At 45.9% G+C, this 254659-nt stretch overlaps 5 protein-coding genes, 2 long non-coding RNA genes, 1 other non-coding gene and 1 pseudogene across 18 annotated transcripts; 6 read left to right on the top strand and 3 right to left on the bottom strand.

Moving 5' to 3' along the window:
• Nucleotides 1-7876: 7876 nt before the first annotated feature.
• On the bottom strand, nt 7877-15675 carry Timm8a1-ps1 (translocase of inner mitochondrial membrane 8A1, pseudogene 1; annotated as a pseudogene).
• Nucleotides 15676-29065: 13390 nt separating this feature from the next.
• Rad54l2 (RAD54 like 2) lies at nt 29066-131134 on the top strand. Of its 6 annotated transcripts, none has more exons than XM_039081788.2 (23): nt 29120-29255; nt 41553-41642; nt 69059-69249; nt 99102-99300; nt 101682-101821; nt 102444-102560; nt 102992-103218; nt 104174-104356; nt 104733-104866; nt 105848-106044; nt 108272-108614; nt 109393-109570; nt 111026-111277; nt 111490-111608; nt 113162-113280; nt 115308-115407; nt 116379-116584; nt 116962-117134; nt 117952-118148; nt 119733-119932; nt 121521-121610; nt 123609-123701; nt 125585-131134. In XM_039081788.2, the coding sequence occupies exons 3-23, from the start codon at nt 69111-69113 to the stop codon at nt 126577-126579; spliced, it is 4401 nt and encodes a 1466-aa protein (XP_038937716.1). In that variant the 5' UTR covers nt 29120-29255; nt 41553-41642; nt 69059-69110; the 3' UTR covers nt 126580-131134. The 6 variants fall into 6 exon arrangements, with proteins under 6 accessions (NP_001127992.2, XP_038937716.1, XP_063121891.1 ...); XM_063265821.1 differs by lacking the exon at nt 41553-41642 and adding an exon at nt 33103-33157 and having other exon boundaries at nt 29121-29255; NM_001134520.2 differs by lacking the exon at nt 41553-41642 and having other exon boundaries at nt 29066-29255.
• Nucleotides 131135-133210: 2076 nt separating this feature from the next.
• Tex264 (testis expressed 264) lies at nt 133211-160272 on the top strand. Of its 5 annotated transcripts, none has more exons than XM_006243726.5 (6): nt 133211-133368; nt 134194-134260; nt 136382-136673; nt 145097-145318; nt 156515-156683; nt 159712-160272. In XM_006243726.5, exons 3-6 carry the CDS (start codon nt 136416-136418, stop codon nt 159990-159992), a joined length of 930 nt encoding a protein of 309 aa, XP_006243788.1. In that variant the 5' UTR covers nt 133211-133368; nt 134194-134260; nt 136382-136415; the 3' UTR covers nt 159993-160272. The 5 variants fall into 5 exon arrangements, with proteins under 5 accessions (XP_006243788.1, NP_001007666.1, XP_038937139.1 ...); NM_001007665.1 differs by lacking the exon at nt 133211-133368 and adding an exon at nt 133374-133521; XM_039081211.2 differs by lacking the exon at nt 133211-133368 and adding an exon at nt 133455-133584.
• A 2659-nt stretch (nt 160273-162931) lies between these two features.
• Nucleotides 162932-175979, top strand: Grm2 (glutamate metabotropic receptor 2). Of its 2 annotated transcripts, none has more exons than NM_001105711.1 (6): nt 162932-162993; nt 164588-165173; nt 167496-168333; nt 170980-172055; nt 173779-173959; nt 174143-175979. In NM_001105711.1, exons 2-6 carry the CDS (start codon nt 164724-164726, stop codon nt 174214-174216), a joined length of 2619 nt encoding a protein of 872 aa, NP_001099181.1. In that variant the 5' UTR covers nt 162932-162993; nt 164588-164723; the 3' UTR covers nt 174217-175979. The 2 variants fall into 2 exon arrangements, with proteins under 2 accessions (NP_001099181.1, XP_063120964.1); XM_063264894.1 differs by having other exon boundaries at nt 162945-162993; nt 164683-165173; nt 174143-174703.
• Nucleotides 175980-180389: 4410 nt separating this feature from the next.
• Nucleotides 180390-180464, top strand: Trnas-aga34 (transfer RNA serine (anticodon AGA) 34). The gene has a single exon. It is a non-coding gene; the product is annotated as a tRNA-Ser (tRNA).
• Nucleotides 180465-191364: 10900 nt separating this feature from the next.
• Iqcf6 (IQ motif containing F6) lies at nt 191365-192418 on the bottom strand. The gene is made up of 2 exons (NM_001109362.2): nt 192333-192418; nt 191365-191794 (listed from the first exon to the last, which is right to left on the bottom strand). The coding sequence occupies exons 1-2, from the start codon at nt 192402-192404 to the stop codon at nt 191426-191428; spliced, it is 441 nt and encodes a 146-aa protein (NP_001102832.2). The 5' UTR covers nt 192405-192418; the 3' UTR covers nt 191365-191425.
• Nucleotides 192419-192537: 119 nt separating this feature from the next.
• Nucleotides 192538-193515, top strand: LOC134480099 (uncharacterized). Its single transcript, XR_010054269.1, has 2 exons — nt 192538-192693; nt 193291-193515. It is a non-coding gene; the product is annotated as an uncharacterized LOC134480099 (long non-coding RNA).
• Nucleotides 193516-225815: 32300 nt separating this feature from the next.
• On the bottom strand, nt 225816-231087 carry LOC134480098 (uncharacterized). The gene is made up of 2 exons (XR_010054268.1): nt 230654-231087; nt 225816-227754 (listed from the first exon to the last, which is right to left on the bottom strand). It is a non-coding gene; the product is annotated as an uncharacterized LOC134480098 (long non-coding RNA).
• Nucleotides 231088-247410: 16323 nt separating this feature from the next.
• Nucleotides 247411-249683, top strand: LOC102550160 (IQ domain-containing protein F5-like). Its single transcript, XM_006243862.4, has 3 exons — nt 247411-247582; nt 247736-247864; nt 249218-249683. Exons 1-3 carry the CDS (start codon nt 247565-247567, stop codon nt 249668-249670), a joined length of 600 nt encoding a protein of 199 aa, XP_006243924.1. The 5' UTR covers nt 247411-247564; the 3' UTR covers nt 249671-249683.
• Nucleotides 249684-254659: the final 4976 nt, after the last annotated feature.

Here is a 254659-nt window from a genome sequence, read left to right as displayed (position 1 = left end):
TCTCCTGAAGCGTTCATCTTGGATCTTGGACTCTGGTCAGCTTCTCCCTACCTGCAGAGGCTCACATTATAGCATCGGGTGCTCAACTACTGCAGTTTCAAGGGGTCCTGGACCTGTCCCCATCTTCCCCAAGAGGCCATTCAAACTTCTTTATTCCTCTTTTAAGAGCTGTAACACCTCCAGCATTCCAGGCTAGACGAGAGTCCTGTGGAACCTACTCATCCCAGACTCTGTTTCGTCCTCCTCAGTCTCGTGTCTCACACCCCAGAGGAAAGTGGGCAGACTTCGGACCATGCTAACCTGTAAGCCCCACTTGCCCGAGGACAAATAACTTCCTGGAATGCAAGGCGCTGTTCATGGAAGATAACACGCCTCACGTTTTCACTTCTGTAAACAAGTTTGGTTGCCCCAACTCCACAGTATGTACTTCATCACGTGTAGGTGGGAGGTACATAGACAGGAAGTACAAGGTGCATGCTTTCTCCTAATTGGACAAAGGCAGGAGAATGCCTGGTGGGTTTTGCCTTTATAAGCACCTAGGTTCTGGTTATTTTCTGGGAATTCTGGGTATGGACCAGTGAGTGTCCATCTTCTTGGCTTGTATTGAATATTCAAATTTTGTTTAAAAACTCTGGTAGTGGTCTTATTTTCTCCTGGTGGGATTAAGTGCTAGGATAAGGATCAATCCCATAATGGCCCAGGGTTAAAGAGGAAGGATTGAGGGAGCTTCAACCCTAGATACCTCAAACATGAAGATGGCAGGAGTTGGCTACTCCCTGCTCCCAACCTGGCACCATAAAGCCAACATCAACTCTAGTAAGAATTATTACCCTACAAGCCCCTAAGTAGAAGATGAAGCAACACCCCTGCCCTAGCCAATGGTATATGGCCACACAAACTTTGCTCCAGAGACCCCAGCCATCTCCCTGACCCCAGTAAGTGGAACCAGTTCTCTGAAGCTGTTCCCCGGTGTGTTCATTGCCCACACACTCATTGCCAACCAAGATCCTGCTCTGCACTCACCTTCGTCCAGCTAAGCATCCTCTCTTCAGTCCAGTCCAGTGCACAATGGACCTGCCTATCCTAAGTGGGAATCGTAACTGGCACTCAATGTGGATGTAACAGGGTCTTTGCTACAAATGGGTGATAGGTGAGGGCCCCGGTCTTCTGGCATTTGCTCCCCACACTGAAAGCTGGCAGTTTATCATTTCCTTCTTTGATTTTGGTTTGCACAGTGGCATTGGGGCATTGGGTTTAGGTACTTCGAAAGGACAACTGACACATTTTGGCCACGGCTGCTCCTTGGTATTGGTAAAATCTCTGTCTAAACCCTGACAATCTGTATGAATATTGACAATAACCCCATAACCCCTGTCTTTTAGCTCCACATATATATATATATATATATATATATATATATATATATATATATATATCCTTAAATACTACCAAAGTAGTTGCCAGAACTTTAAAAACCGTGGCCAGGTTGTGTCTGGGACTTTGAAGAGTACCCTGTCAGCCATAAGGCTCTGCGAACCTTCTCTAGCCCTGGGGTTTCGTTTCCTCTTCTGTCATGGGGAATACCTTGTCCCATCAAAAGAAACCTCAGATTAGGGAAATATGGGCCCTCTTGAAATCTCATGGAATAAAACTCAACAAAAAACAACCCTTCTTGTTTTGGGAGAAAGTCCTTGAAATAGTGCCATATAAGACCACGGGAGATCCTTACAGCTGTGACTCATGGACTCCAGTCATTTAGTTCATCTGGTATGAAGACACCCAAGAAGGGGTTGGGGATTTAGCTCAGTGGTAGAGCGCTTGCCTAGGAAGCGCAAGGCCCTGGGTTCGGTCCCCAGCTCCGAAAAAAAGAACCAAAAAAAAAGACACCCAAGAAGGGAAAATTCATTCCCCCTACTTTCTCCCTATTATAGCTTCTATCTATCAATGCATATAGAACCCCTAAAATGGGACCCACTGAGGATGCTGCATTCCCTTGATTCAGACAAGTCTGAGATTGATGGTCCTATAGCCGTCTATTTTAGATCTCACAGCCCTTGAATGGGAAGTTAAAGCCATACATGAAGCCATCTCCTCCTCAGCCTCGTCAGCATGCTCTTGCCAGGTCCAATCCAGTTTATATCCCCCACCCTCTACTATATGACTCTTGGAGGAAGCCTACCATAAGACCTTGGCCTCGTCTATTCTTTCTCCCCCTCCAAGCCCCCCCCCCACTACCCTAACTCCTATCCTTACCCTAAAGTTTACCCTTACCCTTACCCTTACCTGTACACTAACTGCACCCTTGTCTCTAACCCTAACCCTAACCCTGCCAAGACTGAAGGAAATGTCTCATGAGCCCTCAGCCTCCTCCCCGCATCATACAACAACCTTTTAAATCTCCGTGATTACATTGTAGGGGTAGAGAAAACACCACTTAAGCATCTGGCTAACTCTGCCTCTCCCTCTACTGTTCATAAACTTCATGACTCTCCCACAAGTCCATAATTTCAGACATGACCAGTCAATGTCCACGCCATGTGGACTGAACCACCTAATTAGTGCCCCCTACACTACAGATTTAAAGGAATTCAGGCAAGCAGTCCAGGAAGACAGTATTTATACCTTATACCCCTTGAACTAAGACTCTTCCAAAGTAAAATTGCCAATCTAAACACACCCGAAGATTGGCTGGACATCTGTGGCTTTTCCCTGTTCAGCCTGGTTTTTATCTTCTGGAAGGACACTCACGTCCTAGTGGCAGCACCCGAACCCTGCACCCTCCACAGGCTTCCCTTTCCTTTGTTTGTTATTCTCTAGTCTAACTTTGCTACTACCCAGCCTCTTCCTAACCCTTCCAATACCCACCAATGGAGACTCTTTGCTAGGGAGTCCTACAACCAACACAACAAAATCCTAAGAACCCAGGACTGCCCACTTGAAGGATGCCAAACCAAGACTGGGATTCCATCTCCACTGCCCCCAGTCCTTTCTTCTGCTTTCTTCAACTGAAAAACAGGCGACTGCCTCCAGGACGCCTCCATATATGGATGTTGGAGATGCCAAATTGAGTCCACCAGTCATGGCGGCACCATTCTTGCCGATCTTAATACTCATTTTCAGCTTTCCATTGGGGATCCCTTAGACAAAGGATGACAAGTGGGAGTTGTAGGTAGGCTCTACCCTAATGGTTACACCAAATACCGCGTAGCCGACCTGCACATCTCTCACTTGCTTGTCCCTGCCTCCAAGTTGGTCTTTAACCTCTTTACCCACATTAACATTCTTCAACAAGAGGATCAAACTCAAAAGGAGGTCCAAGCCACCCTCTCCCGGCTACCATACATCTGATATACAGCCACCGTCTTCCCCTAACCATCCCTAACTGCTCTCCATGCCTTTTCTTCTGTGCATCCCTCTTCTAGCCACTGTTGGTAGCTGTTCCCAATAACATCTCATGAAACCCATGGGCCCTCACCCACACAAAACTTATAAAACATTCCTCTCTTTTTAATCTATCCTTCTCCCTTTGCCACTCAGGGCCTTCTTCAAGGTCCCATCCTAAAGATCCCGTAACATCGCTATCACCAAGCCAATATGTGTTACGACCACCACCCTGCTTTCCTCTGGTGCAATATTACCAGTCCCTGCATTAACCCCCCGTTTCAAGGTTTCTGCAGCCCCATAAAGATTGTTCCCCAGAGTTATCTCTATGAGCCCAAAGAGCTCATTTTACAGCTGGGAGGGGACTGGAAGAGAAGGGAGGTCTTCATCCCTCTGCTCATTGGACTGACTCTCACCATCTCACTGGGTGCCATGGGAACTGCTGGAGCAGCCCTCGTCCAAACATACCATCCAGCCTGCGACTTCCAGGATAAGTTTTTCCAGGCCATGGATTCCCTCTTGAGTCCCTCCAGTGACAATCACCTCCCTAGCAGAGGTTTTTCTACAGAATTGGAGAGCTCTGGATTACAGACTGTTGAACAGAGAGGGACTTGGATTGTGTTGGGGGGAGGGAGAGGAAGAATGTTGTTTCCATGTCAGTGAATCCGGATTAGTGGAAGGAAGCATACAAATGCTCAAAGATCTCCAGCGCAATCTCTGGGCATGCTATGTACCCAGCAACCCTCCCCCATGGTACTCAAATCCCCTGACAGCTTGGCTCCTCCCTTTCTTTGGTCCTGCATTGGCTCTTGGGACTTCCCTCCTCTTGGCACCGTGCCTCATTGAATTTTCTAAAAACAGCAGGCAAGTATCATTGCAACCAACCAGGTTCTGTTTCAATATCAAACCATTTCCAACCTAGATGTGGACTATGATGATACTGTTCCTTTATAAAACAAAAGGGAGGGTTTGTGGGACCATGGTGGCCCAGGGTTATGGAGATACCTCAAACATGGAGAAGACAGGAGTTGGCTACCTCCTTGTTCCCAACCTCGCACCATCAAGCCAGCTCCCCCAACATCGACCCTAGAAAGAATTTATTACTGTGATAGTTATCAGGCTTCTGTGAATGAAACATCTTCCAACACCCTTGCCTTGGCCATGGTACACTCCTGTCGGCGCCAGCACCGACACAGTACCGAGAATCGGGCGAAAGCCTACGGGATGAAAGAAACACACACACACACACACACAGGCTATCGTGTCAAGCCAGGAGAGGAAGAGAGGAAGAGAGAGAGAGAAGAAGAGTGGAAGAGCAGAAGGAAGAGTGAGAGTCTCTTGTAGCTTTATTCACCACTTATTTTTTTTTTTTTATAAAAGAAAGCATTTAATTTGAGGTTTGTGGTTCCAGGGTGTTAGTGCTAGACATTAGGAACAGTTGAGAGCTCACATGTTGATCCATAAGTTGGAAGTAGAGAAGGGGGAGGGGAGAAAGACAAAAAGAGAGGGGAGAGAGAAAGAGAATGAGAGAGACAGCAAGAAGGAGAGAGAGACAGACAGACAGACAGAGACAGAGAGACAGACAGAGAAAGAGAGCAAGACAGAGAGACAGAGAAAGAGAGAGAGAGGAGAGAGGAGAAAAGATAGAGGAGAGACAACAAAAGAGAGAGGAGAGAGAGAATAGGAATAGGACCACCACTTATTTTTTTTTTTTTTGGTTCTTTTTTTTGGAGCTGGGGACCGAACCCAGGGCCTTGCGCTTCCTAGGCAAGCGCTCTACCACTGAGCTAAATCCCCAACCCCAGGACCACCACTTATATACCCAAGTCTCCAGGTAGAAAATATCTGGGAAGCACAGTGGGAAACCCTGGCTCGTGACTACCTGGCTCTTGACTTCGGTAACAAAAGACCGACTACGAGACCTGAATTAATTAGGGAGAAATCCAAGAAGACCAGCCTAAATCTCAAGGATAAAGGCTGAGGAAGCAAAAGGCAGAAGTAAATTGACCACCACCCAGGTGTGGTCCAGGTGTGTCAGTCCCACATGCATCAGCCGGGCTCAGCAGGGGTCATGCAGTGGAGACACCAGGTGTTTACTACTTGGTCTTTTCTTCCTGTGCCGTAAATACAAGGGAGAGCCTCTGTCCAACAATCCCATGACTTCTTAACTGTGGCCATGCAGTTACAAAGCGGCCAGGCCCAAATCCAATATGGCTCACTACACATTCCCATACAAACCTTGCTCCAGAGACGATGGCCACCTCTCCAGGGCCATAAATTCCTCCCTCCCCAATAAATGGAACCAGTTCTCCGAAGCTGTTCCCAGGTTCGTTCATTGAACTTGCACTGCGCTCATTCTCAATGACTTAGATCCCGCACTGCACTCACCTGCAAGCCGCTAAGCTTCCCTTCCTCCAGTCCAGCTTGCTGCACAAAGGGCCTTGCTACCCCAAGAGGGAAGCAGACAGGACGTAAGGGCGGCACCTTACCATGGTGGGTGATTTGCCAATCTTTCCCATCCCAGAGGTTGACCTTAATAGAATACACTCATTTCTTTTTAGTTCTAACGGAATCCAACTCCCCCCCCCCCTTTCTTGTGCTTGTGCTTACATTATAATCCAACAAAGTCTATACATTATTATATATAACAAACGTCCGGTTTATAGACGTCTAACAGCTATATAGCATGAGCCCTTACATTTATTGTGTGCCAGTTAATCTTTGTGTGTTGGTTAAGGTGGAGTTCGGATGCATTCTTTCCCATTCGGATATTCTGATTTGCTCAGCGTCACTGGTTGAAGTCACTGTCTTTCCCTCATAGAGGTATTTTAGCTAGCGTTCCTCAAAAATGTGTGTAGGTTTATCTCCGGACTCTCTATTCTAATCGATTGTTTTGTGGGTTTTTATTTGGTGTCTGCACCAGTATCATCCTATTTAGATGACTGCAGCTTTGTAATAATTGCCCAAACAGAAAACACGAGCTGCCAATTCTATTTTTCGATCTGAGATCTATTAAGTTTATATTGAGCTTTTTGGTAACATGGCCACATTTACATCATCAGTCTTCCCGATCTGTGAATGTGGAAGTAGTTCTATCTCCTGGGGTCTTCTTTCTTCAGTTTTTAAAATTCTTCAACTCAGGGATGGCGCAGGAGTTAAGACCACTGACTGCTCTTCCAAGGGACCTGGGTTCAATTCCCAGCACCCACGCTGCCTTTGTAGAATGGACAAATTTGGCAAGGCAGTTCAGCAGGTAAAAATGCTTGCTGATTCTTCTCCACAAAGTTGTCTTCTGACCTGTACACTTGAGTCATGGCACACATGCTCCCCCACATTTTATACATGCACACATACAAATAATAATAAAAAATATAACACAGGGATTTTTTAAAAATTTTTTAACATTTATTTATTTATTATGTATACATCATACAGCTTTCTGCCTGCATGTATGCACCTGCAGGCCAGAAGAGGGCATCGGATCTCTTTACAGACGGTTGTGAGCCACCATGTGCTCACTGGGAATTGAACTCAGGACCTCTGGAAGAGCAGTCAGTGCTCTTAACCACTGAGCCATCTCTCCAGCCCAGATGCAGGGATTTTTTTTTTTTTTTTTTTTTTTTGATCTTGCGAGCTTTTATTTCCGTGCCCAAAAGAATGCAGTTAATGGAATTTATGACTAACATTCAGGCATGCACCTCTACCTGAATCTGCTGTTAGTTTTAAACTGGCCTAAATAGTTATTTCTTTAGGCACATCTGTGAATGTTTTGTATCCTCATATAAGAAGTAAGTTAACTTCTTCCTGTGGCTATCTGGTCGTAAGAATAATGTTCATGAGCTAGGTTCCTTTAAGACTAAAGCCCTTTGGATTCTCATGCTTCCTGTTCTACCTTGAGACCGTATTTTCAATTTGACATTTAAGTAAGTCACAGTATAGGGCAGAGGGACTACCTAAGAAGGTGGATTTTATGAGTCCTCCATAGGACTTTTTTTCAGCTCTAAGTCAAACTGTGAGAAAGCTCACAGTTCATCAGTGCCAGGGTATTTCCCCACTGCCAATTTTTCTGATATAAAGATCTCCCTTTAAAAAAATCAGAAATAAACCCATATAAATCAAGATTCACCCTGCGTGGTCCCACTATTCAATTCTAGAAAGCAGTTCTACTGTCCAAATTCTATAAAGTAGTTAAGGGACCTTGAGAAAGCGCCGTCCCATACACAGCAACATGCGTCTCATACTTCCATTTATCTAAATTTTTACCACATGGTTAGCTTAAAAAACACAACCAAATACATGTGACTCTCAACTCCCATACATAAAAATTGGTCTTTGTTCATTCTCGGGTGACAATGTGTCCCAAGGTGATGAAGAAAATTGGGAGTTTAATCCCCCCCATAGCCATTTCTTCAACTGCCTCATCAGCAGTTCTTCCCTCCTTGAACTACGTTTCCAAAGAGGTAATGCTGAGATCAGTCTGAGAGGACATCAGTCATCAGTCTGAGAAGACAGGTTTGGACTTCAGGGTCTGCTCCAGTCGATTTAAGATGAACTGGCTTGTATCAATGAAGCGTTCAACGCAGTTCACAAAACAGGCCTCAGCCCGACTGTCCAACTTAGGCCCAGGCTCATCCATGCACTTCTCCCAGCAAAGTTCCATCATCTGGTGCACCAGCTGCTGGAAGCGCTGCTTCTGCGTCTCCACCTCGATGAAATGCTGCAGGGTGCATGGCGCCCAAAGCCGAGCCCGAAGAGGACGAGGACTCCAACCCGGCACGACCACGCGGGTCGAAGCGAACACAGCCAAATGCAGGGATTTTAAAAACTATCTAATTTATCGGTATATACAGGCAGAGGGCAGTTGTGGAGTTGGTTCTATTCTTCCACCGTTACATGGGATCTAGGGGTTTGAACTAGAATCACCAGGCTTGTATCACAAGCACCCTTATCCAGCGAGCCATGTCCCTGGTTTGGATTTTTTTTTTTTTTTTTTTTTTTTTGAAACAGCAAGGGTCCCCTACTTCAGTCCAGGCTATCCAAGACCTCAAGCTGTCCTTGAATTCGTGACAATCCTCCTGCCTCAGTCTCCAGAGTACTGGCTTTAATGATGAGAGCTACCATACCCATCTCTCTAGGATGAGTTTAGAAGGAAGTACTTTTGTTTCTTTTCTTTCCCTCTCACCCTGCAGTAATGAGGGTTGAACTTAGGGCCCCAAGCATGCTAGGCAAGTGCCCTATCACTAAGCTAGAACAATAGCCCTGTTTTCTCTCTCAGTCAGGGTTTATTTGTTTGTGTGTTTGTTTTGCTTATATTTATTTTTTGAGACAAGATCTCATGTTGCCAAGACTGGCTTCAGCCTTGCTCTACAGCTGGAGCTGGCCTTGACTATCCAACCCTCCTTCCTCTCTTAGATAATAGGTATCCACCATTAAACCCTGAGACTCTGGGGAGTAGAAAAGGTATCTGTAGGTTGATGTCTTTATGCAGGTGAAGGCAGACACAAGATAAAAATGAGGCCTGCCATTCGGTGAGAAGGAAGGGAGGCAGGAACAAAGTTTTAGAAGGAAAGGGAGAGGCAGAAAGGACAGAGAAGCAACATGGAGGCAGAGGTAAACGATCCTCGCCACGCATCTCTACAAAGATATAAGGTTGTTATGAATTTTTTTTTGACACCAAGAGAGTTTATTGTACACGAGTTACACTTGGCCACAAGAGAGAACAGAACTAGTCCAGAATGCCCAAGGTCCAGGGCAGAGGGCCAGCGGGACTATTTTGATTGTGAGGAAGGCAGTCATTTTCCCAGCTGATTTCGTCGAGGTGACATTCCGGGTCTACTGAGACTTATTACCGACAGCAGCATATAGTCCAACAACTTGTTCCCACGTCCCGGCCTTCAGCATCCCTTACTTCTGTTCCTGCAGGCTTCGTGGGTGCACAAGATGGTTTACTTGGACCTCTGTCTCATCTTCCTTCTCTTGGGCTTCAGCCTGCGCATTCTCTTCTTCTGCTACTTCGCCGTCATGGCACAGGAGTCTCTAGAAAAAAAGGAAAGAAATTGCTGTTAGTCCGCTGTGTTGAGAGTAAATGTGGAGGTCAGATGTTAATGGATTGTACTCGAAGTCGGAACAACAGCTAACACCCATGAATTTTTTTTTTAAAGATTTATTTATTTTATTTTTACGAATCCACTGTAGCTGTTTTCAGACACACCAGAGGAGGGCATCAGATCCCATTACAGAGGGTTGTGAGCTGTCATGTGGTTGCTGGGAATTTACCTTATCTAGGTGGGCGGTTTATATCTTTACCAATTGGTTGTGAGTTTATTGTGTGGATGTATTGTGGATTAAGAATTTAACATATAAATCTGATTATCGAGTTACAGTTTAGTGAGTCATGATTTCACTGGGTAGTTGGGAGTTTATACTTTAACTACCAGGGACGGTTGCTGGGAGTGTGGACAGAGTCTGGGGCAGAGAGCCGCGATAGGCCAGCCCCACGCTGGATTTCTAGAGCCCTGATTTTACCAGGTAGCTGGAACCAGAGAGTTCACAGCTAGTAGAGAGCTGCCAGATACTAACCAGAGATAAATTATAGATAGTTCCATGTGGCCCCACGGGTGCTGGAACTAACTCTAGGCACAGCACGGCAAGGTGGGTCTGAGAGTACTTGGGGGCATTGTGGCGCCACTGAGATAAAAGTACCCCGCATTGCCGTGTGGCGCTACATGTGCCGGCACTAGCACGGGATAAAAGGTTACCAAATTATTTAATATTTACCGCAACAGGTATCTTTTGATATCTTCTTCTTTTTTTTTTTTTTTTCAGAGCTGGGGACCGAACCCAGGGCCTTGCGCTTCCTAGGCAAGCGCTCTACCACTGAGCTAAATCCCCAACCCCTGATTTCTTCTTAAGTCTCACTTCTCATTCCAAAAGTTTGGGTAGTTTTGTTTGTTTGTTTGTTTGTTTGTTGTTATTTGCTCTTTGTTTTGGTTTTGGGGTTTTGGCTTTTCAAGACAGGGTTTCTCTTTGTAGCTCTGGCTGTCCTGGAACTCATTCGGTAGACCAGGCTGGCCTCAGACTCACCTGCCTCTACTCCTGGGATTAAAGGCGTGTGCCAGCACTGCCAGGCTTTAACTATTCAATCCCTGATATTTTTTGTTGGTCTACTCTACCGGTGATGCATTCTTTTAACCTCATCATTATTATTTTCCGTTTTTCTCTTAAGTTTTTAAAGTTCCTTAGTTGATTATTAATATTCTCGAGCTTCCGGAATTTTTTTTTTTTTTTTGGTTCTTTTTTTCGGAGCTGGGGACCGAACCCAGGGCCTTGCGCTTCCTAGGTAAGCGCTCTACCACTGAGCTAAATCCCCAGCCCCGAGCTTCCGGAATTTTTGAGACTGTCTTACATCCTTTACCACGTGAACCTCCACTACTGTCTCCCAAATTTTGGGGTTATAGGCATGCTGTACTATGTCTGGCCTTATTCTTTTAAATTTGCTGAATGTCTATGCCTTTAGCATCTCTATTGCTTTGCTGAAGTTGGCTTCATCATTCAGGTCTTTTTTTCTTATTTTTAAAGAACAAAAATACTGTTAGAAACTCTTTAAAACCTTTTGCCATTGTTTTCCAAAGTTACCAGATAGTTTGCACACCAATAGACTTGCCGAGGACCAGTCTTAACTTGGAGAGGGGTCCTGAGATAGCGGTGTTTGGGAGCAGCAGAAGAAACGACTCATCAAAATCAACGAAGGGGTACAAGCTGACAGCTGTGTTCTGCTTGAGATGCCTATCCAGACAAATGTCTAAATAGCTCAGCTCCTGCAGACCAAAGTTCAGTCTTATTTACATATCAACTAAATCATTACCTCAGTTTCCCTTTTGATAGTCCCATAAATCAACATTTTATGACCTTAGCCCCCTGATTCTTAGAAAAAGACAGCAAGTACATCTTTTTTTTTTAAACAAAAGTATTCAAAGATCTGCCTGCCTTTGTATTCTCACAGGCTGGCTCATTAGCATTAGTGCAGCTGCCTTTGTTCTTTTAAGTCTGTGAGGTCCCTCATACAATTCATTATTGAATCCTTATATTTTGCATAGGTGGGAAATGATACATTCTTGAACTCATATTTTCAGAGTTATTTCCCACAGCCTTGAGGGCTGTCCTGAAGGTCATAGGATTTACCATTTTTGCTAAAGAACATTAGACACACCCTTGCCCCTCTGATTTGTATTGCTTCTAATTATCATGGAGTAATAACCTCAGCAAGGAGAACATTCCCTGATAACTTTGGCCCGGAGAGCATTCCTGAAGGAGGAACATAAAAGAAATTATGTACATTATTATGCAAACAAGCCCCACATGCACAGCAACAGTCAGCACTGGTGGAGCACTACTGGAGATCCATGTCCTGCTGGCTCTGCTCTAGGAATGGGAAACGTATCGTGCTGTCCCTTCTACAGCCACGTAGGACTTGGCATAGACTGGTTGCAAACATGGAGAATTTTCACGAAAGAACGATGTGCTTACTGTAATTTGATATTTTACAAAAAGTTATTGCAAGGTCTGCAAGATAACTCAGTGGGTGTAGATGCCTGCTGCCAAACCTGATGATCTGAGTTTGATACTGGGGACCCACATGGTAAAAGTAGAGAACCAGACTCCCACAAGTTGTCTTCTGAACCTTGCTTGTGTACATCTCCAATAAATAATTTTAATGGTTACTATGACTTGTCCATAACACAAATTTTCTTTTACTATATATTATTACTGTGTGAATATGTATGGTGTTGGTGTTGGGGGCATGCACATGTGGAAGTCAGATTCCAAATTTTGGAGTCATTTCTCTCCTTCCATCTTTAAAAATATGTTTATTTATTATATGTAAGTACAGTGTAGCTGTCTTCAGACACACCAGAAGAGGGCATCAGATCTCATTACAGATGGTTGTGAGCCACCATGTTTTTGCTGGGAATTGAACTCAGGACCTCTGGAAGAGCAGTCAGTGCTCTTAACCACTGAGCCATCTCTCCAGCCCCTCTTTGACTTTCTTAAGTCTAATTTTGATAATTCAATCAATGTTTCTACCATTCTGACTCAGGTCCAACCTTGGTGACCTTAGGTCATACCCTTGCTAATTGTGTGAATCAGAAATACAAATGCTGTGGCACGTGTTTTCATTTTTTCCTGTATATTTCACAAGGCAGAGGGAGGACCTGCAGTGGAGGTGTGGTATTAAGCCTTTAAGTTTTTATGAACCAGCTGAGCTTTACCACAGCAATCATGGGGTGCAGGGGAGAAGTACCACATGATCAGGTTACTTGCCTTATCCTAAATCTTTGTTCTGATTCCATTCAGAACAGGTATTGATTCTTCATACATTAAAAAAAATGAAATCTTTAAAAATATTTTAAGTTAAAAAGCAAAGCAAATGAGTTGGAGAGATGGTGCAAAGGTTAAAAGCACTGACTACTCTTCCAGAGTCTCTGAGTTCAATTCCCAGCAACTACACGGTGGCTCACAACCATCCGGAATGGGAATCCAATGCCCTCTTCTGGTGTGTCTGAAGACAGTGACAGTGTACTCACATGCATAAAATAAATAAATATTTAAAAATAAACAAAACAACAAACAAAAAGAATGATAACAACAACAACAACAACAACAAAAACACAGCCAGGTAGTGGTGGCACACACCTCTAGTCCCATCACTCATGAGACAGAGACAGGCAGATTTCTGTTAGTTTGAGGCCAGCCTGGCTAGTTCCAGGACAGCTAAGGCTATTTGGAAATCTCATCTCAAAATTCCAAAGACAACTAATCAAACAAGAAGGAGGAGGAGGAAGAGGAGGAAGAGGAAGAAGAGGAGGAGGAGGAGCAGGAGGAGGAGAAGGAGAAGATGAAGAAGAAGAAGAAGAAGAAGAAGAAGAAGAAGAAGAAGAAGAAGAAGAAGAAGAAGAAGAAGAAGAAGAAGAAGAAGAAAACAAAAATCACACCTTCTGTTGAATCTTCCATAAGTCTCCAGCTGATGACCCCAAACTCATTAAAATGTCTCTTGTCCCACTGGTGGCTGCTTATAATCTTTCCTCTTTTCTTTCAGCAACTGTGACTTGTGAGGCAAAGGCGGGGATAGCACCTGGTTTTAAGACCCCCATGTTGGGGGCTGGGGATTTAGCTCAGTGGTAGAGCGCTTGCCTAGGAAGCGCAAGGCCCTGGGTTCGGTCCCAGCTCCGAAAAAAAAAAAAAGAACCAAAAAAAAAAAAAAAAAAGACCCCATGTTAAAAAGCTAAAATTGGGTAGCCACTTCCGATGCACTATGCCGTCCTGGTTGGGTCTTCTCGGTCTTCACTCAGAAAGGTCTGACTTGCCTGCACTTGCTTTCCGATGCTGGCCAGAGCCTACATATGTATTCTCTGGTCCTTCTGCTTTTTCCCCTTTTCTTTAGCAATCCTCTCTTGCCTATGTGTCTGACTCCACGCTGGCTTAATTCAAAGGACATGACTTTTTCTGTTTTATCTACTCCTGGCAACTGCCAATATTCACAGTTTAGAGTTTTCCTTTTAACTGCCAATAAAACTGCCCTTGAGCTTAAAAAAGAAAAAGAGAACAACAAAAGATCTGTGCAGAGAACTGTCAGTTTGATGATAGCAGGGTTGTGCAGTTTTCCTTTTGACCGGGTAGACCATATTCTACTTCTGTTTGGTCTTTGTTTCTCTCTCTCTCTCCTTACCTTTCTCCCCCATGCCCCCCTTTTTCTCGCTATTTCACTTGCAGCTCAGGCTGGCCTAGTACTCACCATATAACCTAGGCCCACCTCTTACTACGACCTGTTGTGAATTAATTCTAATTCTATTTAAATTAATTCAGCTCTCAAAATCACACAGAAACCTGCACTTCTGCCTGTAAGACACTGAGGGTCCTTGCCCCAGTTGGCTGTAATTGGTAAATAAAGTTTCATGGCTGGGCAGGGAGACAGAGGCAGGACTTTGAGGTTCCTGGACCAGGGAGGAACAGAATCACCATGCCAGGGAAACAGAGCTGCAGGAGAGAAGGCATACAACTATGGTTTGTGAGCCACACCATGTGGTTGCTGGGAATTGAACTCAAGAACTCAGTGTTCTTAATTGCTGAGTCATCTCACCAGGCCCCTCTAGGTTTTTTTTTTTTTTTTTTTTCTTTTTTTCGGAGCTGGGGACCGAACCCAGGGCCTTGCACTTGCTAGGCAAGCGCTCTACCGCTGAGCTAAATCCCCAACCCCTAGGTTTTTTTTTTTAAGATATACTTTGTGTGTGTGTGTGTATGTGTGTGTGTGTGTGTGTGTGTGTGTGTGTGTGTGTGTGTGTGTGTGACTATATAGGTAAGAAGTTGGATCCCCCTAGAGCTGGAGTTGCAGATGGTTATAACCTGCCCAATGTGAGCACGGGGAATAGAACTTGGGTCTCTGTGAGAGCACTATGTACCAAGCCATCTCTTCACTGCTTATTTCCTTTGCTGAGATAGATTCTCACTACATAGCCCTACGTGGGCTGGAAATCACTATGTATATCAGTCTGACCTCACATTTGTAGTGGTCCTTCTGTGTCTGTCTCTGCCTCTTTTGAATGCTAGAGGATTGCATTGCAGATATTAGATCCCACTATGAACCCTTAGATTGTGTTATTTACTGAAAAAAAAAAAAGCTGTTTCTAGTGGTGTGGCTTAGCCCTTACCACATACCTTTGATCCCTCTGCCTGGAGTAAGAAAATGGCTTTAGTAAACACCTTTAATCCCAAACAATGAAGGTAAAGTTAATTTGTAGAAGGAAGCAGCCGTGTTTGAAAGTGATGTCTAAAAAAAAAAAAAAAAGAAAGTGATGTCTAGAGGCCTAGAAGTCGTGGCAGTACAATGGAGGCTGACGTAAAGATTCTGCTCTGTGTATTTACAGGAGGGCTGCCCGCCCAGATGTGAGTTCGTTTGCTCTACTGATCCCATAGGAGAAAGCCTCTGTCTCCACCTGGAAACACCACTGAGAGCCATAGATGCCGGTGTCCACCTACTTTTCCAGCACATGGATTGCTAAAGCATGAACTATAGTTTCACGTCAGTGACTTTTGCATGAGAATAGCCCCCATTGACTTGTACATTTGAACAATTGTCCCCAGTTGGTGGAAATGTTTGGAAAGGATATAGCAGGTGTGGCCTTGTTGGAGAAGGTATGTCACTGGAGATGATCTCTGAAGTTTGAAGAGACTTACCCAATCCCAGTTAGCACTCTCTCTTCGATTCAAGATGTGAGCTCTCAGCTGCTCTGTCGCCATGGACTCTAAAACCTTAGAGCAAATTAAATTCTGCTTTCATAAGTTGAAAAAAAAAGAAAGTGATGTCTAATTGATGAGTCAGAGGAAGATTTGACAGAATAGGATATGCCCAACTCCCATGAGAAGAGAGAAGAAAGAGAAGCTACTCCAGGGGCAGTGCAGAGAAGAAAGAGGCAGCTTTACCAGGGGAGTTATACAGAGACAGGTTGCAGAGAGGGAACAAGCTAGAACACAGGTGAAGACAGAACAAGCCAGAGCATGGGTAGCCAGAAGAGAGACAGAATGAGACGGAGCTAGAAGATGAGAGCAAAAGTTAGTATGAGGCTATTAAGGTTCGTTCTCCCTGGCTATTGTAATGCTAAGTGCAGGCCCCAAAACCTGGAATCTGCACATAGAGTCAAGTGACTTTATCCCCAAGTTATTTCTGATTGGTCAATAAAGATGCCAACAGCCAATAGCTGGGCAGAGATATAAGTGGAGTGTAGATTTCCCAGGCTAGAGGAGAATGATGAGGAGGAAAAAAAAGGTGCAAGAGACAAAAGAGAAGCCACCATGAGTCTGGTGATCTATAAAAACATGGTATATGTACCATACCATTGACACATAGTCAGGGTTTTCTTTTTTTAAAGATTTATTTTATTTATATGAGTACACTGTTGCTGTCCTCAGACACACCAGAAGAGGGCATCAGATCTCATCACAGATGGCTGTGAGCCACCATGTGGTTGCTGGGATTTGAACTCAGGACCTCTGGAAGAGCAGTCAGTGCTCTTAACCGCTGAGCCATCTCTCCAGCCCATACTTGGGGTTTTCAATGGGCAACTGCTTTAGGTTCCAAAAAGACTGATTGTGTAATTACACATTATGATGGTTAGTATATGCTCAGCCCAAGGAGTGACACTATTAGGTGTGGCCCTGTTGGAGTAGGTGTGTCACTGTGGGTGTGGGCTAGAAGACCCTCATCCTAGCTGCCTGGAAGTCAGTATTCTGCTAGCAGCCTTCAGATGAAGATGTAGAACTCTCAGCTCCTTCTGGACCACGCTTGTCTGGATGCTGCCATGTTGATAATAATGGACTGAACCTCTAAACCTGTAAGCCAGCCCCAATTAAATGTGTCCTTTATAAGAGTTGCCTTAGTCATGGTGTCTCTTCACAGTAGTAAAACCCTAACTAAGACACACATTTATTGGAAATAATGGCAATTATGGGGTTACTTCCACAAATTAAAACTGATAGTGTTCCCGCATACATATCCAATAAGATGAAGCAAGTCTTTGCACATTATAATATAAAGTATGTTAATTGTATACCACACAATCCCACAGGACAAGCAGTTATAGGAAGAGCTGATCATACCTTAAAATAGATACTTATTAAACAAACAAAAAAAATACCTCCCCCAGGGACAGACTAAACAATGTGTTGTTAACTCTAAATTTTCTTACCGTTGGTGAAAAAGGAACAACAGCAGCTGAGAGACACTGGGTTATCAGAAAAAACTGAGGAACTGAGCCAACCACCATACTTTAAGGCTGTGTCAACATTAGAATTGAAACCTGCAATAGTTTTAAGATGGGGACATGATTATGCTTATTCATCTACAGGGAATGAAAAAGTATGGTTATCAACCAAACTTATAAAAACTAGATCCAACCAGGGATAACCTCTTATCACTTGAGACATGAATGTCTTCACAAAGCAGATAGAGTGGGTAATTCACAGACTGTCTCAGTTACTGATTTCTCCAGCATATGTGCATATCAACTTCAGAAGGACCAGCCCTAATGACCGATCACACAGAGACTGGATAAACCCAGAGACTAGACAACCAATGCTCCAATATTATGACACGTGTTGGAGACTGTCTAGATAGTCAGCTGTCTCCACCCAGTATTTAAATTCTGAAAGCTATGTCCCTACACTTCCTACATACTCAAATATGTATTCTTTCTTAAATCTCTGACAAGGTTAAAAGCCAGATAGTGATAGCCTCACAATTAAACCCAAGTTGTTTTACATTAAAGAAGATGTTCTAGATTCAAAAAGATGGTTTTTAGATGGTAACACAAGTTACAATCAAAGATGATTGAGGTACAAAACTGTAAACTCATTCAGATAGATGATACTTTATCTAAATTGCCAAACGTAATAGACTAGGTGTTAAATGTACATCCTACTTTATAACTTGCATAATTGATATAATTATATTCGATTTATATCTGAGGGGGAAAAGCCTTTTATTAGACTAAAAAGGAAAACTGTTGAGGTCTGTTCCTGCTGTCTATTGTAATGCTAAGTGCAGTTCCCCAAGACCTGGAGTCTGCACATAGACTCAAGTGACCCTGCTCCCAAGTTGTTTCTGATTGGTCAACAAAGATGCCAACAGCCAGTAGTTGGGCAGAAGAGACATAGGTGGGGTGTAGGTTTCCCAGGCTTGGAACTGGAGGAGAACACAAAGGAGAAGATGGTGTAGGAGGGAGAAAGAGAAGCCGCCATGAATCCATGGTGAGCCATAAAGACATGGTGGCTCTAAGAGCTGGCCAATCGAGTTAAGAGCAGCCCAGATGAAACATAGTAAGTAATAACTCAGGGTTACTGATAGGAAAGTAGATTCTAACAACAGAGAGGGTAGAATCTGCCCAGTTCTCTTGTTGTTAAATGCTTATTGTAAATATAAAGGTTGTGTGTGTGTTTTATCTGGGAACTAAGTGGTCAAAGGCGGGGTAGAAACCCTGGGTCAGAATTAAATAATTTCTGCAACGTTAAACCAAACAGAGCAATTCAGAAGAGGCTAAGAGAGAGAAGCTAGATTGAATCAGTCAGCTTGGAGAGGAGTTAGAGCCAGAACAACTGAGTTAAACCAGCCAACAGAGTTCAGAAAGAGCTAGAAAGGGTGAACTTGTTCAGCAGTTAGTCTCAGAGGCTGAAAACATTCTAGGCTTAGATTAGGTTGTATGGAGTCTAGAAGCTTCCAGGACTAGGCCAAGGTTAGACAAAAGCAGTAAGTTTCTGAGATGATGATTAAATCAGGAGAATAAAAGATGCTTGCTTTTACCGAATTGCAGCCATGAGCCATCTTTCTTGTTTTCTCGTGTTCTTCCTTTCTCTTCTCAGCCCTCAGCCTCTCCTTTGTCATCTGAGGTTCCTCATTTATGTGACATGGAGGGAATTTCTACTCTACCACCTTCCCCCAGAACATCATTACATCTTTTTTTTTTTTTTTTTTTTTTGGTTATTTTTCGGAGCTGGGGACCGAACCCAGGGCCTTGCGCTTCCTAGGCAAGCGCTCTACCGCTGAGCTAAATCCCCAACCCCACATCATTACATCTTTATTTTCCCTTCCAAGCATGCTTTTATTCATGCCTTCGGGTAAGACCTCCTCGTCCATTTCTTAAAATTAAAAGTGAATTATTCATCTTTATATATGTGTCTTCTACGCATGCACTTTCACAGGGCATGTTCACACGGGCATGCCTGGTACTCTCCAAAGTCAGAGGAGAGCATCAGCTCCCCTGGAACTGGAGTTCCGGTTGTAGATGGTTGTGAGCCACCGTACGGATGCTGGGTATCAAACCCAGGTCTTCCGCAAGAGCAACGAATGTTCTTGACTTCTAAGTTGTCTCTTCAGCCCCAAACTTCCTTATACTAAAAGGTTCTTCTTTAGCAAGAGTTTTTCCATTGCTCTACACCTCCAGCTTGTGCCAGAGAGCCTCTTTGCCCCATTTCCCATGGCCCATAGTTTGTAGCATCCTTCGAGAAATGACTTCACTTAGTATCACAATCCACGTGGGATCTGTCAGGCATGTCCCAGGTTCCAAGTGATCATCTGCCCCACTCACCTCATACCCAGTGCCTCCCAAGCCTGCCTCAATAATGGTATTTGCATAATTGCATGAATTCATGCTTGCTAAATATATTTCCTTTGTTTGTTTTGAGACAGGGTTTCCTTCCTGTAGTCCTGGATGTCCCGGAACTTGCTCTGTAGACCAGGTTTGCCTTGAATTCATAGAGATCTGCTTGCCTCAGAGAGATCTCTGCTGGGTAAGGGTGTGAACCAACACTGCCTGGCTATATAATTTAAATATATATATATTATATGAGTACACTGCAGCTGTCTTCAGACACATCAGAAGAATGCATCAGATGTTGTGAGCCACCATGTGGTTGCTGGGAATTGAGCTCAGGACTTCTGGAAGAGCGGTCAGTGCTCTTAACCACTGAGCCATCTCTCCAGCCCCCTAAATATATTTCTTGACCAATCTTCACCTGCTCTAGGTGTTGAGGATTTGTTTCTGGGGATCCCACAATCTTATGGGATAAGAGAAATAATGAGCAGATACGGAACATATCAGATACCTCACGTATGGTAGCCCGTGCCTGTAATCCCAGCACTTGGGAGGCAGAAGCAGGACAATTGGGAGTTCCTGGACAGCTTCCCCCTGCCCTTGCTTTCTTTTTTTCAGGGTTGTGGGTGGGAGCAAGATTTCAAGTATCTCAAACCCCAGAGGGGTGATGTTTTGTTTGTTTCCAGCCCTGGGTTACATAGGGAGACCCTGTCTCAAAAACAAAACAAATTTGACAGATGATAGAAGCCATCTAGGAAAAGATACGGCAAGCAAGTGAGCTTTCTGGAGACCGCACCGTCTTGCATGGCTGCGATGGGTGTACTCTGGAGAGGCATGGCCCCAGAGACTTTGTCCCAGGATTGCTTCCTGCTACTGGTGTGCCCTCTCATGATCGTCATTGCCATACCCCTCATTTATTTGGCGTGGTCTGAATGTACACCAGGAGACCCTCACTGCCTATAGCCTGGTGTGATTATTTCCTGGGTGACAGCCCGCTCTAGTGGGCAAGTTTCCTGTAGATCAATATGAAGATGTACTTTTACAGAATAATGATGTTTAGATGTATTATTGACCATAAAATCCCTCGTTTCATTCGAATAATTTTAGGAGGAAAGTTTAAGGAGATGGTTTTAGTTGTTTTGCCAGAAAGATATAATAAAGTTAGAATCAAGAATAGAATGGGCCCCCTCATAGACTAGTAAGTAAAGGCTGCATAGTAAGGAATGCAGTAAACTCTCATAAATTACACTAAGAAGAGAAAATAGGCTTGGGGCAGATTTGTGATCAAGGAAAAACATGTATATATGTATATATTGTATGTATAATATATATGACTATATGTCTGTCTAATATACGTACAATATGTCTATATGTCCATCTATATGTATGAGTATACAGACATATGTAGGAATATGTGTATGTTTTTAAGTACGCATGTGCACTTGTGAAATTGATGAAACAGGTGGTCAGGCCCCGCCAGAGTGCACATGTGTGGTGTGTGGTGTGTTGTGGTATGTGTGTGTGTGTGTGTGTGTGTGCTTCTGTGTGTTTGTGCACATGAACATGTGTGTGCGTGCATGACTTTCTATCTTTTTCTTTCTCACCTACCTCTTAAGAGTTAAAAGTTCAGAGTTTCTGGCTGCACACTCTCGCCAGCCCCAGTAGGTTAAGTTTTGTTCCGTTAGCAGTGCTGACCCCCTAAATCTTCTGCTGCCGTGTGCATGTGTGTGGGCTCCGTCGGTGACTGTTAGCACTGACTCCAATCATTGCCACCATACCTTGCCGCATTCCTGAGTTACCTGGATGTTGGGACTGGCTTTTGACAGATGGAATTATATACCGGAAGAGAGATTAAAATAGGGCGAGGTGATTGGTGATGGTGATGGTGGTGGTGATGTGACCGTGACTGGATAGCTGCCTCACTTATTTTTTCAGCAGTGTTTCAGATGGACCCCAGGAGCTCATGTATGCTGTTCAAGTAGTCTACCACTTAGTTCTCCTATCAGCCACCATATACAGTGCAACATGCTGCTTGGCTGCAGGTACGGTTCGGTGGTACAGTATTTGCCAAGCACAAAAGAAACTCCGAGATACATCTCTAGAGAGAGCAGGGAATAGGTACATACATGTAATCCCAGCAGACCCGGGTAGAAGCAGGAAGTTGAAGGTTATTCTTGAGTTCCAAGCCAACCTGAGATATATGACTCTCAAAATGAATCAACCGACCCAAGACAGCATATTGCTATGTTTTCCAGGCTGGTCTTAACCTCCGATTTATCCTTTCTCAGCCTCATGAATAGCTGGACCACTAAGCCATGCTTACCACTATGTTTAAGTATCTCCCTTTTGGGAGGCTTTTTTCCTCTTTCTTTCTTTTTCTCTTTTTTCTTTTCTCTTCTTTTTTTTGAGAGAAGGTCTCCCATAGTCTAGTTTACCTTTGAACTTGTTATGCAGACTAAGCTGGCTTTGAATTCTTGACTCTTCTAGCTCCCAAATTTTGGGATTATAGGTTTGTACCAGTATGCCTAGCTCATCAGTTTTGGTTGTTATCATCATCATCATCATCATCATCATCATCGTCGTCGTCGTCGTCATTGTCATTATTATTATTATAATTATTATTATTTTGTCTTTAGATGCGGTCTCATTAATTTACCCATACTAGCCTTGAGCTCTCTTTGTAGCCCAAGCCGAACTGGAGCTTCCAGTCTTCCTGCCTCAGCCTCCATAGCATTCGAAGCTTACCACTGGGTTGTAGGTTAGTCAGTTTTTCTATGCTGTCAAACTACCGAGGACTGCCAAATCCTCTGATCATTTATCAGTGCTGTCTGCACTGTTTCTTTAAAACTCTTTCTGTAGCTGGGTAGTAAGCACATCTTTGATCCCAGCCCTGAGAAGGCAGAGACAGGTGGATCTCTGAGTTTAAGGACAGCCTGGTCTACAGAGTGAGTCCTGGGATAGTCAAGGATACACAGAGAAACCCTGTCTCGAAAACCCAAACCCAGGGTTGGGGATTTAGCTCAGTGGTAGAGCGCTTGCCTAGCAAGTGCAAGGCCCTGGGTTCGGTCCCCAGCTCCGAAAAAAAGAAAATAAAAAAAAAAAAAAAGAAAACTCAAACCCAATCTAAACCAACCAACTAACCAAACATCAAAAAACAAAACCCCTTTTTGTAGCATGACATGGTGCTGCATGTCTTTAACCCCAGCACTATGGAGGGAGACGGAGAGAGAGGCAGGCAGACCTTTGCATTTGAGGCTAGCCTGGTCTAGTGAGTTGCAGGACAGTCAGAGTTATAGAGACCACGTCTTAAAACAAACAAATGAAAACCAACCAGCAAACAAAATAAGAGAGAAATGAAAATGGAGAATCATAACTGCTGAATGAAAACCAAGCTGATACAGAGTCTTAGGGTTTCTATTTCTGGGATGAAACACTATGTCCAAAAGAACTTGGAGGAGGAGGAAAGGGTTATAATTCCACCTCATTGTTCATCATGGAAAGAAGTCATGAAAGTAACCCAAACAGGGCAGAAATCAGAGGCATGGCGTACTGCTTACAGCTTGCTTTTTATGGCTTGCTTAACCTGCTCTTTTTCTTTTTCCCTTGAGACAGGGCTTCTCTGAGTGGCCCTGGATGTCCTGGAAGTCCCTTTGTGGACTAGTCTTATGAAACAACTATTTTCTCAATTGAGGTTTCCTTCTTTCAGATGACTGTAACTTGTTGACATCAAATTAGCCAGCATAGACAGATTTCCTTTTCTGTCCTCCACTTTTGTGATAGAGTCTTGCTATAGAAGCCAGGCTGGTCTCAAATTTACAGTCCAGTGTGGCTAGCCTCAAACTAGCGATCCTCCTCTCTCATCCTCTTGGGGTTAGAGGCATGAACCACTAACCCCAGCTCTGGAGACAGATTTCTGTTGGTCACATTTTATAAATTAAATTTCTCAAAAACATTTTGGACAGAGCGCTTTATTTGTTTTAGGACATGGTACATCCACACTCCACCCCTGTTGTAACCCTCCCGCTTTACTTTTCCCCCTTTTGGGTGGGATGGTCTATCCTTTTAACAACATTGATGTAAGAATTAAATGAGCAATGTCTGTAAGATGCATAAAGCTTTGCCCGGCGTGCCTTCTTCTTGGCATCTAGCACACTGCTCAGAGCGAGGGGGAATGTTATAGTCCCACTCTCATTCCAGGCCTTGACTGAATATTGAGATGGATTAAAAAATATCTCTCTTGGGCACCAATGGGAGGAGAAGCTCTTGGTCCTGCCAAGGCTGGACCCCCCAGAATAGCAGAATGTCAGGGTGGGGAGGTGGGAAGGGATGCGGGAATGGAGGGAAGATGGGAAGGGGATTTATGGACAGGAAACCGGGAAAGGGGATAACATTTGACATGTAATTTAAAAAATATTCAATAAAAAATAAAAATAAAAAATATCTCTCAGGAGACTATAATCTGGGTGATGTATGCAGCTAGGAAATAGGGCAGGAGTAGTCCTTAGGTTGGGGGGTGTGGCTCATAGGTAAGGTTGCTTTTCTAGCACACACAATGGCCCTAGGTTTAATCTCCAGCATGGAAAGCTAAAGGCTCCACTTTACAGGAAATAGACCACGTCTTGCTGGGCATGGTGGTGCAGATGGTGTATACCACTAGTCCCAACTACTTGAGGTAGAATTGCTTCAGTTCACAAGTTCCATACCAGCCTGGGCAATGTACTGACACCCCCCTCCCCACCAAAAAAAGACAATAAAACCCAAGAATGGGAATGCTGGATATTTGTTTTATTATTTTACTGGCTTCTTTTTTTTTTAAAGATTTATTTATTATATATAAGTACACTGTAGCTGTCTTCAGACACACCAGAAGAGGGCATCGGATCTCATTACAGATGGGTCTCAGCCATCATGTGGTTGCTGGGATTTGAACTCAGGACCTCAGGAAGAGCAGTCAGTGCTCTTAACCACTGAGCCATCTCTCCAGCCCTTTTACTGGCTTCTTTTTTTTTTTTTCTCGGAGCTGGGGACCGAACCCAGGGCCTTGCGCTTCCTAGGCAAGCGCTCTACCACTGAGCTAAATCCCCAACCCCATAGCTGGGGTTTTAAAGAAACCAAAACTCTCACTACATGGGATGGCTGTTGAAAAAATAATACAATTCTCTGTCACCTTGAAACGTGTTTTAGAGAGACAATGGCTTTGGCATTCAGAAGTGGGGATAGGCCAGAAGTCTAGCTGACATAGGTACTATTTGAGTGGGAGGCTGAGCAAAACACAGGGAAAGAGGATTTTTTCCCTAGGTATGAGTTCATAGCAATGAAAGCCAAGCTCTATCTCTACTCTACTCTATCCTCTTCCTCCCCTTCTTTTTTCTCCTCCTCTTTTCTTCCCTTCCCTTCTCTCTCCCTTTCCCCTCCCCTGTAGGGTGTGTGGGACCATGCTACCAGACTGGCATTAGAACTTGTGAAGCAGGGCGGTCAAACTCTGAGAATCTCAGATCTTAGATGGTAGGAGTGGAGCTGCCCATTCCAAGCCTCCAGTGACTGCTTTTGAGATCACCAACTGAGAGGACCACCGCACTCAGTCACTTAGCTTAGCACCTGCAGTTCTTCTCCATGCTAATGAGGTATCTAGATAGTCTTAACTTTCACCCAGTGACCTTCCCTTCTTGGATGTTCTTACACCTTACTCTCAAACGGACTAGATCCCTGGTTCCACTTTTCCCTTCCTGCCACTTTATTTGTCCCAGATCCGCTTTCTCCTTCTGGTCTAGCTGTGGACTCCTGGACTTTGCCCTGCCTTCTCAGGGCAGGCGAATTGGCAGCTCCTGACATCCATGCAGAGAGGCAGAACTTGATACTACACTCCCCTCTGTTCTCTTCTCTCCTCTTTCCTCCTCTCCCCTTTCCCCCTCCTGTTCCTTTCTCCCCTTTCCTTCTCCTTCCCTCTCCCCTCCCCTTTCCTCATTTCTGCTCCCCACTTCCCTCCCCCTCCTTTCTCTCTTCCTTTTTTTGAGATTGCTAGCCTTAAATTAGGGCTTCTCCTACTGTTGCCTTCTAGATGTCAGGATTCAATTTGAGTTTCCAAAAGGCCCAATCCATTCTTAATTTCATGAGGAAAACAAAGTAAAACTTTCAGAAATAGATCCATTTGTCTAATGCAAGGAAGAAGGTCCCAGCTCTCTTAAAGATTTATTTATTTTATTTTGTATATGAGTATACTGTTGCTGTCTTCAGACACACCAGAAGAGGGCATTGGATCCCATTACAGATGGTTGTGAGCCACCATGTGGTTGCTGGGATTTGAACTCAGGACCTCTGGAAGAGCAGTCGGTGCTCTTAACCACTGAGCCATCTCTCCAGCCCGGTCCCAGCTCTCTTAACCATACTTAAATGAAGATCCATCAATAGACACATATGTGTATAATCACTCCGGGGATGCATCCTAAGCGTACAGACGAATTTGAGGATGTCAGGAACCCCAAAGATGGCGGTGAAGATACAACATCATTTGGGTAGTCAGAGAAGTTCCAGAAGGGCAAAGCAGCAGTGATGTTTCAGAAGAACAGTGGCTTCCTGGGAGGAAGGAATAGAAGAGACTTCTATCACTAGGGGAGCCATTGTTGGCTCTTGTTACTCCAAGCTAAGTCATGGAAGAGAAATAAGTTCTTCACATAAGCTCACTTAAGTAAGTAAAGCTCCTTTTTTGAGTCTCTGGCCAGTTTTACTGGTCTCATCTTTGTCCCTTAGGTCATCTATAGGACTATTATCTGTACATATTTAAACGTTTGTTTTGTAATTTTCGAGAGATGGTTCTAATAGCTGCACTGATGTCACATGCCTTTAATCCAAGAACTTGGGAAGTAGAGGCAGGTGGATCTCTGAGTTAAGGCTAACCTAGTCTACAGAGGGAGTTCCTGGGAGCTGGGGCTACACAAAGAAACTTTGACTTAAAACCGGACACACCACACACGAAAGAAAGAAAGAAAGAAAGAAAGAAAGAAAGAAAGAAAGAAAGAAAGAAAGAAAGAAAGAAAGAAAGAAGGAAGGAAGGAAGGAAGGAAGGAAGAAAGAAAGAACAAGCCTAGACTCTGTGACAATCCTCCTACTTCATTCTCCCAAGTGCTTGGGTACTGGGCATATATTATGGTAAGTTTTTGAACCTTTTCAACTTTTTTTTGGTAAGATTTCTCTGTGTAGCAGCTCTGGCTGTCCTGGAACTCTGTAGACTATGCTGGTCTCATTTGCAGAGATCTGCCTGCCTCTGCCTCCAGAGTGCTGGGATTAAAGGCCTGCATCACCATTGCCTGGCCACCTGTGGTGGCTATTCCTGGTTGTCAATTTGACTATTTCTGGAATGAACTACAATCCAGAATTGGAGGGCACATCTGTGATCCTGATCTTGAGGCTGGAAGACCCAAGTTTCTGACCTGGATCTTGACCTGGAGATCTTGAGGTAAGGGGGCCATGAAAAGCTTTGGCCCAGTCAAGGTAGTATACACCTTGAATCCTAGGAGACTGAGGCAAGGAGATCTCTGAGTTCAAGGTCAGCCTGGGACAAAGAAAGTCCCAGATCCAGGTATAGTGGTACACACCTTCTGCTGGAGGCTTACCTAAGGACATTGGAAGAAGGAAAAGATTCACTCTTCTTTGACTGTTTGCACTTACTTGCCAGCACATCTCTTGGGACCTACTTCTACAGAAGAGCAGCTGAAACAACCAGCCTCATGGGACTGAGCAACTACTAGATTCTTGGACTTCCCATCCACAGCTGCCCACTGATGGGTTAATTGGACTACAGACTGTAAGTCATCACAATAAATTCCCTTAATATATAGAGATGGTCTACAAGTTCTGTAATTTTAGAGGATCCTGACTAATATACCACCTCTTCAACTCTTAAAGCCAAGTTTGCTTTATCTTTTTTTTAAATATTTTATTTATTTATTTATTATATATGAGTACACTGTAGCTGCCTTTAGACACACCAGACAAGGGCATCAGATCTCATTACAGATGGTTGTGAGCCACCATGTGGTTGCTGGGATTTGAACTCAGGACCTCGGGAAGAGCAGTCGGTGCTCTTAACCACTGAGCCATCTCTCCAGCCCCGCTTTATCTTTTACCCAACGGATTCCCTACTAGGAAGACGCCGGAGAAAATGAAGGACTGCCCTCAGGCTGCAAAGGGAAGTAAACCAGGTTTGAGGCATGCTTTGTCCATTTATGGCTTAGGATTAAGTTGTTCTTACATCAGCAAAGAACTGCTAGAAAACTGAGTATGTTGCTCTCTAACCCACAGTCCTGCTTTTCAAGGGATACTAGAATGGCTTTAAACATCAGAACCCATTTGTAATATCCAGAAAGATAATCTAAATGAAAATGTATGTGTATGGCACATCAATAAAAACTTAGGTGCAAATGACTGATACTCAGAGCCTTTCAGAAGGGGAAAAGGGAGAAGGGTATCAATGAGTCTCAGAAGTCAAGCAGATGAGTGAGAATGGAAATTTGAGAATATGTTAAATTTATGTTACTTGTTTTGGGGGAGTATCTGCAGCATATCTAAGTTCCAAAATGATAGTTTGGGAAAGTACACTTGTACTTTGATAACCTAATTTGTTCTAAAAATAACCATATATGATATGTGGAGTTGTGAAAGCACAGAATAGAGATTGGCTTGAGAAGGGAAATTTTATACTCTTAATTTCAGGAGGAAAACAAAATAAACCTTAAAAAAAAAGCAGACCCATTTATCCAATATTTTCATCCTGCACCCATATTCAGTTTGGGGGCAGGGAAAGAGCCAAGAGAATATAGTGGAAAGAGACAACAATACAGCTCATATGAAAGTGAAGCTAACAATCTCCAACTTCAGGGAGAAAAATCCTGTAACCTTAACCTGCATTTGAGTGTCAGCGATCCCTCCTCCCCTCCTCAGTCACCCCAAACGGGGCGCCGCCTCTGCTAGTCTTCTAGATAATTCTGCAGACAGCTGCAGCCAACAGGAACTCCGGGCAGGTAGGGTTGAAGGGGAAAAGAACAAGAATTACATGGCATGCATCAATTCAAGGGAAAATAACTTTTGTTGGAGGCAACAGCTGTAGTAGCTAGCATTGACTATGAACAGCACCGGCAACGAACTTAAACCTCATATCCGCACTATCTAGTTCCCGATATGTTTTAACGTTATCCCAAATTGAGGAGTGTAAGAGCTCAGGTTCATTTGTACTGATTAATGTGTGTTTTGAGTAGTTAGTGAATGCAAAAATCCTTTCAGTTGGCTCTACCAATTCCAGGCAGGTTCTAGCATGGGATTGTTTTTGTTTTTGCTTTGTTTCGTTTGGTCTCACTTATTGCAGAAAAGATCTTCTGTAGTAAATACACCTTATTTACACAAGAATCGCCGTTTAGTGTCTTTTCCTGGGAAAGAACAACAGGACTCACAGCGGAACTTTGCTGCGGGTGGCTTGTGTTCCCGTCCGGGTGGCCGGGTGAGAGGGCCGGGAGGGGGAAGCTTTCTGGCGCGGACCGCGAGCGGAGGCTGAGAGCGCCGCCGCCGGAGAAGACCGACCCTCGGCCAGAGCCAGCCTGCGGCGCCCGGGCCTGGCTGGCTGCTTCCCGCCTCAGTCGCTTCTCCGGCTCCCGCCGCCGCAGACACCGTCCAGGCGGGTGCGGCAGAACGCGAGGTCCTACGGCCCAGCCCGGTCCGGTGCGGCCCGGATCCGTGGCACGGGAGGTGAGAGCCCCTGCGGTCCCCTTACTCCCTGCCGGGGCCGCTGGGACCCGCAACAATGGGGACGCGGCCGGAGTCCCCGGCGTGCTGCAGTCGGGGGTAGCAAGCTACTCCTGGCGGCTTGGGCCTTGGGGGAGCTGGGTCGGACCTGGGAAACTCCAGTGACTGGAGGCTTGGAGGGGGTCTTGGCATCCACCCGGGACTTCAGTGGCTTGATATTTGGGGATTTCGTTGTCAAGGAAGGCAGTCGTAATTACCGAGACCGAACTACAGTGGCTATACGCTCTTGATTTTTTATTGTAACACCGGCACCCTAGAAGCTGATCATACCGTGGCGTGGTGTGAGGGAGAGGGGTTGTGCCTCGAATTTTAGGGGCCTCTGTGGCTTGATTCCCTAATGGACATAGGGGTGCGTCTCTGAACTCCCTCGGGCAGTCTGAGAATTTGTTAGGCTGGGTCGGGCTTGGGGAGAAGAGGCATGGAGAGTTTAGCTTCTCAGAGGTAATTGGTGACTAGTTCCTGGAAAGGCACGAGCTTAGTTGGGCACAAAAGAGTTGAGCTAAGAGCTAAATGGACCCTTCACGGCTAAGATGTATCCGAGTTAAGAGTGGTTCTCAGGTAGGAAACTTGTCACCGGAGTAGCGTTAGCTTCCTTGGGTTAGGAAAAGGCCGATTCTAGCTGGGGAAGGAGGGAGAAGATGGCCGGCAGCTGCTGGGGTCGAAGAATTGGCTTTATGTGGGTCATGGTGGCTGTCTGGGAGTAGAACAAGAGCACTTTGCAGAGTGGGCTTACTGATAGAGAATGACCTCTTACTGCGGGGGAGTGTGTGACTCAGATCTGTTAGATTACTGCTCTTGCTGGCGGATGTGGCTGACTGTGTTGGTGCCTGGACTTTGAAGCTGGAATGGGTATTTGGGGGGGCTTAATGAATTTGTTCCAGAGGAGAGGACAGTGTGGACCTTTCCTTCTTACTCCAAAGTCAGTGTGGTGGCTGTCGCCGGCAGTCACTTAAGTAAGGAATTTCTTAGCGGTATCTGACTTTAAAGCTTTTCTCTGTTCATTTTTTCCCCTTTCCCCTCTTTTTGAATTGTGACTCATACTTTGTTTTTTAGCACTGTGGCTATTGTTTGTAATGATCCACAAACTTAGACCCCATAGTATGTTGTAATTCATGGAGCTTTCAGTACAATTCTTCTAAGTCCAAACTAATGTACAAGGCTTCACTAACCTGTTTTTCGTATATTTTAATATATGTAACTATAGAGAGGGATGTGAAAAATCTATCATTTCTGCTTCTCAAGCTCTTTAGACCCCTAAATTCATGAAATTTCATTATCTCTTACTGCCATGAAGTGATTACATAGAATCTGCTAAATCTTTGTCATTATCATTTCAGCATCCTTGCGCTTACGGGATATTATCTTTGCTACCAGTATTATCTGTGCCCACTGCTTTTGATCTGTACATTGTGTTTCTGTGTCACAGTCCATGTCACTAGCGGCAGTGTGTAAACTCCAGCTCGGAGTCTTATAGCTGTGCACCAGAGCTTTGCATGCACTGTTCAGGCAGAAGTTGGTGTGTCACTTATAAATATTTAAGGGAAAGCTATATGTACAAAGCCATATCAGGATCAGTGCACCCTCTGAATTGATCTTGAGTGTATAGGATATGTTACCTAGTTGCAAGCTAGTATTGTCAAGTGAGAAGTGAAGCAGTTCTTTGTGACCCTGTACTGATAGTTCTAGTTCTAGGGATTTTTTCCCCTTAAATTTAAGAATAACTTCTTAAATTATTAATTGCTAGTCCATCATGGTACATGCCTTTTGTCTAGAACTCTGGAGGCAGAGGCAGGTGGATCTCTGTGTATTTGAGGCCAGCCTGGTCTACAAAGTGAGTTCCAGAACAGCCAGGGGCTGTTTGTTACACAGAAAAACCCTGTCTCAAGAAAAAAGATTTCATTACCATTATTATTTTAAATCTGCATATATGTTGGTGTAGACACGTATGTATGTGAGGGTGTATATGGAGACTAGAGGTGTTACTCTTCCAGGAGCTAGAGTTACAGGCAGTTGTGAATTGCGAAGTTGGCGCAGGTCCTCTTCAAGAGCAGGACTCTTAACTCTATCCAGCCTGGAGTTCTTAAAACTCCTTTTTGAGAGAGACTTGGGGTTCGCTATGTATAACTAGGTGGCCTCAAATTCACAGAAATCTGCCTGCCTCTGTCTTCAAGTGCTGGGCTTAAAGGCATGTGCTACAATGCCCAGCTCTGGTTTGTTTTTCGTGACAGGATCTCAAACTGTAGCTCATTTGTGTAGAAAATCAATATGTTGTCCACACTTCAGCTTGACCTTGAACTCATCCTCCTCAGCCTCCCAGTGTTGTGATTAGAGGTTCATACTCTGTAAGTTGTTTGTTTATGCATAAACTGGTGATCTTATGCCAGTAACTGTTAGGCAGCTCTATAGTGGGAGTAATTTTGACATTCTAATAATGCTAGCTTATAGTTAAGTTGCTATACATGTATGAAGAAATGACTTAGGCATAGGAGAGTTTTATTAAATATAGCAGTTAAGTTTTTTTTTTTTGTTGTTTTTTTTTTTTTTTTTGGGGTTTCTCTGCATAGACCAGTGTGGCCTCAAACTCAGAGATCCTTCTGCCTCTGCTTCACTAGTGCTGGGATTAAAGGCCACCACTTGTCTGGTTTAACTTTTTAAAAAAAAAATAGTACATTGATTTTTCAGTAATGATAACTACTTGTCTTCACAGGCTTTCATGGAAAAGCTTATCATATATCCGTTCTGGTGTGGGGTTGCTTTGTGTTACTTTATTTAAATATACTTGTTAACTCCTAAGTACTTATGTAGTGGGGAGAGCCAAAGGGCAAACACTTGTCTCTGTGTGCTAGGGTGAGCAGTGATTTACAAATACTTTATGTTTAGGCCGTTAAGTATGCCATCACACTGTGGTTTTGAGGGAATGAGGACTTCGTTTACTCTCTATTGATGGCCTGGGGTACTGCCCCCCTGTAATAACGGAGATAAGTTGGGGTAAGGCCCCATCTCGATTTTTCCTGCATCAAATGTAGAGTAAACCAAAGTTTTTCCTTAGTTAACCACCCTAGTAAAGGTTTTCCCTCTGCTCTATTCTGTTTTTGTGTCTTGATGAAAAATAAACTTAAAATCAAGACACTTACATACTAAATACTTGTAGAGTTTTTCTTTCATCTGGGATTACTTGGTGAAAGAAAGTGAAAACCTGCCATACATTGCTCTGAAGGCAAGGTGATTACTTGAAGTATTTTAGGTTACTTGAGTGACTCCATTTCAGCTTTAAAGATATTTCTTTGTTGTGGCTTTTGAGACAGGGTCTCATGTAACCCAGGATTGCCTATAACTCTGGACGCTTCTGTTTCTACATCACAATTGCAGTGATATCAGGCATGTGCCATATCTGGCTAGACTTTTCCTTTCTCTTTAGAATGTCTAGTACAATGGGAAGAGCAATCTTTAGAGTCATTCTCCCTTTGCTTCTTTTGTTTTTGAGATAGCCCAGGCTGGCCAGGGTCTCATATAACCCAGACTAGCCCTCAAACTCTTATGTACTTGATGACTTTAGATCATGTTAAACTTTAGATCCCCCTACCTTTACCACCTGAATACAAGGGTTACAAATGTGTGCCACACTCTGGTCTTGTTGTGCTGGTGATCACATGGCAAGAAGCACTCGACCAACCAAGTTGCACCCCAGCCTTTACATTTGCTTACTGCTTGTTTTTTTGTTCATTTGTTTTTGAGACAGGTCTACTATGTAACCCTGGTTAACCTTGAACTTGCTCTTCTCCTGCTTTAGCCTTCCAAGTGCTGGGATGCACCACCAAACCAATATTTCTTGCCTTTTACCCTAGGTAAGCTTGTGTGTATACATGTGCATGTGTATGCATGTTTATGTGTGGATGTGTGGATGTGGAGGCAAGAGGACAACCTTGGATATCTTTCTTAGGTTCCATCCACCTTGTTTTTTGCGATAGGGTTTCACCAGGCAGTGGTGACACATGCCTTTAGTCCCAGCACTCAGGTTCAAGGCTACCCTAGTTCCAGGCTGTTTCAGAGCAAGTTCTGAGACAACCAGAGCTACACAGAGGAACTCTGTCTCAACAAACAAAACAAGGACCTGGGGAGATGGCTCATCCATTAAGAGCATTGGTTGCTCTTCTAGAGGGCCTGTGTTTAATTCTCAGTATCCACATGGCCCTGCATAGCTGTGTGTAATCTCAATTCCAGTGGATATGGTATCCTCACACAGACATCCAGGCAGGCAAAGCAACAATGTACATAAAAATAAAAACAAAAACAAAAACAAAAACAAAAACAACGGAAAAAGAAAGGAAAGAGTTGCAGAGACCAGACTGTGAAAGATCATGCCTTTGATCCCAGCACTCAAGAAGCAGAGGCAGGCCAATCTCTGCATTCAAAGTTAGCTTGGTCTACAGAGCTTGTTCCAGGACAGCCAGGGGCTACACAGAGAAACCCTGTCTACACAAACAAACAAACAAGCAAAAATAGTCCCAGAGATAGGGTCTTTCACTGACCTTGAACTTCCTTAAGTAGGTAGACTAGCAAGCTTGGAGATCCACTTTCTGTCTCTCCAGCCTTGGGACTACAATCACATGATACCATATCCAGGCTTTATATATGGGTTCTGGTGATAAAACTCCGGTCCTCATGTTTGCACATCAATCACTTTATCAACTTAGCTATCTCTCTAGCTCTTTGTGTAAGTTCTTACCTCTCTAACCACTATAACCTACAAGTTACAGTGAGGGATGGAGATGAGGGTATAAGTGCTTTAGAGATGATCAGTGCTGTTAATAAAACTTAGCATGAAGCCAGATGGTGGAGGTGGCACATTTCTTTAATCCAGCACTGGGGAAGTGGAGGCATGTGGAGTTTTGAAGTTAGCCTGATGGAGTTCCAGGCCAGCCAAGGCTATACGGAGAGACACTGCAAGTTAGCATGTGTTACTGCTATATAAGGACTGCAGCCATACCACCTCTTCCTCTTCCTCCCCCACCCCCCCCCTTTTTTTTTTAATTTTGAGAAAGGTTCATACCATAGCCTACCAATGCTCAATTGTAGGTGTCAGCCATTGCACCTGGACTCAGGAGCTGCTGTTGTAAGTAATGGTGGTAAAAAGTAGCCAGGTACTGCGTAGCAATGAGGGACTCAGTTGTGTGGTCTGATGGAAGGTAAGCTGTGCAGTGTGCATCTGCTGGTGCTCAGGTGGGAGGAATCCTGAGATTGTCTTTTCGAGTACTGGCAAGGAGGAGCACATAGAGAGAGCTCAAGGTCATTATTGGCACTTTTAGTTTTCCCCTGGCAATTTCTAGGGAGGATCCAGAAGGAAACTACTTGGCATGCTAAACTTAGAATTTAGCCCTCTGTTTACACATGGCTTTTGTAGTTTTGTTTGTTTAATTTTTAGTTTCAGTCTCTCTCTCTCTCTCTCTCTCTCTGTGTGTGTGTGTGTGTGTGTGTGTGTGTGTGTGTGTGTAGGAGGAGGAGGAGGACAGAGGGGTATCAGATCATCTGGAGCTGGAGTTACAGACAATTGTGAGCTACCTGATGTGGGTGCTGGAAATCCAAGTTGGGTCCCCTGCAAGAACAGTGTGTACTCAGTAACTATGGAGCCAGCTCCCCAGCCCTTAGACATGCTTTTCATAGGCTGAGGTCACAGGCTTTGTTAGAGAATTATTCAGATTTGTTTGTCTGTCTTTTGGGACAGCTTCTCTGTGTAGCCCTGACTATTCCGGGAATTCATAGATCTGCCTGCCTCTGCCTATGAGACCTATGCCCAGTTCAGTTTTCCTGACTCAGTTTTCAAAATTCCATTAATATTCAAGGGGAAAATTAAGGAATGACCATAGTGATTTGAAATAAGTGATCCTCAAATCTTTTGCAGTCCTACCTTAGTGGAATCATCCCTTCATTTGAGAGTGGTCTTCAATTCCAGTTAAGAGTAAATGATTTACTGGCTTGGAAATCCCGTGATCATCTGGCATGTCTGATTCAACATAGTTTGTAAAGATCTTTTGACTTGGCCTCTCATATCTCTTAGTTTCTTTTCTACTGTAATTACCCTGATACTTGAGGCCAAGTTATAATAAAGTTATGAGTGGTTTCGAGACTGACTGACACACTTTTCAGAGGCCTAACTGAACTCATTGTTACCATTATTCAGGAAGTAAGACTATTTGACCAGACTTTATTGGGGAATTTGAATTCAGTGATTACGAAGCTACTTATATCATTGGTCTAATGTACAAATGCTGAAATGTTTAATGTTGTAGTGAACTCTGAATACAACATACTTTTTTTTTTTTTTTAAGTGTGTGGTCAACTTTAAGGCTTGAGTGCTTGAATCAAGAATTCAGACATCTTCTCTCCCTGCACATAGCCCACCTTCCTGAGGGATTGAACTCATGCTTTCTGCATGTGGCCAAGTGTTCTACCATTGAGATTTGTCCCCAGCCTTGCTTTTGTTCTGATTTGTTGTTTGTTTCCCTACATCTGTGCCTAATGAATCTTCCTTGGATGTCTATCTCTCCTTTGTGTATACACTGCAGTTTGGGGGTACTTCTGGTCACACTGAACTGTTCAGTTTTGGTATTCTCCCATGTTTTCTATAACTATGTAATCAAGCCTCATGTGTAAAAAGTGACTGTTCAGTTTGTACCACCAGGTTCAGACAACTGTTGTCGAGCTGTTACTTATTTCAGACTACACAGAGATAGGACTTTAAAAAGATTTAATATGTTTTAAAAATTTATGTATATGTGTGTATATATGTGTGTGTACTACATGTACGGCTAGTGCCCTCAGGTCAGAAGAGGGCATCGGATCCACTGGAAGGGGAATTATAGGTGGCAGTGAGCCAGCTAGTATGGTTGCTGGGAATCAAACCTGGGTCCTCTGCAGGAGCAGTAGGTGGTCTTAACCACTGATTTCTCTAGCCCAAGAACAGGATGTTTAATTTATTCCCTTTAAAAAACCATTTCTTTATGTAAATATGTGTATGTGTTTATTGCGTATGTGCTTGTGAGTGCACATGTGGAGGTCAGTGAACTTGTAAAGAACTTGTGATTCTCTTCCCTCAGTCTTTCAGTGCTGGCATTAAGTGAGCATCACAGTTTTGTTTTCTATCCTTCTATCTCAGGACCTTACCATTACTGGCACAGAGAAGCGACTTGGCAAAGTCTGTTGAGTGAGCAATTAAAAGACCTGTGCTTACGAGTGGTCTGAAGTCGCTTGGTATGCTGGTGGTGAAGGTCCTGATCACGGTCACATGTGACCTACCCTGACACTGAAGCAATGCCTCTGCTTCTGTGTTCTAGGTTACTGAAGGCACTGCCATACTTTGCTGTAAAAATAGTGTTTATTCCATATCTTTTTCTTTAATCAAGGGTCTTGCTGTGTAGCCCAAGCTGGATTTGATCTTGCAATGCTCCTGCCTCAGTCTTCCAAGTGTTGGAAATACTGGCATGTGCTACTAAACCTGACTGTTCATGGGTTTGAGGCTGGGGACTGTTACTTGATCTTTTTGGATCTTACATTTCTGTGGTAGCAAATGTGGCAATTCTTCCTTGATGTGGCTGTTTATTGCTGTAGGCATTTTGCCCTCATGCGTAAAAAGTGACTGGTTTGTCCCACCAGGTCCAGACAACTGTTGCCGACCTGCCACCTATTTGTGAGTGGGAAATGAATTCAGTAGTAAGATACTGTGACTTCTGCTAGCTCTGCTGGACTTTTTGAAGGCCTTGACAGATTCACTGCCACTTTACTCGGGAAATAGGATTATTTTACTAAGCTTTATTATGGAATTTGAATTCAGTGGCTTTGAAACTGTTTGTTCCACCCTGCTAAACCCAGTAGTGAAGTTGATAAGATTCTTTTTCCAAATATTTCAGGTTCTGATTTGTTTACCTAGAAGGTACAGAAGTATGTTGTACCTATATTATCTTGATTATTAAAAATAAAAACATTCTATCTACCTACCTACTGTGTGCAAGCAAACGTGTGTGGAGATGAGAGGACAACGCAAGGGCTTGAGTTGATTTCCTTCTGCTGTCATAGTCTACCTTGTATTCTAGGAATCAGCTGCAAATCCTCAGGCTTAACGCTGGACTTTACCAGCTGACCCATGCTTCCTGTCTTACAATCTTTCCTTCTCTTTCCTTTTTTTCCACTTCGTTTTGAGACAGGATTTCTCTTTGTAATGTTGGCTGTTCTGGAGCTTGTTCTGTAGACCAGGCAGGCCTGGAACTCAGAGTTTCTTCTGCCTCTGCCTCCCAAGTGCTGGAATAAAAGGCATGTACCACCATCACCCTGGTTTTGGTTTTGGTTTTGGTTTTGGTGGTTTTGGTTTTGTGTGTGTGTGTGTGTGTGTGTGTGTGTGTGTGTTTGTTAAGACAGGATCTCATTGTAAAACCAGGCTGGCCTTGAACTCTTGATCTGCCTACCTGTCTTCCAAAGACTTTCTCAATGTTGAGATTGAAAGTATGTCTCACTACAAGTGACTTTCTTGATTCTTAGTGGTAAAATAACATCATTTAAATTACTGTGGTTTGCTAGCATGACTGTAATCCCTGGAGGCAGGTGGATCTCTGAGTTCAAGACCAGCCTGGTCTATATAGAGTGTTGCAGGACAGCTAGGGCTCCACAGAGAAACTCTTATCTTGAAGAACCACTCCCCTGAAAGGAACTATTGTGATTTAATTTTCATGGCTGATCAGATCATATAGAAATCTTTCTGAAAGCTGAGTGTTAATAAGATTATTGCAATTTCAATAATGTACTCGCTGTTCTCATGCAGGTACCAGACTGCAGGAAAAGAAAGCTTGAAAAAAATTACTGTAATTAGGGTAATTATGAAAATCCTTGCTCTCTTATTAAGTATACCTCGTATATATGTTCTTTTTGTCTGCTGTGTGTCATTTTGAGACAGTCTCATTTCATTCTGTGGCCAAGACTATCCTGGGAATCCTCTGGCCTTCGCCTCCTCCTTGCTAAGATGATGAGCACAGGCTGCTACATCTGTTAGACTGTACTTCTTTATTAGTTAGCAAGATGATATAAGGGTGACATGTCACTGCGCCTGATGACCTGATAGAACCCAAACCAAACCTAAACAATAACTTTTATGTATTTATTTTATGCATTTACTTTATCTTCTCCCAATAACCCAGAGGCAGACACTCCCTCTTTACAAAGAAGCAAATAAAAAAAGATGAAGTAGATTCTTTCATTTTTGTTAATTATTTCTGTTTATTCATTTTGTCTCTTTTGAAACGGTCTCACAGTGTATTTCTGGCTTCAGACTCACAGAGATCCACTTGCCTCTGCTTTGTAAGGGCTCTGGGATTAAAAACCACCAGTCTCAGCCATAAATTAAAAACAATTTTTTTCTTTTTTTCGGAGCTGGGGACTGAACCCAGGGCCTTGCGCTTCCTAGGCAAGCGCTCTACCACTGAGCTAAATCCCCAACCCCCAAAAATTTTTTTAAAAAAGATTTGTTTTATGTATATGAGTACCCTGTTGCTTTCTTCAAATACACCAGAAGAGGGCATCAGATCTCATTACAGATGGTTGTGAGCCACCATGTGGTTGCTGGGATTTGAACTCAGGACCTCTGGAAGAGCAGGTAGTGCTCTTAATATGCAGGAATGCAGGTGTTCACTGAGGTCAGAAGAGGGTGTCAGATCCCTTAGAGCTGGAGTTGCAGGCAGTTTACATGTCCTGTGACTCACAATTACCTACAACTCCAGCTCTAAGGGATCTGATACCCTCTTCTGACCTCAGTGGACACCTGCGTGCTCTTGAAGCCTCTCTCCAAATCTTGCCCTTCAAAGGCAAATAGAGGCTGGCTTTTGGGTGCTAGAGGTAGGCTGCAAAGCCATTTAGTGTCTGAAGCTTTCAATGGATGTCAGGGGGCAGCTTGGTTAACAAAAGCCATGTTCAAAGCTAACTGGTGCTCTCTGGCTTCTGGGTCAAAAGGAGTGTAGGTCTTATAGGCTTCAAAAGATCTTTCTAGATGTTCCCTGGGGCTCTCATTCTTTCCCTGCATTACCTAGCTCACCTTAGATAAATTTGTGGGCCTCTGGTATCCTCTTGGAGGCGCCCATCAGAATCTGGCAGTAGACTCGGATCTGGCCTCTCCCTTACCTTCAGCAGTGTTAAAATCCCAGTCTGGTTGAGTCAGGGGAAGGCTGCATTTTTGTCAACCTGATCTTGGATGGGCAGCCCATTTGTTCCCAGAACCAATTTCCAGGCGGCTCCCACAATCCTCTCTGTTGTGAAGATGACCTGGAGCAACTGCTGACAGGCATCTTAGGTGTGTCGGTGAGTCAGCATGATTGAATCTAGAAGAGTTATGAGAGCTGATGGTCTTTCTAAGAATGGGGAGTTCTGTAACTTCCAGCTGTAAAGATCATTACTGGCAAATAACACATATGTCATGAACTGTCTCCCTTGAGCATCTGGGGGTCCTATAGCCTGAAGGAGTAAGGCTATATAGAGTTAGCCCTCTGGGTAGTGTGGGCCAGTGTGAGGGAGACTCCCAAGTGGAGTCAGGAGAGTTGGGGGAATCAGGGGCTGCTCCTCCTGCCTATGCTGGCTGGGCAGGGGCAGTGGTGGCAGGAGCAGGAACATAAGGAGGGGGACAGAGAAAAGAGGAAGCAAGGAACAGAAGGGGGATCAAGGCAGGGAGCCGAGGCTGACCCTTCTTTAGAGAAAGAAGGGTGGGGAGTGGCAAGGCCTGTGACAAAAAAGTCTCATCCAAACAGGGGGCTTCTCCACCAGGTATTGCCACATGGTGATATATGGCTCCAGGCCTCATAAACTAAACCTTCACCCTGTAAATGATGGAGAGATGGAAATTCTTCTCAGGCCGACCTACTTTACAGTGGGCCATTCATTCTTGCAGAAGATGGTTAGTTTGTCTGATGAACAAGCACACCTAATAGGGTGCTTTGTGCCTGTCCCATTCTAAAGAAAGATTTCTACTGTGGGACCAAAAGCACACACAGAATGCACACAGCCAGATACAGAAGGACATTCCTGGAAGACAAAAGCAAACCGAAAGGCTGTTCCAACTGTTTTCCTCCCTGTGCATAGTAGGCCCACAGACCACAGCCAGTTCAGAGTCCAGATGAGAACTAGCAAGCTCTCCTGCTTCTGGTAGGGGTCAGGAGTATCCTCCATTGTACCTGCCCAGGTGACAAAATACTGCATCCTCCTTATCCCTCTCGGCCTCCAGATTAAATCTGAAACAGAAACACAGATATGGACAAGACAGAAGACAACCAGGGAGCCCAGAACTACTGATTGGCAAAAACACTCCACAATTTGGGTCATGGGGTCTCCGGAGAATCCTGGGCAAGAGCCCCCAAATGTAAGGGTTCATGATTCACCAAAGAATGATACCCCAGACTCAAGTAGTATATAAAAGCAAAGAGTGTTTTATTCTGCAGAAGTTCAGCTTGCTGGGGTCTCTCATTCCAATATGGCAATACCCAAGTGAGCTTGAAGGCTGATTTAAAGCACATTAGGAGCATTCCGGGGAGAGGTAGGTGACCTCTATCATTGACACTATCTCTAGGGACGTTCCAGAACCATTGCTGGGGAGGTCTGGAAACTTACTGACCCATTGTCCTTACCTCAAGCCAGGTGGTGGGGCACCTACTGCAGCCTGGACTTGCCCAGTTCTTGGAAACAGATTTAGGCTTAGTCTCATGAACTGGCAATTTGAAGCCTGTCATGGAGTCAGCTTGTCTCAAAATCATTTCTCATCTAAAGTATCTCCTTTTAACTTCTTAACCAAAATAGGTATTTTCATGCTTGTAATTTTTAAATATCTTTTTCCCTATTTGATATTTCTGTTCTTCCTTGTTCCTTTAAATTTGTAATTTGAAACATAGTTTACAAAATTTCTGCATTAATTAATTAGTTAGTAAAGAATAGCCCAGGCTGGCCTAGAACTTCTATTCCAAGTGTTGGGATTATAGGCATGTGCCATACTCCTGACCTCAAATCAAGGCAAGGCAGGGAAAAGAAAAAAAAAAAAAAGAAACTTCAATAAAATCATTTCCTTCCTTCCTTCCTTCCTTCCTTCCTTCCTTCCTTCCTTCCTTCTTTCCTTTCTTCCTTTCTCTTTCCCCAACTCTAGGCAGGGGGAAAAACTTCAATAAAATAATTTCCTTCCTTCCTCCCCCCCACCCCCTCTCTTTCTCTTTTTCTCTCTTTCAGAGAGGGTCTTTCCACATAACCCTGGCTGCTCTGGAATTCAGACTGGCTTTGAACTCAACCTACTTCTGCTTCCTGAGTGCTAGACTAAAGGTATGCATCATCACATCTGGCAATAAATTGTTTTTTGAGGCAGGGTTTCTCTGTATCCCTGGGTGCCATGGAACTCTATAGATCAGACTGGCCTGGAACTCCCAGAGATCCTTTCTCTGCTTCCCTGAGGTCAGCAGGAGATACTCTTACAAGTCGAAATATCTAAGCAAATGTTAGATGTGCTCTGGAGACTTTTTAAGGTAAATATTTTGTATAAATTATAATATCAGATGGAGCCCTTTAATGACTAGGGCTAAGTATACTTTGACTGTTCACCCAACCTGAGGAAGACTCCTTTGTGTTTTCCAAAGCTATTCCTTCTGTTTTATTAGTCCAGAGCCACAGCAGGTAACACAAAGAACATCAGAGCTCTTAGTGGGTTGGCAATAAGGAGGACTCCAGGCAGTGGCACAGAAGTTCTTCGGCCTAATAGGAGCTTCAGGCCCACAGAGTGGCACCCTTCTGCTTGTTCTCTTAGATCAGAACGGGGCTCAGCAAAGAGCTCTAGAATGTAAGAGTGCAAAGGAGGAAACAATAGAAAGTTCTCAGGTGAGAGAAACATGGAATGTAAGACAGGATGTGGAGTTGGGAAGTAGGAGGCAGGAGGATCAGGACTTGAGAAGTGTCTTAACACTGCTTGTGAAGTTCAGGGCATCCTGAGCTATATGAAACCAGCTCTCAGATAGGGTATGTAGATATAAACACAACAGGACCTACCAGGAACGTATATGATGCCATCCACAAGTCTTATGGACAAGAGGCTTCAGGGGGGTCCTCCAGGGGGAAAGAAGAGAGGGAGGGGTGGAGGAGGGAGAGGTAGTCCAAATGTATTTAAGTTGATAACCAAGAATGGCCACCACACATGGTGAGCATCTTGAAACTTAAAAAAGTCCTCAAAGTAACGAATAGAAGATAACCATGATAGTATTTCTCTCTCCTTCCTTTCTTTCCTTTAAAAAATTACTTTGGTCTTTTGAGACAGGCTTTGCTTTGTAATTGAGGCTACTCCAGATTGTCCTGTCTCAACCTCCTAGATGTTGGCTATAGGCATTTACCCACTGTACCTGGCTTATTTCCATTTCAGAAAGGAAATAAACATAAAAAGACCTAATCACTTGTGAAGTAGCCCCTAGTTCTGGCTGGTGTAACAAAATGACATCAGTTGACCCTCAAGTTCTGGAGGGTGAGGATCCCAGAGCATATGTGCTGGGTCACTTGGTCCCTGGTAATAGCTGTCACCTGGTGTGCAGGTGAGGCCTTTGTATTATATACTCGGATGGCAGATAGATATCTCTTGGTTCTTTTTCTAAAGCACCACTTCTATTTAAGGGAGGCTTGGACCTTTGTGATTGAATTACCTCTCAAATGTCCCATCTCCAGATACATTTAAAGGTATTAAAAATTCAGTGTAAAAACATGAGGGTAGGAACTGGAGAGAAGACCTAACAGGTAAGAGTGCTTACTACTCTCGCAGAGGACCTGGGTTCAGGTGGTCCACAGCCTTCTGTAAGTCAGTCCAGTTGCAGAGAATCTGATGCCCTCTGGCTTCTCTAGGTACCTGCATGCAGGGGTGCACATAAACTCATACGCAGTTATACATACACATAAATAATGAAATAAAATTATATAAAAACCTTGAGGGTTGGGGGGGACACAAAAATATTCAAAACATATCATTAATTATTAGTAGAAATGGGATTTGTGTTTTCAGCCATCCCCAGATTTTGACACATTTAGAAACAGGCAGTCTTCAGCTATTGAAACCCTAACCCTAAGTGCTGCCATTTTCTGCAATCCCAGCAACTCCCCCATCAAATGTACATGCATTGCTTTAGAATTTGACCCTTTTGAGCATACTCACCTGCTGATGGCATTCTTTTTTTTTTTTTTTTTTTTTCTTTTTCTTTTTTTCGGAGCTGGGGACCGAACCCAGGGCCTTGCGCTTGCTAGGCAAGTGCTCTACTGCTGAGTTAAATCCCCAACCCCCTGATGGCATTCTTTTTTTTTTTTTTTTTTTGGTTCTTTTTTTCAGAGCTGGGGACCGAACCCAGGGCCTTGCGCTTGCTAGGCAAGTGCTCTACCGCTGAGTTAAATCCCCAACCCCCTGATGGCATTCTTAAAAGCTGCTCTGGGCTCATTGTCCTTCCCTCTGTGACTTTCTGTGTAGACTCTTGTTCTTTACTCCCGGGTTAGCTCACCTCTGACTATCCTCTCTTCACCACACATCCTCCTGAATAACCCCTACATTTAAGGTTCCAGCTACCAAAACACAGTGAGAACATACCCAGTCTATATTTTATTTTATTTTTCAAAGATTATTTATTTCATGTATATGAGTACACCGTTGTGTCTTCAGACACACCAGAAGAAGGCATCGAATCCTCATTACAGATGGTTGTGAACCACTATGTGGTTGCTGGGAATTGAAATCAGGACCTCTGGAAGAGCAGTCAATGCTCTTAACCTCTGAACCATCTCTGTAGCCCTCCAGTCTATATTTTAACACAGTGAGAACACCCAGGCCTCTGACCACAGTCTATATTTTAGTTGTCATTTCAGTGGTAGCAATCCTGTTGCCATCCTGCTGTTCAAGTTGGAAGCCGAGTCACAGGTCAAAGCTCGGGCTTTGGAGTTGGAAATCTGTCAGAATTACATTCTACTGTTTCCTGTCTGTGTGTATTTGGGCAAGTCACTTAACCTCTAACCTCTAGATTCCGTTTCTATGGAAAGACAATAATATTGCCTCTATTCTGGTTTTGTGAAGAGACAGTGGAAGACAATCGTCGAATATTTATAGAATCTTTGATTTATGCCAGGAACATGGATGCTGGGACTTACTGATGAGCAAGACTGCCACCCTCTTTTTTTTTTTTTTTTTTTTTTTTTTTTCTTTTTTCTTTTTTTCGGGGCTGGGGACCGAACCCAGGACCTTGCGCTTCCTAGGCAAGCGCTCTACCACTGAGTCAAATCCCCAACCCCGACTGCCACCCTCTTAAGACTCCACATGCCATTGAGGTCCTAGGGTTTTGCTTCCTTAGCCTCTGATGTTTTTGCCTTTCTCTTCTTCTTCTTTTTTTTTTTTTTTTTTTTTTTTTTGGTTCTTTTTTTTCGGAGCTGGGGACCGAACCCAGGGCCTTGCGCTTCCTAGGTAAGCGCTCTACCACTGAGCTAAATCCCCAGCCCCTGTTTTTGCCTTTCTCATTGCCATTATTGTAGTTCAATGTCTCATCACTTGGTACTCGGATGGCCACAGCAGCTTTCTGCCAAATTTAATTTTCATGCAGCCACCGGAGTTCTTGTTTTTTCTTTTAAATTGAAATTTTATATGAAGCTACTTTCTTGAGATCCTTCTGAAAAAAAGGGTTGTGGGGAGGAGTTTGTATATATAACTATGGAGGCAGCTTAAGAGCTCGACAGCATAATTGTTAAATCTGCCAATGCCACAGGCAGGAAAGTGGTACTAAGGACTGCGTATTTGCCAGTCTTTGTTCAAGACAAAGCTCAGGTTCCTTAGCAAGTACCCAGGATACTCACGGTCAGAATGTTTTATGGCACCCTCTGTTGTTTTTCTCTGTTGATGAGCAGTACTTCTGTATATGGTGTCATTCGTAGGTCATCCCTCATCAGTGCACTGAATAGTCTGAGAATCTATCATACATAAATGGGATTGTCCAATGGGTGGCTTTGCGATTTGTTTTTGTTTTTGAGATAAGGGTTCACTCTAAGGCTAGGTTGTCTTGGATATTCTCTATATAGCTGAACCGGTCTGCCAAGTGCTGGGATTACAGGCATGAACCACCATGGTGCCTGGCACTTCATTCTTTTCGCTCCTGAATAAACACTATATTTTCTGTAGATAGTCTGTATTTTAGTTCTCTATCCCGTCAGCCGATAGAAGACCCTTACTGTTTTCTCAGTGCTGTTCTTGCGTAGCACATGTTCTCATATCAGCACCAGTTGACTGGCCATCCTTGGCACCTCCAGTCATCACTCTGTGGCCAGCATGTACTCTGTATATTTTTAGTGTCGGCCCCTGCTAGTTAATAATAGATGTTTAATGTTTATACTCATGAGTAATTCTCTCTTCCAGTCCAGAAAATCTATCACTTTGTATTTTCAGCACTTCTCGGATCTGAGCTTTTGTTCCTACCTGGAGTCTCCTTCCTGCTCTTTGCATCAGTTGTGTAATTTAGCTCTGCCCTGCTTTAGGGGCTGCCTCAGAGTCTGTCTCTACCAGGGGCACTAACCACTATCTAAACCTCAGATTCTCTGGCTTCTTCATTGACCTCTGGTGCAGATGGGTACTGCCACTTATTTTAAGCACTTAATAAATATAGCCTTGAATTGTTTTTGAACTAGACTGATTTTAAACTCATGAATACCAATACTTCCTATTATACCCCTCAGTACAAAAATGTCCTAATTGTTTTTTTTTTTTTTTAAACAGTTTTGCTATGTTGTCCTGGCTGGTTTAGACCTCACTTTGTAGATATTGCTGGTTTGAACTTGAAATGATGGGTTTGCCTCTGCTTTTGACATAGAAGTTATAAGCATGAGCCAATATGCTTGGCACCGTGCTTTGGATATATACAGTACATCTAGCATTCCAATGTACTTAAGTTTTGTGTGCATTTGAGTAAAGTAAGAGGAGAGGTGGGCAGAGAGACAGAAGATTTTTAGAAAGATTTGAGGTTATTTATTTACTTACTTTTTTTCGATTATTTAGACAGGGTCTTTCCATGTAGACCTCACTGGCCTTGAACTTACAGCGATCTTCTGACTCTGCTTCTCAAGCATTGAGGTTAAGGTGTTTGCCAGCCACTGTGCCTGACTATTTACCCTTCTGAGACAGAGTAGTATAGCTGAGGCTGCCCTCCAACTCACTGTACACAACTCACTTAAACTTCCCACTTTCTTGTCTCTACTCCCTATTGTTGGGATTACAGGTGATGATTATAACTTCTTGAGTACTAACTGGAGAAACTGTTTATGTGGTTAGGTGGTGCTCTTGGGGTTGTTTATTATTCTGTAGGGAAAACGAAGGAATAATTGAGGCCTATAGAAAATTATTGACTCATATATAGAGAAATATTGACTTACTAGAATTGATGAAGGGGAGAATCAAGAAGTAGGAACTGCTTACAGACTGGAATATTCATGAAATTACTGTATTGATCCAAGCAGCAAACAACACAAGTAGTTTAATTTCTGAATATTAAATTATTCTGGAATTGCCTTTTCTTTTCGTACTTATTGGAATACTTACATAAAGCTATATTGTATTAGTGTGGGCAATGCAGAAGCTTTTTAAGATTGACTTTAACTTGAATGATGAATACCCTTTTTTTACTTGGAGACTATAACCCCCAGGGCAGCACTGACTAAGAATGGCTTCTGTAATGACCAGTGAACCTTGTTGGCACATGCCAGCCATAGTTGGTCACTGCATGTGGATATGAGTAAAGCAGGCACAGCCTATGAAATAGGGTGCCTGTAAAGATGGCATCTAGCTAAATTTTAGTCAAGGAGGATTTGTTCACTGGTGACTTGGTTTCATAAATAAAGCATACTTGTATAAAGGTAAAATGTCGATTTTATATAGCTATTATGTTATTCATTTACCTTTTTTTTTTAAAAAAAGATTTGTTTATTTATTGTATATAAGTACACTGTAATTGTCTTCAGACACACCAGAAGAGGGCATCAGATCCCATTACAGATGGTTGTGAGCCACCATGTGGTTGCTGGGAATTGAACTCAGGACCTCTGGAAGAGCAGACAGTGCTCTTAACCACTGGGCCATCTCTCCAGCCCCTTCATTTGCTTTTTAAAAATATTTTTAGTTAAAAAAAAGTCGGGGTTGGGGATTTAGCTCAGTGGTAGAGCGCTTGCCTAGGAAGCGCAAGGCCCTGGGTTCAGTCCCCAGCTCCGAAAAAAAGAACCAAAAAAAAAAAAAAAAAAAAAAAAAAGTCATACAACACATCCTGATTATGACTTCCTCTGTCCTGACTACTCCTAGATCTCTCCCACCTCCTTATCACCCAACTCCACGCCTTTTCTTTCTCTAGAAAGCAAACAGGCAAACAAAAATCCAATAAGAAAAATATCTATGTATATATACATAGATATGAAAAACCACAAATGATTTCATGAATACATACATAAAACTTAAAAAAAAACCCACAAAATGCTTTGTTTTATTTTGAGACAGGGTTTTGTTATTTACCGCCGACTAGCCTGAAATTAGCTATGTAGGGCAGGACAGCTTTAAATTCAGAAGGATTCACGCACCTCTACCTCCCAAGTTGGTAAATTTAAACATTAGTTATGTGCACCACTCTGCCTGGCCTTTTTTCTTTTTAAGATTAAAAAAAAATTACATGTGTTCTTGGTGTCTTAGAAGGCCAGAAGAGGGCATCGGTCCCCTGTTTACAGGTGGCTGTGTGCTGTAATATGGGTGCTTGGAACCAAACCTGAGGGTCTTCTGCCATTGAATCATTTCTCCAGCCCCTATAGGGATTTTTGTTTTGTTTTGTTTGTTTGTGTTTGCTTGTTTGTTGGCTTTTTTAGTAAAAGAAAAAGAAGACAACTTATTTACTATGGACACACTGGAAAGAGAGATAAAGAGTCTAATGGCACCCCTCTCCCTCTTTCCTTGCTTCTTCCCTCCCTCCTCCTTCCCTCCCTCTCTTTCTCTTCCTTTCTTTCTTTCCTTCCTTCCTTCCTTTCTTTCTTCCTTCCTTCCTTCCTTCCTTTCCTTCCTTCCTTCCTTCCTTCCTTCCTTCCTTCCTTCCTTCCTTCCTTCCTTCCTTCTTTCTCTGGAGATAGGATTTTTCTCTAGCCCTGGAGTGTGTGTGTGTGGGGGGTTAGCCTACTTTTCTATTATCATTCTACTCCTTTTTACTTTCCTAGGACCAGGAATGAAGTTATCTAACAAAAGAATAAAGATGATAATATTAACTTTTAGGTAAAACTACCAACAAGAGATAAAATGGCTTACTTTTTGGATGTATTCAGTCATGTGCTTCCCTCTATTCATATATATGTACTTGTTTTATTATGCTTTTCCTATCCAGGTCAATACCTTTTTGGTAGAGTGTTTGTTTTAGATATTGGTAGTTTTCTTTTCTTTATGTGCCTCACCAGCTTTGTCTTACCTGATCAGATTAGGGTGAAGTAGGAGTCATTGAATGTACCAGTTCAAATTTTTTTTCCTTTTTATTTAGTTAAAAAAAATGTGTATATGTTGTTTGTGCGTGTGTGGGGGTTATGTTGTGTGTGTGTGCATTTGTACGTGCAAATAATGCACATCACAATACAGGGATGAAAATGAAAATCTTTGTGGAGTTAGTTCTCTTCTACCTTTATACAGATTCTTGGCTTCAGGGAATCAAACTCAGGTTGCCAGGTAGGCAAGCACCTTTACTGGTTGAGCCATATTTAATATTAAATGCCAACCTGTCAGAATTTTACATCTCCTTGGAAAAGGATCTCTAGGTATGCTTATAGGGATTTAGATTGGTTGTATTAACTGAGAAGGCAAAGTATGTCAACTGTGGGCGTCACCATTCCCAAGGCTTCCTGTAGTTCTTGTTTTCTGATTCCTGTCAGGGGAAGCAAACTAAAAAGTTGCTGAGAGCTCCTGCTACCAGGACTTCCAGCAACAGTGTACTATACCTGGAACTGTGAGTTAAAATAAATTCCTCCTCCTTTTGCTTTTGTCAGTATTTTATCACAGCATTGTGGAAAATCTAAGATAGCCTTGTTGTTGGCCCTGTTCTCCCATCTTAAGATCTCTGGTAGCTCAGGTTCATTTCTGTTATTCTAAATAATCCAAATGATCTGCAAAGAATACTTTGCCAAGGATACACAGACAGTTATTTCTTAAAAGAAACCAGCCTGAATAGTAGCCACCACCAACAAAATAATCTATTCAATTGAAAAGTGTGACTTTCACATTTACAGTTTCTAAATTGTCTCAGCTGATGCTTCTTTTCTATAGGTTATATTTATTTACCTTGCTAATCTGTCATGAGTAGTCTTGACTCTTAATGTAAGCAAAGCATTTATCTCTTGCTGCTTCTGTAAACTTCCCTTGGCTTGACATAAAAATTATGTTTTAGATGTCTTAAATCTAATGTCGTTGGTGTCTTGCACTTACTCTCTGTTTCTGATGGCTTCAGATACAATTGATACATTCCAGAAGCCCATGTAGAGATTATTTTGGATGCCTCCAATTTCATTTCCCTACAGTATTTTATTCAATCTTTGTAGAATTGGTTTATCTAGTTTTGTCTTAGAAGAATTCCTATTTTCTCATTTTTGAGCCAATTTTGAAACTTAACTTTTGGGTAAAACTTTATTTTAGCTAATGTTCCAGAGATCAGCACCCTGAAACAAATCCTACTTGTTTAGTAATTAGACACACAAACATGTCTCAGATTGTCACATATACAATTGGAAAGAGAAACAGGCTCTCCTTGACTCTACCATTGGTTACCATAAGAGAATCAACATACTGGTGTGTACTAAGCTGTCTCACCCACAGAACTTCCAAATGAGCTGGTGCTCAGCTTATAGTGTGTCTTCCTGAGAGACACAGCTCTGTAGTTGTCTGTGTTGTGCTAGGCCATTGCATTTTCTATTATGTTGCTGGGTCATATGCTCTGGGTATCCTCACAGCCCAGGTTGTAAGTATCGTTATTCCATTTGTACGGATAAGAAGAAGGGGACAGTGCTCCAGAAAAATGGTGTCATTAATTCAGATCTGTGATACCAAAGAGCTCCTGCCCTGGAGTACTACCTTTTTAGAGGTTAAAAGTTGAGGTATGTGTGAAATCTGGTGTCCCGTTATCTGGTGTCACCCTGATAGGGGCACTGTCTGCCCTGGTTACAGAGACCTCCCAAGGAAGTTTGATACTTCTCTAGCTGCCTTCTATCTCTGCGTTTTTGAGACAAGGTCTCATTCAGCCCACAAAGCCTTGAACCCCCTGTGTGGCTGAGCCAGGCCTTCAACTTCTGATGTCTCTGCATCAGTTTCTTGGGGTTGGAGGTTTGAACTACCATTTTCAGCTCTCACTTCCTCGGTTTTCGAGAATTGGGGTTTGTTTGTTTTTAGCTCCAGCTGGCTTTGAGCCACACTTCCTGCTTGAGCCTCCCAAGTGTTTCCTTTGCAGATGTATGCACTGCTCTTGTCTTGGCCTTAGATTCTGTTCCCCATCTTCACCTACATTTCCTCCAATAAATTTTTTTCTTTCTTCTTAATTTTCCTATTTAGAAGTCCTCGGGATTGTACGCAGGGTCTCTGTGCGAGACTGGAGTGCTCTATTACTTTCTACACCACAGCCTCACTGTGTAAGGAGTCACTTAGTTATTTAGTCTCCCCACCCCCCCCCTCTCTCTCTCTCTCTCTCTCTCTCTCTCTGTGTGTGTGTGTGTGTGTGTGTGTGTGTGTGTGTGTGTGTGTAGTGTTTGTATGCAAGTGTGTGCATGCTATTGTATGGGCCTGTATGGGGAGGCCAGAGGTTGATACTGGGTAACTTGCTTGACTGCTTTTCTCCCTTTCTCCCTTTCTCCCTTTCTCTCTTTCTCTCTTTCTCTCTTTCTCTCTTTCTCTCTTTCTTTCTTTCTTTCTTTCTTTCTTTCTTTCTTTCTTTCTTTCTTTCTTTCTTTCTTTCTTTCTTTCTTTCTTTCAAGAGATGGATCCTCTCATTGAACCTGGAGATCACAGATATGCTAGATTTGACTGGCCAGCTAGCATTATACTACCCCTCCCCCCATCTTTCCACCTGAGATTTTACTACTGAGATTACAGATGTGCACCACCACTCCTGGCTTTTTACATGAGTACTTGGAGTATTTGTAAGGTCCTGGCACTTGTGCAACAGGCGAGTCACTCTCTGACCTTGAACTTTTTTTTTTTTTCTTGGAGCTGGGGACCGAACCCAGGGCCTTGTGGTTGCTAGGCAAGCACTCTACCACTGAGCTAAATCCCCAACCCTGAACTTCTGGTCCTTACACCTCTGCTGCCCAAATGCTGTGATTAGAGGAGTATGCACCATGCTCAGTTATGCAGTGTTTGGGATCAGACCCAAGGCTTTGTGCATGTTAGGTAAAGACTGGGTGTGGCTATGCACATCTATAATCCCAGCAGGGAGAGTTCTTAGGTAAGACCCTATTGTTTTAGACTGTAGTTTAGTGTCCTTGCCTACAAAGTGAGCTCACAGCAGCCTGGACTGTGTTAGAGAGGGGTGGGGAGGATGAAAAGGAGAGAGGGAGATGTAGAAGGGGAATGCCAGTTTTACAAGTGAAGTTGTAGGGGTTGAGGATTTAGCTCAGTGGTAGAGCTGCCCTGGGTTCGGTCCTCAGCTCCAAAAAAAAAAAAAAAAAAAAAAAAAGTGAAGTTGTAAAACAGAGATTTAAGCAATTTACCTAATGTCATATAGCAGAATGAGCTAAATTTATACATGGAGAGTGGCCATGACCTACACTAGTCAGGTACTTACAAAGACAAACTCCACAAGGCTCTGCAGCTTTCTTCACCTGACTGGGGACAAGCATACATCCAGATGTGTCTCCTGCCTCCATGTGATCAAGCACATGCTGTGCAGCAGTGAGGTAACCAGCCTTGTTTACAGAAGTGAAAACATGTGGCTTGTTATCTTCCATGAACAGCCCCAAGCATTTTAGGAAGTTATTTGTCCTTGGGTAAGTGGGGCTTATATAATAATATAGGTTTATCTGTTCTTGAGCAAGTGGCCTTACAGATTAGAGGCAATATTATTATTATTATTATTTTTTTTTTTTTGGTTCTTTTTTTCGGAGCTGGGGACCGAACCCAGGGCCTTGCGCTTCCTAGGTAAGCGCTCTACCACTGAGCTAAATCCCCAGCCCCGGCAATATTATTTTATAGATCTTTTAAGCACAGTAATTTAAACTTAAAAACATATCTTTAGCTAGCTTTCAAATGACTTTAAAAACATTTTTTTTTTATCAAAGATAAAGTTTCTCCCAATCTGGCCTCAAACTGGTGATGTTCCTGTCTCAGCCTCCTGAAAGTGAGTTAAAAACCTGAACAGAGTGGCTGGAGAGAGATAGCTCAGCAGTTAAGAGAACTGAGTACTCCTCCAGAGGACCTGGGTTCAATTCCCAGCACCCACATGGCAGTTCACAACCATCTGTAATTCTAGTTTCAGGGGTTCTGACCTCACACAGATATGTATGCAGGTAAAAACACTATGCATATAAAATAATAACAAATCATTAAAAAATTAAAGTAAAAAAATCAGAGCAGATTACTGGGATGGTTAACCTAGTTGTAAGAAGTGGATTGCTGATGGTTGTGTCTTGCTTGGCATTGGCCTTTTCCTTTTGTACTTTTGCAGTTTTTCTGGCTGCCATGAGGTGAACAGTTGTGATCCTCCATGTCCTTCTACCATGATGCTCTCATGGAGGACCTTGAACATCTGATCCTCTTGCCTCTATATTCCTCCCGCCCTACCAAGTGCTGAGATTACAGTTGTGTGCCACCATACTATCTAAAATAATTTTTTTTTCTTTTTTTCGGAGCTGGGGACCGAATTATTACAGAGAAAGGAGCCGCCCTTGAGGAAATGCCTCCATGAGACCCAGCTATAAGGCATTTTCTCAACTACTCGTCACTGGGGGAGGACCCAGCCCATTGTGGGTGGGGCCATCCCTGGGCTGGTAGTTTAGGTTTCTTTCTATAAGAGAGCAAGCTGAGCAAGTCAAAGGGAAGCAAGACAGTAAGTAATGTCCCTTCATGGCCTCTGCATCAGCTCCTGCTTCCTGACCTGCTTGAGTTCAGTCCTGACTTCCTTTTGTGATGATAAGCAATGTGGAAGTGTAAGCTGAATAAACCCTTTCTTCTCCAATTTGCTTCTTGGTCATGATGTTTTGTACAGGAATACAAATCCTGACTAAGGCACCGTGCAAGGTATCTTGCAAGAGGATATGAATTTGTTTCCAAGAATCCTTGTTAAAAAGTTCAGTATGGGGGTTGGGGATTTAGCTCAGTGGTAGAGCGCTTGCCTAGCAAGCACAAGGCCCTGGGTTTGGTCCCCAGCTCCGAAAAAAAAGAAAAAAAAAAAGTTCAGTATGTTGGCATTCTCCTGTAGTAGTAAGTTGATTTGGAGAAAGGTGGATTCTTTGGGTACTCTGGCCAGCCCACCTGGTCTTTCCCTACTGAGCCATTTTGCTGGTCACTGTCCTTGGATTTGTGATACTCTGTCACTGTCACTATTGACTTACTGGGCCTTTTTTTCAGCCTCACTATTTTTTTTTTTCTTTTTTTCGGAGCTGGGGACCGAACCCAGGCCCTTGCGCTTGCTAGGCAAGTGCTCTACCACTGAGCTAGATCCCCAACCCCTCACTATTTTGTAACCATGAGTTAGTTACATTCTCACTCTTGTGTGCTGCTGTGACTGGGAGGATCAATTAGCTTGCCATCCCACCCTTTCTCCATCCCTCATACCCCTTCTAATTTTTAGATAGATATTTTTATTTTGGCTACAGTGCTGGTAAAATGTATATTTGAGAAGAGATCATGCGTGTTTAATGACTGACTGTCTGCTGACTGAGTGACAAGGGCTTGTATCTCATTAAGCCTCTTGTTCCAAAGTAGACCTGGAAGGTTTTTGTAAGTTGTGTCTAGTGTCTCACTTCTCCTCTTGACTTAAAAAAAAAAAAAGCCAAGAAACAAAAACCAGTTAATTGTATGTGACATTGTGTGTGTGTGTGCATGTGCACGCGCACATGCAAGTCAAAAGACAACGTAGGACTTGTTTCTTTTCTACTATTCCAATTCTGAGGGTGAAACTCAGGTCTTCAGGCATGGCGGTAGGTGCCTTTACTCACTGAGCTGTCTCACATCGTGCAGTTCACTCTTCAACTCTGTTATCCTACATACAGCCGCTGCTGATTGTAGGTTGACCCAGGGAACACTAATGAGTCAGAAGTAGGTTCAGGGTACTCTTTTTGTGTTGTTGCTGTTTTGAGACAGAGTCTCTTTGTATAGTCTAGGCTGCCCATCCCCCTGCCTCAGCCTTCCACATACTTGAATTATAGGCACTCCCAACCAAATGTCACTATCCTAGGCTGGGGCTTTGAAGGTCAAGGACTGTACCAAAGAAACCCCCCCTACCCCCAGCCCCCTTTTAAAAGATAGGGTCTTGCTATGTAGTCTAGGCTGGACTTGATCCTCCTGCTTTAGCCTCCTAAGTCCTGAGATAGCAGATTTGTGCAATATGCCCTTCCAGATGATGTTTAAACTGTACTAGGATGAACGTGTATCTTTGGGTACCTGGGGGACAAGATGAGAATATGAGTATATTTGGGTAGCTGTTTAGTGTGAGAGGTGAGAGACTGAGCTATAAATTCCCTAGTGGGACAGTAGTATTGTTTTTCATTTTTCTATTAAGGATACGATTTTGTGATATGATTTAGTATTTATTAAATGATACTGGCTGCTTTAGTGGCCCACAAATGACATTTTTGTTGATTGTTTCTACTTTGGGAACACAGACTCTTTGCTCCTTGTTCTACATCTGCATTTTCATCTCTGATGCATGTACCTGTCCACCTCCCAGTGCCTGGCACAGCATCTTTATATAAAAAGGGCTTTGTCTTTGGACTGAGTAAATGCTAGTCTCTTGTTCTTCTTTCTGTCATTCTTTCTCTAAAATAACTGTCAGCCACTTAACCCTCCATCCTTTGTGTATGGGTGTATGTACATGTGTTCATGTGTGTGCGTTACATGTGCTCATGTGTGTTAATGTGTGTGGGCATCCATGCTGGTGTTGGAGGTTGACATTGGGTGTTTTTCATCTTAATTGTTGAGACAGTTTGTTCCTTCCTTCCTTCCTTCCTTCTTTCCTTCCTTCCTTCTTTCCTTCCTTCCTTCCTTCCTTTCTTTCTTTCTTTCTTTCTTTGTTTCTTTCTTTCTTTCTTTCTTTCTTTCTTTCTTTCTTTCTTAATTTCCTTCCTTCCTTCCTTCCTTCCTTCCTTCCTTTCTTTCTTTTTCTTCCTTCCTTCCTTTCTTTCTTCCTGCCTGCCTTCCTTCCTTCCTCTCTTTCTTTCTTTCTTTCTTTCTTTCTTTCTTTCTTCCTTTCTTTCTTTCTTTCTTTCTTAATTTCCTTCCTTCCTTCCTCCCTTCCCTTTCCTTCTCTTCCCTTCCCTTCCTTTCCCTTCCCTTCTTTCTTTCTTTCTTTTTTTATTGTTATTTATTTCATGTATGTGGGTACACTGTAGCTGTCTTCAGACACACAGAAGAGGGCATTGGATCCCATTACAGATGGTTGTGAGCCACCATGTGGTTGCTGGGAATTGAACTCAGGACCTCTGGAAGAGCAGTCGGGTGCTCTTAACCACTGAGCCATCTCTCCAGCCCAAGACAGAGTTTCTTAGAGCCTGACATTTGGCTAGATTGGCTGCCCATCAGTCTCTGGGGATTCTCCTACCTCTACCTCCCCAGCGCTGGGGTTACAGGTACGTGCTGCTGCACCTGACTTATTTACATAGGTGCTAGGGATCAAACCTAAGGTTTTGGTCATGTGTGACAAGTGCTTTACTGACTTGTCCTCCACAGCTCCTCCGTTTTGAAATGTATTCTTTGACATGTCGTTTTACACATCTATAGAATACATTTTCATCATATCCAACCCCATACCCACTCTTCTCCCTCCCCAATTCCTGCTGCTGATTCTCTCCCTTCCTAACAATTCTCCCTCCTAGTTTCATGGTTTTTGTTTTCCTTTGTTTTTTGTGTTGCTTACATGAACTTCAATTAGGGGTTATTTACTGCAGCTTGGGTAACTCACCAGTGGTTACATTACTGAAGACAGTGACCTTCCCTTTCTGAGCAGCCATTAACTGCCTCCAATAGCTCCTGAGGGTGGGGCCTCATGGGTCCCCTCCTTATTCTTTTTTTTTTTTTGGTTCTTTTTTTCGGAGCTGGGGACCGAACCCAGGGCCTTGCCCCTCCTTATTCTTGATGGAATGTTGGTAGGTCCCATCTTGTGGAGGTGGCCACAGCTGCTGTGATGTCATAAGTACAAGGTTAGATCATTTCCAGAAACACACACTTCTTCAGTTCCTAATGATTTCTCTTCCGTCTTTTTGATGTCCCCTGAGCTTTGGAGAGGGTGACACAGTGGCTGAGCATATTCAACAGTCACTTTTTCTTGAGCATTGGCCAAGTGTGGGCCTGTGTATAAGTGAGGCCCACTGCAAAGCCTGAGAGCCACGATTTTTGATAGATTTAACTATAATAAAATGTCTGTTTAGCAAAATGACAGAAGTAGATTTTCCCACAACTTCCCTAGTCATGTTTCCTCCTCACTCCCCAGGGGAGGGACTCTTAGATTTTTGACCAGGTTTATAATTAGTATCAAGTTTTTTATTTTTTTAATTTTCTTAGAGAGGATCTCATATAGCGCAGGCTGGTCTTGAACTCTTCAAGTTCTGAAGATGGCCTGAGTTTCTGATCATCTTACCTCTTTCTCTCAGGTGTGGAGTGCAGGAGTTTGCCACTATGCCTGGATTCATGTGATGTTGAGGATCGAACCCACAGCCTTTATGAGTTGGGCAAGCACTGCCTACTCAGCTATATTTCTAGCCCTAGCTACCAGCTACCCATTTCTTTAAAAAATTTTCTCAAGTTATTCGACTTTTGCTCTTTGTTCTTATGGCTGTGACAGTGTTTTGTGAACTATTTTGAATGTCATTCTTATTTGGCCCAATCAAGTTTGGCCTTATATCTGTGTTCTCTAAGTGAATCAAGGTGGGATTCACATGACTTTCTATATGCAGCTATGTACAAAAGCTATGTTTTCATCTTTGATAACCCTTCTCACGACCTCCCCCCCCCCCCCAGGGTCTCCTTATGATGAACTCACTATGTAGACCAGAGCTCACTGAGGTCCACCTGCCTCTGCCTCCTGCACACAGTGATTAATGATGTATACCACAATACCACGCAATAAGTGGCTCCTTTAGAATATTTTTTTAAAATCACGTATTATTTATTTAGTTAGTTTGTGCATACACAAGTGTATATGTGTGCCTGCTAGTGTAGGTTGGAAGACAGCTTGTGGATTTAGTTATCTCTTTCTATGATGTAAAACTCAGGGTTCAAAGTTATTTGTTGGGCTTAGCAGCAGGCACTTTTATCTACTGATTTACTCCCAGCCCTACAGCCCTCTCAAAACTGAGTTTTCCTGCAGCACCTTCCCCAAGGGTTCCCCTGTGTAACAGCTCTGGTTGCCTTGGACATCACTCTGTAGACCAGACTGGCCTTGAACTTATGTAGCGATCTGCCTGCTTCTGTACCCTCAGTGCTGGGATTAAAGGTGTGAGCCGTCACTGTCAGCCGGCAACTCCTTTTACTTCCCAAGTTTACAGAGCAGGTTTTGTCTCCCTGCAGTATTTTCCTTAGAGATGTCGAGGATCGGTACGAAAGAGTAGCTTCTCTCTTCTCTGTTACGTTGGTAAGCAAAGTCTCCATTTTCTTTCAGATCTTACAGTCGGTGTCACTGGTTTCTTCAGTATTTATGTCTGTTGTTAAGCCAGATATAGGCATATTGGACAGGTTTATATATCTAGCCTGAGGGAGGATTAGGGAGGGAAGAGAGAGTATAAATTAAAGTATATGAATGAATCCAGAGGAAAGGAGAGCCTGGATTAGAATAAACTTGGCCATAAAATTATAGTGACATTTGTAATCTAGGCAAATTATATAAGTCTCCTTAGACTCCTCAGATCTGGGTCACATCTATATGAAGAATAAAGGAAGCTGATGAATTCAATTTCTGCCTGCTTGTGGGATGCCATTTATTTATGTCACTGATCATGCCTAGAGCCTTTCAGAAACAGCCCAAGTGAGACTCCTGTCTACTTCCTGCTGGGCTCAGGGTAAGAGAAATAGACCCATCTCTTAGCCAGAGGATGGCCTGTCCATATGTGGGGACACCAGAGGACTTGTTTAACCTTTTTAAGCCCCAAGGCATGAAAGTCTGAAAGGAAAGGAAGTGTTTTCAGTTGTTATACTCAACAGGGGAGACAGCTAATGTTTCAGATCTGTACTTTGAAATAAGGTATGTTTATACTGGCTAAAGTGTTTAGACATTTGGAAAAGTAGGAACAAAAAAATATTTCTTCTTTGCTGCCATTATTTTCTAATTTTATTGATTTATTTCTGAGCCTGAAACTTACTGGATAGCTCAAACTAGAATTGGAGTAGCAGTTCACTTGCCTCAGCCTCCTGAGTGCCAGGACTACAGGCGCGAGTCATGATGGTCAGTATTCTTTACAATATTGTTTTGCCTGTGGTGGGATGCTCAGTAATTTTAGCACTTGGGGCACCGAGGTAGGAGAATTGCCAGTTTGAGCTCAGCCTGGGCTATATAATGAGAAACTGCTTACAAAAAAGAGGGCTATTTATTTTTATTAATAAAATTTCCCTGTCATTTGTTTCTTAAGGTCATTTGTTTGTTTTTGAGACAGGTTCTCTCTGTGTAGCTCTGGCTGTACTGAAACTTGCTCTGTAGACTGGGTGGGCCTCAAATCAAGAGATTCCATGTTGCAGTAAATCTCCAACCCCAATAAGCCAGTGCAAAAACACACAACTCAGTTACAATATTTATAAACTGCATGCCTAGACTGGGCAGATTTACCACTACACTATTCTACTCCCCAACTATGAGATCTCTTGTTTCTTGTGGCTTCTTTGGGCCATGTGGTTCTGCTCCATCTTCCTTCCACCTCTTCTTCCTCTGTCTTCTTCCTCTCCCTCTCTTCCCCCACTCTCTAAAATCTTCAGCCTCACCTTTCCCTTCCACTGTCTAATTACAGGATCTAGCCTTTATTTGACCAATTAAAATAGGCAGAAGGTTCACATGAATCACCTGAGTATGTGATCCATTCCTCTGCTGGGCAGCCCCTCTTGAGGAAGCAGAATTAATATCAGAATGCAAACAGCACCAGGGCATTCTACAACATTTCCTCCTTTTTGTCCAATTAAAAGGCTCTTTTAGATATAAATTGAGCACAACTATCACAATCATGCAAACTATAAAGTAAAGGTACACTTAACAACTTAGATAAGATAAGGTCAACTTAGATAAAGTATTCTACCATCTATCCTAACTTAAAAAGCTTACAATTCTATACTTGAATTATGTCCTGGTTTTAGTTTATATACTGTCTGAAAACCATCCTCTCAAATCTATATCATCTCTCTCAATCCTAAACAGCTTGAGTTGACTATGAGACTACAACCAGTCTTCAGCCCCATCAGAAGTCCGAGAATGACTCAAATATTACATAGGAAGCACAAAACATAGCTTCCAAAACAACCAATTTGTAGAGATAGCTGACTACCTGGACAGTTTCTCATCCCTCCAAACATTGGAGCATCATCAGTCTTCAGCCTTTTGGTCCAGGATCATTTGATAGACCTTTGTAAAGCAGGATTATGAAGGACTGCTTACCCCATCTTGGCAGAGCTATGTATGGGTCGACTCAAATAGAAATGATGAAAAATAGTGTATTGGCTGGTTTTGTGTGTCAACTTGACACAAGCTGGAGTTATCACAGAGAAAGGAGCCTCAGTTGAGGAAATGCCTCCATTGAGACCCAGCTGTAAGGCATTTTCTCAACTAGTGATCAAGGGGGCAGGGCCCATTGTGGATAGTGCCGTCCTTGGGCTGGTGGTCTTGGGCTCTATAAAAGACCAAGCTGAGGGTTGGGGATTTAGCTCAGTGGTAGAGCGCTTGCCTAGCAAGCACAAGGCCCTGGGTTCGGTCCTCAGCTCAAAAAAAAAAAAAAAAAAAAAAAAAAAAAAGACCAAGCTGAGCAAGCCAGTAAGAAACATCCCTTCCATGCCTCTGCATCAGCTCCTGCTTCTGATCTGCTTGAGTTCCAGTCCTGACTTTCTTTGGTGATGAACAGCAATGTGGAAGTGTAAGCTGAATAAACCCTTTCCTCCCCAACTTGCTTCTTGATCATGATGTTTGTGCAGGAATAGAAAGCCTGATTAAGACAAATATTTAAGATGTAACAGTAAAGATATACTTTGCATAGATATAGCCTTCAAAAGCATCGGAAGTCCACCAAATACGACATTTTAAGACCATCTCATTATTATGGATCATTTGACTAGAGACATGTCTGCTTCTTACAGCACTTCCTTCGTGGTTCAAAGAAGAAGTTGAGCAAAAATGGAGTTGCTCCAGTTGTGGCGAGATACCTACTAGGAAGAATTGCCTCAGTTCATCTATAGACAAAAACACTGTCCAGGCAAAGGCCACACTATACAGAATAGTCTCTGCTGTGCTGACTGTAGCCTGGCTGGCCACCCAGCTTCTAGGTGATTCTTCTGTCTATTTCTTCCATCTCGGGGCTAGGAGTGTTGGGATTACAGACGTTCAGCACCACATCTAACTTTTTAATATATGAGTTCTGAAGAACTCAAATATAAGGCTTGTACAACAAGTACTTTTACCCTCTGAGTCATCTTAGCAGCCTCCGTAGTGATAGTTTATTATGGCTTTCTTTTAGGTCCAGTGTCTAACCCAAGATCCTATACTACATTTGTTTCCTCTAATTTGAAATAGTTCTTGAAGGAGTCTTTGGCATATATGGTGCCATGTTTGCAGTCAGTCCCTGGTCCCTTGTCTTGCAATATTCATTCTAATCTTGACTTTCTTTTAACATTTTAGAAGAAAAGGTCCCAATACTTTGAGAAGAAAGGGCTTGCATTTGAATAGAACTTATTCCTTTAATCCTGGCACTTGGCTGTCTGGAGCTGAAGAAGGAAGGAGGATTGCTATTATGAGCTGTATAATGATCTCTTAAAAACAAGACAAATTTTAAAGAAAAATATTGGGTGGATATCAACTAAGGAACCAAATTTAGTAGTGTATAAACAATATAGCTGGCACATGTCTGTATTCCCAGCACCTAGGAGGTAGGGGTAAGAGAATCAGGAGTTCAAGGCAATCCTCAGCTATGTAGTGAACTTGAGATCAGTCTCAGTTACTTGAGACTCTGTCTCACAAAGTACTAACAAAAATAACTTGTATACAATACAGGTGTAGTGATTTAACAATGATTATGCTGCTGGGTGGGGAGGGGTTGCATGGTGGCACATGGCTTTAATCCTGCACTGGGAAGGCAGAACAGGCAGATCTCTGTGAGTTCTTGGCCAGCCTGGTCTACAGAGTGAGTTCCAGAGTCGACAGAGACACAGTGATATCCTGTGTTTAGAAAAATTATGCAGGTACTGGAAAGATGGCTCAGTGGTTAAGAGCACTTGCTGTTCTTGTAGAAGACATGTGTTCAGTTCCCATAACTCATATTGCAGCTCACCAACACCTGTAACCTGACACCCTCTTCTGGCTTCTTCTGTAATTAAGGAGAGTGGTGCACAGGCATTGTCACGGATACATAAAGTTTTAAATTAATGCTTTATATGATTCGTATCAGCTCAGAAATCATTGACTTTTATTTATATTAGTAAAGGATTCATATAGACTTCCTACCACAGTCTTTTTTTATATTTTGTCATATTTATGATTGTTTGGCCTGCATGCATGTGTATACATCAGTCAGTATGCAGAATGTCCATGGAAGCTGGAAAATGGCATTAGAGCCCCTGGAACTGGAGTTAAAGGGGGGTCATGGAGAGTTTTCTGAGACAGAGACTTCCTACATAGCTTAGGCTGGCTTCAAACTCACTGTGTATCCTAGGCCATCTTCCTCCTTCAACCAAGAGCAGAGATTATGATCTGTACTTGGCTAGTCTGGTGTTTTAATGTGTATGTAATGTGAGTAGTTTTTGTTGCTTTTGTTTTGTTTTGAGGCAGGGTCTCACTATAAAGCTTTGATTGGCCTGAAACTCACTTCATAGGCCAGACTGACCTGAACCCAGAAATCCACCTGTCCCTGCTTCCAGAGTTCTAGAACTCAAGGTGTGCATCACTGGGCAATGTGACAAATTTTCAGAGTCTATCATATCTTCTCAACTCCTGTTGTCATATCTCCTCTCTGCTGCTTTTTTCCTGTGGCCATGATTGTGTGGAGAATGAAATATATCCTTGACTGGTTTCTCCTGGTGGTTTCCCAGAGTTTTATGTTGCAATTCATTAAAAAATGCTTCCAACTCATAACATTTTAAGTGAAAAATTACTTTTCTAAAACAAACTAATCCAAACTAGAAGAGCTTAATTATCACTTTTTTGTTGTTCAGAACCTTATTTTTTAATGCTACTGAAGGAAAAGGGCAACTACATACTGCCTTAGGGAACACAGAATGATGATATGAAATGGTTCAGCACGGTGTGTTCTTTTGAGTGTCAAACATTCAACTAAATGTCATTATTGATCATCCATCCATGCCTCTGTCAATGCCTCCGTCAATAAACTAATTCGTAAAACATTTATTCTGAGTAAGATAATGTACTTGGTTATAGAGTCATAAATGGTTTCTATCCTCATGGTGTTCTCAGTTTAATATAGTGGTACAAAGTATTCCCAGTTTAATACAGTGAACATCATGTAATACAGCATGTAAACATTAGAGTACAGCAGCATGTGGCTAGAACAACTGTGTATTTGTAAAAAGGCATAGGAATAACATGAGACAGAGGAGTTCATCTATTAGAGGGTCAGAATTGTCTTTTGGAGAAAATACAGTTTAGCTTGGCAGTGTGTGGATGAATAGAGATAATTGGGAGGAGGACTTTATAATTAGCATGTACAGGTTACAATAGCTAAGTAAAAATCTCACGTGTACCCTCCGAATTCTCTGGACTGCATCTTTAGATCTCGAAGAGCTTAATTATTTTTCACGTTTGAAAGTGTTTATGTAAAGAGACAGCTGAGCTCTTAGTTCTTTGCATCTAAGTGCTTTGTTGTTGGCATTTACATCATTGAATGGCTCAGGCTCTACAGAAACGAACGTGGAGAGGGAGAGTCCTAATGTGTGTGTTCTGACAAGGTGAGGGGTTTGTTTGTTTGTTTGTTTGTTGTTTTGGTGGTTTTTTTGAAACAGGATTTCTCTGTACAGCCCTGGCTGTCCTGAAACTCTGTAGACCAGAGCTGGCCTCAAACTCAGAGATCCACCTGTCTCTACCTCCAAAGTGCTAGATTTAAAAGGTTAGCCTTCAACCTCTTAAGTAGTGGGTTTTTAAAAAATACGCTTTTCAAAAAAAGAATTATATGTGAGTAACTGTTGGAGACACACCAGAAGAGGACATCAGATCCCATTACAGATGGTTGTGAGCCACCATGTGATTGCTGGGAATTGAACTCAGGACCTCTGCAAGAGCAGACAGTGTTCTTAACCGCGGAGACATGTCTCTAGTCCTAAGTAGTGGTTTCTTAAAAGTTATCTATGGTATAGAATTGAACATTTGTCACAGACCTTTCTGTATTCAGTTATACAAAAATTATTGGTGTGTTTTGCACTTTGAATGACGTTTTTAAACTGTGCATGGTTTGACTTTGTGGCTGACTCCAAGCCTCTGGATCCCCTTTGAGAACTGTTTTAGAGTCAGGATGATACCTCGAGGATTGACGTAGGCTGGACTAAGAAAGGTAGCTGAAGCCGAATGATGAGAACAGCCCTCCCTGCATGAGGAGAACAGCTCCCCCTGCATGAGAACAGCCCTTCCTGCAGTCAGGCTGGTTATTCTCAGAGCGGTGGCTCGGAATCTTCACTGACTTATAAGACATCTCTAGTGTTTCTGCTGTGTTTGGGGCCAATTCCCTGGGTATCGCCCTACTTCATTGCCTTTAGAGAATTAGTTGTCTATTATGGCCCTGCTGTTGGGAGTCTTGAGTCTTGCTTTACTGTTCTTCTTTCTTATTTTCTTCTAAGGTCCAGATTGTCAAAAGTCTTCATTCTGTTTCTAAGTAAAATATGTCAAGTGTGTCAGTTTAGCTTTGTGGCTGCCATGATTGTATCTTAGTGTGTTTTCAAGTCACTGATGTTCACTCAAAGGCTATTTAAGCTTAGCAGGAATTTGAAACACACAGCAGGATGATCAGAGCAGTGTTATTTTCCTGTATGAAAAGGTTTTGAGGTAACTAGTGATCCATAGTGAGCTTTTAGCAGGCTGGACAGATTGCTATGACATCCATTAGACTCTTCCTTTGTCTTTGAATTATGTGAATTATTTGCCTAGTGGGTTTCTTTACGGGGTATTGCTCAATGCCATAGACCGAATGTTCCCTTGTAAATTATTAAATCCAGGGTTATGTTTATATTTTATAAGCCTGCATATGTAGTTGTATGTATGTGTATGTAATACATATAAAACTTTTTATTAATTCTTTGTGAATTTCACATCATGTACCCCATTCGCACTCATCTCCCCATTCCTCCATATTTGCCCTCTGCTCTTGCAACCACCCCTCCAAAAGACAACAGAAAATAAAAGTAAAAAATAAAAAATACTAATAAAAAACCCCATCTCACCGTGGAAGCTGTGGCGTGTCATGCTGTGTCACGTAGCACAGCCTTTTGACCAAACAGTTTTACTTGTGGTGACTCACTGCTCCGAGGCCTCTGGCCTCTGTTACACCTTCACTATTGGATTCTCACCTGACTCACTCCTCTCAGATATCCTGCTGGTGCCCTGTGCTCCTTCATGAGCTGCAGCAGTTCACAGATGGGGTGGAAGTTGGGGTGTGCCAACTCCAAGCCGATCTGGGCATGGGCAGTAGCTGAGTTGGACAGCCAGCCAATTCCTCTGGTGCTCCCAGCACTGGGGCCAGGTCTTCAGCACCATCCCGGCAAGAAATGGGGCCAGCTCACCTGAATGCCACAACCAGCAAGGGGCAGAGCCAGCTCTCCTGCACCATGTCACTGGCCATATCACCTGGGCCAGCTCAACCTTGCTGCTTAGGTAAGGTGTGAGGCTATTCTCCGGGCTGCTGCAGCTATTGAAGGGCGGGGCTGGCCCTTTGAAGCCCTTGGATATTAACATGGTCCCAGACAGCAGCCCAGACTAGGGACGTTGGCATGGCCTTTGGTAGTAACACATGGGTCAAGAACATTGGCACAGACCCTGCACTGCTGCAGAGCCATGGACCCAGACATGGTGCTCTGCAGCAGCACTGGGCAGGACCTCACCCTGGCCTCAGATAGCAGTACAGGCTGCTCACATCTGACTGTTCTTGCTGCCCTTGAGTCTCTAGTTCCTCCTCTCTTCACCATGTATACATCATTCTGCTTCTTTCTCTCCCATCTTCCACACCCACCTGCTCATCTTAGTGGTGTCTTGACTGTCTGGGTATCCTCTGCCCCCCCCAAGCCACGTGTGGTGGTGGCCAGGGGTCCTAGTGTTTATGTTTTTAGTGAAGTCAGTTGCACTTGCTGTGGAATTGCTCTGAGGTCATTTGAGAAAATACTATTCAAAGTCTCCAGAGATAATGAAGTCATGCAATGAAGAGGATGCTCTTTCTAATTCTGGGTTTTGTTTGTATCCTAGGCTGGTCTTGAATTTAGCAATTCTTCTGCTGCTTCTAAGTGCTGGTCCTGTTCACTTGCCACCAGGGCTGGTAGAAAGATTTCTGTCATTTAGACAGGAGCATGTGCTACCATTACTGCACACCTTTGAAATGTCGTGGGCTATCCCAGTGATGGTGTGTGTAAACACCTTTGTCTGCCCTTAATTGGGCTCTCCAACAATGCTCTGCTTTGTGGACAGAGGCCTTGCATTCGAGTGTGTGCATGTGCCTGGGTGTAGGCCAGGGGACAACCTTGACTGTTGTTTCTCAAGCTTTATCCACTTTCTTTTGAGACAGTGTCTTACTGGAGTGAAACTCAGCAAGCCAGCTAGGCTGGCTAGAGAGTCCCAGAGTCTGTCTACCTGTCTAGCTCTGGGATGACAAGTACTTCCACCCTGCTCAACTACATTTGTTGATTTGTTTAAAATCAGGAGTTCTGGAGCTGGAGAAATGGCTCAGTGGTTAAGAGCACTGACTGTTCTTCCAGAGGTCCTGAGTTCATTCCCAGCAACCTCATGGTGACTCACAACCATCTGTAAAGAGATCTGAAGCCCTCTTCTGGTGGTGTCTGAAGACAGAGACAGTGTATCCACATACATGAAATAAATAATATTAATATTAAAAAAAAGAGTTCTGGAGATCAAACTCAGGTTCTGTGCTTGCAAGACAAGCATTCTTTTTTGACTGTGCTATCTCTCAGTTACCCATTTGTGACCTTTTTGAAAATCAGCAATAGTTCCTCTTAGTTGGTGCAATTCTAAAGAACTGAGAATAATGTTCATTGTGTCATCTCTAACAAAAACTTAGTGGCCTGTGGAAGAACGGGTAAAAGGAAAGTTGGTGCTGTCTGAGAACTCAGTCACTTCTGATTGTGTTCGTCTAATTGTCTGGGTATCCACACATAATTGTACATATTTGTGTGGCTGTGTGATAATTTGATATATTTATGCAATGTGTAATGATCAAATCAGGGAGTTAGCCTTTCCCCTTCTTTAAAAAGTGTTCTTTCTTTGTATTGGGAACCTTTGAAATTCTCCTTTTCATCTTTTAAAAATAAAATCAATGCTGAACTGTAAACTTTAATTACAATACTGAACTGTGATGTGTGCTATTCATCTTTCCCTGTGCTCCCTCCGTCTAAGCTCTGATTTAAAGAGTCCTGGTTTTCCCTTCTGCTGTTGATGAGGATGATAATGTCAATGACAACACAGGGTCTTGCTCTGGAAGCTTTGTTGGCCTGGAACTTAGGTAGACCAGGCTGGCGTCTCCTGTCTTATTAGCATACGTAGTACTTGGCTATTGATGTTTGACACTGTCAGGAGCTTGAGGGCTGAGGTGGTATTTTGTTTCTTTTTGTTCGTTTGTTTGTTATTTAGACAGTCTCTCTTATGTAGCTCTGGTTGTCTTGGAACTCACAGAGATCCACCTGCCTTTGCTTGAGTGCTGGGATTAAAGGTATGGCCACTACACCCGGCCTTTGTTTTTCTGCTCAGATTGGTTTAAATTAATGTTAAGTGAGGGTATGTAGAAGCCTATTCCTTGTTACTGTGATTGTTACTCTATTGGTATAAACCTTATTTCCTAGAATGACAGCCATCTAAGGTACTAAGGCCAGTTGTGATGATTCATACCTAGAATCCTTGAGCTTGAGAGGTGAAGTTATGTGGATCTGGAGTTCAAGGATAGCCTTGCAGGTTAAAGACCTCCCTGAGCTACATGAGACCCTGTTTCAAAAAAAAAAAAAAAAAAAAAAAAATCTCCACACCAAATAAAAAAAGGAGGAAAGAGATGCCCTTTGTATTTAACAATAAAGTTGTGGGGACTGGGAAGGGATAAAGAAAGAGAAGGGAAAGGACGGGGTGGGGTGGAGAGTGAGTTTTGGTATATATGGTAAGTTTCATAGCAGATTGGCAATGCCCACAGAATAAAGATAATTCCCATTTACACACCTGCCCTGGAAGTTCACCGTTGGTCAGGAGGTGGCCTGTATTAACTAACCCTTTAGGGGAGATTCGTAGTGTTTAGTATAGCTAATGGAATTTAGAAGAGAAGTATGATTCCAGAACTTGAGGGCACTTTGCAAAACTTGTTGGAAAATGTAGAGAAGAGCCTAAAAGGCTATCTGGCCACTGAGGCCTTCGCATGAGGCTTCCTACAAGCTTGGGCACAGTGACAGTATGGCAAACAGCTTCTCACTGTCTGTGTGGTGTCCTGTGGCTGGAGCTACCCTATCCCCAAAGGATCCATTCCTTATATTCTAAGTGTTCCCAGTTCCCTGGATGCTCACTCTGCCTGAAGTTTACACTTCCTGGTGTCCTCTGCTTAGTGAGGATTTCCTTGACACCCAGTGTAAAGTAGCAGCTCCTCCTGGCACACACCAGGCTTCACACTCTCTACGTATTCTTTTTCCTCTTTCTGTACCTGGAGTAGTGCTTGGTATTATAGGGGTGTGTGTGTGTGTGTGTGTGTGTGTGTGTGTGTGTGTCTGTCTGTCTGTCTGTCTGTCTGTCTGTCTGTCTGTCTGTCTGTCCCCATGTGTCTGTGTCTGTGTGTGGACAGGCAGGCAGGCATGGGCATAGGAAATGGTTTTCAGCAAACTGAAGGAAGCAGCAGGAAGGCGTGAGCAAGTGTGAATTCGAAGACATCAGTTTTTATTTTGTGGCTGTTACTTTCTTGTCAAAGCAGCCCCTGAGACACTTGAGCTGGGCAGACTCATCAAAGTGTGTATTAAGATAGCATTCTCATAGAGAGGATTGAGATCTGGATTTGGTTAGTTTGCCTGGCTTTAAAAAGCTCTAGCATTCTCTTCAGTATGTTTTTCTCGGAAAGGCTTGTACTCCTAAGTAAAACTTTGGTGATTCTGATGCCTCTTGACCTCCTCTTAGGACCCTATTGTGGACATGAGTCGGTAATGCCCACTGAGGACTTCTGGGAGCCATGTCAGACGAATCCGCCTCAGGGAGCGATCCAGACCTGGACCCGGACGTGGAGCTGGAGGATGCGGAAGAGGAGGAGGAGGAGGAGGAGGTGGCAGTGGAGGAGCATGACAGGGATGACGAGGAAGGCCTGCTGGATGGTATGTACCTCTACTAATAACAGAGTGTCATATCCTTTCTTCTGTGGAATTTTTACGGGAGAACATGGTATTTCTAGTTGGTTTTTTTAGAGGGCTGGGGTTAGAGGGCGTTGAGACAAGGTCTTGCTCTATATAGCTGAGGCTGGCCTGGAACTCACTGTAAACCAGGGTTACTATAAACCGTTGCAGTGTTTTTCTTTACCCTTCTAAGTACTGGGACTGTAGGTGTATGTATTATGCCAAGGATTTTGTAGGCCATCTGTAGTGAGAAGAGCAGGCTGAGAATAGTGCCACAGAACTGTGGTCATTCCCAGGGGATGGATGATTGTTCTTTCAAGGAAACCTTGTTTTAGTGGTAGAAAGTTGAGCATTGTTGAGTCCATCTTTGACAAAAAGGTAGGTTCAAATCCAGAGGTGGAGAAGTCTGTGGTAGAGTCCCTGTGCCAAGTTGGCAGCCTTGAAGTGTGAGCTCTCAGGTATAGTGATAGCTAGTGAGTATCCTGTGAGTTTCCTGAAATCATAATTAAAATTCCGCTCGCATGCTTATAATGAGGGAATTATGAGGATAGAGATTCTTAGACAGACTGACAGTCTCAGAATGTTAATCTTCTCTAGTGCTGGCCCCCTGTAAGTTTCTCCAACTAGGAGGCAGCTGCATCTTCGTAGCTGATAGGCTCCCTCCAGATCCCAGATTCCTCTTATCTACGTCCCTGTTTCCTTTGACCTGTGACCTTTTTTTTTTTTTTTTTTTTTTTTTTTGAGCAGGGTCCCACTTTGTAGCTCAGGCTGGCCTCCAACTGGCAGTCCTCAGGTGCACTAGGCTAACATCTGTTTTTTGAAATAGCATAGAAACTTTCTTTCCTTTTGTGGCATTGGGAATTGAACCCAAGGCCATTGCCTGCTAGCAAAGCCCTTGATGACTGAACTATATCCCCACCACTTTGTGTATTTTGTTTCCAGACAGGGTCTTACTAAGTTGCCAGGCTGGCACTGAACTTGGTCTGGAGCCCAGGCAGACCTTGAACTTGAAATTCTTCGACATTAGCCTCCCAAGCACAAGAGATTCTAGGACTGTGCCACCAGACCAATGAAGCTCTTTTGATATTTGTGTGTACATGTGTTTGTGCATGTTTGGATGTGCACATGGAGGCTAGAAGCTGACATTGGGTGCCTTCTTCAGTTCTCTTCACTTCTTTTTGAAACAGATCTCTCACTGATTGAGTTAGAGGAGCTGGCCCATAACCCCCAAGGATCCTTCTGTCTCCACCTTCTCGGTGCTGAGATGACAGATGAATACTGCCATGCCTGTCTTTTTCATGGGCTTAGGGATCCAAACTCAACTTGTCATGCTTGAGTAGCAAGCAGTGTACCCCCTGGCATTTCTCCAGTTTCCCACTAACCTTTTCTTTTGATCTTCAGTCCATGGTTAAGTTATCTAGTCAGTCTTAGGCCCTCTCAGTTAATTCTGGCCTTTCATGGCCTATAGTACTCACTGGGGAGAAAGCTTTTGGTGATAACAGACTACCATTCGACGACTTGGTGGAAGGGAACAGTGCACTAGACCGTCACTTTTGAGAAGGAGTCTAAGGAAGTGTGCTCCACCCTTCAGATTCTGATCCTGACCAGCAACCCTCTTTCTGCTGCTGCATTCTTCCTTTCTCATTCTCTCTAACCTCACACATGCCATGAGGTTCAGAAGTCAGATTTGCTCTCCATTCCACTGATCACATCTTCTCCATTTAACCTTTGACTCCCTGGGGATCTGCATCACTTCCTGTTTCTCATCTGGGTTCTCAGATTGGTCTTTGTAGACACCTTTAGAACCCTATAAAGTTGAGATGGGTTTTAGATGCTGCTGCTGAGTATGACACGTACACAAATATATACGTGTAATATATATGTGTATATACATCTTCCTTCCTAGCTTCTTGGAATAGTCCAGATCCCTTCCTTCTGTCTCTCCTCTCTTCACTACTCCTCTTCTTTTGAGGCAGGGTCTCTATGAATTTCAGTCTGTCCTCCTACTTCAACTTTGTAAGAAATTGGATTGTAAGTGTGTAGTGTTCCTCTGTACCTGACTTTACTATGACATTTTATATATGAGGCTTGAGTATCTGTGGACTCTGTTATCTGCAGGAGATCTTGGAAACAATTTCCCCAAGTTATAAAAGTATGTCCTAAAAACTACATGCCTTTGAAGCCATACAGTTTCGTTTTGTTTTCCCCCAGAGCCGGGGACTGCTCTACCACTGAGCTAAATCCCCAACCCCCAGTTTTTTTTTGTTTTTTTTTTTTTTGGTTTTTGAAAGAAGTGACAAGACTTTTACTGTGATTTGTTTAAGAATAGTGTGGTTTTAATGCTGGGTTTTCGCCTTTTTTCTTTCTCTATTTTTTGTTGTCCCAAGAACGGAACCCAGGTTTTGCATTCTTCCAGGCGTGCATTCTCCCACCAGCCAATAACCGTGTCCATAGAGTCCGCAGATCTCAGGTCTCACATATAAAATGTCACTGCAAAGCCAGGGCACATGCATTTTGTTTGTTTGTTTGTTTGCGTTAAAAACCAAATTATTTTGCAGTAGACATAGAAATGTACACCTTTAATCCCTATGAGAGGCAGAGGCATGAGGATCTGTAGTGAAGGCTAGCCAGGGCTACATTGTGAAACCCTGTCTCTAAAAGGTAAAATAGTGCATGTCTTCAAATTGTGCATCAAGGCTTGTTGTGTGGTTTTCTATGCTCCATGATCTCTAGCAGAAGAGAGTATCGAGAATGGTTTTTTTTTTTTTTTTAAGAATCTACTTAGCAGAAGAATGAATTTGAGAGGCCTTGGATGTAACTGTCAGCATCCCTTTAGAGTATTTCATCATTCTGCTGCATTTTGGGGGAGGAGGGATACTAGATGTTGAGCTCAGGGCTGTAGGAATGCTAGGCAAGTACTTGTACCAGCCGAGATGTGTCTCCAGCCTTCCGTTTTATTCTTTACTTTACATGGCATATCAAGTTGCTGGAATTCTAGTCTGCCAACGGCTTGCTTAGTCCCTTCTGGGAGCTTCTTCATCTCCAAAAGCACTTCATCTACTGAGTGGGGGAAGCTGCTCTCCTCTATCTCTGGGCCTTTGACCCTCTTCAGGAAGTCTGCCCTTTTGCTTTTCATGTGTTCCCCTTCTATTTGTTCTATTTGAAATTTGAAGTATCAGGGAAGTGTTCTAGGCAAACAATCAAGGAAAAGCCTCAGGAACAAACTTGATTTAGAATCAGTAACAATGAGACCCATTGTGGCTGGAGTGTAGTGAGATAGTTACAAGTCAGGGACAGAGGAGTCTGGGATAAGATAGGCAAGGTGTTCCAGTTTGCTTTTCTACTGCTGTGATGGACACCATGACCAAAGGACCCACACAGGAACTAAAAGTTTATTCGACTTATACTTCCAAGTCACAGTTTGTCACTGAGGAAAGTCAGAGCAGAAGCCTGGTGCAGAAACCACAGAGTCATGTTGGCTTTCTCTCAGGCTCATGCTCAGCTACTTTATACAGCCCAGGCCTGCCTGCCTGCCTGCCTAGGGCTAGACCCACTTATGTTAATTAGTAATCAAGAAAATGTCCTGCAGGCATATCCACAGGCCAGTCTAAGGGAGACAGTTTCTCACCTGAAGTTCTCTCTTTCCTAGATATATCAAGTTGGCATCTAAGATTAGCTATCTTACAAGAGGCATGAAGATGAGATAGCTAAAATCCTGAATTAATTTCTATATTTCCACCCCCCTCGTGTGTATGTATGTATGCGCACACACATATACATTTCTGTGTATGTGCTTCAGTTATAGGTATATATAGGTATCAGAGGACTACTTATAAGAGTTGATTCTTTTTCCACAATATGGGCCCCAGGATTGAACTCAGGTGGTCAGGTTTGACAACTGGCACCTTTACCAACTGAGCCATCTGGCTGGTGCCCACAGTTTGGTCACATGGGTTAGTGAGTTCAGACTCTTAGTGAATTCTCACTATGTCAGTAAAAGTAAATAGCAACAGTCTGCAGGAAAGGTCATGCTCTTCAAGTAGCTGGAAGCAGAAAAAGTGCAAGGGGCTCCAGAGTTAACTTAACCAGAAGCAACATGAGTGGGTTTGGGTTTATAAAGTATTACATGCATTCCACTTGAGCTTCTTCAGTCCCTTCCCTAGCTCTTCCTTTGGGATCCCCAGGGTCAAACTGATGCTTGGCTCTGAGTATTTGCATCTATATTGGTCAGATGCTGGTAGAACCTCTCAGGGACCAGCCATACCAGACTCCTGTCAGCAGGCACTTCTTGGCATCAGCAATAGTGTCTGGGTTTGGTTTCTGCAAATGGGATGAATCCCTAGGTGGGGCAGTCTCTGGATGGCCTTTCCTTCAGTCTCTGTTCCATTTTATGTTCCTGTCTTTTCTTTGGACAGGAACATTTCTGGGTTAAAAATTTTGAGATGGGTGGGTGGCCTCATCCCTCAATTGGAGGCCATGCCTATCTACTGTAGGTGGTCTCTACCGGTTCTGTCTCCCCTTTGTTGCTTATTTTGGCTAAAGACCAAGGGGATTGGAACCCCTTAAGAAGAACAGTTATCAACTAACGGGGTCACCCAGAGCTTCCAGAGACTAAAGCACCAACCAAAGAATATATACATGGAGGGATCCATGGCTCCTGTTACATATGTAGCAGAGGATGGCCTTGTTGGGCATCAATGGGATGGGAGATCCTTGGTCCTGTAGAGTTTTGATGTCCCAGTGTAGGGGGATGCTAGAGCGGAAAGGTGGGAGTGAGTGCGTGGGTGAAGGAGCACCTTCATAGAGGCAAAGAGGAGGGGGAAAGAGGGAGGATGGGATGGGGTGCGTGTGGAGGGATAACCAGGAAGGGGGATAGCATTTGAAATATAAATGAATAAAATGATTAATTAAAAAAAAAAAAAGAATTTCGTGCAATCCCAGTACTAAGGAGGCCGAGGTGCAAGAACCCTGAGACAATCCTGGCCAGATCATGAGACCCTGTGAACTCCTAACTCCTCCACCTCACAGGGTTGGGGTGGGAACTGTTTATTACACCTACGAGGGTTGGACATGACTATCAAGTGGTTGCCTAGCCTGCATGTGTAGAAGACCCTGGGCTCAGTTCCTAGTACCATGAAGCAGAGCAAAAGCTCTCTAGGGAATGGCAATTCTTGTAGTGCCAAAATTTGGAGGCTAAGGAGTGAGGATTGGCGTGAGTTTGAAGCCAGCCTGGTCAATGTAGGGAGACCTGTTTTGAAAAACAACAAATAAGAAAGGGTTAAGTATGAACTCAGTGGTAGACTATTTGGCATGCACAGGGTCTTGGACTCGGTCTTTTGTGTTACCACCCTCCAAAAGTCTTCCAAAAAGGGCTGGAAAGTTGGCTCCGTGGTTGGGGGTAATTCTTGTTCTTGCAGAGGACTGGGGTTTGATTCCCAGCACCCACATGTCTTGTCACAACTGTCTGTAACCCCAGTTCCAGGTGGTCCGATTCCCCCTTCTGACCTCCTAGGGCAGCAGACATGCACATGATGCACATACATACACGAAAGCAGGATAATTGTAAATACAAAATAAATCTAAAACTTCAAAAACAAAAAGTCCCCCAACCAAAACTGTACCTCAGTTTTCAGAAATCTCTGCTTTTTGTCACAAATTTTTTTTGTCACAAATTATTAATTTGTATTTGTGTGTGTGTGTGTGTGTGTGTGTGTGTGAGAGAGAGAGAGAGAGAGAGAGAGAGAGAGAGACAGAGAGAGAGAGAGAGAGAGAGAGGCAGGCAGGCCTGTGTATTAGTTGGGTTTCTTCTATTGTTCTCGACCTTAAATTTTGAAGGTCCCTCACTATATCCCAGTGTTCTTCATTCTGGTTCGATTGGCTGGCCTGCAAACCTCCAGGATTTATTAGTTAGTTCCCTCTAACACTAAAGGTACAGTCATGCCTCACCGCGTCCAGCTTTTTACACATGTGCTGGGAATCCAAACTGCAGTCCTCATTCTCTCACAGCCCGTTCTTGCTCGCCAAGCCATCTTCCTGGCCCCGCTTTCTAGAATTTTACATAATTGGAATCATGTAGTATATTGCATTATATATTCTTTCTACCAGTTTAACTTCATTTACTCAGCATAATTATTTTGAGATTTATGTGTTTTCTGGTTTGAGATGAAAGTAGGGAAGAATGGACATATTTTTAGGAACGAAATGAGTTAGCAGATGAGCCTGTCATAGTGATGCATACTTTTAATTCTAGCACCCAGGATGGAGGCAGAACTCCGAGTTCAAGGCCAGCCCCCGATACATAGTGACTTTAGGCCAGCCAGGGCTACATGCAAACAGAAAAGTCCGAAAAATTGAGTGAAAAAAGCCTTGGAGAGTAGTCAGGCCCCTATTAAGAAGGCCGAGTGGAGGCACTAATGTCCCTTAATGACATTACATCTAGTTAGGTTTTAGCATTTCATTCTCTCTAGACAGTCACATTTCTTAAATTACATATTCAAGTCAGATCTTTCTTTATTGATGAGTAGTTAACCTACTGACTGAATATACCCCAAATTGCTTATATACTTGGTTTCCCCACAACTAAAGGGTTTTTGTTTTGTTTTGTTTTGTTTTTTTGTTTTTTGTTTTTTTTTTTTAAAGACAGATTTCCTATAGTCTGGGCTTGCCTGACTGACTGTGTAGTTAAGGTTAGCCTTGAACTCCTGAATTCTTGATCCTTCTGCCTAAGCTTCTGTAGTGCTAAGAATGTAGACCTGTACACCACACCTGCACCCCCCCCCCTTTAACCTCACTGAAATAAAGCTTCTATAAGTAACTGTGCAAGCTTCTTATGGATTTGGGCTTTTGTCTAGCTTAGCTAATGGGTTCTGAGCCAGGGGTGTCGCTCCATTGTTGCATAGCAATTGTTGTAGCCTTGCGTTTGTTCCCTAGCACCTCTCCCTCTAATGGGTTGGATTTGTTATCTCTGTTATCTACTGGACAAGTCATGTGGAAAACTGGAATAGAACCTGGAAGTGTTTTGTTGGAAATAGTATTTAAATCATTAAACGTTTATTTGCACATAGTAGCAGGACTCATTGTGATGGTGCCAACGCTGATCATACCCACCCTTTTCTCCTCCTCGTCTTCCTTCTTTGGCTTCCTGAGACAAGGTCTTGGCTACATGGCCTAGGTTGGCCTTGAACTCACTGTGTAGTTCAAATTGACATTAAAATCACTCTGAAGTTCATGCTAACCTTGAACTTGAGATCTTTCTTTCTTAGCTTTCTGAGTATCAAATTCATCATTCTCTTCACTTTCTTTCTGTCTTTGCCTCTTTTTTTCAGTTAAAATATAATTACATAATTTCTTCCCCTTCCTTTTCTCCCTCCAAGAATTCAGGAGTTCAAGACTAACCTTAACTCCTTTTGCTCAAGTCTTGTTAAGGCAGCCGTAAAGATGAGACTTCATAGGTGTAGCTTTTCTGAGAATTCTAGATGAGATTGCAAAGCCAACTTCCTGTTTCTCTAGCTCTTATGGTCTTTCTGTTCCCTCTTTCCTCTATGATTCCCAAGCTTTAACTTTTTACTGTTTTAGATGTATCAATCTGAGTTGGGCACCACACAGTCCAGTCATTCATTCTCTGCATTTTTATTGGTTGTGATTTTCTGTAATTATCTCCATCTGTTACAAGAAGACATTTCTTTGTTGAGGGCTGAGATCTATTTTTATCTGTGGATAATCTCAGTAATATTTGTAAAGCTTTTAAATTTCTTTGCCACGCATTGTCATGGACATTGGGAATTCAGAGAGGACCAAAACATGTTTTCCCCATGAGTTTCTCATTCTTGTAAGGCATTTATAATAAATACATAAATAATGCCTGGTTTTAATTATTTATCTTTGAGATGTGTGTTCTGGCTGGCTCAGTACTTACTATGTAGCCTAGGCTGGCCTCAACTCATGGTAATCTTCTTGTCTCAGCCTCACAAGTGCTAAGATTACAGTGTATAAGAAGATTTTTAAGTGCTATAAAGAAACAGAAACTAGATAAAATCTGAGTGAAATATGAGTGTGAGAACTGCTACTTTATGTGGGGTGTAAAAACAAAACAAACAGCCCGACCACAACTAAAAAACCCTCTTGAGTAGATAAATTTTGAGTTGAGATTTGAACATTTAGGGGTTTGCTGGGAAATTGCCCAGTGGAAAGAGCAATCCAGTCAGCTAGAGACACTGGAGAGTGTCAACAGGACAGCAACAAGATCTGACTTCCATTGTAAATGATCCTTCTGGTTTTTATGTAGAGACTTCGCTACAAGGAAGGACCAAAGCAGAGAACAGCTACAAAGGTTTCACAAAAATCCAGGCAGAAGGTGATGATGGTAGCTTGGTGGAGATGATAAAAGTAATAATTCGATTTTACTATGTTTTAAAGATAGAGTAAATGATTTTCTTCAAGATTTGTTTATCTGTATTTATTTTATATGATGGGTCTTATACCTGCATGGATGTATTATACCATGTGCATGCCGGTTGCTGTGGGAGGCTGGAAGAGGACATCAGGTCCTCCAGAACTGGAGCCACAGTTACTGTGCTCTGCGGAGTGGGCGCTGAGAATCAAACATAGGTCCTCAGGAAGAGTAGCCAGTGCTTTAGACCCTGAGCCTGGCTAGCCCTGTATTTACCTCAGTCTCTTCTTTTTCCTTTTTCTTCTTTTCTTCTTCTTCTTTTTTTTTTTTTAAATCCAGTGGTTATAGATTTTATGAAAGATTGTGTGGAAGAAATTAAGATGAATTCCAAAAATTGTGGATTGAAAAACTGCTGGAAGATTCCATGTCTGGTCTTTGAGAGGTCTGGGGTGGAGGTAGAGCAGAAACAAATGAGGGCACAAAGGAATTTGGTTTAATAAGCATTAGATTTAGTGTGGATTGTATCTGCAAGTTGCAGCATCTGGAAAGGAAGGGATGGTTAAAGTGGAGAGGACTCTAGATTAGAGTATGAGTTATATTTGAGTTTAAATTGCAAGTAAAGATGGCTCATCTTGTTGGGGTTCAGGAATCGCCCTACAAAACACACAATACCGATCTCAGTCAGACAGGGATGACTGAGACAGGGATGGCTTATTGAACTCACACTCTAAGACCTATCGGTCAGGGCCGTAACTCAGAATTTGGGGGCTGAGGCCATGAACATGAACACTTCTCTATGTCAGCTTATAAAGGCTAAAACTGCAAACCTACAATGAGCTCACACGCAGGTGCTGAAAGTGCTGCCCAGTGGTCGGCCCTGACTCAAGCCATTTTTTTAGACATAACAGTATTGACTTTTAATTTGATGGGTCCTACATGAAGCTTATAGTTGCAGAATTTCTTAAAGTTAACACACCTCATAGCATACAGAACATAATGGTATGTGGTCAGCATGACCCTGCTCTAGTCAAGTTATTTTTGTGTGTCAGTGACTGGCAGGCATATTCTAGCAACAATATAAAATAGCTGGTGGGCAGGGAACAACATGACTACAGCTGTGCTAGGGGGTAGGCCTCAACACACCTGAAGGGTAAGAGAAACTGTGAAAACCAGGTTTTACACGTCAGTATTTATAGAGAAGGCTAGAGAAAGATCAGCAAGAAGAAAAGCCTACCAAGGTAGAGGAATCCAGAGAGAAGTGCTGTGAAGGAGGTCAGGTGCCTTAGTCAGGGTTTCTATTCCTGCACAAACATCATGGCCAAGAAGCAAGTCGGGAGGAAAGGGTTTATTCAGCTTACACCTCCATGCTGCTGTTCATCACCAAAGGAAGTCAGGACTGGAACTCAAGCAGGTCAGGAAGCAGGAGCTGAAGCAGAGGCCATGGAGGGATGTTACTTACTGTCTTCTTCCCCTTGACTTGCTCAGCTTGCCCTCTTATAAAACCCAAGACTACCAGCCCAGGGATGGCACCACCCACAATGGGCTGGGTCCTCCCCCCTTGATGAGTAGTTGAGAAAATGCCTTATAGCTGGGTCTCATGGAGGCATTTCCTCAAGGGAGGCTCCTTTCTCTGTGATAACTCTAGCTTGTGTTAAGTTGACACACAAAACCAGCCAGTACATCAGATAACAAAGCATTTCAAAGAAGAGTCTTTTGCCAGTAGCTGGGTCAGATTTCCCTGGAGCTAGAGTTACACAGTTATGAGCCACCATGTGAGTGCTGGGACTTGAACCTCAGTCCTCTGAAAGAGGAGCCAGTGCTCTTAACCACCAAGCCATCTTTCCAGACCCCTCCCCCGCTTTTAAAAGGGTCTCATTTGCTAGTCTTGCTGTCCTAGAACTCACTATATAGGTGGCCTTGAGCAGTCTTCTTTTTTTTTTTTTTTTTTTTTCCGGAGCTGGGGACCGAACCCAGGGCCTTGCGCTTCCTAGGCAAGCGCTCTACCACTGAGCCAAATTCCCAACCCTTGAGCAGTCTTCTTGCTTTGACTTCCCACATGCTAAGATTATCTTTAACATCTTGACAAGTAGTTTCAGGGTAGTGATAGAAGCTTAAAGAACAGGTGGGTAGGAGACCATCAAAACAACTGTGTCTGTCTGTCTCTGTCTGTCTCTGTGTGTGTTATTGGGGATTGAACTTAGGAGATCTTCGGTGCTAGGCAAGAGTTTTACCACTGAGATACATCTTTACCACTCACTCTTCTTACTTTAAAAAAAAAAAGTAATTACTTTTTCTTTACTCCCCCAAGTCCCTGTACCTCCTACTCCCCAAGATCTTATTGAGTTGCCCAGGCAGGCCTTGAACTTTCAAACCTCCTGCCTTAGCTTCCTTGAGTAACTAGGATTACGGGCCTATACCACCAGTCTCACTAAGAATAGATAGCTGAGAACTTTTGCTATATACAGGCACAGATAAAAGAGGCAATAGTGAAGGGGGAAGTTGAGGTCAAAGATTTTTTCTTTTTGGTTTGATGCTTTATTTATTTAAATTGTTATTGCTTAAATTGGCTTGAAACCCCTTGCTTCTATAGTGATTGGGAAGTGTGTGGACCACCATTCCAACAAGGAGGCGTTTGTGTGTGTGTGTGTGTGTGTGTGTGTGTGTGTGTGTGTGTGTGTGTGTGCGTGTGTGTGTGTGTGTTTCAGTGGGTAAGTTTTGTACTTTTAGTCACATGATAGTAGAGATGATCGGGAAGGGAGAGCAGTTGATGATGCAGGAAAGGCTGGTACAGTCCCTGCTGCCTTGACCCGGGTTGTGACTTGAATGACCTTCCCTGTGAGATGCAATGTTGAATAGTAGACAGGAACATGCCTCGGGCAAGGCAACCAGATACTAAACTTCTGTGATCTTGGCCAAGTCCTCGATAAACCTTTTAGTTCCCAAACACAAATGGAAAACTCTGAAACGCAAACTCTAGATCTTTTATTTTGTTGTTCTATATGAAGATTAGGAAGAAAAGAACCAAAGAAGTTGATGTAGATGAGCCTGGGGTAGCAGCCTGCTCTGAGCAAATCCGAAGGTGTTACCAGCTTCCTTGTTGAGTTTTATTGGTGTCTCTGTGGGTGGCCAGTAGCACTCCTTAAGTGACAGTTTGCTGTTTGCTCGCTTGCTTGCTTCTTTGTTTGTTTTGCAGTAGGGTCTCTGTGTAGCCCTGGCTGGTCTGGAACTATCTATGAAGATTAGCCTGTCTTTGAACCCATAGAGATCTGCCTGCCTCTGCCTCAGGAATGCTGGGATCAAAGGTGTCAGTACCCCTCCCTCCCAGCTTAACTACAGTTTCAGACCAGGTCTCTGTTCTGGGTTTGTTCTTTTACCATTTTTCCCACTTACTAGGAAGTTATAACACTTTTTCTTGGGAATGCTTGATTACTTAATTGTTGGGCTGATTTTTCTCAGAATAGCATTTGTCATAACTTCTCAGCCTTTTGGCTAAGATCAAATGTCAAATAGCAAAAGTCACAATTTGTGGCAGCTTCCCTGTTTGAGATGAAGCAGTGCCAATTTAGATACGAGTTCCTGTCCTCCCTTTCTCTGCCAGGCTGGAGGCACAAAGGGGCAGAGTGTTTGGGTATGCCAAGGGCATCAGAAAACCATGCCAGACGTTGACCCGTTGTTGAACACGACCTGGTAGTGCCTTTCCCAGTCTTTCTCAGTGATCAGGGAGGGGGCTTTGGGTTATTTGTTGTATTTGCACTTCTCAAATTCTTTAATGTGCTGAGCTCTTTTATGCTCATGGCCATTTTGATATTTGAGAACTTACCATTTCCTATTGATTTGTAAATTTTTGTGTGTAGATAGATGTGTTTTCTTTGATATACACAATATAGCTATTTTCTACCACTTGATTTTTTTTCCCCCTAATCTTCCTGATTTCAGAAATTTTCTGTTTTCAGAAATTTTGTTTTGTTTTGTTTTTTAGAGGTAGTATCTCATGTGAGCTAGACTGGCCTTAAACTTGATGTGGAGCAGAGAGGTTGGCCTTGACCTCCTTATTCTCCTGCCATCCCTTCCCAAGTACTGGGACTCTAGGCGTATGCAGTCCTGGCATCTATATTTTTGACTTTTTTGAGACAGCCTTGCTATTTAGCCCAGGTTAGCAGCTGCTGCTGTTCCTCCTCCCTACTCCCTTTCTCCTCCTCTTTTTAAATAGTTGCATGTATTTTAGGGTGACCTTGAACTTACTGGCCTTATTTCCTGTAAAGAGACATCATGGCAAAGTCAACTCTTAAAAAAGGAAGTATGCTTACTGTTTCTAGGGTTAGTCCATGATCAGCCTGGCAGGAAACATGGCAGCAGGCATGGCAGGCAGGGTGCACAGAGTTTAATTTATATCCTGATCCCAGCGAGGCCAACAGAGAGACTGGGCCTGGCATGGGCTTGTGAAACCTGGAAGTCTACCTCCAGTGACACACCTCCTCCAACAGGCCACACTTATTTAAAAAGGTCATACCTCCCAATCCTTTCCAAACAGTTTTACTGTGGACTGAGCACTCATACATATGCGCCTATAGGATCCATTCTCAAACCACCAAAATGACCTTGAAGTCCAATTTTTTTTCAGTTACATCCCAGTTGATGTACCTAAGACTTAAGACTTATTTTCTTGGGGGATGGAGAGATAACTCAGCTGTTAAGAGCACTGAGTGCTCTTCCAAAAGTCCTGAACAATTCCCAGCAACCACGTGGTGGCTCACAACCATCTGTAATGGAATCAGATGCTCTCTTTTGGTGTGTCTGAAGATAGCTACATATAAATAAATAAATAAATCTTATTAAAAAAAAGACTTATTTTCTTTTTAGTATGGCTAATATGTTCCATATCATTCTCCTGTGTCTTTCTCTGATTAAAGTTTAATTATGTACTCTTTATTAACAGAGTTAACATTTAGGCTTTTCTTTTGGACAGGCCTTTTCCATGTAAGCCTGGCTTTCCTGAAACTTCTTTTATAGACAAGGTTAGCCTGGAATTTAGGGATCTGCTTCCTTCTGCCTCCCAAATACTGGGATTAAAGGGGTCTCTATACTTGGCAACATTTAGGCTTTTAATTAATGAAATAGTTGAAAAAGCTCATCATAATCATGAGTATGTCATTTTGTTACTCATAACTTCAGATGTTGCTCTCTTTAGGGTATAGGGACTTATTATAATTTAGTTTTGCCTTTCATAACATCTCCTTTCAATCTGACTTAGTGTTCCTAAATCAGACATTTTTATCATGATTAAGGGTGTGAAAGAGTCATTTACACTTTTAAAATTATACCTGAATACATTAGATAGAAGAGCTTGTACCTAGTCCTGTGCATGGCAGTCTGGGGTTTTACAGAGTCGTTTCTTCCCATTGGCCTCTTGCTTTCCCAGCATAGCGTCTGCTGCCAAGTCAGATGCTCATGGAACCTTAGTCTTTGCCCACTCCCTTTTCTGAGCTACAAAGTCCTTCTGGGATCGATGAGAGAGCTGTTGTGTTTGAAGCTTAATGCTCCAATATATTCACCAGTAGGAGGAGAAAGTAACCTTGATTCCTGTTGGCTTTTTCTCCTTCCCTTTGGGCTACTAGAATAAATACTGTCTTGTGCTGGGTTAACTCATTAAAAGGTGAACTGTTATAGTTTTTCTTTGTGCCTTGTTTCTTGAAAGGGCAGCAGCTTCTTCTGATGTGTTGTTGTACAAGGCCCTAGTGGAGCTTGTGTCATGCAAAGATTTGCCTGTGCCCTCTTTGCCCCTGGCTCTTTCATGGGATGCAAAGGTCACATTTGCCCCTCTCCTTCTTAGCTCCTATGTTCACTTAAGATTCCATGAGATCGGGTTTGGTTTGTTTTTCTTAATGGTCCCCTTGAGAGAGGCCAGTTGGAGCTCCAAAAGTGGAAAACCCAGGTGGATTGAGGATTGACCTGGCCTTGTACCCTAGCCCTCACCTCTCTCTCTGATTCTGAGACAGGCAACTGTGGGGTGGGGGACTTTTATTATTTGTAGAATTTAATGGTAAATAGAAGAGTATTGATTCTTTAGTGATTCTGCAGTTTCTAGGAATAATGTAAGTCTGTCTTAGTCACTCTTCTATTGCTGTGCAGAGACACCATGGGCAAGTCAACTCTTATACAAGGAGACATTTAACTGGCTGCTGGCTTACAGTTTCAGAGGTTAGTCTGTTACCAGCATGAAGCATGCATGGCTCTAGTGCAATAGCAGAGAGGTTTAAACTCTGGTCCACGGACAGGCACATGGAGAAAGAAAAAGACTGCCCACCCCAGTGCCACACCTCCTCTTTCTAGGGAATACCTCCAGCAAGGCTGCACTTTCTAATCCTTCTAATCCTTTCAAACAGTTCCACTCCCTGCTGACTAACCATTCAAATATGGGTCTATGGGGGCCATTCTTTTTTTTTTTTTTTATTAACTTGAGTATTTCTTATTTACATTTCCCCTAATCCCTCCCCCTCCCCTTCTTTATGGGTGTTCCCCTCCCCACCCTCCCCGCATTGCCGCCCTCCCCACAACAGTCTAGTTCACTGGGGGTCCAGCCTTAGCAGGACCCAGGGCTTCCCCTTCCACTGGTGCTCTTACTAGGATATTCATTGCTACCTATGAGGTCAGAGTCCAGGGTCAGTCCATGTGTAGTCTTTAGGTAGTGGCTTAGTCCCTGGAAGCTCTGGTTGCTTGGCATTTATGGGGGCCATTCTTATTCAAACCCCACATCCTCGATTTTCCCCTCTATGGTTAGATTGATCATATTTGGAAGTAAACAATGAAATATTTTATTGCCTTTGTCTTCCTATTCAAATCCCCAGCCCATTCCATCCTACAATTTTTTTTCATTCTACAAATTTTTAACTAAAGAGACAAAGGACTCTTAGAGGTAAAATTCCTAAGGTAGTGCTTGGTAGACAGAGTCACTGTCCTGTTGTGACTACCAGCAAGCTAGCATTGGGTCATTCAGGCAGGACAGGGCCTTGCTTCTCTTCTGAATGAATGAGTGGATGCCACTTTTAGGAATGGCAGTGTAAAATGAATCATTTTAATATAAAGATGTGTAGTAAATTAATCCAACAGCTATGTTTCTTTACTTTTTCTAGTCCCCAATAACCACACAGAGAAAACAAGATTTATTTAAAGTTGCAATAAATACCTGGACAGTTAAATGATCTACTTTAAGTCCCTATGCTAATCTGTCTACCTCCCAGCTCCATCCCCACGATGCCTGCAGCTCAATATTGCTTTAGTTCTCTGCTTCAGATGTTTCTTCCCATGATGTCTTCTCGGAGCCTCTCCCGTAGGTCTACTTCCAACAGCTCTTCTCTCTCCTTCCCTTGACTGGCAGGAGGGAATAGAGTGTCTATTCTCTCTTCTGCCCAGCCATCGGGAGATCAGCATTTATTGACAAAGCAAAGAATAAATGGTAAGACTTGTTTACACAAACTCGAGACCAGAGGTGGTTGATTACAATGTTGTGTCTGGATTGAGTACACTGTTGCTAGAATCTTCAGACACACCAGAAGAGGGCATTGGATCCCCATTATAGATGGTATGAGCTACCATGTGGTTGCTGGGAATTGAACTCAGGACCTGGAAGAGCAGTCAGTGCTCTTAACCACTGAGCCCTGTGTCTGGATTGAAAGAAGATATGAGGGCAGAGAAATCAGCATTTGAACAACACAGGGATGACTTTTACACACTGCACAAACCATGCCTACACCTTAGCTCTCCACTGCTGTGGGCTGTGTAGTTCCACTTTCTTCAAGTGGGATGAGGCTGAGGTGGGCTCGTAGATGGAGAGGAGGACATAACGCTGAGTGTATAATCTGGTGTTGGACTCTTTGGTTAAGGAGAGATAAAACTAGTTGGTCTTTTCTATTTCTTTCTTTTGCAGAGGGCATGGAATGGGGAAGGCATTTGAGACAAGGTGTTATAGCTCAGGTGGGTCCCCAATTTATTATGTACCTGATGCTGGTGTTAAACTCCTGATCTTAATGAGTTCTCCTTTCAAATACTGAGCTTATAAACATGAGTTCACTTACCACCATGCTGTAGTCTGTCTCCTCCCCTCCACTGCCTGCCTTTGTCTTTTTTAAGATTTATTCATTTTATGTGTATGAACGAATGTTTTACTGTATGTATGTATGTATGTATGTATGTATGTATGTATGTATGTGTATCATATGTGTGCCTGGTACCTACAGAGGTCAGAAGAGAACATCCCATCTTCTGGAACTAGAGTTATTCATGGTTACAAGCCACTATGTGGACACTGGGAGTTGAACAAACCAGGTCTTCTCTTTTTTATATAAAATTTATTCTTTCACAGTTTTGTTAGTATCTAATATACTTTGGTCATATTGCCCACATTTTTCTCCTAAATCTTCCCTTCTTCTCTACAAGTTCTCCTTCTTTTTCTCTGCTTCACTTGGTGTGTGTCCCACTACATTGGATTAAAGTTGATTGCTAAGCAGGAGTGGGGATTTTTTTCCCCAGACAGGTTTCTCTGTGCAGCCCTGGCTCTAGCACTCTGTAGATCAGGCTGGCCTTGAACCCAGAGATCCACCAGCCTCTGCCTCCCAAGTGCTAGGATTAAAGGTATGTGCCATCATCACCTAGCCAGTCTTCCAATATTTATCCCTACATGGTTTTTAGGGGAGAGGAGGCCTACAAGCAGGAAACCGCTCAGGGAAGAAGGCACTGGGAGGGAAGGGGTCTCACTGATCAGGGTTGAACGTGCTTCTGCCCACTGAGCCTAGGATGGACAGGACCTCACCCGTATGTTTCTAAGAGGCTCTGGTGAGGACAGGAGACAGAATGAGTGAGTACTTGCTGCTTAGTTGGAGCCTCCCCCTGACCTACCCCAGCATCTGTTAAAAGGCGTGGTCCTGCAGGTGCGCTTGGGCGGAGCTGGGCACTGGGCCTCACTTTTGGTCACAGTTTTGTGGAGTAGCAATGGCTTTGCTATGCCAAAGGAATGTCATTTCCCAAGCTGGGTTTCTTGGAGCTCCTAAAATGTTTTTTTTTGAGGTGGAGAAGAATATAACTTTCTATGACTAGCCTATAACTTTATATATAAAGTCTCATATTTAGTCTTCATTATCTTGGAATTTACTGTGTAATCCAAGCTGGTTTTGAAGTCACAGAAATCTGCCTGCCTCTGTCTTCCAAGTGCTGGGATTAAAGGCATGCACCACTGTATATGTCTGGGTGGGGAGTTTTGTACTTATCAACAATTAATTATCTATAGCTCTTCAGGGAGGTGTGGGACCTTGTGATCCCTTCCTGTATCCAGGATGGAATGTTGATGAACCCAGTTTTGCACTGGTAACCAAAGTTCTTCTTTTTCTTAAAAAAAAAAAAAAGGATGTATTTTGTTTGGGGTGTGTGTATGAATGTAACGTGTTTGTGGTTACGTACATTGTGGCACTGAAGACAGCTTTGTGGAGTTCTTTTCTCCTTCCACCTTTATGCAGACTCATAAAATTCAGTAGTCAGGCTCAGAGCCAGTTGCCTTTTCCCACTGATCTTTCTCATTGGTAACCTCTTTCTTTCTCTCTGTCTCTCTCTCTGTCTCTCTCTCTGTCTGTCTGCCTCTCCCTCTCTCCCTCTCTCTGTCCCTCCCCCCCCCCCTTTTGAGACGGGGTTTTATGCCAAGAGAGCCCACTACATTATCTATCCCAGGATGGTACCAAACTCATAGCAATATTTCTTCAGTTCCCAAAATGCTGGTATTTGACCACAAAAAAATCTTCATGATGTTATTGGATAGAGTCAGTTCAATCTCTGCAGCACTGGGCCGAAAAGATTCGTTGTGTTTACAAATGATTGTTTCTTTACTATTTTTAGCCTGGATTCTGCTAAAGCTCACAGGGAATGACTTTGGCCCTGAGGGAATGAGACACTGGTTGTTGTGGCTGAAGTAGTAGTACTATAGTGGGTAGAAGTAGGAAGATCGTCAGATACACTGCGGTGCATAGAACAGCATCCAAACCAGTGTACTGGCAGCCCCACCAAGGCTGACAGAACCTGTGAAGCTTTGGGAACATTTACAAAGAATTTGTAGTTGTTCCTCTCTGAGGGCTGAATCTAGAGGACAGCTGTTTCTTTTCTTTGTGTCTTAAGTTGTTTCTTGAGTAGTCAGAGTTGGTATTGAGCCTTTATTTACTCCCTGATCTCTTTTTTAAATCTTTTTATTTAAAAAGTTTTGTTTTGAGACAGGATCTCAGTTTTGTGGTCCTGGCTGGTCAGGAACTATCTATGTAGACCAGGCTGGCCTTGAACTCACAGAGATCCCCCTGCCTCTGCCTCTGCCTCTGCCTCTGCCTCTGCCTCTGCCTCTGCCTCTGCCTCTGCCTCTGCCTCTGCCTCTGCCCCTGCCCCTGCCCCTGCCCCTGCCCCTGCCCCTGCCCCTGCCCCTGCCCCTGCCCCTGCCCCTGCCCCTGCCCCTGCCCCTGCCCCTGCCCCAGTATGGGAAGTAAAGGTATGCTTTATCATGGCTGCTGCTGCTTCAAGACTTATTTTTATTTATTTCTTTTTAAAATAATATATTCAGTCCATTAATAAATCTTCAGTTATTCATCTTATGATATTACATTGCTTTTTTGCTTTCTTTGAAGACTCCTCTATAGATCATCACTATGTGTGTACGTGTGTGTATTTAATTGCAACATCAGATAGATATTTTACTAATTTTTTTCAAATAACTACTAATATTATATAAAAAGTAGCAACAAATGTCTACAATGAGCCAAATATGTTTTATGATCACAAACATTGCTCTAACTTCTAGAAAGCATGGAGCACAACATCACAATAGATTAATAGGATATTATACAGTAATATTTTTTTACTGTTGAAATTTTTTGATTTTGTTTGTTTTTGTGAGAATTTCATAACTGAGCACTGCATCTAAATCACTCTACTTTCTCCTTTTCCCCTGCCAACTCCTTCAGTGCTCTCCAATAAATGAGTGATCTCTTCTTTAAATTATTATCGTTACATGTATATACATACATATATATGCATATATGTACATAATGTAGATATTGACACATACATGTATATATGTATATATATGTCACCTATGAAGTCTATTTAGCTTTGCTCATATATTTATGCTTCACGGTTGATCACTTAGGGTTGGACCTCCAGAAGATTTAAAGTGGTTATGAGCACCTTAGAGTGTGCCAGCAAACAAACTGTGTCCTGGAAAAGCAGAAGGTATTCTTATTAAACAGTGAGGCATCTCTCCAACCACATCTTAGATCTTGGTTTTAGAGTTATGTTTAATTTTGAATCTGCTAACGTTGCGTAGTATTAATGTCATAAAGATTTCTTTTTCTTCCTGGAAAATGTGGCAGTTTTGGTCTTTCTATAACCTGTTTTGAAGGTGAACCATATTTTGATTTATATGAATAAAAACCCATACAAGACCTAACGTAGGCCTACTGGCAGACCAGATCGCAGCTTGTTTGCAGTTGGCTCAGGTCTCTGCTGTGTGGCAGGCATTTGTAGTGGGCATTAGATGTATAGTGGAGAGTGAGCTGGGAAGGATTTGAAGGGATCATATTCTAAAGGAGAACATGGATGACAAGTGTTCAGTTACTAAAAACCTCACGGGCTGATGAGATGGCTAACCAGGTGATCTAGTGTGCTTTCTGTTGCTTCGATAGAACATTGACTAAAATCAACATCAGAGGGAGTGTTTATTCCACCTCATACTTCCTGACCTCCAATTCATCAGTGAGAGAAGTGAGGCCAGGAGCAAAGCTGGAATCTAGAGTCAGGAACTAAAGCAGAGGCTGTGGGGACGCTGCTGAATGGATGTTCCTCCGCAATAGCCCAGACTCCATATCCAGAGACGGTGCTATCCACATCAACCGTCATTCAAGAAAAGGCTCGATAGACATGGTTACTGGCCAGTTTGATCTAGGCACTCCCTCACTAGAGATTTCCCCAAATAACTTTGGGTCTAGAAGACCTAACAACCTGAATTTGATCCTGGAACTCATGGTAGAGAGAGAAAACCAACTCCCACAAATTGTCCTCTGACTTCCACATGTAGTGATAGTCTCCTAAAGTAAATCTACAGACTCCCTCCATATTTTAGTAAGAATTATGTAGACAATAAAAGATAGGCCTGAACCCCATTAGTGGGAGGAACGTCCATTTGAGCCAGGGTGGTGGTGTTGGGTGGGGTGGTGAGGTTTGAAGAAGGGAGTGTTTGTAAAATCAACCCTTGTTTTTGATTTTGATCTTAACATTGTATTTCATTCAGTGTTTCTTTCCTTGTGTTTTTGAGATAGGGTGCTATATAGCCCAGGGTGGTATCAAATTCTTTTTCTTTTTTCTCAAATTCTTGGTAACCTCTAAGAGTGACTTTGAATTTCTGATTCCCCTGCCTTCACCTGGGCACTGGCAGTGCAGCCGCGTGCTACCTACCATGCCTTCCACACTTGTTCTACTTTTCTGTTGTCGCTTTTTCCAGACAGTTTCTCTGTGTAGGAATGGGGTTCCTGGCTGTCCTGGAACTAGCTCTGTAGTCCAGACTTAACTCACACAGATCCACCTGCCTCTGCCTCCCAAGGGCTGGGATTAAAGGTGTGCGCTACCATCACCTGGGTTCTTTTATTTATTTATTTTATGACTTCACATTCCTATATAGACGAGACTGGCCTTAAAATCAAGTCAACCCCCAAACCAAGAAGTTTGGAAACACTTATTATTTCTCTTATTTTCAAAGGCTTCAGGAAGGTCCTAACTGACTGACTAACATTCTAGCCTATTAGTTTCTTTTCTTTTCTTTTGTAGGTTCTCATGTAGCTCAGATTGTTCTCAATCTCACTTTGTAGCCGAGACTGGCCTTCAGCTATTAATCTTCTGTCTTTACCTCCACAATGTTGAATCATGGGCATTCACCACTATGCACACACTTCTCTACTTTTTATGGTGATATCTCATTATGTTCAAAGATAGTTTTGAATTTCTAGGCTGAAATGATTCTCCTATCTCAGCCTCCTGGGTAGCTGGGGCTACAGGCACACTACATTTTTTTCTTTACCATAGATCTTATTTTGTGTTTATTTGCATATCCAATGAATTTTGATTAAGGATTTGGTTGGCTATAGTGGCTTACTCTATAATCCCAGAATTTGGGAATCTAAGGCAGGAGGATGCCTTGAGTTCAAGGGTAGCCTGTGAGAGGGAGGGGGTGGGGGTGGGGCTCAGTTTCAAATAACAACAAAATATCCTTTGTACAAATTGTATCATGCAATACTAATGCTTTTTTTCCTCAGAAGATTATTCATTCTAATTTGAGCAAGCAGTTCAGTTACTGATTAATCACCTTAGTTTGAGAATCTTTGGGTTTAAACTTTTAAAAAAGGTTAGGGAGGGACTAGCCTAGGACTTACTCTAGGGTAGTTATTCCTACCGGAGAGCCTTCCTGTTGTCTCAGCTGTGTTGTAGGGGTGTTAATGAGATAGTAAATGAGATCTGGCAGGTCGGGAGCTCCCAAATTCCCACTGCTTCCCCAAGCCCTGTTACTGTTAGTTTCCTCTCCTTTTCTGCTGCCCCTGTCTTCTAAGTCCAGCTTGGTGTGTGCAGGTATAGCCAGGTCTTGCAGTTATAGACTCCTGGCCTCCCTCACTTGGACTTGCAGCTTTCTGTGCTCCAGTAGGAAACTGTCTCCTAGTGTTGGGCAGTCTAGCTCCCTGTGAGCTCCATGGTGCTGTGGCTTCAATGCTTGCCTGGGGCTCTATAGCAGCATATGTCTATGTATTTGGTGTGTGCATGTGAGAGCTGTGCAGAGGTCTGAGGACAAGTTGTAGGAGTTGCTTCTGTCCTTCCATTATGGGAGTCCTGGGATTGAACTCTGCTCGTCAGGCTTGATGGCAGCAGGCCATGTCATCACGTGTTCTTCTCCACACTCCATTTTGTTTTTATTCTGATAAGTGACATACATAAACTTTACTTTCTTATTTAGATGTGTTTGGCAATATGTTTTACTTCAGTTCAGATTTGATGCACTGTATATATGGGTTAATAAAGAATTCAGTATATCTTAGTGAGCCACATGTGCTGATGCACACCTGTATTCCCAACATTCAGGAAGTAGAGACAGGAGAATCAGGAGTTCAAGATCATCCTAAGTTACAGTGAGATTTAAAAAAAATGTAATGAATCATTTATTTTTAAACTTATTATAAAATTTATAAAAGTTGAGGTCACCATGCAAGGCTAGGAGTAGGCTTGATGGAACTTAGAGTGAAACAGAATAGGAATGATTTTTTTTTTTTAGTATTTTTAAAATGTATTTTATTAATTCTTTGAAAATGTCATATATGGATACAATCAATGTATTTTTTTTTCTTTTTTTCGGAGCTGGGGACCGAACCCAGGGCCTTGCGCTTGCTAGGCAAGCGCTCTACCACTGAGCTAAATCCCTAACCCCCAATCAATGTATTTTGATCATATTCACTCCCTATTCCTCCTCTGACTCCAACCCTATTCTCTTATGCTCTCCTAACTGTCTTTTTAAAAATTTTAACCTTCCAGGTCTAAAATTTTAACCTTTCCAGGTCTGTCTGTTTTGTGTGTGTGTGTGTGTGTGTGTGTGTGTGTGTGTGTGTGTGTGTTTGAGATGTTTCTCTGTGTATGTAGCCTTGGACATCCTAGAGCTTGCTCTATAGACCAGACTATAAAATTTTAACCTTTCCAGGTCTGTCTGTTTTGTGTGTGTGTGTGTGTGTGTGCGTGTGTGCGTGTGTGCGTGTGTGCGTGTGTGTGTGTGTGTGTGTGTGTGTGTGTGTGTGTGTGTGTTTGAGATGTTTCTCTGTGTATGTAGCCTTGGACATCCTAGAGCTTGCTCTATAGACCAGACTGGCCACAGAAAAATTCACCTGCCTCTGCCTCTCAAGTATTAGAATTAAATGTGTACACCACCATTGCTAGGTTCTCCAAGTCCAATTTATTTTGTCCTATAGTCACAGGTATGAGGCCAAGCATCGGAGTTTGGGTACATCTACCAGTGTGGCCCTTAAAAATGACTGTAGTCTAGAGAGATGGCTCTGTGGTTAAGCTCTTCCAGAGGACCCAGGTTCAATTCCCTTCACCCATATGACAGGATAGCTGTTTGTAGAAGTAACTTCAGTTCCAGGGGATCTGAAGCCTTCTCTGGCATCTTCAGGCATGTACACTGTTCACAGACACACAGGCAAGCAGAGTACCTATACACAATAAATTAAAATTTAGTAAAACAACAACAAACCCCCAAATCCCAAATGCCTCTCTTTAGAAACCCTCAGTTGTCAATAGCTCTTCAACTAGGGGTAGGGATTCACAGGCTCGTCCTCCTTCCATATTGGAATATTGATCAACTCTGAAACCCATTTAAGATGATCTACATTTTACACTGTTTACTACTATTTTCTCACAGGTATAGAGGCTGGAGGTCAACTTTAAGTGACTTCTTTATTGTTCTCACTTCATTTTGTGAGACTGGATTTCCCTGAACCTAGATCTCTGCTGGGCTGGCTGGTTGGACAGCAGGTCCCTGAATCCATTTCTTTACTATGATGGCATGCGCTGCCATATCTGGTTTTAGGTGGGTATTGGGAATCTGAACTTGGTTCCTCATACTTTATCCAACGAGCCATCTCCTTGGGCCAAGATTTTGTTCTTTATGTAAAAATAAACAAGTATATATACTTCGATGTGCACATTTGCTTAATTTCTCATAGATAATAGTTATATTTACCCAAAAGAATTAAAATTTTAATAGCATATATTGTGTATGCTTGAGAATATCTTTATTATTGTAAAATTTTTTGGAGGTAAAGTCTCATCTTATAGCTCAGGCAAACCTAAAAATCACTCTGGTCTGGTTTGTCCTTGAACTCAGTGATCACCCACTTCTGCCTCCTCAGAGCTGCATTACAGGCATGAATCACCATGCTTATCCTCCCTCTCTTCCTCTTCCTCCAGCCATCCCTCCCTCCCAGCCTCTCAGGGGCGGGGCAGGGTTTCCCTATGTCCCCTTGACTGTCCTGGAACGCTCATGTCTTATGGGAGTTTGTTTTCTCTTTTACTCCATTAGTCTTCATGTGTGCTATATGTCAGTGCCTCATGGTTTGATTATTGCAGCTTTGTACAAGTTTTGAAATCAAAAAATGAATCTTCCAACCTTGCACCTTTAAAAAATGTTTTTTGTTAACTTTGTAAATTAAGTATTATTGGAACATTTTTTCTCATTTGTTTATGTGTGGCTTTTTGTGAGATAAAGTTAAATATCTGTGAGGGAGACGTTATTGCCTGTAGAATGTAAAATCTTTATTATCTGATTCACTATTGAAGATATTTGCAGATACCTGAACATTAAAGCACCATTTATTACTCCAGTGGTAATAGATTAGAATAAAAATAAAAGGAAGGGGAAATATGCAAAGACACGTAGACCACTGTAGGTGTAAGTGAAGGAAGAAGGAGCCCAGCATCGGGAAGAATGGCACTCTGTGCTTTTGCTTACAGTGTGCCATGCAAGTGGCAATTGTGCGCTCTATTAAGAAGCACTCAGCTACAGGGTCCGTGACAAGGCTCAGTGGTTAAGTGTGCTTACTGTTACACTTGGCAATCAAGTCTGATCCCCAGAAACCATGTGTTGGAAGAAGAGAACCAACTCTCCACACATACATGCATGTTTGCATATGAACACACACATTCACATGCACACAAAATAAAAATTCAAAAAGAAGTATTTACATATATGAAGCAGCTAACAACACAAGAAGGTATATACTCATCACTATATGAAATATATAAATACGTATTAACAAATGTGGAGAAATTAGCATATAGATAGTTTAGAGTTTAATGTTCATTTATTTTCTTTTCTTTTAAAACTTAAGAAGCTGCACCTGCATATAGCTTAGCAGCAGAGCACTTTCCTAGCACGCTGAGTATTGTATCCTTAACTCCTTGCACTGCAAGAATTAAATAAATAGATAAATAAAATTTAGAAACAAGTTACTATTTAAATTATGGAATTCTGAAAGATGATAAACACAGTGACAAGATGAACTTGCAGTGGTTATTATTCTGGGGTTGTTACACCCACCCCCCCTTGTTGCCTTTAAATATCTATTTGGGATTCTACTCTACTTCAGATTATTCAGTTCCCAAATAAAAGACACAGAGACCTTTCAATTTATAATAAGCCTTAAACCACTAGAGCTGGGTAGATACCAATCCTCTGTGCTATTTTGCCTACTTGCTTGTGATCTTCCAGATATCACTTGCCATGTTCTGCCCGAGCCTCTCCTCCTCCATCAGGCCAGCCCTCATGGCTGTGCGCTCAAGATCAATGGCCCCATGGCCATATTCTCCTCCTTCCTCGGTCTCTTGGTCCTTGCCTGAGACTCCAAAACCGGAAACCTTCACCTTGCCTCCCATTCTTCTGCTCAGCCTAAGCTGTAGGCATCTTTATTAACTAATCAGGGATAACTTGTGGGGCAAGGTTTATATCTGGACAGGATCAACTAGATCTTGGAGGCCAATATTTAGCATTTGAATACATAGCAGCATCAGACCAACCCCCTACACGAACTCTGTCTGCTTCCAGCTCTCCAGTCTGGCATTTGTTCTCAGATCTTCTTTCTTAACATTATAAACTGTTTTTCCCCTTGATATATACACCTCTGGCTGGCTTGGAATTTGCCAGATGGACCAGACCGCCTCACACTTAGCCCAATGCAAACCTCCTGCTTCTGCCTCACTGCTGGGGTCTCAGGCAGGAGCCACTGTGCCTAGCATTCAAATTGCAAAAGGAGCTCCTGGGTCGAGGAAGATGCCTCAGTAGTTGTGAATTTCTCTTGAAAAGGACCTGGGTTTTGTTCCCAGCACCCAGAGCAGGAGGCTCACAGCTGCCTGCTACTCCTGCTGTAGGAGAATTGACACTTTCCCTCTGCAGGCACCCACAGGCTTGTAACATATCCTTCATACAGATGTACACAGAGTTAAAATGTTTTAAATGTCGTTGCTTATATTATGAAATACTGAGATGATCCTCAATTATCTTTAAAATTATTTTTATTGTTTATTTGCATTTTCACAAGGACCACATATGGTTGGTGTCCTTTTACATCACTTTAAATTATTGATTTTTACCTCCCTTATATATTTTTCCTTGAAATTTATTTCTAGAGGAAAAGGATTTACTGGCTCTATAGTTTTATATATTCTGGATTTCACTAATTATACCCATTTGGTCTTTTTTAACATAGTTCTTTGTCCTTTTCAGTTTTGTAAACTTCAAATGTGTTGAGATTAGGGTATAAAATTTTTGGTGCACAATAGCTCATAAATTATAGTGTATGCATAATTTTTATTTATTTGTTTCTTGAGGAAGTGTCTGTGTCTGGGATGTTTTCATTGTCTCTGTCATTTTGCCTCAGTCTTACAAGTCCTGGGATTGCGGGTACGTGCTTCCACTCCTGGCCCTGCATTTATTATTATATAATGCATTCATCATCATGCATTTTATCACAGGACGTTAGTAGAAAATTCTGAGTCTTAGAGGCCACTGGTCTCTCCAGAGCAGAGGGAAAAGGGATGGAGGAGCTCAAGGGTGGGCTTGGGAAGTGGATGTATTTGTGCACTCTTCTCCCCATCCTCCAGGCAAGGTTTATTAGTTGAATTTTTGGTGGTGGTGGTGGTGGTGGTGGTATTTCTAACTCATTTCCAAGAAGCTGATGCAAGTGGTCTTTGTTTATATAACTTGTGATTGCTACTCATGGCTTGCTTGAGTGAAAGAGAAAGTTCCAGGCATTCAGGTCAAAGAGAGAGTTCAGAGGTATTTTGTGCCCAGGTCTGAACCTCTGATCTTAGCCAGGGTAGTTATAGCCATTGACTTTTAAGCTGTGCAAATACTAATTACATTTGTTATATGAAAGAATGTGGGACTTTTTACCTTTTTGTTTGATCATAGGCCTACCACAACTGACCAGTGTCTAAGCATTTAACATTTTTTATTGCTACATTGAGCTCCCTGCTAGATCCTAGATAAAATAGGCCTCATAGCTTGGAATGGATATTAAATAGTAAATCTGTCTATAACTCTGAAAGACTAGCAGTGCTATTTTCTCCTCCCAAGAACAGCCCATTCTATGAGGAAGCATGACAGCCAGAACAAGGAAACAACAGTTGGCAACAAGTTCTCACTGTCCAGCAGATTGATTTCAGCTTGCAGAGCTGCCCCCTGTTCTGACTGTCCTGTCTGCCTACTCTTTAACCTTGTCTCCAACTGTTTCTCCAAGTAGTTACTCAATAAATTTGCTTGTGAAATAGAAACAAAACATAGAAAGATTTGGAGAGCATCAAAGGTCCCCATCCCTGCATGGGGTATAGCTCAGCGAGAAAACAACAAGGCCATTGTACAACCATGCCAGAGAACCAGCAAACAACACCAAGTTGCCCAGTCCCAGCTCAGCTCAAGTCGTAGGCTGTTCTGCAGTTTTCATCTGCTCTACCCCAATAAACCACCTCTGTAGGTGCTCACTTAGCAGTAGATCCCCTCCTCCGGGATCTGCTATCTAAGCAGCTGTTTATTTGGGGTAGGGTGGGAGTGGGGGATCAGGATGATGTGTAAAAGTTCAGGGCTTTTAATGCTTGCCCTTGCTCTAAAATAATCATATGGAGACCTGGTAGATTTATTAATAGTTTGCACTATAGCTGGGCAGGGTTCTTTCTCATCTATTGTAACCTGACTATGCTAGTCTGACCTACTTCCCAGCCATGTGGTGTTACCTGCCATCTTGGTCTCACCCTGCTGATTCTGCTCCATCTGTGTCCTCCTCGACTAACCCTCTCGTGGTCACTTGCTCATAGCAAATTCCTCTCTCGTTGCTCTCTACCAGAGACTCTCTCCCTGGGATCAGAGGTCTCTCCTTATTCTCTTCTTGCCCAGATACTGGCTGATCAGCCCTTTATTAAGCAATCAGAGGTGATGGGAAACAATTTTTACACAACATCAAGGTAGGAGATACTTGACAATGCCAACATGTAGAATACAGACAGATTTCTGGACTCATCTGAATACAGAGTGCACAGAAACCCCCCCCCCCCCCCAAGATTGATGGCTCTCTCTCTCTTTTAGGAGATAAGAGTTTAGGGCAGAGTGTTGGACAGTTGTGAAAATGCCACGCATCTATGTTTGAGAGGAAGGGATGCTAAAGGAAAAGGGTTATTGTTGTTTTATTGTTTTTCTTTTTTCAAGGTGCTGTCTAACTATGTAGCTCTAGCCGTCCTGGAACTCAATGTGTAGACCAGGTCAGTCTTGAACTCACAGAGGCCTGCCTGCCTCTCCCTCCTGAGCGCTGGGATTAAAGGTGTGCACCACTATGCCTTGCTGAAGGACAGTTCTTTTAATGACAGACTGCTGCCTGGCTTTTCTTCAGAGATATTTGCAAAAGAAACTAGAGAGGAAAGACTTGGTGTTCTGCTTGGACTCCACTTATTGTCTTAGATTTAAGACAGTGAACTGGTACGAGCTTTGCTTCAATGCAGTGTCATGGTCCAAGGACATATTTCCAAGCATGAAGGAACGCAGGTGATCCTGTTTGATGAGTGCAGCCTCCTGAACTGTTCTGCATAGAATGACAAGGAAGACTGACACAGCTCTCCTGTGTACACACTTCCCATTCTGTTTCACTGCTTTCAGTAGGGGTCAAAAATCAGTCTGAAAAACCCCCTACATAAGAGCCTTCTGAAGAAAATACTTTATTTTGGGGCTGGAAAGAACATTTGCTGTTCTTACAGAGAACCTTGATTCAGTTCTTAGCACCCACATGACTTGCCCCTTCTTTAATATTTGGTACATATTGCTGTGTTGTATCTCATTATATACATGAGCCATCTCTTATAGAACACAATATTTTTTGATGGGAGAGTCTTAAAACTATCCCTTGATACATCTGGGGCAGAGCTTTCCATTTGTAAATTCGCACTAAATGGCTGGCAAATTGAACTACTCCAAGCACTGAAAGGAGCAGTGTGAGTTGTCTCAGACTCCCAAATGCTGGGACTGCAGGCATGTACCAGCACAGCTAGCACTCTGAGCATTCTGAGGCCAGAGGTCTCCTAGCTCCTATCATATCACTAAATGAATGTTGTCATTTGTTACATGCCGTGCTCTTCTCTGGTCAGGAGCAGGCCTGGGTGTACATACTATCTAGTCCTCATATAGCTCTGAAGTATGGTATCTTCATTTTAGGTACATGTACTGACATTCAGAGAGATATCGCCTTGGGTTGTTGCCTGATAAGGTGCTGAGTTGTAATTTGAACTTTGGGATGTCTGGCATCAAAATCTACTTCCTCCCCCATCAGTAAGCCACTTTTTTCTCCCCCCTTTTTTCTAGACCCATCCCTGGAAGGCATGTGTGGCACTGAGCATGCCCAGCTGGGGGAAGATGGGCAGCGGCCGCCGCGGTGCACTTCAACTACCTCATCTCAGTCTGAGCCTTCAGAGCAGCTTAGGCACCAAGGCAAGATCTTAGCATCTGAGGACCCCAAAAAGAAGCGAGCTCAGAAGCCCTCTCACATGAGAAGAAACATACGGTGAGCTGTGTTCTGGGTAAGGAGAAGTGGAGAGAGTATTACTAGTAGTTATAACAGAAAAATTAATCTGGGCAACAATGCCCTTTCCAATGGTGTCCAACTCTGAACCATCATTAATAGTGCAGATGGCACATATGGTGACACATGCCTGAGATACAGGCACTCAAGAGGCTGAAGCAACAGAGTCATGAGTTCCAGACCAGCTAGATTACATAAGAAGACCCCGTTGCAAAACAGCAACACCACTACAACCCAACCCAACCCAACCCAAACCAACCCAACTCAAACCAAACCAAACCAACCCAACTCAAACCAAACCAAACCAACCCAACTCAAACTAAACCAAACCAACCCAACTCAAACCAACCCAACCCAAACCAAACCAAACCAAAAACCCAGTAGTAAAGGGGCAGTTCAGACTGCTGAGCTGCCCAGAATGTAGGGAAGATGGAGGTGGGGATGGGGGTGGGAGCAGCAGTGCTTGATCATTGGGAGGCCATAGGTGGCAACTCAGTGACGATAGGGTCCTCTGACTTAGACTCTTCCTTATGTCTCAAACATGAAGTTTAAAGCCAGTCAATGAACATCAACAACAGCAGAAACTCCCCATAAAACTGTTATTGTCACCTCAGAATTCAATTTCAGATGGTAGGAGATTGACCCAAGAATGGGGCGGCTTCCTGACCTAAGAGATAACCAAATATAACTCTTAACTTTCTAAATCCTCAACAACCCTTCCTTCTGCCAGATAACAACTTGATCTATAAGAGGAGATAAATAACATGTTTTCCCGTTTGTTAGACTTTGTTGTTCTTCCTTTGTTTGTTTGAGACAGGGTCGAACCCAGTAGCTCAGGCTGCCCTGGAACTCACTAGGTAGCCCTGGCATTGAACACGTGGTAATCTTCATATTGCCTGTCAAGTGCTGGAATTACAAGTGTGGGCCACTGTGCTTGACATTGCCCCACAGCTTTCAAAACATGTATGGACACTTGAAAGTATTACTCTAAGCTCAGAAAATAATGATACAGAATCCCTATTGCCCTATTTGCCTGCCTGACAACTTTAACTGTGTTTGTGTGTGTGTACCCATGTATTGTGTATTTATAGCATAGTGCATGCACTAGAATGTGTGGAGACTGCAGTAAGACATCAAAATGTTTTCCTCTATTGCTTTCCCCCTTATTGCTGTGTGGCGGGATTTTCTACTGAACTGGACACTCATTTTGGCCAGAAGCTCTTAGGATCAGCCTGTCATTGCACCTGATAGTAGAGTTATAAACATGTTCAGTCATTCCTGACATTTTACATGGGTGCTGAGAATTTGACTTAAGGCCTTATGCATGCAGAGCAAGCTCTCCTAACTACTGAGCCGTCTCTTCCTCCATCTCATAGCAACACACACACTATATCTAGTGTAAACCACACAGTTTTATTTAACTTTTGGTCTTTTAGTTTTTATTTGTGTGTATTTGCAAGGGTGTGGGGGGGGGGCGTGAGGTGAGAGGAGGATGTTCATTCAGTGTCTTCCTCTCTTGCTCTCTACATTATGCCCTTGAGACAGAGTCTCTCCCTGAACCTGGAGCTCAGTGTTTTTCAAAAAGCACAGGAGAAAAGCCAGGCATTTGCTGACTAGCAAGCCAAGCACCCTGTCTTTGTCCTGTCCTGTCCCACATCTTGTGTCCATATCACATGGCCAAGCCCAGCTTTGTAGGTGGATGCTGGGAGCTCTCATTCGGGTCCTCATGTTTGCACAGCAGCTGCTCTCACATCTCCAAGTCCCTTGCTCTCTGTCTTTGATATGCAGAGTCAGGTTGCTGGGGCTGTCTGTGAGAAGAACCAGTAATGAGGGAAGGAGGGTAGTGTAGAACCATTTGGGCTTTAGTCTGCTGGCCCCCATCCTGTGATCCCTGGCCTTTGAACAAGGCCCTACTCATTACAGAAGTTGACAGGTGAAGCTTCTCTTCCCTTCTACTCAGCTCTCTGGATGGATGCACATCAGCAATGGTCAGTTCTCTCTTTAGTTACCCAAGACATACCCAAGTCTTTTTTGTTTTTTGTTGGTTTTTTTTTTTTTTTTTTGGAGCAGGGTGGGGAGTGTTTTAGGGGTTTTGTTTTTTGTTTTGTTTGTTTGTTTGTTTTGTTGTTGTTGTTTTTGTTTGTTTGGATTGGTTTGGTTTTGAGGCAGGGTCTCACGATGTAGCTTTGGCTGTCCTGGACCTCACTTTGTAGAGTCACTGTGTAGTTCCATGATGTGGAACTCAGAGAGATCTGGCTGTTTCTGCCTCCTGAGTGCTGGGATTAAAGGCTTGCACAACTACACCCAGCTACCTTGCACAAATCCTAAGTTAACTTGAAGGGGTGTCTCTGGTTGACATTTAGAAAGCTACTTCGGGAGGATCAGTTGGAGCCCGTTACCAAAGCAGCACAGCAGGAAGAATTGGAAAGAAGAAAGCGCCTGGAGCAGCAGAGGAAAGAATATGCAGCCCCTATTCCTACTGTCCCTTTGGAGTTCCTACCTGGTAAGCAACCTTCTGCCAGAAATGACCAAGAGTCCAGGAGGAAAGGCCCTTAGCTTGCAGAGTGGTCAGACAGATCTGGATTGTGGTCTAGCAGGAATCCTGAAGCACCTTTGCATGTTGGCAGCCCTCCACTGTCAGAACCGCTGCCACTTAGAAAGTGGAAGTAGATGAAAACATTAATTTTATTGAGACTTGTTATTTTCCCTATAGCTTTAGATCTTAGCATGCCAGAAGAACTTGGAAGGGAGACTGGGAGGTTTTTTTTTTTTTTTTAGCTTTCCTCTGTTTCTGGTCTCAATGATCATTCCCCATTAGAGCAGCAAAGGAGAAAGGTGGTAAGCACTTGGGGAAATATGTTTCAGCTAAGTGGGGAGTTTTATTTTTAATTAAACTGTAGTGTGTGTGTGTGTGTGTGTGTGTGTGTGTGTGTGTGTGTGTGTAGAGGCACATTTGTGAATTGTGTGTAGAGGCCAGAGGATAACTTGGAAAAATTGGCTCTCTTTCTCTATGATGTGGGTCCTAGTGAGTACGTTCAGGTCTCCAGGCTTGGCGCCAAGAACTTTTATCTTTTGAATGAACTCACTGGCCTTAAATGTATTCACTTCCCTCTTTCTTTTTCCAGAGGAAATTGTCTTACGAGCTAGTGATGGTCCCCAGCTCCCTCCTCGGGTCTTGGCCCAGGAAGTCATTTGTTTGGACAGTAGCAGTGGCAGTGAGGATGAAAAAAGCAGTCGAGACGGTAAGAGGGCCAAGGAGCCTCTGTTCACATCCTGATGGTCAGTGTTCATCTGTACTGCAGTCTCTTGTTCGATCTCTCGCTCCCTCGCTCCCTCCCTTTCTTTCTAGTTGTTAGTGGTGGAGGTGTTAAGGTCTTAAACTATAGTCTAGGCTGGAACTCATAGTAATGCCCCTGTCTCTCGGCCGTCTGAGTGATTGTACCATCACACCTGACTTGGCAGTGCTTTTGAAAACCCAGTCCTAGTTCATTTGGTTCGTGGTCTACCTCTAGCGCACATACCTGTGTAAGCCTAGCCTACCTCGTCTCTGAAAGAAAGAAACTTTAAAAACATTTCTTTTGTAAGCGGTGACAAGTTTTAGCTCACTACCTGTCCCTTTCGCTCTGACAAACCGCAGTACTCTGCTCCTTTGGTATTTTTTTCCCTAACTCAGAGGTCATTGAACTGAGTTCTGGAGAGGAGGACACTCTGCACATTGTGGACAGCAGTGAGTCTGTCAGTGAGGAGGACGAGGAAGAGGAGAAGGGTGGCACCCATGTGAATGACGCCTTAAACCAGCATGACGCTCTTGGGCGGGTACTTGTCAACCTGAATCACCCTCCAGAGGAGGAGAATGTCTTCCTGGCCCCACAGTTGGCACGGGCTGTGAAACCTCATCAGGTACAGCCAATCTCCGTCCTAGTCTCCTTTCCTTTTTCCTTGCTGCAGCATTGCATGCTGCTGGTTATCAGTATTATAGCCTGTGAGGTACTTGTTGGCTCCCAAGAGCAGCTGCTGGAAAACCCTGATCCAGGTGATGTTTAAAAAGTCCTTTGGATATGAACAGAGTGGGGAGAGAAAAGAGAGAAGCCTCGGGCTAGCCCTCTCAAGTAGAAGTCACTGCAGGGACTGGAGGAGGCCCAGCCATTCAGAGCACACACTGCTCCTGTAGAGCACTCAGGTTTGGTGCCCAGCTCTGGTGTAGTAGCTCCAAGGGATCTGATGCATCTTGACATCCAAGGGGTGCTGTATGTACATGGTGCACATACATACATGTACTCAGGCATACACACACATACAATGAAATAAATACTGAAAGTGTCACCACATCTTGGTTCTGATAGAGCAACAAGGAACAGCTTGAGAGATATAAATTCAAAAGACATATGAAAGTCAGACATTAGGGAGTTTCTGAAAATTGAGAACCTTATAGTTTGTATTGATCCAGTGCTTGGAACTAGGACCAGTGAATGAACACCTACACAGTCAGAGATCCACTCAGTTTCAGAACTTCTCACAGCAAGACCTATTGGGTTGCCTAGAGGAGACATCCCCTCAAGCACAGAGTAGCCAGGCTGATTAAAAGACCTTATCAGGAGTTTGATGTTGAAGACTCTTTAACTCCTATGGGACCTTATACAACATCAGTGCTATTTTGTGTATTGCCAAGATGACTGTCACCACCCAGAGTGACAGAGAAACTTCTGTAGACAGTCAGGGTACTGGGAAACCTCCATTTCCATACAATATCTGACATAATATATGCTTACTTACTGACCATTTCCAAGTGAGTACAACTGTGTAGCTCCAATCTCTGGTAGTGTTTCTAACATTTATGTGGTTTGTTTCTTGTCAGATTGGTGGGATCCGGTTCCTATATGATAACCTAGTGGAGTCCTTAGAAAGGTTTAAGACCAGTAGTGGCTTTGGCTGTATCCTGGCCCATAGCATGGGTCTGGGGAAAACTCTGCAAGTGATCTCCTTCATTGATGTCCTTTTCCGCCACACGCCAGCCAAAACAGTCCTTGCGATTGTACCGGTAAGAGTTCGTAACTTGCCCCTCTGAACATCTCTGGGTACCTAAAGGCTTGTTGAGTTCAACTTTGAGCTCGTGTGTGTGTGTGTGTGTGTGTGTGTGTGTGTGTGTGTGTGTGTGTGTGTGTGTGTTTGCGTGTTTGCGTGTGTTTGCGCACGTGTGTGTGTGTATTGGGGCTAGGGGCAGTTTTGTTTAATGGTAAAAGTGATGATGACCTGAATTCAGTCTGGGAACCTGCACGGTGACAGGAGAGTAGAGGACTGGTTCCCACAGGTTGTCCTCTGACCTCCACATGTACATACACAAAATAATTACAAATATTTTTAAAAAAAGAGAGAGAGAAAGAAGGAAAAAGCCAACTCTTTTGGGCTTGTCATAGGTGAACACTCTTCAGAATTGGTTGGCAGAGTTCAACATGTGGCTCCCGGCTCCTGAAGCCCTCCCAGCCGACAGCAAGCCTGAAGAAATCCAGCCTCGGTTCTTTAAAGTTCATATCTTGAATGATGAACACAAGTAGGTGGCCTACCTGTCCTCTCTGTCCTACTCATTTTAGACTTCTCAGGGACTATTGAAGTATGTCTTTCCATCTTTCCAGATTTGATTTCTTGATGTTTCTTTCTCTGTCCTTGCTCACCCCTCAGCCCCAGCACACAGTTGTTCAGTGCATTCAGATGGCTACCGCATAGGAAGAGTGAAGTGTTTTATTTCTGCTCTAGGATGCTTTTCTGTCATAAAATATCTGCAGCCTATACACACTTTCTGGTGCATATGGCTTTTAATAGTGTCTAATCTGGCCTACATCTGTATCACTGGGTATGGCAAAAGCCCACCCATCATAACATGGCACAGTGAGCCAGGAGATTCTGAGTGACCCAGCAGGTGGCTGGTCCCTGCTCTGCTTTGTCAGAGTGTAGGGCCATTAGTTGAAAAGTCCATATGCTGTTATGTGTTAGTGCAGCACGGAGAGGGCTTGGGTGTGAGTAGAGGTTCTGCCAAGGGGCTTTGGTTCTCCACTGTCTTTGCCCTTGTACTTTTTTGTTTTCTTTTCTTTTGTTTTATCACTGGATTCTGGTCAGACAAAAGGTGGAGTGTTGCCTTTCTTGCCATGACTTGTGTTTACCATGGGAATTACCTGAAATGCTTTCTGGAATGTTGTTTTGTAGATATCTGTGCAAGGCATTAGCATTTTCTTTTGCCCTCTTCCATGCAATTACAGATTCTCGCTGTTTAGCCTGCATCAATGGTCCAGTCCAGTATAAAGTAGTATTTCTGAGAGACTAGGAAAGTCCTTGGTTAGCTAATCTACCTTGTGTTTGCTGCCAAATAAAATCTGCCAATAAAGCATTCCAGATATAAATCAATGCAGCTTTGATGAAAAAAATTGTTACTTATTAGCCGCTGAAACAACAATATTTTCTTTCTGTTTTACTTTTTAAAGATGAAAAACCAGCTTTATAGAACAGCTTATATCTCACACAGTTCTTTCTTCTGCAGGACAGTGGCATCCCGTGCTAAAGTGACGACTGATTGGGTTTCAGAGGGTGGAGTGCTGCTGATGGGGTATGAGATGTACAGACTGCTCACCCTGAAGAAGTCCTTAGCCACAGGCAGACCCAAGAAAACCAAGAAACGGTCTCACCCGGTCATCATTGATCTGGATGAAGAAGATCGGCAGCAGGAGTTCCGGAGAGGTGGGTGGCTTATCCTGGAGATGTCAGGGCTGAAAGAGGCCAAAAGCACCAGTTAGGTTTGCAGTGCATTGTTATCATAAACCAGCCAGCTGGGTGGGACAACCTTCAGTCTTCAGAAAGGTACATTTTCTAGAAGCCACACCTGAACTCAAAGGACACTCCCTGCTTTTGTGTCCCTGGAAAGTAACCACTGCCGTTACCAGTTCACAGAGATGAACATGGCTGGGCATGATGGTGTACATACTTAAATCACCTGGGAGGCAGAGGCAGGCAGGTCTCTGAATTTGAGTCCATCGCTTTTTACATAGTAAGTTCCAAGGCCTTCCAGGGCTACATAGTGAGACCCTGTCTCAAACAAAACAAAACAAAACAAAACATCCTCTAAAGCTAATACAGAGACAGAAGAGTAGTGACATTTGTACATTTATAAAAAGGAATAATCTCAGTTGGCTGTTCACAGTTTTATTCTATCTTTAAAAGAACAATATTTAGGGCTCTAGAGATGGCTCAGCAGTGAAGAGCACTTATTACTCTCCTAGAGGACCCAGTTTTTCCCAGCACCTACATGATGGTTCATGACTGTAACTCCAGTGTCAGGGGATTCAGTGCCTTCTTCTGACCTACAGGCATCAAGTATGCACATGGTGTACAAACATACATGCATGCATACATACATACATACATATATACAAACACTCACACATAAATAAAATGCATAATTTAATAAAATTAAAACTTTAATATATGATATATATTTTGGTAATCCTTTGAGAATTTTATATAATGTGTTTTAATCACCCTCCTCCAACTCCCCCCCCCCCCCCCCAGACCTGCCCTCTCCACCCTTACCTCCCTACTCCTATTCCTGCAACTCAAATTCAGTTTAAGTTGCTCTTGGCGGTGTGTGTGTTGGACCCTCTGGGGGTGATATCATTGAAGAAAGTGGACTGCCCCCCTCCACTCCCTGTGAAGCCCCCAAATACTAGTAGTACCTCAGCTAATGTTGAGAATCCCGCCCACCTTCCCTCCTCTATGCTGAGGCTTCACCTGGCTTGAATGTGCCTGGGTTTTTTGCATGCTGTCTTGATAACTGTGAGTCCCTGTGCTTAGCTGCTCTGTTGTGTCCAGAAAACAGATTTCTTGAAATTATTTACCATCTCTTCCACAAAGATGAGAGACAGAGACAGAGACAGAGAGACAGAGACACTTTTTTTTTTTTGTTTTTTTGTTTTTTGTTTTTTGTTTTTTTTTTTTTGGTTCTCTTTTTCGGAGCTGGGGACCGAACCCAGGGCCTTGCGCTTCCTAGGCAAGCGCTCTACCACTGAGCTAAATCCGCAACCCCCAGAGACACGTTTTATTCATGGCTGAGCACATGCATGTTGCTCATTGTGTGTCTCTGTGTTAATTGCCCTCTGTAAGGAGAAGATTCTCTGACGAGGAATTAAGAAATGTACTGACCTATGGGTATCCATTCTATTTTTTTTTTTTTTTTAGCTCTCTTTTTTTTCTTTTTCCGGAGCTGGGGACCAAACCCAGGGCCTTGCGCTCGCTAGGCAAGCGCTCTACCACTGAGCTAAATCCCCAACCCCTCCATTCTATTTTTTAAAGAACCTTTGTTTAAAGAAGGTTTTTAAGGATGTAGAAACCATTCATTTTATAAGTCTTCATTCTGTGGTATGTTTGTCCTGGGTTTGCTTCTGTGCAGGGTGAACGTGCCATTTACAAGGACCAGTGAGTGACTGTGAGACCTTGCCCTTAACCAGCCCCTATCAGCCAGCCTTTAGAAGGACCCAAAATGCTGACTGACAAGAGCCCACTGTGGTGTCTAAGTTTTTCATATGGATTTTACCTAGAGCTATTTTTAATCCTAAACTCACAATTTGTACAGGACTCCCACCCCCAATCCCTGTCCCCCAATTTTTTAAATCCCAGAATTGCAAGTAATTTTTACTTTTAGCTTAAAAATGAAAATGCAAAGTGAATAAGTAAAATAAGGAAAGGAATGGGGATGAGGAGACATTAATGCAGGAGTCAGTGGCGAGGGTCGCCTCACGCAGAACGTGTAGGAGCTTATCTGGCTGCTTCCCTTTGGTCAATGGGGGCTGACTCTTGCTTCCCTGCTTCCTTCATTTCTTCTGTCTTTTCCAGGGCTCTCCCCTACTTCTCATATTATTGACTAAGAGCAGGCCCTCTCACCCTCTGACTCCGGATCCTCTTCCCTCCTTAGAGTTTGAGAAGGCCTTATGTCGCCCTGGTCCTGATGTGGTAATCTGTGACGAGGGACACCGCATCAAAAATTGCCAAGCCAGCACCTCACAGGCTCTGAAGAACATACGTTCTCGTCGGCGGGTAGTGCTGACCGGCTACCCTCTACAGAACAACCTCATCGAGTACTGGTGCATGGTGGACTTTGTGCGCCCAGATTTCCTTGGTACTCGTCAGGAGTTCAGCAATATGTTTGAACGCCCTATCCTAAACGGACAGTGTATTGACAGCACACCTCAGGATGTCCGCCTCATGCGCTACCGGAGCCATGTTTTGCACAGCCTCCTAGAGGGCTTTGTGCAGAGGTGAGGCCCAGTTTTCTGACTTCTTCAATGGGAAGTATGAAGGGGAAATGTTACCACTAGAGAACTCTTCCTATGAGGCAGCAATAAAATTGAACGAGTACCGATGTATTGTTTGTAGTCCCTGGAAGTGTAGCCTATAAGCTCTTCACTCAGAAGTTGTCTTTGTTGAATGTGATGACACATGTCTCCTAACACTCAAGAGACTGAGTCTGAGGCCAGGAACCTCAAGCTGGTGTCATCTAAAGTTACTGAAGTTGGGGATTTAGCTCAGTGGTAGAGCGCTTGCTTGCAAGGCCCTGGGTTCGGTCCTCAGCTCAAAAAAAAAAAAAAAAAAAAAAAGTTTAAAGTTACTGAAAATACCTGTTTTAACTTGTTTTTTTAAAAGTAAGAATGAGCCAGCATTCTGCTGAATCTTATAAAAGAATATATATTCTAGAATGTTGCTCTACCAGTTGTAGCATTCCCAGTTGATATGGTGTAGGCTGGCTTAAAGCAGCTCTTGATTTCCTCCTGGTAGGATGACAACTGTAGGAAAAGCTCAGAGGGGCATCCCTGAATTGGGGCAAGAACCAGAGTTCCTTTGCCCTAATTACCCAGTTAGTTGTGACTCGGGACGGGATCATTTTGTCAGTATCATCTTGCTCCAACATCAGGAAGCATTGCATGTCAAGAGATTTTCAGAAGAGGTATGACCAGAGTATAAGGCCATGTTTTTATCCTCAACACAGTTCCAGGGTGTGCTTCCAATAGGCCACCTCTGATCTCTTTGCCTCTGTAGGAGAGGCCACACTGTGTTGAAGATTCACCTCCCTGCCAAAGAAGAGAATGTAATCCTGGTGCGGCTTTCTCAGATCCAGCGGGATTTGTACACACAATTCATGGACCGTTTCCGGGATTGTGGTAGCAGTGGCTGGTTGGGGCTGAATCCTCTGAAGGCTTTCTGTGTATGCTGCAAGGTAAGTGGGGCCCTCAGGGAAATGGATGGAAACTAAGGGTGCACATAAGTCCTAGGACTGGGTCCTCATGGGAATTCTTGGGGAAGGAAGACTAAAGTGGAAAGGGCTGCCCTCATTCACAACATTGGAGTATTCTCTCCAGTTTGGGGGTTCCAAACAAGACATGCTGATTGTATGCCACAAAACTTCTTGGTGCTGCTCATATAATATTCTCAGTGCTTCCTTTTTGTCCTGAACCCCAGAAACCATCCTTTCTTACTGACTTGGAAAAAAAGGGAGCTAGAGGACCATTGTGGGATAGATGTGTTTTTACTACTTTGTGACTGAGGCTGGACCTATTGGTATATGCCTATAATGCTAGCATTCAGGAGGCTGAGTAGAGCATAGTGATTTGGAACAGCTTGAGCTCCATAGGGAGACACTGCCTCCAAAAAGTAGAAAACAAAGAAGTTATACAAAGTACCTTTTTCTTGGTCTGTACTTGATATGTTAAGATCTTTCTCATTCCTGCTGTTGATCATATTTCTTTGACTTAGTGTCTCTGCTTATATTCTTGGAAGACCTGTTAGGTATTGTTCCTGATTCACCACTTAACTGGAGATATATCTCTGGGATCAGGTGGAATTTCTTCACTCACTCGCTTGCCCATCCATCCACCCATCCATCCATCCATCCATCCATCCATCCATCCATCCATCCATCCATCCATCCATTCAATTAGAATCTCATTGTATAGTCCCAACTGTCTTGGAACTCAGATCCTCCTGCCTCAGCCTCCTGAATGTGGGGCTTACTAGTGCGTGCCACCACACCTGGTAATAGATGGGGTTTCAAAATATCTCTTGTCTTTCGAAACAGAGTTCTACCACATTGTCTTGACTGGCCATAAACTCTTGGCAATCCTCTTGCCTCAGCCTTCCAAGGGCCATGACACATGGCTTTCAAAATACTGCTTTTGTAGCCGCTGCCCTGACCAGAGCCAGGAAACAAATGCAAAAGTGTTCTTTCAATAGTATCCTGGGTTATATTTTCTTCCTACTTTCTCCTTTTCCAGGAATCTCAACTTTTCCTACGAGTCGTTCCTGAAATTACACCCAACTGGTTATGTATCAATCAGATTTTTTTCATAGGGATTCATTCGTTTTGTACAGTAGCTGAATGTAGCCACACAATAAAAACAAAGCATTCTTTCCCTGTCTGAGTTAAGAATGAAATGCTAGTGACACAGCCCTTTTGATTATACACCAAACACAATGGCACTTCTGTTCACATGTCATGGTCATCAAACTAGCAGTGAATTACAAGCTTTTTGACTAGAGCGGGTATATTCGGGGGTATTTAGTTTTCGGAATGCAGTGTGAGCTGTAGCAGCTGTTTGTTTGAGCATGTCTCCATACTCCTTGGGACACCCTTGGAATGTTCTCTGCTCTATACTTTTCTTTTGTTTTACTTTAGATCTGGAACCATCCTGATGTGCTATATGAAGCCCTTCAGAAGGAAAACCTAGCCAATGAGCAGGACCTAGATGTGGAAGAACTTGGCTCAGCAGGGACCAGTACCCGCTGTCCACCACATGGCACAAAAGTCAAGGGAGAAGATAGTGCCTTGCCTTCCTCAATGGGAGAAGCAACCAATAGCAAGTTCCTACAGGGAGTTGGCTTTAATCCTTTCCAGGAACGGGGCAATAACATCGTTACATATGAATGGGTGAGTCAAGCAGAGACTCCAGTAACCACAGCTGTTTCTGAGGAGGGATGGTGATGACCAGCCTGGGGAGAGGAGAGTGTACACACACACTGCAGTGAGGGGCCTGTGAAGGAACCCTCAGGGTTACCAGGCAACTGCCAGAGAGGAGAGAACTTTATTTCTACCCATCTAGCCTTGGGCCTGCCCCAATCTTCCTTGCTTCTCTTTTGCAGGCCAAGGATCTTCTGACTAATTATCAGACTGGAGTCCTGGAAAACTCTCCCAAGATGGTACTTCTTTTCCACCTGATTGAAGAGAGTGTGAAGCTTGGGGACAAGATTCTTGTATTTAGGTAAGAAGATGCTTGACATCCGTAGGGAGGATGAGAGCAGCATCTACAGAGTGAGGCCAGGGGGCTTCATACTTGCACTGTGTCTTTCCTGTGCTCTGTAACCAGGCACCTGTCGGTTTTCTTACATCCCAGCACCTGACCCAGGTTCTTCCTCTTCCCCACAGAGAAGACTGAAAACTGTGTTGACATTGGAGATCACATTCTAGATATTCTAGTTAGTCCTTCAGACTGCGGCCCAAAACAAACCTGGCTAGCTTTTACTTTTTTCTTCAGTATTTATCTGTGTATTTACTCTATTTATGTTTAATTTTTTAATTTTATTTTACTTTAAATTTGTGGTGCTTGGAGTTAAGCCTGGGACCTCTTTCACACGAGGCAAGCACTCTAGGCGTGGCAGAAAATGCTTTTTCCTGCTGGGTGTCTCATCAGCCCTCTTCAGGTTTTTGAGACAGGGTTTCAATAGCCAGGCTGGTTTGAATGCCTGATTCTTCTACCTGCATTTGCCAAATGGTGGGATTAAAGGTATTTATTAAAGGTATATAGGTATTTGTATTCCTCTTGGTTCAGCCTTCCACAAAGGTAAGATTACCAACCCAACTAGGTACACTTTTGTTTTTGTTTTTACACTTTTAGTCTTGTAAAAAGAATAAAGAGTATCTGTACTCATCCGGGTGTGGTAGCTTTTAATCCCAACACTTGGGAGACATAGGCAGGTGGATCTCTGTGATTTCTAGGACACCTTGGTTTACATAGTGAGTTCTAGAATAACCAGGACTATGTAGAGAAACCCTGTCTCAAAAAAAAACAAAATAAAACCAAACATAAACAAACAAAAGGACCTATATGTGGGCTATAAAACCTAAAATGTTTTCTGTTTTGTCCTTTATAGAGCATGTTTGCTAATCCTTCTTTCTCCCACTCTGCCCTTTAAAAATAAGGTTTTACATATAAGGCCAAGTTAGTGATATTAATTTTTTGCCAGGGTCAATCTGGCTGGGCCTTTCGGTCTTATCAAGACCTGACTATATGCAAGGAAGCAGGAATGAAATAGATTGCTTTTGACCACAGTATATTCCAAGGACCCTGGTTTGGGAGCCTTAGGTGAGGGCCTCCACATGTGACAGTCAGTAGTGATTCAAGCTTGTCCCCCTGACTTTCATAGTGCTTTTCAATAACTCAGCTCTCTAAATGTTTTGAAAACAGTCAAGTGGATCTGTCTCGATTGCCTGTGGCCTACAGTTAGATTCATTTGTATTTCCATGAAGATTGCACTGCTGAATACTGTTAAACCTCAGAATTTTCAATTGAGAGGTTAAGGAACCAGAGAAATAATTGTTTTGTTGTTTGTTTTGTTTGTTTATTTGTTTGTTTTCTGTTTTTTATTTTTTGTGTTGTGCTCATAAATATATGAGTTAGGGAGAATATCTTGGTTGTTAGCGGAGTTCCATCTCACAGGGAGAAGGCTGTAGGAACTCGACGTAGAAGGTTGTGCAGGAGTGTAAGAAAAGGTTCCTTAGGTTTGCGAGCCATCTGAATTACTTTTTCCCTTTCAGCCAGAGCCTTTCTACCCTGGCTCTCATCGAGGAGTTCCTAGGGAAACGAGACATGCCTTGTCCGCCTGGTGCCGAGGGGCAAGGAGCACAGAAGTGGGTTCGAAATGTCAGCTACTTCCGTGAGTTTGTCACTGCTTTATTTCTGGAGTCTTGGCAAGATCTATTTAGGGGCTTCCTTTCTTTCTCTCTTCTCAACTCCATTCTTCTTCAAGTGTATAGAAATAATTGATTAGCCAAGAAAGAGGGAGATAATAATGAGAAGTAGCTTTTAAGAAAGAACCACTCCCAGGGCTAGAGAGATAGCTCAAGAACTGGGACTGAAGCCTTCGTGACCATGCATGGCTCAAAACTGGATTCTAAGGAGGCTGGAGCCACTGTGTAGGAGTAGCTGAAGGAGCCTCTGGAAAAGATGAGAAGAATTAGAAAGTTTAGAACCACTGGGGCCTAATGACCATCAGGGTCAGAGTGAATGTAAACCTGGGTCGTACTTTCTCTACGAGGGAGCTAAATACCCCAAAGATGAAAAGTTTGTGAGTGTAGTGGGAGGAAATTATTTTTTCACATGTATATTTATAAGTGTATGACATAACCATGTCTACATTATATCATAATATTTATATTTGTGGAAGGCATGGTGTGATTGAGAAAAGGTATCTAAAAGGATTCCTTAACTAAGTGATAATAAAAAATAAAATTTCAGAAATACCATGATAACATTTGGGCCAGACTATTGTAGGATATTCAGTAATATTTGTGGGCTTTTTTCCCCAACTTGATGTCACTAGTAGCACCTTCAATTTTGAGAACTAAAAATACTCTAGTCATTGCCAGACTTCCCTGGATGTATGAGGGTAGAGTAATTACCCTTTGAGAACTACTGGCCTAGAGAAGTGATGTGCAGAAATGAAGGGTCAGAGCTTGTATTTCCTAAAGGATTGTCCAATGGGACAGCAGTGAGCTGTGTTTCAGTATTGCAAACTCAGTTGGAATGGGCTGGGATCCTCACTGAGAACAGTACACCAGGCAGCTCACCTGGGCTTCCTGTAACAGTCGTAAGTCAGCTCTGCCACCCCCGCCCCTAGGATCTCATTGATTTGTCCTTTACTCCACCTGACAGTTGGTGTCTCTCCCCTCACTTAAGTTGCTTCATAATTAAAGGTGGTTGTTTCTTCCACTTCCAAAAAGAAGTTTCGTCTTTTTCTTAATGAATGACACTGCTTCAAGTATTTTTGTTTTGTTTTGAGACAGGATCTGACTATGTAGCCATGGTTGGCCTGGTCCTCAAAGTGTAGACTAGGTTGGCCTTGAACTCTTGTTAAGGACCATTTTGCTTCTGCCTCCCCAGTGCTGGGATTAGAGTTGTGTATCACCAAACCTGACCTTTCTGGTTGTTTGGTTGTTTGGTTGTTTGGGGTATGATACTGAGTGGTATCCTGAGTCAATATTTTCTAAGTTCCATAGCTGAGTCGAATGCACTCTTTTTTTTTTTTTTTTTTTTGGTTCTTTTTTTTTGGAGCTGGGGACCGAACCCAGGGCCTTGCGCTTCCTAGATAAGCGCTCTACCACTGAGCTAAATCCCCAGCCCCTCGAATGCACTCTTAAGTCTAGAAACCTTAGCCTTAATAAGGTGGTTGCTGTTGAAGATGGGGTTTCTCTGTATAGACCAAGCTGACCTTAAATGCAGAGATCTGCCTGCCTCTGCCTCCCGAGTGCTGGCATTAAAGGTGTGCCCCACCACTGCCAAGCTGTATTTTATAGTATTGTGTTACATGTGAGAATTACTGTGAGTAGTTTCACAGTGCTGATGTCCAGAACATAGACCATAGACCCATGGCATTTTCAAAACACATTTGTAGGGTTGGAAAGATGGTTCAGTGGCTAAGAGCTCAAACTGCTCTTGGAGCACATCAGAATTCAGATCCTACTCCATGTTTAGCAGGTCACAAACACAGCTCCAGCTTCGAGGGGATCTGATATCTGTGACCTCTGCAGGCACCTACGCTCACATGTATACACCTACACTCCCTCACATGTATACAATTAAAATTCTTTTTAAAGTTTTTTGAAAATGCAAACATTTGCCTGGTGACTTTGCTGAGTTTCTCTGCCCTCATCTATTATTTTTTGTTTTTCTCTTTCTTCCTAGGGCTAGACGGTAGCACCCCTGCCTTTGAGAGGGAGCGGCTCATTAATCAGTTCAATGATCCCAGCAACCTCACCACCTGGCTGTTCCTTCTCTCTACAAGGTGAGTTCATGCAATTTGCCATCTGGGCAGGCACCACAAAGCTTATCTTAATCTGAGATGAGATCTACTCAGCTTTGTAATTTAGTTTTTGAGGTCAGAAAGGGAACCCCAGGAGAAGTTGTTATGAAGGTAGTCACCACAGTGTTATAAAGTTCTTTGAGACCTTCATTAGTAATTGTCATAATTAGATATTCTCCCAGGAGAGCTGTATGGCAAGGAGTGCTTTATCACACTAGATAATGTGATCGGCGTACATAAGAATGCTTTAAAAGGAAGTACTCAGTTTTAGCAATCAGGAGGCAGGAGAATTTTGAGTTTAAGGCCTGCCTGAGCTCAATCAGTTAAGTCCTGCCTCAAAACAAACAAAACAAAACAACAGACCAAAAAAAAAAAAAATTAAAATGTAAACTGTAGTGTAAGGATAAAAGGCTGATGTTTTCTGTCTCATGACAAGTATCTTGAAGGCTCTGTAGCTTTCTAGTAAGAAAGTGTTCGACAGCATAGGGGTTATTCTTTAATTTGTTTGTTTCAAATAGGTTCTGATGTAGCTCGTGCTGGTGGTTAGCCCCTCCTGTTCTTCCCGCCCTTACCACCCATATATTGGGTTACTACTCCTAGTATATATGAGCCTTACATCCCTCTTAGGTATTAAAGTAAAATACTGCACACAGTTTACTACAGACATTTCACTCATTAAGGCACAGCACTCTGGAGCTTCTTTACCTTTTGTGGGGCTTTACCTTTTACAGAGAGATGAAGAACTATAGATACTGTCCAATTGGACATCAGAGAACATACTTCTCACTGCTTGAGGAACAAACAGTATCAGGACGTCAAAATTCATGGGTTTATTGTGCTTGAGACAAGGAGTGATACTGGGGTAGGAGTCAGAGAGGGCAAAGCTTACAAAAAAGAAAATAAAAACATCTTTAGGAGTAAGGGACACGTGGTTGTTGGCTTATGTTTTCAAGGGCCGGATGCTTGGGTGTGAATCTGATTGGTGCCAATCGAGTGGTGGTATTTGATGCTTCCTGGAACCCTTGCCATGATGCCCAGGCAGTATGTCGGGTATACCGTTATGGCCAGAAAAAGCCCTGTTACATCTATCGACTCGTGGCTGATTATACTCTTGAAAAGAAGATCTATGACCGGCAGATTTCCAAGCAGGGCATGTCAGGTGGGCCATTTTCCAAGTTAGTCCAGATATACTTCTGTACCAACCTCTGTCCTATAAGGGATCAAGGGTATGAGGGGAAGAGCAGGGCATGGGCACACAGATAGGCTTTGAATCACGGAATGCCAGAAGTTCTTCCCATATCATTCTAATTCAAGTCATTAAGGAGATGGACCTCAAATTGTGGAATGTAGGCTTAGGAATCAGAGCTGGTAGTTTTCTGTGATGTTTCCATTTTCCAGGATCTTCTGTCTGTCCTTTGACTTTGTATGTGGAAGATTTCCATACTGTCAGTTAAGCCCCTTTCTCCGCTGACCTTTGTCATTGTGTTTTCAGGCTTTTTCATGAGTGCTGACTTGTTCTTATCTCTTGCCTTCTAGATCGGGTCGTGGATGATCTAAATCCAATGCTGAACTTCACCCGGAAGGAAGTGGAAAACCTGCTGCATTTTGTTGAGAAGGAGCCAGCTCCCCAAACATCTTTGGATATAAAGGGGATCAAGGAGTCAGTCTTGCAACTTGCCTGCCTGAAGTATCCTCACCTCATCACCAAGGTAAGCATCTCATACGTGTGAAGTCCTTGGCATGGCAGACTCAGTCGGTGAAAGCTTGTATGGTAAACCTGCTTCCTTCTGAAGTGGTATTTAATACACACAACTGGGACAGAAGTGATTCTTTTGCTGATCCCAGCACCTCCAGTCATTGAAATGTTGAGTTTAGTCAGCCATGTACAATAATCTGACCATTATGGATCTCCCTAACAGGAGGAGGGGCAAGGTTCTGAATGCAGTTTAATTCTCTGAACTCTATTCTTTTGGTAAGGGGTGTGTGTGTGTGTGTGTGTGTGTGTGTGTGTGTGTGTGTGTGTGTACACGCATATGAATGCCAGGTACCTGTGAAACCCAGAGGTGTCAGATCCCCCTGGAGGTGGAGTTTCAGACAGTTGTGAGCTATCCAATATGGGTGCTGGGAACTTAATTTGAGTTCATTACAAGAGTAATCTGTGCTCTTAACCACAGCCATCTTTCCAGCCCCTTTTCAATTTTTGAAAGTGTGTGTATGTGTTTATATATATGTGAATTCGTGCATTCACCATGGCATGGATGTGGAAGTCAGAGAACAACTTTGTAAAGTTGATTCTCTCTTTCTTCCTGTATATGCATTCTGGGAATTGAATTCATGTCACTAGGATATATCTCACCAGCCCATGAACTTACACTATTGACAGAATATGCTTGTTTGCTTATAAGCAGGGTTTTTGCCAATTTTGGAGACAACCAACCTCTTCTTGGTTTTAAAATAAGGCTCACTGTACGTCAATTGTTGTTGCACAAAGACTGGTAATTAAACACAGATCCCCTGTGTTTTCAGGAGCCTTTTGAGCACGAGTCACTGCTCCTCAACCGAAAAGATCACAAGCTGACCAAAGCTGAGAAGAAAGCAGCAAAGAAAAGCTATGAGGAGGACAAACGCACATCAGTACCCTACACCCGCCCATCGTATGCGCAGTATTATCCTGCCAGCGACCAGAGCCTGACCAGCATCCCTGCCTTCAGTCAGAGGAACTGGTGAGTTGCTGAAAGAAGAGTCTGGCTGCTTTGCACCAAATCCTGTCACTCAGTTCCTATTTCAGTCAAAGAGAGAATCTACAGCCTGTTCCTTGGCCGCTATAGAAAGAAGGTCCTGCTCTAGGGTCAGGTGTAAGCGCAGTTCAGCTGCCCTAGTGCTCTGAACGGCTCTGGCCTTGAGAAATGAGCTGCTGATTTTGCCTCTCAGAAGAGCCTTCTGGGAAAATGGTCTAAGACGGTATTCTTATGAGTCAGCTTTGAGTCACATGGGAATGTGTACATGAAGAGGGTTTCTTCCTCACAAAGCTTACTGACAGGTAGGGTGAGATGTTCAGCAGATAGTGTACCCTGTGTGCAAGCCTGAGGATTTGAGTTCGATTCTTGGAACCTACGTGTAAGCGGGAGGAGAAAATTAACTCTACATAAAGCTGTAAACCTCTAACTTCCACACACATACCTTGGCAAGTATGTACCCACATAAACACATCAAGTACACACATGCACAATGATAATTTTTCATTCATTTTTTATTAAACATTTATTATGCATAAAGCACTCACCCATAGCCTGGCAGAGTGCATTTAAGTACAAATAATCAATGAAGCCATTCCAAATCAAGTGTAGGAACACTCTTTAGAAAGTGTACTGGATGGTCAAAATGTCATGAGGTAAGAAATACCAACAAATATAATAAATTTTTAAAGCTCAGGAAAAGGGAGTGTCTTCAGAAATCAATCAAAAGAGTAAATGTGGTAGCGCACACCTGTGACCCCAGCACTCAAGAGGAGGAGAATTTAAGGCTATCCTTGGTGAGCTTGAGGCCACCAGGAATACCTAAGTGTGGTGAGGGGAGGAAGACACTTACACACACACACACACACACACACACACACACACACACACACACGGGATTGGTGGAAGGACAGACAGACAGACATATATGCAGGTGGAGAGAGAACATGGTGGATGGATGGATGGATGGATGGATGGATGGATGGATGGATGGATGGATGGGTGGGTGGGTGGGTGGCAATATCCTGGTTTTGTGCAAAGGCTTTGGCTGTTGCTGCTTTTGTGTGGTGGTCATAACTAAAGGGACAGGATGGAGAATGACCCAAACAAGAGCCAGAAGGAGCATCGTGAAACGTAATTTGGAAAAGAGAAGGACAAATGTATAACCTAGTGTGGTTTGAGTATTTGTGTAAGAGATTCAGAGTGAGTAGTTAGGCTAGATGTCCCTGATGGTCACCTGGATGAGTCAGGTAAATTTTCCCCTTCAGATTTCAACTTAAATGGTATCAAGAACTTGCCCTTACTTTTACATTTTTGTAACATCTTCCTTTTAGATCTAGGTCCTGCTGTAGGTGGTCCAGGTTCCAGCAAAGCACATGGAGGCATTGCCCCACTAACATCTGACTGCTTCTCCGCTGTTCAGTCGTGCATCCGGTCTCCTTTGGAATTGTCTGTCTTCTGCGTGTCTTCCAATGCTTCTTTCAATGACAGCTGAGGGACAGGGCATGACAATCTCTCCTAGGTCAGTGGCTGTTCTGCCCAACTGCAAATGTGCTTGTCTTTTTCTTGCAGGCAGCCAACACTGAAGGGTGATGATAAGCCTGTGGCCAGCGTTCGTCCTGTACAGTCCACCCCCATCCCCATGATGCCCCGGCATGTCCCACTCGGTGGCAGTGTAAGCTCTGCCTCTAACACAAATCCATCCATGAACTTCCCCATCAACTACTTGCAGCGGGCAGGAGTCCTTGTGCAGAAAGTGGTCACCACGACAGGTACCTACCTACCTACCTACCTACCTACCTACCTACCTACCTTACACGCACGCGCGCGCGCGCGCGCGCGCACACACACACACACACACACACACACACACCTTCTTCTCCTTTTTTAAAGGATTTATTTACGTGTATGGGTGTTCTGCTTGCATGCATGTAAGTGCACCACATGTGTACCTGGTGCCTCAGAAGAGTATATATTGAATCCCCTGGAACCAAGGTTACAAGTGGTTTTAAGCTGCCAAATGGGTGCTCGGAACCGAATCTGGGCCTTTGCAATAGCAGCAGGTGTTCTTAACCATTTATTTTATGTTCATGTGTGTGTCAGTGCTCATGTAGGCCCTGGGGTCAAACTCAGGATGCAGGTTTGACAATAAAGCACCTTTATTCACTAAGACACCTCACTGACCCAGTGTTGTCTTTTGTAACCTAATTGTATTTGTTCAGTAAGTGTTCATTAAACACCTTTTGTGAACACCTTCCCATATTTGGCACTATTGATAAAAATGAAGATTCCCAGATCTTAAGAATTTACATTCTAGTGAATTTACATTCTGTAGACCAGGTTGGCCTTGAACTCAGAGATCTGCCTGCCACCTGAGTGCTAGGATTAGAGCCATGCGCCAATGCCTGGTAAAATATCTTAATATTTGGCTTGGGATTTTGTTATTTTATTGTTTTAGAATGGTTGTGAGTGGAATTCTATGAATACCACAGGAATTCTGGAACTGTTGCTGAAATATGGGTGTGCACTTTGAAGATTTTCAGAGATGTGAATGTGCTGAGCTCTGCCTAACTGTTTGCAGGGTATAAAATGTCAGCTGGGCATTAAAGGGCCAGCCTACAGGGTTAGGAGACCTGGACTGTCATTTGCTTTTTCTGTGTCAGTTGTTGTAGATCGAGTATGGTAGGCCAGGGGGCAATGGGAAGTTGGGCATTTCAGCCAAGCCCTGACGTTAGTTCTGAGTCTCAGAGTGACTGGGGAGGAAACATTTCAAGATTTTACCTTTCGTTTTCCTGTTTAGAAATATCCCTGCTATATACATTTTGATGAAAACCTCTTAATTTATTTTTCTGGGAATGAAAGCAATATATGACATTTATTAACAATTTTGAAATAACTAAGCAAAATCCCTGATAATCTTATTTTTCAACTGAATCTTAAAAATACTTGTACTTTTAGGAGTTATGGGGCTGTGCCAGCAAGGAAGATTAGACCACTTTTGTTGCCTAAAATGATATGGAACAAATTTATACAAAAAGTTCAGAGTGAAAAAAATAGAAACAACCATTGGGACTGATTTATTTTATTTTTTTTTTTAACTAAAAACCCTGTGAGTTTTTAAATTAAAGCCAAGGAAATTGATGAGGAAGATGGCCTGATTTGTAAGCAACTTTGGTGTTAATGGTGTTCTTTGATGAGACAGTTGTGACAGTTTCTGCTTGTTTGTTTTGCTGTCTCTGATTCCAGCTCTAAAGAGAGGCTTTGGGATAGATAGGACCTGGGGTGGACGTGAAACTAAGTTTCCTTCTTTTCTCCAGTCAAGCTCCATGTCATCTAAACGCATGGTCTGTTTTTCACCAGATATTGTTATTCCTGGACTCAACAGCTCGACAGATGTTCAGGCAAGGATCAGTGCTGGTGAGAGCATCCACATCATCCGGGGGACGAAAGGTGAGCCTGGCAGAGGGCGGGAGCGCTAAGCTAAGGATCAGACTAGATACCCAGGGCTTAAGTGAGAGAGGGAATGGATAGGAATTAGCCCAGAAGAGCTTTGCAGTTGGGAGAAACATATTTCTGAGCTAACATTGGACTTAGAGGGATTTGCGGTCTCATGTTTCTGTATGTTTTGCTTTATGGGAAACCTTGGACTATGCATAAAGAGACCAAAACTGAGAAGAGTTGTGGGTTGGTTGTAAGCCATTGTGTCATTTACACACAATTTCCTCCAGCCAGGGTGGTAGTCCCCAGCTTGGAACTATATACTGTACATGAATTAGTGCAGAATTCGTCATGAATTAGTAAGTGGGTTGCACAACAGGACTTTTAGTGTGGTAATTTTTTTTTTTTCGGAGCTGGGGACCGAACCCAGGGCCTTGCGCTTGCTAGGCAAGCGCTCTACCACTGAGCTAAATCCCCAACCCTAGTGTGGTAATTTTTAAAAGCCCAATACAATGCCAGATACAATGGTGCATGCCTATAGCCCCAGCCCTTGGCTGGCCGAGGCCGGTGGATTTCTATGAGTTCAAGACCAGCTTGAGCTATGTACCAAGTTCCAGGGCAGCCAGAGTTACACAGCGAGACTCTGTCTCAAAACAAAAACAAACAAACAAAAAACCCAGTAAATAAATAAATAGCCCAGTATCTTTCTGGTATCCTTACAGAGGAAGATGAGACCATTGAAATGAAAAACGTAGGTTAAATAGTGTCAGGATACAAACAACTGAGCTTGTTTCCATAGTAGGTTTTTTGGGGCAGAGGGTTGTTTTGTTTTGTTTTTGTTTTTGCATAACTACACCCAGCGTCATAGTAATCTGTAACTAAGTTCCATTGCTGAATGAGGCTGCTCGAGACTTTATGTTTAGGGAGATTTTGCCCCAGCCTGCATTGGATCAAGTACCTTTAGACTTAGAGGAAAAGCAGCACAGAGTTGCACGGAGCCACAAATGATTCTACCCAGCCTTACCTGATTCTCCTTAGTGTGGAGCCCAGCCTTTAACTGTGCTCTCCCCAGAGCAGGGATCAGCCAACTGTGATGTGTGTCACACCTCACCTGCTTCTAGTACTATACCTGAAAGCTAGCATGTAATATATAGTATTTTATATTTTTAATTAGTGGAAAAGAAAATAAAATCAAGGGGGAAATCCAGAACAATATTTTGTGACATGGAAATTATATGAAATTTACATTTCTCTTTCAAGATAACTTTATTTGAAGTACAGTGATAACGTAGGAGAAGCTAATGAGCTGACTGGGCCAGTGAGCTAACCCACCCAAGACTCACTCCCAGGTCCCACATGACAGGAGCAGCGAATGACTTCTACAAGTTCTCACACACACAATAAATACATAAATAAATGGAATAAAAAGGTTTTTTAATTTTTTTAAAAATTTATTTTGCATGTGTGGGTATTTGTCTGCATATATGTCTGTCTGCATACCATATATGTGCCTCGTGCTAGAAGAGGGCATCAGATCTCCTGGAAAAGAACTGGTAGATAACTGGTAGGATAGGCCTTGAATTCTCCCAGCTAAGCAATAGAGGGTACTGAAGCAGTCAGGGTCCATTTTCCAGACCAGGGAAAGGATCCAGGCCCACAGTGCCCGAGAGCATAGAGCGTGTGCTTCACAGGTCCTCCTTACTTCCTTCACTGCTTTGGTACTCTCTGGAGTACTGCATTCCTTTTTAGAGGTTAAGCTCTACAAGACAGGCCCTTTTCTGTTTTAAGTATTCGAGTATTAAAACTGCCTGGTATGTGGTAGGTTAGCAGTTGATGTTCATGGATAGATGAGTCACTGTGGATTCAGACCTCAGTTACCCTCTCCTTATTGTAGGAGGTTTGCCAAGTGGAGTAAATTTATAGGCTTTTACCAGCCCAAGGTACCTGGAGTTTCTCATGGGAAGCTGTATTCCATGCAGTCTCCTGACGGTCTTTCTTGTTGTCTCTTAGGGACATACATCCGTACCAGTGATGGACGAATCTTTGCTGTCCGGGCAACTGGCAAACCAAAGGCCCCTGAAGATGGTCGGATGGCTGCCTCAGGTGTGGTGGCCTATATTTATAATTATGTACTTTTGCATAAGTAAGATATATAAGATTTATAATTTAGAAGATGAAAAAGGGATAAGGTGATGAAAAGTAAAGTTTTTGTCCTTCTCCAAGTCAGCTATTGGTCCTCCCCGGAGGTTTTCTTCTTTTATGTCATTGTAAAGTTATTCTAAGTACATGGTATAGGATTGTTTGTATACATACAAATAATATTGTGTGCATTTTAAATAGATACAGCTTTTTCTTTGCATTTTAAAAATAGATACTATTATACTATACTTTATTCCTTTTTTCACTCCCCATTTCTTATCCTTTGTCCTAGATATGCTTCCGTGAAAGTTTACTATCGATTACATTTAGGCTATTAGGATTGGCATGTGGGTGTGTGGGAAACATACTCCTAGAAGTAGGAATTTGAGCTGGGTGGTGTTGGTGCACACTTTTAATCCCAGCACTTGGCAGGCAGAGGAAGTGGATCACTGAGTTCTCAGCCAACCTTAGCTATATAAAGAAACCCTGCCTCGAGAAGCAAAACAAAACAAGAAGCAAGCATATGAAAAATCAGAAGGATTTTTGGTCAAGGGTATTCATTGCAAATGAAAAATGTTAAGGATTCCTGACAAGTTGTCCTCATAGAAGTGGTTTTTATATATTATCCCACCACTGAGATAGGAGAGCTAGACTGTCCCTAGATTTCTAGCCTTCACTTGAGGGTTGGAAGAAAAGAACTATTGAATATCTGTATTCCCTGCACCTAGACCAAAGGATTTTTAATTTCCCATTAATCTTCTGTCTTTTCCTGCTTTTCTTTTATGTGAATCAGTTGTAAGTGGAAGATACCATGCTATTTTATCCATAAATATTTAATATCTATCTCTTATGAGTGAGGACATTCACCTTCTAGCTATAACTTCATTATCATACTAAAAGAAAAATTAATAATAATCCCATAATCTTGTATAATATCCAAGTTTTACCCAGATTTCGTAGTTTCTCATATTGTCTATAATAGCTAGATTTTGTTTTTCCTTAACTTGCATAGGCTAAATTTTAACTTCATTTGTATATTTTTATCCCTTGATAAAAATCTGACTAGTTAGCTTTACAAAAAATTTCCATCTGGGCATAGTGGTGCACACTTTTAATCCAGTATTCAGGAAACAGAGGGAGAAACAGGCAGATTTCTGTGAGTTTGAGGCCAGTCTGGGCTGCATAGTGAGTTCCAGGCCAGCCAGCTATATACATAATGAGACCTGGCCTCAAAAAAAAATAAGAATTTCCCATTATTTCATGACCATTATTTCCTAGGATTCACTTTGTAGAATTGTCCCATGTCCTTTCATGGGTAGGCTTATGTGTTAGTTTTATTGTTGCTGTGACAAAATACACAAGAAGAAACGTAAGGGAAGAAAGGTTGATTTTAGTGGATAGTTTACCAGGATGTTCAAGTTCATTGGGAGGTCACAACAGCAATTTGTGGCAGCTGGTCACCTGTGTCCACAGTTAGGAAACAGTAAAATGCAAGAGCTCAGCTCTCTTTCTCCCTTTTATTCTGTCTCATGCCTTATCCCAGGAAAGGGTGCTGCCCACAGTTAGGAGTGATGCTTCCACCTCAGTTAACTTAGTCTACAAGCTCTGTCACAGGTGTGACCAGGGATTTGCTTTCTAGGCTATTCTTGATCCTGGTTAAGTTGACAGTCAGAATAAACCCTCACAACTTGTTTCTGGAATCAAAAGATTTTTGTCTTTAAGAGTGGGGCCATTGACTGGATTTAAATAACCACACTATAAGATTTATACTCAACAGGATTGTTGCTCCCTGGTTGCTTCTTTTCCCCTTTCCAATCTTGTTTCAGTCACCTGTATTTTATCTGCAGGTTCCCAGGGGCCTTCTCTTGCATCCACGAGCAATGGCAGACACAGTGCCTCATCACCCAAAGCCCCTGACCCTGAGGGGCTGGCCAGGCCCGTCTCTCCTGACAGCCCAGAAATCATCAGTGAGCTCCAGCAGTATGCAGATGTGGCCGCTGCTCGGGAATCCCATCAGAACTCCCCAAGCATCAGTGCTGCCCTGCCTGGCCCCCCGGCCCAACTTATGGACAATAGCACCATTCCTGGGACAGCTCTTGGAACTGAGCCATGCCTTGGGGGTCATTGCCTCAATAGTTCCCTCTTGGTGACTGGTCAGCCCAGTAGTGGCAGGCATCCAGTGCTGGACTTAAGGGGCCATAAGCGAAAGTTGGCCACTCCATCTGTCTCCCAGGAATCAGTCCGTCGACGGTCCAGGAAGGGCCATCTGCCAGCCCCCGTGCAGCCCTATGAACACGGGTATCCAGTCTCTGGCGGGTTTTCAATGCCACCTGTCTCCTTAAATCATAACCTCACCACCCCCTTCACCTCCCAGGCTGGGGAGAATTCCCTGTTTATGGGCAGTAATCCCTCCTACTACCAGCTGTCCAATTTGCTGGCAGATGCCCGCCTGGTGTTTCCAGTGACTACTGACCCTCTGGTGCCAGCAGGCCCTGTCAGTTCCTCTTCCACGGCTACCTCAGTCACTGCCAGCAACCCCTCCTTCATGCTCAACCCCTCTGTGCCAGGGATACTACCCAGCTATTCACTCCCATTCTCACAGCCACTCCTGTCCGAGCCGAGGATGTTTGCGCCTTTCCCTTCCCCTGTCTTGCCCAGCAACCTTTCGAGGGGCATGTCTGTTTACCCAGGCTATATGTCCCCACATGCAGGCTACCCAGCTGGTGGCCTCCTCCGGTCCCAGGTGCCTCCATTTGACTCGCATGAGGTTGCTGAGGTGGGGTTCAGCTCCAATGATGATGAGGATAAAGATGACGATGTGATAGAGGTCACTGGGAAGTAGCTAGGAAGCCCCTGCCCACCTCACTTGGGGCCCCTAGAAGGTTGCCCACCAAACTGGAAGGCAATGAACCTGGTCTTTCTGAAAATAGGGTACTTGGCAGGAGAGAAGAAAAGACAAAGGAGAGTGGTTGGCCATAATGGTAGGCTCAATTGCTGTTCACCAGAAGAAGAAAAAGAAAACAAAAACAAAAGACCCCAGAAACTCCACAGAGCTGAAAAAGTGGGAAATCAGGGACCGCAAACAGGGATGGAGTGTATGGCAGCCTGCCTCTTCCTTCCTGCCTTTCCTATGCTGTCTGCTTATATGCCCTCTAAGTGCAGAAGCGCATACCCATTCTGCCTTTGGGAACATCTCTCCCAAGAAAGAGTAAAGAAGATGAGGGTGGGCATGGGAGGCAGACTAGGATTCCACCAGAAGAGCGTCTCTTTAGGAGGTTGGCAGGAAGTGAGCCAGGCCCGTGTGTGTGTGTGTGTGTGTGTGTGTGTGTGTGTGTGTGTGTGTGTGTACGTGTACATGTGAGTACGTATGTGTACCCATGCACGCAAGAGAGAACATGTATGTAGCAGAACAAGGGTGAAAGTGGGAGGGGAGGGAGGGGAAAAACTAAGAGGTAAACTAAAAAGAAATGAATTTATCTTTTTTTGAAGTGTGATCAGAGTGTGGTGGTTTATGGCTACTAAGTTGAACATCAAAATGAGTCCAGGAGAAGAGCCATGAAAGCCAGTTTCATTCTGGCTAGGTGAAGAGAAGGCCGGGCTAACTTGAGTCCCTAGTCCCACATTTGTTTTTTAACTTGGGGGAAATCATGAGAAAGTGAGTGTCTCCAATTTCTTATTCTCTCCACAGTGGCCATCTCTGAGCAGATGTCCCTTTCCACATGGGCTCGAAGTGCACTGCAGTGAGGGTGAGGTTGTGTTGTGGCTGGAAAAGATGTGCTTCACTAGGACAGAGGGAAGCCCCTTTGGCTGCCTGTGCTGGTGGCCTTTCCTCTTCTTTCCCTCCCCATTAGAGAGCTCCATGTTAATTTATTCTTATGGGCAATTATTTATTATTGTCATTTGGGGAAAAGGGTTGTGGGGAAGGGTTATAAAGAAGATAGCTAATAGTAAAGCAAATTCTAAAATATTCCAGACCCCCTGGCTGCTGGTAAAAATAAGCAAATAAAAAGGGTCCCAGGTAGATGGTAAATTAATTGACCAGGGAAAGAGAGTTAGAATTAACCAAAAGTTACAGCTATGTTGTGGGAAAATGGCCTCTCAGGGAAATCAGGGAGCCGTGAGACTGGCTAGTTGGGGGTGGTGAGACTCATTCCATAGAAATTGAAACTTGGGATCATGGACTTGGCTACTGGGAAATAAGTCACCTCCACATTTGGAACTAGTGTCCTCTGATGATTTTACAGGCCAGTTCTCTGCTGAAAAGTGAAACTGTGGACAGGTAGCTGCTGGGTTGAGGTAATAGACTACTGCTTTTGAGTTGGAACTTGTCTTGGCCTCCCTAGCATAACAGGTGATCAGTATAGGCCTGGTTTCTGGTCCCTCCATCTTCTCTCAAGTATCACAGGGAAGCCCTTCCTCTGAGGAGTCTTATATCTGGCTTTTGTTTTAAAAGAATACGAACACATGAGTCATTTTGGTCTCCCTTTTTTGTACCAAATACCACGGCAGGGGTGTCTAGTACTTAAACATAAACACTGGCTGTTTTCTATTATTGGTGTGTACTGTGTCTTGTAACTCTCTGCCCCCCAAGTTTTTCCATGCAGTTCTTTATGATGAATAACTCCTGTCTGGGTTTACCACCTTCCCTTGGCTCCAATCTGAGTGGGCAACTGCTAGATCTGCCTCCTAGTCCAAGAAGTATCTTAACCACTGCCTGTGACTCTTGACTAGCAATTTCTCATTGTTAGGGGAAAGAAGGGAGCTTAAAAGTAGACACTGGGATTGTCCCAGAGATAAGAGATAGATGGTTGATGGGGTGTGTGTACTGTCCAGTAACACCAAAAGTGGACTTGAGCTTTCTGTCTGTTTTCATGTGCACCCGGTCAGACACTTAACTCTTCTACTCATAGAAGCCTTAGATCTACAGTTTAGCTATGCAAATTATTTTTAATAATTCAAAAATAGCAGTTTCAACCAGTGCTTTCTCGGTCATATGTAGTCCAAGAATTGATAGCCAAGGCATTTAATTGGAGTGGGCTCTTAGGTCCAGGCTGGTGCAGTGGGAGTGAGCTAATCCAGATTTCTGTAGTTTGCAAAACACATTTAAAACTTGGCTTACATGGATGCCTCTCAGACTTGGAACACTGAGCTCCCAGAGTTGTATGTCTCTGTGTGTGTGCCCTGCTAACCAGGAAAAGGGGTGTCTCTGTGTTCACAAATGGGAAATTAGTAGAAATAATTTCAGTAGGGAACTGAAACCAGTTTTTAAGCTGCTAGGAAGTAAATGGGAATTTTGAGAGGTAGCACGTGGCTGCTGTATACTCAGCCATTCCAAGCTTGGAACTCACTTCATCTTTGTAGAAGCCATAACTCTAGACAGGTCTCCTGGATGGAGAAGGTTTTGTGAGAACATGCAGTTTCTGGTGTATAAAGGTGGGGTGAGATCATAGGAGACTGAATTGCTTATTAGCTCCATGGGCTTTGGCAACCCACCCCCCCAACCTCCAACAAACCTAAATATCCTACTTTTCATGTGTTACTCGCGGGGAAATGTGCATGCACACCAAGCATGAGCATGTGACAAGGGAAGCAGGAACCTCACAAATCTACTGTGCTTAGATTGTAAACATGAGGTGCTGGGTGGGTATACCAACTTATGCTTATAATCCTAGCCTTCAAGAAGCTAAGTCAGGAAGATCATTTTGGGCTATGTATACAGTAAGACAATGGGGAAAAGGCAAAGGTCAGGACCTGCTTTTTCTCTGTCTTTCATGGATGTTTTAAGGGTCTCTCAAGAAGTCCAGTTGCTCTGGTATATTCTAAGTTCTTATTGTCTGTAACACTACTAAATGATGCAGATGACACTTAAGATACTTGGTTCCTGTAGGTCTGTCTCTGTGTCCCCCTCTGGTAGGGATGGAGTATCTCTTCAAGAAAGTAAGTGAACCAGATTAGGTCAGATCCTTCTTAATGGCTTATCTGAAGTCCTCGCCTGTTGAGCTACGCTACTTAAGTATCTGTGTTCCTGGCTTAAAGATATTGTCTGGCCTTTGGAACTCTTGTAGGAATTGATGTGTGGATCATATATTTATGTTGCAGAGAGCTGGGGTGTGCTTAGCTGTGTCACGGCTGTCCTGCACTCTGCCCTTATCCATGGGAAGGCTCCCGGGCATTACATTCCTTGTCCCTGCACAGACCTTTGCTTCCCACTTCCCTTTGGTTTCCACAAGCCCAGGTCTCCTGAGCCATCATTCTGTGCATTCTGCTAGGTTGCTCTTTCCCCAGTATTGCTGCTGAGAGAAGCACCCTCCCCTAAAGGATGACTTTCTGACTCCTCTGCTGACTAGTTCCCAGGAAATCAGCACCTTAAAGGCCAACCAAAAAAGTACTGAACTGCCCATTGCTCACCTTCCAATTCTTTCCTTTCCACGGACTCTGCTGCCCCTGTGTATTCAAATTGCTGTAATCCCTCAAAGTCTATTCTGTGCCACTAGCTTGGCTCTAGGCCTTTATGAATACCTGAGTCCTATGATGATGAACTAAAAAGCAGGCAGTGTCCATCCTCTTGGCTTTTCAGGGACCCATGTCTGCGCCTTTCCCCTGCCACAAGTCTGTTTGCTGTAGTCATCTAGTGCGCTGGGGAGAGATAGCCAGGCAGGCTGCATAATCTACAATGTAGAGGGCTGAGGGAGGTTTGGGCACTCTCTGCTACCACTACTAGGATGATATTCAGACAAGAGGGGACCTCATACTGTGACCTGACCCAGGACCCTCCCTGGAAGAGAGCTCAGCCGAGCTGTGTTTGAATGAGTGTGTATATGTGTTTGCATGTGTGTGCTCATGTGCACTGTGGTGTAAAATGACTTATCTGGTTGTGTAACTCAGGGCAGGCTGGGGACTCACCAGAAGATTCCCTCAGGCCTGCCCAAGACAGGTTTTTTTCCTTGTACCCTCTTCAGAGGGATCAGAGAGAGGGTCCAGGTGGGTTGAAGGGGTTGCAACAGATAACCACTAAGGCCACACTGCTGCCAGAGGAGTTGGGGGAAAGGGAGGGAGATGTGGTTGCCCCAAGGCTCTGGTACCTGGCTTTAGTTTTCTGTCTTCTTTCCTCAGGATTCCCCTGAGGCCCAGGACCTGTGCCTGGCTTAGAGGACCATCTGTGGCTGGCTGATCCAGCTACTGGTGTGATCATGGGCTTCCCTCCTCTCTCTCTCAGCAGGGCAGACACTTCTGCCCCAGGGACTGGGCAACTGGCTGTTTCTATGACGTATTTATTTTTACTTGTGTTTCATGTCACTTTTTTAAAAAAAAAAGCAAACAGAACAATTGTAAGTCAGTATAACTGCCTATCAGTTTTCTTTATTTCTCTTTTTGTAAAATAAAATTTAAACTCAAAATGTTTGGTCTAGAAATTTTCTGGACAGAGGGCGAGCTGGTAATGAACGTAAAAGAATAATGGCACTTGGACAGCGCACGAGGTAGGATGGGACAGGCTTTGAGCAGGTTCTGTTGGCAGGGTCTCTTTGGGCTTTTCCTGCTTTTGCTCCCCAGGAGAGGGTTGAGTGCCTTGCTGCTACTGCTACATTTCCAGGCTCTTGGTAGAACAATGAAACTGACTTGGAGTTGTAGAAGCAGGTTAAGTCCTTAGCTGTGGGGCAGCCCTTTCTAGGCTGGATGGGTGGATCGAACCAGTTTTAGTTATTCATAGTGGGGCTGGGAGTTGTGGGCAGCGTTTTACACTGCTGGGATATTGGGCTGAGTTGGGGGTTAGGGGAGCGGGGTTCTAACAGGGTTTGGAATGGGGGGGGGGGGTGGACAGTTTCTTCTAACCCCGTAAGTTTATTTTAAGAGGAGCAGCCCCAGGGACGTAATCTCTGGCAATTTACACAGAACTAAAGCACCTCAGTTGGTGATTCCTGGGAAAGAGGAAGGGCAAGTCTGGGCTTACACTAGGGGTATTTGCTATTGAGAGAGGTCTGGGAATGGAAGGTGAGCAGGTCTCCGACCTGTTAGGTGTGTACAAAGGGCCTTGCAAAGAAGTCTACTGCCCCCTAGTGGCCACCTGATAGCTGGCAGTGTTGGAAGCTGATTCCCAGTGACAGGCTGACTCTCCTCCAATACAGTGCTGAAACTCCTTAGGCATACCTGCAACTCTACCAAGATACCAAGTTCTAGAGTTCCCACCCAGACTAAAGGAAGTGATCTGAGAGAACAAGACGAGGAAAGAGTGTCTTCTGACAATGATTTCCTAACACAGACTAATCAATTTCTGAGAGAATTAACGTGCTCTGAAGGTAGAGGCTGTCTCTGAACCTGGGCCATACACCCTTGCCCTTCTTGTGTCTCAAGAACCATATCTAGTGTACAGGCCATCTGCCTGAAGCAGCCAATCATTACCACGTTTGATGTTCAGAGGTAAAACAGCTATAATAACCTCCCTGCTCTCTCTACCTTGAAGACTTTTGAAGAATAGCCAGCTGCCTATCCTTGACAGACTGTCTAGAGCATTGGGACATTTGTCTTGCAGATGAGGTTCAAGATCACATGTTACCCCGTGGCTGCTGGCTTTTTCCAAAGTCATCTTACATGCTCTTGGAGTGATCATCTTTCCAAATAACAACCTTGTCAGAAGTACTGAGATAGTCCTTGGCCCAGCCTGTCTTGCATCAAAATTTATGAACAGAAGTTTACAAGTATAGTTACCTTCCTTATTTCCACCATAAATCTGGACGTCTCGGGAGGTGCCCTTAGTGCAGTGCTTTGAGATTTATAGGTCATCAGATCCTAGCTCAAGCTTGAACCTGTATTGAAGGAGCTTACACTTAGCTTGAGAGCTACCAAGTTTGTATTAAACAAGTAGAAACTCCCAGCAGCCACAGCACTGAAGTAGAAGCTTTGAAGAGAAGGGTTTCCTGGAGTGTTTCCATCTCCTGGATTTATCTTAGTAGGAAATAATAAATACTGGAATGGTAGCTTGTATGCTCACCAAAGAGCTGATGGGTGGATGAGTGGAGACACTTATATTTGCACTCTCCAGAAGTTCAGAGCTTGCTTAGCTGTAAGACCTGAACTAGTGGCCAGACTCTTTTTTTTTTTTCCCTGATAAACACCTGTTTACTCAGACCTTTCATGAAGCCAGTGAGAGAAGGTGGCGAGAGTAAGAGTGGTACAATTACTAAGAGGTCGACATTAAAATGCACAAACACCATGCGGTCCAGCTCTGACTTTCTGGGCTTCTGGGGCAAGCAAACAGGCTGACTCTCCCGGTGCTTGGAGCCTGCCGTCACCGTCACCGCTGCTCTTCCCTTCCCTCCCAGTCGGCGGGGATACCTTAAGGTACTGGTTGTTGCTCGGTCACCTTCAGGAGTTCTTTGTCGGACGCAGGAATGTGTGTTGTGGGAGTTGTCCCAATCAGGTGGGGGGGGCGGGGGCGGAGAAGGCTTGCATGTTACCAAGGAGATGGGGCGGGACAGGCCTCCGCCCTCCAAATCTGGAGCGCACGCGCCCACAGCCACGGTCACATCCCGCCGCGAAAGGGGCGGAGCGAGCGTGAGGGGCAAGCGCACGCAGGCTCCGGGACTGAGCCCCTTCTTCCTCTGGCGCCGGTCCGCGTCCGTGGGCCGCCGACGAGGTGAGGGCGGAGCCAGATGCAAGGCGTTCCTGTCGGGGTGTCAGCTTGGGCTCCCCTCGTCCCCTCCCGTCTGCTTCTCCCGGCCTGAGACGCCCTCTGCACCGCGTCTGGCTCACTGCTGGCCCGGCCTGGTTCCTGGGCCTGAAAGCGACGGTGAGGCGGTCCTGACCTCTCCGCGCGGCTCTTGCCTCGGTGTAGGGTGCGGGAACGTCCCGGGTCAGTGGGACTAGAAGGGAGCGGGCGGGGCTCACCTTTCAGCAGCGCTTCCCGCGGCCGCGCGCCTCGTCGCGACTACAAACTTTAGCGTCTCTGAAGTTGCAGAGATGCACGAGGCCGTGAGGCGAGCGGGAGGCTGGAAGCCGACAGCACGAAGCGGCGCCCCACACACCCCAACCCCACGGCTTCTAGCATCCAAGTTTGCCGGCGCAGGTCCCTTTAAGGGTCCGGCCCTCCGCGGAGCGCACGTGAGCAGCCTCCGGAAGCCTGCGCGGAGCCTCAACTCCGACGCTTGCGGGCCAAGGAAGTCATCTGCCCTGCACCTCTGACGTTAGTGGAAACTGAGGCCCAAGAGAGGGCCACGCTGCCCAAGGTCAGCAGCAGGGCTGCGTTGGCGCCAAGTGTGGTAGTTGGGCCCAGTGAAGATCGTAGGCATGACGTTGTGAAGCTGGATTTGGCCTGATTTCCCCGTGCGATCTGAGGGTGGGGTTGGCTCGTTTGTAGACAGTCTCGTTTTGTGTGCTTTCCCTGGAACGGGGTTGCTCAGGGCCTGCTTTGCACACTGCCTGTGTCCAGGGCTGGGATGACTGTTCCTTTCTGCCCCTCCAGCGCCGGAGTACTGGAGCCCTCCTGGACTGGATGCTATGAGTTGCTAAAAGTGAGCCTGGCTTTTTAGGTGAGCCTTCCAATTACCCGTCCTTGCCTGCCTCCATTGGGTGTGGGGAAATTTGCCTTGCTTCTCCTTCCTAGGCTGACCAAAGCTCTGGGAATGGGCAGAAACATATCCCTTCTTTTCTGAACAGTTTTAGAAGTGGAAGGAAGAGAAAGGTTGGGAGCTAAGTTCCCTTACAACAACAGAAGTGTGTGGCAATGCTTGTCACTCCCAAGACAGGCTATGGCCTAGATATTGAGACCTTAGAGCCTTGAGATCAGCGAGGTCCAACATGGAAACCAGAGGAGAGAAAAACTGTCAGTGGACCATAGTTAGACTATTTGGGTTCCCACTGCCTGTGTTTTGGTCCAGGTGGCTCAGTGTACTACCTGTGTGACCTTGGTCAAGCATCTTGACCTCCAACCACTTATTTCCTGATGTGTACCTACCTTATTGGTTTCTTCTGAGGATTAGCGAAGTAGCTGAGTTTCAACATTCAGACAGTGCCTAGCCTATATCAAGTATGAGTGGAAGATTTGGTATCATCATTATCAGAGAAGAATGAAACCAACGGGAGGCAGGATGAGTAGGGCAGAGAGAGCAAACAGAAAAGATAATGAAGCTTACAGGCAGGCCTACAGGATGCATGAGGACACCGGTGGGAGTGGCCTGACTCCAGAGTTGGCTTCTTTGTAAGGCCAGTTCAAAAACAGATTTTAGCACGTCTTATGCTCAGAACATTCATATATCCATAGAGCTGAGTTTTCTGTAGGGCTAAATCAAACATTGCCTTTTCAGCTCTCAAACCTTTTCCTTTTTTTAAATTGGATCTTTAAGCTTAACTTTTCATGGGTATGGGTGGTTGTTTTACCTGCATCTGTGCCTGTATATCACTTGCACGCCAGAGGCCTGTGGAGACTAGTAGAGGGTGCTGCATCCCCTGGAACTAGAATTACAGACAGTTATTGGCCACCGTGTAGGTGCTAGGAATTGAACCGAAGTCCTCTGGAAGAGCAGCCAGGGTTGCTTACTGCTAACTCGTCTCCCCAGCCCCCTGAAACACTGTGTGGGTTGAGTGCAGGTCAGAGAATACATAAGGAAGTAGTGTGGGCTCTCTCCTCACCCCACCCCGTGTGGGCTCTGGGGTTGAACTCAGGTTTTCAGGTTTGGCAGTAGGCCCCCTTACCTGCTATCTGGAAACCCCTTAAGTAGGAATTTTAAATATCTAGCGTAAGACTGTTTCCCTAGTGATGTTTACGTTTCTCTTTCTTTTTAACTGTTCTTCTGTGTGATCCTGGGCTTCTCAAGTGACACCCTCTGTAAGAGTCCACCTGGAGTGTTTCACACAGGCTTCTGTGTTAATCCCCAGCTTATTCCTGTAGACTCTCTCTCTGTCTATTAGGAGTAGCTCCTACTTTTCCCTCTCTTGTGTCTCCACTTCTAACAGCCTTTTCCTCTCATTCCTTTGTTTCTATTCTTTGTGAGCTGGCGAAAGTGGGATCAAGCTTAAGTCTTGGAAGCCCAGGTTGGACTTTGTTCTGGCATCTCGTGCTGTTTTGATCTGGCCTTCTGTAGTCTTGGATAGCTACACAGTTGGAAAGAGAGGTCCCTGGAGACCAGATGGGTTCCCCCACCCCCAAACCAAACCAAACAAAAACCATGAATTTTCTTCCTGTGGCTCATTTCTCCCTGGGGTTTCATTCCTTATGGTACACTGTTATTTCGTGTTTGAACCCTACACCACACCTGTCAGGCCTCTCTCTCTCTCTCTCTCTCTCTCTCTCTCTCTCTCTCTCTCTGTAGTAGTTCATGAGGCTTGAGGGTGTTGGGCTGGCAGTGTGGCTCAACTGCAGGAAGGAAGAAGCAAAGGAGGGGGAACAGGGCCTGGAGTATGACTCAGTTTCCCCAGGTATGAACAAGGCTGCTAGTACTAGGCAGAGAGCTGTGCCAGGAGCTTCGGTGGCTGTGATTAAGAAATAAAAGAGGCTTGTGGCTTCAGTCATCTTTTGTAGTTCCCTTCTAGGTCACTGTGTGTAAATACCCGTGGCCCCTCCCCCTCCTGGGTCAGAGCACTAAGGCAGAACTGGCAGGCAGGCAGGGTTAGAGCAGGCTACCAGCCTCCTCTCCCTTCTGTCTCCTTTGCAGCTGCCTTGGGGTGCTGAGAGGGAGCCCCAGAACCATGCCGGATCTCCTCCTCCTGGGCCTGATTGGGGCCCTGACTCTGCTGTTGCTGCTGACGCTGCTGGCCTTTGCTGGTTATTCAGGACTGCTGACTGGGGTGACAGTGAGTGCTGGATCACCCCCAATCCGCAACATAACTCTGGCCTACAAGTTCCATGTGGGGCCCTATGGTGACACTGGACAGCTTTTCACGGAGAGCTGCAGCATCTCTCCCAAGCTCCGCTCCATCGCTGTCTACTATGACAACCCCCAGACGGTAAGGAGCCTCCGTGGGCTTCTACCTCTCTGATGAACCTGGGCCAAGGCCTGTTGGGGTAGGAGGCTTTGGCTTTCTGAGTAAAGGACAAGGAAATCTGAGCTGGTCCTACGGTTACCTTCTCTCAACGCTTAAAGCCCCTTCCAGATTTAACCACTGTTTGTAGGCATCTGAAGCCTTGTACTTGCCCACATCTGTGCGCCTCTGCTCATGTCTATTCAGGGGTTTCTGATGCAGTAGGACCCTGGCGTCTGTCTGGACCTTGACTCTCTGTCTTCTGCTCTCCTTCCTTCTCCTGCCTCCATTTTAGGCCGTGCCATCCAGAATCTGCCCATTGTCTAGAGTGAAGTCCTTTTTGTCTACTTTTCATTTCTCAGCTCCTGCTAGGGCTATGAGCTCTTGAGGACCGAGAGGGCAGTTTCTGAGCATGAGGCTTGGAATCCCACCTTTCCCATCAACTTGGTGCTCTCCCACCTAGTGACAGGCTTTTCTGTAGACCTCAAGCTACCTGTTGGGAGAGGGCCAAGTGAAGCTGAATGAGCCACTCAGAAAGCCCAAGGATGCCGGGGTCAGAGATTAATCCAGCATCACTGGTATCTTGTAGGCGTCTGGCTGTACTAAAACCTACAGTGAGTCAGGGCTCACCAATGTAGTTTCCTGCCATGCTATTGGGTGGTGCTGCCCACAGCTGGCTGGGCCGGCAGCTCTGCCAAAGGCTGTTCAGCCTCCATTTTTGAGCCATGCCAAACTAAGCCCTGGGGAATTTTTATTTGGACTCTTCTGCCTGGATTTTCTTGTCTGGAAAGCTCAGGTGAACAAACCCTATACACTGTCCTCGGACAAGGTCCCACAGGGACACAGGTGAAATAAGGGCGAGCTGTTTCCCTCTCTCAGCCATGTCCGGCTCCACACCTGCACTCTGGACATTAGACCATGAATTAGACCTGGCAGTCAGCCCCATGTAGATGATTTGCCAACAAGACCCTGGACTCAGTGTCCGTTCAAGTTTGAGTTGGGGTTTTAGGAAGAGTGCCGCAAGCCTGTGGGGACAATTCAGGGAAGAGAGCCCTCAGCCCTCAGCCTTGCTTGAGGCTGGCAGTCTGGGTTCTGATTGTACCTCAGTGTTTTCTCCTGTGTGATCTTAGGCATATCACAACTTTTCTGCACTTCCATTCTCTCCTCTGCGACATCCTGAGAAAATACTTAACATGCTTCAGTAGATAGGCTGGCAAGGACTTGCACCCCAGCACATAGCTCTCAACAGATGTTTAACAGAAAAGGGTGGTGAGACTCTCATGACAGACCTGGCAGCGGACATCTGGTCAACCTAGAAGATGGATGAAGAGTTTAAAGTGGCTACTTTGACTGTGCAGTTCCCTAACTTGGGTCCCTCCGGAAGATACCCACAAGAGCAGGCTTTACGTTGGCATGCACTTGGGGTGGCACAGAGACACTTGGTACCCTGTGTGCTCCTGAGCTAGGCATTGTCTTCTCCAGTGGCCATTAAGAAGGTCTAGGGAATCATAAACTCCCAGGATTCAGGGATTCACAGCCATCTATCCACCCACCTGGTCCACATTCTGGTACTGTAGGAGGTATAGTAGGTATGCAGCAGTGGGGTTGGGGAAAAGACGGGGGTGAAGAGAGCGTGACTGAGGTACTAATCTTTTTTGCTCTAGTCAAATAGTTGAGTCCTGGCTCAGTGCTTGGCACCCGGGGCACTACGGAGGATGAGGTATAGTTGCTGAACACGTAGGGCTCAAAACCACTTGGGATGAAGGTTTCAGGAACCCAGAGGTGCTGGTGATGAGATCCCGTTTCGTTTCTTAGAAAAGTTGAAGATCCACGTTTGTCACTTGTCTAGCTGCCTGTACTGCCAGTGGCCATCTTGGATGTAGACGTGGGGAAGGAGGATATAGGCTGACCTCTTGGGTGTCCCACCTCCAATCTTCCTGACAACAGTACAACAGGGAGTCAGACGGTCTTTGTGAGTGTGGGCAGGAAGTGACGCTCTTTTGGGCTATGAGTAGAACCGTGAGTAGCTAAATGAGAGATTTGCTTTTAGATATTGCTGAGGTGTGAAGTGACAGCTCCCTACCTAGACATTCCTAGCCCAGGCTGTGCAAAGGGGAAGAGGCTCCCGAGAGAGCCTTAGGGAAGTTCCACTCTGATCGATGTAGTAGAAGAAGCAAAATCTCGAAGGCAGGACAGTGGCATTGGCTGTAAATTCTTTCATCCCATTTGCCACATGAGCCCCGAGTCCTGGAATCTTGCATGGGGGGAAACTGTGAGTTTCTGTGAGGTGGGAGGAAGGATTCCGTTCCGACCCCGAAAGCCTTAACCTAGTCTCGGGTAAAGGGTACAGGGAGGCACCGGGTCAGACAAGCCCTGATAGAGATCACAGGTGTTGCTCTCTCACCATTGGCCAGTGTTCATGGAGTACAGGCCATTTCCTCCTCATGGTAGCTGGTGGGTAGGAGGGAGCTCTTGAGGCTGCACTCCCAGGCCTGCCCCTTCCCATAGCAAATGGTTCACATACCTCGCGTTAGAAAGGGGTCCTGGCTGGGAAGTGCGTTGTGCCTCAGCTGTGGCTCTTTCTTTTTTTCTTTTTTTTTAATATTTATTTTATGTATGTAAGTACACTGTAGCTGTCTTCAGACACAGCAGAAAAGGACATCAGATCCCATTACAGATGGTTGTGAGCCACCATGTGGTTGCTGGGAATTGAACTCAGGACCTCTGGGAGAGCAGTCAGTGCTCTTAACCACTGAGCCATCTCTCCAGACCCCCCCCCCCCCAGCCCTATTTCTAAGTTGGGTACTAGAGAGTTGAAAACTGACTTCAGCCTCCTCCTCCTCTGTGACGGAGGAAAATGAAGAACTGGGAGGACCCTGCATGCCTCACTTCATCCTGACTGCTCTGGCCCGCGCACATAGGTCCTTGTGGCTAGGTGCTGTCACCGTTCCTGTAGGTCTGCCCCATCTCCTGCTTCCTGTCATACCTTCCACCTGTCCTCCTCTCCTCTGCTGTTTGCAACTTCTACAGCCTGCCTGTCTACCACCGTGGTGGGTGACGCAAGAGGGTGTGGTAGCTAGTTGTATTTTCTGCTGCTTGGTAGGTAGATTTACTACCTACCAAGCTCCATGCTTTTCCCAGGCATGGAGCGATGGAGGAACGGGTGGCATTCCGAGCTTACAGAACACTCTGCCCTCCCTTTCCATTAGTCCATTGGGAATGAAGGCCTAGAACGAGCAAGTCTGCGGGCCTGAGAGTTTTAAGAGTTCTGAATTGGATCTGTATCACCCTGCTCACTGCTCAGTAGGGTCTGGTGACTACCGTCTCTTATGGCATGTGGGTCAGATAGAGCTGGGAAAGGATAAGGAGGTAGCATTTCCCAGGACTGACCTCTTCAACAGAGCAGTGGAAGTGTGGGTTAGGCTGCTGTTTCCTGAGGGCCCAGGCTGGACCTACTCTGATTAACCTGTGGATGTCTTCTGCCAGGTGCAGCCAGACTGTTGCTCTGTAGTAAGTTAAACGTGGGAGAGGACTGGCAAGGTGAGCTCCTCTCTCCCCAGCAGAGATGCCCTTGGGAGGTAGAGTGAGGGGAGGACTCTGGATTCACCCTCCTAGGTCTGAGTCAAGGCCCCAGCTGATTCGCAGCATGTGACTCTGTGTGAGTCACTTGGCCTCTTGGTGAGTCTGTCTCATGTATCAAACAGGGATGGAAGAATCCTTCCTATCTCAGGCCCTTTTTCATTTTGAGGGGCTGAATATTGAACCCAGGGCCTTGTCTGTGCTAAATACATCTTCCCCCAATCCCAGGTTTTATTTTTGTGGCATCAGATTGATGAGGCAAAGGCCCAATGCTTGAGTCCTGGTAGGTGCACAGCAGGTTTGACAGCAGCCCTGCGTGTGAGCCTGCACCACTGAGCTTTTCTGCCTTCAGGAGCACCTGCTGCAGGGGGCCTGCGTCTGAGAAGACACAGTGCAGGGAAAAGTTGTGTCTTCATAGCTGGGGCTAACTTCTTAAATTCCCAGGTGACCGTGGGTTGTATGTTGCAATTCCAGAGCTTGTCTACTTAGGTTTGAACCCTGACCCCAACACTGCCTCCTGTGTGACATTTACTGAGTAACTTGGTATCCTGGGCCTCAGGAACAAGGTCGAGAACAATACCAACTGACCACACAAAGCCATTTGGCTTTGATGAGCTTATGTGGAAAGCAGCAAATGGCGAGGCCTTGTCAGGTTCCCCGCGATCAGGAGGGTATGCTTCTGGGAGGCAGAGGAAGGTTCCTAAGGAACTAAAGATGGAACTTCCAGAAAGCTCCAGAACCTCTTTTAGGGTTGCGATCCCAATGACCTCTTCCCTCCTTCAGTTTGAGCCCTGTCCTCTGGCCTGGTTGTTAACATCAGCCCAGCCAGCTGATTGCTGTCCCACACCCTTCACACAGCAGAGAAGCTGAACACATGGCGCGTTGAGCTGTACACCAGGTCTGGGTAAGGAGGCCTGTATGCATCTGTAATGGGCAGATACAGCTCTCTGGGCTTGGACTACTAGACCTTATACCCACTCCTATTGACTGTATAGGTTTTGGGCTTGCAGTTGGCCATCTCTACTAAACCCAGTGGGCCAGCTGACATAATTTCTCTTTTATGAATCCTTAAAGAGATCAATCTTGTCCTGTTCCTACACTTCCAAGGTCTCTGTCAGGCGGTACCATTGAGAAGAACTTCTTCATTGTGACCTGATGGTTGTCAGAGACCTCTCTGGTAGGGGCAGTGGGCTAGCCTCAAGATGGACTCATACCTGAAAGATTCAGGTTCCAAGAAATTGCCCTCTTCTAGTACTGGGCTGAGGAAGCCATATACCTCAGAAGAGATGTGCTGAAGCCTGGCTTCCCCCGTCTCTCCCTTGTAGTCTTGGTTTTGATGGTATGCCCTCGGTGAACTTTCCTTTCTTCAAAGTGGTAGTGCTTCTACCACTGTCCTGTCTCCCTAGTATGGTTCTGGTGCAGTTCTGGTCCAGAACTCACAGTGGTCACAGGTACTCCAGAGAAATGTCTGACGTGAGTAGGCGAAGTACACAAATAAGACATGTAGGCTTTTGTCTTGGACTGGATCACTGCTATTGGACCAGCTTTGCCACTTCCTGGATTATCTTCATAGCTGTCATGTCTCCTTGCTGGTGACCTAGTTCTGCTGCTTTCCAACTCTGGCCCTGCATGTACTTCTCAGCAGGTGGTAGGACCGCTGTGCTCTTACTCTACTAAGCACTGGCCACAGTCGGGAGGCGGCCGATAGTGACCTAACTTGTGCAGTTGGGAGAGACCGAGTCAGAGAGTTCTTGTGCTCCACATTACTCTGTCTTACACTGGAGAGGAGCACTTCCCTTTTGCCAGGTTAATTAATTGATTGATTGTGGGCGGGTTTTATGTGAGCAGCTGTGTGCATGCTGGCACCATCAATACACATACCTGAGGAATTTTCTCTGTAGGACCCTAGGCATTTTCTGTGAGGCCTGGAGTGGTAGGGGAGAAATGAGAAGACTCCATTACAGCGCAGTAGAAGACCTGTCCCCTTGACATGTATTTGGGGTCAGAGAGGAGGGGAATATCAAAAGGCTCTGAGGAAAGGAGCTGGGCTGAGTCTTACAGCATGAACTAGAGTTTTCCATTAAGAAGACTCAAAGAAGTTGAAGAGGAACATTTTAGGCAGAGGAAGTAGCTTACGCAAAGGCAGGCAGCATGAGAAGACGTGGCATGTTTGGCTACAAATAGCTCCCTGTGGGTGTACATGGGGGTGTGGTGGGAGAGGAGGCTGGCAAAGCGGGCTGGGCCAGAGCCGGCTTCTGCCCCTCCCTCTGCCACGTACTCAGTGGCTGCGGCTGCTGGCCCATCTGGGTTCTAGCCCTGCTGGTGATTAGTCCTGAGGTGAGTTCAGTGTCACACCTGGCCCGCCTGGCTTGGGAAGTTTAGTTTTGTTGTGGAAGTGAACTGAGAGTCATTGAGAAGTTCTAATTGTAGGTTCAAATGTCTTTCGGAGTCAGAAGAATGTTGAGTTAGTAGTTCCATGGGAGTTGCTGAAGTGATCTCAGGAAAGACCTTGGAGCCCAAATTAAGGCAGGCAGGGGATAAAGAGATCAAGCAGCAAGTGTCCTAACACCCATTTTCCCCTCTAACCTATGTTAACATTTTCTTCTTTTTTTTCTACCTTCTCTCCCGCCTGTCATGCTGTACATTGAGGTCAGCAGGTACAGTCATTTGGCCTGTCAGTCCAAACCTGTGGGAACTTCCTTGCCTGTAAGGCCTTTGCAATTCTTAGGGTATAAGTGGTACAGGTGCACCATCTAGAGACAAGACGTGGTACTGCAGCGTGACATGTTTGAGTGGGAGGGAGGAACTTGAGAAGGACAAGACAACAAAATCTGGAGGAAGTTTCAGGAGAGGAAAGGTGGTACAAAGTCTCATTGAACCTGAAGGATGGGATGATGATGAGGAAGGTCTGTATTCAGAGTTAGGGTAGGCAGACATTCTAGGTCGAGGGGCTGCTGTTGGGGTCATGCCATCGGTACAAATAACCAAAAGTAGTTACGGGGCATTTCACTAATGTCAAGCCTTTGTGAGCTTGTCATTAACATCTCTTTTAACATGAAAGGCCTATAAGGAAATATCAAGGAATTGGTGCTCTGAAAAACCAGGGGAAAGACTTGGGTGGGATCACATGACTCAGGTTTCATTCACTCCCTGGCCAGCCTTGTAGCTATGGTTATGAACGTCACATCACATCACATTACATCACATTACATTACATTACATTGCCTGTCACTGAAACTCCTTAAGCTCTGTTTGCCGCCATTTATTCAAGGAAGCATGGTCAGAGCCTTGGAAGTTGGCCAACCCCCTAGGGTCTGCTCAGAGTTCAGAGCCTGGAACAGGTGCTCACGTCCCCTAAAACATGATTCTAAGGCAGGATAGATTGCCAGAGTAGAGGAAGCAGGCCAGGGCTAAGAAAGGCCCCAGAGATTGGCAGCAGACGTGAAAGGGGCTGAAATGGGGAGGTAGAGGCAGATGTGTGAGAATGACTTTGTGGTGCTGAGAAAGTGGGCAGGGGAGGAAGTGAGTGCAGGTAGGGACTGTCCCGTGCACATCAGAGGGCGTGGGCCCTGGATGGGAAGGATTGAATGGTGCAGAGTTGAGGTCTAGATCTGTGGTAAATATCCTAGATTTGGGAGCACCTTCCCCAGGCACCTAGTCTAAGGGCTGCACATAGATGGCAGGAAAATAGACCCAGGAAATAGACGGCTGGAAAGACTGCCACCATCTGCTGCCAGAAGTGAGCACTGGCCTGTCATCCCTGGGTCAGTCCCAGGAAGTGTTGGAAACCTGAGACTCACTGCCTCTGGTTGATGGGAGCCGCAGGATAGAGGATCGGGGGAGAGAGAGATGTAGACTAGAAAGTACATTTGTTAGGGACTGGGAGACATGGTGGGGGTAGGGGTTGGGGCAGGGAGACCAAAGTTTGGAGGATAACCAGGAAAGGATTTAGGAACTGGGCAGGTTTTAGGAGCAAAGGAGCCCTTGTGATGATGACTGCCCCTATCTATGGACCTAGAGGGGATTCCTTCTTAAATTTTTACCTCACATCCTGATTTTCCACAGCAAATGCTAAATCCCTAACCTGGCCCATGTCCTGTGTGTTCTACTGTACACATTCACACATACGTGTGTTTATGGGGCAACCAAGAGACACAGCTGTTTTAGGCTTTTCTCTTTGTTCCCACCCCTCAGTTGTGCTGCCTTGTTTACTCTGATCTCTCTGTTAGTAAAGCTTGCTCCTCTGGGAGGTAGGAGGGAAATAAGCTAATTGGGCTGTGCCACATCCAGATCCTATAGGATCAGCTGTCTGCAGTCCTGCTGGGGCTCTGAGGTTGGGACCCACAGAAGGTAACGTAAGGAGGGCCCTCAGCAGTGCTGCCAGTAATGGGCCGTGTGGAGGGTGATAGCTCAGATGTCTCTTTGTTCTTTCCTCCCCAAGGCTCCCTGCGGGTAGAGACCAAGTCTTGTCTTGCCTTGTCTTTCTTTCTTGCTTGCTTCTTTCCTTTTCTTTCCTTTCCTTTTCTTTCCCTGTCTTTTCTTTTCTTTTCTCTTTTCTCCTTTCTTTTCTTTTCTTTGACCATGACTCTTGAGTTACATGTGCAGCTTAGTTTGTTGGTTGAATGAATGAGAGTCCCACAGCAGGATGCATACACACAAGCCATAGTCGATTTTATAGGGAAATGCCAGTTTCATCCTGATATCTAGAGCTCTGTAGCTTATCAGAGCAGGTGGTTTGTCTGGGCCTGAATTATCCCAGAAGCAGAGCACCTTAGGTCTGAAGGCCTCCGTCCTCTGCATGGCGCTGACCCCGTGCCCTTCTTCCATAGGTGCCTCCCGAGAAGTGCCGCTGTGCAGTGGGCAGCATCCTGAGTGAGGGGGAGGAGTCGCCTTCACCTGAGCTCATCCACCTCTACCAGAAGTTTGGCTTCAAGATTTTCTCCTTTCCAGCACCTAGCCACGTGGTCACGACTACCTTCCCTTACACCACCCCCATATCCATCTGGCTGGCCGCCCGCCGAGTCCATCCTGCTTTGGATGTCTACATCAAGGTGAGACGTAGGTATGACACGTGGGGGGGATACTCAGGTCCCCCTTGGATGGGAACTGAGAGGAATACACATGGTTTGGAGAGAGCAGCTTTCTAAGGCCCTCATGAATCAGGCACCCAGGTTTTAGGCTATATGGCAGAGACTTTTGTCATCTCTTTCAGATGCTTAAGATCTTGGGGTTAGACCATCTCCAAGGGCTTGTTCAGAACCCTGGTGTGGTCAGGTTGACTCTGTCTCTGTCTTCCCTGCCCCTATCCTCCTTGAGGCCTGAAGAGCTTTCAGTGGCCATGTGTCAGCCTGGCTTTGATGCTACTGCCTTCGACAGTGTGCCCCCTCCCTACCCCCAGGACTTGAACAGTAGTGTCAGGGAGTGATGGTGGCAACACAACCTGTCTGTAGGAGAAGGGGAGTCAACCGGGGGGGTCTGTCTCTGTGTCTACAAAAGTCTTGAAAACTTATCTGTATCACTTCTTTGGATGTCTGACAGACTTGAGAGCTAAGGAAAGGGTTGCATGTACAGGGTCCTAGATCCAATCCAGCAACAAAAACCAAACAAAACAAACAGAAAACCGAAGCAGTCAGTCAGTATTCAGTTGAAGCCATCAGTTCAAGATGGGCTGCCCAGTTCCCGAGCGTGCCCTACGGGGCCGTGAATGTGCTGAGGAAGAGTCAGGATCTGAGGGGGAAAGACCCACAGGTTAGGCTGCCACCTCTCAGCGGTTGACACTCCTCCTTCCCTCAGACACATTGGGTTGCCAGAATTACTTTGTCTAGGTCATAAGTCACTGACTCAGTGACTTTAGCAACGCAGAACTAGCACAGAGGTTAGCCCTGTATTTTGTGGTAAAACTGTCAGGCTAAAGCCGGGCTGGCTGTTAGAGGAGAGATAGTGTAAGGGTGTCACAGAGGCTGTGTCCTCTCTTAAGGTAGTTGAAAGCATAGTGCTGCTTCCCACTGAACTGAGAGAATCTAAAAGAGACCCCTGGTTTGGGGCAAAGCAGAGTCTGAGCCAACAGTGGAGCTGCTTAGTGACTGCACTGCCGTGGGCACGGCTGAGCAGCAGTGATAGCCATCATGGTGGCAGGTCAGAGGCTGGGGAAGAGAAGGGGGAACTGCTGGAGAGGGTATGCTTCCAGGTTAGATCGGAGGTGGGAAAGTAGGCTGGTATGGTGGCAGGAAGTGAGACACAGATGTTCTAGGCCCACTCTGCAGGGGGCCCCAGGGGGTCATTGCACTCGAGGGAGAGCTGATGTAGTTTTTTCCATCTTGGTTTGGCTGTGCCATCTTCAGTCTTGATGGCTAATCTGGAGATCCTTCCTGGGTTCCAGACTCAGAACAGGGCGTGTGGCATGGGGTACGGTGGCAAGCGTCTCAGCCACCAAAGCTTTCTCCTGGCTTCGGGGGTTTATTTTTAGACACCTTTGTCCAAATTTCCCGGCCCCTGACTGCTTCACAAGTTGGCTGGTTTTGACGTCACCTCTTTGATGAAAACCCTTTCTCCCTCCTCCCCTCCTGTGGGAGCCTGTTAGCTGTGCTCTGGGCTCTGTTTTACTGAGGTGGGGGCAGGGATAAAAAGCCAGAGGTTCAGGGCAGTGTGAGGGTCATCCCTGTCCTGTGTTTAGCCTGGCTTCGGTTTCTGGAAAACTAAAATGAAGGGAGATGAAGAGGAGGAGGCTGGTTGACCTTAACCTGTGACCTACAGGAGGCCCTGAGCCTCCCAGCACAAGAGATGGAGCAGAGAGTAAGGCTGCCTCCCACCCCTGCCTTTTCCCACGCCCTGTGGTCAGAGAAAGGCTACTAATGAGACTCCAGCACTTACAACTCTCCCAGCCCATCTGACTGCTGTTGACTTTGTGTACACACACACACACACACACACACACACACACACACACACCTCTTTCTCTTTGTGTACACACACACACACACACACACACACACACCTCTTTCTCTCTCCCTCCTTCCCACCATCCCTCCCTCTGTCTCTGGACTTGGGATTGCTGTAAATGTTCTTCAGATGAAGTGACAGCAGCCATCAGTACTCTTTCCTGGGAAATAAGGAAGGCTTATCTGATCATGCTGCCAAGATAGGGGAGGACTGACCCAGCAGTCTCACCTGCTGCCCCAGAAGCTGGATGGGACATCGGAGATCTCATGGGACAGCAAAGGACCTGTGGGTCACTGCAAGGAACCCAGAGAGAAATTCCCCTGGTTTCTGGAAGGGATGGCTGTAACCGTTCTTTGTGGTATGCGTGACAGCCTCTGGCTCTCTGGCCAGCCTTCCTCAGCTTGACAACCTAGCAGACTGAGCTGTAGAAGCTAGAATTTCTATCTTCAAAAATACTACTAGAAACCTCCAGACTGAGCCCTCTGGGACAGTCTATGTAAGGGCTCCCTGAGTGCCAAGTGGCCATCTGTGTATATAAAGGATGTCCCAGCTTGGCTAGGCTATTTCATTGAAGTACAAGGAGGTAGTCTCTGGGACAAAGTCCCAGGCAAGAGACAGCTTCATGCAGCTACAGGAGGAAACTGAACTTCCTTAAAATCACAAGACTACAGAAGAGATGTGGTCTAGATATGAGCCTAGAGCAATGGCAGTACCCCAAATTCACCTCAGGGCAGAACTAGTCTTTTTTGTGTCCACGGAAGGCTTTGGGCACTTGTAGCGACCAGGACTGAAGGGTGGGAATACGAGTCCTGTGTGTGGGATCGTATGTATATGGAAGGTCCTAGCATGGGCCATGGCCTGCACCTGGCTTAAGCAGTTGGTTAGATCATTGAGAAGATTAGACTGATCCAATCAAACCATCTGACTGCCCTGCCCCATGCTATTCCCCCTTCAGCAAGGTCCAGAGTCTATTCCATAAACCCCCTTCTCTAGTAAAAGTTCCCAGGGGAAGGCTTTATTTTTAAAAATTACATAAGCGTCTTCTCCCAAGTTTAGGGAAACAGAGTGTTGCTCACACAATGGCTAGTAGTAGCCAGGCCCCAGAAGCCAGATGTGCTCATTTCACTATAGTATTAGAAAGAGAAACTATAGGAAGAGTTGCCAAAAAGGGTGGTATCCTTGCAAGAGGGGACCATGGAGGATGAGTCCTGGGACAGCTGGATTGACTGAGGTAGCTCTGATAGGGCCTTAGAGTGGGAAGGAATCCAATACTTCTTACACTGCTCCGGGGTGGGAGCTAAGCGCTGTGCCGAGGTGCCCTGTGGCGGGCAGCTTGGACCCTCCTATTTCAACTGTAATAGCAATGCCTAAGGGTTCTTTAACTCAGCTGATATCTTAGCCTTTGTTCAGAAGAGGGTTTCTGAGCCTCGCCTGGTTTGCAAACTTCTGTACTAGTTAGATGAACTCCTGGGAAGATCCCCCCCCCCCACCCCTGCCAGAGGCAGTTATTCTGGATCCTGAAGATGCTGTGTAGCTGCAGTGTAGACAGAACAAAGGGACGCCATTTGTTTCTGGAGAAGCATTACTCTGATTGGAGACTGGAACTAAACAGAGGCCTTAGGGGCTTCAGGTTGGGGGTGCTGTCTGGAGCGGAGGCAACAACTTCTGAGTGGTGGGTGATTGTTTGACCAGCTAGGCTCTCAGGAGCAGAGGCACAGCGAGGTGTCTGTGGACACGAGTCAGCTTGATAAGCTAGATGAAGCTTATAGCAGCCTGTTCAGAACCCTGGTTCTGCCTACTAAGCTCCGAACCCCATGTTTGTGTCCTCTTAGCCTGCCCCATCATCTCTGAGGTAGTGACTGGGGCTGGGTCCAGAACACTAGTGGAGATCTCTTAAGCCCTGGCTGTGGGAATCCAGATGAGGAAGCCTCATGGGAAATTTGAGGTCTGGTCATCTCTCTCCTTTCATACCACCTCGGCCCAGCTAACATAACGAGGTTCCAAGCCCCATTTTAATAAGTACTAGGCTACAGGAAGGCCCAGCGTGGAGCATGTGCTTAGCATACGTAGGCCATTTCCTTCCCTAGCACCAAAAATCAAAGGGTAAGGTGGAGGCCTTCTTGACATCCTAGCTTAGTCTCTTATTCAGGATTATTTGCTGAACCGTCCGTCCTTTGGATGGCACTGTTCCGAGCATGGGGATCAGTTAGAAGACAGTCATGGAGGTCTTAATGAAAGCAAGTATGTCCAAATAGACGGCAGAGGCCTAGAGAAGAGGAGGTGACCGAAGGTCAGGGGATGAAGTATTGGCTGCACCCGGGCATGAGTGGAAGCGGAGCCAAGAGGCAGCAGACTTGTGAATTTGGGCTATACTTGGAATGGTGGGCCTGACATGACAGTAACATGTGCCAGCTTGACATTCGGTCTCCAGCACTGATTGTTACTGTTGGAGCCTGAGGGTGCTGGTCTGCCCATTTTCCCAGCAGGCACTCATTAATGGTGGCCTTGCAGCTGCTCCAGGCAGGAAGCAGCTGCTCCAGGCACCTTATTGGACTTGATGTCGTCACCCTCAGTGAGACTGAGCCTGCCACATTCCTGGGCTCCTCTCACTGGTTCTCTAGAGCCAGGTCACCTGGAAGAGCTACAAGCTGCTACCTGGTCTGCTCCAGCATGGAGAGGAGGGTTACTCTTGGAAGCCCAGGACATAGGGTTAGATGACAAACCTCTAGAGTCTTTCATTCCCATCATCGAGAGCTTAGTCATGTCTGGGGGGAGGAAGGAGTGGGGAGAGATAGGCCTTCGGAGAGGCATGGTAAGGATAGACGTTGTTGTTTAGGTGGAAGACAGCTCCAGAAGAGACATTAGAATCCACCTGAGGCTAGAGTGCCCGGGAGGACCACCAGAGTTTATGCCCAAAGAGTCAGGTTGGGTCCTACAAATGCCAGGGAGCCACAAATGTTATCTGAGTATCTACCATCATGCCAAGGATATGTCCTCTGATTGACAGTGTCCAGGCTGGGATTCAGAGCAGGACACTTGGGTGCTGGCAGATGAGAAGGAGTAACTGAATAGTGAGTAAGAAAAGCAGAACTTAGCTGGGAACAGTAGTAACTGTTTACTCTTAGTAGTAACTGTTACTCCCAAGCCAAAAACTAAAAGAAGACCTTCCCACATGGGAAGACTTTATGCCTGGCATCCCTCAGGGAACTGTTTGTGGAGACTGAGGCATACAGAGACCATGGCGCACTAGACCTCTCCCTCTTCAGGCTCTCTGAACCTACCCTTTCTTTTCCCCTCCCCTAGGACTGGAAGCACAAAGCCAGCCTTTGCTGGGTTGGGATGGGAGTCAGCACTATGGAAATAGCAGCCTGGACACTGTAGCATGGCCGTCCTGTAGGACCTGGGGGCTGAGGCTGCCTGGGTGGTACTGCTCATCTGGACCACCACCAGTTCAGAGAACACCTTTCCTAGGCAGATGGGACTTACCAAGGAAAAAGTCTGTTACTCTGGTCTAGGGAGGAGACAGGATTCAGAGAAGGGACCTTTTCATAGGACAGAATGAGTGTGCCTTCGATGGCACCCTCAGCTAAGAAGCCACATATCTAGTAAGGCAGGTAGGAAGGGCATCTCTGAGAGATGGAGAGGGCTCAGAGTGCCAGATGGGACTGGGAAACTCAGGGCTGCCTTCCCTTCCCTTCTCTCTAATCTTCTCTACCCCCTTACCCACTCCTCCTTCCCCCTGGTTTCCTGACTCTGACTCCAGGATACTTGGCTTCATGACCCCATGTTCACTAAGCAGCCAAGCAGGACTCCAGGTCCTTGACTGCATAAACACTGCATATGCAGAACGCGCTGAGTCTCAGAGAAACGGTGAGCTCTACGTAGGCTCTGATTGGAGGGTTAACATTAGGAGCATCCAATCTGGAAGGTGGTGCCATGGTCTCCTGTGGCTGACCCACCAAGAGCTCTGGCCGAATGCCCGTGGGCTACTCACTTCCAGACTCCCTAGCCTCTGCTCCCTTTCCACGGGGCCCAGAAACTCCAGCACAGAGCTGAACTAGGCTTTCGTATTGACCGTCTGTGCCCCGGTGAAAGGAAAGGCTGGATATGGCCGCAAGTCCAAGGAATCGTAATTTCTCTCTCCTCAGTCACTAGAACATCCTGATACCTGACTGTATGGAGCACCCCCTCCATGAGCCTCCTAGGAAGCCTGGGTCTGGGTGGCACCAGGGAGAGGAGCAGAAGTGTAAATTGTGTGGCAAGCTGCCGGCTCTGAGGTGAAAATGAAAAGTCTTCAGGCAACAGCGGCAGAGGCACAGCAGCCTGGGGTGCCAGGCACAGCACCCCACCTCCCCACCTCACTCCTTCACACTTCCCCCCTCTGTAGTCTTCCCCAGACTCCTGCTCAGGCCTGGCCCTGCCTGCCTGGCTTCTCTGTCATCCTCTGCCATTCAGATGGGCGGGCCCTGAGAGAAACCTAATTCTAAGGCTTGTTGCTCCTGTTGTGTTTTTCCCGTTTGCTGACCTCTGTTACTGATGTTTATGGCAGGCCTATCCGGCATCCATTCTTTTGTAGTTTTCCACATGTGCAGTGCCTTTAAATAACAGGGTTTTGTTTTTCCTAGTTCTCCCTTCTCTTGAAATTATTTATTCTTTTATTTTATAATTGGAGACACCGAGGCCCAGAAGGAACCCACTCATTTGTCAGTAGCTTAAGCTAAGATTCTAGATACCTGTATGGGGCTTTCTTGGCTACTCTGTCTCTCTTCTCTCCTCTTCCTGTCTTTTTTGCCTGTACTCTTCAAGGCTTTGGACAGGAGCAGGGTAGCATGAAGAGGGGCAGGGAGGGAAGGAAGGAGGTACTCTTCTAGCCCTTCAGTATAGGCTCTCCCTGCTGGTCTTGGGCTTCCCCGGGACATGACAGAAAGGTTTAGGTTCTAGGCCAGAAACTGTAATGGAGTCTGGTGGAGATGAGATAGGGAGCCATGGAGAAGGAAGTCAACGGAAGCTCCTGGGCAGAATAATAACAATGTGCTGTGTTGTAGCTGCAACCTCCTGCTGTGCCTCCCCCAAGCACTGTGCACACGCAGGGTAGACCGGCTGCCTGAGGGACCTCTGGGGTCTGCGCCCCCAGTTGTGAGGACTGCTGTGTGCAGGCGGGAGCCTATCGGTGTCTATGTAATTAAAAATGAGCATGCATCACTTCCCCCAGCTCGGAGAAGCTCCCACCTCGGGTGGGGTGTAACAGCTGCTGGCTGGCTGTGTGACTGCTTGGTTGTCCAGCTTGGCACAGAGGGGTAAGACTGGTCAGCAAAGGGTGAGCAAAGAGACCCAGTGAAGAAAGAGGTAAGAAGGATGTATCAGGCAGGACTTATCCTTTATGGGCCTGGAGATGTGTGTATGGGTAAGAGATGTGTGACCTAGTCCTTGACTCGCACCCATGACTTCCCCACCTGAGGCATTTGCCACGGAGCCCTAAGCGGATCCAGCCCTTGAGCAGCCCACAGGTGGGGTCCTCCTTCGGTTTCTAGCCTGGCCTGGCTGCTTCCATCCCTTGCCCTTCCATACCTCTGACTAAAGCCAACAACACACAGGCTGATGCTCTGAGAGCAAAACACAAAATAAAGATTGTTCAGGTCCTCCCTCTTACCTCCATACTCCTGGATTCAGAAAGATCTACCTGTGGCTCCCGACAGAACATCACCATCATACCAGCCCTGGATGGTGCGGGCAGATACTTAACCCTGCCCCAGAGGACTTATCCTGAGATGAAGAGTAAGGCCCCAAGGTGGCTGAGGTGACTCTCAAGACGGTTGCCTTGTGTAATGGATAAGCTGCTCTGTCGTTTGTCTCCCAGCACTTTGGATAGGTGGTCTGTGTTAGTGGAGGGCGAGTGGTAGGAGGGGATGCCCTGATGACTGATGTCTCCCTTTCTTCTTTCCAATTCGGGAAGGCCTGGGTTGGAGAGCAGGCCTGGAGGTGCGTCTAAAGGACTGGTACTCCACTGGCTGACTTCTCCCGTTGGGTGGAGGGCTGTGGAGGTCTGCACCTCTTCCCCCTGGAGAGGATCTGATGGTGTCTGTGTAAGCTGCTCTGGGTGGAAGTTTGTCAGAAATAGCCACATGGCCAAGGAAGATTATTGCCCCCACCCACCTACTCTTGGCTTCTTGGGCTGAGGTACTTCAGGGCTGATTGGGATTTCAGGCTCCATTTTCCAGCCATACCAGGCTGTTGTGGCATTGAGCTGGTGTCCTTGGCCATTGGCAGTCTGTTCTCCAAGGGCTCCCTGGGGCTAGCCGAGGGAGAGGCAGCTGGCCTCATCTTCCTCCAATGGTTTTCCAATATTTCCTGGCTCATCGACATGCTGTTTGGGCAGTAACTCCTGCTGTGGAGTGAGGACCCAGGAGCCAGCCCATGGCTACCCCTTCTTTCCCTGGAGGCTGCACCTGGCTGGAAAGGGAAAGGCTTATTCTCTCTGCCTGATGACTCGGGGAGGGGGCATATGCTGGTTCTGCCCCAGTGCTCTCTATCCCTAGTTCCCATTAGTCTCTCCTGCTTGGTAGAGAGAGCAGAAAGGGGAGAGTGGTCTCCTGGGAAGGACTGCAGGGACAGCTGTAAGCCCCTTCTCTGCCCAAGGGCTAATGTAGAAGTTTTACCCCTTTGCCTTCTTATTGCCCCTTCTCTTCCGCTCCTGAGTCTGAATTTTGACAGGATCCAGAATGTGTTATAATGATTTGGGGTTGAGCAGGCAATGGGATTTTAATTAGCTTCATGCTTCCCTCCAGTAGGGAGGGCCAGGTCTGAAGCAGGCCTGGGCAGCTAGTGCTCTGCTCCCTGTGTAGGAGGCTGCGAAGAGGTAGGGGTGGGCAGAGAACTGAAGCTGGGCCACAGTTTGCTCTCCATCCTCTGTCTCCCCCTTCCCTCTGTTCTCCCGATGGCTTTGAGATGAAGGCGATGGCAAGGATGGAGGATGCAGTTTCCATGGTAACAGGCTGTCCACAGCCAGGCAACTTCAGAGCTGGGCTCTCCGGAGGAGGCAGATGCGCAGCGCAGCCACGGAGCTGCCTGCCAATGAGGGGGCTGGCAGAACAGGTGGCACGGGGTGGCTGCCTGGTGCTGCCCACCCTGATGCCCAGCCCAGAAGAGAGGGTAGAAAGAGCACTTCCCCTCTTCCTTATTACTGTCAGGCTCTTCCCAAAGGAACGGTTGGAGGTACCATGAGTTTGGTAAGGGTCAGGGCTGGGGTATGAGCCTCATCATCTCTGGAATCTGGATGGATGGTCACAGAGAGATGGCCATTGGTCATTCTGATGCTGCCACTTGGACCTTTTAAATGCTCAGAGTTTGGTGATGTTGGTGAATGACGTGCTCTGACTGTATTTGGGGACCCCTTCATTCTTTTTAACTGCTAAGGAAGGAACTGGATCTTCTGGGTGCCCCCGTGGCTTTGGCAACCTGGCCCAGATTGTTGAATGGAGCTTAGGTTTGGCAGATACCTGTCCTCAGGTGCCAGCTTTGGAAGGGTCCCAGAGCCTGGTAGCTCATACTTTTTTACAGGGTGATCTGTCCCCTGACAGTACATTGTCCTCAGGCTCCTCCCGAGAACTGGGCCTCTAGTAAGCACGTCCAGAAACAAAGGCAGCCATCAAAAACAACACAAAAAGCTAAAAGGTATATATAGAGAGAGGACATGAGCCTGGCTGTGGAGGAGGCCTGGAGAGCAACCAGAGATCGGCATGAAAGATTGGAGTCAAAACTAGTAAAAATAATGACTCCATTTCACTGACCTTAGAAGCACCAGGGCAAGGGTGTGGTCCTCTGTGTTTGGATACTCAGGAGAAAAGGCTTTGCCTGGATTACTTGTGGAGATTGAATCTGAGCCGTTGCTGACCTACGGTGGGCCACCTACGTTGATTTGGCCTCCTGGATGTACTCTCTCTCTAGCTGGCACTGAGGGTCCTAGCTGCGTCCCCTGTTCAGACTTCTTATCCCTTCATTTTCCTTCCATGGGCTCTTTTTAATTGGAGGAGGTTCCTCAACTCTTGGGTTGGCCAGGCAGGCAGACAAGTGGAGTCCTGGAGTGGCATCTCGAACCAGGTGATAAGTCTCTCATTACTGCTAAGTGGAAGGCTCACTTTAGAGCTCACGGTGAGAGCTTGGCAGGTGCTATAAATAACCATGTTGCGAAGGTTAGCGGGTGAGCAGTGACAGGGCAGGGGCCGCCATCACAAGAGAGGGAGGGCAGAATCTACATCAAGAGACACTGGCTCCCTGTTCGGGTTGTTCCTGCCTGCCTGAGGGTAGCTCTGGCATGTGTCTGCTGCTTTGATGCACCTGGGGGTAAGAAATATTGGTCCGTGTCCAAGTAAAAGGGAGTAGAGTGCCTGTCAGAACTTGGGGACCTAGAAGCTGGTACATTAGCCCATTAGGTAATATTCAGTGTCACCTCATGCCCTACCTTCCCTCCAGCTCAGATTATGCTTCTTCCTCTGGGAGAAACCCTGGGCTCAGGTGTAAAGAAGTACAGAAGCCATATTTGATAGTTTGAAAATTTGACAGAGACCTAGCCATAGGAATGGGGTAAAAGCAGTTTGTGGTAATATATACATAGACAGGGTCTGGAGGCCTCAGCTTCAGGAGTACTGACCTCACCTGATATCTATGTGTCATTGTCAAGGGGACAGACAAGATCAGGCCATAAAGTTCTAGGATAAAAAGTCAGACCTTGGCTTAAGTGTCTAAGGCCATAGTTCATAGGGTTCTTGCCCAGTGCTCTGTGAAACTAGCTATCCCCACACAGGATTAACAGGGCCAGACTCCTGGGATGTTTCAGCATCTGACTTAGCACGCTGATCTGAGGATTCTTCGTCATTAGACCTCTGCTCCTGGAATATAGGGTCTTGCCTTTGGAAGGTTCCTTATGTATCTCCCTCAGTAGGGGGTTGAAACTTAGAAGAGATTGGATTGGAAGGCACAGGACCCTACCTAGGTCCTGAAAGGAGGACCCAGCTAGGACCCTCAGTGCCATCTAGAGAGAGGGTGTATCTAAGAGGCCAGATGGAGGTGGATGGAGCCTAGGTCAGCAGCAACTTAGATTCAGTCTTCACAGGTAACCCAGGCCAAGCCTCTCCTCCTGCGTATCCATGCACCCAAACGCAGAGGACCACACCCTAGCCCAGGAGCTTCTGAGGTCAGTGAAATAGAGCTGACCTTCCAGAAGGACTAGGCAGTAGGCACTTCCCCGGGCTCCCATGGGACAGGTTGGTCAGGCCCCCATAGTGCTTATATTCATTTTGCAACACCAATAGGAGCGGAAGCTGTGTGCTCACCCTCGGCTGGAGATCTACCAGCAAGACCAGATCCACTTCATGTGCCCACTGGCACGGCAAGGAGACTTCTATGTGCCAGAGGTGAAGGAGACAGAGCGGAAATGCTGGGAGCTTGTGGAGGCCACTGACACCCAGACGGATGGCACAGGTACCAAAGGTGGAAAAAGTAGGGGGCACCTATAGCTGCTGGGATCCCTTCCTCTTCTGCACATCTAAGGACACAGTTAAGGAGGCTCCTCTGCCAAGGCTGGCACTGTAGGTAGACTCTACTTGGCAAAGGAAGGAAGGTGACCTTACACCAGGATCCACATGCAGAATTGCCTGTTCCCAGACATGTACATCCACACAGATGCGGATTCACACCTGGTTCTCCAGGTAACACCGCCCTGTCTGAACTCCCTCCAGATGTTAACAGGAATACTTACCATCCTAGGCTGTTGGGTGGAAGGCATCTGAGCAGGGCTCGTCAGGAATTGAGACTGGACTATGTCCGAGGAGAAGAGAGGAAGCAAGCTGTTCTCCTGCCTCCGGTACAGGGTTCTTTCTAGAGCCCTTGCCATGAAAGCCAGCCCACACTGGTAGCCAGGATGCCCCAGGTTCAGGCCCACAAGCCACTTGCCATGATCTTGTGACACCCATGGGCAAGGAACCCTGTGGGTAACATGCTAGGTAATCCTAGGGGCCCCAACTTTTGACTATTCTGTTATGTGACTCAGAAAGTCTGGGTTGATACAGGGCTGTGGGAAAAAGAACTATCCTCCTTTTACTTCTCTGGGAGTCTTTCTACCCATCCAGTCTTCAACAGCCAAGGTCACTCTAGAGAGACATGTGTTGGCAGGGGCTGGTGCAGACAGGGTACTGGGAGGCAGTCTCTTCTCCCTTGGGGCTTGTGTCCAACATAGTTAACTTCATCTGCCACTTAATTACCTCCATGGGATACTGCTCCCTTCTGCTTAGTAGTGCCCGGCAGATACTCTTCGTGCCCCTACTGTGGACACTGGACATAGCACAAGGTCAGCAAGCCCAGGCAGCCCCCAGAGTCAAAAGGAGGCGTTCCTTGACCTTCCTGCAACCTTCTTCTGCTTCCTGCCTTCTTGGCCCACCCACCCAGTTCCCTTTCCTCCCAAACACTGCCTGCCAGGAGTGTTAAAGGACGGCTTGGCACTCACTACATACAGCTGGCTGCAGCCACAGCTCCCACACCCCTCAGGTCCTTGGTCTGTCCTCCCCCTAAGCCTGCCCGCCTACTCCCTACTGTGGGTGCTGTGAGATCTGCCCCCTTCTGACAGAGGCTGTCCTGACTCTCAGGGCAGCCACTCTCCAGGTGCATGCCACTTACACAGTAATGCATGGTGGGTGCCTGACCACCCAAGGCTTGGCCTGTCCCTCCTTGCCTCCCTGCTGGGACTCTGACTTGGACTGGGAGGTGAAAGGGGTGATTAGCTGCCTTGTGCCTGTTATTACATTGATGTATTATTTAGCTCCACAGAAGCAATGAATATTTGATCTCCTTGCATTGGCTGTTGGCAGAGGAAGAGAGAGGAACTGGGTAAAGGTGGTAGCTTCACATCCCCTGCCCAGCAGCCCTGGGGACTTAGATGCTCCTTCGCCTTTCCTGGGGTCCTCTTTCTAGGGACATAGACTTGACAAAGGGACTTTCTTCTGTAGGGCTGTAGGGCTGCCATTCCTCTGCCTTGAAGAGCTCCTTTGTGAGTAGAGTCCATCTGTTCATCTGATGTTCTGAGCCTGGTGAAGGGAAGCTCTATCCTCTGATCACTCTTAGACTCTTAGCCCAGGAGCGCGAAGGGAAGACTCTGTATTCAAGCATCTTGGGTGAGCCATTAGGTGGGTGGGTAGATAGAACTTGACAGTAATGGGGTCAGAGAAAAACTACCCCCACCTGTCAGACCTGCAGCCCTTGGTGAATGAGTGAGGACCTAGAGTCCTGCTCCACGATCAGTGAGATTGCCCATAACTCACTGCTCTTCTGGTGTGCTTCTTCTGTGGGAGCCATTCCAGAGGCCACGGCAAAAGGAGAGCACAGGACCAGCAGTCCTATTCTTCCAGGGCTCGTCTCACCTCTGCTAGCAGGGCCTAGACGTAAAATAGATTAGCAGAGCAGACCTGACCCTCAGATTGCTTCACCCTTAAGCACGCTACCCCCAGCTAAGGCTCCAGGGGCAGCTCTAGGCCAGTGCAGATACCAAGCAGTTCCCAAATTGCTTCTGGCTCAGGACCTTATTACCATGGAGGCAGGAGCTGAGAAAGCCAGCCCACCCTCACCGTCCATGGCATTTAGCAGACTTAACAGCTGGCCCTCTTTACTTGCACTTGAGATGATATGTTAGCCTCTTCAGATCTAGAGCCCTGCACATAGTAGGTCCGAGCTCTTTGTTCTTTCTCACCACCTGCATTCAGTGCCCCTGATTTGTAGAGATGGCCAAGGGATAAGTGCTGGGCAGAAGGCAGATTAAAGAGAGCCTGCGGTTGGAGTGGGCACTTGGTGGGTTGACCCAGGCACATGAAGAGAAAATCCTTCACATGCGTCATCCTAGCTCTCTCCTTTTGTCTGGTTGAGAGTCTTAGGATTTCTTCATCCTCTTGCTTCACCTTCTCCTTTACATGGAGATACAGTGTTGATTAGGGGCAGGAGCCAGCTGATGTCCTGACTATCACAGCTCCTTGGGGAGGCCTTTGTGGGGACACGGACTGGAGAATAGCCCTCTTGGTCCTTTCTTCAGCCCTCCTGCCTCTTGGGCAATGTTCTGTAGCTGTCCCTGGACAAACCACTCTCAAGCCTGAAAATGAATGGTATTTGGGTCTCCTTTGTGCTACCTCAGCTCCTCACCCTGGGGCTGAGTGGCCCTTAATGGATGTGGGGGTAGGGGTCAGTGGCTTTGTGAAAATGCAAGGAGCTCGAACTAATCTAGGGTAAGAGAGAAGTGCACAGCCAGCTGCTCCTCTCTCCTACCCTGCAAACTCCCTCAGCTCTCTCAGTGCAGCCCCAGTCAGGGCAGAGGGCAGAGGGCAGCTGGAATGGGCCTCCTGAGTCAGGGTGGCTATATTATTCATGAGTAGACCATGCATGCTCAGTACTGAGCTGGTGGCCCTGAAGGAAGGGATGGTTAAGAATATGTGATAGTTGGCTAACCAGTGCTCCCTTGTCCTGGCCACAGGAGCTGATACAAGTGACGCGAGTTCCGTAAGCCTGGAGGTTCGCCCTGGCAGCCGGGAGACTTCAGCCACCCCGTTTTCTCCTGGGGCAAGCAACCGTGCCTGGGATGATGGCGACAACCGCAGCGAGCACAGCTACAGCGAATCGGGTGCCAGTGGCTCATCCTTTGAGGAGCTGGACATGGAGGGCGAGGGGCCCCTGGGGGAACCCCGACTGAACCCTGAAGCCAAGCTTCTGGCGTCTCCTCGGGAGCTCAGCACCCCCGAGAGGGGTGAGGAGTAATGATAAGCCCTCAACCCTCCGGTGGTGCATTTGCTAAGGAACTGAGCAAACTCTCCAGCCCTCTTTTTCCTTAACCTGCCTAGCTTGGGCTGGGAGCGCAGGAGCCTGAGTCCTCCTGCTCCAAGCCTAAACCTCCTTCCTCACTGCCCTTTTGGCTCCCAGGGCCGAAGGAGCCAGAGACTGTTATCTGCACCAGCCTCCTGGGCTGCCGACCTTGCAGACTCTTATTGGAGCTTCCAGAACCCAGAATAAAGTGAATTACTTTCTTGTTTCACCTGGATTTGAGTTGTCATCTGTTCTATCTTGGGGAGTCTTTTTGGATAGGCTGGGAATGGGCAGGACACCCCACATCCAAAAAGAACATGACTGAGTTCTCGGATCAGAGGGATATTGGAGGCCCTTCATTCCCTGTCCTGTCACCCCAGTGGAGAGTCACCCCTGCATTGGAGCAGCCCCAGGGGATTTTCTTGCTGCTGGATAGCAGAGCAAAGAGTGCCCTCCAGGTCTCAGGAGTAGGGAACTCGGTACCTTTGTGACTGTAGCTTCGGTGTGCCTGTGTCCCTGCTGGGACCTCCCCAGCAGGTGAGGACATCCCTGTTGGGCCTACCCGGTGCCCTTGTTCCTGGGCATGTGCACGTATACTGTGGGTGAGGCTGTGTCCATGTGAGCTTCAGGATGTGACTGCGGTTGGGCATGGCTGTTTAGGTATGTGCGTACGCTGCTGTTCTTTCTGTGTATGGTTGCATTTATAGGCTAGCTAGCTAGAACCATTTATGTGGGTTTTGTATATAAACAGCTCTGTGTGTGTGTGTGTGTGTGTGTGTGTGGTGTGCTTATGTGTAAAGTTGGGTGTTTTACTGTGTCTCCATGTATAAAGCTATGAGTGAAGCTGTGTGTCCATGATTACAGATGTGTTAGCGTGGGCATGTTTGTGTGGCTATGTCCCCATATGTATTTCCTGCCGTGGCTATATGGCCAAGTCCATGTGTACAGGTGTGTGTGTGTGTGTGTGTGTGTGTGTGTGTGTGTGTGTGTGTGTGTGTATACACAGATTTTTGGTTGTCCGCAGGTGTAGTTACGGCTGTGTTTATAGTGTGTAGCTGTGTACGTGTCTACAGCTATGCCTGTTTGGTGAAGTATGTCCTCATGTGCCCAGCCAGGAGTGGTGACTGCATAGCTGAGTGTTGTACATCTGTTCTGCAGTGGGATAGTGCAGCTTGCTTGCTGCAGGCCATGTGACAGGCTTCTTGTGCTGCTTCTGTGGACATTAACATCTGTGTACCAAGTCCTGTGACTTTGGTGAAGGCGCCTCAGTGAGTGGGTTGGAAGTATGGCTGGGCTCTCTCTGTGCGGTTTCTCACCTCAGCACCTCCTGCTGTCAATCCCTCTGCTCCGAGAGCCTGGCCCATCACTCACTCACCCCAGGGAGCAGTCGCTCTGAGCCAGCCAAAGGGTGAGAGCAGCCGGTGGCAGAGCTGGATCTGGAAGACAGTGTGTCTGTCTCCCCAGCTTCGTCTGACAGCTCTGAGCCCCCATCCCGCTGCCACCTTGTCTCCCATTAGCAGTTGGGCTTGTTTGTTTGGGTTTGATCTGTCTGTTTTGTTTAAAAGCTGTGGTCTTTACAGAGCAACAGAGCATCCGGTTTCTGTGTCCAGAGAAAAGGCCTATCTTTGTCATTCCCTCCCCCAAATGCTACATACCCATGTAGGAGGTGCCGGAGGGGTCCTGAGCTGACCTGGCTTTCACTGACACCTGTGGAGACAGGTCAGTGCTAAAGGGTTGAGTAGGGATGATGAGCCCTTGTGCAGGATAGTGCTTGTTAGGGTGTATACATGTGGCGAGCACAGGACAAGCTCTGAGGCCAAATCTCAGCACAGACCCCCCCCCCCCAGATCCTTCAGCTCAGCCTGGCTCCCAGCTTATCCACCACCCTCTACCCAGGGGTGTCCTTCCCCATCCTGCTGTGGGAGGAAAGAGTCAAGAGCATCTTCTCAGAACTGTCCTCCCTCTGCTCAGGCTCCTGCTCAGGCTCCAGCTCCCGAGCCATCCTACGCAGCATCCAGTTCCTGGAGCCTTTCCTCAGCCACCTCCCCTTCTAAGCCCCCACTCCCTGCCCTTCTAACCCTTAACCCAGGTTCACTGGGTCCCTCGGGGTTGAGCCTAGTCCTATGCCCTGAAGTCTCTCTACCCCTATGGCCTGATATCTCTACCGTAAATGCCTTTTGCTCATAGGAGCAGAGATCCATGGGGGAGGGGCAGCAGCTTTAAAGGTCATCTTCGGGAAGGAAGGGGAGGCCCATCCCCTGACCTCCCCCTCCTAATCTTTTCTTCCTAGTGACTCAGGCCTTAGCTCTCACATGGGGCCTGTCTACTATATAGACTGAGCTTCAGTCCCTGCGTGGAGAGAATGGATGGGAAAATCGGCAGACTTGCAGCAACAAGCCAAGCACTCCACCAGCCTCCTCTGTACCCTTTTACCTATGCCCCAGTGTTAGCTCTCTTCCCGAGTCCACCTCTTACTCCATGGCATATAGGAACCTATAACACTGTGCTCACTCTGCTAGCTCAGTGACCTTTCCAGGCCAGTGTCTCACACCTTGTTCCTGCCTGGTCGCAGTCTGACTGAGGGGCAAAGGGGGCTGAGAGGCACCTGCTCCAGCGCACAGTGGGAGCGCCCGGGAATTCAGCACCACAAGGTGGACAGCTCCGGGCCCTGCGGACCTGTCAAGAGCGGGATCTGCTGGAAGCTGCTGGAGGCGCTGGGCTGGGAACCCTGGAGAGGTCCGGCAAAGCGAGAGGTGCAGGCCAAATTGGGTGGCGGCGGTGGGGGTGAAAAGGACCGGGAGTCCAGAGGAACAGAGGAGGGGCTGGGGGCGGGCCCGGGCCGGGGGCGGGGCAGGCCGCGATTGAAAGCGGCAGGGCGGGCCGGCAGAGAGCGCAGAGCCAGCGAGAGAGCCAGCAAGCGGGAACCGGAGCCCCGCGCCAGAGCTGGGCGCGCCAGGTAGGGTTAGCCTGTGGTGCCGCCGTCACTGCCAACCTTTTTTAGCCCTGACCCCACAACCCCGGGGCCCCGCGGGTCCTAGAGTTCTGGAGCACCCGGGCCGAGACGTCCAGACAGCGCTTTCTGGGAGCTCCGGGAAGCGGGAAGACCGTCCCAGGCACCCCGCCTTTCTTCCCAAGAGAACGCACGCCCTGCATCGCGCTTTCCAGTTCCTCCTGCTCCAGCGTCCTCTGGTCCTTCTTTCTGTCTGTGCCTCTGTCTTTGTCTCAGCCTCTCGGGCTCGCTTGCCCTCTCATCAGATATTTGTGGTCCTGCCCCTCCGCTGCTGGACTCCCTGGTTCTGCCTTCTTCCCTGCCTCGGAGTCCATCAGAGCCTCCCCTGGGTTTCTGCCCCATCTGTGTTAATCTTCACCCCTGATTCTCTCTCCCGTTTGCCTGGCCGAGCTGCTTCTTTGGGGTCCTCTCAGGCTTCCTGTCCTCTGCTCTGGCATCAGCAGAACAGTCCAGGAAGAAACCGTAGTCTCTGTGGCCAGGACGGGGGTCCTTGAAGTAGTTACTGTCCTCTTTAGCTGTAGTTCCTTTCCAATCCTGAGGACCGAGAAGCCCCTCTCCCAGTCTGCATGATCTCAAGGACCTGCCTGTGTAGGATTAATGTAAGGTGGATCATTAGGTACAGATGGTCAGATGCAGGGAAAAAAGGGTGGGAGGGGAACTCTAAGGTCAGTCAAAGGCTGAGAAAGGTAGGGCTGGAAACGATTGTCTGCTGGGCTTGGAGTGAGTGGAGAGAGGCAGACACTCAGTCTCCAGCAGCTTCCTATGAAAAGCTAGGGCATCCACAGCTCAGCTCCAGTACTGTTTAGAGAGGTCTGACCAGGTTAATCGACCCCCATCTATGACATGCACATATATCCATCTGTATCTATTTACTCTGCTGACTTAAGACGTTTAATTACATGATACTTTCTCTGGGGTCAGTCCCTCCACCTCACTGGGATGAACATCTCCAGTCTGCTTTCAATTCTTAATCAGGAGACTTTGGGGACTGGCCCTTTAAGAACCATAATCTAGGACCCTGAATGCTCACCTGGGCTTTAGTTTCTCTTGGGCTGGAAACTCTCCCATAGAGACTCTGCTTTCTCTGTGGTGGGTCTTCCAATACCCAAACTCTGGGAATCCACGGCTCAGAATGGGAGCCAGAGCCCTGAGTGTGTAATTGCTATGGCTTCAGCTACTACAGTATTGGTCTCCTAGGAGGTTTGTGTAGGCCCTTTGGTGTATGTGGGATTTGGCAATGGCTAGAACCCCTGACCTCTGCCTGGGTCCCCACTCCTACCCTCCCTGCCTTCTGAGTTTGGTAGGGGCCCAGAGCCCATCTTTAGGCAAGATTAGGGCAAAGCTGAGACACAAACCTCTGGGGGTAGCCCAGGAGCTTCTCAGCCGAGTTAGTGACATCACCCTCCTCACGACTTCGGAGTACCTGGGAAGGGGATGTGGGGAGGTATAGAGTCAGAGGGGAAACTGGAAATAAAGGGGGCAGCCACTCTCTGGTTCTACTCTCTCTTCCCTGTTTGTCTGTCTCTCTATCTCTCTGCAGGAGCTGACCCCCTCCTCATCTCTCTTCCTGTCTGTCCTTTCCTGGCCCCTGTTTCCTCCTCTCTTTGCCTTTGCTGCTTCTGTCCTCACCCCTAGAAGACCCTGGTCTGCTGGACCTAGCCATCCCTTTTGGGGCCATGGAATCACTGCTTGGGTTTCTGGCACTGCTGCTGCTGTGGGGTGCCGTGGCCGAGGGCCCGGCCAAGAAGGTGCTGACCCTGGAGGGGGACCTGGTGCTGGGTGGGCTGTTCCCAGTGCACCAGAAGGGTGGCCCAGCCGAGGAGTGTGGACCTGTTAATGAGCACCGAGGCATACAGCGCCTAGAGGCTATGCTTTTTGCACTGGACCGCATCAACCGCGACCCCCACCTGCTGCCTGGTGTGCGCTTGGGTGCGCACATCCTCGACAGCTGCTCCAAGGATACACACGCCCTGGAGCAGGCGCTGGACTTTGTGCGTGCCTCACTCAGTCGTGGCGCTGACGGCTCACGCCACATCTGTCCTGATGGCTCCTATGCCACCCACAGTGATGCTCCTACAGCTGTCACCGGTGTCATTGGTGGCTCCTACAGTGATGTCTCCATCCAGGTATGTGGAAATCACCCAAACGGGCATTAGGAAGGGGAGCTGGGAAAGGTGAACCAACGTTCCTGATGAGCAGGGACTTCCTGGGCACCATGCATCTTTCTTTCAATCGTTTCTTACAAGACGGCAAGAAAGTTCCCTGGCCATATTGATAGGGTTGGTTTCTAGAGAATATGTAAGAGAAACTTCTCTTGTTGGGAAAGCAGAGAAAACAGAACCATCATGTTACACACACACACACACACACACACACACACACACACACACATACACACACACCCCTGATATTCAATGTCCCAAAAGGCTTATGAGGCAGCCTCTGAAATCAGTCTTCAAGACTGAATCCTGGCTCCCATCATACTGACTGCATGACTCTGGACAGGTTCTTTCTTCTTTTTCTATGTCCCAGCTTCCTTTTTTATAAAGTAGGATTAATAATACTTTCTACTTTTAGGTTCCCGGTAGAAATTTAATGAGACACTGAGCGCGTATCAAAGAGCCTGGCGGGTCATAGGGGCATAGTCAGTATGAGTTGCTGTCAGCATTAACCCATTTTATAGTCGAGGATCCCTTTCAGAGGGAAGCAGGTCATAAATCAGTGTGGTTGCAAAGCCAGAATAGGAAATCGAGGCTCTCAAACCTAGTCAGACCACTTCTGTCTGGATTTGACAGCGTCGACAAATAGAAGCCCAGAGCAGTCAAAGAAACAAGGAGGAAGAGAAGTTGCGGGGAGCATAGATGGGAGGGTACCCTAAGATCTTCAGGTGATGCAGAATTTGAGGGAAGGGGAAGGCTAGGGACACCATTGCTATCATTTGCTTTTCCACAAGGGGTCAGCAGAGGGTGCCCTGCTAGGCTCCCGCTATGGGTCTGGCTGACTACTCTCTGAACTGAACTGTGGGCCCACTTGGCAGCTTTGGCCTTGGGATCTTCCCCCTTCCTGACTGGATCTCCTCTCACCCATATCCTCTTCTGTCTGTGCTCAGTGTAGGTGCAGAGAGATCAGAAGAGGCTGGGGGCTACCTGGGGACCTTGGCGAGAGCCTCAATTTCCTTAGGAGACGTAGAGGGGGACTTAGACCCTGGCCTGGGTTGATGGTTTAGGAGAGATGAAGCTGAATCAAGAGTCTCGGGATGTAGGTGGGAACTAAATCATCTGTCTTGCTAATCCCAACTACTAGAGGTGGTTAGGTAGCTTCTGGGATGGGTGTGGCTACGCCAGCGCCTGAATCTGTAGCCCTGGCTTTGACAGGGACGGGTGGGTAGCCTCCTATGGACATCTTCAGAGGACTCTGGAGTGCTTTACCAGCACCCCCTTTCACAATTTCCCCTAGGGCCCCCATGTGTGTGTCTCTAGCAGCATAGTCACCTTGCTATGCTTTCTTAAGCCGCCCCTCTCTCTAGCAGGGCCACCCTTTAGAGTCAAGGCTGCTTTTTTTTTTTTTTTTCCTCTCCTAGCCTGGTCACTTTAGGTCCAGTCTTTAGTCCTTAGGTTATGCTGTCTCGTTAATGTTTGCTTCTCATTCCAGCCCCTCGATCTTGCATGTACTTCTGCAGCTCCCACATGCTAGACACTGATGCATAGTTGATAATCACTTTCAACTACTCAGCAGCCTGTGATTCAAACGTGAGAACCCACAGCACAGGGAAATTTTCATTAGAAGGGTACAGAGAAAGAGAGTGTGTGAGGAAATAGATATTTAAACTCTAGACTGTTGAAGAGCCTATACCCCAATGACAGGGTCTTCGCCCTCTTCTGTAGGGCCTGTGCTTTCATTTACCCATCACCTGGAGCTCTTGAATGAACCCCATTCTCATGGGCTATAAGGACCAAAGGTTAAGAAATGAGGTGTTAGGCAGTCAGCAGCAGAGTAGGGAACCTTGTTCATTTTAGCCTTAGGCATCCAGTGGAGACCAATGTGTGCTTCCAAGGCTATGTGACCCTTGGATCTAAGCCTTTCTTCCTGGAGTGACTTTTGTCCAACTTCTCAGGAGAATTGTCACTCAAGAAGGACTACCTGTAGCAGAGAGAGAGAGAGAGAAAGAGAGAGAGAGAGAGAGATTGGCATCTTGAGTATCACAGAGGCATTCTTTGTTCCCCTTGCCCTGCATCTGGTTCAGGTGCAGCACAAGGTCCTGTGTTTTCTCCCACCCAATCAGGGGAGGAGAGACACTATCCTCAGCTAGAAGACACATCCAAGTTCAGACTAGGGTCTTTAGATAGAGACCTCTCAGAACTGACTTGTGGTCCCCAGGTTCCATAAGTATGGGGGATGCACCTGACTCTAATGTTTGCTGTACCTTTCTCCTCCCTACCCATGCCCAGGTGGCCAATCTCCTGCGGCTGTTCCAGATCCCACAGATCAGCTATGCCTCCACCAGTGCCAAGCTGAGTGACAAGTCCCGTTACGATTACTTTGCTCGCACTGTGCCCCCAGACTTCTTCCAAGCCAAGGCCATGGCTGAGATTCTCCGCTTTTTCAACTGGACATATGTGTCTACGGTGGCATCTGAGGGTGACTATGGTGAGACAGGCATTGAGGCTTTCGAGCTCGAGGCTCGGGCACGCAACATCTGCGTGGCCACTTCTGAGAAGGTGGGCCGTGCCATGAGCCGCGCTGCCTTCGAGGGCGTGGTGCGAGCCCTGTTGCAGAAACCCAGTGCCCGTGTGGCTGTGCTCTTCACCCGGTCCGAGGATGCCCGTGAGCTGCTTGCAGCCACCCAGCGCCTCAACGCCAGCTTCACATGGGTGGCCAGCGACGGCTGGGGGGCCCTGGAGAGCGTGGTGGCAGGCAGTGAAAGGGCTGCTGAGGGCGCCATCACCATTGAACTGGCCTCCTACCCCATCAGTGACTTTGCTTCCTACTTCCAGAGCTTGGATCCGTGGAACAACAGCAGAAACCCTTGGTTCCGTGAGTTCTGGGAGGAGAGGTTCCATTGCAGCTTCCGGCAGCGAGACTGTGCCGCCCACTCTCTGCGGGCCGTGCCCTTTGAACAGGAGTCAAAGATCATGTTTGTGGTTAATGCCGTCTATGCCATGGCCCACGCTCTACACAACATGCACCGTGCCCTCTGTCCCAACACCACCCACCTCTGCGATGCTATGAGGCCTGTCAATGGGCGCCGCCTCTACAAAGACTTCGTGCTCAATGTCAAGTTTGACGGTAATAGTGCTGGCCAGTGTCTGTTAGCTTGCAGACCTTCAGTTCCATCGCTTGCCTAAGGAAACAGGATGGACCACAAGAACATAGTCAGAAACTGTGTCAGTTAGGGCAAAGGGACCATAAACAGAGGACCCCAGTTGGAGTCAGGGCAGAGGTTCCACTTTCTGAGAATCTTCCAGAAAGTGGAATCTGATCTGGTCTTGACTCTAGGAACTCTGTCTACTGCTTAGACATTACCTTCTAGTTCTTGGTCTTTATCTGCCTAGGGGAACCCAAGCAATTCGCAGGCAGAGTGAGAGTCCCAATCAGGGTAGGTTGAGGGTGAGCCATAGGGAAAACTTCTATTTAGGTGAAACTTCTATTATTAATCTTGATTTTTTTTAAAGATTTATTTATTATATGTAAGTACTTCTTCAGACACACCAGAAGAGGGCATCAGATCCCATTACAGATGGTTGTGAGCCACCATGTAGTTGCTGGGATTTGAACTCAGGACCTCTGGAAGAGCAGTCGGTGCTCTTAACCACTGAGCCATCTCTCCAGCCCCTAATCTTGATTAAAAAAAAAAAAAACCTGTTTAGGTCATGCTATGTAGCCCAGGCTTGCCTCCAACTCACTGTGTAGCCCAGGATAGCCCCAAACTCATAGCAATTCTCCTGCCTCAGCCTTCCGAGTGCTGGAACTACATTGTGCATTGCTATTATTTGTCCTCATCTTGATTTTTCTACCAAAAGTAGCCAAAACATTCTCAGAAGCAAAAATTAAAGGACCCTTTAAGAAAACCAACAGCCTCGGAACTACTGTGCTTGGCTTCAGGGAGAATCTTTGAGGGAGAAGCTACTGGGGCTGACAGAGTGTAGAATTAATCACAGGGCAAGACTTAGATCAAGAGGACAGTTGTCCTCAGCATCCTGCCCGTGGAGGTGGCTTCTAGGACCTGCATGGGTACCAAAGTCCGAGGGTGCTGATCCCTTATCTAAAATGGCATAGAATTTCCAAACAACTTTCACTCAGCTTCCTTTTGCCTTAATTAAATCATTCATGCCCCCGAAATCCAACTTGGGTCATTAGGCTTGACAGCAAACACCTTTATTCGCTTGATCCATCTCACCAGCCCATAACTAAATGTTTAAAACAAGTGTTTTTGCCAGGTATGATGGCTCAGGCCTGTAATCCCAGCATTAGGAGGATGACTGTGAACTCAAGGCTATCCTGGGCTACAGAGTGAGACTCTCTCTCTCTCTCTCTCTCTCTCTCCATATATATGTATGTATGTATGTATGTATGTATGTATGTATGTATGTATGTATATCTCTGCCCCCATGGTATGGAGTCAGCTACCTCTGTTGCTGTAGAGCCGTGTTGAACCTAATCCCACTAAATAGACACCCAGAGCTATGGTCGGATCAGGCAGTGTTAGGGTTAGTGTCTGGGCTTTCATGGAGCTGACGTGACGTCATTTTTAGCTTGCTGGGCTCTGTTGGGTAGAGATTGGTTGTGAGCACATGGAGGCCAGGAAGAAGAAATAGGGGCTGGGCAGATGGGGATTGGAATCCAGACAGCACTGCTCACTTCTGAGGTCCTCAGCATCTCGTCTGGCTGGACACCTGATTCCTCACTGGGATCGGGGGCGGCTGTAGTCCTGGTTCCTAAGCCTGGCTGGGTGACAGAAGGCTAGGGGATAGAGAGTGGCAGTAGCCATCCTGTGGAAGACTGGTTTCAGGTGACCCCTGAGGTTGGGATTCGGTTTGCAATGGACCAGTTAGGAATGACCGGGACTGAGGTGGGCTTAGTGGACTGTTGCAGCTAGAGGCCGGGTTTGGCTTTGGGATCTCTGTTAAGTTTTGGGGAGAGAGCTGTATTGTGTGTTGTGATACAGTTATTTGAAGACTAAGGTCTAAGATTTCGAGTCCTAGCAGGAGTTGGGCTTAGAGTGGGTGAGATTGAGTTTTATGCTGAAGTCCAGGGGTCATGGTGTGTTATAAAATGTCTTTTAGAAAAGTGGCTTGGGGGTTGGGGATTTAGCTCAGTGGTAGAGCGCTTGCCTAGAAAGCACAAGGCCCTGGGTTCAGTCCTCAGCTCCGGGGAAAAAAAGAAAAGAAAAGAAAAGAAAAGTGGCTTGGGGTAGGGTGGGGGCTGGAGAGATAACTCAGTGATTAAGAGCACCGACTGCGGTGGAGAAGCCGTGGCAGGACATGGAGGAGGATGTAAAGATCTCGCTCTGTGTATTTACAGGTTGTTATCAATGTTCTTAAGGGATGGATGGTACTGGGCTTTGTATGTTTAAGTGGGCAATTATATCTTACGAATTGGGTTAAAAAAAAAAAAAAAAAAGCACCGACTGCTCTTCCAGAGGACCCAGGTTTAAATCCTAGCATCCACGTGGCAATCACGGCTCTCTATAACTCCAAGGTCTGACACCCATACATACATACATCTGACAGGTATACACATACAGGCAAAACACCAGTGCACATAAAATAAAAACTAAATTTCAAAAGGACAAAGTAGCTGGGGCTAAAATAAGATGGGCTTCAGTTTTTCAGTGAGGTAATCTTAGCTCTGGGGTTCAGGTTCCTTCTGAGGGTGAGAGTTGAAGTCACATCAGAGGAACTCACTGGTCTTTCCTTCTCTCCTCCATTCCAGCCCCCTTTCGCCCAGCAGATACTGACGATGAGGTCCGCTTCGACCGCTTTGGTGACGGTATTGGCCGCTACAACATCTTCACCTATCTGCGGGCAGGCAGTGGGCGCTATCGCTACCAGAAGGTAGGCTACTGGGCAGAAGGTCTGACTCTGGACACTAGCTTCATTCCATGGGCCTCCCCATCAGCCGGACCTCTTCCTGCCTCTCGCTGTAGCGAGCCCTGCCTTCAGAACGAGGTGAAGAGCGTGCAGCCGGGCGAGGTCTGCTGTTGGCTCTGCATTCCCTGTCAGCCCTATGAGTACAGGCTGGATGAGTTCACCTGCGCTGACTGTGGCCTGGGCTACTGGCCTAATGCCAGTCTGACTGGCTGCTTTGAGCTGCCCCAGGAGTACATCCGCTGGGGTGATGCCTGGGCGGTGGGACCTGTCACCATCGCCTGCCTGGGTGCCCTGGCGACACTCTTTGTGTTGGGTGTCTTTGTGAGGCATAATGCCACACCCGTGGTCAAGGCTTCCGGTCGGGAGCTTTGCTACATTCTGCTGGGCGGTGTCTTCCTTTGCTATTGTATGACCTTCGTCTTCATTGCTAAGCCTTCCACGGCCGTCTGTACCTTGAGGCGCCTCGGTTTGGGTACCGCCTTCTCTGTCTGCTACTCAGCCCTCCTCACCAAGACCAATCGCATTGCTCGCATATTTGGCGGGGCCCGGGAGGGTGCCCAGCGGCCACGCTTCATCAGTCCCGCCTCACAGGTGGCCATCTGCTTGGCACTTATCTCGGGCCAGCTGCTCATTGTCGCTGCCTGGCTGGTGGTGGAGGCACCTGGCACAGGCAAGGAGACAGCCCCTGAACGGCGGGAAGTGGTGACATTGCGCTGTAACCACCGTGACGCGAGCATGCTCGGCTCACTGGCCTACAATGTGCTCCTCATCGCGCTCTGCACGCTCTATGCCTTCAAGACCCGCAAGTGCCCGGAGAACTTCAACGAAGCCAAGTTCATCGGCTTCACCATGTACACCACCTGCATCATCTGGCTGGCTTTCCTTCCTATCTTCTATGTCACCTCCAGTGATTATCGGGTGAGCGTGGGCTGCCAAAGTAGGCAGGGTAGAACACAGGACCTGGTCTTTCTGGCTGTCTCATTTTATCTACTGTTAACTCTAGAAGCTCCAAGACCAATGGACCCCAGAGAAAAGTTTAAGGGAGAAAGAAAGCCAAGAAAAATGTCCATGGAGGTGGGAACTTGCTGAGGGGGAAGGATGACAGGTGTCAGTCATGAGTGGTGCCAGGTGTCAGTTATAGGTGGTGCTAGGTGTCAGTCATGGGTGGTGCCAGGTGTCAGTCATGGGTGATGCCAGGTGTCAGTCATGGGTGATGCCGGGTGTCAGTCATGGGTAATGCCAGGTGTCAGTCATGCATGCTCTAACCTGAGAGACGCTGGGGTTGCAGAAATATGTTCCAGAAAGTGTAGGCTGTGCCTTGCTCCAGTGAAGGGTCATTTGGAGATGGAGGAGGGGATGGTTAACAAATGAAGAGCAGGAAAGGTAGGATGAAGAGATGCAGGCTGAGCTCAGGCTGAGAAAAATTGAAGTAGGTGACAGCTGTACTCCAATTGGTGGCTTTCAAGCAAACAGTTTGAACTGGCACTCAAGGGGTGTCCTCGGCTCCAACAAGCAACAGCTACTTCAGGTGAGATGACCCTGGAAGGTCTCTCTGAGGAGGTGGCAGGTGAGCTGAGCTCTGAATAATAAGAACATCATCTCGGTTAAGCCTCGTGACTCAAACGCCACAGCTCTCCTGTGTAACTGATGAAGACTCAGAAAGAGCTAGTCCCATGCTCCAGCCCTTCAGCTTGGGAGTCCCGGATGGGGTCTCAACAATGAAAGGGACAGGAGAACCATGGCAAAAGCCCTGGTGTAGGTCCATTCCCCAAGACAAAGGTGTCCTGGTACACTGCTGGGGTGGGAATTGCTGAGCTTGGCTGCTCGGTTTGCACCTGCTGGGCCACCTGCTAGGGTAGTGGAGGCCAAGGCTGGGGAGGGAATCTGGTCTGACTCAGCCTGCATTTGCATACGATTTGCATTTGCATGCCAATCATGGGCAGCTAAAGACTCACCAGAGATGCACAGTGGTCAACCACTAGTGCACACACCTGTGTAGGAGCACACATGCTTGCACATGTGAAAATGCATACACATTCCTTTAGGTACCTACAAGTGTGGGCACACACACCTTGGCACAACTAGAGCATACACACATCTTGCCCACGCATAAATCCCTCCCCACCTACAAACACTTGCGCATTCTCCTCTGCATGCTCGCTACCACACACATATGCCCACACTGAGATGCTCACAACTACACAAATGCACTCCATACCTGCACCCCTTGCATACTTATGCATACACCCCACGTGCATACACGCACCCTTTCCTGCTCATAACACAGCTGGGATTCTGGCGTGCCTCCGAAAATGATTAACTAGGGCTGACACTGTGGTTGTGATCCTTCTGTGAGGCTTGGTCAAAGGACTGTTCAGTAGATAATACCATCCTTCTCTGCCTCTGCCTAGGCAGGGGTCATAGGCCTAGGCCCAGGCACTTGGGATGTCTTTCTGACCTTCCTTGACCTCCCTTGATCTCCCTTGACCTTCCTTGACCTCCCTTGATCTTCCTTGACTTCCCTTGATCTCCCTTGACCTCCTTTGACCTCCCTTGACCTCCCTTGACCTCCCTTGACCTCCTTTCACCTCCTTTGACCTCCCTTGACCTTCCTTGACCCATGCACGCGCATCCCTCACAGGTGCAGACCACCACGATGTGCGTGTCCGTCAGCCTCAGTGGCTCTGTGGTGCTTGGCTGCCTCTTTGCACCCAAGTTGCACATCATCCTTTTCCAGCCACAGAAGAATGTGGTGAGCCACCGGGCACCTACCAGCCGCTTTGGCAGCGCTGCCCCCAGGGCCAGCGCCAACCTTGGTCAAGGTTAGCATCCTACACCCTCCCCTGCTGGGTCCCCTCTCCTGCCCAGCTCCCAGGCAGGAAGTTCCCTCCCCGGGAATGGGGCACTGTTGAGATAACACTGGACACAAGGGAGAGGCATAGGTGGGTGGTCACCTTCTTGCTGCCTTTTGGAGTCAGTCCCAACCTCCGGCTGCCTTTCCCTAGGGTCTGGATCCCAGTTTGTTCCCACTGTTTGCAACGGCCGTGAGGTGGTGGACTCAACAACGTCGTCGCTTTGAAGATCCCACACTCCTGCCCTGACATGGCTGCTCCCAAACCCAGCATAGACCCTCATCCACGACCAGGAGGAAGTTGGCTGGGAGCACTGCAATAACACCCACCCCATGCCTGCCCCCAGAGCCACTTACCCACCTCCTGGATTCCCAGCCCTTTAGGTCAGAAGCCAGAGTCCTTAGCTGGGGAGCCTCTGCAATGGCCAGTAACTGTCCTTGTAGCTATGCCCCGTGTTTGCCAGGCCTGGGACTCAGAGGGGGAGATGACCAGTGTCTACTGTGTTCTAGAACAGTGTGGCTGAGGACGACAGGCCCAACCCCCATGCAAAGGTGCTTCCAGACCAGCCCCTGCCCCAGGCCTTTTTAATTTTTTATAAGTTACTCTGGGATAGAGAGGATGGTTACTGTGGGGATCATTCCCTCCCCTCCTTACCCAGTAGTTTGTCCCGTGGTTTATTTTGTATTACCTGTAAATAAAGTGTCTTTATTTAAACGGTTTTTTAATTTTATAGACAGAGCCTCGTGTATACCAAGGTGACTGCAAACTTACTATGTAGCTGAGCATGACTTGAAACTTCTGACCTGCCTCTGCCTCCCAAGTACTGGGTGGGATTAAAGGAGTGCACATCGGGGGGTTGGGGATTTAGCTCAGTGGTAGAGAGCTTGCCTAGCAAGCGCAAGGCCCTGGGTTCGGTCCCCAGTTCCGAAAAAAAAGAGAAAAAGGAGTGCACATCGGGCTTCTGCAGCACATGCATGCAGTGCCCACAGAGACCAGAAGGGGGCGGCAGATCCCCTAGGACAGGAGTTACAGTTGGTTGTAAGCTACCCAGTCAGGGCTGGGAATTAAACCTGAATCCTCTGGAAAAGCAGCAAGTACTCTTAAACGTTGAGCCATCTCTCCAGCCCATTTATTTGTTTGTTTGTTCGTCTGTCCATTTATTTAAAAATAACTCTGACATGAGGATTCCCTCCTCAGTCTTCCACTGTTCATTCTGCTAATGGGTGTCATCTCAGCGCAGCCACCAAGGCAAACCCAACGCTGCTTCCTATGGAGGCCGAAAAGGTGTCAACTATCCTTCCCTTAAAGGAGCCATTGAAGATTGGTCAGCACCCTCTAGAATTGTCTGGTCTTCAGGAGACGGTTTTCCTCAGAGACCCAGCCTACGGTATGGTGTGGGGAGTGGGATACTAACTGTGGACTTTTCATGACAGGCTGACTGGAATTTGGACAAGCCAGAGCCAGGGTGAGTGTTTGACGCAAAAAGGAACCATCAATAACACACTTGGGACTGAATGTTTCCTATTCACAGGTACCATCGATAGCCAGAAGGGGGCCCACAAGGAAATGGTGAGGCAAGGGGCACAGACACTAGGGTGGAGAGGCCATCTGTGGCTGTCATCAGAAAAGGGTCCTTTTCAATCTCTGGAGGACTTCCTGCCTGAAGATTGCCGGCTGAGCTTGGCTGCCGCGGGCATCTCCCACGTTCACCATCTGGAGCTGACCAGTAGAGGGCTCCAAGGTGCAGCCTCGGCTTCGCTCCCTGGGCAGGCCTCTCAGCAGCCTCCCAAGGCCTAGAGGATGCGGAGCAGTAAGCTGGAAGAATATGGCTGCTGCAGGCAGGGGTTCGGTAACTCACGGGGACAGAAGTCCTGTGTGAGAACACCAGCCAGAGACATTGATTTTTCAAGCGAGCTAATTTACATCAGTGGGCTGGTGAGTCTCTGGAAATGTGGGTTAACAAGTTTAAAAAAGTAGAAATAAAGACAAGAAAAGAAAACTTCAGGGATGGCTTCTCCCCAGCCGATGTGTGGGACGGAGGGATGAAGGCAAGATGGGATATTTAGCTAGCTGTGGAAGTCATAAACAGAGAACGCCTTTTCTTTCTTTTTTTAACTCTTTTTTTTTTTTAAGTATAGATATATGTCCCACATGGCATTTGGGAAATACCTATACTAAAAGTCTTTGTTTCTTAGATAAAATAATAACGTTTTCTCATTTAACCTGAGCCTCTTGCATTTTTATCAGCTCAAATTGCCCAGACCACTCGAGTAACTAGAATAGAGGTGCTTGGCTGCCTGGTCCCAGAGAACCCAGCCTGGTTCCCAAGGACAAGTTACCAGGGTGCCTGGAGCAGCCATCTTTGTTTTCAGTCTGCTGTTTTCGTTTTTTTGTTTTTCCTGAGTCTCCTTGCCGTCCTCCATCCAGAGTGCATTTGATTTCATTTTGAACCCCTGGGAAAGCTATGAGCTCCCTTGTTTCTATTGCTGGTGGATTTTCCCCTCTAAAATAAACACGTAATAAACATATATCACCCCTATTAATGGTAACTAATATGGCTGTGTATTAGTCACAGGCGCACAGCCAGAGAGCTGCAAAGGTCTCCTGTAATGGAGAGTCTCAGTCTATCCACGCTACTGTGTAAGAGGAAAAAGAGCCTGAGGACTAGGAATCTGGAGAGAAACACAAAAATGGGCGGGAAAGCCTACAGCCCAGCTCTCTCTCACGTGCCCACGACACCCTTCTTCCCTCCCCGGCCCTTGTGGGTCAAGCTTCATGATTATAGGGCGACCCCTCCCCACCCTATAGTGTTGTATCGGTGCGTGCGTGCGTGCGTGCGTGCGTGCGTGCGCGTGTGTGTTCCGGGGAATAACTTAACCTATAAATCACTGGTTATAGGCTGGCAAGTTCCAAGACCTGCCTGTCTCCACCCCCCATCCCCCACCTCACCCCCACCCCACCCCCGTGCTGGATTAGCAGCACAGCAGCCACCACACTGACTTTTTACGTGGGCTAAGGACTGAACAGAGGCCCTCAGGCTTGCATCCCCAATACTTCCCTGTCTGACTATCTTCCAGCACCCTGGGCAGTGAGTCTTGGTGTTTGCTCCTCAGCTCTCAATTCTTACCACAAATTAAGAGACCAGACCATCTCTCATCCTAAGTCCAGCTTCCAGGCCTTAGCGGCCGGCCGGGGTTTCTGTCTCTCTTATTCTTCACTTCAGTGCCACATCCCACATCCCACAGAGCTTGACACGTCTTCTTGTAAGCACAGGAGCAGAGGTCCCTGCTGGATTTGTTTATGCGACACCATGGAGTCCTCAGAGCAGCCTGCTCATTCTAGGGTCTGAGGGCCAGCTACACCAAGCGCCTGTGACTCATCCCTGGACGTGTCCACCATGGTGAACTGACTGACGGTCTGAATATCACCCCCACAGGCTTTACTTGCAAGCCAAAGTTTGTGAGCGTGGGTGCTTCATCGATGCCTGTGTTCAAAGGCTCTCCCAGATCCACTTCTGTTCTTTATCTGTCCCTTTAATTGGCCTTGTGAAAATATCCAGGAAGCCCTTTGTCCTGTCTTTGTGGACCTGTATCTCACTCAACCATAAGCCACAGAACAGGGAGTCACAGAATGTAAGTCACAGGAAGAGTGACTCAGACATCTTTAGTTCCCAAGTCCTGGTATGTATGGTGAAGCAGGGGGATCGTCACATCACAAGGGCAGCTTTGCTGAGAGAAGCTTCTCCACATGCAAGCCCTGTCCAGGAGCACAGCCTTCAGACACTATCTCTGTCCAGTCAGGGCAGTGACTTTAGGTGGGGGGCGGGGCTCTAAAAGGAATGGCAGGGAGTCAGGGACAAGACCCAGCCTCACCCCCGACAGCACCCCAGGGAGAGCATTTCCCTGATTGGCACTCAGGCGCACACCTCTTCAGTGTGCTGACCTGTTCCAACTAACCTGACTTGCCTCCTCTGCTAAGGCGAAGCTCACGGGAGGGAAGCAAAGGAGGTTTCCCAAGGGTCTCAAAGCCCTCTGAAAATGTCTCCACCCCAAGTCTCAACAGAGAAAGGAAAAGGACCCCTGCTTCTGTTCCCATGGACTGGATAATCATGACACGAAGAAGTGTTCTCAGTCACAGGGAGAGGTGAGCTCTGGGGACGATGAGGCAAGGAGAAAGTGAGGGACAAGAAAGGGAGGAGAGGGGCTAGGGATTTAGCTCAGTGGTAGAGCGCTTACCTAGGAAGCGCAAGGCCCTGGGTTCGGTCCCCAGCTCCGAAAAAAAGAACCAAAAAAAAAAAAAAAAAGAAAAAAAAAGAAAGGGAGGAGAGAGGGAGAGAAATGGACAAGATGTGGGAGGAAGAGGAAGAAAATGAAATCCTGAGGGCTCTTACCAAGAGGTCAGTACTGATGATGGTGATGATGGTGATGATGGTGATGGTGGTGATGATGGTGATGATGGTGATGGTGGTGATGGTGATGGTGGTGATGGTGATGGTGGTGATGGTGGTGATGGTGATGATGGTGATGGTGATGGTGGTGATGGTGATGATGGTGATGGTGGTGATGGTGATGATGGTGATAATGATTGAGACAGATTCTCATTATGTAGCTATGACTATCCTGGAATTCTCTATGTGGGCCAGGCTAGTTCTTGAATTCAGAGATTTGCCTACCTCTGCCTCCTGAGTGCTAAGATTAAAGGATTCGCCACCATTCCTGGCCTAGGCTTGCTTTTTTTTCGTTCCTTTCTTTTCTTTTCTTTCTTTCTTTTTTTTTTTTTTAGAAAAACGACTTTTCCAGTATATGCTCCCTGTAAACAGTTTAAGCCTTGCATAAAAGTACAAAAAAGAAAAAAGTATTACCTCAAGTTTCGTGATTCAAATATAACCGTCATTAACATTTCTGGTACAGCATGCTAGACATATTTCTATGCATTTCTACAGATAGGGGAGATAGAAATACTCTCATAAAAATGGGATCATGCCATATGTCTATTTTTTTTAGCGGATTTAATTTTACTTGACTCTAATTGAAGAAAATGAATCTGAAGTAAAATTGGAAGGAATTCTTGAACTTTACATACATTTTTTCGCCACAAAAGATCCTCTAAGCCTAAGAAAAGAGCTGGTGTGACATTTGAAGGTAAACATTCCTTTGGTCTCCAAGGTTTACCCATTGTCAACCTTCTTGAAGTCTTAAAGGAATGACTCACTTCAGGGGCCACCCTGGGGGTCTCCTGTCTTCTCAGGTCTATCCACACTGGACACTGGGGTCTCCTGTACTCTCGGGTCCATGTACACAGGACACCAGGACCAGGGCCTGCCCATCCTGTCATTTGGCTGTCATAGTCCACAAGGGGAGTAAGGCAGGCTGGGATTTCATCACTGTGGAGGAATGAGCCACCATCATCACGGTGTCTCTCCTCTTCAGATTTATTCCAGAGACTGGAGAGTTTTGTCATTTCCCATCACGTCTTTGGTCTTTCATGAATTAACTTCTTGGTGTGGCATGAGATAAGAGTCAATATTAATCTGCACGACACAAATATTCAGTTGCTCCGAGGTCTGCAGACTCAAATTGCTCGGCCAGAATCAGGCACCTGTTTCTAGACTCCATCAGGTCTCAGTGATCTAAGAGTTTATCCCAGAGAATACCACCCTGTCTGCATCCTACAGCTCAGAGTAAGTCCTCAGACGAGGGAGGCTCAAGCGCCTTGACCTTCTACTCTCTCTGCCTAAGGCTGCCTTGGTCTTTCCAGGTCTTTCCATGTCAACAGAAATTTTGGCACCATTCTTTCTAGCTTTGGGGAAAAAAACAAATTTAGACAATTATAATCTTAACAATATTGTCATTCAATTCACAGGCTTAATGTACTTTCTCCTTTATTTCAGTATTAATTCGGATGCTATTTTTCTAGTCTCCCGTGTAGCGATTTTACAACCACCACACTTTTCCAGATGTTTCCCACTAGTGTATCAATGCACAATTGATTTTTGAAACTGCGGTAAATTATAAATGACAAAAAAATTGCCACTTAAACTATGTTTCATCATACCACATAATTATCCTCCTGTGTGGGGCTTGGAAGATCTCTCTCAGCGATCTTTGAAGAGATGATACATTGTTATTAAGGATCATCAAACATGCTTTTGAACAGACCCCAGTCTCTATATGCTCAAACAGAAACTGTCTACCCGTTAAACATCTGTTTCTAAGTCTTCCTCCCAATCCCAAGCCTTTCCTGACACCGTTTTACTCTCTGCTTTTTGGAGATTTTTTTAAAGGCTTTTTATTTTGTTTTGGTTTGCTTTGTTTAGTTTTTTGAGCCTGGATCTCATGTAGCCCAAGTTAGCCTAAATTTCCTATGTAGCCAAGGTTGACCTTAAACCCTGGATCCTGGGGTTGGGGATTTAGTTCAGTGGTAGAGCGCTTGCCTAGAAAGCACAAGGCCCTGGGTTCGATCCCCAGCTCCGAAAAAAAGAACCAAAAAAAAAAAAAAAAAAAACAAACAAAAAAAAAACAAAAAAAACAAAAAAACCCTGGATCCTGTTTTCACTCCCCAAGTGCTAGGCTTACAGACAGGCGCAGCTGTGGCTGACCCTGCTTCTGTTTACTGTCGCTGCTTCAGATTCCACTTTCAGATGAGAGTATGCTGCAGTCCTCTGTCTGACTGGTTCTTTGCACCCAGATGTGCTGCAGACTCATCTCATTGTAACAAACAACAGAACCTCATTCCTGCTTGTGGCTGAATAACAGCCTATTGTGTATAAACATCTCATTGGAAAAGCATATTTAACTATTCATTTGTAGATGGTTGGGTTAATTTCATATCTTGTAAATAATGCTGCAGTGAACATGATGCAAGATCCTCCTCCTCTCCTCCTCTCCTCCTCTCCTCCTCTCCTCCTTCCTCCTCCTCCCCTCCCTCTTCCTCCCCTCCCTCCCTCCTCCTCCCCTCCCTCTTCCTCCCCTCACTCCCTCTTCCTCCCCTCCCTCTTCCTCCCCTCCCTTCCTCCTCCCCTCCCTCCCTCTTCCTCCCCTCCCTCCCTCTTCCTTCCTTCTCTCCCTCTTCCTCCCCTCCCTTCCTCCTCCTTTCCTCCCACCCTCCTCCTCCCCTCCCTCCTCCTATCATTCTTTTGTTTGTTTCTTTTGAGTTTCATTTGTTTGGGTTTTTTAGTTTTTCAAAGCAGGATCTCACCATGTCACTTTGGCTGCCCAGCAACTCCCTATGTTGACCAGGTTATCCTGGAACTCACAGAAATCTGCCTGACTCAGCTTCCGGAGTGCTGGGATTGTAGGTGTGTGCCAACATTCCCGGTTTTCAGCTATGTCCTCAATGTACTAATTTTATTTCCCTTGTGTATACATGGAGATGGTGTGTCGCTGATCAGACCTATGGTTCCGGTTTTAGTTCTGGAATACCTTTTTCCACAGCAACTGTACCTTTCACATCCCATCAGTGTGCGAGGAGTCTCTAGTCTCTCCCTTACCGACTCTCGGTGCCTCTTATGCGCCATTCTTACATGGGTGAGGCGGTAACTCTGGATTCGTTTGCATTCCTTGATGATTAGTGAGGTCTGGTACCTGATACGTTTTCATCTGGGAAATACCTGTCCATGCCCTTTGCTCATTTTAAGTCAGGTTATTTGAGGGTGAGGAGTTGGTTCAGTTGGTAAAGTGGCTGCTGCCCAAACTGAAGGACCTGAGTTCAGATGCCCAGTGCCATATAAAACATGAGGCACATCAATTCGTACTGCAATCCCAGGGCAGGGGAGGCAGAGGCAGGGGGATCCCTGGCGCTTGCTGCCCAGCTGGTCTCTCTGAATCAGTGAGACACGCTGTCTCAGCAAACAGGTCAGAGAATGACAGAGGAAGACTATCCAGTGTTAATGTCCAGCCTGCACATAGCCGGCAGCATGTGTATCTGCATATAACCACATGCATGTGCACGGGCACTCACACGTGTGTATTTACATATACCACATGTGCATGCACAGACATGCGCGTGCGCACACACACGCCCCAAATAAATTAAAAAAAAACTGTAAAGTAAACAAAGGTATTTTGCTTCGTTGCCATCCAAATTTATCTTTTGAGCCCTCTTTTCTGTTCTACTATGTGTTTTTATGCTGGTACCGTACTGTTTTGATTTCTCTCCCCTGAAAGAGTTTTAAATTCAGGTACCATGATGCCTCTAGCTTTGTTCTTTTTGATCAAGATAACTTTGGGAATTCAGGGTCTTTTGTAGTTTCCTGTGAATTTTAGAACATTTCTTTCCTGTGTCTGTGGGAACTGCCAGAAGAACTCAGGTAGGGATTAGCATTGCGTCTGCAGTTTCCTTTAGCTCGGACGGATATTTCAATGTGAATTCTTCTAATTTATTGAACATGGGTTCCCTTTCTGCCAGAAATCTCTTTGATCAATGATTTATGGCTTTCAATGTACTGCTCTTCCATTTCTTTGATTAAAATTACTCCCAAGGAGGCTGGAAAGACGGCTCAGTGGTTTTGAGCACGGGTTGCTCTTCCAGTCGATGGGTTCGATTTCCAGCCCCCACATGGCAGCTCACAGCTGTCTGTAACGTTTTCAGGGAATCCGAAGTCCTCTTTGAGCCTCTGAGGGTGCCAGGGGACCATGTGGTACACAAAATGTATATGCAAGCGAAACATCTGTACATCTAAAATTAAAAACCAAATTTGTCCTAGGAACGAGTCCTACGGCTCAGTGGTTAAGAGCACTGACTGCTCTTCCAGAGGTCCTGAGTTCAATTCCCAGCAACCACATGGTGGCTCACAACCATCTGTAATGAGGTCTGATGCCCTATTCTGGTGTGTCTGAAGACAGCTACAGTGTACTCATATACATAAAGTAAATAAAATTAAAAAAAAAAAGAAATGCTACTGCTTCTCCTATGTTGACTTTGGGAGCTTGCTCTGAGGTCCCAGTGGTGTGTGGATGTTTATAGACTCTTGACGAAAGAAGAATCTTCTGTGGAGGAAAGCTATCTTCTTCACTGAGCACTCGGGGAGTGGTGAGGGAGGAGGGAGACACCTGCCTCATTGGCCAGCTCATCCTGTGCCTGTGCTCAGTGGGGTACTGGATATCACAGCCAGATCTCTCTCTCTCTCTCTCTCTCTCTCTCTCTCTCTCTCTCTCTCTCTCTCACACACACACACACACACACACACACACACACGCCCATATTGTTATAGCCTGCAAAACTGTACTGCATGTTTAATAAGTCTCATAGGGGTTTTTAGCTGTAGGTTGGCTGTTTGGGGGTTTTGTGTATGAGATCACATTGCCTGCAAGCAGAGACAATTCTATTTCTTCCTTCCTGACTCCAAAGCCTTTTAGCTCTTTCTCTAGCTTAACTGCACCCGTGAAGACTTCCGGCTGATTATATTCAGCTGCTGTTCGGTGCTGTGGAGCCCACTCTGCCCTCATCACTTCTGATTCTGGCTCTCCTCGAAGATGAACATTTAAGCCCTCAATTATGATCGTGTGGAGTCATCTTCTCCCCTTGCAGGCCCCTCAGCTTTTGCCTCGTGCACTTTGATGCTCTGTGGTTAAGCCTACACGCATCAAAGATAGCTACATATGTTTTTATTTCATTTTGTTTCAGGACAGGGCTTTAGGTAGCCTGAGATGGCCCCAAACTTGCTACATCATCGTGTCCAGCCTTTTAGCTTGTTTATTCCATTTTTGTCTCAGCAAAAAAAAAAAAAAAAAAAGAAAAACAAGTCAAATGGTATAGGACATTTACTCAAACAGACCTCAAAGTATGTCTTGTTCTTAGGCAAGCCATTGAGATGGCTCAGTGGGTAAGAACTCACTGTGCTGCAAATCTCACTGACCTGAGTTTAAAGTGCACACACATGTGTGCACACACAGAGTAGTGCATGAGCACTGCCCCTTACCATAGAACACACACACACCAATATAATTAAATTGACAAGATTAGCCTTCACCAAAATACTCCTTGACGTCCAACAAATTCCCTTTGCCATTTCCTTCCTTCCTTCCTTCCTTCTTTCTTTCTTTCTTTCCTTCTTTCTTTCTTTCTTTCTTTCTTTCTTTCTTTCTTTCTTTCTTTCTTTCTTTTGGTTTTCAAGAAAGGGTTTCTCTGTGTAGTCCTGTCTGTCCTGGAACTCACTCTGTAGACTAGGCTGGACCTGAACTCATGGAAATCCACCTGTTTTTGCCTCTCGAATGCTGGCATTAAAGTCATGTGCCACCACCATCCAGCTTCCCGCAGTACTTTGTAATACAGCTGAATTCAAGCTCATGCTAATCGCCTTGCAACAGCCTCTGAAGTGTCCAAATCCTGAGCAGGACACCTGGTGTGACAAACAAAACAAAACAAAACAAAACAAAACAAAACAAAACAAAACAAAACAAAAAAACCCTCCCTGTCTCACTATCTAGCCTCAGGTTGGCTTTGAACTCATCATACAAATCCTCCCGCCTCGGCCTCCTGAGTGCTGAGGTTACTGGTGCGTCTGACCCCTCCCCTTAGCTCCTGGAACTATGGTTAGAATTGGCTGGCATTTTACTTGGATTTTTACATCTATAGTTATCATTGAGAATGGTCTTGATTTTCCTTTCTCGTGATACATTTGTCACGAAGCACTGCAAAGCTTTCCACCCTAATACTTAGGACCAGCTGCACCTCTCATGTTGTCGATCTTGTCTTGTTAAACTCATTTTCCTTTCTCTCTCTCAGTGTATGTCTATGCCACAGGTGCATACACTGTCCAGAAGAGGATCAGGACTCCTTGGAGATTGGAGGTACGAGTGTATAGGTGGTTACGGGTGCTAGGAACTGAACTCCAGTCCTCTGGAAGAGCAGCAAGCACCCTTAACCACTGAGCCATCTCCCCAGCCCTGTAGTCTCTTGGCAGTAAAAGATGTCATTGCCTTCAATGTCCATTTTACCCTTTCATGGCACATGCTCATGTTTTACTTTCTTTATATATATTATTTTAAAAGATTTATTTATTTATTTTATGTATGTGAGTACCCTGTTGCTCTCTTCAGATGCACCAGAAGAGGGTGTCGGATCCCATTACAGATGGTTGTGAGCCACTGCAGGGTTGCTGGGATTTGAACTCAGGACCTTTGGAAGGGCAGTCAGTGCTCTTGACCACTGGGCCATCTCTCCAGCCCTAAATGTATTATTTTTAAAAATGAAAAAAAAAAACATTAGGCTAGGGCCTTCACAAGTCCCCTTGAGGAAGTGGGTGACAGAGTGCTTAAGAGCCCAGGTCTGGAATCAGATGCTGCCTCTCGGCTTTGGTATCCTCCTCCTCTTGCCCCTCTGGGCATTTAGCTCTATACAGTCCCCTCACTGTCTCACCCAGTCTCCTTCATACTCCCATATCCTCTTCCAGGAGATGCCTCTCTCATCCCTGGAGGCTCTTCTGTTCTCCTTGACTGTGTGAGCTTTTGGGGGAGGAGATTAATTGGTTTGTCTTCATTTTCCTCGGTCTCGAGAGAGATGATTAAACGCGTTTTAGGACAAGCATCTTGCTGTGTCAGCTTTCATGTCTTTAGTTTCAGCCTTGCTTCGTTTCAGGTGTGTCTGTTATAAACAACATATGGTTAGATGAAAAGAAGTAGTGAGACGGGGTTCCGCTAATGGATGAATTTTACCCATTTCCATTTAACACGGACTAATTCCCACTGGGGCGTCTCCTCTCACCTCCTCTCCATTCTGGCAAAAGCTGGTAACCTCTTACCCTCTGCCTCATGCAGAGAACCTGGTGTTCTCTGTTTCCTCAGCCACCAGGGGAGCTGATGAGACCTTTCTCCTTAAGGTTGGGCAGGGCCATGTGGATAACTGAGCCAACGAAGGGAGGATGACAAAGTCATTCTGAGCATGCAGGTTCAATCTCCAGTACTCGAAAAAGAATGGCACTAGAGATTTGGAAGATGGCTCGGTTGGTAAAGGCTCTGGGTGTGATCATGGGGTCCTGAGCTCAGATCCCCAGCACCAATGTAAAAAGCTGGGTGCTGAAGAGGGTCTTTGTAGCTCCAGTAACGGGAGGTGGGAGCAGATGGTCAAGTTCAGGGAGAGACTCCATCTCCAAAGACAGGACAGTGATTGAGGAAGGCACCTAACTGACTTCTGCACACATACATGCACCTACACAAACACACGAGTGCACGCACACACACACACACACACACACACACACACACACACACACACATGCACACAGGAAGTAGAAGGGAAATGTGGCGTTTCCAAATGGCAGGTAAGAATTGGTGGATTCTTTTTTCCATCCCTCCTTTCCCAGCAGCACAGGCACAGTGGCAGGAGCTCAGCGGGCTTCCTGTGAGAAGTGCACTCTGCTAAGACAATGAGATCTGCAGGGCTGTGTCACAGCAGACTCTAGCCTGTTTAGCTATGCCAGCATTCAGTCTCTGGCATCAGTGACAGTCCTCTTGACTGGGAGAGTCATGCAACAGTTCTAGCCAATGAATCTTAAGAATAGGTTGCTGGGCATGTATGTGTGTCTTTTAGGTAGTGTCTTTAAAGGAATCAACTTTGGTTACAAAGCAGTTTCTCTTATTGCCCTTCTCTTTCGGGAATATAACACAGGAGCTGGAACTATGGGAATCACCTTGACAGCAAGAGGACTTGGATTTAACCTAGAGGAACCATAGGGTGCAAGGATGGACTGGAACCCTGCAGATACCATATATGGCAGCTACACTTTGAACTTCCTGTGGCTGAGTTTCATTCCGGGAGGGGAAAACAAGCTCCTGTTTCAAGTCAATGCTTTGGAAGGTTTCTGGTCCCAACGGCTCACCCTAGGTTTTTGTGGTGGAAGCGCTCGTCCCCTAACTTCAACAACAGTCAATTGGTGGCTGATTATCTAACCCATATCCCTGGTATTGGTCACTTTCCTTGTTCTGTGACAGATTGCCTGCCTAAAGCAACTTAAAGGGGAAGTGTTTATTTTGGTTCTCAGTCTAAGAGGATACAGTCACCATGGTGGGAAATGCACTGCAGTGGGAGCGATGGGTCTGGTCACAGTGCATCCGAAGTCAGAGGGAGACCAGCCTTCATTTTAGGACCTCAGCACCTGGGATGGTCTGCCCACATTCAGGGCGAAGCTTTCCTCGTCAGTAGAACCTCTCTGGAAACACCAGCACAGAATCCAGTGGTTGACAACATTGACTAGCTTCTCTAACAATGCACAATGCAGTTGGTCTTGCATGTTATCCCCAGGCCACTCTCAACAAATGAAACTGCTGGTGTCTCCCACCCAACCCCTCTCTCTCTCTCTCTCTCTCTCCCTCCCTCTCTCTCTCTCTCTCTCTCTCTCTCTCTCTCTCTCTCTCTCTCTCTCCCTCCCAAAGAGATTAATTTCATTTGTTGATATACTTTTTATGTTCTATCTGTATACTCACCTGCAAGCCGGAAGAGGACATTGGATGCCATCATAGATGCCTGTGAGCCACCACGATGGTTGCTGGGAACTGAACTTAGGTCCTTTGGAAGAGCAGTCAGTGCTCTTAACAGCTAAGGCATCTCCCAGCTCCGAAAGGTCTTGTTTGTTTGCTTGAGGCAGGGTCTCTCTGTGTCACCTTGGCTGTCATGAAACTTGCTCTGTAGACCAGGTTGATCTGGAAGTCATAGAGATCCTCCTGCCTCTGTCTCCCGAGTGCTGGGATCAAAGGTGTGTCCACTGCTGCCACCGGTACCCGCTGCTGTCTAGCCCTTAACCCCATTCTCTGTATTGCTCCTGACCTCAGATGGTGAGGTGTGCATATTCTGTTTAGCTACATGGCCTCTTTTAACCATAAATCTTTTTGGCATCTCCTTTCTCCCATGTCTTGGTAGTCTAGGAATCTTGGCTCATATGGAGTCCCATAAGGAAGAAGGGTTCTGGGTTCATGGGAGCAGCTCCCACCCCTACTACCTGGGCACCGTGCAACCTCTGAACCACACAATCCCCAGATTACACACCTAGATTTCCTACTGGGTGATGTAAGTAGGATGAGTGGAGACAGGAGCAAACAGGAGCTGCAGTGACTCAGCTTCCACACGCTCTGTCTTATGCATGGGATTTGGTTTCTCCCTCTGTGACCAGAACATTCTTTCCCTGTTCTTCCTTTACCCCTACCTCCTGCCAACCTCCATGTCCCAACTATGATAATAGCTTCCTTTAGGCCAGAAGTCCCAGTTTTCCCATTATACTTATTAGTGGTGTCCCTTTAACTCGAAGTCGCTCTCTTTAATGTCAGATTCTGTGCTAAATCCTTAATTGCCACATGAATTCACAATCAGTTTTGGCAGTGACCAGAAACCTTTTTTCCCTTTGAATACACCCCAGCTCCTCTACACGATAGACATTTGCTTCTAGACTTTCCACCAGGCAAACTCAGTATTAGAGGCAAAGCTGAGTGTAGAGTTTGTTTAAGGTCTTGTATAACCCAGAACCTGCTTTGTGCCTGGCCTTGAACTTGTGGACGTCCTTCCTCCAGTTCCTGAATTCTGGGATAACAGGTACAGGCTACCAAACCCAGGGCTTTGTGCATGCTGGCAAACACTCTACTGGTTGAGCTGCATCGCCAGTCCTGATCAGAGATTCATTTCTACACACCAAGCTCTTCCACCCTGACGGGATGTGGAAGAATGTGTTCCATCCACTCAGTGTGCCTGGAACAACATGGTGGCAGCTGTGGCCACCTCATCTTGGACTGGCATGTGTTACACAGAAAAGCAGGAGTTGAGACAAAGATGGTGACCTTGGAGCCATGTGATCAGAACTAAGTTTGGTGACGTATCAGGCCAGGAACTTGAGCATACAAGATTCTGGGGACAAATAGACTGGACACCACCCGGGGAGCCATTGCATGATGGGTCTTCGGTGTACAGAACACTTGCTTAAGAATCCTGTGATCTGAGCCAGTCTGAGGGTTAATATCACCTCTTGTTAATAGAAGGGCCATCTGGGGCACATATCTCTTGGAAATGTCACTGGGAGAAGGAGTAAGAGTGAAGTCCCCGGGTCCTCCCCAGCACACTTGTGCTGACCCCTGTCCTGAAGATTCAAGCGTGCCCCTGCCCCCACCTTATATTCTCGAGGTTTTTATGCAGTTCGGTTCTCAGCAGTGGTGAGAAACAGCAGGAGTCATATGGTCCCCCTTTAATAAAAGCCTACCCTTTAACCTCATTCCTGCTGAGGAAAGGGGGCTTATGTTGATGGCTCATACTGGCCACAGATCCCACTGCCAAAGAGGAGCCTCTCTCCTTACTCATCACTCTACCTATTCAGTTCCTCTGTCTTGGGGCTCTCCAACATACCCGTTAGATCCAGACCACCCTTGGTTTCTCAGGACCCCTGATTACTGGCAGGACACCAAACACACCTAGTCAAGACCTTGGATCTCCATTCTTCTGGGTCTAGCCTTTGTCTCCATTGTTTGGACTGGTATGGTTTCATCTTCCTGCTACCTACCTAGTAGGACAAGAGACCCTCTCTACTTCCTCACTTCAAAGCTCATCTTACCCACTACCCAGGGACCAGGGAAAGCTATGTCTTTCTGATGCCAAATGTTTTTGACCCAAAGTGGATCTCCCTCCTGAGCCTCACTTCACTTTGCACTCTTAGGTCACTGGAGAACTCGAAGCCTTGATGACCCTGAGCCTGCTTGATTCGTACTGGAATTCTCTATGACCGTCTCCAAGTCAGAGTACACAGGCTCGGTGAAAAGCATTTAAATCAGCTGTTCCTAGATGTGGCCACACACTCGATGCCCATGCCTCACATCAGCATACTCAAAAGAGAATCTCTGACTGCATGGTATTTTTTTTAATGGCTCAGGAGAAGACAATGTTCTCTCCAGAGGAGGATCAGTCTTCAGCCCTTGCCAGCCCAGGTTTTAAACACACATCACTGTTGGGATGGCAACAATAAGGCCAGACTGGAAGAACTTCCCTCACGGTCACCTTCATACCTTACCCATCTCACCTCACTCATGGCTGTGAAGAGTGGGAGGAGAACTGTATCTGGAGTTTGTAGAAGGATCTCTTGGAAGAACAACATCTATTCAGAAAGTCTGATGCCCAGATCCATCACTGCCATCAGCAGCAAATGGAGGTGATGGGAACTACTCCTGCTATGCTGGAATCTATCACATGCACATGCACACACGCACACACACATACAAGAACACATATGCACACATGCACACATATGCATACATACACACTTGGACACACATGCATGTATCCACACACACATATAAGAATACACATACAAGCACACACATATGCACATGCATGCGCATGTGTGCACACATACAAGAATACACATGCAAGCACACGCACATGTACATGCATGCACATGTGTGCACACATACGAGGGGAGTTGAGGTTGGAAACAACCTTCTCCAGCAAAACCACCATGAAGACCCCTGACTCCTGCACACCCAATATCTGTCCCTCCTACTCTCCATGAAGGACCAACCACCCCTAGATCCTAGGGAGAGGTAGACCTCAGATGTTTATGTTGGAAGTTTAGACTCCTGAGGGATCTACTTGAAAGGCACCGAAAGCTCAGAAACAAAGCAGAAATGAGAGATGAGCCAAGACTGTGAGAGGTCCAGCAAAGCCAAGGTCAGCAGCAGCCACTGAGGCTGGCCCAGCAGAGGGTGGCAGTCAGAGGAGGGATCAGCATAGCTCCTTCTGAGGACAGTAGAGTCTGAAGGCTATGAGCCATGGCCTCCAGTCATACCCTGCTTGTGTATCCACCACAGCTGCCCCTTTGAACCCCTAAGCCATGTCTGCTTCTCTCAGGGAGTGTCCAGCAGAGGGAGGGAAGCCTTGGTGCTCAGCCTCAGGGGACAGAGGCAGCAGGCACAGCTGCTGCCTCTCCACTCAGCTCTGGCTTTCCCCAGGGGCTGGCTCTGCAAGACAGCCTCCCCCACAAGCTCACAGGACACATGTGTGTCCTGCTGCTGCTCTGCTGAGGTGTGCTGTCCTCCTGGCTCCCTGCCAAGCCCCGTGCTGGCCCCTCGAGCGCTATGGTTCATGCTGTGGAATCCCTGTTTTCCCAGTTGGCCCAGCTGCAGCCAGACTCTCTGGAGCTGGACTCTGAATGGAGATGTTTAGGCAAGAGCTGCAGAAGTGCAAAGCCTAAAGCTTATTCCCATGGTGGAGGGACCCCAATCCAGCTGCTCCAGGCGTGAAGACCTGGCCTGAACCCTGCAGTCCTTTTTGCACAGGATTGGCTAAGTATGTCATTAGGAGCAGGGACCTAGGCTGGATCTCTGGGGACAGGGACAGTGCACCACACCAGGGAATGTTTCTGAAAGTAAGGGCTGAATTCTCTATGGGTCCAATATCCACAGGGTGAGTCTGTGGTCAGTTAGTGTCTTTATTGGGAAGGAGATCCAGCCCCCTGGCTTTGCCAGCGCCCTAGGTCATAAGGATTTCGATGTCAAGCTCCAGCCGGCTGGCTTCGACCTCGTAGCGGCCGTGGATCATAGCTTGGCTTTGGCTGGCATACCAGCGCCAGTGAGCCTGGATAGTGCAGGCTGCTTGTCGTGCCTGGAGGAATCGTCTGCGGGCCTGCCACATGCGCACGTATGCCTGAACTTTGACCACTGCCCATTCCTGGCAGGTGTAGAGTCTCAGCGCCAAGCGCCTCTTCTGCTCCACTATCTTGGTTTGCATTGACCGCCACCAGCACTGGATGGCCCACGCTCCAAGTGCTGCATCCAGTAGCGCTCGGCGGACCACGTTGCCTCGCCACCATGACTGTATCTTTATGGCTGTCTTCTCTAACTGATTGGGGTTGGGGGGGTGAGGGAAGAAAAACATGGAGATGTTCAATGGGGCTCTCAGCCATTCCCATCCCCACTTCTGTCCTTGGGGAGAAAGATGGCCTGTCCTGGGCTGTCCTGACCTCTTGTCTCTAGACCCACCCCCATTCTTATTTCTAGCCTCTACTGTACTGGCTGGTTTTGGGTGTTAAAATGACACAAGCAAGAGTCATCGAAGAGGAAATGCCTCCATGAGATCCAGCTGTAAGGCATTTTCTCAATGAGTGATCAATCGGGGAGGGCCCAGCCTATGGTGTGTGGTGCCATCTTTGGCCTGGTAGTCCTGAGTTCTATAAGAAAGCAGGCTGAGCAAGCCAGGGGAAGCAAGCCAGTAAGCAGCACCCCTCCATGGCCTCTGCATCAGCTCCTGTCCTGACTTCCTCCAATGACGGCCTATAATCTGGAAGTATAAATTGAGTAAACCCTTTCCTCCCCCAGCTGCTTTTTGGTCAAGGTATTTTGTCGCAGAAAGAGAAACCTTAGCTAGGACACCTACTCACCTTTACACACTGCTCGTTATCTGCTGGGCAGGTCTCTTTTGAAAGGTCTGTACTCGCAGTTTTTATGTCCATGGCCTTGGTCTTTAGAGTCCACTCATCTGTCATTTAGGCTACCCTAGCTTTAGCCCCGCCCTCAACTATTAGTCACATGGCCATCACTGGACTCCGCCCATCTTCCCAGGAGCCTTCTCATCAGGTCCTGTCTGCCTGCATTTTAACCATAGCGTTGCCTCCTTCTGGATTGGCCAAGTTCTGTATTCATGTACTCCTATCCTTGGGCATGCAGACTTCTGGGGCCTCCAGTTACTTCACAGACTCATCTCTACCTCCTGGTTGCCCTGAAGAGTTATGCAACTTTCAGGTAAGATGGTCTTGGGTTAAGGCTGCTAACAGCCATTGTGGGTTTGGGAAGACTTCAATGTCAAGGCTCCTGGAAGGGTCCCAGGCAGCGTGAAGCAACAGAAATGTATGTTTTTGTCCACATGTCTTAGCTTCAGTTAGAGAGGGCCTCTTGTCTCATCTGCCCGAGGCTCCCCCGTCATGCCTCCTGGAGCTTTGTATGGAAAGACAGCCTCTTTGGGGATGCAACGAAGGGGATGCTGAGCTGGGAGGTGGCTGGTTTACATTAACAAGCAGAGCCCTGTATGAGTCACAGGTGCCTGTGAGAGCAGGGACTTCTGCTCCTGTCCTTCTGAAGCTGCTGCATTCATTCACCCTGTGTCACAGCACAAAGACAAAAGGACAGAGGTACTTCTGATGTGACATCCACGTGTCCCATAGAACCTGGCACTAAAAGTAAGGGGGTTGAAAAGGAATACTGTGGACTAGGAAAGTGGGGAGCCAGAAACCTACTGGAGAAAATCCTTCCTGAGGTCAGGCATATAATTAATTCCCCAAGCTGAAGATCCTAATTTTCATCCACATTTTTTAACTTCTGTTCTTACATGTGTGAATACAGGTGCACATGTGCGTGCAGGGGTCTATGTAGCTCAGAAGACGGCATCCCCTGAAACCAGGGTTTCAGATGGCTGTGAGCTGCTGCGTCGCTGCTGGGAATCTTACCTGGGTCCTCTGCAGGAACCGTTAAGTGTGCTTAACCGCTGAGCTCTTATCTGTGTTTGACTAAAATTAAGTGCCTTGTTCAGAGCACACTTGGCAGTGCAATGATACAAGCATAAACATATATGGTTCCTTTCTCTTTTTTTCTCCACCTCTCCTTCCCCCCACCAAAACTTGGCAGTAAATCCAGAGCCTTCCACAGGATAGACAAGTGCCCTCTGTGGAGCCATGTCTCCAACCTAATGGGAGTTTGTAAAAATAGAACTTATTAAAATTGGGGTTGAAGATCTAGCTCAGTGGGTAAGATAAGATCTAGCTCTGTGCAAGTATAGGACTGTGGGTCCTCTGCACCTCATGCCCAATGTACCCATTGACCCATAGCTCGGAGAATGGATAAAGATGGGGAATCCTGAGTGCTCGCTGGTCAGCTGGCCTAGCCAGAATGGTAAGCTCTGGTTCGGTGAGAGGCTCTGTCTTATAAAGGGGGTGGTGGTGGGGCAATTAAGGAGGGCATCTGAAGAAGTTGACCTCTGGCCTCCATGTAAGTAAGCAGAGGTAAGCAGCTTTCCCCACATGCACACACATACACAGAACACACGCATGCATGTCCACAAAGATTTTAAAAAGTATTCTCAGAAACTGATCATTGGACCAAACCCAGGAAGTGGAGGTCCACAAGAAAACTCTCAGGCTTTAAGCATCTCAATTGTCAGCAATAACTTTTTTTTTCAGAAAATGATATAAAATCACCGTATGAAGGAGTACTCAAGGACATATAGCTTAAGAAGTGGGAAAGTATCAGAGACTGGGCAGTCAATATAAAGACACCCTTATATGAAGAGCATGAAACCACCTTTCAAACGCCAGTGACTGGGGGTGATTTCCTGTCCTAAACGCTCAGTGAGCTTTGTGCCTGCGAGTTTGTATGCTTTGTACTATTCTGAAAATTGGCCTTCTAAATGCTATAAGCTTCAGGTCCCACAAAACCCGAATCTGTCCCTTCATGCTGGGAGCGTGTCATTGTGTAGCTAGGTCTCCTGGGAGCTCACCGAGTACTGTGTTTCCAAGACTGAGCTCTGCAGTTGGTCCCCGATGATCCAGGAACAAAGGAACAAACAATACAGAGACGGTGCAAGCCCTTTGGGGTCTGGAAGGCCATTCTGGTTTCAGCGCGACTGCTCTTTTTTCTACATTTTTTTCTTTTTTTTGAGTGTGGATGGCTATAGGATCATACACCGCCCACAGCTCCTGTTTATGTATCGGAGGCTCCTGCTGCCTCATACACCAGCATGAAAGTGTCCATATGGACGTGTTGCAGGTCCAACCAAGCAAACTCTTTCCATTGCGTTCAAAGTCCTGAAAAGAAATCACCTTTCTCCTGTTAATGGCTGTCTAGCTGGGCGAGCAGAACACAGCCGCCAATCATCCCAAAGGCGTTTGTCTTTGTAGCAACCCCACCCATTCCAGGGGGGGCTGTGATCAGAAGTTCGTTCCTACAGAACGGATCGCACAGAGAAGGGCTGTAGACATGACTCTCTTCCTGGACTCAGCCCATCGGACCAGGTTGCTGTGGCCCAAATCCCGCTTCACTCCCCATTTTTCCTCGTGGATCGCCCCGCTCCATTCTGGCTCTGTGGGATGTTACCATGGTATCCTGGCTTCGTCTCCTCTTTGGATGAACTTGAAAAACCTCACTTGTCCTTTTATGCTCACATATTTTTTAGTTCCACAGTGGCAGCCGGTGTGCTGGAGAGTGCTCTGGTCGTCTCTGGTTCCTGTGTGCTCCATCCTCTAGAAAGTTTCTAGGTTGTAAACTTGGTCCCCAAGATGGCGGCACCGCGGATTGAGTCTTAGAGAGAGGTCTTATTACTGAGGTGCTACCCTCTAAACGGACCAATAGAGCAGGAGTCCTGAAAGTTCCCAGTCAAAACTGTTGAAAATGAAACTGATTTCTGAACTAGCCCTCTGACTTTCCCAATAACTCCGCCATTCAGATGGTACCCACCACGAGTTAAGTGAATTTCTTTCTTTACAAAGTTATTCGGCACCGGGTCGTTTATTACAGCAACAACGAAATGGACTAAGGCAAGAAGTATGATGAACCCCTGATTCTTACTAAGGATCACACACCATGATCCTTGCAAGCTCTGTTACCTTATAGCTCCCTCCCGGTATAAATAAATACAAGAGGCTGGAGGATGTCCGCTCTATCTCTCTCCATCTCATTCCCTCGAGACAGGGTCTCTGAACCTGGAGCTAGGCTGGTCGACAGCAAGCTCCAGCAATTTTCCTCTCTGTCCCGGCAGTTCTGGGGTTACAGGTGTATATACAGCCAAGCCTAGCCTGTGATGTAGGTGCTAAGACCTGAGCTCAGGTCCTCATGCCTGTACAGCCACCACTCCTCCTCACAGAGCCATTGCTCCAGCCCCATCTTCTCTGCTTGCTTAATTGTTTTTGATGAAATATATGGTGTGTTTCTTCTGCTAAAAGTTTGATATACAGAAACATTAAAAGGGGGAAAGTGAATTTCGTATGAAATTTGCCCTCAAACGTATTCCTTTATGTCATGTGTATACAGACTTAATTTTCCTATTAAAGCAATTTAAATAACTTAAAACATGAATATGGGGCTGGAGAGATGGCTCAGTGGTTAAGAGCACTGCTGACTGCTCTCCCAGAGGTCCTAAGTTCAAATCCCAGCAACCACATGATGGCTCACAACCATCTGTAATGAAATCTGATGCCCTCTTCTGGTGTGATTGAAGACAGCTACGGTGTACTTCTTTATAATAAATAAATAAATCTTTTTTTAAAAAATGAATATGTTTAAACAAACATATTGACAACCGTTACTTTGTACGCTAACCTGAAAAGTTAATAAAAGACAAAAGCTAAAAAGCTCAACATATTCATTCCTATAAAAATGGACACATTTCATGCCAAACTTTCCCTCCTTCAATTCCTGCTGCTCCTAGCTTAGATGATGTCCTAGACATTTATAAACAGCATATCTGTGTGTGTATGTGTGTGTGTGTGTGTGTGTGTGTGTGTGTGTGTATTCTTTTATAATCGAAATTTAAAAAAATCTGATGGAATCAACCACTAACCATCTAAAACTGCACCATCCAGAGGGTTTAACGTACTCAATGATATTTAGAAACCACCGCTACTTGTTTTATTGGATTTTTTAAATTTACATTTTAAATGTTATCCCCTTTCCTGGTTTCCCCTCCAGAAACCCGCTATCCCATCCCCCCCTCCCACTTCTATGAGGGTGCTCCCTCACCCACCCACCTACTCACTACCACCTCCCCACTCCGACATTCCCCTACTCAGGGGCATCGAGCCCTGACAGGACTAAGGGCCTCTCCTCCCAACAAGGCCATCCTCAGCTACATATGTGGATGGAGCCATAGGTCCACCCCTGTGTTCTCTTTGGATGGTGGTTTAGTCCCTGGGAGCTCTGGTTGGTTGATATTGTTCTTCTTATGGGCTTGCAAACCCTTTCAGCTCCTTCAGTGTTTTTTTCTAACTCCTCCATTGGGGACCCCAGTCTCAGTTCAATGGTTGGCTGCGAACATCCACCTCTGTATTTGTCAAACTCTGGCAGAGCCTCTCAGGAGACAGCTATATCAGGCTCCTATCAGCATGCACTTCTTGGCATCATCAAAAGTCATTCATTCAAATGGTTAATTCCATTTTTATATAATTTCAAAAAGCGACTTTATGTCTATTGAGCAACCACCCATCATGGCCTCTCGGCCATCCCAGGCCTTCAGTCTCTATATATCTCTAGATATATTCTGGAAACTTTGTGTAAGAGGGCTTCCTTGGCTGACTTCTTAGTTAGTGGAATGATTTCAAGTTTCATCCCTGAGGTCAAGCTTGCCTGTATTCCATTCATTTTCAGGGTTGGACAGCAGTATCCCGCTGCAAGGTCATCCCACATTTTGTTGGGATACTTATCAGGTGGTGAGCTCTTGAGTTCTTTCCACATTTTTATGGCTGTTAAAGGTGCTTCCACGAACACTCATGTACAGAGTTGGTTTAAACGCTTGTCTCCACATGTTGGAGAGACAGCTCAGCAGTTAAGACCCAAGCCGCTCTTCTTCCAAGAGTTTGGTCCCTACCACCCACATCAGGAGGCTCACGGCTGCTTACGACTGTAGCTACAGAGGGACCCTGACTCTCTCTGGTTTCCACAGGAACCTGCACTCACGTGAGCATGTCCCCATACAGACACATGCGACACAAAACTAAAAATAACACAATGAATTTTTTTTAAAAATGCGAGCCTGCCTTCCATTTTTATTTTTCAGACGTAACTGGGCATGATCGTTTGGGATCTGACTTTTCGGGAAACCAGAACACTGATTTTTGTTTTCACGCAGCTGAACCATTTTCCATGCTCACCAGTATCTGTATTCTCACATGTAATGGTAATAGTCCCCTATGACATTATAACCATGCTCGAGTGTGCAGTGGTGTCTCACTGTGACCCAGGCTTTCACCTCCCTGGGGTTCATGATGTCGGGCACATTTGCATACACTTCTTGGCCATTTGATAGCTTTTTGTTTTAGAACAGGCTGGCCTTGAACTCACAAATCTGCCTGCCTCTGCCTTCTGAGTGTCAGGATTAAAAGAGTGAGCCACCACCACCCAGTTCATTTGATAGCTTTTTTTTTTTTTTTTTTTTTTGGTTCTTTTTTTTTTTCCCGGAGCTGGGGATCGAACCCAGGGCCTTGCGCTTCCTAGGTAAGCGCTCTACCACTGAGCTAAATCCCCAGCCCCCATTTGATAGCTTTTTAAGTACTATCTATTGAACTTCTCCACATATGTGTCCAGCCATAGTCTCATATGTTTGAATGCTTGGACCCAAGTTGGTGGAACTGTTTGAGAAGGATTAGGAAATGTGTCCTTGTTGGAGGATGTGTCACCGGAAGCTGGCTTTGAGGTTTCAAAAGATTCATGCCATCCCAGTCCCCATACCCCACATCTTCCCCTCCTCCCTTCAGATCAAGATGTAAGCTCTCATCAGCTGCTCCTGACACTATGCCTTTGTTCCCCCATCACGGACTCTAACTCTCTGAAACCATAAGTTCTGAATTAAACGCTTTCTATTATAAGTTGCTTAGTTCATGGTGTTTTATCACAGCAATAGACAGGTAACACAAGATTGAATTATCTATTTTCCCTTTGTTGTTTGTGCTTTGGTGTCGTAACTAAGGGACGTTTGAAAACTCCGAGATCATAAGGGTTTAGTTACATGCTTTCTTTCTTTTTTAAAAAAAAGTTGTTTGTTTGTTTGTTTATATCTGCATTGGTGTTTTGCCTGCATGTATGTTTGTGTAAGGGTGTCAGATCTTGGAGGTACAGACAGTTGAGAAGTACCATGTGGGTGTTGGGAACTGAACCCCAGTCCTCTGAGAAAACAGTCAGCGCTCCTAACCACTGAACTACTTCTCCAGTCCCATTATATGCTTTCTTTTAAGGAGTTTTATAATATTATCTTTTACAGTGACATCTTCAATTAACTTTGAGTTCATATTTGCCAGGTTAGAATCCAAGCACTCACAATCATAATTATACCCAGTTATTATAATGTTTTTGGTAAAATACCACCCCTGCCCCATGTCTTTGTACCCTTGTTAAAAATCAACAGAACACAGCCAAGCTAGGTGGCACATGCCTTTAATCCTAGCACTCACAAGGCCGTCTCTGTGAGTTTAAGACCAGCCTGGTCTACATAGCAAGTTCTAGAACAGTTAGGACTACATAGAGAGACCTTGTCTCAACCAGCACCTCAAAACATCAACCAAACATAGGTGTACAGGCTAATTTCCAGCCTCTCAATTTCATTCCAGTAATGTATATCTCTACCCTTCTGCCAGTACCATACTGTTTTGGTTACTATAGCTTTGTAATATGTGTTAAAACTGGGAATTGAGAAGTACAAGTCCCCCATTTCTTTTCAGTGTTGTTTTGGGGCTTCTGAGTCTTTTGTGTTCCACATGATCTTAAAGATTAGCTTGTCAAGTGATTCAAAGAAAGAGTGGGAATTTAAATAAGGATTACATTGAATCTGTAGATTATTTCTCTGCCTATGAACTTGGAATGTTTGCACTTACTGGATCCTCTTCAGCTTCTTCCCACCAAGCATCACAGTTTTCTGGGTACAAGTTTTGCACCTGCTTGGTTAAATTTATTCCTAACATCTTTATTCCTTTTAGTGCTCTTTATTCATAGATTTGTTTTCTTAATTTCATTTTTGAATAGCTTATTGCTCATATGTAGAAATACAAATGAGTTTTCCACATTGGACTTCCTGCTCAAAGCTTTGCTGAGCCAGTTTTATCAGCCCCAGAACTTCCTTCGATGCTCCTGGATTTTCTGTACGCTGTCAGCTACAAATAGAGGTCACGTCTGTTTTAGTTTCCTTCCTTCCTTAATTCTCTCTCTAGAATTTCCAGGACAATGTTGAACAGCTTCAAGGAAAGAGGATATCCCTACTTGATTCTTTTCTGAATACGGAGCTCACTAATTGGCTGTCTAGTGAGTCTCCAGAGAGCCTTCTGCCTGTGAGTCCCAGCACTGGGATGACAAATGTGTGTCACCATGCCAGTTTTTACATGGGTGCTTTGGGCGTATGAACTCAAATCCCAAAGGTTATTAATGGAGTCACCTCCCAGAAGCCCCTGCTTTTTGAAATAGGATGTCAGTCTATAGCCCCAGCTAGCCTAGAACTTATAACTTAGCCCAGGCTGGCATACTATGCGTGCGCGCGCTTGCGCGTGTGCACACACACACACACACACACACACACACACACACCATGTTTTTTATATACATTTATTTACTTATTTTTCACTTGCTCTCTCTGTGTATGATGAATATAGAGAGGGAAAGAATTCTAAGAGATCACCCTTCTTGCCAGGTGATTTTTTTTTAATTTTTTTAAGATTTTATTTATTGTATATGAGTACACTGTAGCTTCTGCCTTCCAGAAGAGGGCATCAGATACTGTTACAGATGGTTGTGAGCCACCATGTGGTTGCTGGGATTTGAACTCAGGACCTCAGGAAGAGCAGTCGGTGCTCTTAACCGCTGAGCCATCTCTCCAACCCCGTGATTTTTTTTTTAAATAATTTTATAAAACATACGTGCTTTGTTGGGTGTAGAGATTGAGGTCTTTGTCCTGTTACCTTAGTTGCCATCTTGTGACTCAACAGAAATTTTTCTTAAGGCTAAAGCAGAAGGCATCCCGCCCCAACTCCCAGGACTTGCAGAAGGACTCTGCACCAATTGGGGGTATTCTTTGGCTCCGACAGTTTTCAACTATGAAGAACTTTATATTAGCCCTCGCTTTCTGCTTGTGCACAATCTGCAAGCAAAGGATAGCCCCATGAAACTTCGGCAGTAGACCCTGTCCATTATGGTGGGTACTGTATGAATAGTGGAGACATTAAGGCCATGGTAACAGCATAATTAAGCAAACACTATGAAGACACTTGCTATGAGCTGAAATGTTGAACACAGCCATTCACCCTATCACATAGGGTTGAGCCAAGAGAACAGGTCACATTCTTTACTCAGAGCCAGGGTGGGAATGGTGTTATTAATATCTGTTCTTGCTGAACCACAGCTGCTAGGCTACCCTGTGCTTGGCCACAATTATTTATACCCGTAGCAGGTTGCTCTTAGATGGCATGGATCCCTTCCCCTATAACCAAGACACACGACATAGAAACACAGACAGATAGGCAGGTACACCCAGGAACACATAGCACAACTCAGCCATCTGACACCAACCATCTGGGCCAGAATCTCCTACAAATGTTGTGTGGATACAAGGCTGTGTTACAATAGACTCGCGTGTTTGTTACATTTGTAGCAGCCTGATAACTTCAATCCATAGCCCTGCAATGCTCTTTTCTCCACCTACCAGTAAGAGCCACAAGCTTATGGGACTAAAAACAGCTTATCTCTGTTGGGATGGATGTGTTCTAATGAGGGAACTGACCCGAGGAGGCTTGGCTAATTGAGTATAAAGGAAGGTCGGAAGACAATGGATACATGTTGACCATTCTGTGTACTGTGTTGTGATTCTTTTTCTCTCTTGGGAAAGTCAGATCTGGATAAAGCACCACTAAAGCCACTATACACAGGGATTTCAGTGGTTAGGTGGATATAATTGAGCAGTAATTCTCTAGGCTTGCCTTTAGGAAAGAGTCCCTCTATTATAAGATAGTCATAGCTTGCTACCTGTCCCCAGTTGGGTGACCAATGGATAACATAAAGCAAAACAATTAATAGTTTAAATCCCTAAAGGAAGTTGTTGGAGAATATAAAGATAATACTCCCTATGGAGAGGTTACTGATTACTGTTGAATTACCAATATGTGCTGTGTGGCTATGCATGCACACTTACAGTGAGGAGAATGGGGACAATTTAGCCTGGAATTTAGTGTAGTTAGTGTCTAAGAGCAAAGGGATATATACTAGATATCAAGGATCTTAGCAGTCTGGGGCCAGAAGCTTATGGGCCGAGGGGACTGTGGGAATTGTACGCCCTATATAAAGCAGCTCTTGTCTCCTGGAGTGTTTGTTGTAAAGGCTCACCCCAACATTGCAGCTGCTCTTAAGGCAATGTTTACTTGTAAGAGTGACTCACAGGTATCCAAGACAATAACTGTTCTGGTCCGCTCACATCTACAACTCCTCCAGGCTCCCTCATGCAACCACCCAGCTCTCTTTAGCTTCGGAGAGCCTTTATGATTGACCATTTGGCCACATCTTTTCGGATGGAGGCATCCCGTAAAGATGGGGCTGAATAAGAATTTCTCTCCGTGCCACTGGGTTGACTAAACACAATTCATGCGTGGCGTTTGCGACTGCTGTAAGCCACAACATTCTGCACTGCCAAGTGAACTGTGTCTAACTCTACAAGCTGGTCATGGCAGGGGAAACTGTGGCAAAGTTTGCACAAAATGATGCTACAGATTACCAGCAAACACTGATGCCTTCCCAAAGGGGTGGGGACATTTAAAGGATGCAGCTAATATATAACCTGTATATAACCTGGTATATAACCTGTGCAAAGCATCCTATCCTTGTCATTGACTTCGAGCCCCAGCTAACTTGTGATTTCAGCACCAGGGCAACCAGCACTCCGCCCTAAGCAGAAGGAAAAAGATCTAGGTACATGTGTTTGCCGTGTGCCTGTCATAGCACTGCGCTTGCGTGGCAGCCAGACCTACTGCCTAGTTGTACTGTGACTGGGAGTCCTTCATAGGCAGCTGTTTGCACTGGCAGATGCCTTTGCCGCTCTTGTCTTACAAGCCTCCTGCTTCTGTCCTCACTGGCTATCACTCTGGTGTTGGAAACCTGCTCTCCTGAAGTATAGGTGAAAATCTGGCCTGGGGCAGCTCTCGGTTCTTCAGATAGAAGGTGTAGATTAAATGCACACATACCACCACATAGGAAGCTAGTTAAAAGGTCTATTACCTGATTAGGGAGGGATCAGTGAGTTGGGAAAGAAGCCTCTCTCTCTCTCTCTCTCTCTCTCTCTCTCTCTCTCTCTCTCTCTCTGTAATTAAATGAAGAATGAGGAGTCAAAAGCTTGTGGGTAGGTGGATGAAGAGGAGAGGGAGAAGAAGAGGGAGAGGGGAGAGAGAAACGTGCACACAAGCTAGCAGGATGTATAGGGAACAGGATGTAGATTGCTTTAAGGTCAATGCTTGCTTGGTCCCCATAACAGAAAGACAGGGAAGCTGTGAACCCAGCTTCCTTAGCTGGAAAACTGCCTGTAAGTTCTCATCCCTGGCTACCAGATCAGGACATTTGGATGTGGTGTTTTTTTAAGAGAGATTTTAGGGGCTAGGGAAAACTCAGAATTTAAAAGCACTGGGTGTTCTTGTAGAGAGCTCAGGCGCCTAGGTGACAGCTCATGGCCATCTGTAACTCCAACCCCAGGGGATCTGACCATTGGTCTTCACGAGCACCACACACATCACACACACACACACACACACACACACACACACACACACACTTTTCATTACAACATTTTTATACACCCATATAATAGACTTTGAACACATTCGCCACCATCACTCTGTCTTGTCTTCCAACTCCTAATGGTGCCCTTCTTCTCAATTCTCCCTTCTACTTTCCTAGTCTCACTCCCCCCCAACCCACCCCCATCACAATGATTTAAGTCAGGGTCACTTACAGGAGCATGGGCGAAAGGTTAGTTATAAGATCACAGGCAGCTTACCCATGGCTACACTGCTAAAGAAAATGTCATTCCTTCCTCCAGCAACGATTAACCGCCCACTGGTCCCCAGAGAGGAGCAGAATTTTGTGAGCTCCTCCCAACTCTATAGCAAACTATTGCTTGGCCCTACCCTACCCCCTGTATGTCTCCTGCCTTAATCAGAGATACTGAAGGTCCAAGACTGCAACAGGTGATACCACGCCAGGAAGACAGCAGGCCACGTCATTCTGTCCCTTCCTCTGGCTCCGACATTCTTTCTGCCCATTCTTCCATGATGCCCTCCGTGTCTTAGAGGGTGCAGATGTTCCATTTAGGGCTGCAAAGCCAACATTATGAGCTTCTGCAGTAACAGTGCCCACTTCGGAAACGAACCTTCTTTGGACAAAGCTGACTGCAGCCCTGATCTAAGAGCACCAGCAGAACTATTTAGAAAGCAATTTTCAGGTGCGTTATGTAGCAAGACAACAGCAGTTGCTGCCCCTCCTAGGACCTCAGGACCTCTCCAGTCACAGGCCGGGTCTACAGGCCAGAGGTGGATCCTTTCCCATGTGCATGCCTCTAATTCAAGAAGAAAGTAGTTGGTTAACTTCTTAACAGTCATGCCACTTGTTAGCAAGTTAGCATTCCTTCTGGGCTCTGGCCGACAGTTACCTAGCAACAGCCAGGTAGGAGCCTGGTTTGTTATATAAAAAAAAACTCTCTCTCTCTCTCTCTCTCTCTCTCTCTCTCTCTCTCTCTCTCCCCTCCCTCTCCCCCTCTCCCCCTCTCTCTCTTTGTCCTCTCCCTCTTCTCTACCTCTTCATGTGTTCCCGCTGGCCTCTTCTCTCTTCTCTTTTTTCTCTTTCTCTCTGTCTGTCTCCCCCCTCCTCTCCTTCTCTGTCCCCTTTCTTTCTCTGCCTCTGCTCCCTCTCAACCCCCTTCCCATGGCTCCAAATCAACTTCATTTTATCCTAGACCTGCCATGACTGCTACCTCAAGCTGGGACGCCTCAGCATGGGCCTGCTAGGGCACCCCCCCGCCCGCCCACCCCCTTCCCCCTCCCCCCCCACCCGCCACACCACACCTCCTTTTACAAAGCGTAGCATCACCACTGTGCTCTTGAGTGCGTTTTGGCTGGCCGGTCAGTAGTTTGGAATGCAGGGTTCACGGCTGGGTAAAACTGATATTTTTGCCCAGAGGCCAGCTGTCTTAGTTTGGGTTTTATTGCTGTGAAGAGACACCAGGACCAAATCAATTCTTATAAAGGACAACGTTTAATTGGCGCTGCCTTACAGTTTCAGAGGTTTAGTCCATTATCATCATGGCGGGAAGCACGGCAGTGTCAGACAGATATGGTGCTGGAGGAGCCAAACGTTCTACATTTTGATCCGGAAGGCAACCAGGAGACTGACTTACACTGGACAGAGCTTAAGCATATGTGTGTGTGTGTGTGTGTGTGTGTGGGTGTGTGTGTGTGTGTGGTGTGTGGTGTGTGTATGTATGTATATATGTACACACACACATACACATATATATATTTGTCTTACCCGCTTTGAAATATATATATATATATATATATATATATATATATATATATATTGCTCCCTCACAGTGACATGCTTCTCCAATAACGCCACACCTCCTAATAGTGCCACTCTTTATGGACCAAGCATTCAAACACATGAGTCTATGAGGGCCATAGTTATTTAAACCATCATACTGGCATAATACCTTCTGAACCACAAATACTAGCTAGTAGTGAGGAAGGTTCCAGTTCAGGTCCCACTTAATTTCATTCTGCAATCAAAGCACATGATGTCTTCCACACCGGTGTCTTATCATCTAGTTCTGGTGGCCAAGAATAACTATGTCAGTAGCTTATACTGCTTTGGGGGCCTCAGCAGACTCTCTGGCCAACAGCTCATAGAGAGTTAGCCCGACCCAGGCACTGAGATCTTCCTTTATATAACTATAGATTCTGGGAATGGCTTTACCTACAGGTGTGTTCTATGTCTAATGCCTGTCAGCAGTGTTTACCGTGTCATTCCCATTGTAGGGTCCTCCTCAGATCTCTTCTGCACACATCTTTAGAATGGCAGGAATGAGGGGGTTGTTCAAAGCCTGCATTCTCCAAAAGAAAAAAAAAAAAAGACTCATTCCAGGACTCTTTCTCCCAGTGGTTTCTGTTTGCTTTGTTTGCTCTGCTTTTACTGCGGGGCGCCAGGGGGTGGTGGCTAATGGATTTGCTTTCAGTGTTTTTTGCAAACACCCCTGGGCAGCTGCTCAGTGGAGTCTGGCTAAATAAAGGCAAGCCCTTTAGGCTAGTCCTGCAGGGAGACAACAGACAGGATAAAGGAAATGACCACAATTCTCTCAGAGTTAGGTCTGAAATGGTCGAGCCTTTGCTGAGGTCTGTAAGGCTGCACTGAGCTTGGGGGTGGGGGTGTCCAGGGTAAGTTAAATACTTGATTGAGCTCGCTAATCAAGATTCAAGGTTTTCCTTGCTTGGTTTGTCTTCATTAAGCACTTGCCCGGCTGCTTTAATCTTTTGACTGGTTTCCAGATTCCAAGAAAACTAACTCCGACAGTTTTGAACAGTGTTTACTGTTTTAGAAGAGGCACTTTTTTAAGTACTGAAGACCAAACCCAGGGACTCATAAATACTGAAAACGTGCCTGCCTTCTCTCTCAACTATATATCCCCAGTGTCGGGTTTTTAAAGTAAATGTTACCACAGAATTGCTTTTTTATTTTCCCTTTTCAAAGCATGTCAGGATGGAAGTGACATTTTTAAAACCTGTGTGTGCACACAGGCAAGACTCAGAGAAGATGTGGGGAAAGGGGTCAGAGAGATCATAAGAGCCAGAGGAAGTCTGCTGGAAGAATGTGCCTTCTAGCTATGACCGGGAAGATATAGCCATGAGATCTCAACAACATGGCTGCCTGAACAAAACCTGAACAATTCCAACAACAGTTGACATCCCAACATAGATGGGGAAAACCTCAGAGTCTCACAGGGTCCCCTCCCCAGAGGAGGAGCTATCCACAACTGCTGGGAAAGAGGATTCATTTTCCACCAGGATGAGACCCCCCCAAGTGGTTTTCCAATACCAAGTGGTCATCCCTAAAACACACACAGGCAGGCAACACTGACGGACTCAGCGGTTTGTATTTATATGTATTTGTATTGATTTGTCTTCTATGTATATGTAACAACATTGATTAAAGATAAGGAGGCCTTGAATTTGGGAGGGGACAGAAGTTGAAGGATTAGGAGAGAGGGAAGAGAAGGAGAATGGTATTGTTGGTATTCATTCTAAGCTCCACCCTCACAGCTACCTGGGAGCAGCCAGGTATGCTCCGCCCACAGTTGCCTGGCAACAGCCAGCTGCGACAGACACTATATAAGGGCCTGTTTACCCACTCCTCTCTCTCTTTGTTCTCTTCTCTTCCCTGCTCTTCCTCTCTTCCCTGTCCTTTCTCTCTACCTCCACCTCTTCCCTCCACGTGCTCATGGCCGGCCTTTCCTCTCCTCTCCTCTTCTTCTCTCATTAAACCTCTCCACGTGGAACCATGTTGGCTTGGTGTGTTTTATCCGGGCGCGGGCCAAGATTTAAACCCCAACATTGGCCCCAACAGGTATGATTATATTTTAATTAAATAGCAAAAAAAAAAAAAAAAAGAAAGAAAAAAAAGAAAAAAATTTGGAAACTTCTCAGCCATATTTTTCAGCGAGCAATTTTTCTGATTCTTTTTGCTATGGTTTGGCTAAGTTCCCCCAAGTGCCCACACGGTCAAGGCTTGGCCCTCAGCTGGGAAGATGGTGGGGGCTTCATAAGGTGAGCGCTAGGGAGAGGGTTTTGGTCACTGGGGCTTGCCTTCCAGCAGGTTGTGAGACCATGGTCTCCAGCTTTGTCTTTCATCTCCCTGATGTGATGTGAGCGGTTGCATTCTCAATGAAAGTCTACCACGATTGCTTGTCGCAGGCCTTGCAGCAACGGTCCGACAGATTATAGGCTGAAACCTCTGAACACATGAGCCGAGATAAACCCTTCGTCTTCCCGTTTGTTAGAGCATCGGAAAGCTGACTCAGCTTATCTCCCCATGCCTTTCCTCCCTCCCTTCCTTCTCTTTCTCTCTCTCCCAACCCCCCTTGTGTTTTCTAACTTGTTCTAATGTGCCAGTTATATTCTCCATCTCAGACACTGTCATGTTCATCTCTAGGAGTTCAATATGGATCTTTTAAAATATCTCCCATGTCTCTATATTTAAGCTTTTGCCCATATGGAGTGCAGTTACAGTAACTGCTTTCTAAGTCTGGTATTCGGGTCAGTTGTGATTGACTGCTACCCCACCCCCACCCCAAATATGGGTGGTATTTTCCTGTTTCTTTGCCCAGTGATTCTTTTGGATTGGGTGCCAGTCAATGAGAATTTTACTTTGTAAGATGCTAGGTATTTTTGTGTCTCTGAAAATACTCCTAGATCTCTTTTTTTCACGAGATACAATTAAGATACTTGAAAACAGTTTGATCCTTTTAGATCTGGCTTCTAAACGTTATTAAGGAAAGGCGGGAGTCGTGGTTAGTCTTCCTTATTCCTCACTGCTGAGAGAAGCCATTCTGAGCCTCGTATTGGGTTTGTTGAGCTGTAGGCCGCGACCCCGTGCAATTGAATGTGGGGATTTCGCCACATCTAACAAGAAGGAGCAGTGACCAAGACTTAGTTCAACATTCAAGGTGTTTTGTCAGAGCTTACCCATGGTGCATTGAGCAACCCTGGTGCCACTCTGGTTCTGAGGACACGGTATTGTGTGCTTTCGTTGTATATACTATCGAGTGTGGTAGGTGAGCGTAGGAGGTGGCTTAGTACCAAGGAACCCCCATTTGGTGTGGAGTTAAGCACATACCCATCCCTTGTTTTTTTTTTGTTTTTGGTTTTTTTTTTGGTTTTTTTTTTTTTTTTTGGTTCTTTTTTTCAGAGCTGGGGACCGAACCCAGGGCCTTGCGCTTCCTAGGCAAGCGCTCTACCACTGAGCTAAATCCCCAACCCCATACCCCTCCCTTGTAGTAATGCACTAGGCAGTCCAGTTTCTTCACCTGTGTATACTATGCACACATCCCCGTCCCCAAACAATGTGCCTAGCAATCTCAGAACCCTCTGGAACCCACCCACATTGGGCCATATATACTCGAATCTTTGTGCAATATTATATGTTAGACAGTGTCTATTCAATTGCATTTCCAATGTATCCAGGTATGAAGAATAGAAACACCAGTCTGGTCTGAACTGTCTTATCATGTCATGCCTGTATACGATTGGACATGTGCGTAGTTAGCAGGATGCATTATGGGAAGAGACATGTTCAGTAGAGAAACCATTATGTAACCTATCAATAAAAATAGAAAACCACACAATCTACAGCCCTCAGTCGCCGGCCACTCCTCCTGAACCTATGAAAGGAATCCCTGAACAATACTGAAGGCCCTGAGTCCCCTCACTCACGTGCCCACTGTCAGTCTTGATGGCAGATCTCTCTAGAACCTACCCCGTAGCCTTGCTCCAAATGACATTATCTGTCTCCTTTTACAATTCTGTGTGAGCCTCGCCCTGATTTTCAGTTCTTTGGGTCAAACACCAAGAGCCTGGAAACATGTGTCCCTAAACCTAGTCACTGGCAGCATCCCCAGACAAACAGCTGCCAACACAGCCTAAGACACCAAGGCTCAGGAGCGGAGACTGTAGTGTGCTGTGAGCTTCTATGTTCTTACTGCTCTTCCAGAAACAAAGCCAAATACTGAATATTTCCCCACAGTCATTCCTCAGCACGTATCAGTTTAATATATCTTTGGATTATATTATGTTGGGATGTTTAATTTGGGAAATTCCATTTTAGTGGCTGATTTGACTTTCATTACAAAAAAAAAAATCATTAGATAAACTTGGCTTGAGGTGAGGGCAGAATTTCCGATAATTTTTGAAAGATCCTTAAACATACTTTTATTGTTTTGTGCTAAGCATTTATGTGATGCTCTTCCCAAAAGTTGATGATTATAAGATCAAAATATTGGGTTGGGGATTTAGCTCAGTGGTAGAGCGCTTGCCTAGGAAGCGCAAGGTCCTGGGTTCGGTCCCCAGCTCCAGAAAAAAAAAAAAAAAACTGTAAAAAAATAAGATCAAAATATTGACCAGCTCTGAAGGACGTTGACAGTACGCTTCATCCCACAGTGCCAAATATTGTACCAAATACTTAACTCCTTATGCAGAACTAAATGAGCACACCCATCTCACTAGCACACAGATTTGACTTATCTTTAATACACGACAGCATTCTATGTATAATGCCTCCATATTGTTGGTACTCTGTCTAAGCTCCACCCCCACAGCTACCTGGCAGCAGCCAGGTAGGCTCTACCCCACAGTTGCCTGGCAACAGCCAGCTGGGCCTGACTATAAAGGGGGCTGCTTGCCCCCTCCTCTCTTGCTCTCTCTTTGTTCTTCTCTGCTGTCTTTCCCTCTGTCCCTGTCCCTTCTCTCCCCACACACTCTTCCACCCATGTGTCCATGGACATCCTCCTTTACTTCTCCCCTCTGCTACTCTTCTCTCATTAAACTTCCCCACGTGCAACCATGTTGGTTTGGAGTGATTTAAACCCTAACACACATATATTTAAAATAAACTTCTTTATAATTTATTATCAGTAAATAATCGCTTTGTCTATTTGCTTTTGGATACCTAATACCCAGGGTCACCTGAAAGTTTCTGGGTAAAAGGGTTTATAAGTAGAAGCCCTGGTTTGCCCAATGTTCCATACACCTGTTTTGGATGTGGGAGAACTGTCCTCTGATACTGATTTTATTTTAACCTGGTCTCAGGTAGTTTCCAGCCGTCTGGATGACACTGTCCTGAACACTCAAGGATGGATCATCTATTTTTCTGCAAGCCTCTCTTACCCCAGCTTTACCCCTTCCCACAGTCTGCACTGTGACTCTCGGCCTCTGTGGCTCCCCTATGCTCCTGGCTTGTTGACCTTAAGGCAGGATATTTACCCGTTTTCTTCCTTCCAGTGCCCAGGCCTGGAAACCTTCTCAAGACCATGAGCTTCATTGCTTCTCTGTCAGAGATTAGTGTCTTAAAGGTGTTCTTTTCTTAATGCATGGGGTTTGCTCTGGCTGTCTCATTTAGGCAAGCATGAGAGGCCAGCCCCCATGACCTTGCCTAGCTAGATGGGCACACCCTTTGTAAGGTTTAATGTATGCTCATACACTATACCTAGGACTTACAGTGGTGGCATCTGTGTGTGGGTCTCCCTCTGTCAGCATCTTCTAGGAGCCCTTCTGTGAGCTGTGAGGATATAATCAAACCTGCCAGTCATTTTATACATGAGAGGCATATTAGTTACTGTTAGCATTTTGTCTAGGCTCTGCCCCACAGTTACCTGGCAACAGCCAGGTGTGCCTGCCTCACTATAAATGGGGCTGCTTGCCCCCTCCCCCCCTGCCTTTCTCTCTCTCTACTATGCTCTTGCCTCCCCTCCCCATGCCTGAATAAACTCTATTCTATACCTTACCATCCTGTGGCTGGTCCCTCAGGGGGAAGAGATGACTCAGCATGGGTCCACTGAGGAACCCCCTTCCCCTACACATCCACCAAATAAATATATTCCTTCTCTCCTTGTCTTTTTATAAAACACAACATTTATTTTTCTGATCAGTGCAATCAATAACCTTACAAGAAGCAACCTCAGGGAGGAGGAATTTATTTTGGCTCAGGGTTTGAAGGTAAAATCCATCACGGTAGGCATGACAGCAAAGAGTGAGACTGTGTGCTCACATCTCTGAAGATCAGGAAACAGGCGAGAGGGGTAGCCAGCCTCAAGGTCTGTCCACCAGACATCTGCTTCATCCAGCTAGGCTCCTAAAGACTCCACACCCTCCCCAGCAGTCCCACCCTCTGGGGACCAAGTGCTCAAACACACATGCTCTTGGGGGACATCCTACATCTAAACCATGACAAACAAGGAAGTTGCCTCTGTCACAATTGATAAAACCCTAACTTTTGAGTCTTGCCTCTCTCAAAATACTTTACCAGTAAGTTGGAGACAGACATGGAGGCATAAAACCAGAAGGGTGGGGCCTGATGTCACAGGCCAGCCATCTCTATCTACTTGAAAGACTGAGGCAGGAAGCTTGCAAGTTAAAGATAAAGATCCTTTCTACCAAGAACTAATATTCCATGGACTGAAAGGGGAATGGTTCATCCATCCACTTCTTTCCTGGTGGGTTTTTCTCTGTTCGTCATTTCTAGTGTCCGCTCCACTGTGTGTTTCGTGGTGCGTGTATGCTTGGTATTCCTTAACACACACTGACTATATTATCCAGGACTTTGTAGGGCAGAGTGCCTCGAAGATGGTGAGCTCGTTAAATTTTACTAAGTGACGTCAGGTTATTTGTTGGTCTGTTTTCTAGACTACGTAGCCCAGGCTAGCCTCACACTCTCTGTCCTCCTGCCTCAGCCTCCCGAAGGACGGGATGGCAGCCGTGCACCACCACAGAAGACTCACATTGCTCTTTTGTGAAGCTGTACCAACTCCTGCTCCTCTGCCATCCATGTCTGAAAAACGCACATCTCTGCCAACACTACTTATTATCACGCGTCTTCAAGATTCTTCTCAATCCAAAGGGCGGAAAGGATTCTGTGCCGTCACTTAGCTTTGCTTTGCATTCTCAGAACAGATTGAGCACGTTTTTTTCCTTGGTTGATTGATAAAATATTTGCTCCTCTATTCAAATCCTTTTGGCCAGTTTCCTATTTGGTCTCGGTTTCACTCTGTGACAGCTCTCTAACTCCAGACATCGAGGCTTCATCTATCCCCCTGCGCCCCCTTCCCTGTGTCTTGTTTTTTGCTGTGATGGTAAAAATATCTGTTTCCAATGAAGCCTTTAAAATTTGATATATGTCAAAATGTGTTTCTTTTTCTTTTTTATTGTTTTCATTTTTTGTTTTTATTTTGGGGTGGGGAGTCAAGAACTTGTTATGTAACTCAGGCTGACCTTGAACTCCTGTATCCACACCCCCAAAACTGAGATTATTATAAACATGAACCACTACACGTGGATTTCACTGTTTTTCTTTCTTAGTTTCAAGGTTTCTGCCCGAACTAGAAAGTTCTCCCAAACTCAAAAACTAGGAGGGTTTGGGCCTGGTGGTATGGGCCTGTAATCCCTTGTACTTAGGAACTTAACTAACACTGGAGATTCACAAGATCAAGGCAACCTGGGAAGCTTAGGGAGGTCCTACCTGGACAAAAAAGGAGGGCTGGGGGCTGGGGATGTCACTCAGTGATAAATACTCTCTTGGCTAGGAGGCCTCTGCTAGGAGGCTCCTGAGAATTGGGACCTGCTGTAGGCAGGCAGCATCTAAGAAACTTTGTCTTTCATAATCCCAAGACTTGGGTAGTCAAGGTCCTAATAAAGGCTGCAAGTGAAGCTGCCTGTTGCAAACTCCTCCCAGTCACTCTCTGGTTCCAGCTCCCTGGCCTCCAAGATCACAGCATGTCAGTGAGAACAAGGAGATTCCATTAGCAAGAAGATCTGTATGGTGAACTCTGGTTAGACACATGCTCAAAGATGTCATACAGGCTGTACTTTGGTGTGGATGAACATTCTAGAACTTTGCTGGTGGCTCCTGGCCACCCCTGGCTGCAGGCCCTCCTAAGGCTGCTCTTTAAGTCAAAAACCCCAGAAACTGGGATGTCTTAGGGTTTTAGTGCTGTGAAGAGACACCATGACCATGGCAACTCTAATGAAGGAAAACATCTTTTTTATTTTATTTATTTTTATTTCATGTGCATCGGTGTTTTGCCTGCACGTATGTCTGTGTGAGAGTGTTGGATCCTCTGGAACTGGAGTTACAGTTGTGGGCGACCATGCAGGTGCTGGGAATTGAACCCAGATCCTCTGGAAGAACAAGCCAGTACTCTTAACTGCCGAGCCATCTCTCCAGCCCAAAGGCAAACATTTAATTGAAGCTGGCTTACAGTCTCAGAGGTTTAGCCCATTATCATCATGGTAGGACACAGCAGCACACAGGCAGACATGGTGCTGGATAAGAAGCTGAGAGTTCCCCATCTTGATCCACAGCCACTGGAAGGAGACTGTGACGCACTGGCCATGACTGAGCTTCTGAAGTCTCAAAGTCCACCCCAACAGTGACACACCTCCTCCAACATGGCCACATCCACTCCAAGGACACATTTCCTAATAGTGCCACTCCCTCTGACCAAGAATCAAATACATGAATCTACAGGGCCATCCCAACTCAAATCCACCACATTGGGGGAGGGGAGCTCTCTCAGCAACCTGGGAAGGATCTAGACGGGTGGCTTTCAACCTGTAGGTTATCACCCACGTGGGGGTCAGACAATCCTTCCAAAGGGGTCACCTAAGACCATCAGTAAACAGATATTTACATTACAATTCATAACAGTAGCGAAACTACAGTTATGAAGTAGCAAAAAAAAATAAATAATTGTATAGTTAGGGGGTCACCCCAGCATGAGGAGCTGTATTAAAGTGTCACAGCATTAGGAAGGTTGAGAACCACTTGTCTAGACTATCCTTGAACAGATAGGTGGGGTAGGATAGAGCAGGAGCAGCTACAGGAAGGAAGCCTGCTGTCTTGTAACAGAAATAAAAAAATTCATACTAGGGATGGAAGGGGGTTACTCTGTGCAGCCGGATGTGCTGTTCCTAGAAGCCATGAGGTTACTGACTATACTCCCCAGTTGAGATAACTCCATAGGAGATGGTCAGGGGACTCCAAAGATCCCCCCCAACAGTGCAAACTCATGTTTGCTCTCAAGAACTAGAGGAGAACATATTTAAGAATACACTGACCCGTATACCTTAGACGGTAGATACAGAGACAGAAAGCTAGAACAAGCAGTCTTTACAGTGTGAAAAGGGGCTGCATAGGCTGTGGGGGAAGAAACACTGTTACCAGCTTTGCCCTGCCATGAACCACACGTGAGGCAAGCTTTGTCCACCTAAAGTAGTGACTGAACTGTTATGGGGGTCACCAACTGGCCTCTGATTGGATTTGAGGTTCACTCCACGGTGGGGTAGGGGAACAATGCCTGGTATTGTAAGCCCGACTAACAAGCCAGGCTTTGGGAGGTCATGGGCCTAACCGGGAGCCTAACGTATTTCTGCTTTTTACCTAAATGACATAGCATCGAACTGCTCTCTACACAGCTATGCTTACACCCATAGACAAATGTACTCCGAGCCTTAATCAGAGTCACCTCAGCTTACAATGAACAGCAGTGAACGCAGAGAGACTGGGGCTTCCCAAGAAGCTGAGAATAACAGCCCTAAACCAGACGTTGACCCTTCCTCCTCTGATGTTCACAGAACTTTGTGGATGGACGAAGAGCTGGAAAATAGGGTGAAAGGTTGTAAACATCCATCCTCTAGACTTGGCAAACCTATGGCGCTCAACTCAGGTGCGGCTACCTGCTCTGGGCTCACATACAGTTTTGGGAGGGGTGAGCATAGGGTCATACCTTTTGTTGTTGAACTATTAGCTGGTGAGAAATTCTGAGGCAGGGAAATCCTTGTCTCCAACTGCGTACATACTTCTGAGTCCATCAGACGTCTACAGACAGATCCAAACCCATGGTCTCTCAGAGGGCCCTGATTAAACCCAGTGAAACATGTAACAAAATAAATAGTCGTGAACATGAGGGAGATTTACAGGTCAAAGCAGAATGGGGAGGGTGGTCAGAGGTAGTAGTGAGGAGAGAGGGTGTGAGCAAGAGTGGCCAGTGTGTGTTGTGCGTGCAAGACCATCTAAGAAAAGACTTGATTAATAAAAAAGTCAAATAAAATACTGAGGAAAAATATAAGGTGAACCAAGTTAGAGAATATTACGGATATGGGTGACTCCCACAGGGGGTTTGGGGGGAACCAAACAAAACAAAAAAACAAAAAAAATAGCTTCAAAATCAATCAAGAAAAAACAAAAACTTGAGCAAACCAAGCAGTACAGGTGATCGTGTTGTCTTGTGTTCAATGTTGAGCCATTCCTAGAATAAAACTTATTTGTTCTTATTATTTATTTGGAGGGTGGGGTTGAAACAGAGTCTCTGGTAACCCAGGGTGGCCAGGAACTCCCTATGTAGCCTAGTCTTGCCTTGAACTCATGGCAATCTTCCTGCCTTAGTTTCTCAAGGGTTATAGTTGTGAAAACACCACACTCAGCTCCCTGTTTTTACTCTTGCTGTCTTGTTCTCTGGATCCATTGCTGGATTCTGTTTGGCAATGTCTCACGCCATATCTTGGTTTCTGTAATCAATAGTGAGATTGTCCTACTGCCAAGGTCAGCAAAAATACCACAGATCAAGTCGAGTCTGTCGTGTGTGTGTGTGTGTGTGTGTGTGTGTGTGTGTGTGTGAGAGAGAGAGAGAGAGAGAGAGAGAGAGAGAGAGAGAGAGAGAGAGAGAGAGAGAGGTTTATTTTTATGTGTATAGATGTTTTCCTACAAGCATTTGTGTGTACCACTGTCCAGAGAGACTAGAATTGGGTATCAGATCCCCTGGAACTGGAGTTACAGACAGTTGTGAGCCACCATGCCGGTGCTGGGAATCAAACCCAGGTCCTTAGGAAGAGCAGCCAGTTCTCTTAAGTGCTGAGTCATCTCCCCAGCTCTAGAGCAATACTTCGCATTTAACGGAACAATCCTGTGTAATGACTGTCAGTTTTCATCTTTCTTGGAGTGTCACTGCTGTGCATTTGCTGGGAAATCGTCTGCTTCCTCAGACCCTTCAAACTCGACTTGCTTTAAATTTGCTCCCAATTGTCTTTTAATATAATTTTAATCTCACCACAATTGCCCTTTTATCTTAGATTTCGCTTTCTATCTTCTATAATATTTTCACCCCCCTCTTTTCATTCTCTAAACTGGCTCATAAGAGTTCATAGATACTATTGATCTTCTCAGCTTTCAAGTTCAACTATATTTCTAGAGAGTTCTGTCAATTATTTTTCTGTTTCATTAAGGCAAAATTACTGTTATCTTCTTGTCCCCATTTGTTTTGTTTTGTTTGTTTGTTTGTTTGTTTGGTAAGTGCTGAAACTTTTGTCTTTCCTCCACATTTGAAAGTGTTTGGAATCCCCTGGTTCCTGGGATTAAGGGAAGGACTTTGTTCTATTCTCATGGACTTCTGACAATTCACTTGGACTTCAGCAGCTATCAGGGTTTCATTTCCAGTGAGGAAAGACATCAAGTTTTAAATCATTTTATTGTGATTTTATAGGATACAGTCACCAAAAATACTTATAAAGCTATTTTTTAAAGATTTATTTTATTTATTTTATGTACATGAGAACACTGTCTCTCCCTTCAGACACACCAGAAGCAGGCATTGGATCTCATTACAGATGGTTGTGAGCCACCATGTGGTTGCTGGGACTTGAACTCAGGACCTCTGAAACAGCAGTCAGTGTGCTCTTAACTGCTGAGCTGTCTCTCCAGCCATAAAGCTATTTTTGTATTGCTTTAAAATATCCTGTGGTAGCCATGCACACAGGAACTGTCTTAACATTCTGTGGGAAGTATGTGGTCCTGCCCTATTTGAAAAAGCTAATGTTCTGAACAGATTTTCAGGGTCTCTTTTTCCTCCGTCTTTCCATGATAAGGTTTTAATAAACACATGAAAGACTATTTTTTCCCCTAAAAGAATGGCTTTTTGCAGCCTTGGGAAAGGCTACCTGCTGCTTCTTTTTGACATGCTAATATGACAGATTGGATCGATAGATTTCTACAGTAGAGTCTTCATTCCGATAGTGGATGTCGACCATATTTTATGATACCTGACACTTGAGCCCTTCCCCATGTGGCAGGAACTACCCATCTTTTTTTTTTTTTTCGGAGCTGGGGACCGAACCCAGGGCCTTGCGCTTCCTAGGTAAGCGCTCTACCACTGAGCTAAATCCCCAGCCCCTAGGAACTACCCATCTTACCTGTACTGGTTAGAGACAATCTATCTCCAGTTACAGATCTGAAATGCCTGGTCTTTGTTTTCCCAGCTGCTTGGCACATCAGCGGACATGAGACCAGGTTTGGCCAATCAGATGTTCCTGTGAGAGGTTTCTGGTCTGAGCGTGGGATCCAGAATTCTAGCATCATACCCTGAACAGTTGGTACAGTGATGGTGTTATCTGTCACCATGGATATAGGACTTCTGTTGATGTGCCTGTTGTCTGGGCCCAGTCACCAGACTTCCTAACAGTTGGTGAATGACTGAATATTACTTCATATACTCCTACTTACATGCCTGTGAAGCAGGATATACTGTCTGTGATTATTCACTATGGCCAATCTCCATGCATCGGTGAGATAAGTCGTATTTATTTGTTTAGTATTTGAAGCTACCATGAATTCAGGGGCCAACAGTTCTATGTGTAGGCAAGATAATTCTGATCAGCTCCTACGTTTTTATCTCCTGATTTGAGTTTAGTGTCAAGTGTGTACTAACTTTTCATCTTGTTACGTTGACTTCAGAACTTACGATCCACCTGCCTCAACCTCTCAAACAGCTGGTATGTGTCACTGTACCCTGCTGACAATATTTCTGTGGGGGAAAAAAAATCCCAGGGTTAGAATTTAGCCATAGCAAGGGTCTGTGCATTTTCATGCTTGGTGGATGGTGTCAAACTGTTATTCAAAGACTTTTGCCACACTACATAATGATGCCTATTTCTCTCCACTCTTGCCAACGCAGAGGACCTGTCACCAATATGTTCCTTTATTTTTGTTTTTTTTACGGACAAATTAAGCATCCTTACATATGTTCAGGATATTTTTCTCCAGCCCTTTCTCTTTCTGTGGAACTGTCTGTTCATGTTTTGGACTAGACAGTTGATTTCTGGTCTCCTTTTAATTTGGGGATGTCTTGATATAACCTCTGACCCAAAGGAATCTGATGGTCTGCAGTTTAGACTTGCTTGCCTTCCTTATTAATTGTAATGGCTGCTGGATCCAGAACAGCCCATCTTTCAGACCTCTAGGGGAGGAAGGGAGTACAGGGAGGGAGCACAGGAAGGGAACACAGGGAGGGAGCACAGGAAGGGAGCACAGGGAGGGAGCATAGGGATGGAAGACAGGAAGACAGCACAGGGAGGGAGCCTAGGGAAGGAGCCTAGGGAGGGAACACAGGAAGGGAGCACAGGGAGGGAGCATAGGGAGGGAACACAGGAAGGGAGCACAGGGAGGGAACACAGGAAGGGAGCACAGGGAGGGAGCACAGGGAGGGAGCACAGGGAGGGAGCATAGGGAGGAACCACAGGAAGGGAGCATAGGGAGGAACCACAGGAAGGGAGCACAGGAAGGGAGCACAGGGAGGGAGCACAGGAAGGGAGCACAGGGAGGGAACACAGGGAGGGAGCACAGGGAGGGAGCACAGGAAGGGAGCATAGGGAGGAACCACAGGAAGGGAGCATGGGGCGGGAGCATGGGGAGGGAGCACAGGGAGGGAGCATAGGGAGGGAGCACAGGGAGGGCAGAGGGAGTACAGGGAGGGAGCACAGGAAGGGAGCACAAGGAGGGAGCATAGGGAGGGAGCACAGGGAGGGAGCATAGGGAGGGAGCATAGGGAGGGAGCACAGGAAGGGAGCATGGGGAGGGAACACAGGGAGGGCAGAGGAAGCACAGGAAGGGAGCACAGGGAGGGAGCACAGGGAGGGAGCACAGGGAGGGAGCACAGGGAGGGAGCATGGGGAGAGAGCACAGGGAGGGCAGAGGGAGTACAGGGAGGGAGCAAAGGAAGGGAGCACAAGGAGGGAGCATAGGGAGGGAGCACAGGAAGGGAGCACAGGAAGGGAGCACGGGGAGAGAGCACAGGGAGGGAGCACAGGGAGGGCAGAGAGAGTACAGGGAGGGAGCACAGGGAGGGAGCACGGGGAGGGAGCACAGGGAGGGAGCATAGGGAGGGAGCACAAAGAGGGAGCATAGGGAGGGAGCATAGGGATGGAACACAGGAAGACAGCACAGGGAGGGAGCCTAGGGAAGGAGCCTAGGGAGGGAACACAGGAAGGGAGCACAGGGAGGGAACACAGGGAGGGAGCACAGGGAGGGAGCACAGGAAGGGAGCATAGGGAGGAACCACAGGAAGGGAGCATGGGGCGGGAGCATGGGGAGGGAGCACAGGGAGGGAGCATAGGGAGGGAGCACAGGGAGGGCAGAGGGAGTACAGGAAGGGAGCACAGGGAGGGAGCACAGGGAGGGAGCACAGGGAGGGAGCATGGGGAGAGAGCACAGGGAGGGCAGAGGGAGTACAGGGAGGGAGCACAGGAAGGGAGCACAAGGAGGGAGCATAGGGAGGGAGCACAGGAAGGGAGCACAGGAAGGGAGCACGGGGAGAGAGCACAGGGAGGGAGCACAGGGAGGGCAGAGAGAGTACAGGGAGGGAGCACAGGGAGGGAGCACGGGGAGGGAGCACAGGGAGGGAGCATAGGGAGGGAGCACAAAGAGGGAGCATAGGGAGGGAGCATAGGGAGGGAGCATAGGGATGGAACACAGGAAGACAGCACAGGGAGGGAGCCTAGGGAAGGAGCCTAGGGAGGGAACACAGGAAGGGAGCACAGGGAGGGAACACAGGGAGGGAGCACAGGGAGGGAGCACAGGAAGGGAGCACAAAGAGGGAGCATAGGGAGGGAGCATAGGGAGGGAGCATAGGGAGGGAGCACGGGGAGGGAGCACAGGGAGGGAGCACAGGGAGGGCAGAGGGAGTACAGGGAGGGAGCACAGGGAGGGCAGAGGGAGTACAGGGAGGGAGCACAGGGAGGGTGCACGGGGAGGGAGCACTGGAAGAGGGCACAGTATCACGGCTTCTGCTTTCTGATTCAAGACATTGGCTTTCTAGCTGCATCTCCCCATTGTGAAAAAGGCTTTTATTGAAGTCTGGGTAGATGATTCCACATTCTCTATTAATAATCACTGTTCCACAAACCAATAAGAAAATGGTGCACAGATATGTTAGCATTTTAATGATTTTAAGTAGATTATACAAGTAGACTAGATTCTCATATTGTGTAAATAGTCAGAAATCTACTTCCTAGATTTCAATATTTATAATCTTATTTTCAACTTCTTTTAACATTTTAGCTTTAAGCATAGACAGACAGACAGACAGACAGACAGACAGACAGTTTTCCTATATAACTTTTGCTGATCTGGAATTGGCTGTGCATATCAGGCAAAACTTGAACTCACAGAGATCCACCTGCCTTTGCTTCCTTAGTGATGAGATTGAAAGTCTCCAACACCATGCTTGGCCCCATTTTTTTTAAAAAAAATATTTGTCTGTCTGTGTGTTTCGAGACAGTTTCTCTGTGTAGCCCTGGCTACCCTATAACTCACTCTGTAGACCAGGCTGGCTTCGAACTCAGGGAGCTGCCTGTCTCTGCCTCCAGAGTGCAGGGATTAAAGGCGTGTACCACCACTGCAAGGCTTGAGATTTTTGGTTTTAGGGTGTTCTTGTTTTTGACTTTTTAAATGTTTCTCCTTATGTTTTTATTTATTCCTTGAGAATTTTATACAATATATTTTTATCATCAACTCTACATTTTAATGAGTAAACAATTTCCCTTTTGACAAAACCACATAAAGAAGGTAATCATTCAAAACGTGGGTTCCCCAGCAAGTCTTGATTTGGCTGGTGAAGAGCGCCCTCTAGGGGAGACAAAAATAGCAGCAGCACCAACCGCAGCAGGATTTGGTGTTGGCTTCTGCTGGTTTAGAACAAATGTTTCAGGCCTGGGATTTTATTGGAATCGTTTTTAGACAATGCTGGTAAGGGTTAATTAACATTGTTAAGACTAGATGATGTCCCCTTTGTTGGCAATCACGAATGGTCACTGCCCCATGGGATCCTGGTTAGCTTTAAATGTCAACTTAGCAGAGGAGAACCTCACCTGAAAAGTTGTCCAGATCAGATTGGCAGATATGTCTGTGGGAGGGGTCTTAATTGTTAATTGATATAGGAAGGGCCAGTTCACCATGGGTGGCACTATTCCCTGCACAAGGATCCTAAAGTGTCTAAAAAGCTGGCGGAGAATAAACCTATGAACCAGCAAGTTGCAGTCTCCATGGTTCCTGCCACACTTACTTGCTGTGAAAGAAGATCCCTGGTTGGACGCCTGCAAATTCCTGCCTTGACTTTCCTCAGTGATGGAGTGTGGCTTGGCTTTGTGGCCTAAAATAAACCCTTCTTCCCTAAGTTGCTTTGGACAGAGTATTTTACTGCCACAACAGAAATGGACCCAGAACCCAGAGGAAGCACATAAACATTAGCGCATCACTCAGGAATATAACCCCAGTCCATGTTAAGGTAGGGCTTTGCCTGTCCTATTTGTCTGTGACGTTTGCCCACAACAGGGTTCCAACACTTTCTGAAAAACGAACAACTTTCCAGAAGTTCCGAGCTTAGGGCTGCTTGGAAACCATGACTACGCTCTCTGACCAAGGACAGACATGTGTCTATGATCTGTGGCTGAGGGGCCTGTGCTAAGAGCATGGAGGTTGATTTATTTAACTGGCTCAGACAAATGTATTCACACATTACTTATTTAGTGAGCTCCCACTATGTTCCAGACACCGCTGTAGGGGCTGGGGTCACGGCAGTGACAAGACGGGCGAGATTCTTAGCAGCTGCAGACGGTGCTGGGTGCAGAGATGAACCGAGCAGAGGCGGGAGGGAGAAGATGCTAGGATGGAGAGGAGACCTCAGTTTTATCCATGTGGTGAAGGGAGAAGAAGGGAAGGGAGAGAAATGAGCAGACGACTGGGAGATGACCACGTCTAGCCCTGTCCAACCTGTGTGAAGACCATAGCTACCTTAATCATACTGAAGCCATCCCTCGCTGACCAATGAAATATTTCAGTCTAAAAGCTCTCAAAACCACTGGATAGCCAGCAAGAAACAGTGCACGTCTGAGAGGACAAGCTGAGATCAACTCTGGGGACACTGGTGTGACTCTGTTTAGCCCGGTCCTGTTATGGTTTGGTTAGATACCTGTGTATGGTCCTCAGATTGCTCTCTCTCCTAATCTCCCCTGTGTGAGGTACACTGATGGCGTTGCCCTGGGCTTTCTGGAGTCTGGTTGAGTTGTGTGTGTTGGGGGTACCGTAACCAATATCTCTGACTGTATCTGGATTGCTGCTATATTTACTGGCTTGCTTGTGGCAGGAGTCATGGTAACTGTCACTCCTAATGTTACCCCAAACATAAAATGGACCTCTTGGGTCCCAGGCCGTACAACTAATTGGAGTCTGTGATGGAGTAGCCTCCGGTCCTGAGAAGTCTCAGCTAGGAATCAGGGATGGAGATGCTGAAAAAAAAGACTTCGCTGTGGTGATGTTGCACTTGGCCACACACGCTGAAGCTCATATCTGTATCGATAGAATTCCTGGCATATTTTGACCTGAGAGAGGCTTGAAGTCTGACAGGACCACTTCCCATCTCCTCTCAGGTCTTAGTTGGGGGACCTGGGTCTTTCTGACCCACCCCATCAGGATACAGCAGAAGGATCTCTACCTGTTAGCTGTAGTCTGGAACTGACTTGCCAGCCATGAAGCATCCCATGTCTCCCCAGCAGCAGGGCACCGCACAGCGTGTCTCCAGCAGCTGTCATCCAGGAAAGAAGAGGACTGTGAGTCTGCACGTGTGAGGAGATACCCCAAAAACTCACCCATTTTTTTTCTATCAGGCTGAGGAAACCCAGTGTTTGTTAAACTCTGTAATGAATGAGCTTTGACTGCCCATGCAGGCTGCTGCTGTTGCTGCTGCTGCTACTGGGCCGGATCTAATTCTAAGACTGAAGGGAGTAATAGACCCAAAGACATTGACAATTAGCATATATGCAATAGGAAAAATGTAATGATTAAAAAGCAGGTTGGTAGATTGAGTCCAATACACCGTATGGATTTGTGTATTTTAAAAGGTCAAACTAAAACAAGGTAAGTGTGCGGTTAAGAGCACTGGCCACTCTTCCCGATGACCTTTCTTGAATTCCCAGCACGGCAGCTCACAGCCATCTCTAACGCTTGTCCTAGGGGAGATGGTATCTCCCTCTGGCCTCTGTGGGCACCAGGCACAGTTGGGGAGCACAGAGACGTGTGCAGGCAAAACACCCATGCACATAAAACAGTTAGCATATAGAAGACAGGGATAGAATAAAGATATGTCTTGCAAATTCCAACAAAATGAACCATGATAACAAAAGGAGCTGAAATGTTATATACAAGAAGGATGTTTCACAGCAGGAGTTGGCAAAATGCTGGCCAACCAAAACCACGGCCTGTTTCATTTTTGTTTGCTTCTTGTGGAAGATGATCTTAAATCTCCAAGTCTCCAGCAGCTCTCCAGGAATCTTCCAGGCCTTGGGACCTGGACCAGGATGGCTGAAGTACCCAGCCTCCTGCACTGAGGGTTCTCAGTCTCTCTGGTGTGAGGTAGCCACTGTTGGGCTCCTCTGACGGCACTGTGTAAGCTGGTCTAATAATTTCCCTTTAAATAGAGTTTTGTGCTGTTGGTTCAGTCACTCTAGAGAACACTCAGGAATACAGAGGGTGGTGTAGGGAAAGTCTAGGAGAACCTGGCAGTCAGATCCCAGCTCCACCCATCACCTACAATTGGTTGTCACTGATAATCTTGGACTATTTCTGTCCCTTTGAAAAGTCAAGGTTCCAGCCCCGAGTGACGGGCACAGATATGCAGGCTCCTGAGTTTCTTGCTTCAGGTCATGCTGTAGTAAGGTTTGGGGATGGATGCTGTTGTGGAAATTAAAACCTTCTCACAATACCCACCCTCCTTTGTGTAGGAAATCCTGAAGATCTATGTTTACCTATGAGCAACATGCTTGAAAGCTGACAGAAGAGGAGGAAAAAACTAGACTGAAGGATGAAGGTCAGGACCGAGGAGAGATATGTACAAGATCAGCTAGGAGCAGTGGCCCCACAAGGGGCTATCTGGTCTTAGCCTTTCTTGTTTTCTTTAGAGCGATACAAGGACAGGACTCTGTGTGGACTCCACGGGAGTCGTAGGATTAGTGGCACATATTTACATTTAGATCTCTAAGTTATTTTTATATGTATGTACATGTTACATTTGTAGCTCAGGCTAGTCTTGAATTCACCAAGTAGCCCAGGCTAGCCATCTCCTCGCCTCTGCCTCGTGAGTGCTGGGATCACAGGCACATGTGCAATGTTGACAGGGAGGAGATGTGCAGCTGTTACAGCCTTTTCCATAAAGTCTCTTTCTGAAGAAGATTCAACTGTGACCTTCAGCTGGGCTACAGTCCCTCCCATCTCATATGTCCCCTTCCTCTTCTTTCTCATGCTAGGTGTCTCAACCATCCAGAAGTGAGTTTAAGGAGTTTACCATGGTATAGGGGTTGGAACCACATCCACCCATGGGCAGGGAGTCAGGACCCAAGGAGAAGAGTGGAGTAAATTGAGCCTCCCTGTCCTATTTGCCCCTTCTGCGTGTACTGGCTTGCCTCTGTCTTTATGGTGGAAGCTGGGCAGTCCTGATCATGGCTGCGTACTGTCCCAGTAGCTAGACCTTCTTACTGAACATCCCACCCATAAAGGGAAACAAACGGTAGTAAGTCACCATGAGTGGACATTCGCACGCATGGGTACACCTCACGGATTGTCTCATGGGTAGACATTTGCCCAATATATAGATATTCCTGTATGGCTGCCTGTTACCAATGACTAGACATCCCTGTTCATGCCAGAACACCATACCAGTCGTCAGCTATGGGGCATCTCCATTTTGAATTGTACATCATCTGTACGCGCTTCTGTCTGGACGTCTCCATAAATAGACAGGGTAAGGAATGTGTTGATTTATGCCACTGTTGTGACGAATCATCGTGCCCTTGGTGGCTAAAAGCAGAGAAACATGCTGTTATAGTTGTGCAGAGTAGAGTCTGAAATTAAAGGGGTCTGCTGCCACTGACACCCCTAAAACTCTAGGGGAGAAGCGTGCCGTGTCATGTCAAGCTTCTGGGGGTCACCAGCACTTCTTGGCTGGAGACCACACGCCTTCTCTCCTTTCTCTCTCTCAAGACTCCATCAGCCTCCGTGTGTGTGTGTGTGTGTGTGTGTGTGTGTGTGCGCGCGCGTGCATGATATGCATGCACATGTCTATGTGGGTGCACACGTCCACACTTGGAGAATACTTGGATATTGAATGTCCTGCTTCATCAACACTCTGCTTCATTCCCTTAAGTTGGGGTCTCTCACTGAACCTGGGGTTAGGCTGGCAGCCATCAAGCCAGCCGTCCCCCTTTTTCCACTCCACACAGCACAGAGTTGCAGGTATATGTGACCACATCTGGCTTTTTATATGAATTCTGGGGATTTGGACTCAGGTCTCTATGCTTGAGCAGTAGGCCTCTTTCCCACTAGCCACATCTCCCCAGTCCTCCCTCCGCCTCCTCCAGAGGAGAAAATACGTGACTATATTTAGGTCACACCCAGACAATCCAGGATAAACTCCTTTTCTTCACAAGATCCATAAGTTAAACACATTCACAGATTCCAGGGGGTTGACAGGGATTTATTTCTGAGGGCCAAATTTTTAGCCTACCACGGGCCTATTTTTGAGCTGTCAAACAGAGCCTTAGAGGCGGTTAGAGCCCCAGACAATGTTATCAGCCCCTCCTCTCTTCCCATCACATCTGCTCAGTCTGCAGTGACAGCAAGCCAGATGCACTTGAAACAGAGACACCGCTGGCACAGAGGCCTGACTGTGAGAAAATCCAGCTCATTATCAAAATTGGCCAAGCTGAGGCCACCGTAGGCTGCTGCTCCCAATGGTAAACCAGGCAAGGCTCACATCTGAAACAGATCCTAGGAGTCAGGCGGGGTGGGATGCTAAAAGAGACACAGGAAGGAGCCTGTTGCAGTCTCTTGCCCCCAAGAGAATACAGACCTTGGACTTTACACTTCTGCAGCTCCTGCCTAAACATCTCCATTCAGAGTCCAGCTCCAGAGAGTCTGGCTGCAGCTGGGCCAACTGGGAAACAGGGATTCCACAGCATGAACCATAGCGCTCGAGGGGCCAGCACGGGGCTTGGCAGGGAGCCAGGAGGACAGCACACCTCAGCAGAGCAGCAGCAGGACACACATGTGTCCTGTGAGCTTGTGGGGGAGGCTGTCTTGCAGAGCCAGCCCCTGGGGAAAGCCAGAGCTGAGTGGAGAGGCAGCAGCTGTGCCTGCTGCCTCTGTCCCCTGAGGCTGAGCACCAAGGCTTCCCTCCCTCTGCTGGACACTCCCTGAGAGAAGCAGACATGGCTTGGGGGTTCAGAGGGGCAGCTGTGGTGGATACACAAGCAGGGTATGACTGGAGGCCATGGCTCATAGCCTTCAGACTCTACTGTCCTCAGAAGGAGCTATGCTGATCCCTCCTCAGACTGCCACCCTCTGCTGGGCCAGCCTCAGTGGCTGCTGCTCACCTCGGCTTTGCTGGGCCTCTCACTGTTTAATGTCTGTGACTCATTCACGTCACAGCTGCCTCAAGAGGTCTCTGCTTTGTTATCTACGCTTGAGGTCCTTCATTTTCACCCGGTTCCCTCAGGTGTCTATGAACATTCTAAAAGACCAAGGTCTGTCTTACCCCAGAGTTTTTAAATAGTTGGACCCTGGAGAAAGGGTGAACCAACTGGGTTGTGAGTGTGTGTGCACAGGAGGGAGAGAGGGGATCTTCCTGGGCTTTGCAAAGAAGCTTCCTCGAACCCCAAGCCTCTTTTGTGTGAGGGTGGGCTTGGTCTCCAGGCCACCATGTTTTCAGGTTCAAGGTTTCACCTGATGCACAACACCATCTGCAAAGATTTAGCCCAATGTCAGCTGTCAGAAATGGGTCATGCCTGTTATAACAGGTTCCCAGGATGTCACCGTCCTCTACAAGTTCCCTTTCTTCTGGGAAGTACAAACTGTCAAAGCCACAATCTCCACAAGGTCCATGGATGAGTTCCTGGAATGAATAGTTTATGTTCTGCTCTGGTGAAAAGTCTTGGTTATGATGAGGAAACAAACCTGAAAGAAATCAAGACAGAAACTTATTCCACTCACTAGACTCTGAAGAATGATCTTACAAATCTAGATTAGCACATCAGCCAACAGTGTGCATAGTGGAAAATCTGAGGCCTTGACTGCTCCTTTAACACTGACCACAGGGATGCTACAAAAGAAATACTGTTCCTTTCTGTTTATAAAGACTGAATTTTCCTTTTGTAAAATGAAAAGTTTAAAAAGATGTGTTGCACAGCAATTTGGATATGCTTAACACTATAAATCAGAGTAATAAAATCTTAAGACAATAAAAAAAATTTAGCCCAAGACCTTTGCGTTTTGTTTTATTAATGTTCATATGTATGTGTCTTCATATATGTATAGGCATGTGCATGTGAATACCTGAGGAGACCAGAAGAGGGTATCAGAGCTCCTGAAGTTGGAGTTACAGGTAGTTATGAGCTATCTGATGTAGGAGCTAGAAACTGAACTCCAGGTCTCTGGAAGAGCAAACACTTTAACTACTGAGCCATCCCTCCAGCCCTCGTTTGCTTTAACTCTATTCTTATTATGAATGCATGTACACATCATACACACACACACACACACACACACACACACACACACCCCATACACACCATACACACCATACACACCATACACACCATACACACCACACACACCCCACCACACACACCATACATACACCATAGACACCACACACATACACCAAAAACACACCATACACACACACCACACCATGCACACCCACCAAACCCACCACACACATACATTCCACCACACACACACCATACACACACCACACAGACACACATCATACACATACACACACCATATACATACACATACACACACCATACACATACACACCATACACACCACACACACTATACACAACATACACACCACACACACACACATCACACATACCACACACACCATACCATGCACACACATCACACACCACACACACATACACACACAACACACACCCCACCACACACCACGCACACACATAACACATACCACACACCCCACCCCACACACACATACACATCACACACAACACATCACACACACATATACACACACAACACACACACATACCCCACCACACATACACCACACCATGCACACACACACCACACACACTATACACACCACACACACCACACCATGCACACATACACCACACACCATATACACCACACACACACCACACACACACACACACACACACACACACACACACACACACACACACACACACACCATGGAAGCCAGCAGATGGCATCACATCTCCCAAAGGTGGAGTTACTAGAAGTGCATCCTGTGAGTGCTGAGCAGTGCACTCTCTTAAGCATTCAGCCATTTCTCTAGACCCTGGTTTGTAGTTCTTTTTTTTTTCCCCCCGGAGCTGGGGACCGAACCCAGGGCCTTGTGCTTGCTAAGCAAGCGCTCTACCACTGAGCTAAATCCCCAACCCCAGTTTGTAGTTCTTAAAACAGGCTGGCCTCAAACTCATGACCTTCCTGACTCAACCTTGTGGGTGTTATGATTCCGGGCACCTTTCATCACACCCAGCTTCGGCCCACAGCCTTGCCTGACTCCTCTGTCTGAGGTGCTCTCCTCTCTGGGCATTTAAGGATAGCTTCCACCTTTTCACTCAAAGCAATGAGAGAGAAACCCTGTACCATGCTGATGAGAGCTGTGCCTGCTCTTGTGCCTGGAATTCCACGAGACAGGTCCCCGGAGAGTTCACTGGGGTTGGAGGAGGGGTGCTTAAAATTGGCTCTGAAGGGCCAAGCCAAGTTCTCAGTGAGCCCAAGTGACTCGTTCTTTCTGCTCTACAAATGATCCAAATACAAATCGGAAATGAAATCAGAATCTAAGCTGGGGGGAGCCCACAACCTTTGCCAGCATCTGCTAACTCGGGTTTGCAGCCTAACAGGGGCAGGGCAGAAGGAGAGGCTCCACCTGGCGAAACTGTTTCCCAGGTAGGTGGCACCTGCCACTGGAGTCACACAGCATGTGTCAGGAAGAAAGGCAGGAAGATAACGAAGCCTTAACATTTACCTGGCATATACACTTAGAGAAATCGCAGGCCCGTGCCAGGGGATAGATGGAGTTTGTCTGTAGTCGTGAGGGCTGGATCTGAGACAGAAAGTGGCTCTCTTCCTGCACTGGGGTCAACTGACTTGACTGATCTCACGACCTCTTCAGAGCTCACTCTCTCTGCCTTCCGCTCAGCTTTTCACCAGCTCTAAGCCCTTTAGATGCTAACAAAGCAGTAACGGAGGCTGATTCCCCAGAGAAGAGGCAAGTGGATCTACCCTGATCTAATTAGAAGTATGGCTTCCCTGATCTAATTAGAAATATAGCTAGCTTCTTGTATCTCGTTCTTAAGAATCCAGTGTCCAGTTAAAACCCTAGACACACCACACACACACACACACACACACACACACACACACACACACACACACGCACACACGCACACACGCACACACACACGAAAGGTTGACTGAATAAAATGGCTAGAGACATCAGAACCCCCAAAACAACACCCAACATGCAGGGAGAATTCCCTGTTTTTTTTTTTTTTTTTTTTTTTTGGCCACGGTGCCCTCTATTTCTTTTTCGTGCCTTATTGTGCTGGCTGTAACTCGTAGCAATCTGCGGAGTAACAGGGAGGAAGGTGAACTTCCTTGCCTCACTTTCGACTTAGATTTGGAGCTAAAGAAGTCAGAGGCACAAATAGTCCAGGAAAAATCTCCTCTCTCCCCAAAACAGGAGGAAAATGCAGACCAAGATGAAACTGTTAGGGACTAAAGCTCCAATCAAACACCCTACAGCCCACCGTGACACCATCCAAGGCAGAGTGGGCAGCATAGACACCTACCTTTGCTGGGTTGCAGCACAATCCTCCTGTCCTCCTGCTGGGAGGGCCCCACAGAAGACTCAGTAGGCACCTGTGGATAGAAATTTTTCAAATGCCGGGAAATTAACATTTTTACTCTGTTGAGCCTTCCAACTGGCATGCGTTGTCTCTCCTTATTTAGATCTTCTCCAACTTTTTTCCATCTGTGTTTTGTAGTTTTTAACCTACAAGTTCTGTGTATGTTTTGCACGGCACTAAAGACGTAAGTGGCATTAAAATTTGGGGAGAGCCATTTGCTCATTCGATGTAAAAATAAAACTGACTTTTTGTTTGTCTTGCATCCTCAGCTTTGGTGAATTATTCACTTATTCCAGAAGTTTTTTTTTTTTTTGTCTTATTTCTGTATGTCACGTGGGGTTTTCTGCAATTGAAATTATGTCATCTATGAAGATGGTTTTCTTTCTTACCTTATGGTGAGCATGGTCTTTAATTTACTTTTCTTGCCTTATTACAATGCCTATAACATATAGATGGCCCTCTGCAGAGTGAGATTGAGAACAGTAGATGTGTGAAAGGCTACTGGGTTATGTCAGATGCTTGTGTGTATGTGTGTGTTTGTGTGTGTTTGTGTGTATGTGTGTGTGTGCGTGTGTGTGTATGTGTGTGTTTGTGTCTGTGTGTTTGTGTCTGTGTGTTTGTGTGTGTTTGTGTGTGTATGTGTGTATGTGTGTGTTTGTGTGTGTGTGTGTGTGTGTGTGTGTGTGTGTGTACATTGTGTTTTCATGAAAGTGAGAGCTCTACGTTGGGTATCTTCCTTGGTTGCTGTCCACCTTATTTTTTTGGACAGGATAAATATCAGCTCTCTCACTTGCTCAGTGACTCGGCTAGGCTGACAGCAGTGAGTTCCAGGGATCTGCCTGTGTCTTCCTTCTTGGTGCTGGGCTTACAGATGTGTCACTGCCAGGGATCCAAACTCAGGTCCTCCTACATGCACAGCAAGGCTCTACCAGCTACGCACCTTTCCAGTGCCTCAAATGTTTCTATAAATCAATGAATATGGTCGTTTCTTCTTGTACCCGTTAATACAGCAGACTGTTATCGGTCGGCTTTTGAATGTTGAGCCTGTGTGGAATAAAATATGCTCGGTCACATTATGTAGTTATTTTTGTACGCTGGGTTATAGTTAATATTTCTAAGGGCTTCTGCATGTATGTTCGCGAAGATATAGGTTTCTTTTTGCTTTTTTGTCTTGGTGTAAGGACAGTAATCGTTTCATTGAAAACTTGGGAAGAATTATCTATCCTTCTATTTCCTAAAAGAGATTGTGTAAATTGGTTTTTATTATTTAAGGGTCTGTTAAAACTGGGAGCAGAGTTTTTTAATCGTACCTTTAATTTCTGTCATAGCATAGGACTAGTTTTTACCTATTTCATACCGAGCAAATTAAAGTACTTTGTATTTTGAGATATTTGTCCATTTAGTCTAGGTTGACATACATATGCGATTAGAGTTGCTTTTGATAATCCTGTGTTATCTTTTTTAGTATTTATAGGGTTAGTAGAGACAGTCATTGACGTCTTTCCCTTGTCTTAAGGTGTGGTCGCTTTGTTGGTCTTTGCCTGGACCGAAGCCTTTGTTTCTTCACCAGTTCTATCTTTTTCTGATATATAATTTTATGGATCTCTTCCTCATCTGCACCATTTTGCCAGTGCCGTTCATTCTGCCCTTCTTCCCCCACCTCTTGGAATGCGGGCTCAGACTACAGACTTAAAGGTATTCTAAAATTCCCTTCTCAGCAAAGCTATAACAGCCTCCCACAAATGTCAATATTTTTTTTTTGGTTCTTTTTTTCGGAGCTGGGGACCGAACCCAGGGCCTTGCGCTTCCTAGGTAAGCGCTCTACCACTGAGCTAAATCCCCAGCCCCCACAAATGTCAATATTATATATTCACAATTTGTTGTACTTCTGAAGATTTGGCTGTGGAATCCCCTTGGATATGTGCAAATCAAGAAGTGTGCCTTGTATGCTCAGCAGGAGGAGGGTGGAGTGCCGCTGCCCTCTGCCAGCTCCGGGGACATGTGATTTCAGTTGGTGCCTTTTGTCACAGGTTCTCTCTCATCACCTGATGAAGTTGGCATCATGATATATATATATCAGAAGACAAACTTGAAATTCATTAATCTTCATCTCATCAGACTTTAATTACATAGTGCGAGTCACTGATTTCCTCCACCATGGTTTATGTGATGACTCATTCGTATCTTTAGAGCATAGTACTCTAAATGTCCCCAGATGTGTTCTGCTTGATGTCTATATTCTTTTGACACATCTTCATTGTTGACCACAGAGCATCTTGCACTTGTGTTGAACTCTTCAACCTTGATTGCATTGGCGTTTCTTTCTCTTTAGATCTATTGGTATCTTGCATTGTAAATTATAATTATTTCCTTTTGCTTACTTTATCCTTTTATAGCCATATAGCTTCCTTCCTTGTCTTTTTGTAGTTGTTTGTTTGATATAACTACTCCTGCTCACTTTTGGTTTCTATTTGCCTGAAATAATTTTTTCCTAACTCTAAACTTTTGGTCTTTACTGGTGGAGTGAGTCTCTTGTGGATAGCGTCTCTGGGTCGTTTTTTGATCATTTGAGTAAGGTATGATAAGGATATGACTGTTTTGCATATTTGTTCCTTTCCATCTTTTCTTCTCCCCCTCCTCCTTCTTTTGGTTTGGTGCTGTCTTGGTTCACATATCTTTGCTCACTGAATTCTGTTGCTCTCCCTCAGTCACTCAATTAACTGTGACTACTCACCTTTTCTACTGATTCCCCTAATATTCTAATCGACCATCAGTCACTGTTGATGGCCAGCTTATCCCCAAACTATGTGTGATAAAAAACAAAACAAAACAAAACAAAAAAACAAAAAACAAAAAAAACCTTTTCCTGAGGAGATACAACATACTCGTCTACTCTAAATAAGGAGACTATGACAAACCAAAACTACAGATACTACCAAAGTCCAACTTGATGAACTGGGGTTAGTTACAGAAATAAGGGCAAGGGGTTACTTACAGGAACAGAAATGACCCAAACATAGTGCGTCACCAAAGCCCACCCCAGCATAAATGACAGCTCACAAGGCTGGGAACCTGGAGTACACTGTATAATCTTCAGGAAGCTCAACAGGTTGGGGAGTGTCCTTTCACGTTCTCCAGTTGGTCTGCACCTTTTTCCAGACAGCTCAACAGCTGGGTTGTTTTCTGCAGTTATTCTGGTCTTAAGAGTCATTGCAGCTCAGCTTCATTTCCTTTGAGAGGACGCTCAGCTTTTACTATTCACTCTGGCAAGGAGGAGCCTAGTGAATCTGGTCAGCTTCAGGAACTTCCTGAAACTAGAGTTGTTCCCCTTCCTGCTTATGGAGTTTGCTACAATATAGACTGTTTCACTCCTTGGGAGAAACTTATGTAACAGTTTACACCCTTTCCTCTGGCTCTTACATTCTTTCCATCGATATTCTGCAATGATCTGGGAGCTGCGGAGGGGATGGCTATAGATTGACTAAGAAATAGGCCACCATGCCACAGTGGCAGTCACTCAGATCTCAGAATCTTCATCCTGGGTTGTGAATAGAGGTTGGCAACAACTATTCTGTATGGGAGTAAACACACATTTACATGGCAGTTTGCTAGGTACACCACCCATGTAGAAAAATCATGGAAGTTGCTTCTGCATTTGGATCTATGACCTCTCCAGCCATAGTTGTTTGTTTGTTTGTTTGTTTGTGCATGGTTCGGTACTAGGCTTGAACTCTCTCTCATGGAGCGGCCCTTAAATCCATTGGGAAGGCTGTTGTTGGTTTTACCCATGATAGCTGAGCCACCATTGCAAAAGCAGGCTTAGCATGTCAGCATTTCAGCATTCAGCATCCATAGCCAGGCAGGAATGTTGATGACAGAGCTCCACCCACAGTGTGAATGGCCCCTTCTGGCACTATGAAAGCCAGCCAACATGGTAGGAGTTTCAGTGCAGTCTCATCTTAATTTCTCCATTCCTAGAGTAAAAAGCATGTGTCGTCTCCAGCAGTAGGTTCTTATCATCTATTTCTGGTATACAACCAAGTGCAGTAGCAGTAGCCTAAATGGTTTGTGGGCCCTCAGGGGCTTCTCTAGCCAACAACTCATAGGGAGACATGGATTGGGAAAGTCCCTGACACTGAGTTTTCACTCAGTAACCTCAAGACCCCTCTGACTTTCCTGTTCCCCTTTAATTAGCCCAGCTCCAGTTGCAAGATAGGTGAAAGCGTCTTTGTACCTGGTTGTCTCTCCAGTGGTTTTCCAAATCTCCAAAACACTTAGGGGTTAGCGTTATTCACTATACAACAAAACCTCTCCAGAGGGTAGGCGAGACAAAGCAGCAAAGCAGTGGTGGAACTGAGCCACCATTCCATAGCGGATAGTGGGGCTGCAAAGATAACCTTGGTGACCTCCATCAAAGTGCTCTGTCTTCTGTCCTGAGCAAATGTCAGGTGACCCCGGAAGTTCACCAAGATGAAGATTCTAAAGCAGAACATACAGTGTCTCATACAGCATGGAAGGTTCTATCCGTTCGTACCAGTTGCTTCCTCTCCAGAGTTTGGGTAGGAAGCATGAATAGGAGGCGCTAACTTCATTGGTTTTCCGTAGTCCTCAGCCTTTCTCACTAAGGCATTATATTTACACACCCTGGAATTCTTCTGTGCGGTAAAAAGTCTGAGCCCACTTCCGTGTTGGAAAAATTCACCAATCCCTGAGCTCGAAACCCCACCAATCTCTGGGCTTGAAATCCCACCAATCCCTAAACTCAAAATCCCACCAATCCCTGGGCTTGCCTGGAAACCCCACCGAAGCCGCACCCTTCAACTCTCCACCCTGGAAATCTCAGCCCACAAGAAACCCTATATAAGCCTGTCTCCTGCTCAGTTCCCTGCGGCTTCTTCCCAAGCAGAGGCAGCCAACCTCTCATGTCTTTCCCAATAAAGCTCTTGTGGGAGGTTTGATGTACGGTGTGACTTCATGTTATTATTAATTTTCTCTCAACTGACAGGATACCTTTCCCTTCAGAGCTGCAATACTTCCATTGGGAAAACGTGTTGGGAAGTCCTGCTACTTACGGTTGAAGTCTACCCTGCCTGGATAGCTCCCCCGAGCTTGGCTCAAAATGGAGGACTCCCTTTTTCCAACAGTGCTTCCCATTCTCTGACTTTGTCCAAAGAGCTGGACCCCCACTCAAGGACGGTCTCAAAACTTTTGGCAAACCTACAAGTCCACTTCCTCTTTCCCCAGTAAGAACCTGCCCAGTGAGTACCTGGGATTCCTGGAATGTCTTCATACAAATAAGGAATTCACATTATGTTAAGCTCCAACCAATGGTTTTACTTTCACCCTTTCTCCAACCTTTCTCCAAGGTTCCCATATAGCCTCTCTTCTCCCCAAATAAAGTGTATGTGCACCAGCTGTTTCAATGAAGATCGCCTAGGAGAGCTGTTTCATTGAGTATCTTCTAAAGGAGCCCTAACACTAAAATCCTCAGGGAAGGCCTCCCCTCCCCCCAAGGCCCCAGTTCCAGCTAGACCAGAGTCCAGCCTGATGTGCAGCAGCACCTGGATACCCCGAAGGAGGAAATGGAGGATGCAGAACCACAGCTGGTCCCCGAAAGACATACCACAGAACCCTTTTCCCTCGATGCTGCAACACTTGTGCTGAAGAAACCTTTCCCCTCAGATCTGTAACACCTACAGCTTCTACTGAGTCTCCATACATTCTCCACACCCAATAGACTCAGTGAGCGTGACTTAATCTGCTCAGACCAAAGGAGAACATGAATTTTTCTCTCCCCTACTGATCCCCTGCTCCCTAGGTGAGAGTGGTCTGTGGGCGGAGTTCTAGATATTGCCTCCCATTCACCATACCTGCCTGTTGGAGGAGTTACTAACTGGACAAACCAGCTCCGTTTAGAATAATTTTCTGCTGGAAGGAAATGTACTCTCCTTAGTCTAGGCGCATAATTGCCCAGCTCTGGGGCAGGCTTGATCATCTTCACCTGTATTGTTCTATCCTGGATGTCTTCTGTGAGCATCTCCTGAGGCTTTAAAGCCTTCCAGAAGCTCCTCAGCTACAATTTGGCTATCTATCAGTTCTTTCCTTAGGAACTCCTACTCAACATAAATCCTGCCACATTTGTCTTCTGTAGAAGAAAATTCTCAGAACTGAGTAAAATCTGTTTCATTATTTTTTTGCCACATGCCAAAAAAAAAATTTTTAAGTGCTGTGGATGCTTTGTTGATGCAGTCTTAGACATATCTGTGAAGAGGGAGTCTCAACTGAAATAGTGCCTTTATAAGATTGGCCTGTGGGTAAGTCTGTGAAATATTGTCTTTATTGGTGATTAATATAGGAGGGCCCAGCCCACCCTGTGCAGGTGGTCTTGGGTTGTATAAGAAAGAAAGATGAGCAAGCCGTAAAGAATAAGCAACTAAGTAGCAATTCTCCGTGATTTCTGCTTTACTTTCTTCCTCCAGGTTCGTGCTTTGACTTTCCTCAGTGGTAATGTGTGGTTTGAGAGGCATAAGATGAAATAAACCTTTTCCTCTCTAAATTGCTTTTGGTCATGGTGTTTTGTCGTGGTAAAAGAAATTGGTACCAGGAGTGGGATGTTGCTGCCAGAGCCCCAACTGTGCTGTCTTTTGAGGAAGGTAGAAGACTTTGAAATTTTGGACTAGAAAGTGTTTGAACTTGCTCTATGCAGAGACTCTTGGGACATCCTAGTAGAAGCTTAGGAAACAATGCTGAGAGCAACGTGGACTGTGGAGGCTCAGCTCATTTCAGGAGAAACAGTATTAGCAAAAGACTATTCCTGTGATAATTGGCTGATTTCTGTTCCAGTCCTAAGGTCTTGTCCGATTTCTTTGGTGAAGATTTTAAGACCACCTAATATTGACTCTGTCATGTAGTTATTGATATCCATGCTCAGATGGGTCTACGATGAAAAAGAGCAAGTGAAATAAAAATACAAAATGTACTTTTTGAAGAAAAGAAAGAGTACAAGTAAAACTTCATGCTGCAGCCAAGATTTGTGCTCAGAGAGATAAGATTAGGCAGAGACCTGATCTGTGTTAGAATAGTGTCTCAGAGCAAGACCCCTTCTAGCTAAGATGCCAACTCCTGAAAAGGCCTAAGGAATTTTCTGCCCCTAGCAACAACAAGCAAAAGTTGCTACAAATGTGATTCAAGGGTCCAAGCTCCATCCCAAGTTGGCCACCAAACTTGGCAATGTTGCCCATGTGACAAGGAGTCAAGAATAAAGGGGTCATCAAACCCTAATGGTGTTTCATAGCACAACCAACCACAGGGAATGTGTGATAGGGTAGTCTCTTAATGAGGCCTGAGAAGGCAAGAGGGCCTGAGGGGTCACTATATGAGGCTGTGGAGGTGAAGCCTGGATTGCATTGGAGACCCCAAAGCACCACGCACGCCATAGATATGAGGTAGCTGCCAAAGAGATCTGTACTAAGGAGAGTCAGGCCCAAGAGTCAGATCAAAGAAATGGATATTGCAGGCAGCAAAGTCAGAAGTGTGTGGCTATCTAAGCCCACTGACATCAGACAAAGAGTTACAATTTGGCCTTTGCTCTGCTAAGGTTTGGTCTTGCTTTTGTGTTAGTCTCAAACGCAGGACTAATGGCTAAGGAGGTGCCAATTAACATATCAAAGTGGACTCTAACCACTAGGTTCTCCCAGCATCCTTCAGTCCCTACTTCTTACAGGGCCCTCCTGGCTGGCATAACTCGCTCTTTATGCTGAACTCTACATCCCAGGGTCTGGGCTGCCCTTCCCCACATAATCCAGTTAATTTGGTTACATCTGTCCTTTTTACCTCTTGGTCTCTTAGCCACCGTTCTTGGGCTTCAGGCTGTCCCAGCTTCTACCCCCTGTCTCCTCACATGGCCTGGCTCAGTTTGCTGGCCCTGACCCCTCTACTCTTCCATATGTCTCTGCACCTGCCTCTAACTGTATTCTTCTTCATCTCTATAATAAAAACCTCAATCCCTTAGAAGCAATCATGTCTCCCTTTTATTTCCTTTTCTCCTTCACTTTGGTCCAGTATTTCCTTTCTTGCTCCATTCTTTTGGAATAGCGACGCATGCTCTGTGTCATTATACGTTGAAAGTATGTAATTAGCTTCTTGTGGTTTTGCAGGAACTTGCCATCAAGAGATTGCCTTACTGTGTGGAGACTGTGAAGGATTATGGGAACTTTTGCAGTCGGACTAAATGCATTTTGCATTCTTACGGGGCCCCGGGGAGAGGAAGGAGTATGGCGGTTTGAATGAAAGTGCCCCCCCCACCCCTGTAGGCTAAGACCTTTGGATGCTTGATCCCTAGTTGGTGGCACTGTTTGTGGAGGTTTAGGAGGTGTGGCTTGCGTACATCTCTAAGGGCGGGCTTCCTCTGCCTCCTACTCGAGGATGGAGACATTACCTCTCAGATGTTCCTGAGGTCTCCCTGTTGTCACTCTTCCAACAATGATGGATCTTATCCCTCTGGAAGCATCGGAGTCTGTGGGACCGTAAAAGGCGAGCCCTGTGACAGAGCGGACACTGGGACCTATAGCCCTACAACTGGTGCCCAACATGGGACAAACTCAGCTAAGGTGTACCCTCAGCTGCTAACCCACAGAGATCCCACATCAGAACTCAAAGACTGTGAGTAACCTCTGACCTAGTTCAAAAGACTAGGCCTTCCTCTGATCTCTCTCTCTCTCTCTCTCTCTCTTTCTCTCTCTGTCTCTGTCTCTGTCTCCCCCCCACACACACACACACACATTCCTGGTAACTTGCTCTACCACAGTGGCAACTAGCCTCCACTCTCTGCTCCTCCCCCAGCCCCACAGCAAGGGCTCCTACACAGCTAATGGAGCTGCCTTTCAGATGGCAGCGCCTGCCCTGAGCTCCCTGCTTCCCCTGTCTGCCAGCCAGGCCCTACCCTAGGTTCCCTAAGGTCCCCTGCAGGCCAAAAAGCTAGATCCACCCTAACCTTCTCACACTGGCCATCAGGCTGCTGCAGCTGGGCTAGAAACACAGCCATTGTGGGTGCTGCCCCTCACTCCCTCTGGCCCTGGTGATAATTGCTATCCAACCTCTATGCTTCTTCCTTTGAGCCTTTCTTCAAAGTCGGCCTTTCATCTCCTTCCACTCTACATTTAGAATACAGCAACCAAGAAAAAGCAAACGGGAAAACACAGAGACCTGTCTGCTTGAACACACAGTCACAGCATGGCAGAGCAGCCCCCCACCCCACCCCCCACCCCTGCACATAGGTCAGCCAAAGACAATGGAAAAGCACCTAAAACCCAAATTCTTCCAAGCTTTCTTTAAATGCTTGTTCTCCCTAACAGGAAACCCTAAGACAATGTTCGTGCTTCTCAATCCAAAATTTTCATGCTTCTTTATTTAAATGTGTATTTTCTCCCTAGCATTCGTGACTTACGTCCAAAAAATTTTCAATTTGTTTAAGATTTCTTTGAAGGTGCAAAAGTCATCTACTCTACTCCCCCAGATCAAACTAACTATACTGGTTTGTACTGACAACCTTCATTTAATCCTTAATTAACAATCAGTTTCCTTTTACAGACAAGCTGTCACTGCCTATCCCAGATACATAATTAACATCTTGTTCTCTTCCTCAGCCATTCCAAGCAGACTTAAAGGATGCCTTCCATGACTAAATTCCTCAAACATCCTTGTTTTTCTAGGATCGTAGCAGCAGACCATGATGTGCTCCCAAGCAAACCAACACAGGCTTAACACATGCTACCCACCCTATGCAGACACCCCATGCTGGGGTTCTGCTCTGTTGTGATCACCCTACAGGTTTATAGTGCTGCTCCCACAGATCCAGTGAGACTGAACTCCATCTCCCTAGACCTGCCTGGGACAATAAAGCTGCCTTCCTCCAGACACCTCATCTGACTGAAGACTCCTGAGACACACTGAGACCCACAGAGGAGAGACTTGGGACCTTCCAGCCACAGATGAACTCTCTTTGCAAAGCCAAGTGGCTACTGAACTTGGGGAAACTTATGTGATAGTAAGGAAAACATGTCTATCCAGATAATCAAATGTTGTTTAAAACCAATGTTAATACCCTTAAACTGTATAACCCATGGAATATTTAATTGATTCAATAATCCCTTGTCTTCCCAACTCCCACCCTTATCCCTCTTTACCCCTCTGGCTTAGTTGTGCTACCCCTCCAGCCTATGTAGTTCTTTCTTTTGATACTTTAATCCCACCCAAAATGTTCACTACAAATGACACCATCACTCCAGTGACACCACTTTTTTTAAAAGAGTAAAAGGGGGGGATGTGGGACTGTGAAAGGCAGACTGGTTCCTGGTTGAGCCCCAAAGGGACAGTAAGCATTTGCCTAATTCCGGGGAAACCAGGCCCTGTCACTAGCTACTGAGCTCCATAGACTTATGGCCATCAGTCACATAAAGGACAATGCCCCAAGCCCCTCCACAGGTAGAGGACTGACCATAGGCTCAAGACAGATCTCCATTATAATGAGGTACCTAAAGGCCTGGAGGCTTAGCCAATAACTTTCCTTTCCCAGACACTCCTCCCTGCAAAAGTTATTTAATCTCAGGTCCACCCTGAGAAGTGGGGTATGGTTTTACTCATCCACTTTGAGCTATAACAATAAATGTCTTAAAACCATAGACTGTCTCTCTTCATCAGGATCCATCATGGGGAGCCACAGAGAGGGCCTTCTCCTACAGAGCCGCTGTCTAATCTGTAGAAGGCCGCTCTGCGCTCCCAGCCTGTGCTGCCAAAGCCAAACCAAGCCCACTGCTACCATCAAGCCAAAGACTCCCACCACAGGACCTTCCAGAGCAGCCCTTTTCCCCCACAGCCCTGGGCTAGGTCCAGCCCCAGGCCCCCACTCCATTCTCAGCTCTTCCACAGCTTCCAGCGGCACCTGGATACAAAATGGTCCCAGCCTCCTTGCAGGCCCAGGGACCCCCGAGCTGTGTCCCATGCCTCAAACTGTGCTTCCCCAACCCTGGAGCGGTGTCTGGGGGCTTCCCTTACAGTCCAATACCTACATGGGGTTGCCACACAAACCACTCAGACAAGGATCTCAGTCAAACAAGAATAGTTTATTGGATGCCACATCCCAAAACTGATTGATCATGGCCATTAGTAAGACTCAGAAGCTGGCCGTGACATTGAGTCAAGATCCTTTAGGGCTTTGTGAACCTGAGATCTACAGACATCTGTGCCAAGTTATTGCACCAATCGGGATTTAGAGATAGAGGTCTTTCTCAGGAACATGTCTTTGGTGCACACTTATTTACACTGCTCCCGTTGGTTGGCCATTCAATTGTGGCAGGGGACTTAATTTGTCTAACGTCCCTGTCCTAACTTGCCAACCAGGATGTCAGTTGCCCAGGTACATGTCTCTTTCTGCCAAAGTAGGATGTCAGTTCCCAGGGAGGTCTTGGGAACTTAAACTTTCCTCCACCCCTACTCAAAAAAGAAGTCTTATTCCAAATAGTTAGTTATATTGGGGCAGGTGTCTCTCTTATGTTGGGGTCCATCCCGAGGCAACTTAAAAAAATCGAATACCATAAGAGCTCACACACAGGTGCAGGAAGTGCTGTGGGCGGTTGGTTGAGGATCAAACTTATCGTCGGTGACTATGCGAAGCAGTTCGACCAACTTCTATCATGACTGGTTTCCAAGGGCCCAGAACATAACAGAATATGTAGTCAATCCGAGCACGAGAAAGTTTCCTAGTAACAGCAAGAACACATATGAGAAACTTTCCTTACAATCTTGGTAACAGTACAAGATGGAAGGCTAGACAGGCTACAGTTATTCCAGCTAGGCCTCAACGCTTTACCTAGGCCTTGACAGGAACCATACGACTACAAAACCGTTTCATCCTATTAATGGCCTCGTCCGTGGCATTTCATCACTGCAATAAGAAAGTAACTCACAGTCACTCTCTCTAGGGAGATGGGACTCATGGCAAAGCCTGGTGCCAAGTGCCAACTCCTGAGGTGGCTCAGGAATGCCGCTTCCCAGGAGACCATACATTCCCAACAGCTCACTCCACAGAAATGGGAGAACCGTGGGATCCAGTGTTGGTCACATGTATGCCCCTCTGAAAGGAAGTATTGCAGAGACTTCCTGCCGTTGATGAGAGGGTCTGAGAGAGATTCTTTAGGAAAACCAGCCTGAGTCACTCCGGCTGAAAACAGATAGAACCAGACATATTATGAGATGCTGGAATTCATGAAGAAGAAATAAAGTCAACAGTTACCTCCAAGGGAGTAAGTCATACTCCCAGCAACAACAGCAGAGAGTGAGGACCTGCATCCCAACTTCCTGGGGAAATCTCCTAAGCATAGAATTATAAATGCACCTCAGATGTTATCCATTGTGAGGGGGAAGAGAAGGACTGTGTTTTATGTACAAAGACCCAGCGAGTTTCCAGTATGGCCTCCAAGTAATCACTGGCCAATGGGCTCTGGAATGGTGACAGACCTGAAGGAAAAGCAACACAAGAAGCAGCTGCGTGTTTCCCCTTTTGTGTTGCTATAGAGAAACCATACAAAGGATCTTTCATGAAGACTGCTTGGGAGACAGCCCTGTGGGTAAAGTGCTTGCCTTGTGTGAACAAGGATATGAGTTCCATTTCTAGGACCCACGATAAAAAACTGAGCAGGCACACACAAAAGAACACCAAGTTGAGGGTTTGGGGATTTAGCTCAGTGGTAGAGCACTTGCCTAGGAAGCGCAAGGCCCTGGGTTCAGTCCCCAGCTCCGAAAAAAAAAGAACCAAAAAAAAAAAAAAAAGAATAATTTATTTTTTAAAGCCGAGTGGACTGGCATGCACTTGGAATACTAAGACTGGGGAAATGAAGTCAAGTGGATCCCTGAGGCTCACTAGCCAGGTAGACAACCCTGGTTAATAAACTATAGGTCAGTGGCTCTCAACCTCTGGATTGAGGCCCGTTTGGCAAACCTTTTTGAATGAAGAAAGAGAGAAGAAAGAAAGAAAGAAAGAAAGAAAGAAAGAAAGAAAGAAAGAAAGAAAGAAAGAAAGAAAGAAAGAAAAGAAAGAAAGAGAGAGAGAGAAAGAGGGAGGGGGAGGGAAGAAAGAAAAAGAAAGAGAATGAGAAAGAAGGAAAGAAAGAAAAAGGAATGGAAAGAAAGAGAAAGGAATGGAAAGAAAGAGAGAAAGAAAGAAAGGAAAGAAAGAGAGAGAGAAAGAAAGAAAGAAAGAAAGAAAGAAAGAAAGAATGAATGGGAGGAAGGAGAGGAAGGAAAGGCGCATGGCTGGTCCTAGGTGTGGTGGAGGAAAAGATTATTGTAGGTAAGAGAGAGAGCATAGTCAGAGGCAGGGACATCTGGGAGAGTCCAGAGTAACCATGGCCAGGCGAAGAGAGGAAAGGAGCGGGAGAGAGGGAACTGGGTGCAACAGTCAGGAGGCTCAAAAAAGAGTAAACAAAATGGATCAGGTAACCAAAATATAGAGGGAAGGGCAGCCCAGCCCCTAGGCTGGGCGATTGAGGATAGTGAGCAGGGTAGGCCAGCCAGGAAGACTTTTAACAGGGACTGAGGGATGCAGGGAGAACCAGGAGGCCAAGTCTGCTTTGATATGTTAAGTAGGCACCTCAGCCATTTAACTTGAGCCAAGTATAATCAACTAAAGTCCCCTAAACCCCCTAGAGCCTTAACCAATCACAAAGGCACTTATACCCCTGGAGCTAAAGCCAACCAATCACAGGAAAGAATGGTAAAAGTTACCCTACTTCACTCACAGGCTTTAAATTGACCCTGTAAAATCCACACTTCTGTCTTCCTTCCCATGTATGGTGGACCCCAGCCTTCAGGTTCTCTGCAGAACAAACACTCTTTGTTGTTGCATACTGTTTGAGTCTGGAGTCGAATTCTTCATGAACCACGGACTCTCACACAAACTGTATTAGAACTGGCCAACTGGCTACCTCTCTCAAAATCAGAATCTCAGAGGGCAGCCCCTTGCTGACTTTTAAGGTCCTTTTTATGAAGAAGGGTTAGTGTTGATTTAAAAAAAATCGTTGTCAAGAGAAGTGGCTGCTAGCGCCTGGACAGGAGAGTAGGGACTTGGGGTTCGAGGCTGCCTGTGAGGTAGTTAGGTCCAAGAATACATCATCAAGGTATCTGGGAAGACACATTTTCATTAGGCAAAAGGACAATCGCATATCACAAGTCAGGAGTTTGGTGAGGCTGAGGTATGGGCATGCATCATCGTGGGTCACAAGTTCAGCACAGGTGGAAACCATGGTTTGCAGGCTACATTAAGCCTAGGAAACAGAAATGTATCCTTGTAAGGTTTGGAGACTTAATTACAATGTATAACGTGTGGGTCCTTAACAACAGTGCTGCCCCTGTTTTGGTTTCAAAGTGCATGTAACACACCAAGTTTAAAACAAGATAAAACAAACTATAGTAACCAACATAACCAAGCAGTAAAAACAATATCCCAAAGATCCCAGACGCCCACCTGGTGGGGCCCACCTTTACTCCCAGCACTGGGGAAGAAGGTGGAGGTGGAGATTTTGAGGTCAGCCTGATCCGCATGGCATAGCCAGCCCCGGGCCATCCAAAATTGCCTAGTGAGACCCTGCCTCAAAAAAAAATTTAAAAAAAAGAGAGAAAGAAGAAGAGGAAAAAGGAAAGAGGAGAAGAGGAGGCTGGAGAGATAGCTAGGAGGTTAAGAGCACTGGCCTCTCTTCCAGAGGACCTCAGTCCCCACCCACATGTCAGCTCACAACTGTCTGGAAGTCGAGTTTCATGGGATCCAACACCCTCATGCAGACACAACAATACATAGAAAAAAATAAGAATAAGTCATTGAAAGAACAAAGAAAGAAAAGGCCTTCCGACTGGAAAGATAGCTCAGTGAGTAAAGACACTCCCCAGCAAACCTGGTGACATGAAAGCCAGTCCCTGGGATCCACATGGTAAGACAGAACTGACTCTGTCCTCTGACCACCATATGCACACAACAGCACACCCATGCACAGACACATGCATAGACACTTATCACACACACACACATACACATAAACATAAAAGTATTTAATGCACAGATTGATTAAGGATCCAATTCTACCAGACCTTCAAAGAGGTAACACCAGCCTTGGGTTTTCTCGAGAACCCTCCCCTGCTTTTGAGACAGGGTCCCACGACGTAACTCCCAGCTGGCCCCTAACTCACTGTCTCTACCTCCTGAATGCGAGGATTAAAAGCCTGTGCCACCCTGCCCTGCCACAGCTCTCCCTCTTCATGGTGATTGATAACACATGCACACAAACACAGATATATTATCCTTTAGTTTGGCTTGTTTGACGGGCGCTCTTCCAGGATGGTGCAGAGACAAGCTCTCTTTGCAGCTTCACGAAGCACTTGATTTGACGAGTCTTCAAACTCCTGACCAACACAAACATACAACTGCTGCTCTGGGCTTCCTTGTGCTATTAGCAGGCATTCCCTTTATAACCTTATTCTGGCTGTGATCTGATTTGGCCTGATGCCTCCTGCCTGTGGATCAGATTTATCATTTTATACACAAGAAGCCATTTGACAGGTGATCTTTTACATTGGGTTCATTTAGCACACTATTACTACTGCGTGTCCACTTGGTGCGACTGCTGGAGATTGCTTATTACATGAACGTGATTGTGTAGTCATCTAGACAGGTAGACAATTCCATTGCTTCCTCTTTTGATTGGACCAAAATAAAACTACCATGGACATCTGTGCACAACGCTTTTTTCTCAATGTGGGTTGGGGGGGGCGGGGTGCACACTATGGTGCATGTACGGGTGTCACAGGACAACTTTATAGGCTCTTTTCTCTCCTTCCACCTTGTCATGGGATCTGGGGATTGAACCTGGTTCCTTGGACTTGTATGACAAGCACCTGGTGCACTGAGACATCTTGCAAGCTGTGTGTGTGTGTTAAGATAGTGTCTGCTACACCTGATAGCCTCAAACTTGGTATATGTTGCTGAGACTGAAGAGCCTTGAACTTCTTGTCCTGTCTCTACCCTGAGTGCTGACATCACCGGTATGTATGTACGTCCACATCCAGTTTACACAATGCTGGCATTGACCCAGGACTTCCGGGCTGCTAGGCAGGCACTGTGTGGTCTACACTACAAACAAGCCTGTGCATACACACTGTGACAATACATTTTCATTTCTCATGTGTGCCCAGGAGTGGGACTTTGCGTTACAGGGTGAATACGTATTTAGCATTATTGGAAACTGCCAGACATCTTGCAAGGTAGTTTGGGTCACACTTCTGTCAACATTCTGTCTCCTCCTCATCAAGGCCATCCATGCTCCTTTCCTCCTCTCTCTAGGACAGACGTGTGTTCAGGAGCCATCCATGAATCTCTTCCTGCAGAGCATCCGCCTTACATTTCGTCGAAAGATCATTACTAGGCCCGCTGTGTGACTCAGCCGAGATCCATAGGTGGAAACCCCTGCTGATATGTCAGACTTCTAATGTTAATAATCTCTGCCAAATTAAAATACTAACATTTTTATCTTTATTCAAATGAACTAGTGTTGCTTGGGCTTTGACCTTATACCCCAACTTCGGAAGTTTCTGTAGGCGCGAATGGGCTCCTACTCGACTCTTAGAAGCCGTACTGACTCCTGCATCACAGACGGCCTTATGACATCATCGCTGGCTCCCTTCCCTCGCTCTTCTTGCCAATCTCCTGGCTGGAGGAGTATAGACCTGAGATGATGATTCCACCATAACCCCAATCATGGGGGAATTTAAGGGATTGCAGACCTGGGAGATTTGAACCATCTGTCTCCAGACATGGGCTGTCTGTATAGTGTAAGATAGAAGGTGGATTTTCCAGTTGACAGAGATAAGTCTGGTGTCGAGGGATACTGGGGCAGCCAAGGAGACTGGGCGTGCGCTAAAGTGGGTATGTAATTGTTCAAAGAATAACCCACTCACAGATCTCTCCTTCAATTCTGGTGATAGAAGGGGAATGTTCGCTTTATCGTAAGCGAAGACACCTATGACACAACAGAAACAGAAACAGAATCACGACAGCAAGAGGAAAAGAAAGAAAAGATCAAACCTTCATCCTCTTCGTACAAGGCCCTCAAGGTTAGAGTTAACCCCTGATCTGCCACGTCTCTGACCCATGTCACCCAGACTTATCGTGGTCTTCTCTGTGTCCCACAACATAGGACAGTCATGGAAGGTGTGCTCCAAACAGACTCGTGTGAGCAAGAGGTTGGGCTGTTTGTCAGTCAGCACAACCATCAAACACTAACAGGATAGTTTCCCTCTCAAAAGTTCAGGCTTTTCTTGAACTGCCTTCTTTCAATCACCTTCTCAGCCTGAGACGTCATGGCTGGCATGGGGAGAAGCCGCCCCAGAGAAGGAGAGAGCAGTGCCGTGAGGAGTCAGGGAGTAGGGCATGAGATCTGTGTCTGGGGGAGCATATCTAAGCAGAACTCTTACATCCGGGATTGTGTAAGGGTGTGGGTATGTGCACACACGCACGTGTGCATGTATGATTGCTTGAACTAAGGTTTAAGGTTTGGGAAGTGAGGAATAGATGAGGTCAGGACCCTACGCCGTATGAGGGTATTAAAAGAAATTTAATATTAGGACCTAACGGGTCAGAGGGCAGCACGTGGCAGGTGGCAGACTGAGGTAGAGAAGAGAGCAGAGTAAAGAATGCTAATTTCCTGGAAGTTCCTGCTAGGAACTTCCTCTGCTCAAAAAGATCCTAGGAATTGCCAGGTTTTTGCTCTCAATTGGCCAACCAGGTTCATAGACACCTAAGTGAGGGTCTGGAGAGACGATGGCTTAGTGGCTAAGAACACTGGCTGCTCTTCCAGAGGACCTGGGCTCAGTTTCCAGCAACCCCACAGCAGCTCACAACTGTCAGTAACTCCATTTCCAGGGGTCTTGATGCCCTTCTCACTTCCGAGGACACTAGGCGTATGCTTGGTGCAAATATACACACGGCCACAACACCCATACAGATAAGAAAAATTTTAAAACCCCTTACAAGAGTAAACATACTGCATTCTATAAATGGGGACATGGGGACTCAGAGATAAGGTGATGTTTGTTCACTGGTGTGGAACACAAAAGGAGAGCAGAGGTAGCATGCCTTCCTGCTCCCTCAGCTCCTCCTGCTGTCCGACTCAGCGTTCACAAACTTGAGAGGAAGCCATGGTTAGTGACATAGGATCAGGGCATTTTCTGAGAATATATCTTTATTCTTTTTTCATGCAAATATATACAATATACTCTGCTCACATTCTCCCTCTTATTTTCTCTCTCTCTCTCTCTCTCTCTCTCTGTGTGTGTGTGTGTGTGTGTGTGTTTGTGTGCGCGCGTGTGCGTGCCGCTGCATGAAGAAGGGCTTGTTCACGTGATTAAACTTGCTGTGGCTATACCCTTGAAAACTAAAAACATTCCTCATCTTACATCCCACTACAGCCATCCCCACAGCCATCCCCACTGCACCGAGCAAAAGAAATACTGAGTGCCAGAAAGATACAGGCCTGGTGGCGAGGCACCCTGGTGAGACGCACACTGCTGAGGGCTGCCCTCAGTGCATGGATCATTCAGTGCTGGTGGAGGAAGATCCTGGCCGAAAGACAGGAAAGCAATCGCCTGGTGATCCTGCAATGGATGGTCCTAGAAACAAGCGCCTGCGTCCTTATTCAGTCGTGGGTTCGGATGCTCAAAGTCCGCCACTACTATCTCAGGCTGTGCTGCGCTGCCCGCGTTATCCAAACATCGTGGCGCTGGCATAATTGCCGTACCCGTGGCTTTTTCCAGGGCAGCTATGAACTTGAGGGACACAAACTACATCTACAGCTTGATATCTTTCTGGGATCACAGGTTTGTCGTATATCAGACTGCATATCCTTGCCAATAAAGAACTGATCAGGTCTTCTAACACAGGATACCAGGTTTGTCTGTCCCATGGCAAGTCCCCGTGATGACTGCAGACACACAGCACCACACGAGCCTGCTCTGGGGATAGCAGCAGCATGTGTCTGAACTCTCAGGGGCAGAGCATGTGAGAACCCTGGATCACGCAGGGCTTGCATGGCTGGAGAATTGGGGATGAGTCATCAGGAACACTTGTCAGATGCCCTCTCCCCTTAGCTGTCCAATATGCCACACTCTTCTTCATCCTCTTAAAGTCTGTCCACCTACTTAGGACAAGTTTGGCAGGTCTCCCTCACCACAGTCCACAACCCTACACAGTCCAGTCATATCCTTCAAACTCTCCCAGTGTCCTCTTGGATACTCTGCCAGCCATTAAGCATCTCGACCAGAGACGTCAGCCTTGCTCCCATTCAGAACTTGGAGCTTGGCTTCTGTTCCCTGAGGGCTTTCTCTCCTGGGAGCTCTCTTTATTCAGTTTTGTCTCTGCACAGGCACTCCCTTGAGGGGTTCCTCTGTCTTCCCAGTTTATGTTGCTCTCTCTGCCCCCGGTCTTTTGGCTCTAGCTGGTGACTCTGATATCTTGGATGCAAAGTCCTCATCAAGACCTGAAGTGTTATAAACCCATTGTCTGCAGACCTCCCATGATACATCCAGCTGCAGGAGAGCAGGGCTCTGCACCCAGATTTTTCAAAGAGTAGATCACCCCTTCTTGTTGCTTCAGGGGCTGATCGTGAGTCTTGTCACACACACTCACTCACACACACACACACACACACACACACGTATGCATGCACACAAAATGAAAACCACTCATTTAAGAGTAGCTGTTAAGGCAATACCATCTAACATGTTCACATTGTTAAGCTACTGCCACCTAAATCAAGTTCTAAAATACTTTTATGACACTCCATAACACCCTAGCTTTTTAGTGTCTACCTCCCTTAACCGCTCCTCCAGCCTCTGGTGCCCTTCAAAAGTTATCCTGTCCCTGTAGGATTTACTCTATTTCATGTGAACAGTGACGGCCATACATCGCTTGTGTGGCCTCTCTCAGTACACTGCGGTCATTTGTACCTTCGAGCGCATCATTACCTAACAACTTCATAATACTCCAGTGTAAGGGACCTTTCACACGCTCTGGCATGCATTTGGGCTCTCCCGACCGAAGTCACTCTGAGTGGTTAGCAGTTTACAGTACCATCAGCCTCGTGAAAGAGTTAGATTGGTACTGCTGGGTCAGGTAATGATCATTGCCAAGAGGACTGTTAAATGTTATTAAAATACTAAATGCATGGCTCTAAGAGGAAAACCCACTACACTTTACTAACCAGAGTAATTGCTAACCGCACTCTAAACCTTCTCCTTATATCCACAGATAAATGTTGCTCTCACTCCTCATCAGAGATGTGTCTGTTTGCAGCAGACAGAGGCCATTACAGAAAGCCACAAATGTCATTCTTTCAAATTATTGCCCTCCTGTTGGCCTGGAGTGGTGCTTCATTGTGGGTTTTCATTTGCATTTGCTCAGCAGCTAAGGATTCTGAGTGTCCCTCTATGAATACTGATCATTTGTAAAATATCTATCTGGACAACTGTTTATTCAAGCACCTGAAAATAATTCTAATTAAGTTGTATTTTTAAAAAAACTAATTTTTTGTGAGTTTCACATCGTCAACCCAGTCCTGCTCACCTCCCTGTTCCTTCTCACCCACCCTTCATTCACCCTTGCAACCTCTCACCAAAATGAACACACAAAACAAACAAATCAAAGCATAAAAAGAATCTCATCGTGGAAGCTGCAGTATGTCACAGTGTGTCTCACGATACCCCCCCACCCCCCGCCATCCATCTTGCAATGTTCATTTCAGTGAATCATTGGTCTGGTTCGAGATCTCTGGCTTCTGTGACACCATCGATTTTGGATCCTCACTGGGGCTCCTCCCGGTTATTCCGTTGTTGCCCTGCGTCGTGGAGGTCCTGCAGCTTTGGATCAGCAAGACTGGCCCTTTCACACGTCCCAACCTTTCACAAACAATATAGATTTGGGGGTGGGCTAACCCAGAGCCCTGGATCTAGGACTGAGCGGTAGCAGAGCTGGTAAGCACGCTGAGTCTCCCTTATCCACACCACCAGGGGGAGCTCTCCGGCACTGCTTCTGCTAGGCCATCCAGTACCTTCACTGGCAGGAGGCAGGGCCCGCTCTCCTGCTCTCATGCCCTCTCAGCCGGCTCACCCGCCTCCACACCACCAGAGCCAGCTCTATTGTGTTGCTTAGTCAAGGAGCGGGACCCACTCTCCCGAGTACTGCAGCCTGTGAGGGGATAGGCCAGCTCTCCCACTCACACACCCTCAGGACTGTCATACCTGTGCCTGCACCATCAGGACCAGCTCCACTGTGCCAGGTGAAGTACATGGCCCTTTCTCAGGAGCGCTACAGCCAGTGAGGGGGCAGGGCCCACTCTTATGACCCTGGGACAGGCTCTCCAGGCTACTGTAGGTGGCAAGGGGGAGAGGAAGGGCATCACCCCCAAACCCACACCATCTCACAGTAGAGGAATAGCGGGACCACACCCTTAATCCCCCTCAACCAGGGCTATCACTACTGTGCTGCCCAAGTGAGGTACAGGGCCTGCTCTCCCAAGTTCAGCAGCTGCTGAGGGGCGGGGCTAGCTGTCCCGCACTCATGACCCTAAGGGCAACTTTCCTGACTGCCAAGGTGGCAAGGGGCAGGGGTGTCACCTCTGTGCCTGTGCCAACCCATGGCAGAGGAGTGGCAGGGACAGCTTTCCCACACTCATGCCCTCGGGCCAGCTCACCCACAACCCCAGGCACCAGGGCCAGCCAGCTCCACTGTGCTGCATAGGGAAATGCACCGCCGCGCCCACTCTCCCAAGCACTACTGCCAATGAGAGATGGGGCCACCTCTTCAAAGCACCGCACCCAGTGAGGGATGGGACCAGTTCTGCATAGCTCCTGGATATCTGTGCATTCCACTGTAGCTGCCCTGACCAGGAACTTCCCCATGTCTCTAATAATGAGTCACGGACATCTACATGGTATCGACAGACTCAGACATGGCCCTCAGTGGTTGCTTGGGCTGGGACCTCACCATGGCCCCAGGTGATGGGGCTGGCCGCTCGCAACAGGGTACTCCTCTCCACCCTTGAGTTCTCCAGTTCCATCTCTCTTCCTAACGTTCAAGCTGTTCCACGTCTCTTTCTCTCCCTACCACCATATACTTGCACACGGCGCTGGCTCCCTCTGCAGGCTGGTCATGAAGCTAGTGGGCTCCTGAATGACATCCTCCACCCGCACTGCATGGCGGGTTGTGGCTGCAAGTGGGTGTCTATGGCCCTCCTGTGCCCTTCACTGACAGCAGGTCTGAGGGTGGCATGGTGGTCTCTGTCTTCCTCCTCCCTCGACACACTGTTTGGATTTTATTTGATTTGATTTTTACGAGTCCTAGGCATAAAGCAGCTTCAGCCACCAAGCCAGGCGTCAGGCTAAGATGAACAGAGGACTGCCGTCGGCTCTGCCCCTGACTGATAGAACAACAACAAGGGGTCTCTCGGCCCACTGCCAGGGAAAGCACTTTTCTAGTCTCAGTAATTCTTTAGTGAACGAATATATAACTCAAGATTTTCTCCCAGGACTCTGGATTTGTGGTTCCACTATGGGTCAAGCCCTACTCCCTAGGACTAACTTCCCTTACACCTCAACATACCTAAAAATTCCCCAGAATCAACCCAGTAAACACAGTTGTCTCTGAATTATCTGAATCTATCCATCCATCCATCCATCCATCTACCTATCTCTCTCTCCTCCCTTTCCTTCAGTTTTCTTCTCCTTTCCCCTTCCTCTTCTGATTCTCCCTCGCTAAAATAAAGAAATTCACTGAAGACACACTGCTCTTATGAGCTCAATATTACCCTAAGAATAAAACCAGATAAAGACACAGAAATGGTGAGAGGGGACAAAATTAAAGGCCAAGCTCCCTGATGGACGTAGATGAAAACTTTCTCAATAAAATACTTGCAAACCAAACTCAAAAGCACATCAAAGCAAAAAAGCAAAAGCAATTTACTGTGATCACTTCATTCTTTAAAAAAAATATAGGGGGGTTGGGGATTTAGCTCAGAGGTAGAGCGCTTGCCTAGCAAGTGCAAGGCCCTGGGTTCGGTCCCCAGCTCCGGAAAAAAAAAAAAAAGAAAAAAAAAGAAAAAAGCAGTAAAAAGCTGCTCCCTCCCTCCCTCCCTTCCTCTCTCTCTCTCTCTCTCCCTCCCTTTCTGTCTCTTTCTCCTTCTCTCACCTCTTGGGGTTGGGGATTTAGCTCAGTGGTAGAGCGCTTGCCTAGGAAGCACAAGGCCCTGGGTTTGGTCCCCAGCTCCGAAAAAAAGAACCAAAAAAAAAAAAAAATAGGGATAGTTCTACATGCGTATATCAGTAAATGTAATCTCATGTAAATGGATTCAAGGTAAACAAAAAAGCCAAATGATCGCCTCAGTAGATGCAGAAAAGCATTTAATAAAACTCTACTGTCTCTTTATTATTCAGAAGTTATCCTGAAGACACCAGGAACAGTGAGAATATTTCTTAACATAATAAAGGTTATTTTTACTACCTCTATTCTTTCTCTTGGTGCTTTGAGATGGGGTTTTGCTGTACTGCCTTGGTTTGCTTAGAATCTACCTGCCTCTGCCTCTGCCTCTCAGCCTCTCAGCCTCTCAGCCTCTCAGCCTCTCAGCCTCTCAGCCTCTCAGCCTCTCTGCCTCTCAGCCTCTCAGCCTCTCTGCCTCTCTGCCTCCCTGCCTCCCTGCCTCCCTTCCTCCCTGCCTCCCTGCCTCCCTGCCACTCCCACCTATATGCTCTCTTGACCTCTCAGCCACAGTGATTACCTGCACAAGACCATCAACGCATCATCGAGGAGAGAGGAGAGGCTCCTTAGCCCTCACCCCCTCAGAGCTGTAGCCTCTGATAAGT

Source organism: Rattus norvegicus, chromosome 8 (assembly GCF_036323735.1).
Source record: "Rattus norvegicus strain BN/NHsdMcwi chromosome 8, GRCr8, whole genome shotgun sequence".
NCBI lineage: Eukaryota > Metazoa > Chordata > Mammalia > Rodentia > Muridae > Rattus > Rattus norvegicus.
This window is presented reverse-complemented; position numbering and strand designations above follow the sequence as displayed.

Coding starts and splice junctions, on each gene's coding strand:
- Rad54l2 (NM_001134520.2), top strand. CDS start 69,111: ATGTCAGACGAATCCGCCTCAGGGAGCGATCCAGACCTGGACCCGGAC. Junction 104,357..104,732: donor CAGTCCTTGCGATTGTACCG/GTAAGAGTTCGT, acceptor GGCTTGTCATAG/GTGAACACTCTTCAGAATTG. Junction 111,278..111,489: donor ACATCGTTACATATGAATGG/GTGAGTCAAGCA, acceptor TCTCTTTTGCAG/GCCAAGGATCTTCTGACTAA.
- Tex264 (XM_006243726.5), top strand. CDS start 136,416: ATGCCGGATCTCCTCCTCCTGGGCCTGATTGGGGCCCTGACTCTGCTG. Junction 136,674..145,096: donor ACTATGACAACCCCCAGACG/GTAAGGAGCCTC, acceptor CTTCTTCCATAG/GTGCCTCCCGAGAAGTGCCG. Junction 156,684..159,711: donor CACCCAGACGGATGGCACAG/GTACCAAAGGTG, acceptor TCCTGGCCACAG/GAGCTGATACAAGTGACGCG.
- Iqcf6 (NM_001109362.2), bottom strand. CDS start 192,404: ATGGACATAAAAACTGCGAGTACAGACCTTTCAAAAGAGACCTGCCCA. Junction 191,795..192,332: donor ATAACGAGCAGTGTGTAAAG/GTGAGTAGGTGT, acceptor AACCCCAATCAG/TTAGAGAAGACAGCCATAAA.
- LOC102550160 (XM_006243862.4), top strand. Junction 247,865..249,217: donor CTTCGTACAAGGCCCTCAAG/GTTAGAGTTAAC, acceptor ATCCCACTACAG/CCATCCCCACAGCCATCCCC.
- Grm2 (NM_001105711.1), top strand. CDS start 164,724: ATGGAATCACTGCTTGGGTTTCTGGCACTGCTGCTGCTGTGGGGTGCC. Junction 165,174..167,495: donor ACAGTGATGTCTCCATCCAG/GTATGTGGAAAT, acceptor ACCCATGCCCAG/GTGGCCAATCTCCTGCGGCT. Junction 173,960..174,142: donor CAGCGCCAACCTTGGTCAAG/GTTAGCATCCTA, acceptor GCCTTTCCCTAG/GGTCTGGATCCCAGTTTGTT.